Here is a 288,358-nt window from a genome sequence, read left to right on the forward strand (position 1 = left end):
TTTGACTCCTGGCAACTGGTTGGACAAGTCCCTGCAGTTTCTTGGCAAGATTTCAGGAGGAGTTTGCCATTGCCTCCTTCCTAGGACTGAGAGAAAGTGACTGGCCCAAGGTCACCAGCTGGCTAGCCCTTCCTTCCTTCCTTCCTTCAGTTTATATAGCCGCCCACCTCAAACCAGTGACTCTGGGTGGCTAAGATCATAAAAACAGTTAAACAATTAAAACAGTACAAAAGAAATTGAATACAAATAGCCAGGTAATGGGGCACAGAGCCAGGTCTTCGAGGCCTTCCGAAAAGCCAAAAGGGTCAGGGTCATCCTAATCTCAGGAGGAAGACTATTCCAGAGGGCAGGCACTACAGCAGAAAAGGCGTATCTCCTGGACCCTGCCAACCAACATTCCTTGGCTGATGAGACTCGGATCATGTTTTGTTCCTAAGGTGGGACTAGAACTCATGGCCTCCCAGTGTCTAGCCTGCTGCCTTGACCACTGCCCCAAACTGGTTCTCATAAACTAGGGTTAGGATCAGCAGTATTAAAAACACCTTGGGAGGAAGTCACTTGGCCACCTTTTGACATTTAGAGAGGCATCTGTTCCACAAATGCCAGCCAGTGTTGGTTGGGCCAGAGAAGCTGAAATGCAGAAGAGCTGGAGGGGGCTTTGGAAAAAAAGATGCTAAAAGGCTACAAAAAGCTATAAATCACACACCCACAAACTCCTCATGGCTTTGTGCAATGTTGAACCATACCTTGGGGAGATCCCTACCTGGAAAGAAAATGCTATCACCATTCAAAATGGTCCCAGCTCATATTTATAAAAGGTATTCATTAACCTCATTTACAACATGAAACTGGAACTGGAATGGAGTCAGTCATTCTATATTCAAAAGAGGAGATAAGAGGAATATTAATACTAATTCATATTGGTAAGACAGAAAACTTGATTTATGGTTCCATTTGGAAAGTTCCCTATTCAGTCCTTGGGTGGTGGGGGGAAGGGGGAGATTGCTTCTGCTTTTGTATCTCTCACTCTGGAGATGATGTGAAATATCTCTGTCTCAAGAGTCTGGAGAGTTTCTAGCAAGTGAGTTCATGCAACATAGCAAGCCATGTTACGCTTAACCACAGTGTAGTGGAACACCTCAGGTGGTAGGCTGGAAGACTAGAGGCCTCAAAGTGCCTATTGCAGGAGCCCCCTGACTTTTTTTCTTTGTTTAAAACGTGCTGGAAAATATGTCATTGTGGGTAGCAACTGTATATTTCTATTCCAGGATAGCATCCTTCTTATAAAGGATAGACACGTAGGTGGGGATATGTGTTGATAAAATCTGCAGGACACATTTCACACAACGTTCTTATACCTGCACGTTAGCAGAGAGCCATCTTTGTATTAATTCTCCAGAGTAACGAACAAGCAGGATTGTAGATTGTAGATTTTATCTGTTTTGTTTTAATTTGTCATCTGTGAAGTTGTTTCCTGCTATATTATTTCCTGTAAATGTTGTACACTGCCCAGAGTCTTTATGAAGTCAGGCGGCCTTACATATTTGACAAATAAATAAATGTATATTCCAAAAAAGAAAAAAAAACACTTATAAATCCAGAAAATGGACACGGATTTGCCTGATGTCAGATTTAAAGAGAGAACCTTTTCTGCCTCAACTGACAGTGTGGGGGAAAAATGAAGATTGGCTTGTTTTGGGGTGCATGCATGCATTCAAGCCAATGATAACATCCTGAGGATACCGACACCCATCCACTTTTGTGCAGATACTGCCAAGACCACAAACAGTTTCAGCATCCAGAGATACAAACTACTGCTGACAAACCTCATACCTTGTAAACCTCAAGAGCTGAAGGTTTTTTGTTATCCGTTTCAGCTTTTGTCCTTACAGCTGCCCTTCTCTCTGACTGAGCACAGGTTAAAAAGTGGCAGCTGATTCCTTATTTGAGGCCATTGTGTCTCAAACACAATTACTTTCTATTCCCCTTAAATATAATCACATCAACAGTTAGCATCTTCTGACAGCTGAAGCTACTGCAATGGATGTTTCACATACTCCGAAGCAGCTATAAATTGACTGGGGAGCATTCAGGATTATCCCACCGGCGTTCCCCGGTGGCCAGAAGAAGCAGAGCATCCAGAGTCTGCCTTGCAGTTCATGACTGATCCTAAGTCCTGTAGTTCCGGCTAATTATTAACAGGGCTTCTATGGTCACAACCCTTTTATTGAAGCTTTGATAAGACACTACAGGGACGAGGGGCAAACGAAGACAAGCTATGCAGCAGGAATCCAGGAATCCATTTTCAGCAGCCTCTAAAAAGAAATGTGACTTCTAGCATCTGCTCCGGAGGGATACGATGGCTTGCTGGCATCTGAAAGGACCCATAGCCTTATGGGCTTTAGTTTTCATACCATCCGTTCCTGGATTTCACAGGAATGGAAGTTCTGTGTGGGAAAAGGACCCCAATTTAAGTCCTGTGAATGAAACGCAGTTGTTTTTGCATGACACGTTTCCTCCAAATTTCCTCTGGGGAGTGGGGACCAGCGCGTTTCAGGTGGAGGGGAGTCAGCACGAGGATGGAAAGGGTCCCTCAATATGGGAACATTTCCTTCATTCACACCTCAAGGATGCTTCCAGAATGGAGGACTCGAGTGACAGCTACACTTTTCTGGAAAAAGACTTAACTGCTCTGAGTTTTTTGAGAGTTTCTTCTTATGAGTTTTCCATTTCGTGGCCAAGGCTATTTCCTACGGGGATGGTAACAGCTGTCAATGAAAAAGGACTCAGCTACTACAACCGTCTCCTAGATGCTCTTATCCACAGACACATTGAACCTGTAGTCACTCTCTACCACTGGGATTTGCCTTGGGCATTGCAAGAAAAATATGGGGGCTGGGAAAATGACTCCCTCATTGATATTTTCAATGATTATGCCACTTTTTGTTTCCAAGCCTTTGGAGATCGTGTGAAGTACTGGATTACAATCCACAACCCTTATCTAATTGCCTGGCATGGATATGGCACCGGGCTTCATGCACCTGGAGAGAGGCGTGAAGAAGCCGCCTACGTGGTAGGACATAATCTGATCAAGGTATGGTAGAGAGAGATTTTGCTTTAAGAGAGAAAGTGTTACTGCAGCAAATAATAGCAGCAAAGGAAGTTATAAGAATGAGAGAGGACAGTAGGAAGAGGACAAGTAATGCTTCTATACAGTTTTTGCACATGAAATGTATTTCTTGCTTTCTTACAGAAATTTATATTTCTTGGATAAACTAAATCAGCTTTGTTGGCCAATATAATTGCACCATCTGTTTTACTAGAAAGCTAAGGAGATACCAGACTCGCATCAATCTTAACAGTGCTATATTTTAGTTGGAATTCATCCCTGATTTTTGTCGTCTACCGAAAAGATTGCATTTTCCTTTGGTCCTTCCATAATCAGAGCTCTAGAAATGTTGAGATTATTTGATGAGCCCAAAAACCATAACTGATCGTTCTAGAATTCTGACTAAAGGAAGGAATCATAAATACATAATTCTGGGGTGGTAAAATCTCAGTGCAGATTGTGGCCCCCTTGCTAATCTCACACATTCTTTTTAATTGTTTGAAGATAAACTTGTCAATATTTAAGAACTTCAATATGACGTCAAGCTTGTCCTGCCTCCAGGTATTTTTTTTACTTAAGGTATTTCCCACTCACTTGAATTGTACTCCCTAAAGATGTTACTCTGTGTGTCTGAATTAATGTTTATAAAATCAGAGAGCTAATTCAGATATTGCATCAAACCCATATAGTCTGCATTTTTGAAGTTTCTCTGCTACTTAGTAGAATGGAAATATGGTGCAATCACACTGACATGGCATCATACATGAACAGAGGTGCTGTATCAGGATAACCTTCATTCTTTTCAAGATGCAAATAATACTGCTTCTAATCAGAACTAAACTCTTTCTGAAACTTATAATTACACTTCCCTAGATACCTTAATCCCTTAGAAGAGAAAGAATAACCACACTCTAAAGAGATGTTGCAAATCTTTGCATTGCAATTAGATCTCCTACATGAAGCCCATCCTGCCTGCCTCTTTCCAATTAAAACTAATAGATCTGAAGGTTAAAACTGCTCATCTTCTACCTTGCATTCTTCATCAAAATTGGACCTCTGGCACAAGAATACAAACATGTACCTTGCTGGAGGGCCATCAATATCACAACTGGAACTGTTGTATTCACTTTCTCCACACTCTTTTTCCCACCCCAGATTGATAGTTTGGACTGTAGAACTAAAGTGCTGATGATGCTGGAGACAGTCATACTCCTAAAAGGTTGACAGTCTTGGAAGAAGTCAATAAAACCCTGTTATTCCACTAACCTTTAAATCAGTCTTCAAAAACAAAGACATAACATGCCCTTGGGGGAAAAAAATCACAGCCTGTCTGTATAGACATCCATGTTTTCTCTCATGCTGATGTTTAGGGTTCAAAAACAAAATTTACCTGTCATCCAGGTGACGGAAGAATTTCAGGAACAGTCCCTAGAAAAGATTCTTCCACGTGGCTGAACAAAAAGTACATGTGAAAGAGGTAGGGGCTAGTTGGCTTCCATCTGCATGTTCATTACTCAATGGCTGCAACATCAAAGGATGATGTGCTCATGGAAATCCAAAGCCAGCTACATACCAAAATTGCATTCTGTCACATTGCCTTCTTTGCATGTGAAGGTGCAAGTCACAAAGTGCTGTTAATGGGAGGGCCACAGATTTTAGCCCCAAAGTGGTTTGTTTGGTTTGGGCTTACCAGAAAGCATGGATTCAGCCACCATGATTGGTCAACCGTGGTTATAGCCCACCACAGTGCACGAACCCAACCTTTTGTGGCTAGTTAAGCACAGCACGGGTTAGTCACTGTGTGGCTAGCATCACAAGATTTGGAATGGGGTGCTGCTGGCAGGCACTCCTGCACCCATTTTGCTCTTCAACCCCCCAAATCCTCCCTAAAAACTGGATCCCTCAAGCCAATAAGTTTAGAGAAGAAGGAGTGAACTTGGTTGCATTTGAAACAAGTGAGGAATTTCCAGGGCCAGTCTCATTCTGGACCAAGAAAATGAGATGCAAGCTCTTGTCTATTTCCCAGACTGATGCAGATGCTTTTCCATAACCCTTACAGTGTGTTTCATCTTTAAAAATTTTAAAAACTGAAAATCTTTTTTAAAAACATCTTTATCCATTCATTCCTCACATTTATATAGACTTTCTATATATGAAAGGTGAGAAATATATTCAAGATGAGAAAGAATGGAAGAGCTGCCACAGGAAGCACAGCTTTGTTGATTCCAAAACAAAATCAGCTCAGATGCCAAATGGAAATTAAAACAACACGCACCGCTCTTTTGTGGCAAACTCCCCCCCCCCCTCTGCATAGGGCAATGTCTACCTGTTTTAAATCTTGAAAAAGCTAAGCAGGGTCAAACATGATTAGTACTTGGATGGGAGACCACCAGGAATTCCCAGGTTTGTTGGCTACACTTGGAAGTTAAAAGGCATTCTTGAAGAAGGCAGCAGCAAACCACGTCTATATTTTTGGTAAGAAAACTCGTACCTGTTCATGACTTCCAGCAGAAGTCACACTGCAGTCAACAAAGACTTTACCCTTTGCCTTGTTTTGAACTCCGTTTGAAGTTGGTTGGTGAGATTCTCTGCACCTGACACCAGGTGATCAAATCAGATAAAAATTGTTTTGCCAACAATGGTGAAAGCAGTCACCTGGGCTTTTTCTGAACGTCCTACTTTGTAGCACCTCGCTTTCTCTGGGTTTGGAAATGAAGCAGATTCAAGCCTGCTTATCCTACTTAGCCCTTGAATGGGAGACCTCCAGATAACATCCTGTTTGTAAACTAGACTTGGGGGCCAGTGGCCGGCAGGGGGACACCCCAGAAGGCAGCAATAAGAAATTGCTTCCATATTGTTGGGTTGTTAAATATATGGACAAGTCTGTTAAGGTTGTTTTCCCATGCAGAGAGGGTATGTCTGTTTTGTTAGTTACCCCACACTGGTATTTTTAAAAAAGATATCTGCAAATTAGAATATTTGCAAGGACATTTAGAGACTGCATTTGTGGAGGCAAAGTCATTCCAATTGCTAGATTGTTGCTGGCTAAGTGGCTGTCTTACCTGGACACTTTCTTGCCAGCACACCACAGCATTCTAGGAAAAGGCATCTAAGTGAGGGAGCATGCAGAGAAGCTGCCAGATCATCCCCGCACTGCAACAGGCATCACCTATTGCCTTTGAGCATGCTGTCCTCTGTTCATTGGTGCACACTGGCACCACTGTTGTCTGGCAGGACTTGTTCAAATGCATGGATACCAGACACCTGACTGGTAAACAGTTGCTAAGGAAATGGTGGAGGGCAGAACTCAGCTAAGCCTGCCCTGGATTTCTAATTTAGTCTGCTTCCCTCAGGTGCAGCCAAACAAGCTGTCCCACACCAGCACTGAAGCCAGTCTACATGATGGAAGTCCTTTCTCTTAGACAAGATAGGTTGGCCTCTTCTCCAGGTAGATCATTGGCATGCAACACTTCCAAGTCCTGTTCCACCTCTGGCTTGATAAGTGAGGGGGATTGCTCTAGACCTAGCCCAAACTGAAATAACTGATCAAACAACATTTGTGTAAAAGTATTTCTCAGAGATGCCTTCTCCATCAGTGCCTTCCAGGTATGCTGGGACAATATTGGTCTGATAAGTGAGCATTCTAGGAGTTGTCACAGCTGGCAAAATGATGGTGTGACCATCTAATGCAAGATGTGGGAAAACCAACTAACCTAACTCTGAGAGGAAATTAAACCAATGTATGGAGGATAGCCCAGTCAATGGTTATTAGTTATAGCTATTCATATTGATTATTACATGGAAACTTTAGGGTTCAGAATCACTGAACACCAGTTGCTGGGGAACAGAAGCAAAAGGGGACTATTGCTTTCATGGACCACATGTGGTCCTGGCAGGATCATCCAGCTGAATATTGTGGGTAACAGGATGCTGAATTAGATGGACCTTCGGTACTGATCCATTAGGTCTGTTATGTCATCAGCCCATTAAGTATCAGTCTTTCCTCAGGACAAATTCCCACAACAGAAGTGACCTAAATGTGGTCAAAAGCACTTAGGGAGAGAGTGAAAACGTGTGAACAGAATGCTGTGGCTATAACAATGGTTTGTGGCTTAGCATGTTGTGTGAACCCAAGCCATAATAGGTTTATTCGATATATCATAAATAAGACAAACCATGGCTTGGTATGATGTGCAAACCAAGCTATTGTGAGAAGTTTCTTTCTCAGATAGAATGAGTCAATGGCCGGCATCCAATTTCTCAACAGATTTTGCTGATAAGCAAATTAGGAAAATAATCACCATGTTTACTGTGCATCTGCAATAACATTGAGGCAAGACATCTTTATTTAATCTGACTAGAGGCCTTCAGACCAATGAATGATTTACCTCTACCTTATCATAAGATATGGAAGAACTCTACAAAGAAATCTCAAGGATTATGAAGCCATTGTAGGGCAAATACCCACTTCTTAGATTCTTGCTCACTAAACATTTCGCACAAAGTAATAAAGTAGGAGTTGTCTGATGGATAAGCAAAACCCATCTGTTCTCTTATAGACTTATCTTTCTGGGTGGAAGCAGGTCCAGATAAACAATCTACAAGGGTCTTACAAGCAGACTTGTTTTGCTGCTTTGCACTTTCTTTGATTCCACAACTGACTCAAGCAGGTAGAGCTCATTGTCCTTCTGCTGTAGCGTCCTATTGCCAGAAGTGGTCAGGTTAAGCCAGGGCAAAGCAACTTAATCCTGAGTAGACTCAGGAGACCTTTGAAATGTATTAACAAAAGCAGACTTGTGAAAAGCTCCTGTTTCTGGATGCTTCTCAGCCATTTTCATGACACTCCATTCCATTCGTCTCCCCTCCACAATGGTATTCCAGGAAGGAAGGGAGGGAGGGGCCTGAAATGTATTAAAAAGTGCTTGTTTTTAACTGCTTACAATAACATGCAGGTAAAAACTTAATTAATCTAATAATCATTGAAGTTAGTAGATGCTCCATAGTTTCCAGCTGGGGTAAGACCTTTGCTTCTTGGAAAGGTAACATCTTGAGTAGATCCTTGGCTTAGTTAGTGTCAAAGATAGGACTTGGTGAACTAGCCCAGTTTCTCTTGCACAATGGGGAACACAGCGCAAGATAAACTTTTGCCTCTGCTCAGACTGTTAATCAACAGTCAACAGTAATTAACTGTTACATGGCAAATTCCACATACACAGTATTTGGAAAGGGTTTTAAGGCCGTAGTTGTACGCATGCGTATCTGAGAATAAGTGCTAGTTCATGCAGGAGTAGGACTTCTGCACAAATACATTAAATGCAGTGGATAAAACAGGTGCACTTGGGTCAGGCCTTCCTATGCAAGAACATGTCTTAAAGTTGCCAAGGTTGAGAAACACTGCTTTAGAGAATAATATTAGTTAAGGAATATATTCCTGATTATTCAGCTTTCCTAATTGTTAACTGGTGTGAATGGACTGACTAGGAGCAAGAAGACATGCAAAAATTAATGGCGTCAGTACTAGACTATGCTGTTATTTACTGATTATACTTCCATTGTTTACTTAAGATTTTGCCTTGCCATCAAGATGTCAAACAAATAAAGTATTAAGCAGCAGTTGGGGGGAAGGGAGGGGTTGGCAGATGAATCTAGACTTCTATAATTGATTTTGGTATCACATCTCCCAAAATTCTCCGTATTGACCACAAGATTGGGAATTCTGGGAGTTGTAGCAATGTATTTGAGACACACCAGCTTGGAGCGACTTCTGTAGAATCCAAATGGAAGTATAAGTCAAGACTTGGTGTCAAGTTGTTAGAGTGCCCACCATCTCCCTGTTTATTTCTCTCAATCCTGTGTATCTTTCGAAGCATTCAGAGACATACATATAAGAGTTACTCCATGTTATTTTCAGAAGGGACAGATGCAGAGCCACTCATTAAGTTTAATGAGCGGTGTGATTCATTTGTTGATGGTAGAAGCAGGGTTTTTCTCCATCTCAAAGGTTAATGTGAATGTCGAGACCTTGGATAAATGCTCTGAAAAAGGTTATCATGCTGGAAACTAAAACTACAAGGGTTGATACTTGTTGGTTCCACACCTATCATTCTGCAATGTTTCCTCAAGGCTGACAGCTGTCCTAGTTCCGGTTCCTGTTCTGCCACTCTAATGAGGTACATCCTGCTCTGGGAAGGATATACTGATAAAACTTTCAAAATAATTGTTTAAGTAGGCTTGCTTTGCTGAGCCACTGATGTTGGAGTTGGAGAAGGCTTTCCCAACACCTGTCATATTTCCTTTGTATGTACTGTAAAGGGCCACCCCTTTATCCCAAAGCAAAGGATTGCACTTAAACCACACAAATAATCACGTAGATGCCTTCATCTAGGGAGAAGAGGTCAAATTGCCTCCTCTAAATCAAATATATTTCCCAGAAACCTTATAATCAACCTTCAGCCTGTCCCAAGAGCTTTTTGTTTTTTTATGTGCCACTGTTCTTCCACGATGTTTTACTTTCATGACCATGGACTCCTGAGGTGCCCCAGGTGGAGTGGCCATGTTCCTTGTCACATTTGACTTTTATTTTTTTAAAAAGTCTTTTAATTAAAAATGAATCTGTGAAAAACCTAGTGCAAAACTGAGAAGAAGTTTCAAGTAAAAAAATGGTGGGTACACTGCAACCCAGGACATGGTTTGAAAATGTTTTCTTCTGCTTTAAAAAGACAAGGTGAAGAGGAAGGAAGAGTCCTGGGAAGCATAAGTCAGCTTTGGGGCTTCTACATTCACCCTCTAGGGCACTGTTTTTCAAACCTGGCAACTTTTAAGTTGTGTGGACTTCAACTCCCAGAATTCCTCAGCCAGCATGCATTCTGGGAGTTGAAGTCCATCATCTTAAAGTTGCCAGGTTTGAAAAACACTGCTCTAGTGCACTCCAACTGTTCCACTACCCACTTTGTGAGAACATTGAAGACAAGTTCTCAAAAGTCAAATATGTCCACCAGCCCCAAGAAGTCAGGGAGCCCTAATACTGAAGGGAGGGACTGACATTTTAAACTCTAGACAAATTCAGGGTTAAATCATACATTATTTACTAGAAGATGGAGGGCATAGCAACTGTTCCATTTGATTAGATAAGATGTCCACTTCATCTGCCAAGTTTTGCTGTGCCATTCAGAGTCAGCAAATGTGAAATAGTTTATTACAAGTTCATTGTTTAGAGGCATTCTTAGACTTCGTGTCATGAGCATCAAAGTACCCTTTGTCTCTGATGGGAAAGCTTACTAAAATCACTATATGCCAGTGATTTCCATAGGCCTGGCCCTGTTGGAGAGTTGATAGCGAGTGAAGATCATCATGAGACAAGGCAGTTTCTCCTGTTATGAATGTGCTCTAGTGGAGAAATTCTCACCTCTTTTAGTTCTAATTTTGCAGAGCCAGCCCTATCATTTGGCAGAACAAGGTGATCATCCCAGGTACCAAGTGCTGGGAGATGTGGTGACAGTGTTGGCAACCTCCAGAGACATTCCTCTGATACTTTCCTCCTGCAGTATGTAGCCTGTAATGTGTTAGTAACCCTTAGCCTATATTGTGGCTTTGAGAAGTGATGGATTATGATGCTGTCTGATTGTTGTTGGAAAAAAAGAAAACCATACATCCTTCTCTATGTGGAGTTTGAGGGGGATCCATATTTCTTCCCCTCAAGCAGCAAGTTTTAGGTCAGTACCACCACAGAATTCCAGAAAGGTTGAAATTCTGTTTGGAAGTTCATCACAACCACTTACATGCTTGCAGCATTTTTCACTTGCAGTGTGCACAAAATCCACAATCTGTTCTTTAAATGCTAATCCTTGCCATACTGTGAGTTTATCAGCAGCTTGTAATTTCTGACATTTGCACTAATCTACTCTTAGATTTTTGGGAGGTGGGGGGTAGGTCAGGGGAAATTATACATTGCATGCATGTACATAAATGAACTGTTCCCCACTCCTTTTTCTTGCAATTGGGGAGATGCAGTTTTGAACAAAAAATCCGAAAGGATACTTAGCCCTTTTCCTGTTCCAAACTCAGCCCAAATTAAATCACCAAGTAGTCAGTCTTTAATTAACATTATGATATCAATGTGGATGTTATAGTTCTGACATATTTGGAGAACATCAGGTTGGGGGAAGATAATTTAGACCCATACCACTCTTAAGAGGCAAGAACTTCATTTTTCCTACATATAAATACTTGGTTTGCAGTAACGGACAGTATGGGACTTCAGAGTTCCAAATAACAGAATATGCATAAGGAATGGAACAATAAGTAGAATATTTTTCATTACCTATAATAATGATAGAATGGCCATCAGATTGGAAAAAATCAACTTATATCCCCATACCAAAAAAGGGAAACACTAAAGAATGTTCAAACTATTGAACAGTGGCACTCATTTCACATGCCAGTAAGGTAATGCTCAAGATCCTGCAAGGTAGACTTCAGCAATTCATGGAGTGAGAATTGCCAGATGTACAAGCTGGGTTTAGAAAAGGCAGAGGAACTAGGGACCAAATTGCCAATATCCGATGGATAATGGAAAAGGCCAGGGAGTTTCAGAAAAACATCTATTTCTGTTTTATTGACTATTCTAAAGCCTTTGACTGTGTGGACCATAACAAATTGTGGCAAGTTCTTAGTGGTATGGGGATACCAAGTCATCTTGTATGCCTCCTGAAGAATCTGTATAACGACCAAGTAGCAACAGTAAGAACAGACCACGGAACAACGGACTGGTTTAAGATTGGGAAAGGAGTACGGCAGGGCTGTATACTCTCACCCTACCTATTCAACTTGTATGCAGAACACATCATGCGACATGCTGGGCTTGAGGAATCCAAGGCTGGGGTTAAAATCTCTGGAAGAAACATTAACAATTTCAGATATGCAGATGATACCACTTCGATGGCTGAAAGCGAAGAGGAACTGAGGAGCCTTATGATGAAGGTGAAAGAAGAAAGTGCAAAAGCTGGCTTGCAGCTAAACCTCAAAAAAACCAAGATTATGGCAACCAGCTTGATTGATAACTGGCAAATAGAGGGAGAAAATGTAGAAGCAGTGACTTTGTATTCCTAGGTGCAAAGATTACTGCAGTTGCTGACTGCAGTCAGGAAATCAGAAGACGCTTAATCCTTGGGAGAAGAGCAATGACAAATCTCGATCAAATAGTTAAGAGCAGAGACATCACACTGACAACAAAGGTCCGCATAGTTAAAGCAATGGTGTTCCCCGTAGTAACATATGGCTGTGAGAGCTGGACCATAAGGAAGGCTGAGAGAAGGAAGATCGATGCTTTTGAACTGTGGTGTTGGAGGAAAATTCTGAGAGTGCCTTGGACTGCAAGAAGATCAAACCAGTCCATCCTCCAGGAAATAAAGCCAGACTGCTCACTTGAGGGAATGATATTAAAGGCCAAACTGAAACACTTTGGCCATATAATGAGAAGACAGGACACCCTGGAGAAGATGCTGATGTTAGGGAGAGTGGAGGGCAAAAGGAAGAGGGGCCGACCAAGGGCAAGGTGGATGGATGATATTCTAGAGGTGACGGACTCGTCCCTGGGGGAGCTGGGGATGTTGACGACCGACAGGAAGCTCTGGCGTGGGCTGGTCCATGAAGTCACGAAGAGTTGGAAGCGACTGAATGAATAAACAACAATAATGATATAGATGGGTACACACGACCGCACAAAAGATTTGGTATTTGGGAACTCGCATAACATTTAGGAGAATTTAGTTAACTAGAATGCAGAAGAGGTCAGAGTAAGGTAATTTTGAAATTGTTACTGCTTTATAGCCCAATTTGGTGGTAGCATATAGTCAGTTTGGTTGATCTCAAAAAGTTAAGGTCAGACTCAGTTAATAGTTGGGTAAGAGAACTGGAGGCTAGAATGGGAAGTTGAATAAACATCCCAAAAGTATATAGTGGCAAACAAGTTCTGTACTGTTGCCAAGAAATCATGGATGTGTCCATGAAATCACTGAGGGTCAGTTGAAGGAGACTTTGACATTTAGAAGTCAGAAGTCTTTATCATTTTGCTACTAATCATTCAGAGAGCTATCAGTAGATTCCCATGTATAACACCTGCTTATTCTTGATCTACCAGAGCTGTTCCAAATTTCTGATTATATTCCTAAGAATACAGCTTAGTTCATGGAAATAATATATCCCAATCCCTATAAAGGTAAAGGTTCCCTTTTAGTCGTGTCTGACACTAGGTGGCGATGCTCATCTCCGTTTTATGGCCGAAGAGCCCATACTGTCCAAAGACACTTCTGCGATCATGTGGCCGGCATGACAGTCACGGAACGCTGTTACTTTCCTGCCGAAGTGGTACCTATTTATCGACTTGCATTTGAATGCTTTCAAATTGCTAGGTTGGCAAGAGCTGGGGCGAGTGCAGGAGCTCACTCCATCACGCGGCGCTCGGGTCTTGAACTGCCAAACTTGCAAACTTCCAGTCAACAAGCTTGGCGTCTTAACCACTGAGCCACCACACCCCCTCTGATCCCTATACCGATATATAAAATCTTTCTAGAGCAATAAATTCCAAACGAATGAACTAACAAATTTATTGTGCTTGGAGCTTTCAGGTAATTAATTAGATAGATTGAATACTAGCTCATAAAGTCCTGTATCATAATCGACCTGTTTGTCTTAAAGGTAGCTCAAGTGTCTTTGTCATTAAAAAATTGTGATTTAATAAGCAATAATAAATACATGGATTTTAATATTTACATCTACCAAGTATACTTGTAGCTCTGCAAAAACTGCAATTAACATCACTAATACTTTTAAACTCCAAATGTATTTTTCTTCTTTAGGCTCATGCAAAAGTCTGGCATAATTACGACCAACATTTTCGACCCCATCAGAGAGGTTTTTTATCAATCACATTGGGATCCCACTGGATTGAACCAAATAAAATCAATGATGAATCAGATATTAAAAAGTGTCAACTGTCCATGCAGAAAGTGCTAGGTTGGTTTGCCAAGCCAATACATGGAGATGGAGATTACCCTGAAGAGATGAAGATCGAACTTGCCTCTGTTCTACCAAATGCCACTCCAACTGAAAAAAAACATTTTAAAGGAACTGCTGATTTCTTTGCATTTTCTTTAGGCCCAAATAATTTTATACCTCCAGGCAAGCTGCCAAAAATGGGACAAATTTTCTCACTCGACTTGAGAGGAGTACTGAATTGGATTAAATTGGAATATAATAATCCTAGAATCTTGATCGCTGAAAATGGATGGTTCACCAATAAAGATGTAAAAACAGAAGATACTACGGTTATTTACTTAATGAAGAACTTTATTAATAAGGTTTTGCAAGGTTTGTAAAGAGATTGCGGGATTTGAAAGTGGTCAGTCATGTTGAAAGTGTCACTTAAATATGACAGTATGGAAAATAGAGGTGTCAACTACATGCGATGGCAAATTCAACACTGTATCTAACTTTGCAGAATGTAATACAGGTAGTATCAGCTAAGAGGCCAATAGGTAAAATAATCAATTGAAGCATGCAAATTTCCTTCTTTCCCACTGCAGTCCTAAAGAAAATCCCTCCAGTCTATAGAGAGGAAAAATCTGGGGACAAGTGGTTGATGATAGATTAGAAGAGAGCGTCCCACAGCCCTTGACCTAAATTAAAAGCTCTTGGAGGCAATTAGTCTAGATCAGTGTTTCTTAAACTGTGGTCCAAGGACTACTGGGGTCCCCCAAGACCCTCTCAGGGATCCACAAAATCAAAATTATTTGCCAGATATTGAAGATATTTGCAAAAATTTTAAACCATGTTCCTTTCACATTATTTTTTGTTAAAAATGTTTTTTTCTGAAAAATATGTTAATATCTAATGGGTTTAATTTTTTTACATGATTCAATAAATATTCTACAAATGTGTCAATTTTAATTTTTAATATGGTAAATATTGATAAATATAACTCTTTTGGGGTCCTCCATAATTTTTAAAAGTGGGAAGGAGTCTTGAGAGCCAAAATTTTAAGAAACACTGGCCTAGATCTTTGGTGACAAAAATAATCTATGCCTTCCGTAGCTGTTCGCCAGAGGTGGGGCGAAAAAAAGAACAAAAAAGGGGAAAAGGCTGCTGGCTCCACCCAGACTACTCTTGGAGGGAATACAGTTGTCAATCAAAAATAAAAATAATTCCTTAGATGGGAACTAGATGAACAAACCAGGAAGTTGCTAAGAGAAATCCTGCTTCAACCCCTCCTTACTGGTTTACATTTATGGTGTATGTACGTCTTGGTCTGGGTTTGTTAATTCGACGATTTTTACTTATTTGCTTTATGCAGCTATTAAATACGATCAGATTGATGTGTTTGGTTATACGGCTTGGTCCCTCTTGGATGGATTTGAATGGCAACACGCTTTCAACAACAGACGAGGTTTGTTTTATGTAGAGTTTGATAGTAAAGAGAAGGAGCGGATTCCGAAGTCATCTGCGTTTTATTATAAGCAAATCATTCAGGAGAATGGCTTTCCTGTGAAGGAATCAACCCCAACTTTCCATGGCCAGTTTCCTAGTGATTTCTCCTGGGGTGTGACAGAATCAGTTATCAAGGTAAGCAAACTAAAGCAAGCATCCCAACTATGGGTAGGGGGGTGGGTAAAAACTGGTTAAGCAACAGCTGGAGAAGGTTCCCCATCTCTATTTAAAGAACATGCAATCCCTTCCAGAACAGGTTGAAATCCATTTATCTATGTGGATTAACTGTCCACCAACAATACCTCGACCTTGCCTAGATATATTGATCTCTTATCCTTCATACAGTATGTTGTCTTGTCCAAACATTGATTCAGGACACCCCAAGCTTCACCTGCATCTGATGGGGGGGAAAAAAAAAGCTGGATGTAATTTGCAGATTGTTAACATCCCAGCTCATCTTTTTATATGACTTTGCCGAGATGTATTGACTTATCATCCTTCATCCATGACCTGCCACAATGGTTGAATCAAGATATGGACCAGCAACTGCATAGGTTGCCTCAGAATTGTTGCAATTTGAAGATGCTAAATCTCCTCCTGTTAGAGGCAATCCTGTATTAGGGGAAAAGACTGGGAGGCTGTTCAGATCATGCTACAGCTATTCTTGTCAATGTCATAAACCTAAAATAATGAGTTCTAGATCTACTGGGAAGGAGAGAAGCCAAGTATGTAAATCAATATTCTCTTTTAATATTAATTCTCATTTACAGGCAGAATCCATAGCTTCCTCCCCCCAGTTCTGCGATCCCAATCTGTATCTCTGGAACATCTCTGGAGATGGTGAATTCTACCAGGTGAAGGGAGTGAAACTGAAAACCCGGCCAGCTCAGTGTACAGACTTCATCAGCATTAAAACACAACGTGAACTGCTGTCAAGAATGAAGGTCACTCATTATAGATTCGCTTTCAATTGGTCACTGCTTCTCCCCAGTGGTGATGTGTTGTCCCTTAACCGGGAAGTCCTTCGATATTATCGATGTCTGATTAGCGAGATACTCAAACTCAACATGAAGCCTGTGGTCACCTTGTACTACCCAACCCTTCAGTCATTGAACCTACCAGGCCCTTTACTTCAACACGGTGGATGGTTGAATCAATCCACCGTCCAGGCATTTAGCACTTATGCGGAAAAGTGCTTCCAGGAATTTGGAGATCTGGTTAAATTCTGGATCACCATTAACGAGCCCAATCGTTTCAGTGATATTTACAACGGCAGCGGTAATGATACCTATCAAGCAGCTCACAATTTGTTGATAGCTCATGCCATGGCTTGGCACGTATATGATAAACAGTATCGTTCTTTCCAACAGGGACAAGTATCTCTGTCTCTGCATTATGATTGGGCGGAACCTGCCAATCCTTATATCGATACCCATTTGGAAGCCGCGGACAGGTTCCTCCAGTTTGAGATGGCGTGGTTTTTAGATCCTCTGTTGAAGACGGGGGACTATCCACCCGCCATGAGAAAGTATCTCACCTATAAAAATAGCAAAAGCCTTTCCAGTTCTTTTTTGCCTTTTTTCACGAACAAAGAGAAGCGGCTTGTGAAAGGGGCTGCCGATTTCATTGCCGTGAATCATTTCACTACTAGATTTGTGGCCCACGAATCAAAAAATGGGAGCCGGTATGAATTAGATCAGGATGTTCAACTCGTGCAAGATTTCACCTGCCTCAGTTCCCCCGTTCGCTCAGCAGTGGTGCCTTGGGGGTTACGCAAAGCCCTGAACTGGATTAAAAAGCATTACGGTGACATGGATATTTATCTCACAGCTAGCGGGGTAGAGGACCAATCTAAAGACAACGACGAGTTACGTAAATACTATATTGAAAAATATGTGCAGGAAGCCTTTAAAGGTGAGTGCATGGTAAAAGGAGTATACCAATAGTACAGAAGTGCCCTGTGCATTTGTTCAGTACACTTTGAAGAGGGTTGCTTAATTGAATCTCCATAAATCAATTTGCACAGAAGAGATGAGTGAAATTTTGGCTTGAGACACACATGTGGGAGAGGTACACTATTTTTATTGACTGGAATAATATTGTTAGGAGGTTTTCCTGCAGCACATGAGTCTGCTGGATATCCAGTTCTAGCCAAAAAGACCAAAATGAGAATAGAAATCAGAAGATGTCCAGTAGCAGCTTTTCAGACTGACCAATTTTTATTAAAAGGCATAACCTTTTGTGAGGAAAGCAGCTTGATTATGCAAATGAGTTACATGTGAGGCAGACTGCAGGTACCTTATCAATTAATGATCTCAGTTACAGGTTAAAACACCAGCCTGATTTTTGGCTACAATAGACTAACATGGCCTCCCTCCTACATTGTCTAAAATGGGAGCAAAGGATTCATTCGCACTTGCTGTGTTGTGCTTGACACAACAGCAGTGTGTTTGATCCTAAAGTAGCCTTCCCATCCCTACTGCTCTCTGGAGGATGTGTCAAACTATGTGTGTTGTGCTGGCTGAGCATGGGATTATAGTCTAGCACTTCTGGTGAGCCCTAAATTGAAAAAGATGGTTCCTATTATATTCAGCAATTCCAGGCCAAACACTGCCCCCCACCTTTTTTTTAAAATTAAAGTAGCTCACTTCTGCAGAAGTTACGCCCAAAGCAGTTTGGATTGTCAGCCATAAAGCTGACTTCAGCTACCATGTTTTCTGAGCAATACTGCCAATTATTTTTTATCACGCAGTTGATGATTTTCTCAAAAAATATCCAGATCGAAGAAAAATAAATTGAAATCTTTCCTTTTGCCCCTTTCTTAATCATGACTTGAAGAGGCTGGGGTTTTAACTTCTGCCAAGTAGCAGTGCCTACTGGGGTGGGGGAAAACAGGCAAAATGGCAGTTGAGGCATGTACAAAAGCAGTGAAGTTTGGACCGCAGTGCTGTAACAGCCCTCTTGCCTGTTTTGACCCTGTCTGGATGCTGCTGCCTACAAGGAAGTGCTGCTGTGAAACAATGGGCCTGTCACTAGGAGACTGTTTTCTGCCTCCTAGTGTTTACTTCTAAATATGGCCAAAAGTTGTCCTTTTTCTATAAAATATCTATACATCTATAAAACAATAACCAGAACAATAAAATACAACAACAACCAGTATCTTTTCAGTAATCGTATCCCTTTTTCACCTGTACTTTGAGATACGTTAGTCGGAAATCAAGACTAACAATGAAAGACATGGCATTATAGGGTTATGGTGCTGACTGCTTCTTACTTAACAAATGCAAATGTAAGAATCTGATGCAACTGAATAAAGGTATCGTTTTCTAATTTTGTTCCATTTAGTAGAACAGTAACTCCCTGGGATAAGGCTAACTGTGAATTAACAAGGTTTAATGTAACTTGGCTCTGTACCCTTATTCAGCTATGACTATGGCCATGGAATAAGTCAGTGCCAGTTTCAGTTTAATCTATCTCAAAAGACTATTGTGAACATCAAGGATTACCTTAAGCAACTTGAAGGAAGAGTTGATTTATGAAAAGTTCATGAAATTCTGCAAAAATTCTGTATTTTAATCATGACGGGTAACAAATGGTATTAAAAGGATGAGGCACAGTAGAACAGAGCAAGAGAGTAGGGCTGGGAAAGTATTAAGTATCACATAAATTACCAACAATCTTGTGTTGTCAAAGCTTAACAAACCTATTATATGTTTCTGAGGATTATAGTCCATCAAATGCCTAGAATACTATGGAATATACACAACTATTATTTGAGGAGAGGAAGGAAATGATAAAAGGAGAATTGAGAGACAGCAAGAATTATTTTTAGAGGCCATAAACAAAGCAGTAATTGTCTGAGACACAAACGCTTCTGATCGGACGAGCTTCTTAAATCTATGCAGTGACAAGAAATCTTAATGAACAGGAAGCCATACTCTATTTCATGAAAACTTCTAGAAAAAAAATGTTAATTTTATTGTTAGTAACAGCAACCAGATACTTTTTTAAACTGCAGAAATCCAGGGAGGCTGTTCCTCTGGAAGTTTTTACACTCATTTTTTCAAATAATATAGAATGGCTTTTCATTTCATATAGAACTGAACGGTTAACATGAGCTTTGTTGTCCTTTTCAGCTTATCGTATTGACAAAGTCAACATCAGAGGCTACTTTGGATTTAAGCTAACGGATGAAATATCCAAACCCAAACTTGGATTCTTCACTTCCGAATTCAAAGCGAAAGCTTCTGTCCAATTCTACAATCAACTGATCTGCAACAATGGCTTTCCCACACAGCCTACAAGTAAATGTAGTCAACAAAAGGAAAAGGCATCCTGCACACTCTGCCTACTTTTACTGCAGAAAATGCCTCTAATATTCTTTGGATGCTCCCTTTTTGCTACACTAGTAATGCTTCTAAGTATTATTGCTTTTCATAAACAAAAGAAAAGAAAACAGCATTGGTCAAAATACTGCCAGCATCTTCATGTTGCTGTTGAAACTAGACATAAGAAAGTTCTTAGCCAGATATAATTTTCTTTCTCCATTTGTCAACAAGGATTAGAGGAATTACTGGAAACACTCCAAAGTCACTCCAGTTATTGTTCAGCAAGATACTTATGATCAGAATGCCAAATTCAGGATTCTGACACAGAACCACACATCGGTGTTTACTGGGACTCACTCTTCATTCACTTCCTTGTCCCCCACTCTTAGGTATTTCTAGCTTTTACTACAGGAAAAATGTTGTCCAGTCGACCACCTTGGCTTACTTCCTTCAGCCTCTGATTACACTAACCAATCCGATGAATGCCATTTAAACTATTGTGATGCCTGCACATCTCCAGGAGAGCAAACTATTATTAAAAAGTTTGCATGCTGGTTTGTTATTTTAATTAGAATTCAACCAAATGTTTTCATTGCGTATATTGGGATAACTATGTAATTTAATTTGAAATGACAGGATTTAAAAATTGTGCACTTTTAGAGAACTGTCTTCACATTTCTCAAATATAATTCTCTTGGGGGGTGTTGCAGTTTGTAGATGGAACATTTACAATACTCTTTCATTTTTTGCAATCCAATTAATATTCTAAGTAAGTCAAATATCTACATTTAACAGCAACTATCCATCACTAATGCTCACTTCCCAATTTGTCTCCAAAAAACAAGAAAGTACATTTAGATAAATGCAGTTTTTAGTGGTGAGACTGTAGAGTTAAATTCAGTTTCCAAAATAAGAAACAAGTGAAGTTATGGAAAATGACCTGAAATATCTCATTTCAAGTTCAGATCAAGAAGGAACAGCAAATGAAATGATTTAAAAGGAGAAGCTACATTTTAGTAAGTAATTGACATCAAAGTCAAAATTAATACTGCAAGGCCCCCTTCTAGGATTCCAGTGAATAGGCTTTAAAATGACAAACATATTAGAAACTGCTGTTCCTAGAAAAAAAGACCCTACATATTAGTAGGGAAAACCAAACATTCCGAGAACTCTAGGTTTGGGAAGTATTACAATGTTTAAAAAATGGGAATGCTATCAACTGTGTATATTGGGCCCAAGTTTGTCATAAATGAATATCCCTTTGTTCGAAGGAAATGTTCTGTAGTGGTACCTACTTATGTAGTAAAAAGTAGAAGCTACTGTATATTTTCACAAGCTGAAAAATTCACCACCTCCACTAAAAAAGCTAAAGTGCATCTTTATGTTCAAGTTATTTCATCTTAGGTGCATGTTGCTGAACTAGAAAGCTCCTGAGACATGTGTAATACTTAACATGTTTTGTAAGTTAAATGATAAATAAGCAAATGGGATGTTTATTGTGCTCTCAATATCTACCTCTGAGAACTAATAGCTTTAAATGGGCTAGACTTCTATGTTTTTGAAAATAATCAGTAATATTTGGAAACCAGCCCCATTGCTCTAAAAATATTGCACTTATTTTTGACTACAAAGCATTTTCACACTTGCAAAAGTATAAATGTGTATGTCACAGCTGTGTCTTTCTCTGCTTACTGGGTAATAATGCAATCTCTGGGATCCTGTGACACAGCACACGCCCACGTTCACCTCATCTTAGGTCAGTGAACCAAGAACAGCCCTAAGTTCTCAAACTCCATCATATTCCCAAGCTGTTCTAATTGAAGAACAGAATCTTGTACTACATAAGCTATATCTTACTTGACTGATCCAAGTAACTTTTTTTAGAAACCAAGAATACGGATCTCTTGAGATGAGTGCATGTAATTATTAAAAGTGAATGGGTGAAACCCTTATTTTCACTTATCCCAGGTTGGAGTTGTGGCCATGAAGCAACAACCAAATTGCTTGCTACTGCTGCGATATACCCAAATGAAGCACCTACTTATCTTTGTGCTTCATTTATGATTGAAATGGGTACGTACACTACCTTCTTGAGGGGTATTCTTTTAGTCAAGGTAATGAATTTGAAGTGAGTATCTGGCTGGCTGTATGTACAACTTTTACATTTCTTTTATTAATTTGCTGTATGCTACCTTGGCAGCTTCAAATGAAATGAAAAGGGAGGCTATAATTTTGATAAAAAATAATTATAATAACCAAGTAATCTAAAATCTCAATAGTATATATTTATGTAGGCACACTGGCAAAGCCTCCTTTGAGATGAGTTAAACCAACCAATTCTATTTAATGGTGTTCTATACCTTCCAGATTTCAAACGGGCTAAAGATAAATAACATTATTCCATTGTCCTATCGTGTGAGACTCTCACATGTAATTCCTAATGTATATGAAAAACTTGAAAGGTTCACAGCGCAACCTAAAGATACTTATCTTACCGTGTTTATGTTGTAATGGGCAACTGAGCAGTCCATCCTCAACATTACTAGTGCCTCAAGAGTTAGAACTATTCCATGCTCAATCACAAAATACAGGATATTGAAAGATTAGGGTTTTATTTTTCCTCAAAAGATTCTTAGGCGGTTCAGTTCAAACAGGCAATTCCCAATCTGGATCGTAGGCAAGGTGCGTCACATCCCCAGTTTGCCATCTCAGGACCTAAAACTATAAAATAGATTATATTGTTGAAGTAGATAGAATACTAAGAACATAACATTACTTCTATTCTCTGACAAACATCTTCAAGGGAATGTGATAAGCATCAAGGTTCATTTAAGTTCGTTTCTCTTTTAACCAGAGCTTACAAGCTATTTTAAAACATGTTTAATGTAATGAATGAAGAATGGGTGTAAATCTATGCATGTGTAACACTGTTTTGCAGTCATCGGATTACAAATACCAGGATAGCAAATGACAATCTTTATTTTACAGAAAATGAGTTTCACCAATATTACTGATTTCTGCCATATAGGTGTTCTGTTTGGAACACACAGCAGCTCTAAATCTCACAAATAGACACACTAACTACACTCTAAGAAAGGACAGGAGGCCCTAGCCAGGTTCTAAAAGTTTGTAAAAGGATCCAGCACAGTGTGGAAAAAGCTGGAAATACTAAGGCAAAAGCTTTCCATTTCAACTTATCAGGTGTTCTAAATAGGTAAAATAGGCACCACACATACATGGCAGCCTTTGAACGTGTTATGTTAATGTTACAGCTGTGATGGGAGAGTGCACTGACTGCTATCAAACTAACACGAATTTTTTTTTAGTAAAGTTCTTAAAATTTGATCGAGATAGCAAGAGGGGGACAAGGGGAGAACACAAATATAAAACTAAGGCAAATTTTATGAATGAGTTGCTTACAGATGTAGATTATATATGGAAGATTACAATGAAACACAACCATCCTCTGTTGAAACTGTGGTGTAAAATTTTTATACATATATACATGTATGAGCTCTTACATGTATGTTTATGTTGTTCTATTGCATTTTTTTCCTTTTGCTATTTTTCTCCATTGTCCTGTTTTGTTAAATAAAGGCAAACCAATGAAAATCACCTGACAGTATCAGTTTGTGAAATGAATACATATCGATCAATAGATACACATCCCTCTTGAAAGATGAGACTATTGGATATTTTAGGTTTCCAAAAAGATTTCTATTTCTAAAAGATTTTAGAAAATATTTTAAAACAAGAAAGGGTAGGAGAATGTATCCATTACATCAGCACAAATGCTGAACAATAATCTGAGGTGCAAATCTCTGCTGCAAATCGTAATTTTACTGTTTTGTGCCATGAGGGGAGACTGTCTTTTTATTGACCTTACCTTAAACAGTATGATATACATTAATGGCATTATAACTTTGGCAAATCCTGAAAAGCTAATCAGCACTGTAGTCAGTACTTGGATAGGAAAGACCATCAAGAAGCTGAAGGTCAGACTGGAAAACTGAAAAAACGTTCTGGAAGGGCAACCGCAAAGAACCATTGGCAAGAAAACTATTTAGGTATGTTTGCATGGTCACCATCCTGGCAAGGCACCAGCTATTCTTAACATTAGGACTAAAATTCCTAAAATTATAACAAGCAGGTCAGGTTCAAATGGCTGTAATAATGCTTTCATCATTACCTATTTCAATCAATTGCAAGCTAAAATGAGAAATATCCTTTCTCAGTTATCAAGTTTTCAGATGGGATGGAGAATAAAATTTAAGTGCCTTCCCCTCTACCTGCACAATTTTATGAGCAACACTTCACTACTCCAAAGTATAAGATATATAGGACCATTTAGCAAACCGCCTCCTAGAGTCGGACACAACTGGACTTAATGTCAAGGGAAACCTTTACCTTTACCTACCAAATGGTAACTTACAAAGATGTGATGGTAAATCAGGGTGTATATTATACCTCCAAGCCTTAAGAAGTTTCTTATCACTCCCCTCCATCCTAGACTGTTAATCAATCACCCAGCTTACCTAATATTCATTATAATGGAAGCTACTACTTAGTAAACAGTTCTCTACTTGCTAAAAATATCCTTAGAAATGGTCCAGTAATATGTAGCGCTTCAGAGGTTCATGGCTGAGACAAGAACTGAAGTAAGGATTCATTGAATAATTGAATTATTCCACTATACTGGAACAATTGTCTCTGCTCTTTTGAATATCAAAACTCAGTCCTGGATACAGCATAGTGAACATGTCACCAACCTATTAATGAGTTTTATTCATCTGCTTGTTGTACTGTTCCCTTCTCAGAGACATAGATACCATCCAAAAATTTTCTGATATCTTTGTTCTTGACAGTTGTGGCCTGCTGGATCAAGGCAGCTGTAAAGAAAACCAGATGATTCTATTTAGCTTGGCCTAACAAAATAGTTACATCCTCTAAAATTTAAGCAACTGATTTAACAAGAGCTAGGGCTAAAATCAAATCAAATTAGGTAGTGAAGGTAAACTCAGTCCCATTTGTAGCAAGCTAACAAAACAAAACAAAAAAAAAGCATGCAAGAAAACATTTGCAAATCTTGTTGAGAATACTAATCACAATGCAACAAAGAATTTCCCTGATTACATCTATTTAAACAAACCGTTTTCAGATGTTTTTTGCTCTACAAGGGGCTACCCTTGAAGAGTATGCGGAAGCTACGGCTGGTTCAGAATGCGGCTGCGTGACCAGTCTTGGATGCCCCAAGGATGGCGCATGTAATACCACTGCTGCAGGAGCTGCACTGGGTGCCAGTTTGCTTCCGGGTCCAATTCAAGGTGTTGGTTATCACCTTTAAAGCCCTTCATGGCATGGGTCCAGGTTACCTGAGGGACTGTCTCATCCCCATTACATTGACCCATACCACCTGGTCAAGCAGAGAAGGCATGTTGCGGACTCCATCCAGGAGAGACTGTCAATTGGCAGGGCCCAGGAAGGGGGCCTTCTCTGCCATGGTCCCCACCCTGTGGAACACTCTTCCCCCAGAGGTGAGGCAGCCCCCCTCTCTCCTGGCCTTCCAGAAAGGGTTAGAGACCTGGCTCTGCCATCTCGCTTGGGGTGGGAAGGGGGGTAGTCAATCCTGGGGGTGGTTAGCACCCTAAAGTGGCTCCTGTGTACTTATGAATTTAAATTAGAACTTTTAATATTGCCATCCTGGGTTCTATCTTATAGTTGTATTTTTATTTAGGGTACCTTGTTTTTACTGTATTTTAATCTCTCTCTAGCTTTACTGTAAACCGCCCAGAGTCCCTCTTCTGAGGGAGATGGGCAGTGATGAAACTTGACAGATAGATAGATAGATAAATAAATAACATAAATACAAACTTGGCAATGGGACAAAGTGCATTACATAATATAAAGCTCAACTGACATACCAGAGTTAGATACCAATTCAATGTCATTTCCTTCAAGGATCAGTTCATCTTTCTGGGCTTGAGACACTGCACAATTAACACCTAAAGTTAAGGAAAAAAAATACTTCAGAAAAGATTATTACTGAAAATAAATGAAAATGTATTCAAAGGAAGCCATTTTTTTTTTACTCAAGAAAAAACAAATATATTATTAGTGCATTCACTATATTTTGCCTTTCAAAGGTAAGAACTGTTTTCCCTTAAGGAAGCTTACTAGCAAATCCAGAATAATCATTACAAAAATGTCATCCTCTACAACAAGCATACATTACAGCAATGACATACTGTGCAGCTGCTTCTTTTTGCATTTGGTGGTAATTCAAAATGCTCTAAGTGCTCCATAGTACGCACAAACCTCCAAGACTATGAATACCATCTTGACAATTCGGTAGTTGTATCAAGAAAAAAAATGTGGTGGCTGATATACCATATACTATAAACTTGCCTTTTTGTAAAAGCAATGAAATCAGTATATAACGACTTTCCCGTGTATTCCAAGATTCATCTAAGGCAGTGTTTTTCAAACTCGGCAACTTTAAGATGTGTGGACTTCAACTCCCAGAATTCCACAGCCAACCAGTTTGAAAAACATTGATCTAAAGCATATAGTACTAGAATTTCCCTTGCTTCCCATTTTAACTCACGTCCAGGTAATCCATCATCCCATGTTAACAAGCTCCTTACCTGGCCTCATACGCACTCGTCGGATATACTTCTCCCCAAGGAAATTACGGATCTCCACCAGCGAGCCATTTTCCTGTATAACCACGTTGATGGGGAAGTGAGCATACACAGACCTCATCTTGTAACGAAAGCCCTGAAATTACACATGTAGATCAAACCAAAGAAAGAAAAATGTCCTACCATTTAGGATTCTGAAGAGTTACACTAGCTCATCCAAAATGAGCAGCTGCAAAGCTGAACTTAGCTATATTAACATATTTTGCCTTTTAAACTCAGTGTTAAGAAACTTACCAACGTAACCCCCTTGATCATGTTTTGCACATGACTGCAAATTGTGCGAACAGTTGCCAGCTCCTTTCTGTTACCCCACCATTTGTCAACACGCAGCTAAAAAGTTTAAAGCACAGAAAAATTAATTTCTAGTTCATAACTAGAGTCCAAGTCTTTCTGAAAACATTTACAAGTCTGGAACATTTCATTAAATTGAGTTTTCTACATCTGCAGCTATTTATATATTTCTAGTGAACCAAATATATTATTACATTAAGCTGTTTTATTATTACTTTATAGGTGACAGCACACACTAGGAATCAAACTTGACTCAATGGTGCCTAACAAACTATTCTTAGATTATAATGTATCTTTATTTCCATTTCAACCAAATACTGTCTCCCAGGATTCTTTCCACTATTTACAGACAAATCGGGGGAGGATTATGCCCTCAACTTACAAAGGAAGATACAGTGCGGAGGTGAAGGGGAATGGACAAAGATCTCCTAAAATGTAAACCTTCATTGGTGGCTGAACTTTGACAGAGAAACTCAACTGACCAAGCTCTCTTTTTTCTTCTGACTGGTAGCCTAGGCCAGAGTGGTTCCCTACACATCCAAGTTCCCAGCAAGCCAGAGAGCAGTACATTCCTGCACTTAGAGTCACCTTGCTCCACACCACTGAATACACGTTAACTAAACAATTTTCACAGTTGTAGAGCAGCTTCCATGCCCCAATCACACAAAACACTATCATTTCAGTAAACCAAAGATTGCTTCACAAAATACAACACGTCTTTATCCAAACTGTGCATGGGAACAAGGGCAATCCTGTGTAGCTAGTAAATAGGTGTGCGACGTGTACACAAGTCCAACCAGCAGCAATTTCTGAAACGGCATTGACTTGTCAAGCTACTGCAACCGTAGCAATTGCTTCCAATGGTTTGCCAATTTCATCTTTACATACTCAGTTCACGTATTGTAGTATCACAGGGATACGCAAGAAGGAATGTTCAGGAATCATCCATCGTATGAGAAGTTAGGTAATTCATATGTTAATTTCATATGCACTGAAAGTCCACTGAGCATGTCAGGCTTCACTAGATTGTTTGGAGCTTTTTCCAGTTCAAGTTTTGGTGTTCAATCCTATAACCCTACGCTTGATTGAGCTATGATGGGTTAAATAATCAGCATGAAGGAAAGGATGAAGGCCAGTATCATAAAAATCTTATCAGAATAGGCGTATAATACAAATACATTCTGTAAAAAAAATTGTGCACGTAGTCTATGAAAAAAACTGAAGCATTAAGCAAACAAACAAACAAACAAATAGCAAGCATGAAAATACCTCGTATTTGAGACACAAGAAAAGCCATCTCAGTGCTCCAGAATTTTAACAACACTGCAATGATTCACATGGATCTTAAACATTGCAGCTAACCAGTAAGATTTTTTTTTCCCAACAGAACAACTCCTTTAAGTCCCACTGCTGCACTTTATTGCAATACTGAGCCATTTTACACCTTTTGGCACCTACTGTCAGAACCCACAATCAAAGAATCGTTAAATCGTTCGATTGTGTTCTCTGCCATCGAAGCAATGCGTGTCAGGCTCCGGATGGGAGGGGGAGGGATGCTGAGGGTGCGAAAGGATTATGTGCCATCTAATGGTGGGGTCCAAGGTCGTACTAGGCGGAGAGGAGTAGAGTTGGAATGCTGACCTGTTGAGGGAAAGGGGGGATGGAACGTGAAGGGGGTTCTGACATGTCTGTGTGCTTTTTATTTGATAGCCTGTGTGAGAGCTGTTTTTAGTTGTGGCTTTTTGCTTTAATCTGTACACATCATCAATAAATCTGAAATCTGCATTTCATCTGGGTGCACGAGTCAGAAACTTATTGAGTCAACTCTGTCAGAACTTTACACCTACATCTGAAAACTTCCTTCCACCATGTCTTACTTTTACTGACTTACATCAAAAACATTCCCTGAACTTTCCTGCCCAAGACAGATTGCAGCTCCCTTAAGCAGCTGAGCCTTATGAACAGCTAAGAAGAGCAAAGTTACTCAGAAGCATTTCTAGTGCCTCAGAAGAAAGTACCAGATGCAGTCCACAAATAGCAGGTATACATTTGCTCCAAACAGTTTCAAAGAAATGAAGTAATGGGATAATTTGTAGCAGGTTCTGTTGAATCTCTCTGACATTTTTGCCCACTGCCTTCCAGGCAGAGGATAAGAGCTTTAACTCATCACAGAGGTAAGTTCCATGCATAAAGCCCCAGGTTAAATCTGGGTGGATAGGAAATAAAATTAAAAGCTTCCTTCAAATCAAGATGATTTCAAATGACTTAGTTCCTGGTGCTCTCCCATCCAAGCCCTTAACTGGTCTGAATTTACTTAACTTTTTGAGATCAGCTGAAAGAGCCCTACTTGAAATGCTGGTAGTTAAGCACAGACCATACTGAAGCACTTAGGTAAAATTTAAAACAGTGTCTTATATAAACAGTGTCGTATTTAGCAATTTTGCAAAGAAAAATTGGAGATGAGAAAAATTAAGCATTCTTCTCATCCGCTAATTTTCCTCTAAAAATTGTCCTATTTTACAACTGTCTGATAGATTCTAGTTCAGAATCTGAGACAACATCCAAATGTCAAATTCTACCCATACAGCCTCAATAAATTTTGAATCACATTTCAGATGTGACAGGAAATCTGGAAACCTGACACAGGGGTGATATATTTCACACCAGCAAAAGCAGGGGACAAGCATTAACAATGAAGAATGAAGACATTCTTACCTTCTTGCGTTTTTTTCCCAAGAGGGAAAGCTCCACATTGATGTGGTTGAAGTCCCTTCTCAGAGTTCCTCTGGGACCTTTGACAGTAACTGTCCGCCCCTTCAGAATAACATCGACTGAAGGGGAAAAAAAATTAGCTTCAGTAAAGCATCAAGACAATAGGTTATATGCATATATTTTTTTTAAAAAAGTATTTGTTTTAGGATAGCACTAGCTATACCCTTACCTTTCTCAGGAATGTCAACTGTCTGGTTACTGAGAATGGTCTTCATTTTAAATCTAATAGAAAGAACAGAATGGGAAGTTAAGAGATATAATTTTTTTTAATAAAACTTCCACAGAATTTAAAGCATGGCACCTTGCAAAAAGCTTCTGGAAAACAAATTTTAAAGCTGAACTGCACTGTTGCATAGCATAAAAGATATTGCACTAATATCTTTTACTTCAGTACCATTTTTATACAATTGTCCTATCACCTAACCTTTTCTTGACCATTGATTCGAAAGAGCTTCTACAACTTTCAGCTCCTCAGACTGTTTAAACCACTTGTTTTCCTAGATTTCCCTCTTGTTAAAAGGGGAAAAGAGCTGTAATACTGAACTGTCTGGAAAAACACACCTTCTATTGTTTTAATAAAATTTTACGCACATCCCTGTAAAACATAGCATATTTCAATCACAGCTTGAAGCTGGCCTAATAATGAACTCACAGTATATATACATTAAAGTTCTTTAATTTGGTACAATACTAACTATAACTCCTTGACTGGATGTAACAGTGATCTGTGATTAAAGGCAATGGAGAGTGGTGAAAAGCTTTTGCACACTGGCTCAATAAGATGACACATAATCATTCCAATGTTGCCATTGTGCACCTATTATCAGCTCTGGGAATCCTTTAAAAAGTTCTAATGCGGACCCCACTGTAGCCTTTCCCAAGCAAGGAAAAGAGTATTGGGATCTGAAAATTCCCAGCCTTCGGAAATCAGGAGTTGCGCCCCCAATCCGTTTTTCCCTTCATATCTTGATACTCCTCTATGAACTCAAAGTGGTTTACGTCTTATTACTGGAGTTATATTGGTTTTTTTCCCTCCGGGAACTCAATGGGTTTTTACACGCGGCTCTCCTTTCATTTTGCAGGGTGGTATGAAAAGGAGAAGCCCGGCTCGTGGCTTCAGTCTTAGTCCACCGCCTTCTCTGTTGAGGTACGCTCTCATTCGAGCCAAGCTTCCCTCCTCCTTGGGGCGATGCTAAAGCAGCTCCAGGCCTTATTCACTTGCGGCCATAAACAGGCTAGTTCACAGAGCACTGCGGACTCCTCTTCCCCGAGCACAATAAAGCAGAGAATATCGGAACAGTAAGGAACGTGCCCATCAGATACCCAAGCTCGTTCAGCGGGTCGCGCAAGCGCAAGCTAAAATAGGGCGCGCGCGTCCCTCTCCAGCCAAGTTGTGCGAGAATGCGGGGGGGGGTACTATTTCTGGGGGCCTCTCTCCGAACCCGCGCCGACCCCAACCCGGAAAGCATTCTCACTCCTAACGCAGCGCCCCGGACGGGCTTGGCCCGGAGCGTTCTTGATATCCGGCGGGACCACCTTGGCAGATGGAACTGGATTCGTCTGCCTAACTCTGGATGCGAAAATAAAACCGGGCCTCACCTTCACGTTGACAGAAGAGCGGAAAGGAAATGCGTCTTGCGTCATCACGCTTTTGTAAAGCACGTCACGTCTCCGACAACGTCACCGCGTTCGGGGTCAAGTCCTGAGCGGAGGCGCGACCAATCGATCGCCCGTCAACGCTCCAGTCGAAAAGGGGAGATAGCTGAGCGCCGAGGTCCTCCATTGAGGGACTTAGGCGCAAGGAGACGTTTGGCTGCGGCGGTCTCCGGCGGGAAGACAGGACGGGGTCGGCCGGGCTGGGATGAGATCACCCATGTCGCTGCTCCGTCGCCGAGTCCCCGGCGGGATTGTCGCCACCACCGCTGCTCTCACCCCGAGGAGCCTGATGAGGCTGGTACCGGAGGGCAAACCGGTGAGAGGTCACTCCATTCTACGAGAAACTCGTGACTTGGCAGGGACCCCCCACTTGCGTCCTTTCTCTCCCCGGTACCCAAAGCTGCGTTCGCTGCCACTCCGCAATTAACGTTTATTTTGTTTATTTATTTAATTAATTTGTCCCCGCTTATCTCCTCCCATCGGGGGACTCGTTGGCCGCACAACATCCCTGTGAGGTAGGAGGGGCTCAGAGAGAGAGAGAGAGAACCCCGGTGAGACGCGTAAAGGAGCAGCGATTTTTTATTTAATCGCCATTTCTGCAAATCCGGCAGCGATTAGCAGACCTTGGCTGATCTGAAAAGCATAATAGGATCTAATCTGGTTAAAACGTGGATGGGACACCACCAGGAGATCCCAGGGCAGGAAAGTCCCAGAAGGCATTGGCAAACTTAAAATTGTTGGCAATGGGTCAGGTTCATGGAGATTGGGGCTATGGATGGCTGCTAGTATTGATGGCTGTTGTGTTACACCTGAATCACAGGGAGGAGAGCCATCTTGAATGATGGCTGCTAGGAAGGGACCATGGAAGAGGCTCCAGTCCTGGCTTGTGTGCTTTGTAGGTGCACCGGTTGGCTGCTACGTGACACAAAGGGGCTGTTGGCCTGATCCAGCAGAGCTCTTTTTAAATTGGGGCCGGGTTGATACTGCACGCTGAGCCAAAAGCGAGTTGCTTATTTATGGCTTAATATGTAGTATCAACACTGGAGGTGTGGTTCATTTAAACCATGGTTAGAAAACCTTGGCTTAGCATGCTCTGTAAACAAAGCCTATATTCGTAAAAGAAAAAAATACAGGCTAGGTACCATTGGTTTATTCCTTACTCCTTAACCCATGGCTTCCCAAAAAAAGGTAACAGGAGAGAAAGCAAGCAAAGCATTTGTTGATGTAAAGTAATAGGTTCTTCTTGCTTTTCCACACCCTGTGTAATCCAGTAACCATTGCGGAAGAACAAGAATAAAGGAGAGAACAACTTAGAACTCATGGAAATGCCCAGACTTCACTACTGTTTGCAACTCATTCAACAGAATGCTGCCAACCCCTTACAGTAAAATCTTCCCTTTTCCTCTTCTGATCTTTGGCACCGTTTCAACCATCCGCTGCTCACCTGAAAGGGAATGTCAAATTTCTAGCGATCATGTAGTCCCATCAAGGGGTATTGCAGAATGCAAGAGGAGAAAATCCAGCTGCACCTTACAAACTCTCTAATATTTGGCTGGAGGGAAGCTCATACAGGTGGAAGCAAACAAGGAAAATACGCTTCTGGTTCCATGCGTTTAGCCTTGATTTTTAAGGCTGAGCTCTTACAAAATGTAATAATTGTACATCGCTCAGACTTGGCTTTAATTAGAGTGATTTATAAGCCTTGTAAAATGAATATTAGTAGTAAATAATAGTACACTAGGAGATCCTATAAATGTGCAGTAAATATTGGCTGTGGGAGAAAACTACTTTAAAACAACTGTAACCATCCGTCCCCTTGAGAAAAGGCAGCATGGACAGTCCAAACAGACATCCAGTAGAAGTTTGTTCCACAGATCTAAAGCCTGCTGCAGCCCTTCTGTTGTTTGATTTATTTATCACCAAATTCATACCCACATGCTCCCGGCATGCCAACCCACAGCAGATTACCACTCATTGGACCTCAGAGTATAAATGACAGTTCTACAAAACAATATAACAAATAAATAATGCCAATATAAATAAAGAGAAATGTCTGATGCAGCCATTATCCTTAGTATTTGCTAGGAAAAAAAAATACTTTTGCATAACTAGAATTGTGATCAATCCTGATTCTTGGGAAGAAGCTGTTGAAGCTGCTTTTCTTCTTAAAGCTACAGTCTTTTAAAATGCTGTGTCACATTTGCAAAGCAATCACACTGTTTTCCCCTAGGTGTTTGGAAACTGTTGGCACAACCATTTGAGAACATTGAGTTCAAATTTACTGCCAGAGGAACAGATGAGGCTTTTTCAAGGTGGTCCTGATTTGAAAGAGTTTATATCCGGAGAGCTTTCTGACAAAACTAAGTGGGCAGAGTACAAAGGCAATTTAAAACGCCAAAAAGGGGAAAGGTATGAAGAAGTATTTCACGCTCATTTGTTGTACTCTAGTGACCAGTTCAGAAGCAGTTGTTATTTTAGGTTTGTAGCATAATGAAGTAAAATCTCCCGTATTTGAATGGCATATTGATTATTCAGTAGCGCTTCATTTACTTAAAATAAAATGGAACCTCTGTGAAAAGCATAGTATTTAGTTGGAAAAGTATGGAAAGATACTGTATATACTTCAAAAACTGCAGAATAAAAGGGCATGTTTCCATCAGATCGGTGTCATGAACCTAAAGAAACCTTAAGAACTCTATTGCATATTTTGCATTTTACTCTGTTCTTTTGTAACCTGGTATAAAAAAATACCAGTAGCAAAAAAAATTTAGAAATCCACATCAATTCTTTGTTTAGTCTGTTTGAAATGAGTTGCTGAGTAATAAAAGAAGCTGAGAGCATGAACAGTGGATTTACAAAATGGTATTGACGTGGAAAGGCAAATAATTTCTAAAATGAGATAATGGGTTAACTAAAACAAAACATTTTATTTTTAGGTTACGGCTTCCTCCATGGTTGAAAACTGAGATCCCAATTGGAAAAAATTACAGTAAACTGAAGAATACATTGCGCAGTTTAAATCTCCATACGGTATACTCCTACTACCAAACCCTTTCCTGGTTTGGAAATTTTTATTTTTTCCCTCTGTTTTTTCATATATAAAAGGAAATGTGATTGGGCTGAATGTGGAGAAGATACAGACCAGCAGTCACTCTTTTAGACATTCGAACAAAGAAATCTACTTCATTTTAAGTTATACATTAAAAGTTATCAACAGTTTCCCTTAAATTTCCACTTTAGATCACTTTCTTTAGCATATTTTCTTAGCTCGCTGTGGTCATTTCAAGTACTTTCTGTTTTGCAAAGTACCTGTAGGGTGCTAATCTTTGTCTTCCCTGGCATTAAAGGTATCACTCTGACAGTTGGAGGTTTCCCTAGAGCTAGGAATTGGAACTTTGCTCAGACCCATCTTTCCTCCTACATATCCCCAACTTCCTGCCTCCTCTGTTCCCCTCTTGTTCCAGATTGTAACCTGAGGGGAGGGACCTTACATCTTCATGTTTTAGCAGCCACAAATGCCAATATCTCTTCTGTTTACTAAACAAAGATAGTTATATGATATAGCCATACATGCCATATAATTAAATTATTAACTTAAGTTACTCACTTAATGGAAATTAAATATATGAGTTAGTATGTTTATAATTACTATTATAAACTAGTACAGTATGTACAGTCGGCTGCCAGCTATGTAGTTGTTTTAGTGTTGATACGTTTTTTGAATTATCGTTAGCCGCTTAGAGATAGGCTAGCCATATAAATTTATAATAATAACAATAATAGTTTATAATATCCATCCATCACACAAGATAGGGAGAGTTGAGATGGGGGAGAAGTAATTAGATAGGAGAAGGAAGATAAGAGAAAGAAGCTCTGTTTAGACATTACAAAAAGGGTGAATAACCCTGCAAAAACCAGTTTCTTGCAAGCAAGCAGGGATGTGTTAATCATTGGCACTTTGTTGGTTGGTTTGTTTTCAGCAGCTTTTCTCTTCCAATCAGCAAGCATGAGATGAGTCCCCTCAATTCATAGACAAAATTGGGGAGAGAAAGCTCCTATCTCCCTATGGGAAAAATGCAGGGGATTATGGTGCTAACTTTCCTGCTGTAAGAAGAAATATTGCAAATGTAGGGCATACCGTGGCGAAGTTAGTTCCTTTTCTGTTGCTAATCATGGTGTCCTTAATGTTAGGTGTGTGAGGAAGCCAGGTGTCCAAACATTGGAGAGTGCTGGGGAGGAGGTGAATATGCTACTGCTACAGCCACTATAATGGTAAGTTGATCACCGACCTCTGAAGGTCCATCAGGAACAGAAAGTCTGAGTGTTCAAAACCTTGTTTACTGTAGTAAGGCAAGGAATTGGCCTTTTGTCATCGTGATACCGTAATGGGGGATTGAAGTTTGGTTCCAGGAAAAGCTGGGCTGCATCGGATCAGTGGCTTAATAATGTTACAGCCTGTTTCCCACAGTGGTCACCTCCCATGATGAGAGTTAGTGTGGCATAATGGTTAAGGAATAGGACCAGGGAGACCCAGATTCTAGACCCAGATTCTAAGCCATAGAATCTCCCTGGGTGACTTGGGCTTCCATATTATTCCCCCCGATTGCATGAATGTGCCCACGATGCAGGGAGCATCGAAGTTGGCAAGATGGAGGAAGCTTTGCAAAGCGACCCCGCCCATTCTGTATATGTGTCGACATCACACACACGTTCCAAATGGGTGGGTCTCACCTCATGATGTTCCATCTGCCATCTTGCCACTTTTGACACTCCCTCCCCAAGTTTTTCTTTGCCTCTTTGCTGTTTTCTAATTCAGAGATCCAATACCTCTTGGTGCCCTCTGGTATTGAGGTATTGCCTTATTTACGTTTTGATCAGCGGGAGGTTCAAATAATTTGAAAAACTGTTTTTTTTAGAAAGAAGGCTTAGCTCTTTTCTGTTTTAGTTAATGGGGGATACATGTACAAGAGGTTGTCGCTTCTGCTCAGTAAAGACGTCAAGAAGTCCTCCTCCGTTAGATCCAGAGGAACCATATAACACAGCAAATGCAATCGCTGAATGGGGACTGGATTATGTTGTATTGACCTCTGTGGACAGGGATGGTAAGTTGTATTTCTTTGCCTGAGAGAAAACCCAGCTATGTTATATGCAGAAATCTTCTACTCAAAAGTTTCTCAGAGTTAGGAGTCCCTGGTGCTCTCTGAGCCTGGTTGTTTTCTTGCAGACGTTTCATTGCCAGACTAGGCAACATCTTCAGTGCGAAGGGGGAGTGGGCCTTGCTAACCATCAAACCTAACCATCAAACAGCACAATACACCTAATCAAGGAACTATTAACTCAGGCAGTCAACCAAGCAGCAAACAACAGCCCAATCAAGGAACTCCCAAGGAGAGAACAACACCCCTACCAACACAAGCAGGGCAAGCCACAGTATATAAACTGAGAGCAAGGCCCACTCCCCCTTCGCACTGAAGATGTTGCCTAGTCTGGCAATGAAATGTCTGCAAGAAAACAACCAGGCTCAGAGAGCACCAAGGACTCCACAGTTCAACCCTGAGCTACAGATACTTGCTTCGATTGGTTTCTCAGAGTTAATACAAAAGAAAAAATGCCTGTAGTGAAAGTTTTCATTAAAGTTGCAGATGCTTCTTTGCCTTTACAGTTCTAGGGGCAAAATTCCTGCATAGGTTTTGGATACTTCCAGTGGAATTCCCTGATTCTTAATTTTTCTTCTTTTAATTTCTCCGTTCTTAAAAATGTGTGCATAACACACACACAATAAATGTGAATCTCTTGCTAGAGAACATACACTGTAGTTATAAAAACACATTGGAGCTGTTTAAAATATATAGTTAAACCCTGCGTTACATTTGCAGAATCCTGGTGGCAGCACCTAACCAACCTTGGCTGATCTCAAAAGCTAAGCAAGGATGGGCTAGTTAGCACTTGGGTGGTAAACTGTAAGTTAGACTGTGAATTGGAAAAAGGCCACTTCCATATTGTTGCCAAGAATGCAACATAGTCAAATTCCTGAAGTCACCAGAAGTTGAGCTCTACTCTAAGGCATTTTTATTTTATTTATAACATGGCATGGTTGAGTAGCTTTTGCTTAATGCTCTCCTCTAATACACTATAGCTGGAATGCTTTTAGGGGTGATCAGTACCAAACCATAATTTTCCAACAGAAGTCGCACTTCCAGCAAATGGTAGTTTGCTTTGAGATATGGGTTGGCAACAACAGCCTGGCCAGCAAATCAGAAAGCTGAAAAGAGTCAGAAGAATTCAAATCCAACAACTTAATGAATGTGCCTTACATTCCTCCATTAGATGTATGTAAGGATGGCCTCTGAGGATTTTTTTCTGTTACTGTTTTTGAGACCCCAACAAATTTGAAATGTTCACGCAGGCATCTGGTAGAACTCATTATGATGTCACAGGCATCATAAGGTCATGCAGATTATGCCGATGATGTAATTTGCCTCAGTTGCACACACATGATGTTACTTAGACCCTGCTTCCATCTTGGATGCTTTTGAATGTACAGAATTATTTTTGTACGCCAAACTTCCTCAGATCTTCATAAAATACATATTTGTTCTGTATGTGAAATAACTGAAGAATAATCTTTGCAGATCTTTCTGATGGAGGAGCCGAGCACATTGCAAAGACTGTATCACGTTTAAAAGAAAGGTGTGTGAAAATATTAATACACTGAATGAAAAACTGTATGTCTGAAAAAAGGGTGGCTGCCACAGTTTTCTTGACTCTTGTGCATATTTACCACATGTTCCTTGCTTTGCAGGAATCCGAAAATTCTTGTAGAATGCTTAACTCCTGACTTCCGAGGGGATCTCAAAGCAGTGGAGAAAGTTGCTTTGTCTGGGTTAGATGTGTATGCCCACAATGTGGAGACAGTTCCAGAATTGCAGAGGTGATGAAAGGTGATCTATACAGACAAATAAGAGTTATATGATTGCTGTTTGCTATCAGCTAGAGTTGTCCTCATTCAAAAGGACATTGGTAGTTCAATCTCGCGATCATAAGAGCATAAGCTCTGCTCTGCTGGATCAGGCCCATGGTCCATCTAGTTGAGCAGTCTGTTCCCACAGTGGCCAGCCAACTGCACGAGGAAGTCCACTAGCCTCCCAGCTGATGGCCTTCAGGGGCAGTCCCACTGCCATCAAGCCATGGATCCCCATGACTTTCATGAACTGGTCCAGCCCTTTGTTGAAGCCCGCCAAGCTGGTAGCCAGCACCAGATATCATAGGAGCAAATTCTGAAGTTTGATTACATGTTATATAAAAAAAATACTTCCTCTTGTCTGTTCTGATTCTTCCTGGATTCAATCTTGTGGGGTGACCTCTGATTCTAGTATTTTGGGAAGGGGAAAAGAGCTGCTCCTTGTCTACTTTACCCACGCCATGCGTAATTTTGTACACCACAATCATGTCCTCTCTTGTTTGCCTCCTTTCTAGGCTAAATCAGTAGGTCATCAATACTAGGCTATTTGCTCAGAGAAGGTTCAGTTTTTGTCTTCCTTTTTTTTTCTTCAGACAAAAAAACAGTATGCAAAAAGCTAACTTTCTACACTTTGTGTTGCTGTTCTAGATTGCTAATTGTATTGGGGCAACTGTTTTGTTTGAATGTGCTTTAAAATTCCCTTCTATTTTTGCTCCATATAACCAGATTTTTCAGAATTTACCATAACCCATCTCTCTAAGTCAGCTTCCTGATTAAATTAATTCCTATTTAATCAGGAAGCTGACTTAGAGAGATGGGTTATGATAACCTGAAAAATCTGGTTATATGGAGGTTTTTATGAAAAATCTGGTTATATGGAGCAAAAATAGAAGGGAATTTTAAAGCACATTCAATAGCAATGCCTCCTTCAGAACTGGACCTCCTCTATCTGTATGCAGAGTCAAGGACTGAATTTTTGTGAATTGTTTTTAGACCTACCAGTGCTCTAAAATATGTTTATAGTTTTGAAAGGTCTTCCCCAATTTGGGTCTGTCCAGATGTTTTGGGCTGTAACTCCCATCAGCTGTGACCTATGCTGGCTGGAAGCCATGGGGGTCAAGGCAAAAATAACTAGAGTCCTCAGTTTTTTCATGAATCTAGTTGTTTATTCAAGGAATTCACACCAAGAAATGTGACTGTTCCTAGGGATTAACTTGCGGAGTTACCTATCAACACAGTGATGTTGGCGGAGACCTGAAACCCCTAATCCAGCACTTTCTTTTACAGTAGCCAACCGCATCTTTAATAGCAAGCCCTGCAAATAGTATTACTTAGCCATTTTCTCTTGAAATTGGTGTTCTGAGGAACACCATCTCTAGTGCTGCAAGATCTCTTTCCATTATTCTTCTAAACATTGTTCTCTCTTCGAGGGTGGATAAAACTTAGCCGGAGATGCAGCAAAACTAAGATCCATGCTGAAGTTTACCTGTGTTATACTCAAAACGTTTATTACTCTTTTCCTTGCAGCAGAGTTCGTGACCCTCGGGCAAACTTTGAGCAATCCATTTGCATTTTGAAGCACGCTAAGAAAGTTCAGCCAAATGTAATTTCTAAAACATCTGTCATGCTTGGCCTGGGGGAAACTGATCAACAGTTACATGCCACACTGAAAAGTAAGTTGAGAGCAGAGGTGACTGTGGGTAGAGGGTCCAAAAAGTGAAGATGGCAGCTGCAACTGTGTAATCAACGGCCTGCCCCTATTTACGTGTATTGCATGTGTGGATCACATTAAAAAAGGACAGGGCTTGGATTGCACAGCCACCACCTTGGCTTTTTTTACACCCCATCCCCTTATTAGTGCATTAGTGTACATCCAATTATGGCAGTTTTGCATATTTTCAGTCGTAAGTTTGCCTCGTCCAATTTTCACATCATTTGGCATATTTTAGAATGCTTTTTATATGCAGTTTCTTCCTGATGCACTTTTCATTATGCAGTGTTTTTGCTGAGAGCTACTCCACAAAAGTGATTTTTGTTTTGCCAACAAAAATAATGGTAATACGATCATTTTACCCAGGGAAATGAAAATTAGATCATTTAAAAAAGGCAGACAGAATTGATTTCTCACCATCCCTCAATGTTAGTAATGATTCCATGTACACCATTAGCAAGGATTCCTCATACACAAAGGCCATGATTCGGAGGGGAGCCTTGGCTTAATGGCTGAGTATTTGTTTCAAAAGAGCTTATGGTAAGTGAGATTTGACTGTTGTTATTTGCAAAGGTAATGTTTTGACACTGCACTGGGAATCTTATGCTGATGTTTGACTCTAACTGTATCAAGTTTCAATATATTTTATATTTAATAAAGCCAGCATTATTTTAATAGTTGCCATTAAGAGTTCAGCATGAAGTCATGCATGGTTGATCTCAGAAGCTAGGCAGGGTTGAACCTGGTTAATACTTCGAGGGGGGAACAATTTACTGGCTCTTTAATGGAAATCTGAATGCATTAATTGACAACAAAGGCTAGTGAAATCAGTGAAGCTTACTTCCAACTGAATGGGAAGTAGAAACTAATGCCAAATCATGGTTCTATCATTTACTAAAAATATCTTTTTTTAAAAAAAATAGGATTACGTGAAGCAGATGTGGATTGCTTGACCTTGGGACAGTACATGCAACCAACAAAACGGCATTTAAAGGTTATTTTTTAAAAACTAAATTGAAGACTTAATGCTGTTCATTGTTTAAGATACTCTAAAACCTGTTGGAAAAATCTGGACTAATATTAGTTGCATTTTACTGCTGTCAATAAACATTCTGAATTTAGCCCCACATTTTGGGTTCATAATATCCCACCCCAAGCATGAAACAGTTGATTGGAGCATTTTGGAAAGTGTTCAAAGATTAAAATACAATGCTTTGAGCCCCAAACAGCTTTTTGAAGCTTCCAAAATGCTCAAACATCCTGTTTTGTCTTCAAAGCAATTGTTTCACACTTGAAATGGGACATTTCAGACTTGAAACAAGATGTTTCAACTTCAGAAAAGTTCAAATTGAAACACTTTGCATATTAGTAACAAGCTCTGGATTTCTTTGGAGAAAAAAAATGGGGGCCGGTATTAATCTTGGATTTTGCATCTATTTATATTGTAATTTATATTTGTAAATTGTTTTATTTTTATAGGATTTTAATTGTCTATTATAGTTTTGATTTTATTGTAAACCACCCAAAGTCCCTCTTTTGGGGAAGATGGGCGGTAGCAAAATTTGAATGAATGAATGAATAAAGGGTTTAAATGTGGCCATTTTCCAGTTGCAAGGTGTAACAGAGGATCCAACAGCCTCATTTTTCCTTCCCTTTGCATAGGGCACCTGAGATCAAAGGTGGGATTCTGCCCTGAAATGTATCTGAATGGAAGTATGAAAGGGCTTTTGTGAAAACAATTAGAAAACAGTCCCAGTTCAGATTACCCATAACTCTTCTGCCTTTGTAACATTATTTTATCCAGGTTGAAGAATATGTTACTCCGGAGAAGTTTAAATACTGGGAGAAGGTTGGAAACGAACTTGGATTTCATTACACTGCTAGTGGGCCTCTCGTGCGTTCGTCTTACAAAGCAGGTAAAATGTGTACCATGTCAGATTAGCAGGATCATAAATGTGTCACTAACCCCAACCACAGTGTTTATGAGTGCAATAGATTGTTAAATGATGATTAACTAAATATTACTAGTAAACAGTATTTGGATCTCAAGTGGGCAAAGGTGCTTTGAATCCAGCAGGGCACCTTTGTCCCTGTTAGGTGTGAACATTGCTTGACTCTACTAATATTTTTTTTTTTGGATCTTTCGAGTCAGTGTTGACTCCTGGTGACTGCCTGGATGAGTCCCTGCAGTTTTCTTGGCAAGATTTTGGAAGTGGCTTGCCATTGCCTCCTTACTAGGGCTGAGAGCGAGTGACTGGCTCAAGGTCACCCAGCTGGTTTCATGCCCAAGGCAGGACTAGAACTCTCCGTCTCCTGGTTTCTAACCTGACGCTTTAACCACTATACCAGTCTGGCTCTTCTAGTGAATATACAGGATTTATTTTTTATTTCTACTTATTAGTTGAACAGGTCTGGTATTTGTTGCATTCCATATTAATTGGACCCTCATGGAAAGTCCACATATCCAGTGTGCAGCAGACTGTAGCCAGAATTCAGATGTAAATTGCTATGTAATTTGCAACATTTGTTGTAACATGCGAACTGTGTTACATTGTCTTTAAAATCAGAGTATGTTCTATTTCTTGGGTGATAGATATTATTTAAGCAGCTTAAAAAATAGATTTTCATAGCTGCTAAATATTTGAAGCATCGTGTACAGTATAACTATTAGCTAATTTCTCAGGTTACTGGCAGAATCTACAGTGGATAGTATTTAGCCTTAGAAACCAAGCAATGATAATTTTTTGAAAAACCCTTTGCTGTTTTGGCTGTACTGTAATTTGTAGAAGCATCCAATAGCATACAGGCTACAAATCCTGGATGCTCTTGAAATTTGTTTTTTCTTTTCCCCAGAAGTTCCGTTTCATGTTCAATAACGAAGGCACATAAAGACTCTTTCAGGCAAAGGTGTGACCACCTCAGCCTTCCTAAGGTCTTTGTTAACCCTTGTGCTGATTGCTGCTAGTTGAAATAGAAGTATCAGTGTGTAGCACAATGATGTATGAAAATACTGTGATTAACTTCACTACCAGTACTTGGCCCCTCTTTTCCCAACTGTTACCCCATCACTTTGCTTGTTTGGCATTAGTGTCCTTGGGAAACCCAGCCATCTATCAGGTGTCCTGGCATTGCCATCTTCTGGTCAGAGGTCTTCTGGGATGACATTACATAGGAGGAAAAGGATTTGGCAAAAATGGCTACCCAGAGTAGGGATGCCTCAACTGTTTTGAAGTCTCTTGTAATAAGCTAAGATATAGCAAGAGCCCTGCGCTGTTTTGCCTGGGAATAACTTTCACTAAAGTCAATGCATTTAGTCCTTTCTGCAAGCATGGATAGGATTGGCTTGTCAGTTTGCTTGAAGACTATGGTTGGGGATCTTTTTTTTTCCCCCAAGTTGCTGAACCCCTTGAGAGTCATTCCAAATTAAAATTCCTGAATTCCATCACTCATCCTACAGATATTTATATAGGTTTATGGCTAAAAAAGAAATTTCATTTCATTTCATCTTGCAGAATACGATGTAGAAATTGTGAGCGAGCTGCTCCGTTTAACTTAATCCCTACAGTGCTGAATATGGCTGTGTGGAACTTTGGATTTGATTCCCCCAAAGATGTTTTGAAATCCTTGGGGTGTAAATGTAGCCCCTGGTTGTGGTGCTTTCAAGAACTACCACCTTTTTTGGGATTCCAGCTGTACGGGAGAGCTGCCTTAAAGACCCTTAGCCAGGCGCTACATTTGGGGTCTCCCACACTTGAAAACCCTTTTGGGGAATGAACTCCAAAGAGCTGCACAGCCTTTGTGCTCCAGAACAGAGAGCAAGGAGATCTTTTTTCATATTCCTTCCTATAGTTGATGATTCTCCAGTATTTTCCTGTAATAATGGGAAGACACACAAATGAAGATTTTGCTGCTTGGTTAAAACTGCTTCTTTTGTTCTGGGCTGTGCAGGTGAATTTTTCTTGAAAAACCTAATACACATGAGGAAGAAGAAAGACATCTGAAGTGTCAAACATGAACAGGAAGAATTCTACTACTTTAATTGTAACGTTTTAAATGGCAACATCACAGATTAAACCCAATGACCAGTTTGGAGGGCTTTTGTTGCTTTATCAAAATTAAACCTTGCTACAAAATATTTGATTTGTTCCTGGACTCTTACATGTCCTAATGTTGTACAAAAAGTCATTCGTTATACATTAAATGGCTTTCGAACGTATCAAGAAAAACAGAAGTAGCATGAGACGTACATGTTAGGGAATCAAAAGATTTATATGCACCGTTTAACTATCTCGTCAGTAATCATTTTTTGAGGAAGGATGCTCTGCTGGACCCCAACACACATCTTTTCAATTGTTCTGAACAATCCTAGTAATAAGACAGCTCTCAGTCATACCATTTTTTCCACGAAAGTTCTAAGCAAAGAGCAAACGTATTTTCTCTTTGAACATAAATCGGATGAAATACACCTGCATTGTAAATGATATTCTTGATGGGCTAAGAAGCACAATGCTACATGTTTCAGGGAAAATTTTGATGCTATTTGGACTCTATATTGTGAACAGTTCACTCCCATCAGCAGTTTTGTGGCAAAGGGACTGATAGAACCAACTATAGTATTGTTACATTTTAAGACAGAAGATCAAGGGATTTTCACAACACAGTAACAGACAGTTGATAGAATAAAGTAATGATAGTATGCTGGCAATAGACTGAAATTCAGAGAGGCATGCTATGGATGAATTTAGAAAAATCTACGGCGTAGCAAGCTCATTTCCAGACTGACAGGAAGTATTTATAGAGACAATTACTGCATTCTGATGTCATCCCTCACCCTCAATAACCTAATTGCTGGAAGTGTGAGGGGAAAAACTCTCAGACATAGAAAGCAGAATTACCGAGAAAAACTTGATTGTAGGGTCCATAACTGTTCATCATGTTCAGTGCAATACGAGAAAACAAAAATGAATCCTGCCAAAAATAGAGACTTTACTAGACAGGACTGAACGCTGAAGCCCGTCAAAACATTGGGAGAAACTAGGTAACAGCAGATCCAGAATTTACTTTTCACAAATGGAAAGTCTCATTGGAACAGAATGGGAAAGACGACATGCTTCTAATTCTAGATAATTATCTACCCTGGAAGTCTGGGAAACCTTTTAGCCCCAAAACTTCTGCCCTTTCTCACTACCTGGAGCAGAGTGTTAGTTTTGGTAGAGTTCAGAATTAAGCTCCAGACTTCAAAAACCGTAGGACATGAGCTTATGGCTAGTTCTTTACTTTCAGTTCCACAAGGCATTTGCGTCACTTTTAATCCTATATTTCTACATACATTTTAAACCATTCTTTATAAGAGATTGTGAGGATTTCCACTGGATTAACTGCTTAGATTTCTATTTCTTAGGTATTTCTTTGGGCTAGTGGAAAGGATGGCCATACATAAGGGGAATCGCTGCACTGTAAGCAATGACAACATTGGAAAAAAAGTTGGAATCCTCTCAGAGTTTTAGTAACAAGATGCGATTCAAAACTTTAAAAAAATACATACGCTGTCAAACAAATATATTAGCCAATCCTTTTTGGGGTGAGAAGGAAATATGCTGTCTTTTGAGGTGGTGATCTCATGCTATGAAACGCAATATACTGAAAAATGTGATCTTATCTATTAAGAACCGCCTTTTTAACACTGTAACAAAGATGAACTATACATTGGCTTAATGTCACTGAGCATAATACAGTTACTTTCTCATTACAATGAGGTAGTGAGCTGATCAATACATAGCATTTGGTTTTGTTCTCTTGGAGGTGCAGAACTTCTGCTCCTACAGCATTCTTGAATGTTAACTCAGTTATCGAAAAGGAAAACCTGAATTTTGTGCCAGTCAGGTTAAACTGTTGGATTCGAGCTCACATACGATGTTAGCTTTTTCCCAACTAGCAAGACTTACTTTATGCAAGGTATCAATGAGGCTCTGAATCATTAAAAAAAAAAAAAAAAAAAAACTGACACGCTAATTTTGAGGCAGTTTTGACAAAACGGCGAGAGACGTTTGCAGCTGATCAAAGGAAAAGGTGGACTTGTATTTTGATTACATTCAGTACACGCGTGGGTGAGAATTATCGCCATCCCACTGCAGTGACAGGTATTCCAATTTCATACTTAACACAATCATAGGGAGAAATAAACACACCTCCTTTTTGCGATTATATATAGCTCTTATGTGCCACGCGTAGTTCACTGGCACAAAGTGGAATGAAACAAGCTGCAAAAAATCAGATCTCTGGAATACCTCTTGTAATAAAGATGGGAAAGGATATCAGTAGGACTAATGTCGCTTCAAAAGGAGGAAATGTTCACATTCCAAGATATTTATGGGTATTCTGTGTCCCAGTTCACACAACACGCTTAAACCATACTCTAGCTTGTTTGGTCTTGGCTTCGTGTGTAGTATGAACCCAACCAATTTTGATTTGTTCAGTAAACCAGAGCTTAATATACCATATTGAGATCAGATCAATTTCCTACGTGGACGGAACTACAATTAAAGTCCCGAGAGTGCTTTTAACCACAATAGGAACCTTGTGGTTCGATCAGCTTCTAGGTAGGCTTCCATAGAAAACTCGGAAACTGATGGTCAACATATCAGCAACTGAAGAGAAAGCAGAATCATTGATTTCCTATCTTGGGCCCTCTCTGGAATAAGCATATTTTTATGAAAATACCCTCAACTATCATTCCATTCGTGTCTTGACTTCACTCTTATGGGGAAAAGTATGTCTTAACTGAAATGGCTGATCGTACCTGACAACAGTCTAATTTAAACTTCCAATGTGAACAGTGTTACATGGTATAATTTAGACTACAGTATCAAATAGGATAGGGAAGTTCTTGCTTCTCATTTTAACCCAAAACATCAAAACTGAAAGTCTGTGAATCTTGCAAAAACCTAGTCTTGAAGTTTGAAGCAGATGGGCTGTTCTCTTAAAAATATTAAAACTTTATGGCTGTATAGTTTCACTTCATTGATTGAAGTTACAATATTAGAAAAATAGACATTATAAAACAGAATCTGGATTGAAAATGTCCCAGATACAATGCTACTGTATGGTTCTTATAAAATCCTTTTAACTATGCAAAAATACTAAACTTCATTTAGCCAGAGCTGAGCATGGTCTCACTGATTTTGATGGGAGGTATTTAAATCCCCTATTGACATAAAAACAATTTAAATGCATTATTGTGGCTCATAGGTGCCTATTATTTTCTTCTTTTTTCCCTCTTATTCCAACTTTTCTATACCAATGAAGCCTATACTCTTGGCTTCTTAAGAGGAGGGTCTTGCAAGCTGAACTTTGGTATGTCGCAGGAAGAAGCAAAGGGAATTCTTTTGGCTGATATTTTCTTTCCAATTGTCTCAATCTGAAGTGAAAATAAAATTAGACCAGGTCAGCTGAGAAAACATACCATGAGTTGATCATCCCAGAGTTCTTTCTGAAGGCAGAGAAAGAATGAAACTCCATACCTTTTTTCTAATGCCACACAGTGCAAAAAAGGACTTTTAATAGTTTTGTGCAAGTGAAATTGGCAGTGGTATTAAAGGTGCATTAAGATTGTCTTCAATGGCACACCCAGCCACCTACAGCCTTTTGCAGCCCCTCTGGGCACTGCCCTTTCAAGGACCCCCAATGGTTCCCATCTGCACCACTGGGAAACATGAAGGCTTAGAGCAGCACTTCCAATGGCTTCTATGTCACGGGGCCAGGATGGGAAAAACAAGCAAAATCAACGGAGCTGATGCATCAGGGCTGCAGGAGCACTGAGCACAGGCATCCGGGACAAACTAATGAGGCAAAGATGGTGGAACGTGCACCACAAAGCAAACCATGGCCTTCCCTGCTTGTGTCCTGAGGTCACATGCAATGACCTATGTCATGTGCTTTGCCTTGCGATGCAAGTTCCAACATTTGCCTCCCTGTGGACCCCGCCTACCTGTGCCCAAATGAAACAAGCTGGACCTGGCTCCCCTTTCCCATGATGCCTGACCACCTTGAAGCAGCAACTCCAAAAGGCAGATTTCCCTGCCCCTATCTTGAAAAGCGAGAGGTGAGTGAAGCTGTCAGTAGCTGTTCCTTTAAGGACGAAGAAACAGCAGGCAAGCAAAGCTGAATGAGCTGCCCTCCTGTAATAATGAGTCTGAGCCTTTCCTGGCAGACTGCTACTTGGTGGGACAGGTACACAGGTGAGTGAGGCCAGGTCTCTAGCTTCAAGATACAGCAAGTGCTCTGAAGTGGAAGCCTTGATGAAGCTCAGCCTTGAATTTAAGGCAGCGAAGGGAAAGCCCTCAGTAGCTGCTTCTTCAACCTTTCAGGATGAAAGGATGAAGAGAAAGCAAAGCTAACATCCCTTCTTTCCTAGCTAATATTTGGGAAGAGCCCTGGGCCAAATATGCAACACACTGGCTGTTTTCACATGGCATGCTGAGCTATAAACTAACCACACATTTTACTCTTAATTTGTTGTGCAGACCCAGCCCACGTGGCTACTGTGGGGCTCAGTGTTACACAGACTCAGAAGTCTGGGTGACTCAAGGAAATCATGGGTCAGTTGAAGCTCATTGCATTGTCAGCGAGCAAAAGAAGGGAAAAAAGTAATACCTGGAAACCAATCACTTGCAGTTGATTATGAAGGTCATCCAGCACTCTCCTGCCATCAAAGATAAAAGCTGGCTTCAACATTTTTTTGTGAATACGCTCGTAATCCAGCTCCTGCAAATGGCCCCAAAGAATGTTTCAGTGATGGGAATGACTTGCACTTGATACTCTGCATGGGGCTTCACTATATTTACCTTAAACATGTCCCACTCTGTGCAAATTACAAGAGCGTGGGCCTCATCGCACGCTTCGTAGGGATCCTTACTAATGGTGACCAGCCGTGATACTATAATGGAAAGAAAAAGAGAGAGAGAAGTTGGCATCAAACCATAAGCATCACTTGGCTAAAGAGAAGCCCATGTAAACCTGTTAGTTTCAGTGGGAGAGATTTAAGGACATGGACAACTATCCCTTCAAGGAAGGAGGACTTTATTTGTGTTCTAGTTCGTTTTCTGTGTTCTTCCTGTTATATTTCACTGAAGAATTACAATCAAGTCTGTCTGTGCCCTATACATACTGTACAGTACATCCTCCTCCTGCCATTCTCTTTTAAACAGTGTTATTCAGAGCATAACTAAAGAAACTGGAGACAGGAGATACAATAAGAGAAGAAAGGAAGCCTCACTAAATCTGCTCTATACTGATAAAAAATAAATATGCACCAAGACATCCGAAATTCTCTGCCTAATACTGCACGTACAACTTGCACAAGCTGATTCTATATGATGTATCTTTCTTTCATAATCAATTCATACAGGAGCACAGACGTCTCAACCCCAATCAGTGGACCTGTTCTTCAGTTGCTCCTTGGCCTTCAAATACTTCAGAAGAGTTGGCTGTGCACATCTGAGCATATCATTATAGAAATAATGGGTAGATATTTCCAAGAAATATCTCCATATACTGTATTCTTTTGACTGAATTACAGCATGCAGGTAGTGATCAGTCTAACCCCTGGTCTCACTCGGTGATCTCTCCAGTTCTTTGAACTCCTTCTTTTAAGTATTTATCAGAATCCTCTTCTCCCAATTTTGACATGCATTACTAACAAAGCTTTTCAGTATCCTGATTTTGCTTTGTTCTGAAGTTTTGTTTCTCTTGCTTATTCTGTCCAGACTTGCCTACTTTCTCAGACTTGGAAACGCTTTTAGAAAGCAAATCCCACTCACCTTGGTCATCCTCTGACACACCTGGGTGAGAAAGATCGAGAATGATTTGCTCTCTCAGCACTTTGGGATCATAGATATAAAGTCTGGCACCTTCGTCCATTAAATATTTGCTGATGTAGATGCTGGAGGATTCTCTAAAAATAAAACATACGACCACATGAAATCATTACCTCTGGTAACCATCATCTACAATTTGACCTAGGATACCTGGGCTGAAAAGGCAGGTTTACAATCTATAGGGTGGCAGTTGTTAACTTAGCAAAACAGGTGGGTATTACAGAGAAAGCACCACGGAAGATAATGGGATTTGCCGTAGTGTAAAGACACACAGTATTTGCCCAGAGTTTGCAACTAAAGCTCTATCCATTTTTTAAATCTAATCTTAGCATGCTGGAATTATAAATGTAGTTTTATAAGCAAGAGCTTCAGAAATTAAATCATGTATTTGTTTTTTTGTGATTTATTCTCCTTTGGGGGACAACAGAAAATTATGATCTACAGCTACCATAGTGCTTAACAACACGGGTGTCTGTGGGGGCAAGATACAAAAGTCAAGATGGCAGCTGCAACCACATGATCCTTTTAAACATGTGTTGCCGCTTAATGGCCTGTTTGCAGCTTCTCTTCTCTGCCTCCTCCCCATGCATTATCTCCTATCCCTGCTAAAAGGCATCTGCTGACAACATTATTCAAGCTCAGAAAAGGTGAGTGACCACTCTGGCCATTGCTAGAGCAGGGCTCTGTGGTTGATGTCCTCTCTAGCATGTAGTTCCTCTACTGCTATTAGCAGCAGGGAAGAAGACCCTCTGATAGTTGTAGGGTGGGGTTAAAGCTTTTTCTTCCCTCCTTTCTGATCCCATATAAATCTGGTGTGCATGCATCTGGAAGGTATGTGTACGTGTGCTTGTTTCAGCTCTCACAATTACACACAGCGCAATTACACAGAGGCTCCCAATTTTACACCATGTGAAAAAGCCAAGCGGCTGGAATTTATGTCACGGTCAGACCCACACACCCCAAAACTCCACAACCATCTTACTTTCCCATTGCAAGTGGAATTATTAGTGGTAAAACATAAAATAAAAATATAGCAACAGAATGAGTATATATTTTCCTGCTCACCCTGTAATCGCTTCTCAAGTTTAAAGGGGGAGAAAATGAACGCGCACCCTGCTTATTTCAATCTCAGGAGCTAAGAGAACACAGTTTAAACTATGAATTAGGGATTGCTGTTAAATCAGGACTGAATGCTCTGTTAACCCTGGGACCATAAAAGAAGAAGAAGTGAAAGGTAACTAGCATCAAGTTCATCATGTGATAAACTCTTTCTGGCTTGGTGTGTTATCATTAAAGGAGCGTATTTACCTACTGATTAAATCAAACTCCCAAAATAAGGCAGAAAGGGCAGCTTTCAGGAATTGTAAAAGGTACATAGCTAAGCTGCAGAAAGGCTGCAGACCTACAACCTTGCAGCTGCTTCAGTGCTGGGATGCAAAGAATGGCCTCTACCCCCCGGTCTCCTTTTTTACATCTGCCAGAGTGAACAGGCCCCAACCTTTCTGCCCTTTCCTGTTTTTTGAAGGGGGAGAGGGGCACTAATTTCACTGGGGAAAACTGGGGAATCTTCCCCCAAAAGTTTCTGGGCCCTCACCCGCTTTGGGAGGGTGGCACTCAGCCTGCCATGCAAAGTCTGGCATGGCTCGTGAGCCAACAGGATGCGCCTATCCTCGTCTGCCTTGGAGGAAAATGGCGCTCAAGATGGCAAGTTGTTCAGCTGATGTGCATGGGATTGCATTACAAATCTTGAAACCTGTTTCATGCCAACAGACACAAGCAAAACATGAATATGCGGCCAGTATCCAGGTGGTGCTGCGCTACAGCAGCCAGATGTCAGGTCTGCATTTTAGCAACATCAGGAAGGCCGAAACTCTAGCTCACTTTTGACCTACTTTGAATGGACAGATAGGGTAAACATGGGAAGAAGAAACAGAGTCAACCCTTGAAATTTATTTGGTTTGGGGTTTCCTTTGTGTAGGAATTGGCTTTGTTTGGGATCAAAGCAGGACGAAAGCTAGGTTTAGGCTGACTGCTGCTTGAGTTTCCCTTGTTTTACCTCGTATCTCCTGTGTCCTTTTTAAATGCAAACCCCAAAATAGCAATCTTCTTATCGGTGACAGTGTTGAACAAGCTATCAATGATCCGAGAAGCAAATCTTCTTCGTTGATAGTCATTCATGTCAATTACCTGCAATTATTTGTTGAAAAAGAGAAAGGAAGGGGGAGAGAGTAAGGGCTCCTTTGTAAACATCAAATGAAGTTTACTCTAATTTTTCTCATATCAGAGTTTATAAAAACCCAAAAGCAGGGGAAAATATATGTTGCCCCGAAATATAACTCTTTCTTTCTACAAATTCACACCAAGGATATCCAGCCTGTTTCAGTTCCAAGGGCTGTACTTGGTTGCCAAGTTAGGAGATGCAGATGTCCACGGACATACACAACTTAAAGGCTCTTTTAGCCAAGGATGACATAAGAGGAAGGGTAGGATCTCAATTGCCCAAATTAAAAAAAAAACCCTCTATTTTTCAAAGCTAGAGACATTGTAGACCTCACTCCCTAGAGAAGAATGGGGAGGGAGGAGACCATATAAATCTCTCCTCAACTTGTAATGCTAATTAGGTCCTCAGCATTTTGCCCAACACGCCTGAATTTGCTAGCCAAATTCTCCTATCTTCTAGCACAGTGTTCCTCAACCTTGGCAACTTCAAGCTGTGTGGACTTCAACTCCCAGAATTCCCCAGCCAGCCATGCTGTTAGTCTTTGGACTGGCTGGGGAATTCTGGGAGTTGAAGTCCACACAGCTTGAAGTTGCCACGGTTGAGGAACACTGTTCTAGGATATCATAAGATCACTGCTACACATAATGTAGCTAAATTTTGCCTCACTGCTACAAGAGTGAGGCAACGAATATTGTCTAATAAAACTGCATTTATTCGATATATTTAAAATCTTCTCTGACCTTCTTTTCCTTTCCTCCTAATTCTTAACTTCTTTTAACTGCTACTTTTTAATGATGGATGTAGAATTTTATGTATATAGCGTATGGGTATATGTACACACGCTGGTCAAAGGCCACAAGAAACTTTACCTACCTACTTACCTACCTAGCCAATTGCTGTGCTTTTTCTAACCAACTGGAAAACCTTCCTGTAAACCTTGGAATTTCTAGATTTCTCTTGCTTTTCATGCAGAGCAACTTAGTAAATAACTAATCAGGAGCACCTCAGTCCTAAGAGTTCAAGGCCATTCCAAGAGAACAAATTTCTTTCTGCAGAAGCAGAGATGAAAAATGGCAAATATTTGGTGCACATATATTCTGCTTTTCCTTCAGGAGAGCAAAGGGGCATATATAGTTCTCGCCCCAGTTTTAATTTAACACTTAATCACTACTAATTGGATTTTCAAAGAAAGTGTACCAGCAGAAAAGTAGAACTTCCTTCATCCTTTCTGGTGGAACAAAAGCATACACAATTCCCAATCATTTTCCTTCATGCTTCAAAGCAAAGACAGACCTGCGGCATTGGTCAGTTGTCTAGGGATGAAGCTATAAATAGCTTCAAAGACATAAATAGCCAATAAAATCATACCCAGGGACAGCATTTTTTAAGGGTGGGATGTTGAAGAGGCTTGAAATCTCTGCCCAAAATAGGTCCTGGTTCTGCCTGCTTTTGGAAGGCGCACGATGGCACAGCTCTTAAGATGATGGGAGCTTGCACTGCTGTTATCCATACCACAATACAACAGTCCACTGCACTTCCCTTCCTAGCAAGACTTTCAGTGATAAGATGGTAACAAAATTATATTAACCATATTCCATTAGGATTGAATCCCCCCCACCCTCCACTCTTACCTGTTGCCAGTAGCGAGCAACTTCTGGTAAATTCAGAGCCTCGCAAAGATAAACCAAATTCAGAACATCTTTTTGAAAACAGCTCCCACCGAATCCTGGAGGAAAAACAGGTGATGCTGATGCTGCACTGCATAGACTTCTTTCCAGGTATCTTGATTCCATGGATATTTAATCAGCAGGATCTCCCCCAAAGAACAACTGTTTCCCTCCAAGCATGAACAACCTTAGAAGTACTAATGATTAAAAATAATGTTCTTGGGGCTACAACCAGCTCTGCAGCTGTTTCCAGGGAGAAACTTGCTTGTGAAGCACTTGCAAGCATGACCTTAAATATGTGCGTATTTGTGTAGTGACCCGATTTGTATTTTTAATTTGCTTTCATTTTTGTAATCTGGTTTCTTATGGCATAGATGCTACACAGATAAAAAAGTAACTTGAATTATCAATGAGTATTTCGTATCCAAGCATTTTTAATCTAATCTCTTGTTTCGGACTCCATCTGCTTTAACGTGAACCAGTTTTAAGCGGCCTCAAAATGAAAGATTTCACTCCTAAGAATGTTCTGATTGGATTCATCAGATAGACAAACTCACCATCCTTTTCAAATTGCATTATAGATACGATTTGTTTTAACAAGGCTATATCAATTTGTTTCTGCTGAGCAACAGCTCCTTCCCCAAAGGATGTGAACAGGTATTAAAAAAAAAAAAAGATTAATCTAGAAATACTGAGAAAACTTGGTAAAGGTCTTCAGAAAATCTGAGCTGAAGACCAGCATTAAAATTCAGCTGAATTTGTTTATAGAGGTCTGTTAAAATAACAGAATTAGTTATCAGTACATTGCATAAAGCACAGCTGGTGAACCGATGTCCCTCCAGATGTTACTGGATATAAAGTTCCCACCATTCCTGGCTATTGACCTTTGCAGTCTCCAGTCCAAAGACTAACAGATTTTTCTTTGGATTAGCCTTTTGAGATTAGCCAAGGTATGTTAGATGCTACAGGAATCAGCAGGGGTTGAGTCCAATTCAAGGAAGATGCTATTTATTTCACCAGTACCTCCCTGTCCCTATCACAGCCTTTTGTCCTTGTCTTTCCTAGGACAACAAATTTGGTAAATACAGGGAATCTTTTTTGTAGTTGCCCAACAGCCATGGGTTAGCTTGTATCAGCATCTGTCAGTCCTGTCCTGATAGGTTTCTAGGAAAACACTGAAGATCCACCAGGTTTTTTAGCCTTTCCTCAAATGGAAACCCATCTAATATGATATCACATTTCTGCACTATCTTACTGCTTTTATTTCTGCTGATGCATGACACTGTATTATAGAAGCCAGGCTCAGGAAGGCTTTTGCCCTTCAAGGTGGCCTAGAAACATTGTAACTAAATCCAGTAAGATGTTGCCCGCCCTTGGATTGCTCACAACTAGGAAGTTACCACTCTTCAAAACTTACCGACACTGGCTTTCAGAAATTTGTTTCCAATTCTTTGGTCCATCCCAATCGCTCTGGCAACCTCTTCAACATCAGCGCCCGTGGCTTCACAAAGGGCACTGATGGAATTGATGCTGCTAATTCTCTGGGCAAGGAAAGCATTAGCAGCCTGGGATTGATATAAAGGGAAAGTAAACGGCAAAGTTATTTCTGTTGAAATGCATCAGAAGATGGTAACTAGCAGAATAAGGCAATGGAAGCTGCACTGCAGCAAGAAAATGAAAAAGATGCCATCACCCTTGTTTACTATTACTGATAATAGGATTGTGCCTGCCTTAAAAATTATTCAGAGACTTTGCAAGTACAGGAGTATCCACAGGGGGTAGTCAAAAAAGTTAAGATGGCAGCAATGGAAAAAGATGGGAGGCTTCAATCATATGGATGCAGCCACTGTCTGGAGTTTTCTGACCCCTGCCCCTGACACACAGGCACCATGCTTGTCTGCTACTCAATAAAGCAGCCTGTCATTTTCTGGCTTCCAGACCAGCCTGAGAAAAAGATGCAGCTGCTTTAAGAGTCACAACTAGAATGAACTGAATCCTTAAAGCAGCCACATCTTTTTCAGACTCACTTGGAAAAAGAGGGGCCGCATCAATGAGCAGCAGGGAGAGGCCGTGCAAACATTTGCATGAGGGCTCAAGCCCTTCTCATGAATCCCCTTTGAAGTGGGCACAATCCTGGTTTATAACACATGCTTGCACAGGCCAGGCAATGACAGATGCAAAAATATATTTTCAGACAATCTCAACTCTAGTTAATAAATTAAAAACTTTCTCAGCTTTAAGTTGATGGAGGTAGGCTCGAAACTATGGCTGGTTTCACACAGTTGTGCTATGCCATGATTTGAATCACTATGTATTGAACAAACCACGGTGACATGTCACACATGATGCTAAACCATAAACTATAGTTTGCAAGCGTAGACTACTAAATAAAAAAAACAGCAAAGAAAAAAAGGTGTATGTATTGTGTGAACCAATTTGTGTGAACAGAGTCTTAGTGGTTTAATTCAAATCAGAGAATGGGATTGGGAGGCCCAGCTTCCAGCATCAAATGGCTTAATAAAAGGGAAATCAGCATACACCAGCAGATCAATTAAGCCAAGGAAGTACTGCCTAAACACCTTCAAGTTTTGAATAATCCTGTGTGACTGCAAATCAGTGAAACTATGAACAGCACAGGCCATCCTCTCTCTAAGTTGCAGTGAATATTTTGCTATCCACTGCTATGCTGATATATCGTTCACCTTTTCCTATGATACCAACCAGTTTGGAAAGCTCCGAGGACCATGTGTTTGTTGTCAGGATTTTCTCTTTGGGCACCCACTGCTCATAGACGGCACTCAAAGCATAGACGGCTTTCTGGCCCTCGGGTGTCTCATCTCCACCAATCAATACTCGGTCTGGGTTCTTGAGGTCCTTGACGGCCGTGCCCTCCGCTAAGAATTCCGGATTGGACAAAACCTGGAGCCAAGAGCAAAGATTGATTTCCAGATGCATAGACAAGAACCGCACCTCTTCGGTCCAAAAGAGGGGGCATCTTACCTGCAAATTTAAATTAGGTTTTGTGTTGGCATCAAATATGCGTCGAATGCTCTCCGCAGCCCGGACAGGAACGGTGCTTTTCTCAGTCACAATTTTATAACCGTTGGAGTTTTGTACTATCCTTCTTGCACAAGCCTCAATATATTTCAGGTCTGCGGCACGGCCTTTTCCCATACCGTACGTCTTTGTTGGGGTATTAACCTAAGTCACAGATTTTTTAAAAACGAGACATTCTTAGAAAAACCTCTTATTTCCTTGGCTGCCATCCGACCATGTAACAATCTGGTTCAGCTTTCGATCATTTAGATTATTTCTGTTAAGATCTGGAGAAAGTGGGCTGTATCTGTGATGTGTGTCTGAAGTCCTTCACGGTCGTCAAGTATTGCCGGTTGTCAGAATTCACTCCCTACCTAATGGCTAGCCTGTATATGTTAATTTATTTAAATGAGAGTAAATCAAAAGTAGTTTTGCTGCTCAGCACTGAATTAAGGAAGCTCAACATTATCTTTCCTGCTTCTCAATTTGCACTGAACCTCCCCCTTCCTTGAACCCAACTTCCTAAATTAGACCCACAAGTGCATTTTAGCAGGTGAGCCTTGTGCTATTATATTTCCTAGCATTCTTATCCTAAAACACAGAAGCATCCTGAAACTTTTCATACATACAAGGTCTCCCTACAGATATTTGTGTGTGTGGGGAAGCATAGCTCAAAGGTAAACCTTTGATTTGCATCAGCAGTGGCTCTAGGGTGGGGTCCAAATTGGCAAGATGGTGGATGGAATGTTGCGACACCAACCCCACCCTTTCTGGCTGTGTGTGTAATGTTGATGGGTGCGTGGAAGGGGTAGGGCTTACATCATAACGTTCCATCTGCCATTATGCTGATTTTGATTCCTCTTGCCCACCCACCCCAGAAGTCCCTGGTTTGCATGCCAGAATTCCCAGTTTTAATACCTGATCACTTCAAACAGGGCTGGGGAAAATTCCTATCTGAAACTCTAGAGTTACTGCCTGTTAGGATGGATAATACCAAGCTAAATCAAGCAAAATGGAACTTGTATTTCAAAAAGGTGCATACCCAATTGCCACTTGTGAATAGCACATATAAAGACTAACTGTTGGGAATATAAGAATCCACTTCTTAAATCCATTCCCACTGAATTTGGAAGAACTTATTCCAGTCATTGTGGATAGACTCAAGCTATGAATTTCCTGCATCAAACATGGAACCAGGGACACAGTCCTTCCTTTGTCCCCCTTTTTATGTTGACTCTAGAAAACCTATGATTAAATGAGGATACCCTATAGCCCATTACTAGCACTCTGCAAATATTCTGTTTTTTAAACTGTCTGTGCTTCTGGAACCCACAAAAATGGAGGGTTTTTCTTGGAATCCCCTCCTGATCTCCTTCCTGCAATGAATTTAGGAGCTGAGTGAAAACATTGCTGGCATTTATGATTAACTGGACCTCTTCTCCTGGTTTTCTCCCATTTCCCATGGCTGCAGTTTTGAACTTTTAAAAAATAAAATTAATTACTTACAGAAATAAACACAAGATCAGCTTCTCTAATAGCATCATCAATATTGGTGGAGAAAAAGAGATTCTTTCCTCTGCAAGATTCTACTACCTCTTTAAGTCCTGGCTGGAAAAAGAAATCAGCAAACAAAGCATTTTACATGTGCTTTATTCATGAGCAACATGGCTTGTGGAGACAAAGCAGGATAAAGGATGCGGCATGTGCTATGACATCTTCATACAACATGACACAAGTATTTAACTTGTGTCATTTACACAATGATGTCATGATGCATGCAACATCATTTTGGTGTCATTCAAATGAATGCTTATGCTAAGCAAGCAGCATATAGACTTCATTATGCCCCACTAAATCACACTAAGGTTTGATCTGGCTCAAGATGATGTGAGACTCTTTCCATTATACTAATGTCATGTAGAAATCGAAGACACTGCCTGATAAAACTATGGTTAAAAAAAAAACACCTTAGTGTTACTTGTGAATAAAGCTTCCAAGTCTGGCATACTAAAGTACTCATGCTCTGTATGCATTCTTTTTAATAAGTATTTGTACTCACTAGGGATCTATAAGAATTTGGTCCAGGGTCCTGGTAGGACTGAATTTGTGCATTTCATTCTCAGCAGATCTATAGTTAATATCTGGAGATCATTTGAAAGCCCTCTTTAAAAAATCCATAGGGGGCTTGGACATACCTTCTGCATTGTATGGGATGACCAGGTCTTCCACTTACTGTTTCTTTTCTGGACTGACTCTGTTCATTCTTCTTAATGAATGATTGGGGTGATTTCTAAAATGAGCATGAGGTCCTATGAACACTAGGGCACTGAAGTGTTAAGTATTAACACTTAGCTCCTTCAGTCTGGTTCATCAGAGGTTTTTCTGGATTTTAAAGAGAAAATCAGGCCTCCAGACTGAATAGATTTTACTTAATCCACACCTCCCTAATGCCCATGCAAAAAGATAGTCATTCAAAGACTATCTGCCATCAACCCAGTTCTTGTTTTGAAAATAACATTTATTTAAAGGTACAGAGCAAGTCCTTGTCTTAATTCTATTTTGCCCAGTGGGCAGTTGGGAATGTGTAACAGGAGGTCCTTCTGTTTGCCACTTTGAACAGGACATAAAAATTATTAACAATAAGAACGTATGTAATAAAGCCAGTAGCAAGGTTGCAGAAATCCATATAAATGAGATGTAGCATAAAAGAGAGGCAAGAACAATAAAGCAAGGATGGAAAAATATATTAGTCAGCAACTATACCTCATAAATTGGAAGTGTGTCAGAATTCCAGGCATTGATTCTAGCTTCATTGACATCAACAACAGTGACCTTAATTTTGGGGCACATGTGAGCAATAACACTACATGTTGGCCCACCAACGTAACCAGCACCAATACAGCAGATTTTCTTAATTTCAAACATAATTGATCTGGTAAGAATTAGGAAATAAATTGGAACAGGATCAATTCAGAGTTTCAACACTGCACAAATTAAAAACCATTTTTGAAATCGGTGTTCACGTTGGTAAAATGTGCTTGATTTCTGTTTGGAAGTTCTTTGAAGTCCTACTTATGCCAAGCTGGGAAGGATGCAGAGGTATGTTCATTGCAGGAGGCATATTATGATAACCACAGACCTGTTTTCTAGCAAGTTTTCATGAAAAGGCCTCAAAAGGAACTCTTTGCAAGAGCCACTCATCTGGTCATTTCTTCTATTCACACATGATCATCCCCCTCCCCCCCCCCAAGAAAATTAAACCCTGGAATATGGTAGCGACTAAGTTCTTTGCACACTCTTTTCCTACTTTACTGCAATAAGGGTAAGAATCACAAATGTGTTAATCTTCCCTAGCTGGAGAAACACAATGTAGCCTTATGATGGCTGTCCAAAGTTTCTCAGTCAATATTTCAATAGGATGGCTCTGACTGGTCTGTGCAAATGATGGCTTTCTACAGGGATTATGTGGCATGTTGAGATTGGGTCTAATGTGAAAGTAGGCTTTGAGACTCAATATTCACACACTGAGCATCATGTTCACTTTGGGTTTTAGGTAAATAATCATCCAACCCATGTGAATTCAGCTCATGCAGTCAGGCTTTGTGGAGCACCTAAGATATAATTTGGGCTTGCACATACACATGCAGGCTGTGTGCAGATACGATGTCAAAGACAGTCATGGCAGAAATACTGAAGAAGGCTGGTTCAACCTGGCATAATCTCAATCCTCCTTGCATACCCAGAATACTAGTGTGAATATAAGACATGAACCTAAGCAAAGGGAATTTTACAATCAGAGGTATCTTCACTCTGTGACTGGACAAGAAAAAGAGGGTCCAAGTAAGGTTGCGCTCTTTGTTAATTGGAGAGGTTCAAAAGAGTGGTATGCAAACACCCATATCTTAAGTCCCACCAATTATACCGAGAACCCAAAGCTCACCACAACAGAAACAAACATACTTTCCAAGGACACTAACATTCTTCCATTATATTTCTTATCTACAGTGAGTGGTAAAGTTCAACTGACTTACCCTGAATTCTACCCATGAATCACACCTATAGAATGTGTATCAGTGGCTGAGAACTTCTAGCTTAAAAAGGATCTCTGCTGGTCAGAAACTGGCCTCTGCAGTGCAACATATGTCCTCAATTTTTGAGTCCTTTTGAAAGGGATAAACATACTAGGCATCTTGATTCACTACAGTAATCCTAGTGAATTACTTCATGACTACACCTCCCAAAAGGATTATTACAAATCCCCATTTTTCAGAGTACTGAATCACAAACCATGGGAACAGACATCTCAAAAAAATAAAATAAAATAAATTCAGGCTTCCCTGGAATCTGCAAGTTGAGCATTTGATGAAATAGCCATTGCAATGTGGCTATAGAGCAGAGCTTCTTCCTTCCACACACACACCTCTTTTCGAAGTGTTTTGAAGGGAGTGCCCTCCCTTCCCCCAGGCCAGTATTTTCCCCTTTTTTTGAAAACACAAGGAATAAACCATTTGAGAGGGAGGAGTGGGGAGAGATGTATTGCCCAATAGATGCACACCCTCTCAATGGATTATGCAAGGACTTCACTTCAGAACTGGTCGGCCTTGTGGATTAGACATTCTTCCTGGAGATGACTGACTGCTTCAAACTGCAAATGTTTCTTGGTTTTCTTTAAGGGGCTCATCTGAGGGCTGACTGGGTTGGATTTACACATACGCCCAGAAAAAACGATTAAGCTGGATTCATCTACTATTCAATCAGTATGGCTCTCACTACCGATTTCTATATGGATCACACTGGATTTAAAATACTTACAGCACAGTAATCACATCAGCTCAACTGACCTGAAGATCATGTAACTTTCTTTCAACCAAATTAGTCACATTGCCAGGAAAACGTATTATCTGCTGTTTAATCACTTCCTAGGATATAAGAATTGCCTAATCTAGCATTTTATATTCTATGCCAGGGTTTCTCAACCAGGGTACTGTGAGAGGTCACTAGGGGTTTTCTGGGAGATCACAATTTATTTAAAAATTATTTCAAATTCAGGCAACTTCACATTAAAGAGGTAATTTTCATTCTTTATTTTCAGTACTGTTAATGCATATATACAGGACTTCACATGAAACAAATATAATAATTTTGTAACCTCCGGCCTCTATTTGAGCCTGAATGTGCAGGGGTTCCCTGAGGCCTGAAAAATATTTCAAGGGTTCCTCCAGGATCAAAAGGTTGAGAAAGGCTGTTCTATACTATCCAACCAAATACCCCAGGATTCATGATGGAAAGAGCATTTCCAGCCCTTTATCCTCAGTATCAAATCCACAAGCTCTGAACTAGGTAATTTCATTCTTTGCTGCTAGGCAAACAACTCTTGATAGAACTAATAATAATGATAAGCATGTGTTCAAAATGTTCAAAGTATTTCACCGCTACCCCATAAGGCAGAGGTGAGAAATGTTCTCCAGATGTTATTGGACTGCAACCTCTGCCCATCCATATCACAGCTAAGGCTGATAGGAATTCTAACAACATCTGGGAAGCTACTCAGCACTTTCAGGAAAGACAGGATGACTCCCTATTTTGTTGATTGGGAGGGAAGAGTGTCTGAGAGACTTGCCTTAGGCCATCTAATCAGAGGTAAGATATGATCTAGAAACTTCTGCTTCTGCCTTGGAACTTATTGTTGGTTCCCCTTGGACCAAGAAAGGGGTACAATGCAGAAGTGGCTCTACCCCCATACAAATACGGTAAGAAATGAAGGAACTCTCCTATCAAAGCATAAATATAAATATATTCCTTTATAACTTTTTGAAATAAAGCATAATAGTCTAGTGGGCCAAAGTTTGAACTTGAAATCTTGAACTTGACTACGAGGTCTCAATAACTCTCAGTCAATGAACACGGACATTCACTGCAGTGGAGCTAGAGATCCTGGCTCAAAACTCATTTCCTCTTTGGCACTTTGCTATGTCATTCATTACGGCCCACCCACCGGTCTCAATTCATAAAAGAAAGCTTTATTTCAACATAGATGACGTGTAAAGGATAACCATCTTATTTTCATCTATCTCTACTGCATTAAAAAAACACCCATGGCTAATATTATAGGGATCAGAAACCCAAGAACAAGGTTAGAGTGACTTATTAAAATCCCTTCCTATGATAAATATAGAGTCACTTGTTGAGATGGGCAGCTATAGAAATCGAATAAATAAATAAATTTTTTATTATAACCCTTAAAGATTTTTTCTATGCAGCCTACGGAATGTTAGAAATAAACTACAAACCATAGAAACAACATGGGCAGCATAGGTTTCAACCCCAATTATACTGGTACAGAGATTTATACCGCTCCTTAATGGACTGTCTCTCAACCTGTGAATCATATCTTTCAGTGGATCCAGACCTACCCAGTTGCTTAAGCACCACTGAAATATCATCCTAAATGCACCGAATACAGATTTGGGAAAAACCCATCTTAATTTTTCCATATCTCTGAAGGTGAGCTCCTCCAATCTTATCTCACAGGATTGTTCTAAGAATAAAACTGAGTGGTAATTGAAGAAAAAGCGGGATACAAATGTAGCAACACTGTAATACTGATACAGTGATACAGTAGTGAATGTGGTAAAACTAATGTGGTGCTGAAAATTAATGAGGACAATGTAGAAATTACTTCAAAAGAGTTTCTCAGAAACGAAGGGATGAGTGCTAAATATTCTTTCTGAACTCTATAATTAGAGAGCTGGGGGATGATGATCCTTCCAGATTAAACAGATTGTGGTTTGATGGAGTGCATGAATGAATAAATCAGAATAAATCAGGTCTTCTTGAGGGTAACCCCATTTTTATAAATCCTTAAACAATTTAATCTTCCCTCAACCTTTCCATCGGTGACAAGGAGACCAAAGCAACTCCAGCATAAATTGTTTTGGAAATGGAATTCCAGACAACGTTTGAGTCTAATTTCCCACTTTTGTGGTGCACGTGAAATTACGATAATAAAGTTTGAGCTCTCCTCATCCAGAGGGCGGAATTTGCAAAGCACGGTGGAAAAAGCCCCGTCCCACGCAGGTCAGCCTTGGTACAACTTGGCGCGCCGTCTCCTCCGATCACTTACCCCAGGAAGGAATCGGAGGAGTCGGGCGGGCGGGCTCATCCCCCCTGATCCGCGAGGCGCAGCCACCCCAGGAACGAGAAATGGAGGAAACGGAACATTTTGAAGAGGAAGGGCTGGGGAAGAGGAAGCCCACCCCCACCACCCCCACTAGCCAGCCGGTCCACCCACAGCATTTAAGCAGAATACCTCCAAGGCTAACGACTCCCAGCTCTTGGCGAGGACAGGCGATGCTGCAGCCGGAAAGCGAAGCGGGAGCCGCGCAGAAGCCCGATGGGGATCCAGCGGGGGACCCGAGCCAAGCAGCCGACGCCGCCCCTCTTTAAAAAGGCGCTTCCTCTTGAGCGGAGGAGGGGAGGTGGGAGGGAGGGAGGGAGGGAGGGAGGGAGGGGAGCCCGCGCTGATCCTCCCCCTTGGATGGGAACGGTGGCTGGGTGGAGGGGAAGGAGGCAGGCCGGCCAGAAGGAGGCGCGGGGCGGATGAAGGAGGCCGTGGGCAACCGAGGGAGGGGAGAGGTCAGCGGGGGAGCTCCGTGGCCGGCCGCATTAATCTGGGGCAGCTGAAACGGCGAGCCTCCCCCTCACCCCGGCATCTTCCAGGCTGTTCCTGGAAGGCGGCTGAGGGCGTGATGCCGGGCGCGCAGGTGGAGGGCGGGAGTGTGAATTGCGCCAGGGAAAGCGCCGCCGGAGAAGCCCGGGCGGGAGAGAGGCAGCCGGAGTCTGGCGGTTTTCCGCCGGCAGCAGGAGCGAGGCTGGGCAGTGGGAAAGGGGGCAGGCTTGGGCGGAAGCGGCGGAGCCGGTGGCCGGGCGGGGAAGGAACGCGAGCGGAGGAGGAGGAGGAGAGCCGGCGGGCCTGGGGGCGAGGGAGGGTCAGGCCAGAGAAGGGCGCCGAGCCCGGCTCTCCCTGCCCGCCTCTCGCCTCCTCCCCTTCCGCCGGCGAAGGAGGCCGAAGCTGACACCGCCGCCCGCTGAAGCCCGGTGGCCCGGGCCTTCCCGCTTTGCCAAGGGAAGGAGGGTGAGTCGGGCCTGCTGAGCGAGGAGGGAAAGGGAAGATTTGCAGGCCGAGGCCGTTTTCCCGCCGCCTGCCGGTCTGTCTGCGCGCGGAGTCTGGGGTTCCGCGTTCCGGCGCTCTTGCCCCATCTCGCCCCAGTTGAGGCTTTCCAAACGACCAAGGGAACGCGCCACGAGCTTCCACCATCCGCTCTAGTTATTTTTTATTAAGTGCCTCGATTCTACAAGAAGGAGAAGCTGCCCTTCCCCGGCCTGACACCCGTAACGGTATCTGAGTAGAGTGGTGATTTCAGATTACGCAGTAATTTTGGTTTAGGAAATAGGATTGCCCAAGCCTTAACGGCTGAATGTGGCTTCTGACGATTCCTGTCGTGAGGAGCTACGAATTGCAGTGAAACCCTACGCGAGTGGCGCAAAAACCTAGGCCAACTGGGTTAAAAGAAATAAGGTCTTGAAATGTGACATATGCAGATAATCTGTGTAGCACAGCCCCACATTTTTTCCCTTTAATATTATGTATATTACTGGACTATTACAATGAGCTCTACACGGGGCTGCCCTTGAAGAGCATTCGGAAGCTTCAGCTGGTACAGAATGCAGCTGGCCGCGTTGTAAACGGGTCAGCTATTCAACACAGCCACTGCTTCAGGGGCTGCATTGGTTGCCACCGTGTTTCTGGGTGTGATTCAAGGTGCTGGTTGTCACCTTTAAAGCCCTTCGTGGCTCAGCTGTTTCTGGCTCTTTCATTGTACATATAATACCAAACCAGTATTGGTATACCCCAATTAATCAATCTGCTCCATAAACAAGAACCCTATGTAACTTTTGAGAGCAAGATATTAATCCAGGGTTTCTCAACCAGGGTTCCGCAAGAGGTCACTAGGGCGTCACAATTTATTTAAAAAATTATTTCAAATTTGGGCAAGTTCACATTAAAGAGGTAAGTTTCCTTCTTTATTTTTAGTTTAAGAACACTGTGAATGCATATGTACAGGCCTACCCATGAAACAAACATAGCAATTTTGTAACTTCTGGGCTGTATTTGAGCCTGAATGTGCAGGGGTTCCCCAAGGCCTGAAAAATATTTCAAGGGTTCCTCCAGGGTCCAAAGGTTGAGAAAGGCTGTATTAATCTATCAAAAACACAACTGTGTAGTTGCAAAATAAGATTGGAACAATGTTGTATCATATACACAAGCTCCATAGCATGGAGTTACTCTGTGGTTTGTCCCGCACTCCCTCACAGACTTGGAAAGGGCTGTTGAAGCAGTAAATCTGTCCCCTGCTCAGTGCAGAAATCCAAATTAAAGCATGGCTGTTCGATGACAGTTATTCACTACTGACTGAAAGATGCTTTTTCAGAACCTTCGTTGGGGCAGATTTTGGGAGGGAGAGACATATGCCTCCCCCCAAAAGGTGACATGCTTTCCAAACCTCCAAATGCCTTTTCAACATCTAACAGGTGCTTCTGTGGTCTATCCACCTGCTCCTGGACAGTTCAGCAATATGTAAATGTGCTGACATTTTTGCCCATAGGAAGGTGCAGGACACTTTTAATTTGGATTTCAGAATAAAGGGAAATATACCATTTTAAGATAACAAGTCTTGTATGTGAATCCACAGAACACAACGCACCTACACAACTATTGATTTTCAATAAAAACTGGATAAACACTTCAGTCCCACTGAAGTCACTGTAAAACCACAAGTGGCTCAGAAATTACTAAAAATAAGGACAGCACATGCTAATGCAAACGGGAGGAACAAAAGAGGGATTGTTGTGAAGTGTTAGCAAAGGACACCAGTATTCCCCCATCCTGCCCAGATTGGTCTCTGAGATGGGTGGGGAATAAATTTGATATATAAATAAAATCCCAAAACAAGTTATCAGGAAATATAAAAATCCAGACTTTCAGAAGTTGATTAGTGGTTCTATTTATTGAGATAGATAAAAAGTGCATAAAACAAGCCCTTTATTTCAAAGCAAATTTTGTAGTAAAGGATTATTACATGGCACAGATCTTTTTGTTTGGCATGATTCAGGCAATTTAAGCCACTAAAATCCATCACAGTATTACGAATCTTTTTGCCCAAGGGAATTATTCTAAACTAAGGCAGAATGAGCTGTTGACAGTCTACATATAAATGTGAAATACTGATTCTGACACTTAAACATTAAATGCTGTAGAAATTCACTAAGTAGAAAAACCATGATTAGGATCTCCCTTTAAAAAAAAATCAGTTGGAGTTGTTGGCTTGGGTCATATAAAAGCTGCAGTGTCAGTAAAAGGATTTCTAAACCTTATTTCTGCATGGTATTTTCACAATTAAAATCCCTTTTTTTGAAGCAGCTTAGTGGGAAGAGTGGTTTCTAAATGTTACCACTCTGCTAATTCTACCATTATAACTAAAAAAAAAAGTCTTGAAAATAATAATCATAGCTCTTACACTTTATGCCTAGCTTGTTGATTTAAAGCAGAAAAAAATAAAATATAAGGTGTTTATAAACTAATGTATATGCTGTAAATTTACCTTGTCCTGTACTGAACCTTTAATAAAAGCAGATTATATTGTAGCTCTGCGTGAGAGTCTAGTTTCATAAGATGGAACTGGTGTTTCCTACAGAGGGGAGCTTTGTTCCAATTGCTCCCAGCTTCAGAAGGAGATGGCAATGGGGGCATCTTGCTGGCCTAGGGCTGAACAGCCACGGTCTAGCCATGAAATTCCCAGCAACAGTACTGTAATCCTTAGAACAGTTCCCAAAATCCTTTAATGCTATTCCATTGCAGAAGAATGGGTCTCTGAAATCTGAAAAACAGATCTAATGGGTAAATGTTGGGACAGACCAGGCCGCTCCCAGGTTAATGTTAATACAAACAGTACATTTGTTCATTGAAATAAGTTGACCAAATGCAGGTATAAGGGATGGGCCTGTTACCAAGCTTGCTGAGATGTATAAAAACTGAAAAACTTGTAAAGTATGTATCTTTAATCCTTGTACAAATGTGTAACAGATTAATGAATTAGGTTTAGTTACAGGATTGATTGAAATATATTTTCCATCCTTCAAATCCACTAAAAGTTGGATTTTAGACTCACAGGAGTCACCGTTCAAAATAAACCACGTAGCAGTTTCTACAAATAGATCTCCTGCTTGTGAGTTACCATCTTCCAGTTTGGAGGGGGTGGGTCTCATCAGCTGCTCACTACCTTCAGCAGGTTTCCCTGTTTTTCTCAGGGGAATGGAGTGAAGTGGAACAGGGAAGTTATGTTCAACCACCTCATTATATTTGTTAGATTTATATCATGGCTTTTCTCTAAAAGGCAATGTACAGAGGTCTATCTCTTCCAGTTTTTTTCCCCCCACAACCACCACTTGGTGGAATAGGTTGAGCTGAGAGAATGGACCAAAGTCACCAGTGAACTTCTGTGGCTAAAGATGGACAAGAAGCTGTGACACTCAGGACTTAGTCCAGGCCTTTAAGCCTCTTGACCACCTGGATCCAACGAGAGATTGAAATGTCAGGGCTTCTCCAACGAACACATGGATGAATATTCTTGTTCTGAAATCTTAACGCCAAAATAAATAAATAAATAAATAAAAAGCACTGAATTTGGCAGGTTGGAGAAAACTTGGTGTATTTTTGAAAATAGTCAAGAAAAACAGGCAAAATTCCTTGCAGCATTAAGGATGCAACATTATGCACGCTTACTGAGCAGTTAGTCCCACTGAACAGGACAGACTCAGCGCAGAATTTGCCTGTGTGAACGTTCAGAAATTGCTTAAAACATAAAACTTTTTCAAAACTTACACTGGAAGTATATTCACACAAAAAGTCAAGCCATTTGAACGATCCTGTATTGTCCTTGCTAGCAATTCAAGGATAAAATACAGCAGGAAGGCTAATGCAATGCGCAAGAATGTAAACTGCAAGCTTCACATTCCACGGTTGGGAGGCACATTATCTCCCTGAAGGGTCAGTTCAAAGAAGCCAAACAACAATTTCAGCCTTCAAGCCGTTTCACATATTGTGTGTTCTAAAGTAACAGAATTATGGTTTGAACCAACTTAGATGACAAATGGGAGCATTTTGATTTTGAGCTATGGGAAGGGGGGGGGGGTTTCTAACTGGCTGGCATCCCAGGCTGAAAAACTAAGCATGAAACATTTTAAATGGCTCAGCACCCAGAAACGTGAATCTGTATGTGGTTCTGTACATCCAGACTGTTATTCATGTCAGTTGACTCCATGATGCAGAAGATACTCTAATTGTGGGAAATACCTTCTATTTGTGGGTTTGCGAAAAGCCTACTCATTCCCTTCACAAAATTACAAGTGTTCTCACAAATGGGGGTTAAATGTTTGCTCCATGTATTTTTGGGAGAACATATGTGCCTGAAGTGATTGATAATGGAAGTTTTTAATTAAAAATGGCAGTCACTAAAGCAAACCTTAATGTGTGCCTTTTCGTGTGAACATATGGCAATCGGCAGATAATGCTGTTGATTTCCATTCATAAAAATAGTGCCTTTAGGAAGCTATGTCTTTGCAAATCTAGATTTACACTAATGCAGAGACTTGGAAAATATTAGAAAAATACCAAAATATCACTTGCACAAGTGCAAGTATCACTAGGCACACATCCCAGGGATGCCGTAATTTATTTTCAAGTGAACATACTTAGAATGGAATCATTTAGTCCTTGATTTTAAAAAGTGGTATGGTTCTTCAGGTTCTTAAGCAGTGGTCACTTAACTCCATAATTTACTATGCTGCAAGAGTGGGTCACCTTTTTACAGCCAGAGGGCATAAGTTATCTCTGGTATCTGATAAGCTTTCCAACAGCCACAAATAATATGGCTAGCAATGCGGTGAGATCATCAGAATGGATATGACTGAAATGTTTAGCTCATTTTTAGGAAAGGGACAAAATCAATGCGTTGAGCTTCATAGAAACTTAACGTGCCATTTTTGCTTCTTATTTCTAAGAGGTCCATCACCAAGAATTTTGCAGTTTTGCCACCAAATTTCAAGTGCACAATCTGAGATTGTGCTGTGGCCACACAAAGAAGTGTTTGGTTGTGTCAATTTTGAAACAGAAGAAATCAGTCTGTCTGCTCAGTTATTTTTCTTAGTATTTGAATAAAGTGTAAGAAGTAGTAATCTAATGGGATCCAGAGTTTACTTTCTACCAAAACAGCTTTTACACAATTGCAGTGAAGGAGGCCATCCCACAAATGCATCATACTATGCTGCTGCCTTTCTGTTGAATTGAGGTTAATTTCAAATAGATATCACAGGCCCAAATCCACAGGAAAATCATTGGATAAGGGTAGTGCTAGTTTACAGTGTAACATTTAATTATTCAGGCTTTATTTGTTAACATCATTCTAATTATTTTGCTTCCTTTCAATAAATATATTTAATTTGGGGTTTGCAGCAGACAAGAACGTAGTGCGGACTAACAGAAGTCAAATTCTAAGATGGAAGAAAACAATTCTGGTAGACAGGAAAAAAAATCAGATGTCTCACTGATAAAGTATGAGTGGGGTTCTTGTACATCAGCTTTCCTAGTTTGATGTCATCCAGATTGCTGACTTTGCCCAGCTAGGAATTATGAGAGTTAACATGCAGCATATGTGAAAGGCACTAGGTTGGAGAAGGCTGTTCTATATGAACTTTTGAGAACGGACACGCTGGAAACTTTTGTGGAATTTCCCAACAAAATAGCTATACAAAGATCACAGAGAAATTTACTGCTGGCTTGTGCCACTGTTGCAACTTTCACTCTCTGGACAAGGAAAAAAAAACACTAGTGTGAAAAAAGATCAACTGATTTATCAATATAGAGATTTAACTTCTTCCTTTAAATATTGCCGTGGACATAGGTTCAACAGTCATCACTGAAATGCTGTTACTTTCCACCACAGTATGTTAATCCATATAAATGTAATTTAAGAAATAGAAAAAGCAAATGGGCGTTATATGTACAGAACAGAACCATATTGTACAGTGAATAGGAATCTTGTGGTCACTTTCTTTCTTTTGGTCACTGAAGATTGAACTTGTTGAGCTTTTCCAGTAAACTTCAGTCCACAGGTGGAGCGGGTGGTTCTTGACCCTGTATGTTGAGAATATCCTGAATTAGAAGTTTCTGAATTACGCAAAAGAGGAGGAGTTCTCCACTTAAAAGATCCTCATGTACCCTTACAAATTTTATTTCAGGGAATAAAATCATTGGGAAATTATAGACAAATTGCACCCTAGTCAGTGAATTATCACAAGGGGCAGTTAGGTCTCAAAGCGGTATGTAGGGCTGACGGAAACAGGATGCCTAAAATCAATGTCTTTGATGGACAGACAATATTCCAGACTGGCCAAAGCAAATTATTAAAATCAGGAAATACCCTGAGTATTAATACACTGTCAGAATCTCCTTGCAGTCTGATGTGGGAAATGTATGTTGGTTTGCAACACAATCTCTAGATTTGAGATTCAGGCTTGCATAGAATAAGGTGAGAATGCCTGGAGTAAAGATGGGTTTTGACTGGGCTTGTGGCAGACTGGCCAGGTGTGCAAAAACTGACCAGGACTGTCCTTACAATTATCAAATGCTGTACATTGTGGGGATGAAGAGTAGTGGTCTAGTGTAGTCTAGTCTAGACTTCTAGCAGACGAGTGAATAGTAAAAAGAATTTATCAAGCATAAAATGAAAGAAAGGCTAAGGTGTTTGTGAAACTAAAGGAAAGGGGAAGGATGTAATAGACCTGAATGGTGATCTGATTTTGTAGAGTGGACTTGATGAATACAGGTAGTCCTCACTTAACAACCATTTGTTTAGTGACAGTTCAGATTTATGACGCTGCTGAAAAAAATGACACAACTGGTTCTCACACTTACGACCACTGCAGCGTCCCCGCGGTCACATGTTCACGATTGGGGCACCTGGCAACCGGCTCATGTTAATGACCATCGCAGCATCCTGTGGTCACATGATCACCATTTTTGACTTTCCTGGCTGGCTTCTGGCAAGCAAAATCAATAGGGAACCACATGACTTGCTTAACAACTATGTGGTTCGCTTAATGCCCCCCAAAAGGTCATAAAATCAGGTCAGATTTGCTTAATGACCACTTTGCTTAGCAACTGAAATTCTGATCTCAATTGTGGTTGTTAAGCAAGGACTACCTGTTCATGTATGTAAATTAAGGTGTAAATTTAATTATGGAAATAAAGATTTAATTATGCACAAAAGGGTTAAAATGTTTGTTTGAAAGTATGAATTGGTGTCATCTAGATTGTTGTGGGTATGTATGATAGTAGGAATTAATCATTGCATGTTACCTTTGAGTGAAATCTGGGAAAATGTTATTTTGTTAGGTGATATGAATGGATAGGTAGGAATGAAAGGAGTACAGAAAAGGTGATTGGGTCATTCAGAGACCCAAGAATAAATGCAAATGGTGATGGTTTGGTATCTATTTAGAAAAAGATCTGTTGAATACATGGTTTAAGGATAGATCTATTCATACATATGTGTGGCAAAGGAAGGAATATAAATCTAAAAGCAGAGAACTATTGAAACCATACAGTGGTGATAAGAAATTCTGAATGTAAAACAGGCAATTTTTTGATAGTGTGAAGAGAGGATCTTTGGAAAATACAAGGAGGAATGGGATACAAATATACAAGTGAAAATAGAGTACTAGAAGAAAAAATATGAGTACTATATAAAAAAAATTAGAAGATATATTTCCCAGTTGAGTGATTAGAAAATCATCAAAATAAAACATGATATGGAGGTTACCTGGAGGAGAATGAAAAAAAATCTTATTAGTGCCAAAGAAGTGTGTGGACTTACACTACCGGGAAGTATGAAATAAGATGCTCGCTAGAACGATGAAGCAAAGGAGGTTGCCACTGAGAAAAGAAATGTATGCAGAATGACTGCTGCATATTGTGCTGCATATTTTCATATGGTGTGTGCAGAGAGAGAAAATCTGGCAAAGAATACCATAAAAGAGAGCAAGGAACCGTTAAAAGTGGAAGAGAAAATGAAGAGCTATTTTGATTGGGGAAAAAAACTGGGAAATGAAAATAACTGTCAGGGAGCCTCCAAGGGAATGAATAGACTGCTATTCAGAATCCTAGCCTCGACCTGACAGTAGCTTTAACCAGGGTATCACCAATAGGTTCAACGTATTACTCAAACACTCCTCTCTGTTTTTTTGAACATCCTGGGCAAAAATGCCCATTTTTCTTCACAAGCCCTGGAAGCATCATACTGTAACGTGTTCTAACTTGAATGGTTTCCGTAAACAGCAATGCAATATTACAATGTCTTCGAAAACATTGTTATTGAACCAATGTAGTACAAGCTAAATCAGGATGATATTATAGTTCTCTCCTGTCTGTTTTGCAAGGAACTTGGGATTTTGTATTATACATTTCCTTCCCATTCTGTACTACCCAACCAAAGAAAACAATGCATCAGGAAACAGACTCACGTTATGTGGGCTAGACGGCTTTTCAGCAGTAATAGATCTCCTTAAGCTGGTAGGTCTCATCAAGAATAAGACTAGAGCCAGAACCAGCCAGCCCACCATTATCATTGTAACACTGATGTCATTATCAGCAGATGGATTTGGTCCTGGCACTAGAAAAAGAAAGACATCACAACATGAAATGGAGTGCAGGATCAACTCTAGACATGTCAACAAATTATCAGCAAGGAAACTTGGCTGGGGCAGGGCAGTGTTGTGAATCAGGCAGGAGAGGAGAGAATGTGTGTAGCCTCTTCTTCCTTTGTGATTGGCTAGATTATACCCTGAAATCAAAGCACGATTTATTAAGTTGAAGCCAGACTTGCATGACAGAGAATGCAGACAGACTGAAATCAACAGGGTTAGTAATTTCTGACTCATTGAGCCACTGACTTCACTCAGACTAAGTATGACCATTTCTACAGCCAATCTAATGACACTGCCAGGTCTTTAAAAAAGTACCTGAAATAGAAAATGCGTTAACGAGGAAGTACAGCTCACTTTTCTATCCCGCCCCTGCCCACAAAAGCCTACCCAAACCAAAAAGAGGTATTTGGAGACAATCTGAGAAAGTGCATAATTTCACATTTAAATGTATATTTAATATGAGATGAGTTGTTAGGCAAGAGCTTCTAATAAAGCCGTTCTCATTGCATTTCTAATTCAGCTTTTATGCATAGCCAAGACAATCAAAATCTTAGCTGAGATTAATAATCAGAAGACACACATGATGTTTCTGCTGCTGGATTTTATCACCTCAGACTCTCAGAGGGGGATTTGATGTCTGCATACTCCCCCAAAGTAAAAATTGTGTCCTGATTGAAAATTCACCTACCACATAAAAAATGGCATAGCTTTATGACCATAACTTTGGATGTGCAAAGACAGATACACCCACACAGGGCATAATGAATTGGTGCAGTTCATCAATACGGACCTCAACGGGACTCCATATTACTGCTTGTCCCAGAGGGTCTGCCACCGCCCTCTAGAGAATATGATAAGGCCTGGGCTTATGTCAAATTCTAGAGCTTGGGAGTGACCTCCACTTCAAGGTTAAAAGGGAAGATGGGATTATTTGGGTGCTCTGTTGCAAAGATATCTGAAAGTCTCAACACAGGGCCAAACTGACACCCCGCCCTCCATTGCTCATCCCTGCTCCAGCCTTGGAGCAGCAGTTGCCTCAGACATCTCACAGAGAGGCACAAGGATCTAATCCCAAAAGTCAATTCAAGAAACAAGGTTGTTGATGCCCCAGCAGGGTCCCCTGTGAAACAGGAACTGGATGGATTTACTGCAAGGATTACTGTTTCTAGGACTTATTTGGTATTTCCCTCCTCTTATAAGGATCCTCTGTTGATGCAGACTTATTTATGATGCATGCTCTCAACTCAAGTGTCTACTACCAAGTGATCTTCTAGGTAGAGAAGCAGCACTAGGAAGATTTTTTTTTAACCAATCACATTGTTGATATCAAAAGGCCCATAATGTAAGAGGATGTAACGGTATGTGGGAATGACCTTGGGAGAGCTGCAGACTGGACACCTAGTATGTAAAAGGTATCTCAGCCACAGGAGGGAGGGTGCGGGAAACGTTTCAGAAGGGATCCTCCCTAGTTTTCTGGAGAATAAAAGGAAAGGAGGGGAGAAATACTTTCAGTCTTGTAAGATTCTGTTAATGTAACCTTACAATAAAGATTTAGCTAGTACTCTTGGTTGTGCTTCTTGCCTAGACTCCCTCACAGAGCTAATAGGTAGACAGGAGTTGAAAATCAGCAACTGGATAACTGAACTCCGTGCCCTAGGGGAATTCACACTAACACTGCCTACCCAGGATTCCATGTCTGCCAGTGATGACCATGGAATAGTCCCAGTTGTTATCTGGCCACAAGTATACAGAAGGGCACATGCTGGATTTCATATTCTGTTGACCTGACTTGAAGGTGAAGGAGTTTAGTGTGATTCCACTGTCAGTGGACAGATTGCTCCTCCATTAATGGTAATTTGGCAGCTGGAACGAACTTCTGTTGTGGTTCCCCATCTTAATTTCTGAATATCCAAGGCCCGGATATTCCCAAAATTGCCTTTTCTGGGTTAATTCTGTTCCTGAGGAAAATTGGGGAGGACTTCCTCTGAGAATGCCCTCTGCAGGGACCCCATTATCAAAACTTCTCAGTTATACTTCCCCTTTTGTGGAGCAACCTATCCCAGACATTCAAATCACCCCCTCCTTAGTGTGCTTCCAAAGAACAGTGAACACGTGACTTGTCAAGAGAGCATTTGGGGACAAGTAATATTCTAATCTTGAATGACAGCACTTCAGGTTGGCTGCAGTTATGATTACTGTGGTTCAGCTTTTAATCCTTTGTTGATTTGTTATCATCCACATAGAGACTGTGTGAACAACATGGCATAGAAGCCAACATAAATAAGTAATAAGCCCTAACTGAGCTGTGGAATATGGAGTCATCCAAAGCAGGTAACATTATTGCTCCTAAGTGCTTCTTCCCTGTCTCAGAGTTATATTAACTCCTTAGTTAATAGGGAGCTAAGAGCAAAGAGGTGGAGAGTTTATCAGCTGGAGTGCCACTGGACAAAGTCTAGGACTAGATTAGCACAGAGTGAGGCCCATCTGAAGCCCACAGCAGTGAAGGCAGTGAAGACTACCTACCTCCACCTCCAATGCATATGCACTCAGCATGTTGGTGTTGCTTTTCCCTGTGAGATAGTTCCTTCACCAAGAGGTTGGAACAAATCCAAAACAGGGAGTACATGCATTATTCTTTGCATGACTGGAGTTGGACTCCAGTGTTGGGTGAGACTACAGAGTTACAATCTCAGCAACTGTTTATTCTTTTATTTTGGAATCTTTCTGGCTTATAGGTCTTGTGGACAAGACATGAACAGAGATAAAGGCAATCTCTTTTGTTTATACTTATTTATATGACAAATTTATTCACTGCCCATCTCACTCAGATAGCGACTAAACCCTTTCCTCAACCCTTGTTCCCCCTGACTGATTTAACCCCCTTGGACAGAAGGCAGAGGGTCTAACCATTAAGATCTGTAAAAACAGCTCTTTTAAGATACTTTGCTATTAGAGACCTGTCTGTCTGGTCATGGGGAAGAGACTACTTCTGTCCTGTTCCAGGCAATGGAACCCCTCCCAGTGGGAGATAAAGTTGACTCATGCAACTCTCAGCATTAACCACATTGATAAAGACACATCTTCAAGTTTTCGTTATTTGATTTTAACTATATAGTATATATATATATGAGAGATACACATTTATATGGCCACCCAACTCAAACTCTGTGACTTGGAGTGGTGTGCAAAAGACAAAAAGCCAGAAATGATTAATACAAAATAACACAACACATTAAAACATACAAAGCAATAAAAGGGTGAACAGAACTGAAAATGTATACGACTCACCCATTGGGGACTCAACCTGATCAACCCGACTGCAAATCTCCAAATTTAATGCTTTTAAATTTTGTTAAGTGCTTGTCTGAGCAAAAAGATGAGACTTTTTGCTCAGTCTCCAGTCCCAGAAGGTCAACTCATTTTAAATAAAAGGCCTGTGATTTGCAGATAATCCATTGGAGCATTCTTAGCACGTCTAGTCTTTTGACAGAGCCTTTAGTACCACTCTAAAAAAAGTTTTTGTGAACGAATTGATGTCTTCAAGCTTGCTTTGTGAAAACTTGGTAATATTGGCTGAATTCCATCATGTAGCACTCTAAGCCAAATTAGGCACAAGGAACACCTGTCAGATGGATGAAACTTCCTCCTGTATTGATTGCACTTACAGAAGGACATCTTGAAGGTCATATGGCCTCACTGGTAGTGAAATATCTCCCAAGAAATGTATTTGTGGGGAAAAACGTATTAGGACAAATGTGAAAAGAGGTAGAGACTAAGCTCTGGAAGAAAAATCTGAAAATGCCACCACTATGATGCTAGAAGAAAACCAGAGAAGAATAGAACAGCTTGCATGATATTAAGCAGGTGGAAGTCCAGATCAAAACTTCTGAAATATTTATCAAATTTTTATCACCACCCATCTCCTCCACAATATTACATGTAGAACTCTACACTGATACAAAATTCAACGCCAGCTAAAATGTTGGGCCCTATGTGTCAGGCCAATATGTTGAACTTATAAGAGACTGGAGTAGAAAATCAGAGAAAAAGAGTTCTCTCAGTTTTCTTCACACGTTGGTCTTCACTGTTATAACAGCAACACTGATCTTCAATTCAGAGACAGTTTTTTTAAACCTATTTTCAATTAAAATATGTATCTGGGAAATTAACTCTGGATCTTGATGTAATATTCTAATCAGTATCTGTCATGAGTTATATCAGCCTTCTCAGCTTCCAGATAACTTAGCCTCAAATATTTTTATTATTTTGGGACATTCTAAATAAGGATGCCTATCTATTTTCTACTGATTAATTTGCCAAATCCTGGTAACAGCAAATGAAGCTTCCCATATGGTCGAAATATAGGGCTTGGCTCAAAAGAGCACATGGCTGATGCCTTTCTATCCATAATAAGAACAGAGTTCATCATTCTGGGTTTCTAAATCAGTTGAATCTTTTAAAGTAAGTTGTTTAAGTATAGCATAATTGAGAGCAAGTAGATCCTGATAGAAGGGCAACATTTCCTGGCTGCTGTTTCTTATACAGGATTAATCAGAAGCAAATGCTCCAAAACTCAAAGGAATTTACTCCAAAATAAGCGTGATAAGATTTCACTATTGGTAAAATTTCTGCTACGATGGATAATTCATTTTTTAATGTTAAGAAACAATTAAGCTGCAGAGTGAGTGTATGGCTTCTCCAACAGCCAACAACAATGAATGACACACACAAACACTTGGAGTGTAACTTTAGCAATGCATTTTAAGGTCAGGACAGACATTGGTCAGGTTCAACATTCTAGCTGGCCTTGATTAAAGTTTGACTCTAGAGGACTGAACGTGATCATAACCACGGATGCTCATTCTGAGACTTCCACCTAGCACTCATTCTTGACTTTCCCCAAACCCTGCTTTCTCTTGATTTCTCTGCTGCTGTACATTCTCCTATTAATAAAGGACCAAAAGAAGTTAATCGTAACACCACTTTTTTCTCTTTAATCATGCATAATCCTGAGAGCAGTACCAAATTAAAATCTTGCCATCTACATAGAATCTTTTTCATTCAAATGTCAAACATGTTTATATGTCCTCTGCATATCATGAAGTCTTCCTAGTATTATTTTTAAACTCCTTACTGTGGATATTTTGGAGGGACATCACCAAAGTATAACTTTCAGTACCATACCAAATACAACATCTGACATGATATCCTATGTTTTTTTTTTAATTCTGATTCTTTGCTGGATCTTTTCCCTGAAGGAGCTCTGACTTAATTCTTCATGAAGAAAGGGGCAGATAGGATCCCAACCCATCCCGTGGCAATTCTTGTATATTTACTGTCATGGTAATAGCACATACAAGACTGGATGGGAGGAACACAGCAACAGACCTTGGTCTTAGCCACAATCCAAACTCAGACGAATCACTATTTGGGTGTTAACCACAAGCAACAGGCAACAGTTTTGTAAATGCTGTCTGCTGCATTTTGACTTCAGCTTCAGTTGGTTTTCAACTGAACATCTATGTAAATCCTGAAGAACCTGCAATCTTATTTTCTCTTTCTTCTGTATCTTCCTTCTTCTGGTTTGCTAGCTTAGCCTTCCCTAACCATGGCTGTAAATTACAGGAGTTGCAATCTAGAAGCGATCAGGTTGGAGAAAGCTGAGCTACCTGGTCAACAGGCCTTCTTATATTAATGTATAAGCAACACAACTTTTTCTTAATTCCAACATCATGCCAAACTATTCATGGCATTTCAAATTAGCAGGCAAATTAGAGCCAGAAACTGTATTTTTGTCCTGTAGACATGAGGCTTAACATGATTTGATGCATGTCTAGATAAAAGAAAGGCACAATTTTTAATTTTTTAATCCTATCATAATCACCAGAGTTTAAAAATGAGGCAGTTTATCCTTAAATCTTCATAATAACTTTCCCCCTCATTGATCAAACAAACTGATCTATTAACTTAAATCTTGCAACTATGCTGCCCCCACCCAAAAGACTAATTTATTTAGATTGACAGTATTAGAAAATTGCTGCTGGCAGAGATTGCCATATGTAGCTAGACAGCACTAAAACAAGTACTAATCTATAATTGGTGAGCATTTATCAATGTTCTTCGAAAGGAGACTGGACAAGGCAGTGTTCTCTTCCACAGTCCACAAATGTAAGCCCCATCTCAACACACTGATGCTGCTACATTTCTAACTAAAATATTGGTAGTAATACAAAAGCACATGATAAGACTGTTCTGTGAGATACTAGCCAAAGTGATAAGCTGCTGAAAAATAGCTTCCTAGAAACCAACAAGACATCCAGGTAAGCAATGCAGCAAAAAAGAGGGAATGAAAATGAATACCATCAAGTACATAGACACAATTTTGGGTGCCGATTTCTAAGCATCCAGGGCTTCTTTTTGAATGGAAAAAGTCATTACCAGACCTTGTAGTTATTTGCATATTCCAAACCAGGCATATCCTGTATGACAGCTCTCTTAATGAAAAGAATATTTGTCAAAGGATAAATGGGGCTTTCAGCTTTACTGAGCAAAGGTATTAGTGGTGTGCTTCATGGGGAAAAAAAAGGCATAGCAGGGAATAACAGCATTTGGATAGCAGTTTTTTCCCCCCAGCTCTTAAATTAATGCATGCTGAACAGCTCAAATTTCATGCAGAAATATGAATATATGTACACTTCAACAAAATAAGGAATAATTATTACCCTTCACCTCTCTATAGCACATGGTACAGATTTCTGAAATGCCTGACATTATAGGAGGAGAGCTGTGTTAGTCTATGGTGGCAAAAAAAAAAAAAAAAGATCAGGTGTCTGGAAGCACTTTTCCTATCAAATTTTATTAAAAGGTCTAAGCTTTTGGGTGCAGCAACTCATGTCATCAGATGCATCTAATACATCTAGTTTTCTGTACCAGCCCTACTCTGGAATGCCTTCTTTATGTCTCTTGGAATGATAAGAGTTTCCAATTTCATTTGAAAAAAGAGAATGGGGTATGAAAAATTTAGGAATCGCTGCTCCACAGTCACTTCTAACAAATGGCATGTTTTTTTCCTGATTGCTATTTGGGGCTGTCTGGAAGCAAACATTTCACACACACACACCGCCCCCCTCAAGATCTGAATGTGTTAAATTCTGTGGCAGGCTAGGACTTTCAAGCCTGACTCATTCATTTGTAACAGCAGAACAGACGTCATTCTGACTTCAGCTAAGCCACAGTTCATTTGCTTCCTAAATCAAGCCTCACCAAATTTTCCAGCCCTTCTTGCTGTAATCCTTGACCAAAAGGGTGTGTTTGCTTAGGAAGAACATCTGGACCTCCGTCAAGGAGCAAAAATTACAGGAATGAAGAGTCAGAGGAACTCAACAAGCAGCTTAGGAACAGAAAACTGGCGGTGAAGGCAATTCTCAATCAACAGCTCCTAAATCCTCAGTCTCGCACTTCACATTTTTAAGGTTGACTGTTGAAGGGATTTGCTATGGTTTACCAGCTGTCCCCCATTTACTTTTCATCCTTTAGTATTTTAAAAGACAAACACAGGGCCAATGAATTATTCAGGAGGGCTCTAAAATTCTACCTAGAGATAAAACGAATGATCAAAATTATTCCAGTTCATCTCAATGTTACATTTTATATGATATATAATATTTTAAGTTAATGTTTTGGAATGGCCAAGTCAAAGTCCTGACCTTAATCCTATAGAAATGTTGTGGAAGGACCTGAAGTGGGCAGTTCATGTCAGGAAGCCCATCAACATTCATGAGTTGAAGCTGTTCTGTAAGGAGGAAAGGGCTAAAATTCCTCCAAGCCAATGTGCAGGACTGATCAATGGTTATCAGGAATGTTTAGTTGCAGTTATTGCTGACCAAGGCTGGCAGGAGGCACACCAGTTACAGAAAGCCAAGGTACACAAAAATCTGTAGCTTTGGATCATTTTCCTCAATAAATCAATGACCAAGGACCATGTTTTTGACTCATTTGTTTAACTGGATTCTCTTTATCTACTTTTAGGACTTGTGTGGAAAACAGATCACATTGTAGATCACATCTATGCAGAAATGTTGAAAATTCAAAAGGGTTCACAAACTTTTAAGCGCCACTATATCTATTGTCTATAGTATTTTGAGATATTGCTGGGGGTTATGCAGCTGTATTTTCTGATTTATTAATTGTAAAGGATTGATTAGGCTCTGCAAAACTCCAGAAAACTCCTAGATGGCAGCAAAGTGTATTTTCTGTAGCTCTGCTGCCATCTAGTGGCCTGGAGTTTTGCAGACCAAATATGATAGCCTGAGGTTAGATGTATTCTATAATACATTATATATTAACCTGATAACCTGAGGTTAGATGTAACCTGTAACATATTATATATTATAGTAATTATGTTTTTGTGAGCAAATTACAACGGAATTTCATTTTAGTGTCCACCTTTGGTGTATAGTGGAATGACAATAAAAGTCCTACTGTACTCTACTCTACTCCTGAAAAATTACTCGTTTCATTTAGTGATGGTTCGGCCTTACAATGGTGCTGGAAAAAAGGACTTACAACCGGTCCTCGCGCTTACAACCGTTGCAGTGTTCCCAGAGTCAGTTTGGGCGCTTGGCAATTAGTTCACATTTATGATCGTCAGAGTGTCCTTTGGTCACATGATTGCCATTTTCGACCTTCCTGGCTGGCTTCTGGCAAGCAAAATCAATGAGGAACCATGTAATTTCCTTAACAACCACATGGTTCGCTTAACTCCCACAGTGATTCACTTAACAACTGCTGCAAAAAAGGCTGTAAAATCAGGTCAGATTTGCTTAATGACTGCTTTGCTTAGAAACCAAAATTCTGGTTCCAATTGTGGTTGTTAAGTGAGGACTACCTGTATGGAAAAATTGGCAGTATGGGACAACTAAACCTACAAAGAATAGGAAGCAGCTCATGTCTGTTAAAACCAGCAGGCTTGTTTGCCTGGCATTCTTTGTTTTAATGTGTTTCATTGCTACAGTTCAGAAATCAATCTGTAAATCGAATTGGATATTTTATATAGGATAGATTAAGAAAATGAAATATACTTCCTAAGTAATTAATTGATAAGACACAGGAGAAATACAGGGGCAGCCTGTATACAAAAACTGAAAGAGGCAATCATTCCTGCATCATTTACAAGATTTTATGAGAAGCTCAAAAGGTCACTGTCTTCCATGTGTCCATTTTCCCCTACTGCTTTTGCTGTCTTTTCTTATCCCGGAAAATTAATCCAGGGAGAAAATAATGAAGAGCTACATAACTTATTTTGACTGCTAGCACTTAGAGCTGGGTATCTAGAAACATTCAGAAACTCTGATTTTTAAAAACTTGGCTACTAAGAGTCACTGTGAAGCATTTAACCTCAAGATCTCAAGGTCTTCTTCCTGCTTAGAAATGAGTACACAATCTCCTCCTATGTCTGTCTGACACACAATATAATCCTTCCAGATTGCCAGTATTTATATGAGGCTGAACCAATCTGATTTTATACCTTTCCAGCTGCATAAAATTATGCGATCTTCTTGTGGCATTGCAAGTTGATCATACTGATCAAAATGGAGAATTTCAAATCTTCAAGCTTGGATTCCAATTTAAATTTCCAGAACCTTTAACTATAAAACTGGTGTACATTCCCACTGGTAATTGCTTCTCACTTTTATATTTGAAGAGGGATGGATAGCCATCTTAACCTGCTACAGCAAGAACTAGCATTTGTGAATCCTAAACAGATGCATTTATTCTGGTAAAACGACTGCTTAAATAAAGTTCAGTCCATAGGAGTTTATCCCCTAAAATGTTTTTAAGTATCTGAGGTATAATTGCTGTCCCATCACTACCATCCCATTTTGGGGGCAAGGTTATTCAGAGGATGGTGGATGAACATCCAACTGCAGCATCCAACTGCAGCATCCAACTGCTGGTGAAACAGATTTTCTGGATCTCTCAGAATCCATTTTTAGGGCTGGTTTCAGAACAGAAACTACCTTGGTCATCCTGATAGAATACTTTTTATCAGAGAGAAAGGTTGAGAGAGGGATGGAGTGCCACTCTGTTGATCCTTCTTGATCTCTTAGCAGCTTTTCTTATCATGGACACAGGGTTTTAATTCTGTCCCTTATTCTTTATGAAGCCACTGGACGAGATCATCCAGAAGTATGGAGTAAGATATCATCAATATGCACCTGATACTCAACTCTATCTTGCATTTTCATCTGAACCAGGAGAAGCAATGGAACTTCTTGATCAGTGCTTGCAGACTATGATGTGCTTGCAGACTATGATGTACTGGTTGATGGCCAAGAGACTAAGGCTCAAACCCAAGAAGTCAGAAACTTTCTGGCTGGACAATTGTGATATCCAGGAACTGGCCTTAATTCTGGTGATGGATGGAGTGATGTTCCTACAGGACTAAATATGGATTTAGAGGTGCAATTGGATGCCAAATTATTACTGGAAGCCTAGATAGCCTCAGTAGGGACGCGGTGGCGCTGCGGGTTAAACCGCTGAGCTGTCGATCGGAAGGTCGGCGGTTCGAAACCGCGCGGCGGGGTGAGCTCCCGTTGTTAATCCCAGCTCCTGCTCACCTAGCAGTTCGAAAACATGCCAATGTGAGTAGATCAATAGGTACCGCTTTGGCGGGAAGGTAACGGCGTTCCGAGTCGTCATGCCGGCCACATGACCCGGAAGTGTCTATGACAACGCCGGCTCCAAGGCTTAGAAACGGAGATGAGCACCGCCCCCTAGAGTCGGACACGACTGGACTTAACGTCAAGGGAAACCTTTACCTTTACCTTAGATAGCCTCAGTGGCAAGAGCACCTATGCTCTACTTCAGCTGATGAGCCAACCATCCATTTCTGAATAGAGATAGGCTGACCTTAATGGTATCTGTGCAGGTAACTGCTTGACTGGATTACTGTAAATGAACTCCACGTGGGGCTGCCCTTGAAGACAATGTGGTGAATACAGCTAATGTCCAATGCTGCAGCCAGAATAGTACAGGAACTTCAAAGTCTGGTGCATATTACCCCGCTCTGCGAGCACAGAACTATCAACGGTCCTGAGCCATTTCCCCTCATGCTGGATTTAGAGAAATGCTAAAGACATGCCCGGTGTTTCCTGAAACTGGAGTTGCTCAATTAAATTAGGCTTTAAATACTGTTAGAATTTTAGTAATTATAAGAAGCATTTTATTTTGGTCAATGACCTTCCATAAAACACAGTATGTAAATAAAGCAGGTATTGATTAACCAATTAGGTAAACAGATCAATATTTATAATATTTAAAGGTTTTTTTACTTTGACTTTATTTGCAATTTTATTTTGGAAGCCACCCTGAGCTCTGTGAGGTGGCAGAATGGGATATAAAAAAAAAAAAAAAATCCAACAGCTTCTCTTCTAGAATGAGGAAGTGATGTAAAATATAATATAGTGTGGTATCTGAAGTGAGGACTCATTAATACTCCTGTAAGTGTGTCCCTGACCGGAATGAAACTGAAGTAACAGGCTATAATTAAGAAATACTCTGGTATTCCTTATTTTCTTGAGCTCAACATTTTCAGTCATGTAAGCCCCATAATGATAGTTAATTGATATAAAAATTCTAAAGTGCTGACTCAAATACGTTTTTGTCATGATATACACTACACCTGAATACAGGATGAAAAGCAGAGGAAGCAACTGAAACATTACTATACAGCTGTTTCCCCTCCAGCATTTTAAAGCAGACAATTAACCCAACCCTTCTCTAGTTGCATACAGAAATAAGCAGGGAGACATTTTAGATGGGAAAACGAAGTGAATAGTGAGCCCATCCTATACCAAGAATTTTTATAACCATATTTTGTAAAACAAATATTTGGTTGAGGGTCAGATGGCACACAATTCAGTGGACCAACTGGACAATCATACCATCTCCCCAAATCAAGAGAAATATCCCACACATTCCTGCTCCCATCTGGTGAGGGACTTTGTGTCAATGAAAACTAAACTTAAAACTTAGGAACCAAATAAAAAGTGTTCATGTTCATCTGAATTGGAAAGTTATATTTATTTATTTATTTATCCATCTATGTATTTTATTAAATTTTGCCACCGCCCATCTCCCCCGAAAGGGGGACTCTGGGTGGTTTACAACGAAGACACAAGCATTAAAATACCATAAATAGATATAAATACAAATATAATATTGAGCATAAATAGAGTATAAAATCCAGATGATGATGGTAGCTGGAATATCACTCACGTACTGTATGGCTAAAGGGCCATTTTAGGGCGCTAACCATCTCCAGGGGTGATTACTTCCCTTCCCGCCCCAAGCGAGGTGGCAAAGCCAGGTCTTCAGTTGCTTTCGGAAGGCCACAAGAGATGGAACCTGTCTTATCTCTGGAGGAAGAGTGTTCCAGAGGGCGGGAGCCACTGCAGAGAAGGCCCGTTTCCTGGACCGCAACAGATGGAATTCTTTGCAGACAGGGTCTGTAACATGCCCTCTCTGCATGATTGGGTGGCATGGGTTGATGCAATGGGGATGAGATGGTCCCTCAGGTACCCTGGTCCCATGCCATGAAGGGATTTAAAGGTAATAACCAACACCTTGAATTGCACCTGGAAGCAGACTGGCACCCAATGTAGCTTGTGAAGTGATGATGTAACATGTGCTGATCTAGGGGCACCAAGAATTGCCCACGCGGCTGCATTTTTGACCAGCCATAGCTTCCAGATACTCTTCAAGGGTAGCCCCATGTAGAGCGCATTATTATATTATATATTAGCATATATTATATTTTATTAGCATAGTATTATTATATAGCATATTATATATATATAATATATTAGCAACTGGTAAATGTTGTGTTATCTTGGAACCAACCAAAATACAAATCCAATTTCAAACCTTTGTTTAATATACTGTTAAATTATAAAGCTGGCAATATATTTTTCTGGTTCAGATTAACCATAATTAACAGGAGGATTCTTGGCTTAAACATAACAGAAGCAGGACAAAAGGTGGCATGTACAGATAAAAGGTAAAAGATTAACGTATTTTGGCTTATCTAAACTGGTTAGTGTAATATATTTGTTCCTCAACCACCATGTTTCACTTTGTAACCATCTTTTAATAGTAATTATTCTACCCTTCCTATTACTCACATTCCTGAAGGCATTCTGTATCTGTGCAGTAGGACTGGGATTGTCGTAACTGAAATGAAGAAAATGACAAGTTTAATTAGATTTGACCAGCTTCGAAGTTTGTTGGAGAATTTCCAAAGATTAAAATATAGAGAATGAAATATAACTTATAAGAAATCCATTTTTGCCACCAATCATAGTAGTCTGCCCTGTACTAAAACTCTGCTTGTACATCTTATTCCATGAGCTCATGTGAGCTGTAATCAGTCCCAGAAATGTGGATATTCATCAGTATTTCTCACCATTCATAGGAGAGCCAGTGAAAAATTTCTGAAAAATCTGACGTCTACCAATAAATCTCAAAGCCAACATGAATTGCCCTCAGTAAGTCTGCAAGTTAATTATTACATATAGTTGGAAACTTTAGGAACACTGATCATGGTATCTTTATAATATTTCCTAAAACTCTAATTAACATTGATTTGGTTTAGGACAAAATAGGGCCTATGTGTAGCATAACCAATTTTTGTGACACCCCCCTGCCCACAACCCAGCACTGCTTTATCCAATTTTCAGCCATATAACTTTTGTTGACAATATGAAAGGGAACCTTTATCCACCTGGTTTGCCTTTAAAAAAAAACCCAACTTCCAGAGAAAGGGCTGGAAATGTTGTGTCCCTGCTACTGTATGCTCTGTAGCCTTCAGAGGCTGAACACTTAAAAAACCACAACAGTGATGTCTCTGGCCCAAACCATTGCCCCCATCTAAAGAAACTGAATATGAAACAAAGCTGCAATGGGTTTCCATGTGATCTGGATCTTGATGAGATCTGCAAAACCTGAGCATTAAATTGAATCAGAAACTGCAAAAACACTGCAGTGTTTTGCAAAACATTCAAAGCACCAGTCCTCCTATCTTCAGTCTTACAAATAGACTTAACAGCATATCACATTTTTCAAAAAAAGGGGGAAAAAACCCTACCCAGCCATTCTTCTTTTTGGGGAGAGGGAATTATGCAACAACAGCAGGATACATAAATCACACACACACACACACCAGTCTGCACTTGGTTTAATTTTTAATGCTCAGTCCACTCCTGAAGCATCCCAAACTGCTTTATGTACAGCAAAGTGTGAGAGACAGATAGGAGAGTGAGGATACCACCCTGCTTTAAAAAGAAAAAAATGTGTTTCTAAGCAAACAGAGCCCCTCAAAAAGTACAGAGCACACAAACCAATTCTCTACTGTTGCAAGAAAAATTGCACGGATGTCTCCATTATGTCCCTAGGAATGGAGCCTCACCTTTTTATTGCTTCTAATGAGTCTGTAAATATTCTTGTACCTTGCAGTGCTGGGTTTTTTTTACATAAGAGGGCAATATTAACATAAGTTAAAGCTGATGGAAAGCCATATGGTTGCATTAGCAAACTCTCTAGAGCAGTGTTTCTCAACCTCGGCGACTTTAAGATGTGTGGATTCCAACTCCCAGAATTCCCCAGCCAGCTTGGGGAATTCTGGGAGTTGAAGTCCACACATCTTGAAGTCGCTGAGGTTGAGAAACACTGCTCTAGAGATCTCCTTTTACTTATTACACTCTGACTTATAATCCCATCACCATGACCACCACTAAGAATCCCAGTTGTGATCATGGGAATTAACAAGCTGAAATTAAATCAAAAGAAGCCACCATGTTATCAGCTGGAAATAAGACCTGAAATGGTGGGCCTCTCTTTCGAAAGAGCAGAGCCACTGCCTGGAAAACTCCTCCAACCTCTTGCTGTTTGGATAGTCGTAATGGCAAGAAATCTCTTTGCACAATTAAGTCAAGTGCACTGCCTGCAACTAGTTCTGAGCTAGTCACTCCTGGTAAGAGTTATTTATTTCTTGATTATATCATTATTAAACTACTGCAAGACATAGCTGTCAAGCCCTCATGAAGCCAGGCAAGACTAGGGAAGCAAACTATACGGATTTAAGCAAGATATCCTTAATGCTAACTGAGGTAAATACACAGCCTTGGAAACTGTATGAGGAGTTCCCCAGCCTCATTTATTGTTAATTAATTAATGGGGGTCTCCTTGAATTATCTGAATCGCTTCTTCCCAGATTCCTTTCCACCTGGGCTAGGTTGCAGTTTATGAGACAAGCTATCAATTGACTTGCCTGCTATCTGTTATGTTCTTTCTTCTGTTCCTTTCCCAGCCTCCCTGCAATCTCTCACAATAGGTCTATTTTAGAAGCGGCAAAAGATACAAAACAAGATAAGGCATCTGCTAACTGGTGCGTGATACTGGGATCACATCATGGCTCCATTGAAAGGCCTCCACTGGTTGCTAATCATTTCTGGAGACAAATTAAGGTTTTGGTTTTAATCTTTAAAATTCTAAACAGTTTACAGTATCTAAGAGACTGCCTTTCTTCTTATAAATATGCCTATATATTAAGATCTGCAGGAAATGCACACAGAAGAGGAACTTTCTTCTGCTTCACTTCCAATCTATAGAATGCAATCACTCACGATTAGTGTCTGGTCTCCATTCTCAGGCTTTAGAGAGTGGAATTATTATTATTACACATTAATTCTGCTGGCTTTGCTGTTGTTTTTTTAGGTATTTGAGGATATGTATATGTTGGAAGCCACTTTGATCATTCTTCTTGGACAGAGAAGTTGGCAATAAACCAACCAACCAAACAAACAAATTGCTTGATATGAGAATATATGAAACGTACTAGTCCAAGAAAAGGGCCAAGCTTGTCTTTGCTTTAAAAAGGAGTCAAACGTCCAATTTCATGTTGATGCATCATCATTAATTTTCAAAGTTGAGTGCCCCAAACCCATTTTTTGTTTGAAAACCCCCAGCCATCTCAACCTCTTTGCTAAAACAGAACTGTGTTTTGGCCTGTCTATATTATTCTATGTGTAGGCCAGGCTAGTTCATTATAAAGGAAGTTACATCAAAATTGGTTAACAGTGTCTATCCTATGAATAACAATACTGTAACCCTGACAATATGACTGATGGTTGGAATGCAGGCACAGTTCACTGTCCTATAAAATGACTACTATTATAAGACTCTGTCTCTACATCACATCAAAACTAAGGTTCATGAAGAGACTTTCTTATACTGTACTGTTTTAGTGTAGACAGATTTCTGCTTTGCATGGAGAAATCTGCCACATAAGGGGGGAACTGTTGTAGCTTAGAATCTTTTATATAGCTGCATTCATGCATTATCATCTTTGGAGCATATTCAATAATTTTCTAAGAATTCTGAAGTTTAGGATAGGATAGATTTAAAACAGATCATCATTAGGGTAGGAATATCATCCTTAAAAATGGGTTGCGAGGTTGAAATAAAAAACAGATGCACAGGCATTGTGCTCACTGGCTCCCCCTTACGGACTAGGTGTTCTTGTCATCCTCAAGACAAGAATGTAGTAATGTAGTAACAGGTTGTTTTTTTTTAATCGTATGGCATAGCAGTTTGGTGTTCATGCGGTTTTTTTTTTTGCTGGGAAATCCTTGTGAGGTCCAGCAGCCAGATGTGTAGACTATTTAGCCATGACAAGTCACGTTGCCCAGGGTACACCATGAGGAGGCTAGTCTACATTGCACTGAGTGGGGCTGAGAGAAAGTGACTGGTCCATGGTCACCTAGCCGGCTTTCCTGCCTCAGGCGGGACTAGAACTCACAGACTCCTGGTTTCTAGCCCAGCACCTTCACCACTAGACCAAACTGGCTCTCTGAAGTAAACGGTTACCCAAGAGCATGAAGCTACTCTTGTGTGGGTGTGTTAAAAGACATCTTAAAGCTGGATCTGAAAATAGCATGAGCTACAATAGCTTTAGGAAAGAACAAGACGCATTTATTGTTTTTTTGTCAGAAAAACATGTTAACGTGGGCTTCCCCGCAGCTGTCATAGAGAAATACAGAGATTTTCATTACACCGACCTTACTTGAGCAACTGTGGATTAGCATAATGAAAAAAAGCCTACATGTTGATGGCAAGACAGAAGAATTGCTATGGGGAAAAAAATCACAAGGGACTCTTGGTGACTGTAGCAGTTATCAGAACCTGTAATTCCTACAGTCACACCAAATTCTTTCATGTGAACTGTTGCTGTCACCAAAATGCCAACATTATCAAAGACCACAATTTTCATCTTTATTTTGCGTGACTCATGGAAGCATATTTCTGTCTTCTGGTAGTCTTTTGTGCATGTGGAAAGAGGGAAAAGAAAAACTGATGGCCAGTAGAAAGACCCTCCACAAATATGCAAGTTACCCTGAAGAGAGAAAACATTCTTCACTTCTGCATACACCAGATATGGAGATGCCAGCCTCTGGATTTTCTTTAAAAAAAACAACAGCAAAAACCTGATTTGATACTAGGCCTGCCAGAAATGTATTGTTTACTCTGGTTGAAGAAGTTTACGAACGATTTGTTCCAGGTGTCAGAATGAGACAGTCATAACAAGAAAAGGAGAAGTCCCCTTAATTTCCGATGCATAACTATGACAGCTCACATGAAAAATCTCACTGCTCCATTTCTCTTTTTAGAAGTCTCGTACATAACCTCAGGAACTAGTAAGACCATTGCAGCAGAACAGATAAGCCTGTAGGATAGAAGGTTGGAGGTCTCAAACTTCCCCTCCTAGAGTCTTCATACCCCAGCCCTGTCTCCTACTTTGGGGTAATTGCTTGGTAGTTCCCACCGCAACCATCTAGCTTCCATCTACCTTCAGCTGACATCCACCCTACTATTCCCAGCGTGTAAGACCGATAGGGTCTTTATACCCTGTGTTGCCTTTCTGGAGATTAAAAAGGAATTGTTTGTGTATTTATTTATTTAATTTGATCCCGCCCATTTCCTCCCATTCTATAATGCAACCTCCTGGCTAAGTAGCTTACAGGCCTGTGACTAGACGAATCAAACATCTTCTTGGGAAATAACCAATATTACAAGAGATAAAGAGAGCCAGTTTGGTGTAGTGGTGAAGGCATCAGGCTAGAATCCGGGAGACAGTGAGTTCTAGCCCCACCATAGGCACAAAGCCAGCTGGGTGACCTTGGGCCAGTCACTCTCTCTTGGCCCTAGGATGGCAAACCACTTCTGAAAAACCTTGCCAAGAAATCTGCAAGGACCTATCCAGGCAGTCTCTGAGAATTGGACACGATTAAGCGAATTTTTAAAAAGAGAGATAAACAAAATAAAACTTTATTTTAAAAAAGGAGAGATAAAATGTAAAACCTCTTTTTAACCTTCAAAAACTCAGTATTAATAAAGATAAACAACAGAGCTGTTCCAATCAGACAGCAACTTGTCTCTGATTGAGAATTACAAAAGAGAGTAACTAAAGCAAAAACAACGGTTCAGGCAGACCACAAAACGGTGCTGGTTTGCCAGAAATGTTTCATTTCCAGCCAGAACATCAGAATCACAAGAAGGTTCTATAGAAACATAACTTCATGCATCCAATCTGAAAGAATGAATGCAGGCTGAGATTTAAACACCCAATTCTATAATTTATACAGAGAAATAAATATAGAAAACAACACCATATAGAAAAATAAACTAACCTTAATGTAAATTCCTGGCTAAACTTAGTAATTATTACTTCAGAATCCAGTTTCCCTTGAAACAGATTCTGCCTGAGATGAAGATGGCTTTTCTGTTTCTGACATGAGGATTGGCAGGCAGGTTACTTTACAACCAGTATCCACTTGTAGACTGCAACTTTCAGTTGTTTTTGAACACAAAATATACAGAGGTATTATTGTTGTAAGGGAGTCAAAAACTGACTAGTGGAAAAATAAAGACACTACCTTATTATTATTATACCCCCCACTCCACTGTAGCCATTAAATCATTGCTTTAAGATTTGCTTCTTAATATCAGGCACGTACCAAGCTTTAAAAAATATATATACTGGGAAAACACTAGATAATTAACTTTAGACTTCCCTGCCCAACTACAATAATTGCATCTCCCCTAATCTTCACTCGGTTTTGCCGATAACACAACTACAAGTCCTGTAGTGCACTTTTCCTTATAATGATACAGTGAGAAAGGGTACGTAAGGTGGCCTTTATCACAGATGCATTTTCACTTTCAATAAACAAATGTAAAAATCTCAGTAAAAAACTATCCTATCCCACATAAACATCTGTGCACTCGAAACAGATGTATGAGCTGAAAACCTCCTTCCTCTGACAGGTGGGGGAAATAGGAGTTGTAGTTCACTATACCTGTATAGAACTACAGTAAATGAATGTCTCTTCGTCTGTCTATCCCTCTCTCCCTCCCATGTAGATGGATGGGACCATCAGGGAGGTGGGAGGACTCTTCCAAATCTATTATGTTGTTTACATTTTACAGTATTATATGGAAAAACCAACCGTGGTCCACACTTCTCCATGCAGATCTGATCTAAAGACACTTCAAAGCAGCACATGCCACAGAACAGGAACATCCCCCCTGCCCCCCCCAATTATCCTTACCAGATTGATCAGCCTTCTCATGGCATGCTCATGTGAGCAAATACATTCACAGGGGTCAAAGCCGCCTTCTGCCATGTTATCCAGACGGACCGGGAACGTTAAGCCTTGCAAAGAAACAAAAGTTGCTGCGTTAGCATATTTTGTCATTAAAATAAAACAAAACAACCCTATTGGTTGTCATTTGATCTAATACCGATGCCCAAAGAATTATAACGCTGCTCTATAAATGAAGGACTGAGTTACATCAAACTGAACACAAGGGAATGGGGCTTTACTGCATGTAATAAAAGTTTCATCAGGACTTTGGCCGCAAAAGACTTTGGTTTCCTCAGAAGCCCAACAGAGCTTACTTGCTAATCAGCTGGATGACTGGTTGAATAAATAAATGCATAAATAAATATTTAGCTTGAGGACTGCATTCTCTTTAAGCCTGTTTGGGAAAGATACACCTAAGGTGGAGGGCAAGGTTTACAAGGAAGAGAGTTATAATAATCCTAGGAAGACAGATAGACAGATCAGAATATAATTACTACTAAACAAAATGTGATTTTTAAAAAAAAATAAATTCAGTTTCAGAGCAATAGGTTAAACTGCATCATCTTTATTTGATACTTGTATCTCTTTGGGATAATAAACAATAACAATTGTTTTAATTGTTTTATAGTTTTTATTGTTGTAAGCCGCTCTGAGTCACTTGCTGAGAAGGGTGGCTATAAAAATCAAATCAAATCAATCAATCAGTAAAGAAAATTAGGCTTTTTGCAACAATACTGTCCAATGCGATAACAACTTCAGCATAATGAAAGGCTCCATTTCTTTGACCAAGACTGTGATGTGGGACCTCTCCTGCTGCAAATGTCCTTTCCTTTTACAGATCTTAATGGCTGAAACTGGGAGGGAAAAGGTGGCGCAGCAGTTTTACCTCAACCCAATGCACCACTTAGATACACTGGATTACAACTCCACTCATCCCTAGTTAAAACAATTCCCACCCAGGCCTACAGGATATCACCTGATAATAGAACACAACTCACAGCTATTCGTAGTCGCTGTTCCCATGGGCTCTGATAGCATAATAATTTGTTTTGTTTCCCCAAGACTGAAAAAGGGGGTAACAGACATCTACTAGACCAATGAAATGCTTTTGTAAATTTAACTCAGTAGACTCCACTGATCCTGTTTTTAATTTCAGAGCTCCATCTCTTCATTTAGCCTCCGTATTGTTTCTTAAGAAAGCCCATCTGCCTCCATTTTCTCAAGGAAATCCAATAGCACTGTCCCATTTTAAAGATAAATTACAGGGGGTGGGGGAGATGAACCCTTTCAGATAAATGCAAGGAAATGCATTTCTAAGACAGAGCTTCAGTTAATTTAGACAAATGAAATTTGTTAACCTTTTTCCAACAAAAAATGATCAAATATAAACACAGGATGTTCCAGTACTCTGTTATTTTTCTGTGGGAGTTTGCTTAGGAACAGGCAATGCCTGATTTTACTCACGTAATGCAGGCCCCAAAGAGATATTAGAAAAAGTACATGCAAATGACATGCCTTCTACAAAATTATAATAAAAATAATAAAAGAACAAGAAAGCTACTTTCAAGCTGTACCTATGCTTGAAATAAGAAATTCTATTTTAGATTCTAACAAGCAATAAAATTCTAACTCTTTACCGGATGTGTCCTGCCACACCTGTTTAACTAGTATAGTAATTTCAAAGAACTAAGGTAAATACAAAATTGGAACACAACATGGCAATTTTTATTGTGGAATAATTAATTGTATAGATTATACCATCTAGATGTCAAAGTTTTCTCAATTCATGATTAATTCCAAAAGTCGTTTTGTGCTGAACACTATTATTTGTAATGGATGAAATATTGTAGGCTTTCTACTGCTTTAAAACAGTAGTAGTCTAGCAAGGTGGTCAACTTCCTAGTGCTTGAAAGGTGAAAGGTCCCCTGTGCAAGCACCGGGTCATGTCTGACCCTTTGGAGGGACGCGCTTTCGCAATGTTTAAGGGCTGCTTTTTAATTATTATTTCAGTGGCTGAGGACAGCAGGGAACTGGGTTATAATCTAATGACACTAACATTAATCCTCAACAGCAGAGAATTATGTTCTAAGGTCTATAGTCAGATTATTTGAGACTCAAAAATCACAATAGATCAGACTTGATAATACAAATGGAGGAATTATGCCAGAAATATCCCATGTACACTGTAGGGTATGATTGGTAGTGGAACACAAATTACATTTTGAGCAACATGTAAGCCATTCTTGACTGCAGCAACATACTTGAAAATCCCCATGCTGAGAGTTAACTGCCATAAAATAATGAAGCATTATCAGCAGCATTGTTTCAAAATAGATGTTTGCTTTGCAAATACTATATACCACTACTGCTAAATATATAGATGAAACTAGGAAATGAAAAATTTCCCATAAGACAATCTTTCATTAAAAACAGTATGTTATGGTAAGACAATGCAAATGACTTGGTCATGGGCAAATGTATCTCACAATGTTGCTTATGTTTTAATAACCTGCACAGTGAAGCGTGCCAAAATATATTTATATCATGGTTGCAATTATGAACTGAGCCAGTTTTAATTCCGCTGATATTAATGCAGGAGTGAAATCATTAAGTTTTTGTCCTGATCTGCTTGTAAATAAGAGAATCCAGATTATCCTCAGCTGTTGCCTTTCTATCCTTGATATCAAGCCAATCAGCTATGCAAATGAGTCATTTAGAAAGGTAACATGCAGAAATGAGTATGGGGCCATTCCAACTTTCTTGAACTTCTACTAACAGAAGTTAAACCAAAACATTTTATTAAAAACAAGTCTGAAACAGAATCCTGGCAAGACATATGTTAGAGTCTGTCACTAAGCCTACATTGTGACAATGTTGGCACAGAGGGAATCGTATTTCAAAAATGGCCCTTAAATATTCAATAAAATAATCACAATGAAAAAGTATTAAATACAGGGCTTCTACTGATACAACTCTAAAAATACATTATCCTTATCTGTTGAACAATTTGTTTTAATTTTTGCAAATTGGGATCGCATATTGATATATTTAAATTGATTGAATACTTAAGGGTTTTTTTTAATTGGCACAAAAGAACTGAGTACAAGTTTAAGACCGAAAGCCAGTTTATTCCCAGAAGTCTGGAACCATGTACAGAGATTTTTGACAAACTACCCTTGAGGGATGTAAGGAGTATACAGAAAAAAGATATGTATGTATGAATTAGACAAAAAACTTTAAAAATTATAGTGCAACTAAGTTATTAAAAGAATAGTTAAGAGTTATATAGGGAATTTGAATACAAAAGATTATATAAAATAAGTTATGACATGAACAAGTGATCTCCTATAAGAAATTAACATTCCCCTTTGAAAAGCTGAAAATATATTACGAAAACAGGCAAATGTTCCCAAATATGAAACCCTAAACACCATAGGAACAAAGTATATAAAATACCATCTGTTCTTAGATGAATTTATCCAGCCCAACAATAACTACAGAGGCTTCTCTCCAACCGCCAATGCCCCAGACAATCAGCCACCTTAAGGATAGGAAATCTGGTCCCTCCCCACAATGTTTCAGGCTCCCTCGGACCCCATTCTGCATTGCTAGTAGTCAAACTGTGGCATATGGATGTGAAGTTTGCAAAGTTTGGAGGGGAAAAAAAACAGAAATATCTCCCTCCCCTAAAATATTCTATTTTTCTCCTGTTTCCCCAGGACTTCACATCTTTTTACAGGAGCAGGATTTCAAAATATCTTGAAAATACCAAATTCCCATCAGCTGCACCATCAGGAGTCCATTGTCTGCATTATTGCCCTCCCCTATCAGCCCTTCCCCTTCTGTCCTTGGTATCCTTAAACTGATCAGGCTGTGCAAATGGCACATTTAGAAAGATAACATGCAGAAATCAGTATGGGGCCATTCAGATTTTCCTGAAACTCTAGCAACAGATGTAAAAGCAGATACATTTTACTAAAAGCAAAAAAATTCAAAGGCATTTCCAGCTAGCAAGTGTTACAGTGAATAGATCCTGAAGGCCTTTTCTACCTCATGCCCTCCAGATACAGGTCCCACCTTTCCCTGGAGGGATCACCAAGATGCATGAAGTGCCCCCTTTTAAATGCTAATTTGTGTTTTTGCCAATTTATCACCAGTCAAGTGAATTACTAACTGGATCTCTTCCTTTTTAAACAAAAACTAGACTCAATTTGCATTTAAGCACATGTAATAATTGGATGCATTTCAGCACTGAGCATTCTGCTGTTTATAATAAAATCTTCCTCTTCTTCCTACCAAAAAAATCAGTGTTTTCAAGATCCAGACAAAAACGTTGATCTTTAAGGGATCACTTCGTCCATTTCTCTGCCACGTATGCACATATACACATATGCATCCAGATGTGTCCACACAGGACAATTCCTGCATGTCCTAATCAATATAAAAGGAAATTATTCTGGGTTCAAAAAGTTCAAAAAATCTGGAGAGAACCAACTTTTTTGGAGCCATGAGTGTTTACAGAAGGACAATTCATAACAATATGCACCAAACCTCTTTTTTTTATTGTTCCCAATCAAGTGCATACTATTTTGTAATCATGCTTCCCCCTCCCCCTCAGCTGGTTTTACTGGATTTTTTAAATCTATAACTGCTAGCATTTCCCATAACCAGTTTCAAAGGGACCTTTTAACATATGTTAATTGCGGTCTTCAAAAGAGGAGTGCCATTACTGAGATAGTCAAAATGGCACAAAGCACACACAAAAGAAAGGTAAAAATGGGAATAGGGGAGTTAAGTACACAAATCCTTCCAGCAATAAAATGCAATGGGAATTAGGAGGGAAAAACAGCCAAATGAAAATGAGAAAGACAGGGAAAGGGTAGGATATTATTGAAGGGAAAGGGATCATAAACAAGTAAAACATGTCTATTACTGACCACAGTGATTTTAAATTTCTATATCAGCCTCTGTCCATTCTTGACAGCCTTTCAAAATTTCAAAGCATGTGATAAATTAAAATAAAGCAGGCTGGAAAAGCCCTTGCTGGTAATCCTGGATAGTCAAACAGTTACCATTGGCTACAGGCCAGAAACCTCACAATTGGCTCTGTTCATCCACTGCAACTTTAGACTTGGGTTTTGGTGTGTTTTTTTAAGCAACAATAAACAGGAGGATATTTCAGAAGCAATAAAGCATTGGGAGGGGAAGAGCAAACATTTCAAACAGAGAAAAGAAGCAACGAAAACACACTTGGGGTAAAAAGGTTATCTTCCTAAAGTGAAGCTCAACTCCTGGTGGTTTCATGGACACACCCAAGCAGTTTTCTTGGCAAAAATAGAAAAGTGATTTGCCCCTGCCTGCTTTAATTTTTTTTTGGTTGCTTCCCAATCTAGTATGGCCATCCCCCATTTACATAGGAAGTTGGACCCTGCTTAGCTTCTTGAGATTAACCAAGGCCAGCTAGGTGCTGGGAATATATGCTTTCTTTTTTTTCTTCTTTTAACTGAGCAGTGCACATACAAAAACATTTTTGATGAGATTTCAATCCTGACCTTGCCCAGGAATGCCTTTTGAGACAAAAGAACAGTTCCAAAGTTGTTCAGACACATGCATTTTACAGTTATTTTATTTTTAAGAGGCTCTGTCTGATTGTTTGGAATATCTAAAAAAAATTATACGGTCAGTTAAAGAGTTTGACCTCAGAATAGGTATGAAGTTATGATCAAGTATAAGTTCACCACATTCTGAAAACCATGAAGATGTTATCAGTATAATAAACTTGCAACTCAACATGGATACCTTGGAGTGCCAACTTAGATTGCTCTGATTATTAAATGGTACAATGCTAAAGGTATTAAATAATAGTAATATTATGTTATACTCTTTTTCTTACAATCAGGTCTGTTTCATCACGTTATTTCTAAGTTTAGTCTCATTGAGCCTTTAACCATTACACCACAGAGAACACTAATGTAGATATTACTTAAAGCACTGGAGTAGGATTTGGGAGACATTCAAGTCCACCCTCATTAAGTGACTTTAGCCCACCACCCTCATTTGGGAGGAACTGGAGGATGGAGTGTTATCAATATAATTTGTAAAAAATAACTTTAGAACAGTTATAAACTCCCTTATTTTTTTGGAAACAAAAGCATCACCTATAGCAGAACCGACATAACAGCACCATATGGTGCCTCTTCTGGATCCTCTCCTTCATAGGCAAAACAGCTTCTATGAAACTCTTCCATAAAGAACGTGAAATGTTTCTTTATAAAGATTAAAGAGGAAACAGATGCTTGAAGCTGAAAATGAAGCTTCATTTTACCTCCACTCCAGGGCTCTCTATTCACACATCCCATAAACCCTTAATGGAATGTAGTTTAATGAAGTAACTCAATAACCTGGGTTAAGCACTGAGCTGCTTACTACATTGGCTAGATTCCTACAATACACTGAAGCACAAACAACCCCATTTTATTAACTGCTGAGGAGGAAGAGCAAGAGGACACACGATTTATCTGATTACTCTCCTACACAGCCCTACACGTGTTTACTCCGGAAGTGAGTCCTACTGAGCCCATTCCCACTCAAGAGTCCAGGGACCTAAGCTTAGTCCTGTTAATGCAGCGGGATTTCTTATACACAGAATCACCCACGGATCTACTCTTACTGAACATTACTCTAGGTTACATTTCAAGCATTCTAGGGGGCAAGTAATCCCTGATGATTTAAGTAAGCTCACATAAGTACTGTAAATCACCTTCAAAGAATTCCAGAAAGGCTTAAAAAAAAACACACACCTATTAACTATGTAATTCTGCTAAGTTGCAAAATAAATTGTAATGCACAGAACAAACAAATCTTAGCCACCAAGCAAAAGGCCGGCTTCCCCTTATGCCAAGCCACTCACAAAAATGAAGCCCCTGGGGCTAATCTGACCCTGGAGAAGTCTGAAACAGGGTTGCAAAGCTATTTAAACGCGAAGTTCTCTCCTGAGAAATCTGTGCAGGACATTGCATACATGGATCATCCCTCGCAAGGATCTCTTTTTGGAGCAACTGGCACCAATGGTCCAAAAGCAAATAACAGGTGATCGCACAGCAACGTGAAGCTGGAGGGGTTTTTGTTTTAGATGCGAAACTCTGTCGGTCCCAACACCCCGCAAAAGCATCAGCTGGCTGCCGGAGCGCCCGCCTGCCTTTCTCGCAGCCTCCCTCCCTCCCTCTTCCGGATTCCTCCACCACAGAAACTAAACGCATCCTTTCGGCCTGAAACTACAGCACAACAACCCTTAGTGCTAAGAAGCAGGAGACAGACAAAACTCACAAAGGTTGGCCCGCTGCTTGGAAAGGACTGCTGCGATGTGGTGAGGCCGCAGAGAGGAGAGAGGTGCAGCGCAGTCCGGGACGCCGCCGGCCCCGCTGGCTCTCCCCCCGTGTTTTGATTCGACTGACCACGTCAGACTCTGGCCTTTGCGAGAGACCCGGATCTGCCGGCTCCCAGAAAGGGTAAGAACTTACTTGGCACCCTCCCTCCGCCACCCACAAGCGCAGCCGGGGCGGCGCACCGCCACAAGCACCACCCCCCGCCGCTGCGAGCGGATCTCCCCGGCCCTTCACGGGGCAAACGGAGCCGCCCCTGGCGGCGTAAAAGGGCTGCGGCCGTTGCGCTGAGTTGGCATTCACAGGCAAATTAAACGCGGCGGAAAGGTACTCATTGGTCTCCTTGACGGCGCTGTTTTTTTTACTCCCACGCGGAGAGGATGTTTTGTACATTTCAAGAGGATCTAGCTTGACTTTCTGCTCCGCGTAGCAAGAGGGCACTTGTATTTATGTATCGTTGGAATCCACGCAACTTCTGAATAAACATGCATCAACTCTGAGTTCTTTTCCTATGTTTAAGTAGCATTATCAACAATTTCAATTATCAATTTCATTTGTTTGAGCGATATTTTTGTTGTGGTTCAGTATCACATATGCTTGGTGATTTATATTCAATATATTTTGAATATAAATCATTTAATATTTGCATACTACTACTATATAGCTTAATTATGGAGATACCCAACCTTGATTAGCCCCCTCCCTGTAATTCAATTTTAAAGCCGGACTTTGAATTAATGCTGTTTGTAATTATTACACTATTTTAAATACTGGACTGAATAAATTTTATATGCATTCTTAGCTCTCCTTACAGTCATAATGACATTAAAACGTGTCGTTCTGGGTCAGGCCCAAAGGCCCATCTAGCAACAAACTAGATGGGATGCCTAGATGCAGTTTCTCACAAAGAGGAACAAATGTAGTCATCATGAGAGAGAGTGACAAGAGAGAAAGGGAGAAAATAAATATGTAAAGAAAGCAGAGAAATGCGGTTTCTATAGTTTCCCCTTGTCCTGTCATACAGGCTGCAAGTCTACAAAGGCGCCATTAAATATACATATATAAGACCTCACTGCTAAATTCACTGGAGTAGTCTCTTGGTTCTCTGATTGCTAATACTTCCTCATATTTTGACTTACTGCTATAAAGATTAAGAGCACAATCTTGTGACACTTTCTTGTTGTAAGTTCCAATGAATGCAGCAGTACTTCTAAAAACACAAATAGAGAATTGAATTGTTGTAAGGGTGCTGTCTTGGGAATCAGCTCTTTTGAGCCTTGCTTCTGAACCAACATTCATAGGGTTAATTTGTACACAACAATTACAAACTTGGTATTATATGATAGATGTTACAGCCTTTACTGTACAGTGTTATTTATGTTAGTCATTAAACATGACATTTACAAACAAAGGACAGAACAGTCTAAATTATCTAGTAGGGTAAGCCAATTCAAACAGGACATTAGGTAACCCGGTAAAGACAAAAAACAGAACGAGCCTGGCTTAAAGGTTTTTATTACTGAAAGACTGGTTTAGTATATAGGATGTACCATGCCAATTATTAAAATAATACAGGCACTTTTGCGTAATAATCAGAGTTTAAAAGTGTTCCAGCCTTAAAGATATCCCACATTACTCCAGTATTTTTTTAAGTCTCTCCAGAGTCTTCTGGATCTTTTCTCATAAAAAGCCTAATTACTAATCTGCTTGTGATGATGCAACACAGCACCTGTTGCTGTCTAGAGAAATTATTTTATATCGCTTCACTTTTTAGATCAGAAGTAACCTCTTATATGAGGGCTGCTGCTCATGTAATATATAACCATCTTCTCCAATGTTACATGCTGTGTGCGTGGGCAGAGATTTAATTCCCATCATCCCTAGTAAGCACTGCCAAGGATCATGCATAAGAATGCATCCTAACTCCTAAAACCCTTTATCATGTGGTGATGCTTCCAATTTTCTAAGTTCCAATATTCAGAATAAGCACGTTCACTCCAGAATTCTAAGTTGAAAACTGCTTTCTTATAGTTTGGCTATATTCTCACATGTTAACGCAAACTGAATTAGTTATTCTGCCAAAGTAACCTAATCTTCTATGCACATCAGTGAATTATAAACTAAACCAAATGGGTTTGCATAATGCATGAGCCAATCATGTTTTAGTCTAGCATGTTACTGGTTTTGATTAAATGGCAAGTGTCATCTTTCCATAAAAGGCTGTGCTTCTTTCTATTCTTTAGCTTTACTTATCTTGATGGGTTCACACTGAGGATGGGGAGGGGAACATGGCAATAGCACTGATCAAATTCCTTCTACTCTGTGCTGATGGCCACTTGGGGATAGAGAATTGTTGTAGTCATCAGCCTCATGTTCAAGGGCAACTGATTTACTTGCTGCTAACAGGAATTCAGTAAAAAGTCAGATGACCAGTCACTACAACTGAGTGACAGCTGGTTCACACAATGCACCAAGACAGAGGTTTTCAGTTTTTTTCAGGCTACAGAACCTGTTACCTAAAATAAACCAACCCCCAGATTGACAGGCAATGCTCTAGCAAGAGGAAACTGGCTGTATTCGAGTGAATATTGGGTCTTTTTGCCCTTCATCTCTCAGGTAATCCCACCAAGTTCCCACATAACCCAAGGCTTGCACAGAACACCATTTGAAAAGCCCTGCAGTAAGACATGATTTGTTTTTGACTGGGACTGTTACTGTGAATTTATTTGGTATATAAACCTGAATTGTTACTGTATTGTGCAAACCATGGCTTAGCATGATATATAAATTAGCCTAAAACAATCTAGACAGGCAAGATGACCTCAATCTTACATGGAGAGATTCACAAACAAGTGAGCACCTGGGATGTTATTTGACTGAATATTGGGCACCTGACTGAACATTGGGAACTTTACTGACCTTGTTTAGGCTTGGAAACTAAGCAGGGTCAGGCTTGGTTATGGATGGGAAACACCTATAGACTATTAGGGCTGCAGGCTAGACCAACCTCATAGCTTAATTGGACTGGTGGGAGAGACACTTAAAGCTGAATTGCTATGCAAATATAGCCTGTTTTTCAGCTCTGAGATGAGCTTTGGAACTGTAGACTCAAAACCTGGAACCTGGTGATGGCTAGAAATTTACATTATGCCTAGACGGTTTCCTGGATTGTACTTTTGTGTAATTAAAGTTTTAATTTAAAAATCTGACTTAAGACTTCATTGGTTTTGCCTAAGAAACATCACAAATGTAGCTTTATTAAATTATTATTAAATCTAATGTTATTTACAGAAGTTGTGTCCTCAATGATCAATTGAATATATAGGACCCTGCAGAGGGCACTAGAGCAACTACTTTTTAGCCCATATAACATTTTACTTTTTAACATGTAAAAGGTACAATATCTCCTATCAAGGGCCAAGTATTCCTCCTTGATTCCCTCATCACAAAGAGCCAATCTGCTCCTTCCCTTTTTGGGTTTCAGGAGACCAGTTAAGAGCTGGTTATTCCAACAAGCACAGGAGGATGGCATGCTGCGACTGAAGATTTGCATTTGCTGGACACACATTTTTGTACATTTTCTTTTTTTGTATAATTTTGATATTTTTTTGGTTTATTTTAAGGAGTTCATTATTTTTGAGGGGGTGTGACTTGGTGATGTTTCTGTGTTAGCCATCCAGATTCCAGGGCATTTGGGTATGTGTGCTGATACCACAAAATTAAATAGCAGTGAGAAAGTTTAAATCTATAATCCTGCAGTTGTGACCTATTACACAACCTGAGTTTTACCTAAGTCCAACTAACACAAAAATTCTGGTTAAAGAAACACTCAAAGTAGTGAACTGTGTCTTCACTGAGCCAACATTCACTGTCTCTGTTGGAAAAAAAGTACGTGAAGCTTTAGATTTAGTAACTAGTGGCACTTCTGTTACTAACAATAATTTAAACAAAACATTTGATGTAGCTGTTGATTAATCTTGCATATCAGCCAGGAGTTATTTTGGTCCATTTCTCTTAAAGAACTGCTTCAATGCTTGCATGAAGTGCCCATTTAAGAGGATGCCACAATGTTTCAGTTAGGTTATAGTTAGGGCTTTGTCTTAGCCATTCCAAATTGTGAAATTTCTTCTGCTTCAGCTATTCTGTTGGATTTGTGTCTTTAGGTCATTGTTCTAGTACATGATCCACATTTAAGCTTTCAGTTCATGGATAAATATCAACATTCTTCTGTAGAATTTCCTGGTACAATCCAGAATCCATTGTTCCTTCAATGATTGTGAGCCATTAGTGTCCTAAGGTTCCAGGGCAGCCCCAAACCATACATTTCTATTCCCATGGTTTGCAGTTGATGAGGTTCTTTTATTGAAATTTAATGTTTTGTTTTCTCAAGCAGTTATCTCACCAATGCCAGGAAGTTCCACTTTTGTATCACCTGTTTTAATACTCTGCTGGATCATTCAGATGGTCTTTAACCACTTGAGATTAAGTGGCACTCTATACTTTTTGAAGAGCATGGTTTCTGCTTTGGTATCCTCCCAATCCCATCAGTATTTTCCTTGTGGTGAACTCATGGAACACTGACATCAGATAACACAGCAGTGCTCTGCAGATTCTTTACTATCATACTTTATTTGAGGGGGGGGGATAATTTTCACTGGATGACCAAGCCTACAAACAACAACAATTATTCTCATCTGCAAGCCTTTTTTCCCTGAGATTCCCAAAAATCTTTTTTTGATCTGAGCATGATTCGCTTCCACAAACCTATGGCATGAAGAGCAGACAATGACTGTGGCAATCAACATGTATCGTGTTCTTTTTTCATATCAGAGGCCCTTCAAATTAACATTTTATTGTCATCTAATTGATTGGAACTTCTGATTCAATTTACCTCCTAAGAGAGTTGATTACTACTACTATGACACAGTACACTGTGTGGTTTGTTGAATCAGGAATCAGGCCTAAAAACTTGGCTCTCTCCCAAGTCTTTGGGTTAAGGTACTTGATGTCCCCATCTAGATTGAGGGTGATGTGGCAGAATGCTTTTTTAATCTGTTCCCTTGGGGCAGTTGTGTTCTTTAATGTTGTTTTTCTCTCTTTAATTTTGTGAAACCGCCAAAGTCATTTTAAAGAGTTGAGTTAGGTGGCCCAGAAATGTGACAAATAAATAAATTACACTGTAGGTCCTGGTCCTGTCTACTTTTTACAGCGTGGCTCTGAGCTGATGCACATTGGATAATAGAGAAAGCCAAAGAATACCAAAAAGAAGCCAGTATATGCTTCATTGATTATAGAAAGGCCTTAAATTGTATCAATCATGTCAAGCTGTGAAATGTGTTAAGAAAAATGAGAATCCCAAAATGTCTCATTGCCCTCATGTAAAACCTATATACAGGTCAGGAAGCCACAGAATGGATAGAACATAGAGAAACAGACAGGCTCCATGTTGACAAAGGAGTCAGACAAGGCTGTATACTCTCCTCTTATGTATTCAGTCTACATTTATGTATATCAATCAGGAAGCCTGATTGGAAGATGAGCATGATTGGAGGAAGAAATATCAATGACTGCACTATGCTGATGACACTACTATGATGGCCAAAAATGCAAAGGATGTGCAAGCTCTAATAATAAAAGTCAAGGAGCACAGTGAAAAAATGGGACTGAGGTTAAATATAAGGAATACTAACTAATGACAACAGGTACAACAACCAGCCTTAGAACTAACAATGAAGATATCAAAGTGGTAGCATATGCCTTTTAGGATCAACCATCACCAGTAAAGGAACAGGCCATCAAAAAGGTCTTGGAGAAGATATTCAAATGCCATCATGTACCTACAAAGATCAGAATAGTGCAAATAATGCTATTCCCTGTGACACCATATGGAGGCGAAAGTTGGACTTTGGAGAAACAGGATAGAAAGGGTATTGATGCTTTTGAACGTTGGTGTTGGAGAAGACTTCTAAGAATCCATGAACAGCTAAGAAAACAAATGGATCATTGAATAAATCAATCCAGAGTTCTCATTCAAGATACAATAACCAGGCTCAAATTATTCTACTTTGGAGACATGTGAAGACCTAGCTTTCTGGAGAAAGCTCTAATGCTGGGAAAGGTTGAAGGAAAGAGAAGATGACGACTCAGTTACAGTGGTTATGGGTGCACCATTAGAAAACCTGAAGGACCAGGTTAGGGACAGATGGTCACAGAGAAATCTATGTGGTGCTAAGAGTCAACACTGACTTGATGGCACATAATAAATAAAAATCTGAACATACCATTCAATAATCAAGTGCAGCCCTCAGTTTGTACTGAAGGATTAAAGATAGTTCTAAAGGGTTCACAGATTTTATCTCACCACTATAAGGGATGAAGCAGCAAAGCTGAGAAGTCCTGTAATTGTATATAATCAGATGGCCGAAACATATTAAGTGTTTCATTTGTTGTGTTTCAGTTCACTGAAGTAATGCTTTCCAAAATTAACAAATTCTAACAAACAGCACTTTCATAAACTGTTTAGGCACTTCAGTTTATACCATTTTGCTGGATGAGGAAAGAGTTGAAAATTCTTGGTAAAGGATTCTTCTGGAATTCACTCTGCAGGACAAGGGATCAAAGAGCATTTTCCTGATTCAGTTCTAGAGAAAGGGGCAGAATAACAGTGTGTGAAGGCAGTGTCTCAGGAGAACAGCTTATGTTAGGACCAGTGGGAAATTCTTTGGGGAATGGATATGGCACTCAGATTTTTAGTTGTCAGTTTCTAATTTTTCTTATCATTTCATCATTTTTGGTGATTATTTGATGATAATTAAAAAACATGGAAGTCACATACTTTTTCTTGACTCTTCTTTTTACCACAGATCTTTCAATTCTAAAGAAATTTTCTAAGGAATGAGCACCACTGTCAGCCTTACTTCCATATGCAAATATAATTTCAGCTCTTCTTGCTCTTTCTCTCCCATTATTGGGTGGTGCTTTTTGTCTCCTACTATTACATTATTTAAAGTGTATTACTGCTAACTTGACAAAGATTGGTAACCACAGATCAAGAAACTTCATTTTCTAAGTTTTACAATCTATAATTTAAAAATACTAGTATCATTAAACAACATTATTAAAACAAATGACAAGGTAATAAATTTAATAAGATAGTGCTTGGGAAAAAAGAGCCAGCGAACTTAATTTATGCATACAATTGTTTGCAGCTAATTTTTCATGAAATGCAAGACTGACTTTAAGATTAGACTGTCTCAGGATCACGTACAGCACAAGTGTGCTGATGACCATAGTCTTGTGCAATCGCATGAGCTTGGTTCCATTAAAGTAAATATAATTCAACAAGTATAATTTATGTTCATACAATTGCACCACATTTAAAATATATAATTCTGGCACTTCTCACAACCCAAGCCTTTTATGTGCTAAGAGAAGAACTAGGACAGAAAACTAATTAGATTGAAAGATATAATAGCTGAAAGAGACATCTTCATTTTATTTATATTCTTGAAAGAGCTGCCTCAGGATAGGCCTGCATTATTTATTATTATTATTACCATGGCAACCTAAAACTTTTTAAACATACCCTGACATTCTGTATGATTTAACATGCTCTGATCGCAAGGTCAAAAAGCCCCAGAAAATGTAACTGTTATTTGAATCAGAACACTAGGTTGGGATATTATTTGAATTATTGCATCCCTAAGGGCGCTGCGGGTTAAACCGCTGAGCTGCTGAGCTTGCCGATCGGAAGGTCGGCGGTTTGAATCCGCGTGACGGGGTGAGCTCCCGTTGCTAGTCCCAGCTCCTGCCAACCTAGCAGTTAGAATACAAGCAAATGTGAGTAGATTAATAGGTACTGCTTTGGCGGGCAGGTAACGGCGTTCCGTGTAGTCATGCCGGCCACATGACCACGGAAGTGTCTACGACAAACGCCAGCTCTTCGGCTTTGAGACGGAGATGAGCACCGCCCCCTAGAGTTGGACACGACTGGACTTAATGTCAAGGGAAACCTTTACCTTTACCTAAGACCATAATATATGTAGATTTACCCCATTAAACAGATAACCAGCACTTTGCCCAATTCACATACTTACATAAAAAGGAGCATGTGAGGTGGACAGTTTCCTTACTGCCTCCCTTTACTTCTAAGAAGTTGTTTTCCCAGCTGTGTTTCAACATATGTGAGCTGTCTAGATACAAATTTTTTTAAATGCTCCTCTCCCTGTACACATTTTATGTAAGTGGATTTGTATATGAACAAGATAAATAGTACATGTTTTTGAAATATGTAGCCAGCTTCAGAAGGATAGAAGGAACGTTTGTAGGACTGTAACATTAACAATTAAAGGGATTACCCTGTAATTAATGAGGTCCTTCATGAACCCAGAGAACACAAATGCTTCCCATGAGATGAGACATTAAACATGCATGTAAAATGCTGATACCCATTTGCAATAATGTTGCCATTACATTATGCTACTTTTCCAAACTTTAATGATTAGACTAAATTAACTGCAATCTTGCATGTCCTTGCCCAGGAATCAGTTCTACTTCTTCCAAGCAAAAATACTATACTTACAATGTGATGCCCTTCTGTCTCACTGCTTCCAGATTTATTTTTTTGTCTTGTCTCTCTCTAACTGTAAATTCTTCGGGGCCCAGACCGTTTTCATTCAAGGCACAGGGCGCAGCGTCGTGTATATGGCACAACTTTCATCCGCTCAAGAGCCGCCTCTGGCTCCTTCCGCAGCAGGGCGAGGGACGCACTTTAAAAAAAAACGGAGTAAGGCAACAGTCTATTTCGGAAGAAATTCTGAAGATGGAAGAGGTGCCATTCTGCAAAGACGATCATTTTGCCCCTTAAATAACCGCAAACCTGAAAAAGGCAAAAAAAACCCCGACCGCATGCCCACGAGGACAGGCCACTCTTTCTGCATGCCGTGGTAACAAAATAGCATACTGTACAACAACACGAACTTTGATGTTGTGCAGCAGGCAGTAAGTGCATTATGCAGAAGGGCCTCATGACTGCTCTTCAACACACCCCACCCGGCCCTTTAGGGAACACACACGGACACACACACAACACACCCCACACCCGGCCCTTTAGGGAACACACACGGACACAGATACACAAACAGCGCTGCAGAAGGCAGTTTGCAACCCACCTCCCTGGGCCTCAGACGCTCCCCGGCGTTCATCCGCCTCGGGAGAGGCGCTCCGAGACCAAGCCGGGGGCCGAAACACGGGCGAGGGCGCCGGGACCTGCCCCCTCCCGGCCTCGGTCGGATTTCCTCACGACAGCCTCAGCGCTGGCTCGCCCCGCCGCCTCCCGCCCGCCATGACGGGCCCCCGCCGCTCACGCCCGACGACTTCCAGCCTCGGATTTCCGAAAGGCGACCCACCCCATCCGTCGGCCACGGAGGACGGGCGAGGCGGGCCCCCAGTTCCGTCAGGGAAGCGGGCGCTACTTCCCGGCGGCCCTCGCGGCAGGGCCGAGGCGGCGGCAGCGGCAACGAGGCGCCTCCCCGCCTCCCCGCCTCCCGCCTCCTTCCCGGGGCCCCTCCCGCCCCTGGCGCTGCGCGGAGCAGGGCGACCCCGCCCCCCGTTTTCCCTCCCTCTGACGGAGAGGAAGAGGCAGGCTCTGGGCGCCACAGCGCGCATGCTCGGCGCGGGCGCCATTTTGGACGGGCCGGAGCTTAACCAGCGGGCGCAGCGGTGGCGGTGGTGACGGGTGGCGGAGCTCGGTCCGGCTCAGCGGCGGCGGGAGCGGCCTGGGGTTCGGCGGATCGGCGGGTCCCGCTGCCGAGATGGCCAATATCGCGGTGCAGCGGATCAAGCGGGAGTTCAAGGAGGTGCTGAAGAGCGAGGAGGTCAGGCTTCCCTCCTTCTGCCCTCCGCGGTCGCCGGGCGGGGGTGATGGGCGGGCGGCGGGCGCACCCCGGCGGTTGTTCCCCGTTTTTCTTTCGCTTCTGCCAGGCGCGGGCTGGGGGAGCCTGGCGGGAGGCGGCCGTTGCCGCTGCTTTTCCAGGGGACGGGGCGAGGTAGTGGGGGCAGACGATGGGGGGCTGCCCCGAGGGGCGCCCGCCGAGAAGGAAGAAATGCCGGGGAGAAGCAACGGCTGAGGAGAGAAAGCCAGGCCTCGCGGGCAGCCCCACTCCGTCGGCTTTGGCTCGCCAGGGAGGCTCTCCCTGGAGAAAATGGCCTATAGCTCCTGGAGGCGCGATTTAAATCCTTTTCATTTTGAGGGTGTGATTCCCTCGCCCTCCGTCCAGTTGAAAGACTGCTGAGCCCTTCTGCCGTTTCAACCTGAAGTGTCAGGCCTCATTTTCAGTGGTGGTATAATTTTCTGAATTATTCGAAGAAGAAGCCACCCCTCCTGTGCCCGTTTGTAGGCCCAGCAGCCCTTCAGCCAGGTTTGGATACACTCCTTACTGGTCTGCTCCTCAGTCCAGTTGACCAGGGAATCTGACAAGGAAAAGCTTTGCCAGTGGGTTTGTTTTAAGATGAAAGTCGTGCTATGTGCCCTTGATGCTGAGGGTTTATCCTGGCAGCAGTATCTGGGCTCTCTGGTGCAACTTCCCCGGTGTTGGTGAAATTGGCAAAGTTTTCTGCATGCGTGTGTGAAAGCAGAGTGAAAAATACGGGTTTGTGAAACAGGCGAGGTTTCATAATAGACTTCATACTATGGCAGCTTAGGAAAAGCTGTAGTTTGTGGAATAAGCCAGAATTCAGGTAAGCAAATAATTGTGGCTTATTTGGTCAATTTCTAGTTCTTTTTAACTAATCTTGCCTTGGACTTTTACAGATTGGTTAGGGGCTTGAGCAAACCATAAATATAAGCTAGGACTAAGGAAGGAAATGACAGAGGGCCCATGTGTTGATGTAGTCTGCTATTTCATAGTTGTAGTGAGTAAGCCTTAAACTATTGTCTGTTTGCTAACCTTATGTGTACAAAATGCTAAGCCAAAAACAAGTCAACAACATAGCTTAATGCACTGCATGGGATGAGGTGTTAAAATGGATGAGCTGGTGAGAAGCTATTCTTGAATATAAAAACCACTGAAAAAAAAGATTGAAGGCAAATATATTTAAGATGGAGCACAACTATTTCCCTATGATACAGAGATGAAAAGTATCAGATGTAATCGTAACCTACATTGATTAAAAAATCTTAAAATACATTTAGTACTGCATTTCATCCTTTCACACTTTAAATGCTCATGAGAAACATTCTGCTATTTTGATGAGGATGCATTGAGAAAGAGGATGTTTTTACTAAAAAAAAAAGTGAGTCCTACCCCAATACTTACATAGTGACTTATAAAAATTGATGTAGCCCACATTAAAAAGTAGTTTTTTCAATTAAGAATATAAATGCCTATTTTTTTTGATGTGGTGTATTGTCAATTAGCATAATATTCTGTCCAAAGGCCCTTTAACCCTTCACTCAGATATGCATCTCAGTGGACTAAAGCCATATAATGTTGCCACAACTGATAATAGTGAAAAAGTGGACAATTATGATACATTAGATTCGTATTCTGGTCTTCCTCCAATTTACTCAGAGTGGTATGTATGGTCTTAGTCTACTGTTTTCTATTATTTTACTACTATTTTCACTTATTTTACTATTTTCACAAAGTGTGAAGTATTTTGAACCAAACAATCAGTATTCCAATACTAGTTTATTTTACGACTAAGAAATTCAGTGCAGGATCTCCTGGTCCAGCCATGTCTAAAGTTACTTTGTCTTGGGGAGCATGTGATAGATTTAGGGTAGTAATAATTCTGCTTTTCCTCAACCTAGATATTTTAAATGTCAACCAGATAGAATTAGATGGCCATGTTCCCCTGCCTTTCCTTGTGATGGGGTATATTTTAAAGAAATATGAGCACCAAGCTCTGAAACACTGCTTAATATTTTACATTAAAAAAATAAAGATGATAACTGAAGACTTATAGACAGGTACTTCTTATGAAAATAGGTGATTTTTCTAATAGTCTGCTTTAATAAAGTAAAAATAATTTCAGGAGCTTGCATAGGACAACTTTAAATATTGCTTTTCAGCTTTATTGTACAAAAAATCCAATTGACTTAATACTAAATTTATGTGACAGTTATAAAATAAATTCTGACAAAGATGTGTCACATCGTGTTTAGGTATCTTTAGCTTCCTTCCATATTCAGGTGTAAAGAGCATACATTTTACCTACAAAACCTATTTTATATAGCTTGGTGGATATTCAGAGTTCTAGAAAATCAGGAGTCCTTGTAAATGGGCTGATATCTAAAGTATATTTGAATTCATAATGGTTTATATAAGAACGTGATCTCTATCTGTCTTGCTTTAATAAAAAAGAAAAGATATCAGTAATAATAAATGTGGCTGGATGTTATCTATTTTTACAATGGGTTTAAACTCTTAAGATAGTGTTTATTTTATTGAAATAGTTCCATTTTTCTCTTCAGTATTGCCTTCCTAATGTCAGCTGAACAAATAAAAGTATAACAGTTGATAATGCTGTTCCTGCATTGCTATCTGTAAAACTCAACAGCTGATAGGCTGGAATATCCAAAGCAGTCCAGAATGATACTACAGTCAGTGCTATCAAGTACCTGGGAGAACTGAGAGCAGATCTTGGACATGGTAAGGAAAGGGCAACAATTCAGAGAAGTTGGAGAAGACTCCAATTTGTATCATTCCCAGCAAGTACTGAAGGCCCCACATTTCCTATGGCTGGGAGAGACAATACTGAGCTAGGGAGAGCAAAACTTTGGTAGTTTTAGAGCTTCTGCCATTGTAATCAAGCAGTTTTAAGTCTTAAAATCAAGGCCAAGGTGTACAGTGCTATCTAGGAATGGATGGAGTTGGTTATCCAGCATCCAGTTGAACATCCTACTTCTAAAAATTTGAGTGAGCTGCTGATCATTTGAAAAAATAAAAGCTGGATCCATTTTTTTAAAGAGCAGACTTACAATCTCTCACCCAACTGTACTAAAAAATCTAAAATCCTTTTGGACGTTTGAGCATCAACTGTGGAAGCACTGTATGTTGCTGAAGACTGTGGAACATAGTTCAGAGTGTACACTTAAGACTTATTGTTATATCGTATTAACTGAAACTGTAGTCTAAAATATGATTTTCTGTCCTCTTAATACAGTACCAATTAAATCAGGAAAGCTTCATATCATCTAAGGTGGTTTTTTTTGTTGAGCTTACTAGGTTCTTTGAGATGCAGTTTGAGAACTACATATTTTGCATTTCCCTCTTTAAAACACAAAATAGTTATAATGTAGCTTTTTACTGCATTGTGTCAATGTGTATGTCTCTGGAGTGGTCTAAGGAGCCAGACCACTCCAGCAACAGATGCTGATAGACAGTTACTTGACAGAGGAGCCTAAAGAATTTTCTTAATATTTAATACTTAGGGATCAATACTGTTCCAGTGAGATGATTCTGAACAACTTACAAGACCTCAGTACTGTATTAAAAAGTACAGCACCGTAGTACCCTCCTCAACGTCCCTTGTAAATATTTGACCAATTCTTAGGGAAGAGTAATCATCCTTCCATTCCATCTCCATATAGGCACTCCTGCAGAGCCAAGTCTTCATGGCCCTCTCTCAGGATAAGTGATTCCAGAATAGAGGGCCATCACCAAGGATGCTGACCCTCAGGGTCCGTGATGTTCAATCTCACAGATTCCGCACGGAGCGGGTGAATTTGCAGATACCCAAGTGCTAAGCAGGAAAGAACTTGAAAAGTGTAAACATGGATCAACTTACAGTACTATACAGAACAGAAGCTCCTAAAATCAGGATTTGGCTCCCAGCATCTGTAATAATATTCCATTTAGTCTCAGTCATACTTTTCTGTAGTATTTTTTCTTGTACTATATTTACCATTTGGTATCATAAGAGAGCCAGTTTGATGTAGTTTTTAATAAACTAGATTAGAAACTGGGAGACTAGTCGATCTTAGGCATAGTAGCTGCCTGGTCAACTTTGGGCCAAATCTCTCTCTCTGTCCAAACTAAGCAAGAACCACGCCGAGACGAGGAAGAAGTCTCTAGTGTTTTATTACTGCTGTTGTAGCAGAAAATCCTACCAAACTGAAGAAGCGTGGGAAAACCCAGACAGATAAACCCCAAAAGTCAAGGCGGGTCTGTTCTGTATCTCTTTGAATGACAGCTCAAACTCTAAACTACGCATGCGTTTTTCCCCCTGGATAGGGGCCCCCTTCTGCTCACCATCAGTACTCATGACACTCCCTCTACTCAACCCACCTCACAGAGTTATTGTGAGAAAAATAGAAAGAGGGAGGATTATGTACACCACCTTGAGTTTTAAAAAATAAAGGGGAGATATGTCTTATATTAAAGACATTTATACAGCTTGATACACATACATTCATGTGAAAAAGTAAGTACTGTACATCCTGTGTAAAGTTTTTTTTTTAAACATATGTGGACATACCAATATTTTATCCTCATTCACACAGTATATAAAGATAAAGGTGAGATATTTGAACAACAAATCTATGAAAATTGACTTTGCAATCATTCATTCAACAAGAAGTTAACAGATACGCCATTTCCTTCTGTGGAAAAAGTAAGTACATCCTTTGTGCTAATACACGGTATTGCCCCCTTTGGAAGAAACAACCTCAAGTAGGTGTTTCTTATAACTCTTTACCAGTCTCTGACATAGATTGGAAGGATTTTTTTCAGCTGTGTGATGTTTGAGTGTTTTTTTGCATGCACAGCCCATTTAAACCATCCCCACAGCATCTCAATGAGTTTTAGATCCAGGCTTTGACGTGGCCATTCCAGAACCCTCAAATTCTTCTTCTTTTTTTTAGCCATTCTTTGGTGGATTTACTAGAATGTTTGGGGTCATCGTCATGTTGCAAGGTCCACTTTTGGTTGAGCTTCAGTCTTCTGACAGATGGTCTCACATTATCCTCAAGCACCCTCTGGTACAATGAAGAATTCATAGTGGATTCTGTGATGGAGAGCCACCAAAGCCCTGATGCAGCAAAGCAGCCCAAACCATAACATTTCCACCACCATGCTTTACAGTTGGTATCAGCTTCTTCTGGTGAAATGCTGTCTTTGATTTTCACCAAACATGTCTTTTGGTATTGTGGCCAAATAACTCTCTCTTTCCCTCAAATGTCCAGAGCACATTGTTCCAGAGGTCCTGGTCTTTATCATAAGCAAACTTTAGTCTTGTCCTGATGTTCCAGAGGACAGCAAAGGTTTCCTCCCGGCACACCCACCATGTAGATCTAATTTGCACAGCAGCTTTCTAATAGTAGACTCATGCACTTTGACATCAGTAGTAACAAGAGCTACCTGTAGGTCATGTGATGAAATTCTGAGGTTCTTAGAGACTTCTTTCAGCATCTAGCATTCTGCTCATGCTGTACTAGCTGGAACAGTTTGGGTTGGGCAAGTTGACAGTTGTTTGAAATAATCTCCATGTGTAGATGATCTGGACAGCGGAATGATTGATGTCTGATCGTTTGACAATCTTTTTAAATTCCTTCCCAGACTCATAGGCATCTAGAATTTTCTTTCTGAAAGTCTCAGCTCTTTTGAACTAGGCATGGAGATACCACACACTTTGACAACAAAGAGCGAACCAACTAAATGTCTGAGATTTCAATAAAACAAGCTCCTCCCCAATCCTCTCTGAGATGTTTCATTTGCACCTGATCTTGCATGTTTGATTCTAATCTTTGGTACTTGAGGAAGTGATAAATGTAGGGAAGTACTTACTTTTCCACATGGAAAATTTGCATTTATGCTTATTGAAATTACACAATAGACTACAAAATGTAAATGGTGCATGATATTTGTTACAGTATATCCCCTTTGAGATCCAGTTTGGTGTAGTGGTCAAGGCATCAGGCTAGAAACCAGGAGACCATGAGTTCTAATCCGCTTTAGGCATAAAGCCAGGTAGGTGACCTTGGGCCAGCCACTTTTTCTCATCCCTAGAGAGGAGGCAATGGCAAACCACTCTGAAAAACCTTACCAAGAAAACTGCAGGGATTTGTCCCAGCAGTCTCCAATAATCAGACATGATTGAATGTGTGTGTGTGTATCTCCCCTTTATCAATGTTGTTGAAATTAAGATCAAATATATGTTGAAATATGTTGAAAAAGTTAAAATTCAATGGGTTGTGCTTTTTCACATGACTATAAATTTTACTTAACATAGCAATCACTGTGTTTTTAGACTGATTCAGTTTAAGATATATAGCTACAGTCTTACCTGGAATAAAGTTTCACTGAAACAATATTTCATGCAAAGTTTTTTAAACAGATGGTGTAAATTAAAAGATAACCTAGAAAATACTATTTCATAAAACTGGATTAATTTTTAAGCCATTTTTTGATTCTGCAATGTGGGTTTTCCCAAAAATTTTGAATTGGAAAATTTATCCTGTTTTCAATCAATAAGACTTCATAAATTGTGTTTAGAATTAAACAGAAGATAACTGAGCATGTTTAATATATTGAGTTCAGCACATCTAACATGATTTAAAGACATGCTTCCTAAGAATGATTATCTGAAAAGGGCCATTTACAGCTTTAAATTTGATTGCATTTTATCCATTCTAGTTGCACAGTTTCATTTATATTCAGTTATTATATTCTGTATTAATTTTATAAAACTATTTCTAAAGATCTTAGGGTTTCATTAAAAAAATATTTTAATGCAAGAAATTTCCATCTTCTGTCGCTTTATTTTATCCATCCCATAACATATGGCATTTTGAAGCATGGTTAAATGGCAACAAACTATATAGCCCTCTATAATTTGTAGCCTCTATACAAAAGGAGAATATACCACTACTGCCCCCTCCCTCCCCTTTTCTGCGTTTACTGTGTACAATAACCTGCTCTGTCCATGGAAGCTTCCCATGTAATTTAGAATTATAAAAATTAAAAAATAAACTGTGGTTTCCTGTTAAGGCTTTGTACGCAGGGTGACATATACAGATGATTACATGACTGACATTACAATATAGCTACATGATGGTAGAATTAAAAAATCTGGGGAGCATACTAAAATAAAGGAGGGAAAAGTGTGTTCTGTCAAATTTCTTTAGAGAGGCTATTCTGTGGTCCTGGTAATCCAGTTGCAAAAAATCTGGGGAGTGCAGTATCGTCATGCTGTGGTAGAAATCTGCAGCCTATGTGGACTACAGTTGTAATAGAAATTATTCAACCCCCATTACAAATCAGATTGATTGTCAAAATGTACAGACTTTCAGCTGTTTGCAATGAACAAATCAAACAAAAGCAATTGAAATAGCTCAACACAATGAATGCTTCAAGTGGTGTCCCCAAAATCAACTGCAAATGCAACTTATGACTTCTCCAGTCTCAAAATTATTCAACTCCTTTATGACAAGCATCTTTAGTACTTAGTTGAGCACCTTTTTGCTGTTACGGCCTGCTGCAAACGAGAAGCATAGCCAGACACCAGCTTCTGGGAGTGTTCCTGAGGAATCTCAGCCCATTCCTCATGAGCAATGGCCTCCAGTTCAGTAATAATCTTGGGTTTGCATGCTGCAACCACCTTCAAATCCCACCAGAGATTTCCTATGGGGTTCAAGTCAGGTGACTGTGATGGCCACTGTAGAATCTTCCGGGACTACTACTGCATCCAAGCCTTAGTAGAATTTGAGGTATGCTTGGGATCATTGTTCTGTTGGAAGGTCCAATGACGCCCAAGCTTCAGCTTCCTTACAGATGGGATGACGTTTTCTCCTAGGATTTCCTGATACTTCAATGAATCCATCTTACCGTCCGCACACTGCAGGCTTCCAATGCCAGAGGATGCAAAGCAGCCCCAGAGCATCACTGAGCCACCACCATGCTTAACTGTAGGCAGAGTGTTCTTTTCGGCGTATGCTTTGTTGTTCTTCCTCCAGACGTGCTGCTGACCCATTAGGCCGAAAAGTTCCAGTTTTGTTTCATCGCTCCACAGAACAGAATCCCAAAACTTCTGTGGCTTATTGATATGATTTTGAGCATATTGGAGCCGACTTTTCTTGTGCTTTTGGGTCAGTAGTGGTGTACGTCTTGGGAGTTCTGGCATGGAAACCTTCTGTGTTTAGTACGCGCCTTACTGTGCTCACTGAAACCTCAGTGCCTGTTGCCACCAAGTCTTGCTGCAGGTCTTTTGCAGTCACTCGAGGGTTTCTCTCCACCTGACTTCTCAGAAATCTGCTTGCAGCCACTGACAACTTCCTTTTTCTGCCCTGTCCAGGTAGTGTCACCACTGTTCCTTAAACTTTGAACTTGCAAACTATGCTTCCAGCAGTGTCTCTATGAGCATTCGATGCCTTTGCTATCTTATTGTATCCTGTTCCTTGTTTGTGAAGGGCGATGATCTCTTCTCTTACCTTTTTGGACCATTCTTTTGACTTAGCCATATTGTATTTCTAACATGCAGTCAAACGTGACACTGAATGAACCCCTAGCCAGTTCAGGTATTTCACGTGTTCCAGCTCAGGCACGCCTGGTGCAACTTGATTAGTTGCATCAGGTGTGCTTGAGACAACACCTGTTTTGCATACCGTATGTGTGCTGTGTTGTGCCAGATTCTATTCAGGGGGTTGAATAATTTTGAGACTGGAGAAGTCATTATAAGTTGCATTTTCAGTTGAATTTGGGGCACCACTTGAAGTATTCATTGTGCTGAGCTATTTCAATTGCTTTTGTTTGATTTGTTCATTGCAAACAGCTGGAAGTCTGTACATTTTGACAATCAACCTGATTTGCAAAGGGGGTTGAATAATTTTGATTACAACTGTATCTTAGAAGATTACAGCTATATAGTATAAAACTTCTAAGGAACATCAAGGATTCAAGTTCAGATCAAGTTCAGATCAAAAATTATGCACAATGTTATAAAGATATATCCAACAAGAATGGATTAATCCTAGCAAATCTTGTCTTTGAAGAAGATACAGTCAAGGTCATAAAATTATTTTCAGTAAGCAGTTATATTAAAGGTAAAATAGGCAGTCTGCAAATTCAAATGTTACAGGTTGTAGAGAACTGTCAAAGGCGAAAATATTAGGTACTTATTGGTTATAGTTGAGAAAGTAAGCAGTATCGGAGATGTTTTCCTCATACTCTTTTTATTAGCAGGATGCTAATATAAAATTGCATTCTTCATGTTACTGATATCAAATGCAAAATTTTGTAAAAGCAAGCTTTTTATTTTGAAAGAAGGCAAAAGTTGTCCTTGCAATACAGAAGCTGGTTTAAAGAATTTCTCACTGTTAGCATAAAAATAAATGGAATTGAGACCTTTTGCCTCTCCTTGGATTATATTTTTGGCTTCTGTCCCGTACCACTTGTCCTAAGAATAAGCATCCTGTATTCACAGGTAGTTATTTTGGAATTGACATGTATGTGTTCTCAGTGGTCATCAATCTGCTGTAAAATTATGTGGCATTAATTTGCCATGCACAAAAAAATTATTTTGCAGAGTCTTCCTTGACTCTGTGCTTCTCTGTTCACAAAGAAGTAGTACACAGGAAGTGACTGGGAAGCTGTGTTTTGCAAACAAAATGCAAATGTGATCATGTTTTCATTACAAAGAATAAATTTTCTGTAGGTGGATCCATGAGAAATAGATGCTTTATGTTGTACTTCCTAATAAACATACTTCACAATAGAATAGGTAAGAAATACATGGTCTACAGAGCATTTCCCAAATAGATCCAGGCTAGAAACTCAAATTGACTTCATTCATATTCTAATTAAATACAATCAAGATAATTCCTTCCCATGTATTGAATAATTTTCCCATCTGTCATATTAGAAATTAGAATTCGGTAGCAACTTTTGAGGGAACTTTGCCTCTCTAAACCATTTGGAGCCATATGGCCCTTAGATCACAAGTGAGATGGGCAGATGACTAGAAAAACAGTTCAGGTAATAAGATAGATGGGTCTGCAAAAAAAAATGGTAATGCACAAATGTCCATAATTTTAGCTGTGTACTAACTGAGAAAGGTAATGAAGTATGTTCCTTTTCTTCAGAATTCATCTTGAGGAAAGCCAGTACTTTAATCTGCAGCAAAAGCTACCTGTTAGCAGCTTGACTGTCGTGTACACACGCTCTTAATGCAAGAGAGCCAGTTTGGTCTAGTGGTTAAGGTTCTGGGCTGGAAACCAGGAGTCTGTGAGTTCTAGTCCTGCCTTAGGCATGAAAGCCAGCTGGGTGCCCTTGGGCCAGTCCCTCTCTCTCTCAGCCCAAGAGCCAATCAGGCATGGTAGGAGAGTTCTAGTCCCGCCATAGGCATGAAAGCTGGCTGGGTGACCTTGGGCCAATCACTCCCTCTCAGCCCAACTCCAAGCAATGTAGACTAGCCTCGTGGTGCACCCTGGGCAACGTGACTTGTCATGACTAAATAGTCTACACATCTGGCTGCTGGACCTCACAAGGATTTCCCAGCAAGAAAAGCAGCATGAACACCAAACTGCTACGCCATACGATTAAAAAAAAAAATCTCTTAATGCACTCTTACATTTTCTCGCACACAACTATTAATTTCACCAAAGTTCTCAAGCTGTTTTTTGTTCTTGTCATTTTTAAATGTTTACAGGTTGCTTTTAAAAGAACGTATTCTCAAGACAGATTACATTAATGTCAAAATTAAATTAACAGCTAGAAACTTTAACTCTAGGTGGGGCAACTTGTAGCCTCCAGATTCTGATGGGGTGGATATTCCATCAGCCTTTGACAGTATGAGTAAGTGAGCAATAAGCAGACATTTTATTGCTTGTCTATTTTATTTTAAAGCAGCATACAACAATTCTCACTAGACTAGCAAATTTGTTTATTTATTTATTAAACAATTTTATAAGGCCTCCCAACTTACACACGGTGACTCCAGGCAGCTTACAAAGAGTTAAACATCTAATACAATGTGAATTAAAATAAATGAAAAAAACATGTTCACTGTATCTAGTAATGTAAGTGATATTAGAGGGAGGGCCTCAAAGAATAAAGAAGGGTCTCTGCAGCCAATGTTATGGGGTTGTGTAGTTCATTTTGGCAAAGACAGACCAGTGTAAAAAAGGATAACTTTGTCTCAATGTAGATGATTGTGATGATGCAAATTAGGTGTTGATGTAAGTGTATTATCATACAATATAAATCACATAAATGATGTAAATGGGTGCAAATGACAAACTTTGCTTAATTATACAAATGATGCACATTGCAGTGGAATTTTGTTCAAAGTCTACTCAGTCAAGGTTTGGAAATTGGAAGTTTCACCATACAGATTTTCAGATAAATTCATGGAGATTCGTTTTAACAACTGAAAGTAAAAATTCTGCTCTGGGAATTTGAGGGTTGCATGAAGATAACAAGATAAAATATTAAATTAGCATATATGCTGGTTGGTGTGTCTGTTAGTGAATTTCTAAGGCAGAACAAGCTGTCTTTATGCTATGGAAGAAGAAAAATAATTGAATCTGGACTTTGAGGTATAGTTCAATGGAGGCTATAAATAACTGCAAAAGGTAATGTTTCATTACGTTTTATTTTATTTTTCACAATCTGCAATTTTAAAAGATGTTTACCTACTATGCAGGGGACGCGGTGGCGCTGCGGGTTAAACCGCTGAGCTGTTGATCGGAAGGTCGGCGGTTCGAAACCGCGCAGCGGGGTGAGCTCCCGTTGTTAATCCCAGCTCCTGCCCACCTAGCAGTTCGAAAACATGCAAATGTGAGTAGATTAATAGGTACCGCTTCGGCGGGAAGGTAACGGCGTTCCGAGTCGTCATGCTGGCCACATGACCCGGAAGTGTCCTATGGACAACGCCGGCTCCAAGGCTTAGAAACGGAGATGAGCACCGCCCCCTAGAGTCGGACTCGACTGGACTTTACGTCAAGGGAAACCTTTACCTTTACCTTTACCTTACCTACTATGCAGTTATAACATGTGGGATACTGTTGCTTGTTAGCTGATTTTTGGAGGGGAGGAACTTCCATTAAAACTGGAACAGTTAAAATTCTATTTTTAAGGGGATGCTGACAGAAACATGTTGGGATGTAGGAGTCCCTTTATACAATTTCTGATTTTTCATGTTATCCTGTCAGGTTATTACACATCAGTGATTGTGTGGTAGGATTGTAGTCTTGATCTGATAGTAATCACAATGACATAGTATAGGCTGTTAGTGCAACTATAGAAGTGATGTAATTACAGTGGTGTTGGGAGACATTTATTATTGGAGAGTGATCAGGGATCAAGGGAGGGCCCAGTAACCATTGCCCAATTACTGTGAGATTTAGAAGAATGTTGATACGTCTTGTATCAAAAGCTTAGGCTGGAATTTGCTAGCAGCAGCAGCAACCATGTGGTTTACATGGCTTTGTGTCTCCAGTGTTGTTTTACAGCTGTTACTGGTAAGGAGTACTATGCCTTGAAACATGTTCTAGATGTATCAAGTAGAATTGGGTATTTGACCAAAGTAGAGACTGAAACGGGGGCGGGGGAGGGAAGGGGGTATCTCTTGGTTGAATCTAGAGCTTTTTTTTCACTGACAGAAAAAAAATCTTCCAACTATAGTGATGCAAATCTACAATATGATGGGGAGGCTATTTACACAATTCCCTCTACAGTTCCCTGTGCCGTGCGTTATTTCCTGGGACCCAGGGCAACATTTCAGGGAGCTTCAGAGAAGGAAAAAGTATTGCCAGTGGCCTTCCTATTCTTCCTGCAAGTGTCTTATGAGTTGAATTTCTCACGTAGAGACCTTAGATCCAGTCTTTAGTTAACTGGCTAAAAATATATGACAACATTTGTTCAAAGCACTAATGTTAAAAATACAAGGATAATTTTCAGCAGGTTTAATACTAATATAATTACAGTTTAAAAATTAACTGTTGTAAAACAATAACATTAGTAGTGTATTAAGGGCACTTGATTTGTTGTATCCCCCTCATTCTGTATTTTATTCCACTCATCATTTAGTGTATTTAGGATAGTTTGCATACTCCATCACCTCCAGTTTTATTCGCAAGCTATGTTAAGCTGAGTCTGTGACCGATCCAGGATCACTTAATGAACTTTATGGCTGAATTTAGATTTGAATTATGATCTTAAGTCTTGATGTACAAACAATGGTTTTTTGGCAGTGACCTTTAAAATCAATAATTGCTGGTATTTCTATTTGGAGGTAGCTGGTAGTATAACAGATTGACATTGTTCTTCTTCTAGCTTTGCTAGTAAATTACAGAAGACTCAGTGGGCATTGCGCTTTTGCTTTTTCCTAACAAAAAATTCTGAAATGAAGTAATTTGAGACATCATCTGTGTGGACAGTGGATAACACTCTATTCTCTGTAAAGCTCAGGGTATATTGTTTTTATTGTATCGATGTTTTTCCTAAGGAAAAATATGTTCCTCAAGCTGTTTGTTTTTTTAAGTCATTCTGTGTAGTAGCTTGTCTGGTAGGACTAGTTGCAGATACTTACATTACTGCATGATGGGTGCTTTGACAGTGAAGCCTTTGGTATAATCCCTATGTATCTATGACTTTTTACAACTGTACTGGTTTGAGATTTTTTTTAAAAAAAATGGAATACTGTATACATATTTTAAATAATTAGAATAAAATAAATAAAAATGGACCTTAAGTAAATGCTACATAAGCTTTACTTACATAACCTTGTCCCTTTCCTCTCTATCCCTTCTAATGGAATATATATGCCAATTAAAAATTATAAGCAGTGAATAAGAACTGTGATCATGTGTATGCTCCTGTATAAACAATGGTATTCTTTCAATAGTTGTCCATGGCTTACTGGAAGAAATATTAAACTTCTCAAAGTCCTTTAACCAACAACAGAGTGCACTCTTTTTCCAAACTCTTATGACAGTACAATATATAGTTGGTATTAAGCCTTGAATGTGACAGTGTCATGTTCACTGATGCAATGTAGTTTATACATCGTAATGTTTCACATACCATGGCGTTGACGCATGTTTCTGTTTGGGAGGGAGCTGCTGTGAGACCTTGTACCAAGCTCTGTATGTGAAATCAGGACAATGGAATGTGTTTGGGTTATGTTCTCTGTTCAAGGCCTTTTCCTGCAGAGCATCAGAAACCGTTAGGAGCACCTGAACTTGAGAAGATTCTACGGGGGGGGGGGGGGATTTCATTTGCACCGAGGATTTTTAGTTTGAATTTGGTGCGCTTTCATCATTCTCAGCTTTCTCTGTGATCCTGCATACTATTCTTTAATAAATCAGATATCTTTGAATTCCTACTCATGAGTCTGATGGTGTTTTAGAATAGGCAACCATTACATAACCATTTAGGTCCACAATGAAATCCATAGAAATCTCATCCCAGGGGCGGGATGGGCTGGCCACTGGCTGTAGAAGCCCCTGTGGTTTCCCCCCTTTTCGTTTTGACACGGCACAAACAGGACAGGAAGCAACATAGTCTTTTACATCACGTCTTAAGGTTGGCCACCAAAATTGACGGCGAACCAAATGATCAAGGTTTTGACAAAACCAAAGTGTCCAGCAAGTTTGTCATCATGGGAACGCTGCAAAACATCAGCTCTTAAAGTTTCAGGCACATAAAGGCGGTGTTCCACCCACGTCAGACCGTTTTCAAAAGAAACATTGTCTCTATTAGCTAGCAACCAAGTGTTAGATTTCAGTGCCTGGAGAAAGTTCTTTAACTGACAAGGAACTTGCACTTTCCGCTTCCCAGACTGGGCTGGGGGCGGGGTTGCTTGCGCACGGGTCTGGCTCCGAGTGACAGCAGCCAAGCCCAGTTGTGATTCAGTGAGAACAGTCCCAACCACATCTGCCACCTGGTCAAGGTCCTGAGGTAAACGTGACAAAGCATCGGCCAGAAAGTTTTTCTTTCCCGGAATAAATTTTAACTGGAAGTTAAAGTGACTGAAAAACTGAGCCCAGCAAATCTGTTTAGGGCTGAGATGTCATGGGGTGTGGAGGGCTTCCAAATTCCTGTGATCGGTCCAAACCTCAAAAGGGCATTTAGCGCTTTCAAGGAGATGGTGCCAGGTTTCTAAAGCTGCTTTTACAGCAAACACCTCCTTTTCCCAAACATGCGAACGGCGTTCTGTTTCAGAAAATTTCCTGGATAGATAAGCGCAGGGTTTTAAGCGATTTTCTGAATCCCTTTGTAACAAAATAACCCCAATAGAGGAGTCAGAAGCATCAACTTGGACCACAAAGGGGCGTTCAGGATCAGGGTGCTGTAGAATAGGCTCAGCAGTGAAAAGGGTTTTTAATTTCTCAAATGCTGCCTGGCATTCAGGTGTCCAATTCAGCACTGCCACAGGGTTTTTTATTTTGCGTGTCTCCCCCAAGCCCTTGGTACAGAGTAAATCATTGAGGGGCAGAGCAATCTCAGCGAACCCCTGGATAAATTGCTGATAGAAATCACTGAACCCTAGGAAACTTTGTAATTGCCTCCGGGCGCGAGGACGTTCCCAACTTAGAATCGCCTGAATTTTTGCAGGGTCCATTTCTATACCCCGGTCAGACACTTAATAGCCCAGATAGTCAAGTTGGGTTTTGTGAAACTCACATTTGGAAAGTTTGGCATAGAGTTTGGCATCTCTAAGTTTGCGTAACACCTCTCTGAGGAGGCGTTCGTGTTCCTCCTCGGTTTCAGTGTAAATGAGAACATCTAAATAAACGAGGACCCCTTTAAACAAATGATCATGTAATACTTCATTAATCAATTGCATGAAGACTCCGGGCACCCCTGCCAACCAAAAAGGGAGGACTTTGTACTGAAACGATCCTAGTGGGCAATTAAAAGCAGTTTTCCACTCATCCCCAGCTTTTATGCGAATGCGGAAGTAGGCTTCGTGAAGATCGAGCTTGGAGAAAATCGTGCCCTTTGACAAATGAGCTAACATGTCCTTCATGAGGGGCAGAGGGTACTTGTCGACAATAGAGATGGAATTTAACCCTCGATAGTCTGTACAGAGTCGAAGCGTGCCATCTTTCTTTTCCTGGAATAATACAGGAGCCCCAACTGGGGAATTAGCAGGTTCAATAAACCCCCTTGACAGATTTTTGTCAATTAAGTCCCGTAATACCTTGAGCTCCTTCTGAGTCATCGGATAAATTTTTGGCTTGGGCAATTGAGCATTGGGGACCAACTCTATTGCACAGTCAGTTTTCCGGTGGGCGGGTAACTGATCTGCTTCCATCTCCCCAAATACGTCTGCAAATTCTTGGTATTGAGCAGGCAAGCCTTCTAAATGTGGCAAGTCAGGGCGCGGTGTGGCGATCACTGCCCTTCCAACCCCCGCACGTGCAACTATCTCCACTGTAGGAGCTTGGTAAAATCCATCTTTAAAAGTCACAGTTCTGTGCTCCCAGTTTATATAGGGGCTTCGATAGGTCAACCAGGGGATCCCCAGGATTACCAAGGGATTGCCAACAGGTGCTACAACGAATTTCAAAGTCTCACGGTGGCTGCCCATTTGCATTGTCACAGTTCCAGTGAAATGGGTTGCCGGGCCCCTCCCTGCTGTTGAACCATCCAACTGTGTGAAGATCAAAGGATGCTGGAGGGGGAAACTAGGCAGTTCCAAAGCAGCAACCAGATCAGGGTGAATTAAACACCTGGAACACCCAGAGTCAACTAAAGCCCATACCTCTGTAGTTTTTGTGCGGGAACCCAATTTCACTTTTACTGCTAAAGTGGGACAGTCAGCACTCACCATAGCATCTTTGCGCCCATCCTCTTCCACCTGCCCACTGGCGCCCTTCATGGCAGGTGGCTGGCGTTTCCCGCCGGCTCCTTAGAGTCATCTTCAGCCTCTCCTGAGAAGTAGATTACTTCTTCAGCGTCGGCTGTCCCTTTGGCTGCTGTCATTTGCCGCGAGGGGGGTGTGCGATTTGGCCGGCGGCTTCCCCGCTCGATCTCCAGCCTTGGCTTTTGGGCAATCGGCTGCTCGATGGCCCTCCTTTCCGCATCGGAGACACTGACCCCTCGCGTACCGCCAATCTCTCTCCTCATCCCAGGCTCTATAGCTTGGCCGGGCAGCAGTTGCAGCATTTCGGGGTCCTCTCATGGTGGCGGGTGGTTTTTCAGGTTTTCTAGTTTGCATGGAGGTATGCTAAGCGTGCTCAGCCTTGCCTGCCAGACAGATCCAGTCGTACAATGACTCGGGGTCATCTTTACACAATGCTGGACGTCCCGGTTGAGTCCCTCTTTAAAACGCTCTATTAGAGTGGACTCAGACCAGTCAGTGATTTTCCCAGCCAGAGCTTTAAACTCTAGGGTGTAATCAGCTACTGACATTTGGCCCTGGGTGAGATCCTTCAGCACCTTCTTAGCTCTTGCCTTGGCCAGAGGATCTTCAAAATGCAGCTTTAACACCCACATGAAATCATCAAAATAATCAAGTGCAGGGGAGTCAGCATCACTTAATTGAACATACCAGTCAGCCGCTTGACCCTTCAACTTGGTGGCAATGGCAGTTATTTTAGCCTCTTCGGAAGGGAAGCATGCCCCAAACTGCCTCATATAACTTTTAGCATTAGTTAAAAAGAAAGATAACTTTGTTGGATCCCCATCAAATTTGACAGAAAAGTCTCTCACTTCGACTCTGGTTGGAGTGGAACCAGCAGGTGCTTGAGTGGTTTGGCCCCAGGTTACAGTAGCTTTCCCTTTTCAGGGTTGGGATACTGATGGCCGGGCTCTGTGGGGTGGAGATTCATCCCGGAGCCATCTCCGGCCCCGCTCCGCCGGCGGTCTGGGTGGGAGGATGGGGGATGGTTGCAGGAAGCTGGGATCTCCTCTGCGTCTCCCCTGTCCCTCCAGTGACAAAGACAGGTTTTTCAACATGTACTCCATCGATTCTATTTTGGCTTCCACCACTCTTAGTCTCTCAGGGGTTCGAGAGTCTCTTCTCCTTCGTGTGCCCGGTTTCCTCTCAGTTGGCACCATAGTAGATTCTTTGTCTGGGGTTAGCGGGAACCGATACTTCCAGGACGTCCCCGATGTCCCTGGTTGGGGTTCTCCCACTTCATCCAAGGTGATCAACTCTGCGAGCAATTTGCTGGGTGCCGGTTGCTTTTGCTCTTCCCCGTTGTCAGATTCCTCTGCATCAAAATTGGAATTCGATTCATCCCTTGACAGGTCTCGGGATTCTGAAGGTTCTGGGGTGAGATTCAGTTCTCCGCTCTTGACCGTCGACTCGGGCACCGAGCTAGCCGTCTCTTCGAGTCCCCCGGTCATGGATTTTGACTCAGCCATCATTAACTATTTTCCCTCACAAGAGACTGACCTTGGTAGGAGCTAACAGTACAACTTTGGGGATTCTCAGCTTTATGTAATGGTTGCCTATTCTAAAACACCATCAGACTCATGAGTAGGAATTCAAAGATACCTGATTTATTAAAGAATAGTATGCAGGATCACAGAGAAAGCTGAGAATGATGAAAGCGTGCCAAATTCAAACTAAAAACCCTCGGTGCAAATGAAATCCCTCCCCCCATAGAACCTTCTCAAGTCCACAATCCTAGGTGCTCCTAGCGGTTTCTGATGGTCTGTGGGAAAAGGCCTTGAACAGAGAACATAACCCAAACACATTCCATTGTCCTGATTTCACATACAGAGCTTGGTACAAGGTCTCACAGCAGCTCCCTCCCAAACAGAAACACGCGTCAACGCCATGGCATGTGAAACATTACGATGTATACACTACATTGAATCAGTGAACATGACAGACAGTTTATAAGTAACTTCCAAAAGTTCATGGTTGCCTTTTAAAGGGACAATAAAGCAAATGTAGGTTTGATTGCCTCAGATTGTGATGTTCCTTGCCATTAATGCATTTTCAACTTCCCATCTGTACCCTGTTCTCCTCCATCACAGATGCTGGTGTGTGTGTGTGTGTGTATAAAATAGTTAAGAGATAGATGATTCTTAGTATGTCTGCATATACACTGCATTAAGCTAAAATTTTATTTATTTATTTATTTCAAAAATATGCATGCATACCCATATTTATATCTGATGGAAACATAACTGCCACATCTATACTTTCTAAAAGAATAATCAGTCTTGCTCTGTTGTAGAATAAAAATGGAGATCCTGTGTGTTGTAGTACTTAAAGTGTTGGACTAGAACTGGCGAGATCCAAGTTATAGCCCATCCTCAGGCTTTAGAAGGTCTCTGGGTGACTTGACCAGTCAATCTCTCTCAGTACAACTTATCTCACAGGATTGTTGCAGGGAAAAATATAGAGTGTTATGTATGGTTCTTTGTGAAAAGTGGGATATAAATAAAACAAATTTTAAGCTATTTTGGAATGTCATTACATTGTAGTAAACATGAAGAATGAAAAAAAAAAATGTAAACTGCCATTAACTGGGATATATTTAAAGTCACTTTTTTATCACAATACCTCTAAAGTACATATTAATCAAAATTGTCCGTTGCAATTTAAAGAGCATGATGGTAGTCTTACATACAATTAGGTTACTTAAATGCCATTGTTGTGTGAATTTTAAACAGCTTGACACATAATAGGTTTTGGTTAATTTAATAATGGGAATGTAATATTTTAGTTTGATTCCAAACTAATTTTAATAATGCAGAAATATGATTTCAGAATTGTAAAGGATTGGACTTTTATTGGCTCAAGTTTGAATTTAAATATCAAATATTAAAAATAACATGTGTGGCAAAGTCACCTTTCTATATTTAAGTGAAAACACAGAATCCAGTTAATAGTAAACCTCTAACTGTGTTTTTTTCTGTTTTATTTTTAAGACAAGCAAAAATCAAATTAAAGTAGATCTTGTAGATGAAAATTTTACAGAACTAAGAGGAGAAATAGCAGGACCTCCAGACACACCATATGAAGGCAAGTAATTTTTTTCTGTAAATCTAAAATTTTCAAATCATCTTGTTAACTCTTAAAGCTCGTAAGAAAAGTACACTATGTCTCATTTTGAAAGCTTTTTGCAAACTTAAATATCTTAATTGAACCTTGGAGCTAGTCACTCATATAGGAAAACTAAAAGTTATCCTATACGAAAACGATGTTGTTGTTGTTTATTCGTTTAGTTGCTTCCGACTCTTCGTGACTTCATGGACCAGCCCACGCCAGAGCTTCCTGTCGGTCGTCAACACCCCCAGCTCCCCCAGGGACGGGTCCGTCACCTCTAAAATATCATCCATCCACCTTGCCCTTGGTCGGCCCCTCTTCCTTTTGCCCTCCACTCTCCCTAGCATCAGCATCTTCTCCAGGGTGTCCTGTCTTCTCATTATGTGGCCAAAGTATTTCAGTTTTGCCTTTAATATCATTCCCTCAAGTGAGCAGTCTGGCTTGATTTCCTGGAGGATGGACTGGTTTGATCTTCTTGCAGTCCAAGGCACTCTCAGAATTTTCCTCCAACACCACAGTTCAAAAGCATCGATCTTCCTTCTCTCAGCTTTCCTTATGGTCCAGCTCTCGCAGCCATATGTTACTACGGGGAACACCATCGCTTTAACTATGCAGGCCTTTGTTGTCAGTGTGATGTCTCTGCTCTTAACTATTTTATCGAGATTTGTCATTGCTCTTCTCCCAAGGATTAAGCGTCTTCTGATTTCCTGACTGCAGTCAGCATCTGCAGTAATCTTCGCACCTAGAAATACAAAGTTTTTCACTGCTTCTACATTTTCTCCCTCTATTTGCCAGTTATCAATCAAGCTGGTTGCCATAACCTTGTTGTTTTTTTTTGAGGTTTAGCTGCAAGCCAGCTTTTGCACTTTCTTCTTTCACCTTCATCATAAGGCTCCTCAGTTCCTCTTCACTTTCAGCCATCAAAGTGGTATCATCTGCATATCTGAGATTGTTAAGGTTTCTTCCAGCGATTTTAACTCCAGCCTTGGATTCCTCAAGCCCAGCAGGTCGCATGATGTGTTCTGCGTACAAGTTGAATAGGTAGGGTGAGAGTATACAGCCCTGCTGTACTCCTTTCCCAATCTTAAACCAGTCCGTTGTTCCGTGGTCTGTTCTTACTCTTGCTACTTGGTCGTTATACAGATTCTTCAGGAGGCATACAAGATGACTTGGTATCCCCATCCCGCTAAGAATTTGCCACAATTTGTTATGGTCCACACAGTCAAAGGCTTCAGAATAGTCAATAAAACAGAAATAGATGTTTTTCTGAAACTCCCTGGCTTTTTCCATTATCCAGCAGATATTGGCAATTTGGTCCCTAGTTCCTCTGCCTTTTCTAAACCCAGCTTGTACATCTGGCAATTCTCGCTCCATATAATTGCTGAAGTCTACCTTGCAGGATCTTGAGCATTACCTTACTGGCATGTGAAATGAGTGCCACTGTTCGATAGTTTGAACATTCTTTAGTCTTTCCCTTTTTTGGTACGGGGATATAAGTTGATTTTTTCCAGTCTGATGGCCATTCTTGTGTTTTCCAAATTTGCTGGCATATAGCATGCATTACCTTGACAGCATCATTTGCAAGATTTTGAACAGTTCAGCTGGGATGCTGTCGTCTCCTGCTGCCTTGTTATTAGCAATGCTTCTTAAGGCCCATTCAACCTCACTCTTCAGGATGTCTGGCTCTAGCTCACTGACCACGCCGTCAAAGCTATCCCCGATATTGTTATCCTTCCTATACAGGTCTTCCGTATATTCTTGCCACCTTTTCTTGATCTCTTCTTCTTCTGTTAGGTGCCTGCCATCTTTGTTTTTGATCATACCCATTTTGGCCTGGAATTTACCTCCGATGTTTCTAATTTTCTGGAAGAGGTCTCTTGTCCTTCCTATTCTATTGTCTTCTTCCACTTCCGCGCATTGCTTGTTTAAAAATAATTCCTTATCTCTTCTGGCTAACCTCTGGAATTTTGCATTTAATTGGGCATATCTCCCCCTATCACTGTTGCCTTTTGCTTTCCTTCTTTCTTGGGCTACTTCTAGTGTCTCAGCAGACAGCCATTTTGCCTTCTTGGTTTTCTCTTTCTTTGGGATGTATTTTGTTGCCGCCTCCTGAACAATGCTGCGAACCTCTGTCCATAGTTCTTCTGGGACCCTATCTACTAAGTCCAGTCCCTTAAATCTATTCTTCACCTCCACTGCATATTCCTTAGGAATATTAGTGAGCTCATATCTAGCTGATCTGTGGGTCTTCCCTAATCTCTTTAGTCTGATCCTAAATTGTGCAAGAAGAAGTTCGTGATCTGAACTACAGTCAGCTCCAGGCCTTGTTTTTACTGCCTGTACAGATGTCCGCCACCTTTGGCTGCAAAGGATGTAATCAATCTGATTTCGGTGTTGTCCATCTGGTGAAGTCCATGTATAAAGCCGTCTCTTAGGTTGTTGGAAGAGAGTGTTTGTTATGCAGAGTGAGTTGTCTTGGCAAAATTATATCAGCCTATGTCCTGCTTCGTTTTGTTCTCCCAGGCCATGCTTACCTGTAAGTCCAGGTGTCATTTGACTGCCCACCTTAGCATTCCAGTCTCCTGTGATGAAAATAACATCTCTTTTAGGTGTGTTGTCCAGTAGGTGCTGCAGATCCTCATAGAACTGCTCTACTTCAGCTTCTTCAGCATCTGTGGTTGGGGCGTGTATTTGGATCACTGTGATGTTAGATGGCTTGCCCTGAATTCGAATTGAGATCATTCTATCGTTTTTTGGATTGTATCCAAGCACTGCTTTAGCCACTTTACTATTAATTATGAAGGCTACTCCATTTCTTCTGTGGTCCTCTTGTCCACAGTAGTAGATCTGGTGGTCATTTGATGTGAAGTGGCCCATTCCAGTCCATTTCAGTTCACTCACGCCCAGAATGTCTATCTTTAATCTTGACATCTCACCAATAACCACATCCAATTTGCCCTGGCTCATAGATCTTACATGCCAGGTTCCAATGGTGTGTTGATCCTTAGAACATTGGATTTGCCGTTCACCACTAGCACTGTCGGCTGCTAACCGTCCTTTCGGCTTTGAGCTAGCTGCGTCATCACGTCTGGGGCTAGTTGAATTCATCCTCTGTTCCTCCCCGGTAGCATTTTGACCATCTTCCGACCTGGGGGTCTCATCTTCCGATGGTATACCGACATATCTCTGGTTGTACTGATCCATTTAGTTTTCACGGCAAGAATACTGGGGTGGGTTGCCATTACCTTCCCCAGGGATCGCATTTAGTCTGACCTCTCTGTCATGACCTTCCTGTCTTGGGTGGCCCTTCACGGTTTAGCTCATGGCATCATTGAGGTGCTCAAGCTCCAGCACCATGGCAAGGTAACAATCCTTTACTGAAGACGAAAACTATATAAAAGTTATAACTAAAAGAGAGCCAGTTTGGTCTAATGGTTAAGGCAACGGGCTAGAAACCAGGAGTCTGTGCATTCTAGTCCCAGCTTAAGCATGAAAGCCAGCTGCGTGACTTTGGGCCAGTCACTCTCTCTCAGCCCAACCCACCTCACAGGGTTGTTGTTGTGGGGAAAATAGGAGGAGGAAGGAGTATTAGGTATGTTCCCCTCCTTGAGTTATTTGTAAAAATAATAAAGGCGGGGTAATAAAATAAAATAAATTAATTAAAAAGTTGCTTTCTGGTTTATAGTACGTACCTGCTCAAGCTGGTCTGTAGTTCTTACAGTTCTTATGGTCTGGTTTTTGTGGAAGTTTTGCTTGATTTACTAGCTGAAATACCGAAATATTTAAAACAGCATTCGGTTGTTATTCCTTGGTGATATTTGCACAATGAAACAATTGCATGAGGATTAAGAGTCCCCCTTTTTGTGGGGAGATGGGCGGTGATAGAAATTGGAATAATATAAATAAATAAATAAAATCAAGTTTTATGTTAATAAAATAGCTAGTGCAGGCAAAACTAAAGTGTTCTGTTTACCTAAACCAGCTGTGCATCCTCAGGATATGTGTATTTCAGTTCTGAGAATTCTCAGCAATAGCTGTCTAGGAATTCTGAGAATTAGTCCATGCTTCTGTAGAACTCCCAAGTTGCAGAAAGCTACCAAAAACATTTGATGCCAGATAACACCCAGAATGGTTTGTGTAAGGTGCTGCCATTTTGGGGACCAACTGTGTAGGACTTTAGTTTTTGCATTGAAAATGTAACTGTTTCACAGGTCTTTCAGCTCACTTTTTTCTCTTCTCACCTTCCCTTCCTTGACACAGCATAACAACAAAATTCCAAGCAGCTGGTGGGTATCTGTTGACATGTGAATACTTAGAAAGTTTAAGTGTATTCAGATCTGTCTCTCCTGCTTATATGAAATAAGTAGTTTTTTTTAAATAGCTGTCCTGTAATTTCTGAAAAATATAAAGGACAAATGCTTGGTACTGTAGTTAATACGAAATGTACCTCAAGGGAAATACTTCTTTAAAATCAGAATACAAATGTACAACTCTTCTTCCTTCATCTGAGTTGGGTGTTCATTTAAAATGAATAGTGAATCTCTGTGGAAAACTCTGTAACTCCTTTTAATACCGTTGTTTCATATTGTTCTTTTTTGGTGACTCAAGTTGATTTCTCCTCCTTAAAAATAATGTAATCTGCATTCAAGTTTTTTGCTCTTTGTAGTGGTTTCTGTACAGGCCCTCATATAGGCTGTTCATGACTCCAGCTAGAAAATATCTGTAGTTAGGCCAGAAGGTGGAAGCTTGAATGTGTATTCAAGGAATATGGCTGTGGTGTTCCCATTGGATTTTCCTCTCTCTGGTGGAGCTTTGCTTTCAGGGAAGCCACTCATGAACCATTTTTTCTTTCATGTTCTTTCTGTCTTGGCCTTTGTAGACTGTCAATTTGCATAGCTTTTAGTTTGTTCTGCGGATAGCCTAAGGAAGTATGACTCAGAAAGTGGCTTTTTCTCAGAAGTGCTATTTTTGCCAGAGCAAGTTAATCATGTTTGGGTGGCCATGATCATAGTCTTTTTTTAAGCAGGCAATTACCTAATAAAATTTTGTAAGCATTGCTTCATCTTTGTTAGACACATCAAATTAAGCACCCTGTTCTGTAGAACAAAGTAGAAAAGTACTTCAGAATAGTTCCTCCAGGTCTTTTGCTTCACTTTGATCTGCTTGCATAAGAGGGCAAGATCACTGGACTTTCATTCAGCAAGCTTCCATCCTCTTCACATGGATCAATCTCCCTCTGTTTCTTTGCCATTTTCCAAGTATTACCCAGTCCTTTCTGGTCCATGGTTATCCCCTTGAGAACACTTGTCAAAAAGGTGACCTAAGACTTCTGGAACACAATCAATCTTTCAGGGATGCTAGGAGTTTTCCTTTGGAATTGCAGGGCAGAACCACAGCCATCCACTGAGATCATGCTAATTACTATTACTCTTTTTACATAATTAGTGTCAATGATGTTGTTTGCTGTACCTTTGTTATTAGTATGTGGTCTCTTGTCATTTGGGGATCTTAAATGCATTGTATACTAATGGAAATTTATCATGATTTATGCAAAATATAGGCAGATGAAGATAACTTTCTCAGTTTAAATATCATCTTTCCTGTCTGGGAGAGGCCTATTTTTTTTTCAAAGGGAATACTCTCAGTGATCCTGCCATACTTTCAGTAAACTTGCAGAACTTTTCTAAGACTCTCTGGAGCAAGACTTCTTCCCCTACTTAGCCCAATATTATATTCTTTACTAGTTGAGATTGCTTTTATACAAATAACAGATAATTAAAATTCCAAGATATTTCTCCTTGAGGAAAAAACCTTCCAGTCAGCATCAGATAGAATAGAAATATATCCATCATATGGTTTGTAACCAGATTCTTCACGTTTAGATTTGTTCCATAAAGGGTCTAGAAATACTCAAAATACATAATTTCAAGAACCCCAGCCCCGCACAAGTCCTGTCATTTTTTCCTGATCTATACAATCATTTATCCTCATTTCTTCAATATTTCCAACCATTACAGAATTCTATATTTTCAATTCGAATTTCATCCTTACATATAAAAAGACCAAACTGTACATAGGGGTCTTGCAATGCAGGGGAATAAGAATGCTTCATTATTTCTTCTAGAATTGCCGTGCTTGATACACTTTTCTTCAGAAGATGTATTTGCTGCCTTTCCAGTTAACTGCTTTTGACTTAGAGGCATCTTGTGCTTGGTACAGATTGCTAGATGTCTTTTTTTTTTTTATTTGTAGATGAGCACTCACCCAGCAGCAAAAAGGTCTGTTAATAGGACCTAAATGTGTTAACCTACACTTCCTTACTGCTAAATTTAATTTCTTCATTTTGCTTAAGTTGGACAGTATCATCATGCAATGCTTTCTCAAATTGGTCTTTCTTTCCTAGGGCTCCTAATGAAATTGGAATGAGGGGAAGGAGTTCCTTTAACTGAAATTTGGTATTGCCATTCATTGTCTTTACACTGAGTTTTTTAAAAAGTTCCTCAACTATGCAAAATATCTAATATTCATAATAGCTTGAATATCCTTAGGCAGAGTCTACTAAAAACTTTGGGGACTCATAAAGGCCAACCCAGACAGGAAGTAAATTGTAAACTCCTACTTCTCTGGTTCAGATCAAAATCTAACCTTGAGGATTACCTAGTGTCTCCTGTATCCAGAGCCCATCCCTGCCAATATCTCCCTATCCCAAACATCCTTGGCTGGCAGCTTCAGAGGTGAGGGGCAGAAAAGAGGATTATCTTTTTCTCCGTCTACTTTCTGTCTTTTTTGAAGGCAGCTGTAGCTTGGCAATTCCTAATTCTTGAAGGACTCTTGTGATACTGCCATTGCAGCTTTACAGGGGAGGGGAGAAATGCTTGGGGTGAGAGGGATAAACGCTTGACAACAAGGATTATGGAGGTCAGGGAGCAATGAATGGGAGAAAAAAGAGGTTTATCTCAGAAAAAATTATCCAGTGTCTTCAGATCATTAAATCTTTTCCAGAGAAACTCTGATAATTCTTGTGTTAATACTGTATGGGGGGATCCTGGGAGATTTGCCACTTCTAATAATTGTTTATGCTCCTTGCCAGTTATTGGGGGTGGGGTGATTAGATTTTTGGAATCATCAATTTACATTTAAATTTGTGTTTGTTCCTTGCTAAATTGTCACTGGAATATTGGAATAGTCTCACCAGGCCTTCTCTTTTTTTAATCAAATGAAGGATTTTATTAGCAGCTTTTGGTAAATTGTGCCATGTGCCAAGAGCTTCTCCAGTGAGTAAAAGACAACAGGAATAAATATGAACAATTACTGTGCTATTGCAGGTAGTGCTCTAAAGGATCTCTACCCCAGGGGGATTGCAAACTGAGTAAACTCTATGTAAAAGTAATAATGGTAGGGGTAAATATGCTGGAAGGCTACCAGTATAATTTCCAGCTATATTATAAAGAATCCATCCTGCCTTAGAACCACAAATTTAGAAGCTAATAAAAGGTTTCCTTCTGTTCGAAGTTAAATGTTGCTTATTTCTCCAAAACAAACTTTTAAAATCCTATTTTATTCACTTAAATGAAAATTCAGTGCTGTGATAAATTAATGCCTGCAAAGTATTTAGTGGTTATATGTTCTGGTTTTTATAGGAGGAAGATATCAATTAGAAATAAAAATTCCAGAAACGTATCCATTTAATCCCCCTAAGGTATGGTGAATATAATCGTTGTGAATAATTATTTGTATTATTTCTCTAGAGTTGACACCTTTTTATGCAGTGCTGTTTATTTGTCCTGGCTCCCCCTCCAAGGCCTTTCTAGCTGAATGTAGACCAAACAACAATTTACCTTTTAGAATACAGTCAAAAGTCTCTGCTTATGAAATGCTTTACATATACAAAAAAACCCCAACAACTTTGGTGTTGTGGAGAAAAAATTCATTGTCTCCTTTGCTTTATGTGTGATAACCTGTACTACCATCATTTCATTTCAATTAAATAGAAATTTTAATTGAAATGATTGCTTGTTATAATGTTCAAGGGTAATAGTGGAAAATTGTATATATACTTGTTTAAGAATGTCTTTTAATTGGAACTGATAGATGACAACGTTTGTTTCCTTGGATACTTAAAGAAAAAAGGTAGATTACTGATAAAACTATAGTAATTGCCAGAGTAACTGTGTGAGGGATTTTTCCTGTAATAATGATACCAGTTTGCAGATAATAAAGAAAAGCACTATCATACAGAATTACCACATTCTTCTGTGGGCCGTGTGAGCACTGTGAAAGTGAATACAGCATAAGAGCTTTAATTTAATGTGAGCATCTCTAGGTGATATGGTGCACCTGTACTTCTTTCACTTAATTCTTACAAATAGCAACACAGTTAGCAAAGGAGCTCTATGATGAAGAATGCCCTATATCGTCTGATGGTGCAGCACACAATTTCATGCACAGTCCCACCGAATTCAGGCCTTAGCACTCCAAATACAGATGACTGAAACTTAGGAAGGTCATTTAGTGAAGACCACGTCTGGGTACCCTGTGGCCACAAAGATTGTCTCTGTTCCATAGAATTTCTAGCTACCCCCACAGTCCCACCATTGCTACTGTGCTTCAGTCATCTGATTAAGTGGACTTCATTCACAAAAGCTGATGTGAAACTAGAAGTAACTCTCCAAAATGCCACTTGCTGTACCCTTCACCGTACCCGGTGGTTCTTCTCAACAATATTAATCGCAAAGGAATGGAATGCAGTAAATTAGAGTGGCAAAAAGATTGTTCTTTAATTCTCAAGTTCTCCCAGGAATCTTTTCTTTGAAAGGTAAAAAAAACAGATTGAGGTGGCTTAGAACTCTATGAGCAGGAAGAAGAAAGTATTCCTTATGCTGAGAGGGTGAATTATGTGATGAGTAGAGGTTTCATCTCCTCACCAAAATCCTGGTTAAGATTCCACTCCTCCCCAAGCTGTTGGAGGTGAGGGTAGTCTGGTTTTGTGAGAGAGAGAGAGAGTCTGAATGAGAGAGAGTCTGAATGAGAGGACTGTGGGCATGCTTGTGTGCAGCTAGTGGTGGGCTCTGCTGTCTACCAGCCTGTGCTCAGCCATATCTCTTTTGTCACAAGGAGTCTTCAGGGGCAAAGATACTAGTCTTGACAGTATTGAGCAGATGAACCCATATCCTGGGCAGCTTTTCTCAGAAATCTAGATGAAGATTTCTGATAGGTAGGAGCACATCACGGAGCATGTATTCAAAATAAATATGATTTTGACTCTGAATCTGCAGAACCCAGATGATAGGTTATCACTGTTTTGTGGGAATAGCCAACATTGTCCATTAAAATAATGTAAGATTATCCTGTATGGTGTTTATCCGTTGCATAAGAGCTGTTTTCATAACAACTTCTCTTATGTTCTAGGTGCGGTTTATCACCAAAATATGGCATCCTAATATTAGCTCAGTCACTGGAGCTATTTGTTTGGATATCCTAAAAGATCAGTGGTAAGATTCCACACAAGGTTCTGGGAAATCCTGAAAATAATTAGAGAACCCTGTATGGGAAACAGTGATCCTTTCTTAGGTTTTTGTTGTCAGTAGGGTTGAGGATTTGTCCTACACGTTTCTTAGTTTATTTTTAATTCCTTATTTAATTTCATTGAAAAGTAGAAAATCTAATGGCTATTAACTGTAGGATTTATTGAATTATTTGAGTATCTGAGCTAAATTACTGAAGTCAACCAAGGCTTCGCAATTTAAAACATCCTCTGCAAGTTCCTTCCTTCGCTTCCTAGTTTTATTTACCATAGTTTACCATTACATCTAAATTCACAAACTGGCTATTGCTAGTCTCCAAATGGTTTTTCAAAGTGCTTAAATTGTGATTTTTAGACAGCTTTGATCATAGTTGCCTGAGCTTGATGGCAAACAACACTTAGCAAAAGTGATGAAGCACAGGAATGAAGCATTGAGAGGATGGGGAAAAAGGTGGTGGGAGTATTTTCATTCATGAAACTTAATTCTGGCAGTACATCTAAACTGAACTACTCAGTTCAAAGATTTAGTTGAGTTTCATTTCTGAACTATAGAAAATGAGTTTAAAGGAATGCTGCTCTGTATTGCATGTTATAATCTATTTATTTGATTTGATTTGTATAGCTGCCCTGGGTAGTCTAATCTTGAATGTATATTTTACTATTCATATTTGCCCTCCTTTAATAAGAACAATTATTTGAATGTAGAGTATAACTGCAGATTCATTTTGAATAGGAAAAGAAAAAAAAGTGTAGAAATAGGCAGATTTAAATATCCAGGAACCATGGAATCTTTTCTTACAGCATCAAGGAGATAGTGGGCATATAGAAAGTGTTTAGCCAAATTAATATCTAGCAGATTGTCCTATTGGTAATAGTTGCTCGGACCACAAAGGCTTGTTCGCATAATTTGATGGGCATCATTAGACAATAGCCTGGGGCCTGACTTCATCCCGAATGCTAAGCAGCCATGTGCTCTGTATGGTTGTGGCTTAGCATGCTACATGAACTAAGCCATTATGATTTGTAAATTTTGGTTTATGGTTTAGTGAGACTAGCCAGTTGTGGTTTATTCAGCAAAAGATGGCTAAGCAAACAGTAGCTTACTACGATATATAATAAGTAGTTATACCAACCGAAGCGAATATCTGTAGCTCAGGGTTGAACTGTGGAGTCCTTGGTGCTCTCTGAGCCTGGTTGTTTTCTTGCAGACGTTTCATTGCCAGACGAGGCAACATCCTCAGTGCGAAGAGGGAGTGGGCCTTGCTCTCAGTTTATATACCGTGGCTTGCCCTGCTTGTGCTGGTGGGGGTGTTGTTCTCTCCTTGGGAGTTCTCTTAGCACGCACGCTCTACTTGTTTTTGCTAACGATGTGGTATTAAGGAAAAACAATGGTTTCTTATGAACTTGTTCCAAACTTGTATTTTCAGGGCCGCAGCAATGACTTTAAGAACAGTGTTGTTATCATTGCAAGCCCTCTTGGCAGCTGCAGAACCTGATGATCCACAAGATGCAGTAGTGGCAAATCAGGTACAACTTTTTTCCTTCCCTTCTAGAAAATGCGATTACAGTTTCTGAGGGTGTTTCTGCAGGGAGGGGGACAGTAAAAATCCACAGAAACCAAGCTAGTGAAAGAAATGCTTTTTGTTGCTGGAGTGCTAAGAAGTTGCATAGAGCTCCTGAGAAGGGAGATGGACTTAATCTGAATATCATACATTTCTCTACACTAACTGCAGGGTTGTCCTTTCCACGGGACTTCAGTTTGTCTTTCTTTCTTTGGTACAGTACAAACAGAATCCAGAAATGTTTAAACAGACAGCTCGGCTTTGGGCACACGTGTATGCTGGAGCACCAGTTTCTAGTCCAGAATATACCAAGAAGATAGAAAACCTTTGCGCTATGGGATTTGATAGGGTAAGCCTTGCTTCTCCTAAGAACGGCTGTTTTTCCTGCTATCAGGCACAGTAAATTTTTTGATAAAATGCGCTTCCTTAAGACCCAGAATTGCTTTCTTTTGTGTGGGGGCTCCTATTAGAAGAGTGTTACATTGTGCCTTGACTTACAATGTACTGCTGTTTGTGAAATCTCAGGGAACTGCAGTCCATACGTGGTTCTTTGTCAAGCGTTTTGCTTCAGTTTAGCAGCTGTCCCTTAGTGCCATGCTGAAATTGAGTTCGTACAGGTGCACGTTCTGACATAACTCACTTCTTGTCTTTTTGCAGAATGCAGTAATAGTGGCCTTGTCATCAAAATCATGGGATGTAGAGACAGCAACAGAACTACTTCTGAGTAACTGAGCCATGTGCAGAAAACTGCTTTGGTAGCCCAGCTTGCCCCTTCTTGAGGAGCGTCACCATCTCTTCTTTTTAGGTTTCGATATAGATTCTCTTTTAAAACTGGCATTCTTGCCTGATGCTATCTAGGCACCATTGGAGACTGAAAAACTGCTCTGTAAATAAAGCTAATTAAACATCTGTGTAAATTTAAAAAAGGGGGAAATACTTTAATTTTTTTTTCTTACTAAATATTGTAAATTCCTTGAGCTTGGCTAAAACAATGGGGACAACATGCCTACTGTAGTGTTAGCAGTGTGACCAAGACTAGCAGGAATTTGCATCAGGATTTTGACTTTATTCAGAACACATCAGAATGTGTCTGTTGTCATCAGTCGTTGATGTCACTCATCCCAGCTCCCTTACCGTTTTTAATATGGATCCTACATGCCTGTGGACTGACCTGATATTTGCATGCTTGTACTTTACATAGACACTATAAGCAAGTAGGGTGAACTGAACAGAGCACCATTTGAAGTACTTGAGTATTCATTCTTGTAACTTTTTGCCTGAAGTTTTCCAGATGGGCTCAACACTCTAAATGATGGCCTACTCTGATACTTTCACCACCTTAAGAGTAACAATCCTGAATGCCCTCCTTGCTCCCAGCCCCCTTCAGCTGCACGCACAGTTGCAATAATCACACTAGGACCTCTCAGAGTTTGTGGGCATCTGTGCCATCTAGCCTAGTTTTCCACTTCACGTGGTATATTTTGAATAATCAGTAAAAGTGTTTCCACCATTGTAATTTCTACACAATTGTATAAAGGTTTGGTATATTTGGACATAGCACAAACCAGTGAAGCTGCTCTTTTATTTCTTATGCAGAAATCAAACCTCTTTCAATAAATTCTGGCTAGAATGAATTCACTGAAAAGAACTGGGTCTCTGTTAACACTGAGAATGCCACCCCTTTTCTCTGGCGTATGCTGTGATGCAGTCAGCTTTTTGGACTTAATTTCAGATAACAGTTGCTTATAAAGGGTTATACAAGACCCACTTGTGTGCATTTTTCCCTAGCTGACATTTGGAAATCTTGTGGGGTTTTTTACTGTACATATATGTTAAATGCCGGTAGTAGTTTCTCCAGGATGAATGTTCCTGCTAAAAACAACTGTACTTACAGTGTATCTTTGTATCCATTCTGAGAGATCTGAACTCTTCAGATGGTTAGTTTTTTATAAGTCCAAAACACATACTTTTTGTTGAAAGTTGGAATATTTCAGAGCTGCCCTGAGAATTCTTCTGAGCAAAAGGCAATGGCACGTTTGGAGCGTATCAAATTATTTTCCTCAATCCAATTCTTATGTACTGTAGATAGAAATGTTTACATTAATCCATGTTTTAATTGAAGAACAGGCAATGGGCTACTCACAGTTTTTGCTAATCTGTCATGTTACATTACTGTAAAAAAAAAATGATGAGAATTTGAGATGGGCATGCAGGATTCTTTCCTGCAAGATATCCAAGTTATCTATAGTTTCAGATATTAGGACACAGAAAATAGTTATCTGTGCAATATGAAGCACTGCTGTTTTTTTTCCACATCCCATTTCTGCATTCAGTGATTGTGTGGTTTATCTTACAGTCATGTAAATCACTGGCAGATGCCAAAGGAAATGTGACTCTCTCTCTCTCTTTTTGGTATTTCCTTGATATTTATTTTTTTTATTTTTTAAATGAACTATTGCTGCTCAACATTTTTGTTAAATACTGGCTGGGGCAGATATAACCCTGGCAATCTGCCATTTGTGTTCGTACTTTTTTAATGGTCTATATTTTGATGAGCTCATCCACAATATTATTTACCCTGGTGGTAATTGTGTAAATGCCTAATAGATTTACATTTCTCCTTGTTCTTTGCACATTATTAAAAGAAAGAACTTGGAAGTAGTTAGTTGGGATAAAATGTCTTCTGCTTTTACATTTAGATAATCTTTCCGGGCAAGGTTCTGTGATTGTGTCAAATGAAACGAGAAAGGCTTTGAATGCAGGAAGGACGTTCATGGTATTCATCACTATTAAGCGGTTCCCTTGCCTACAGCGATAATTTTGGCCTAACTTTAATTTAGGCATAGGAGTGTGAGCATTGGACGATGGAGAGCAAATTTATATGGGGAGTGTAAAAGTGCTAGGTATCCCTAGTGGTTCAATCATAACTAAGTGGGTGGAAGTTTCCAAGGGGAAAGGAAGGGCTACATTGACCTATCAAAGTTCAACCAAGGCTGATAATGGCTGGCGCTGTGAGTCACTAAAGATACTTGTGTTGGGCTTGGAAGGTTATTGAGCTGATAGGTTAAAATGCTGTCAGGATAATCTAATTGCAGATAGTATGACTTGGAAATGATAGACTAGATTGTTAGACTAGATTTTCATTTTTTAAAAAATACTCTAAAATACAAACTGAGCATCCATGGAGCACGGCCCTGGGCTAGACTGCCCTGTCCAGCTTTGGCTCTACAGTGATGCAGGGTTCTCTTTTGGAAAATGTTCCAGAAGACAGTTGGTAATTCAGAAAAGATGCTTCTCCCAGAGCGCTCCACAGATCTTCGTATGTGTAAAAATACATCCGTCAGTTTCCAGAAATTTCTAGTGGAAGGCAAGCTCTTCTTCCCCTATTACAAGATCTTGTTCAAGGTGTGGAGTAATGTACTACTGACAATTACAAATAGTTTCCCCATTCCAGCTGATGTGTAATCAGAGAGACATGTTTTTCAGCAGTGTTTAATATTAATTTTGTTGAAAGCTATGAGATTTACATAGTGTATTTTTTTCCTTGTGCTTCATTTGGGGAATAACTGAGGTACAAAATTGCAGCCGGAGTAAAGGAATAGTGTCTTCAAATGAACTGATTTGCTGCCATGTGAGTAAACTATGCAAACCCTGTACTTCTTAGGCAACAGAGACATAGTATTAGCATCCTGTTTTGGAAAAGGCAATAGCAATCCGTTGCTCATATTTTATCATTTAATTGCAGATAGATACACTTCTTTTGCCAACAGCAGTTCTTACAACCAAGGTGACTTAGCAGCCACTGGAGCTTATTTGAAAAGGGACTTCTTGTTGGCCTCGGCAGATTAATTTGAAGGCTTATTTGCTTTCATTGGGGAACCAAATAATGACTCAAGATTGTGAAGCCCATTGCTTGTTGGACTTGTTCTGTACAAAAGGCCCCTGGCACAGTAACTGCACAAATCATATAGGAAATGGAAGCAGGACATCTTTCCCTAACAAGCCTCAGATACAGATTTCGCATGGAGAGTTTGCAAAGTGCTAATTGCAAGACCTGTATGGAGGCATTAGTTCAATTGTCCTGCTTGGATATGAGTATAGCGAATCCAGCAGACTCCCAATGTGATTGTAGGGGTGTGGCATGGTACCTGTTTTCACGAAGAACTGATTTATAGAGCTGCTCTCCCTCCATTTTCAGCCATTAGAGCTTTTATGTTCAAGTGACCTTACCTTATTTTATTTTTCTCCGTTCTGAATCCATTCCTAAAGGACAAAAGAAAGTAGGCTACATTTTGGTTAAATCACCTGCTCTGTAGTCTTGGGAGTAGAGAGAGGAGGGAATCTACCCAGTGGTTCCACAAGTAGCCATTAACTTGCTAACAAGATCCAAAGTACTGTAAAAGAGCCTCTCTTAAAATTTGCAGTATGGTGCTCTAGATCACTAGCAAGGGCATCTCTCTGAAACAAAGTGGTACGGTGGAAGATCTTAACTCGTTATTTATTTTCCATCCCAGTTTGGGGTTTTTCCCTGGCCAAGACAAAGTATACTTGTAGGAAGTGCTTAATTAGCATTTCACTTCATTGTGAGCCATTGGTGGGCTGGAATATAGCATTGGTGTTTTTGTTGAGAATAAAAGCTACACAACACTTTTGTACACACTTTTTAAAAATAAATACGCATTTTAAAAATGTTGATTTCCATTGCAAATGCTTAATAATAAATGCATGTTTCCTGAAAGCTTTTTCATCTTATTTTGTGCCAATAAATCACTGGGTGGAGGTAACACATCATTATCAATTGTGTTGTAATATGAAAAGTTGCCAAAAAAGTATAACTTTAATATGCAGATGTAGATGTAGAACTAATTAGGCATTTCTTGAAAGACATTTTCAAGGGACGAATGCCCAAATGAATTTGGGGCACAGTTGTTGTTCGTGCTTCCTTATTCGGTGGCTTCAAACACGTATTTTAAGACAGCAAATTCTCTATGGCTCCTTTATATGCCGTTTGGGAAAATTCTGCTTGGGGGAAAATTCTCTAAGGGGGAAAAGCTCAAAGTCCACTAGTGACTTTATTGACATGTCTGTGTTTCGGGCAACAATAGAGTGGTTTACTGGGTGCTGCCTCTGAACAAGCTACTGCAGTAGTGAAAGCTTGTCATAAACTTGAAGATCGTTCCAAGCTCTGGTCCAGATAAGAACCAGTTGCCATCGAAAGCTTCTGGGTATTTAACAAGTACTTTATAGTCAAACACTGAACTGACATAAAATCCATGTTTTAAATACTCCTGTACACTGCATGTACTGGTCAGTAGCATATGGGCAGTAGTAGGGTGCCTTGAAAGGCAATCTCTTGCTTGGAGATCTTAGCTGAATAGAAGAGAGAGCCTCCTTAGAAGAAATGGGGGTTTGGTTGTGCTTGTGACATAAGTGTGCCAAAATTAACTAGTACTGTCCTTACTGATAGCTGGGAATGCTCAGTTTGGGAGCAAGGTGACTAAGGCTGGTCTCTTACTAAAAAAACATTATGCAAAAGCCTTTACCAAAGTCATGAAGGGTGATGGAACTTAGTATCGGGGCTCTCTAATGATGACCATAGGGTATGGAAGCTTGTGACTTTGAACAAAAGAATAAATGGCAAAAACAACATGAAATTTAACTGCATGTCTATGAAAGAGAAAGGGAAGGCTGTAAGAGGTCTGACAAAGTGGACAATCTTGTGGAGTTGATGAATATGTGTAGACGCTTGATGGTATAAGCTTAATTATGAAAGGGATGAAATGTTAAGTATGAATTGGTGTCATTTAAGTTAGGTGCATATAAAAGTAGGAATCTAAATCAGTGACATAGCTTATATTTAACTGAATTCTGATAGTGGAAGCAGGAATGAGTTCTGGGAAACACTGGACAGCATTCTGAATGAGTGTGATCCAAAGGGGAAAAAAGGGTATTGTTTTAGCTGACATCAAGAGATGGATGGAATGAGAGAATACAGAAAAAGTGATTGGGCCATTTGGAGACCAAAGAATGAATGGGAATGGTGACAGTTTTGACTATTGGTTGAGGTCTGTTCATTTCAAGTAAGACTTTTAATAAAATTGAAAGTTGGAAAAGGAGCTACCAGATTCATTTTTTCCTACCATAAACTAACATGGCTCTCATCCTACAAAGTCTACAATTTGAAATACGTAGGTTCAGTAAGATTTACCATGCATTTTATACAAAGCATTCCATCTGGTGCTACATCCTAAGCTTTGTCATGGTGTTCTTGAAATTGAAATTGCTTTAGAAGTACTGAAGTGGGGTCTTCTGGGGGAAACAGGAAAGATCCATCACTTTGCTGTATTCACATGCTTGTGGGAGATCTGAAGAAAATCTTGACCTGGGGTGTTGAGCGACAGAATGTGCTGCAGTTTACCACATTTACTTGTCCCAAAACAGGTGTATCTGAGATCTGAGCAGTTAAGTTCTAAAAAATGTACAGCAGTCCAGAAAATAGAACCCAGAAGGAATTTGGAATGCTCTGGGTTTCTCCTGAATGAACCAGTTAAAATCTCCTAATTCATGCTGCTATCCTTAACACTATTTTAACAAACTGTAACCAGTTTTCAGGATCGTACAAAACCAAACAGGAAGCTTTTAGGGTTAAGTTACTAAAGCCAAAGGAACCAAAACTTGTCTGGTCAGAACAAATGGAGGCTTAAGTTTGAGTTATTACTTCAAAGGGCCTAAAGTTCAATGAAGGGTGGATATCCATAGCTTGATAGATAACTTACAGATATTATTAGTCTAATTTTTTTAGACACTTCTTCACTAATTATATTTAAATTGTTAAAAACCAGTAAGGTATTAAGCAGAGGGCTAGATCAATCATGAATGACAGGATCAATAAATGTCAAGCTTGTATATTCTAAATGTTTCCAAAAAGGGAGCAAACTTAACTTTCTAGAGCAGTTTCTCAACCTTGGCAATTTCAAACTCTGTGGACTTCAACTCCCAGAATTCTCTAGGCAGCACAGGGAATTCTGGGAGTTGAACTCCACATAGCTTGAAGTTGCCACGGTTGAGAAACATTGTTCTAGAGTAAGACCCTCACCTAAACAAGCAAAATAAAATCAGCAAGGTGTTCTTAGAATTACAGGCATAACCAGCGCATCAGTTCTGCTACCTCAGCTACTTCTCCATTCCTACAGTGTGTGTGTGGCGGTAAACACTCAGGAGTTGACTTTTACATGTTTATCTCCCTATTATCACCAGTTTGTTGTTCTAGATGCTAGAGATGTACATTACCTACTCTGTATTTTCCTAATATGCTTTCTCAGGGATGTACGAACTGTTCTGCACTCAGACCATTCTGTGTTGGGAACAGCTGTCTTCAGGTGGTCAACGTGCAAACTGTAGTGACTCCCCTTATAATGCTACTCAGTATCTGAGAAAAAGATATGGGCATAACAAAGCTAATGTAATGGGCGATTTCAGTGTTTCTAGAAGAGAAGTCCTCAAAAGTCTCATGGAGATTTATCAACTGAACCTTACCTGGAATGAAACCGCTGAATGTTTTGTGAAGTTCGTAACAGGTAGCTGAGAAATCAAGGTAGCCAGCAAGACAAGCCAACTATGGCATTGCTTTAGAGTTTGTTTTGCTTTCCCTTTTTAGTGAATGGCTAAAAATAAATAAGGAAGCTTTGGAATACATAGATCTTAGTTGTGATGAGTATCTTAAGACCCTAATACAAACAGGAAGTTGCATTTGGCCCAGCATTGGACAAAAAGGCACACTGCACCTTCTAACATCTCTACCATATCACTGTTGCTGTGGTAGTGCCAGGCCGGCACTTAATGAGTGGTGAATGCACAAAATTGAATTCACTGCCCATGTTATGCTAGAAGAGTGTTGCAAGCTCAGAATATGTCGTCTTTTCAAAGCAATAGTGACGCTATTTATGTACAAGGAGTTATAATCCACTGTCACTAAAAGAAAGCCCCAAGTTAGCTAATCTCTTTGCAAATCAGATGGAGAGAGATTCAAGGAAAGGGCTGTTCAAGTTTCAGATTTGCATCCTATGCTGTTCTTTTTTTTTTTAAATTGACAATGATCAGTTTTAAGTCACCAATCCCCTAATGGAAGATCCCCAGAGAAAGGAAGCCCCCGTCAAGTTCACACAGCCAGCATCCTGATCAGGATCACTCAGAATGGAGACCAACTGTGGTAGTTGGCCTCTGCAAACATGATTTATTTTTCTGTTACTATCGGGTGACCAACTGTATAGGCTTGAAGCCATACTGTGGTATCAAAAGACCAATGAGTTCACAGATGTCAAGGGGGGAAAAAAAAAGATCTTGTAGATGGCGGGCTTGAAAGCTGAGAAGAGTTTGGGTGACAGGGCGGGGTGGTGAGCAATCTGAAGTGGCATGGACAAATTTTATAGGGTGCTGGGAGGGAACTAGAATAAAAATAGAGTCTTTGATATGTTTTTCTTCTGAAGTAATGTGTACCTTCATTTACTGAAAATCATTATCATGATAAACTTTTGAAATAGAGAAGGCAGAACAGAATGAAAGTTTTCAAATTCTCTTAGGAAACCTCTCTCAACAAGAGAATGCTCCAAGACATCTTTCAGGCAAGTGCCAATGTTATCGTCATTCACCATACCCCAAGTGGCTCATGGTATAAAATTCTTACATATCCATTCCTTTTGAGCACATTCCGTAGTTGGCGTCTCCATCGCTTTTCACCAAAGCATCTTACCAAATATTTTAACGTGTTGTTCAAGATTCACACATTATAACACACATAACTCCAACAAGTTGTATTCCCAGAAAACAGGCAAAAAATAAGGTGTATCCATAAAATGCAAAATGTGTTTTGTTTAAAGCTTGGAACAAAACCACCTCGTTTAAAAAACCCCACTGGAACATTCTGAGTTGGTTCTGCTCCATTGGAATAAATCTCAAAACCACTTGAGTCTTTTGAGGGTAGAACAAATAACTTTCTCTTTCTAACCTTTAAACATAGTAAACAAAAATAGCTGTAATAATTTATCACCATTTTAATTCTGCGTTCTCTACGTGTTTATGTTGATAATGCCTGAAATATCACAATAAAATCAAAGACATTTAGTGTCACTGAATGGAATCTTATGGAAAATGTCTGGTGGTAACATGATTGAATTTTAAAGCGTTTACAGAAGACGTGACTCAGACACAGCTTTCTAAATCTTCAACTGATAAAACAGTCTTTACTTGTTGCATCATTCATGTGTGCACATATAAAACCGCATATTTTTTTTTACTGTTTAAATTGTATTAGTATTTCATGGAAAGAAGTAGACTATCGCTTCTGTAGCAAAGTAATGAATTTCTATCACTTTGCCCCTGCTTGTCAAGAGAAGTTTTCAACCTGATTCTAAAACACCCAATGTAAAAAGAACTGATGCTGTGAAGGATCAACGATAATATGAGGTGTCACTTTTGAAGTTGTAAAGACCTCATCATTATGACGACAAAACAATAGTACTGTCTCTTTTGAGATATAATGGTTTTGGCAGTGTTTTTGGATTTCATCACCACAAAGAAGCTCCTTGTACACCACTTTATGCATAACAGTGCAGTTTTATCAACATTTGGCTCCACATTTTCTACAGATAAAGTAGTTCAAAATAAAGGTGCCCAATCTTAATTTTTCAACCACCTTCCTTTCAACATTTAATGGAAATTGGTTAAAAATAATCTGAGTACAAACTATGCCGGTAAGGAATTGACAACATCTTACCTTGGCTGCTATGCTTTTAAAATTCAAAGGTATTATCTTGGTACAGTAAAAAAACCCAAATTCTGCTTAAATAGGTTCAAAGCTCAGAAAGTCTCCCTGACTATATCCTCCATTCCTTCCCCCACCATTTCTGCCATTTTGGCACCTTGGGTTACCTGATTATTTGACCTTTCTGACCACTCCAGAGGCCTGAAATGGTTTTGTAGTGACAAACGCCAACTGAGATTCTGTTCACGCTGCAGTTTTCTATGTTGTATTATCCATCAAGGGAATCCGGACAGCTAGAGAATGATGCTGAGTAAGTTTCATTTTCTTTTCTTTCTTTTTTCTACCTAACTCTAGACCTTAATCTGGCAAACCAAGGAGTTATTAACTATGCTGCCATTCCATCTGCCGACAGATTATGCTCCATGAAAGCTGTCAGTGTTTTTTGTACTAAATCAATGTTTAGGCAGCAGTGGATACAGGTCAGAAAAATTGTTGTGTGCAATTGGGGGAAAGCAGAAAGATACCAAATGACACCTAGAAGCATTTATTTTATGCAACAAACTTAAATATGATCGCGTGTACTTAAAAGTGTACACTGTATGCTGAACAATGCCAGGAAAAAAATCAATATTGATGCAAGTTTTCTAAATTAAATGTTAAAAAATGAGATGGGTTGGGAAGGAAAACGTAAAGCAGACTTAGTTTCAATCAGCACAATGCTTAAAATTGAGAGCAATCCTAAACATTTTCAATGTTCCTTACAAAGCTGCCAAAAATCCAACTATTTTTAAAAATTGATTTTTACATCAATAATAAAAATCTGGTGACAAACATTATAAAATCAAATGCTGGGATGACCTTACTCCATTTAGATTTAGAATATTCCAACAAAACCACAGGAGTAAACCCACTTAGAAGTGATATATGTTTTTATAAAACGAACAATATGTACATTTATTGCAACTTATATTAAACTAAAATGGAGGGGAAAATTAAAAAAGATGAAATGTCTACTTGAAAATCAATCATCAAATGATTAGTCTCCCACTCTTGATAAAAGTCAGAAAGCAACATGTATAAAAATTGCCACTATGTGACTTCTCAAAGCAGGAACCAAAATCTGTACATCTTATTTTGCTGGAAAAAAATTATACATAAGTCTTTAAAATGAAAGCAGATGAGAATTCAGTTTCCTTTTTTATGTCTCAGATTAAAACTCATTCAGTAGGCTTCTATTTTTTTTCTTGAAAAAAGAAGATGGGTAATACCCAATTACAGGTATGCGAATTTTTAACAATGCTGTAAGGACCTCTCTCTGACTTTCTTAAAAAAAATGCAGCATGAAAATTAATGGAGTAAAACACTTTTAAACTCCAGATGTGCAGAAACTGGAATTAAGTGTTAAGCAATTTGCTTAATTATTGACTTTTCATAAAAAAGTCTCTGGGGAAATAAGTACAGATGCTTTTAGCCTCTCTCAAGAGTTTCTGCAGATTATTTTTATCTGAAAGGGAAGCAGAGTTTTCCTTCTGTTTTCAGAGCTGAAAGCTGTATGATCTGAAGTATTCTCAGTTCCTATACCGGAAGTTTCTTGGTTTTTGCAGAAGCTTGGAGCATGCCTTCATTTGGCCCTCCTTTCTTCCTTTTGCGAGAAAGTGTTCTTTTTACCTTGTGGAGGAAACACATAGGTTAAACTCAGAAGAACATTCAGTTCAAAAACTAACTTTAATCACCTTGAAGGGCCTACAGTAAAACATCAATTGTATGGACCACTTGAGGGGGAAGGAAGCAAGAGGAGGGGTATCCATTACAGCCGAATGCCCATTTAATTTGAATGTATGTAAGTGATATTACTTACAACATTTGCATTTGCATGAATGACAAGTTATGTCAATTTTTTGACTGCTTCAGAAACAACAAACTCTATTACTTGGGGTGAAGTCTAACCCAACGTTTTGTTCACTGCATTAAAAATCCACGGAACTGGAGTCCATAAAGCTCAAGAGTTATTGTACTGTGATTGGTTACAGTAAGGGCTGCGGTCTCTACGTGAGCCCCCCTCAGCCTGGTGCTACTTCAGCTGTGTTGACACTGCAGTGGAAAACTCCCATTCAGACTGGGGAAAACGGGTACAAATATTTGACTGCTAAACTTTACCTAACACAGTGGGGCTTCCAAATATACGTGCAGAGCTTAGCTTTTTATACCAGCCCTGTGTTACATGTAGAAGACAAAAAACCGATCCAAGTATCTCTGACAACAGCTTGTTTTTAAAGTTCGCTCTGCAGTATTTTATGACAGCCTAACCGGTGGCGCTGCGGGTTAAACCGCTGAGCTGTCGATCGGAAGGTCGGCGGTTCGAAACCGCGCGGCGGGGTGAGCTCCCGTTGCTCGTCCCAGCTTCTGCACACCAAGCAGTTCGAAAACATGCAAATGTGAGTAGATTAATTGGTACCGCTTCGGCGGGAAGGTAACGGCGTTCCGTGAGTCATGCTGGCCACATGACCCGGAAGTGTCCTATGGACAACGCCGGCTCCAAGGCTTTGAAACGGAGATGAGCACCGCCCCCTAGAGTCGGACACGACTGGACTTTACGTCAAGGGAAACCTTTACCTTTACTTTAACCATCATGAATCTAAAGTCATCCAGAAGCCAAGCTGAAGTCAAACAAAGGGGAGGATGGTATCCTATATTTCTGGTTTATCAACTTCCATTATCTAAGTTAATTAAATTTATAATACCTAGTAACAGGTGAATCATAATAGCCATCATTTCTAACAATTATCATCATCATCATCTCCCAGCATCTGGAATTTAATGAACCACCAACATAGCCCTGAATAAGCTGCCTGGTGCACCTTCAGAAAGCCTCCCTCTGTTAGCTCTGTATCCTCAGGGTCGTCCTGGCTGCTCTCACAAAGTTTAAAAAGATCCACTTCACTTGGAGAATATCCTGGACTTGACTCTATCTCCAACACTGAATCTCCATCACTGCCCAGCACCTGGCTTCTGAAAAATGTTAGAACGGCAACATCACACGGGAGCAAAGTTCGAACTAAAATCATACTAAGAGCTGTGTCTGTCCTTTCGCAGCTGAACTCAGTTAATTTCTGTTTTTCAAAACCGATATCTACACAGGCGGACGTGAGATATTTCCGTATTTTTAAAAACTACAAATGTGTTTTATGGTCATGTATAAATGTTGAAGCAAGCTGTGCTGTTAAGCATTACTTCAAACTGCCTTTGAGGGAATCGAAGGGACCACTTACTTGGGGGGTTGAGATGTCGCAACACTGATACCTAGCCCAATTTCAGATATGAAGAGATGTTGGCAAGTAATTAGTGAACTCCCAATTACGTAGGCTATCCAAAAATGTGCTCATATTGCATTAGATTTTACACTTTTCACTTTGAGATAGGATCGCCTCATAATCAACTTTTAAGTACTTTTCAGAACTAGCTTGTGCTATAAAGAACGAACCCAATTTTATCTTGCTCTTATAATTGTCATTGACTCCAAAGTTCTCTGGACATATAAAAGCAGATGAACCGTTGCGCTGATTTTACCTTCGAAGCGCAGGGGCAACGTCAGATTAATTCCATCCACTTGAGTTCTCTGTATGTCGTGGCAAACAGATGAAGAGTCTTTTTTGAATCCAGAACAAAGCAAAACCCTTCTCTTTCCTCTAAGTCAGTGTTTCTCAACCTTTGCAACTTGAAGATGAGTGAACTTCAACTCCCAGAATTCCACCCATCTTCAAGCTGCCAAGGCTGAGAAACACTGCTCTAAGTTCTATGCAATGCCTAAATAAGAATATGAAGCAGCTTTTATTTGTGATTTCTCTCCATCTCCAAAGACTCAAGCCCTTCATGAATACAGAAAACTTAAAAGTGCAAGAGATCTTAGCATCATTAGTAGAACAGGACATATCTTGCTTTATCACACATTCTGACCCCAGGTAAAATCAGATACAACAAGTCATCCCAGCCTAAGTCAGCCCCACTCTTGAACTGAAATAATTTCAGTTACACTCTCCCATATAGCTGCTACTCTCAATTAGCACTTACATATGCTAACGCATACAAGAGTGCAAGGAGAAGAGTTGTGGGGATGAGAGGGGAGCGCAACCAAAAGATGGTCAGACTGTGGAGATGAACCAGAAGGAAAACCATCAGAAAGTTGTGTCCTCAATCCTCTTTCTACAGCTCCTCTTTGCCCATTTTGAGTAACTGCATACAGATGAGAGGTGAAAGGGAATCTTATTGCTCAGGGGCTCCAAGAAAGGCAGAATTTCTTTTACACTCATCTGGGAGAGGCAATAATCTCTGGTGAGGATATGAGTGAAACAATAAACACTGATTTTGTGCCTCTGATTCACAAAGGAATTGGACACAGGCAAATGTCCTGCTAATGGCAATAGAGATTTGAGATTCCTCTCTTGCTTTGACTCATGTGTGTCTTGACTTTTGCATGGAAGACAACAGCTCAGGTGTGAACAAACGATTACCAGATCCTTAGTATTTTGAATGGGAGTGCTTATGGGGGGGGGTGAGGGTGGGGATGGGAAGGTCAAACAGCACAAGGCCAAGCTTGTAGGATGCTCTCTCTTGATGCTGGTAATTCCAATTCTTAAAAGCCCCATATCACTTTGTAATCAACTGTATTTCACAGCAGCTGCCATTCCTGGCCAGAATGTATGCAAACTTTTAAATGAGAAGAGAGGAAATTCAGCTTCCATACTTCATGCACTGTATGTCCTGGTATGAACCCTGCTCCACCCATTGGGACAGCAATTAAGCAAAAATACACTTTCCTTTGAGGATGGACTGCAATAGGAGTTGCAGTATCAGATGCCCAATATGGGCTGCATGATTAGACCTAGTAGTGGAATATTACAAGTTCACCTGTTTCTTCTGCTGATGTTAAATTAGATACAGCCCCCCGACTCTGATGTCTGTCTTGAAAAAACTATGAAGGTTGCTAATATCCAAAGGATCTAAATATTAGTGATACCCTATTTTTTTTATTGCATACTAACAACTGCTTCATTACAAAACCTTGGATGATTGTAAGTAACTGAACATGGGAGAGTATATACTAATATAATAAACAATAAAAATTGTACAATTGTGTGTGGGTGGAATTCAGCAGGAAGAGAGGGGTAGGGAGGCAAACAGCACATAAGAAAGGTAAAAATGTTGTCCCAGAGCTAAAACCACAGCGTAATCATCAACTTCTGTAAATAAGATCAGATTTTTCCCCCCTAACAAAACCAAAGAGGGCCAATGCCAGCAGATTATGTCCATGGTTGGTTAACCTACAGGACAATAGACCAGTCTGTGTTTACCTTTGCAGATCAATCTGTCTCTGTGCCGGTGCTGGTTTTTTTGTTGCCTCTTGCTGCTTTGGTGCTTTGGCATTGCTTGCCTCTAAGCCCCCTGGACCTTCTTGAGTTGGTGCTGCCCTTTTCCGTCCTCGCCCAGATGGTTTACTCATTTCCGCACTTTTTGTTGTGGCGCCCTGAGATTCAGACTTGGGTGGACGTCCTCTCCGGGGTTTGGGAGGAGCGGGCTGACCCGTTTCATCTGTTTTCTTTTCTTCTGCTTTTTGATGAAAATTCTCTGTTCCGGCTGCTGTCGTGATTCTTTTTTTCCCCCGATCAGCACTGACGTTTCCTTGTGGTGCCTGATCAGAATTAATCTCCTGGAGAAGAAAATGACTTACTTTTTTGTCAACTGAGTGGCTAAAATTCAGGTGGAGACTGTATCTGTTTTAATCAGCTTGCACTTTTGAAATACATTTTCAAGGGCACTGGCAACAACAACAACTACCTTGAAAGCATCTCAGCGTAATTAATCCAAAGGGATTTATTGTTGCAAAGGGATTTCTCATCTCTACATCATGCCCTTCCTAACAGTTTGTTTATAAAATACATAAGTCATTATGCGGCCACGTCAGAATGAAGAGTCAATAGCTTTAAAGAGGTTTCCAAAACCTCCCAGCTCTGATTAATCTGAACAATGGCTTAAGATCAGAATCACAACAAGCTAACAGGGCTGGATCTCACATACTGCTCCTTTAACAGCAACTTGAAGAGGCAATTCTGCCTATGCAATCTACTGACTGTGGTCAACTCCTTGCAGTCCTCTATTACATTTGGTCAAATGAGAAACCCAAGTTACTTTTAATTAGTCTCTCTAATCTTACATTTATACTGAATCCAGTTTAAAGAGTTCTATCCAAGTACTACATTTAAACTGTATTTTTATCTTGTCTTTCCTAGAGGGTGTTCAAGAGGGCAGCACATGTAATGCTCCCTCAACCCATGTTGTCATCACAGTAAGTGGGAAGTTAGGCTGAAAGAGCGAGAGAGAGAGGAGAAAGGGAGACCCCCACAGTGAATGAGCTTTATGGCTGATCAAGGAACTGACCAGAATCTCTCTGATCTATATCCAGTTTCTATGTCCTGTGCTTTGCTGGTTCACATTTTATTCTTAAAACAAATGAATTCACCAAGCTCCAAACATGCTGGCATAACAAGCATATTCATAATCCTACTTCATGTGCACAAACATGTCTACCAATTTCATATTTAACATCATTTTTCCCATTTGTCAGAACAATCAGCATCATAAAACAGCAATTCTAAGTTTCTTTACTCAGTTTAGCTAAACAATAAATAATGAGTTTTTAAATATCTTGACCATACCTTGTTCTTTACAGGTTCTATTTTAGTTGGAGTGACTGAAATAATTCTCACTGGATTTTCATCATTTTCGCTGACACCAGTCTCTGATAGGTCTGAGCTCTGCTCTCTGTTGGACAATTTTTTAAAAGATTAATGCACGTGTTTTTCTTTGTAACTATGAAACCAAGTGATCAACAAGGAAATGCTGGTCAACTTCATTGGGAGTTAGTTATTAAATTTGCTGTGTTTAGAAAGCATTCCAAATAAACTTTCTGTGCTCTTAGTCCTGTCCATCTTTGAGATTTTTCAACAAATGAAAATGGACATTTTCTCTTAGGTAACCATCATGCTTTATGTAGACAATGTTAGTTATATTAGAGTTGTACAGTAGATTAAAAGGGGAAAAGGTGGATTGGAGCACACAGGAGCATCCATGTTGCACTTATCAGCCCTTCTTTAAGGCAGCCATGTCTTTTCTGGGACTGCATCTCTTGCATAAGTCCAGGAAAAGATGTATTTGGTTTAAGGAAGTGCATGCAGGTACCATATGCCCTTCTTTGTGCTCTCCAAAGTACCATTTTGCCTCCAAATCTGAAAGGCTGCACAGCCCTATAAAATACTGCTACTTTATAAAACAAAATTTAAAGCAAGCTTTCCCAAGCCAGATGCCCTCAAAAAGGTAAAGGTAAAGGTTCCGTTTAGTGCCCTCAAGGTATGTCGAAATACAACAGGAATGGCAAATCAATTAACTGAGAATTTAAGTTCAACACTTCTGGAGGGCAGATACTGTATGTAACAGAAAATACTTAAATGGCAGGACTCATTGCTCCCAAAATGATAACGAGATTTGGAGAATAGAGATTATGGAGAATGGAGACGAACAAGGTTTCAATTACTGAGTTTCATTTATTAAAGGAATATTATTTATTCATGAGATACATAAGTATCAGTATTTATGCGCTCTGTTGTATAGTGCATTCAACCAAAAAGTTGTATTCAGTGCAATGATTAGAGGGTGAACCAGGAAGCTCAAGTATAGTTCTGCAATCAGGTTAAAAAAAAAAGGGCATCAATAGAAAAGACATTTCTCTTCAAAATTAAGGTGACTTCAGTCCAGTTAGATGCTGAGAAGGAAAACTGTTTTAACACAAGAGCCTATTTTAACATCTCAACCATATTACTGAAATGCCATGTACCTTGTTCTGTTTCCTGTAGGAGAGTTCAACTCTGAATTTACACTATTATTGCTTCCAGTTTCTGATCCTGTGTTTCGAATATATGGTCTCCTTCCAGTTGCAGACAAAGGTTTATTAACTGCCCCTAATACCCCAGTTGGTTTCGGCTGCAAAATATAAATGTGGATATTTTTTTTAAAACACAGAGACAAATAACTTTATTGGTATAATTTAAACTTTTGAGCATTAGGGAAGTACAAACATTCCATGCATGAGCTATGCATAGAGTAGCTGATTTTGGGTGGTCTGTGAGTGAACCAAAGCAGGCAATTCAGATGTCTTCTTGTGGGTGTCGCTGAGATCAGGGCTGTTTGCTTGGACATGATCCCAAACTCAGCTGGACTGGATAGTGTTTCCAATGCTCGATTCTGTTCTAGCTGCTGCAATTGGAAGTTACCTTGTTCTCTGCAAATGGGATGTTACTGAGATTGGCTGTAACAGAATCCTGCAAGTCTGATCGAGCTGTACCTCCTCCTCCTCCTTATAGATCAGTGAATTAGAGAGGCATCTATCTGAGTCACCTCTAAATGTTATCTTGTTCTGGATTTTAAAAATGTATCAGCCCCTTCTGCTTAGGTAACAGTTCCTGTTTACCTCCATCAAGGTCATCTTCTATCCTCTCAACACCTGGTCAATGATGATGTGATAATCTGAAACAGGCTGGCATGAGTATCTGCCCATCCAATTTGATCTTGCAGGGTTGGCGTGCTCCAGGTCCCTTTGATTAAACAATCCCCTATCAGGACCCTGGAAGTGCACCTTCTCTGTAGCAACCCCTGCCCTCTGGAATGAAGCTCCCCCTGAGATCCAGATGGCCCCCTCTCTGTAGTTTAGAAGGGTCTTGAGGACTTGGCTCTTCACCCCAGCCTTTGGTGAGGGAGAGTGAATACCCTTTGCTTTGTCCCTGTCCAGCCTATCATTCTCACCATCTTTTATTTTACTTTTTTTACTGGTTGTTATTGTATTTGTTTTAGTTGTTGTGATCTAGGTGCCATACAGATTTGATAAATAAACTAAGAGTATGCACTAGCTTTTAGGGCACGTAAGACACACAGCGTGCATACATGAAACGCGGAAATGCAGAGTTTGTGTACTCTATGCATGCAACTCTTATGTTGGTTGACCTGCTAAATATTGGTGTGCAGTCCATGGAGCATTCTGCATTTGAACTTGTTTGTTTGTCCTGTTGGCTGCAGTTGTTCTATCTCTTTAGCACTTCATATGTAAAAACAGTTGTTTTGCTGAGCAAGGCTATGGGCATAACTCAGGATTACTCCTTGTTCTGGGAGCTACTGAGTACTGAGGATATCAGTGACACCATCAGACAGGAAAGGGGTTTTTTTCTGGGGTGGGGGGAACAGGCCTTTCCCCTGTTTTTATTTTCTTTCTTTCTACCAGGTAAAAATTGCAAGTCCTTTCTTGTTTGTTTTTGGGAACTAGCCAGAAAAAAAAAAGAACACCCAAGGGTGCAGATCAGCTTTAAAATACTGGGGCAGAGGGATATGCTCCATGTTCCTACCTGCAATGTTGGGTTTAGGCAAAAACAATGTAGTTTTAGAAGAGAAGGCACATTTTGAAACATTTTTGAAGTAATCCCTTAATGGACTGACTGGGGTGGGTTGCTGTTGTTTTTTGGCCTGCCTTGGAGGATTCAATGAGAGGGAAGCCTGTTGCAGGAGAGATCAAAACCCCGGGGTCAGCCTCTTCTTTTCACATTCCTTTCAGTCAGAATAGCGATACAACTAGAGCAAAGATGGCCTGTTTTGAATCCCACCATTTCCCAGGAAGAAAACATCCAGAACTGTTTTGGGTTTTGTTTCAGATGAAAATTGGAACAACCAAAATCGTCCAGGTTTTCTTTTGGCTAAACCACAGCCAGCCCAGAATTGGCTGACAGAATTTCCAAAATGCTTATTATTTGGGGGGGAGGGGGCTGGGGGGTGTATGTGTCAAAATAACACACTTTCCATTTCATAAAGCAACAACTGAGCATGCACACACTGCTGTATGTACAGCAAATCAACACATGCATATGGTTGTCACCAAAGTTTCAACTTACCCTTAAAAATCAGAGTAAACTTGAACCTGCCCAAATTACCTAAGTTAAAAGTGACTCATTCTTAATTGCTACCACCCAGCATTCTAAGGTCACACTGAAACCTGATGGCAAAATGATGATTTTCAGTAGTACTTTTGGGGGGGGGGGAAGGGGGTAAGATATTTCCCCACCCCACCTTAAAACAAAATACATGTGGGAATAGGACTCAGATTTTTGGGATGCAAACTGCTACTATTCTACCCTTAACCTCCAAACTGGTCAAAATTGTATCCCTGACATCAAACCATTCTGTTGCCAAATGTTGATGTTATGATTTTGAGCCTCTGGTGGGGCTTGGGGTTATTTTCAGAGTGGAGGGTCAGCAGGAGAAGGGTGCCTGCCAAAGGCTTCCTGTTCCCATTCCCAATCTTAAAATGTGGCCCTACCCTTTCATGCACCACTGGAAGGCATCCTATAACCCTCCAGCTGGCCATGGCAGCAAGAAGCAGTTTTTGGGCAGATGGGCTACTACCACTGGATAGAAGTATGGGGGAGAAAACAAGGAAAACCTGAAGCCATCCATAGCCAATGAATTATTTTGCAATATGATGTCACCTTCTGAAGTATAAATAGGTATACATGCTCCATATAAAATTGAAAATTATTGTCCTGTCAGCACAAAGTTGTGATGCAGTTCACAGCTTAGCTGGTTTAGTCCTTCCAAACTGAGAAGGCTAAGCTTATTTATACTGGAATCATAAGAGCTTTGAATAATACAGTCCTAAAAATGGTTCCTTAAAATACTTGGGATTTCCTTTCAGTTAACTATCCATAACCGCCCAGAGTCCCCCGACGGGAGGAGATGGGCAGGGATAAATTAGACAGACAGACAGACAGACAGACAAGACTGCACTCCATTGTTACTTTCTCAAAAACTGAAAGACAGGTAACAAAATGTGATACATGTTAAATAATGAATTAGATCCATAAGACAATACCTTTCCTGTTAAAAGAAGAACTCTCAGCTCTTCAGAGATATAATTCCTGTCATTGCAAAAATCCTTCAAGGAAAAAAAAAAAAAAAAAAAGCATTTAATGTTAAGCTGAAAAACAAGTATTTAGTATTTCCAGGAACTAGTTATTCAGTCGGACAGTAATAACGCACTGGTGCTTCTATACAGTCTCCCCAAGTAAACAAGGATTCATCTAAGAAATAAAACTGCAATCACACAACAGTGAAGTCAGTGCCATAAATCCAATGAGGGACCTACCTCGTGTTTCTGTGGCATATCTGGAAGCTATTTATCATGCTGTAATACAAACTACTTTTAGAAATGGGAACAATTTCAGAAACAATTCGTTTTAGAATATTTCAAATTCTCACTGGACTGATTAAAAACTGGACTCTGGATTCTTTCTGCTAACCACAGGATCCAGCACTTCAGAATATCCTAAAAGATATCGAGAACCATGTGCACTTCATGTGGTGCTTAAGCTAAAAGGGATATTATTTCCCCCATTTCTGCCTTTTATGACTGGCCTGTATATGACTGGCCTGTATAATACATGGGATGCAGAGACAGCTCTATATCCCACATATTATACACACAGGATATAATGCTTTTTGCTTAGCATTAGAAATTAAGTATGTCTGAACAAACATAAAATGTTAAAAACTTTTAGCATTATGTTTCCACTGGAGAGAAGAAAATTTTGGAACACAGTGTTTTATTCAGGTTTTTAATCTTAAAAGGATAATTCAGAAAACATAATCCAAACATACACAATATTTTCTTGTCTCATCTGAAGGTACACTTAAATAAAAAATCAAGTCAAATATTTGACTTGATTACTTTCCAACTTACCTTTTCAGGTTGTGTAAAAAATTTGGTTGGCAATACAGGATCCTTTGGAGATTCTGCATTACATAAAGCACTTTTGCTGTTGATTACACAGAGGGCCACATCACATACAGTGTAGAGTTTCTGAAGCAAAAAAAACAATAGTAATTTGGAAATTATTTTGCAATTTTAACTGAAAACAAAACTGCTATGCTAATCCCTATCGATAAGTCACCTGTAAGCCACCTACATTAAGAACTTTATGCTTTTTTTAAAAACCTGGATTGTATTTGGGAATAAATCAAAGACGTCCTTTTGCTCCAAAACAGCACAAATACTTTAAATGACTAGCAATCAAGAGGATTCTAGCCTACAAAAGCACAGTTCATAGTACGTGTGATATATCTTCAAGTTCCCACCAGACTACTTGCTATTTTTGCTCACGCAAGTTGCCCTCCAGAAGATTCCACTAATAGTACTTTTGGCATGTAAGCCTGTCAATCTCAGCAGTATTATTTCCCATCTATAGAAAGATGTTTTCAGTTTAGCTTTGCTAACAGTTAAGCTAACTTTTTTTTTCCTCTGTAAATTGAGATGGCTAACACAAAATGCTTACAACTAATTTTTTCTCTGGAGAGAAATGAGAGACTGGCTTAGTGCTTGCCGTGAAGCATTCTGTCCATTCGTTCAATAACGGACTTCAAACCCCTTTTCTCTCCACATTTCTTACTTCATTGGCCTTTGGCTCATCTGGAGACTGCGCATCCCGTGTAAGCTTGATACTTTCTGTCATTTTTTTCATGAAGGCGTGACTGTTGTTCTCATTCTTGGTCATTAAAACTTCCAGCATGAACCACAGGCACCTAGTAGAAACACCCAAATGCTATAAGATATAAAAAATACTTTCCCCTAATTAGAAGGCACACTTCAACCTGACCGAAACTCCAGCAGACCTGGCCTGGACATTGATAAATTAGAATTCCTTGCCCCGCTCCCTTAATGCAAAAGATGGTAAGAAATCATTTGAGGTAGATCGTAGGAGTTACAGAGAAGTAAGATGAATGAAGATCAGAGGAGTGCTGATATCAGAAAAATAGACTTTGTATATGTAGTTAAAAATACCACATGGCCTGGAACCTTCTCAAGTCAGTAGAGATCAGTAACACAGAACCGGAAGACTTTAAAAATGTCCTTACAATCTAGTTACTCAGAAACCATACAGCAACACAGCATTGAACCCATCTGTTTTACCATTTTTGAAGAAAAAATTCTGCCTAGAGAATGGCCTGAAGACACTGAGGAAGTTCTGCTGAAAAAGCTAAGTTAACAAGCCATTCACAGAGCATGGGTAAAGATACCTACTCTTTGTTCATGCAAAAATAACTGCTCTTTAATCCCTGAAGAATTCTTAGTATCATATGCGGCGCTGTGAAAAAGTATTTGTATTCTTTAGGATTTTCTGAATTCTTTGCCACTGCTTGTAAACGGAACTTCATGTAGATCCCAGTGATACGTAAAGGAAGTCTGAACAAGTAACACCAACGTGAGTTGCTGTTTCAGATATCCAATGTGTGACATGCAGCATGAAACAATAATCACCCTTAGCAACTGACTGTACCACCCTTATATCAGCAACCAACACTTCCTGTAATTGGTGATGGTCTCTCATATCATTGTGCTGGAATGCTGACACATTCCTGCACAGCAAACTGTTTCAACCCAGTAATATCTGAGGATCTTCTAGCATGAACTGCTTGTTTCAAGTACAACTAAAACATGTCCATGGGGTTTAGGTCTGAAATTGGCTATTCCAGTATGCTGACTTTTTGCCCTTCTTTATTCATTCTCTTGTAAACTTCCTTGTATGTTTGGATCACAGTCGAGCTACATGACCCACCTGCATTTCAGACTTACTCCTCAGGCATGTTGCCTAATATTCTCTAGTAGAATTACAGTACCTTATACAAAGCAGAATTCATGCTTCCTTCAATGATGGCAAGTCTATCAGGTATTGAGGTAGCAAAGTAGTCCCAAACTGTGAGCATCTTAGACCAAACTAAATCCAAAACGCTAAGGAATTCCTGGAAGCTTGGCATTCAGACGACTTAGCCATTAACAGACACATACAGATAAACCACATTTACAAACCATTCAAGAGAGACTATAAGAAAGCTAAGAGGAAGCAAAAAGACCAGAACACAGCCTCTCCAGCAGCCAACACCCATATAAGCAGGGATTAACACCAGACAAACAATCAAGCAAGAAGAAAATAATACCCTAATCAAGCAACTACCAAGGAGAAAACCACACCCCCACCAAAAACTGGCAGGGCAAGCTGCTGTATATAAACAGGGAGCAAACCCCACCCTCACTCACATGGATGATGTTACCTAATTGGGTAATGAAATGTCTGCAAGCAAACAACCAAGCTCAGAGAGCATCAAGGACTCCACAGTTCAACCCTGAGCTACAAATACTCTCTTCTATTGAAAAATTTATCTTAAGAGAAACCAAGATTTTGGGTGTGGTAATAGCCTGTATATAGACAGAGACTACAAAAATTAAAAATAGCAGGTTGGAACTTTTACAATTTGCTTCATCCTATTATAAATCATTTTCCAAAATTGTTGAGCTTTCCAACATTGCCACTAAATATAGGAAAATGATCCAACTTCGTCATAATACTTCTTACCATGTCTAAAGAATGAATTGTCCATTTTAGCAATCAATACTGGAGAACTATACCAGAACTAAAAAAAAATCTTATATCAGTTTTCTCAAAGTATAATACATGGTGTGAGTTTAATGCTTTTCTTCCGCTGAGATTCCCATAGTTGCATATCAATAATCGTTTTTAAAATCTGTACTCCAAGTTAGCTAACTTACTTTATAATACAGTTCGAAGCCTGGGTTGCCAGACCACCTCATTCTTTTGAATCCTGTACTATAGTTAAAATTAATCCTTGATCTTTTATTAGACAATATAAACACTGTAATTTGTCTCTGCCAGATATTTTATACCTTGGGGTTTTTTTGGAACAGAAAATTAAGCCTTGGCAGAATGTTCATTTTAACAGCTGCAATTCTTCCTAAGATAGTTTTAAATTTCACCATCTTAAATAATATTCCATTGTGTTTTTGTGATCTGTGAATGTTTTTTTAAAATATGTCTTTATTGGGCTTTTTTTTTTGTCAAAATCGATTCCCAGGTATTTTACCTTTTTAGGAGTGATATTAAACCCCATTATGGCTCTTTGTCTGCAAACTTTCAATTTCTTTATTGTTATTCTAATCCAGCTGTTAATTTATCATATTTTATCATAAAAGTAAGCTTTAAAAGAATCCAATACTTTACTTTTGTTAATTAGTTTGGTGGTATTATCTTCTATTATATGCAATTCACCTGTCCTAATTCCTTCCTCCCTCCCTATTGATTGAAGCTACTTTTTTACACTGACACATTGCATGTTGAATTACTTTGCTTATGAAATAAATGAAACAAGCATAGTATCATTTGTTCTCTCAGACTCACTCCCTTTACGTATCACTAGAACCCACATGAAGTTCAGACAATATGCTCAACAGCAAAGATGTCTAAAAACGGAGAAATGCAAAAGGAGCTGAATACTTCGGAGAACTGTAGGCGCACTGGTGGTGACAAGTATTGTTCTCAAAAATCAAGATTATTAAATTTGTATTTAAAAGGTCCAGAACTGTAGCAATTTGAATCCAATATTTTAATATGTTTAAATATACAATGACACGTACTCTTTGATATCACGAAGCTGATCAATATCTTGTTGTTTTGTAAAATCTGGATCATGAGCCAGCAAATGAATCATGTATGGCACCACATACTCAGGCAGCAGAGATAAGAGTTTTTCTGAAAAATACATCAACTAAAGGTTATATGAGTAACTGGCATATAAACTGTCATTTGCTTAGTATCAGAGACTTCACTATTTTCTGTTACGCAAACAGGGAATATACATGTGATACATTTTACAAAACTATAAACGATTAGAAATAGGAATATTATGAGAGAAAAATAATCTCTTAAGCAAATTTACTAACCGTTTGCCATAGGGTTCTGCTTAATGTACTCTCGCCGGATACTTATATTTTTAAGCAAGCATTGACGTGCATGTGCTCTCCTTTCTTTTACAGGGTCTTTGGCACACAGTGCAAATATTGCCATGTACTCCAATGGGAGCAGTAATTTTACTAGTGCCTTATGTAGCTTCTGGGCAAATATCTGCCTCACCTGGTAACATTCATCCTATATTAGGAGAAGAAAATGACAAGGACAACAATTAAGAGAAATGGGGCAAACAACCTCTCAGAACAGTTATATGAGATGTTAAAGCACATTTATCTACAGTAAGCATTGGTGCAATGTATTAAGTTTTATTTTGGTTGCATCTCATGATTCCTCACAAGGGAGCTTCAAGCAATGCACAGAAAAAGAGAAAGACAAAGTCAGCCTAAATACCAGTTTTATAATGTTTTAACTCAAATTGCTACCCCTTTCATACACTACTTTAAACAGAGCTTCTTACATTAATGACCAGCGCACAGAGTTGGAATTGCTCTGGCGTTATAATTTCATGGTAACAGGGCTCCTGTGCAAGCTTCATTATGGCACTGCCAGCAGCCAACCGTAGACGGGACATGTCTGATTTGCTGTAAATGGGGGGAAAAAAAAGCAGAATTTCTAAGACAGACAAAATGTTTAAATCTGAAGATGTACAATCTGGCTGATAATTCTAACAAAATGTATCACATTAATGCAATGAATTCTGGCTGAGGGATTGATTACTGTGTCACCCTCCCTTAACAATTACTTTATAAAAAGGTCTCACATTAATTAACAAACAGATTTTCATTTCTAACTTCAGCTATATTTTTTAAAGCGGTTCATCTTTATACACTGCATGCATGTGCTTACTCCTAAGATTCTGTGTTGACTTATGATCCACAAGGGACAATTTATACCTGTGATAAGGTCTTAATTTCTGCCAGACTTGAATCAGGACACTTAGGGTACCACTTCAATTGCAAATGGAACAGTATTTCCAAATCGAGCCAGACTCAAAATAGAAAGTAAAACCTCAGCATAGCTTTCTGTGTTTTTTTCAATATGGACTGTACAGAGTATCTTATTTTTTCCCCTTAAAGCAGCCATAAAATCTGCTTAAAATGTATTCTACAGAGACCAAAAAGTACATAGGAATATTCCAAAAAATTACATTCCTTATTAATACTGAAAGAGAAAATTGAAAAGCTCAACCCATGCTGAACATCCGATATCCATTTTGCATTCAATATTCCAAATTCAACAAGGGAATGCAAGTTTGGAACCTCTGTTTGATTGTGCGAATAGATGTCCCATGCTGGATTGTGGCATATTGATATACATGAAGAGATCAAAGCAGTGAAATACGTCAAAAGACTTGCCTAATTCTCTTCTGTTCTGTCAAGTCTCCTTCACTGACCAACATAGCTGATAATAACCGAAGTGTTGAATTCGCGGATTTTGACTGGTTGTTTTTCATACCCAAGAGCCAACGGACAAGTAGTTTAATTGCTTGAACCTATATAAAAATATTAGAAGAAGTCTATTTTACTTCAATTACTTGTTTACATAAGAGTCAGTTCTATATAAAAGAAAAGGTTTGAAAAGGCTGAAAAGGTCTTAACAAAAATTGATTGTATCCTCAACGCAAGGACATGGCCCAAAAATAACACTGGAGAAAAGATGAAACTTTTTTGTTCTCTGCTTATTCTATCTTCACTTCATTGGCTATATTGTCCATCTACTGTAAATTCATCTACTGATTTACAAGAAATCTAGCAGAGGATTGGTGGTTTTGATAGTTCTGACAGAACTCCAACTCTGAAAATTTCCCAGAAATTGAAATACAGAGGACAAATTTAAAATACGTAGCTGCTATATAATAGAGCCATTGGTAGTGTATTTTAGTCATTTTAGTCTAGTGTTAAGGTGCTGAACTAGGAGTATGGAGACCTGAGTTCTAGTCCTGCCTCAGGCATGGAAGCCAGTTGGGTGACCTTGGGCCAGCCACTCTCTCTCAGCCCTAGGAAGCAGGCAAGGGAAAACTACTTTTGAAAATCTTGCCTAGAAAATGGCAAGGATTTGTCCTTTAATCACCAGGTGACTGACTCAAATTCTTGCCGTTCCAAATTTATTGTTCTATTTGACTTTTTATGCAAGTACTATAAGAGTCTAATATTAATGAAAATCAAATTGTTACCTCTATTGCTTTATTTGAAAGCAATAGGCAAAATCACACCTGTTTTAGCAATTTGATAATAGATATCACTCAAACCTTCAAAAAGCATTTAACACAAACTTGCCAGGAGATAGAAAGCAAACTACCTTTTTATCAGACATACCAAAATTGAATTTTTTCAAAAGCCAAGATGTCTATTTTACATAACTAACAGAATGTATATGAATGCATGTGTGTTTTAGTGTTTCAAAGTTAAAGGAACTACATACCTTTGCTAGGACTTCTGGGGAAACCTCTTCATCTGGGGACCATAATTTCCCATTTTTTTCACCTGTAGACTGCAAGATTTTAAATAATTAAAAATCTACAAAATGCAGTAATTTAAGTATCAATGTTAATAATCTGGTTTTTTCCCCTTTCCCAATATACGGATTCACCTTTTGCAAAATTATACTCAACATACCCTATCATTCATAAGAAGATCTTTTACAATAAAATTTGCAACTACGGATTTCATTGGTGATGCAAACTGGTCTGGTGCCAACATGGAAATGTGACCCAAGGAAACAAGAGGAGTTATGAGTTGCTCTGGAACATCAGCGTTCAAACTCCGACTTAGAGGCTGAAGGAAGAGAAAACCAATGATTAGCTATTGCAAATTAAGGCAGTCTTTAAAAATAAATTACTGTACTGTCTGATAAGTTTATGAAACATATAAATCTCAAGAAATGCAATGCAATACAGGCTCAGTTTCTTAATTAATTTGATATACTGTTACAGGAATACATTAGAACAGCTTCTAAAAAACTAACAATCTGTCTTTAATTTTCAAGCCACCAGACAAATAGGATTTTATTTATCTACTTAAAACCTTGCTGTCTTGACTTTTATGGAAGTAAAATGTTCATTAGTTTCCCCATTTTTTCAATTCAAATCAATCTGATTTCTTATGAAATTCCGTACTGTTACAATCATGATAACCAGGCTCCAATTTCTAAAAGTATTTTTAGAAGTAGTAACAGAAAATTACCTCAAAGATTTGGGCAAGCTGAACTTCTTTATTTGAAAATATGGCATGTATGCAATGGACAGCTTGCTTGGCTTGGTGAGGTGTTCCCCTCTTTGCTTTCTGATGCAAGATTGGAATTAGGGTTCTGTGAAGATTCGGTACACACAAAAAAGAGAACTTTTATATATACCCTGTCATATTTAAATGAAATCAAACTAATATTTTTGGAAATACATTAACCTTTCTGTAAACTGCACAGTTAAAACTATAATACACTGGAAAATTTTTATTTTTAGCATAATTTTTCAATTGTTATCTCTTACTGGAGGCAAAATGTGAGTAAATTAAACACTAAAATGAAGTAAAGTGCTTGAATTTTATGAATTCCATTAATAAATTTGTGGGAATATTCAGGAATCTTTTTGGAAAGAATACATTTTTTCTATTAACTATGCAATATATATCAGTTTTAATTAATATCTTAACTATTCAATTGTTTTATATTTTCCCAATACACTAACATTTCCTCAACTCTTTTATTAAGAAATACATTTTTTTAATTTCCAAGACAAAATATGCTATGTGTAGCACCAGCCTGAATTCCTTCAAATACTTTCATGCAGTATAGTGGATGCAAAACGTTTATAGTCTGAACCGTTTTGCAGTTGAAATGGCCACATCAGACATAATAAAAACAATATATTTCACTTTCAAAATAGTCGTTTCCAGCTCACAACATAGCACTTTATTTAAAGCAGTCTGAACCTTAAATGTTTTGCATGCATTTAATATGCTGTATTGTTTATTACCAAAATTTTGTTAACACTCTCCTATGAAATTGGTCATTTTGATGGTATCATTCAAACTGTGGACAGCCAGTTTGGTCTAGTGGTTAAGGTGCTGGGCTAGAAACCAGGAGTCTGTGAGTTCTAGTCCCACCCTCGGCATGAAAGCCGGCTGGGTAATCTTGGGCCAGTCCCTCTCTCTCAGCCCAAGAGCCAATCAGGCGTGGTATGAGAGTTCTAGTCCCGCCTTAGGCATGAAAGCCGGCTGGGTGACCTTGGGCCAGTCCCTCTCTCTCAGCCCAAGAGCCAATCAGGCGTGGTATGAGAGTTCTAGTCCCGCCTTAGGCATGAAAGCCGGCTGGGTGACCTTGGGCCAGTCAGTCTCTCTCAGCCCCACTCGGTGCAATGTAGACTAGCTTCCTCGTGGTGCATCCCGGGTAACGTGACTTGTCACGGCCAAAGACTCTATACATCTGGCTGCTGGACCTCACAAGGATTTCCCAGCAAGAAAAAAGCAGTATGAACACCAAACAGCTATGCCATATGATTTAAAAAAAAAAATTCAAACTGTGTACTTATGACAAGTTTTGTTCTTCAAAGAAAATATCAGTATCAATCAATATGTTTATTACATTCAAAAGTCCCAAATGTTTCAAAGGAGATAACACAAATCTTTTAAAATCCACTGATGTTTTATTATTAAAAGGTCTATTAAATATTGTATAACAGATGGTAAGATTCCATTTTGTTTATACCCATATCTTTAAAAATCACTCTTCACATCTTCTTAGGCCCTTAACGAAAAGCAACTGCTGGTACGCTGCTTTTATTAGACCAAATGCCGTAACATTTATTTTATCTAAATTAAGCTTGTAATTCAGGTGTCTTACTGTTATAAACATTTCCCACTTTCATTCTATCTAGGGCACAGGCTGCGATTCCTCCTTTTTAACAGGTAGAATGCACATACAGTATGTAAGCCAATATTGTAATTTATTCCAATAATAATTGCACACAGAGTGATGCAATAATCATGTGGATCAATAAGAGATTATACCTATTTGGCCTAGTAAGAAATGGGAATATTTTATTAGTAACACATTTGCTAAGGAAAACAGAAAGTCACGAACACTTTTGTATGTAGAAATGCACTCACGATCTTATCTGAGGCAGATCGGTCTCTATTTTGTGGCCAGTGTTCCTGAATATCTGAATGGCTGCCTCTGCTACCTTATCATCTTCCATCCTGAGGCACTGCAGGAGAGATTCGTATGTCTCTGCAGAGTGGAACGAGGTAGGATGTGTGAAAGACAAAACCTATGGATACATATCAAACCAAAAAACATTTTAATAAATGCACCCTGATTATCTGAAATAGTGGCAGGCTATATGCATCTAGACAAGCTATAACTCCTTCTCAGAGGAGCTCGTTTTAAAGGTAGGAGAAAAACAATATAAGGCAATGGAATTGTCTTCTAAAAATTCTTAATATTTCGTTCTAGAAGAGATTTTATCTTAACCTATGCAGACAATAGTTTGAATAAGCTGTTGCAACATTTGCTGAAATGCTTTTGATTTTCGGTGCAAATCAAGTCGAGCTGGAGAAATAGTTCTAAATATTGGAAAGGAACCACTCATTCTTTGGCAGAAAATTCCTGGAATGGGTTGGGCCACAGCCAATTCACATGTAATACTGAGTGATTTAATATGGAATACCTTGAGAAGTTCAAGCCCTGAACGAATTGCTGTATCAGGACTTACACCCTCCTCTTCATCATCGGCTGTCCCTTCTATTGATTTATTCATCAGCTTTACTAATGCACTGAAAGAAGACATTTAAAAAAATGTATATGCTCAGTTATATGAAGAAGCACTGCTTATACATTTCATATAGTCAATCCATTCCTATTTTACAACTAATCCATTTATCTATTGAACCCAACATTCTAATTCTCATCCAAAGAGCAAGGAAATTCTTATTTTCACAGTTCTCTAGATCTTGTGTTCAACTATTTCTATTTCACATCTAAAAGGAAATTTCCACCAGGAGTATGCAAAACTTTCCAAACCTGGAACAAGCTCTTCCAACCTCAGAATGCCCTTTCCTGAATGGGACCCCTTCTGGAGTGCCCTGCTCCAGGACTGGAATATGATGAAATGTTTGCATGCTCCTAATTCCTATAATCCTTCCGATGGATTACTAACCTTGTAATGAGAGAGCATGTTGTTGTTCTGCTAGAAGGTAAGTGAAGCATTACCTGGCCATTTTCTAATAAGACAGATGGTTGAAAAGCTCAGAGAACGTAGGGGGTAATAAAGGAGAGTGGCAGTTTTTTACTATTATTATTGATTAAATTTACAGACTGCTGAATCCCCGAGGGGAAGCTGACAGACAGACTGAAGGGGAAAAAAAAAAAAGGAAAGGAATAGGAAAGGAGATAAATAGTATATCTGAAACAGACACAAAAAAGAACCACTTGTGACAAGTTAAACATTCATTTTGTAATTAAGCGTATGTTGATATGTCTTTTTAAAAAGAAATAACTTATCAAACCCTGTTCGTACAATGCTATCGGTAAATAATGTTTTAATTATTCATATAAACTTGTCCTCTGAGTAAATGGAAAGAGACTATAATAGTGTCCGCATCCACATCTAAGATAAATGCTGCTAGATAAAGAACAGGCAAGAAAGATGACGATGTCAATATATATTCCGACCTCAGTACAAAAACTCTTGACAGCTAGACCTAATTAATTAAAAAAAAAATCAAAGTATGGATCAAAATAAAAAGATACTCATACCAGCCAACAACTTGCTATTTTTAAAAGAAGTTGTGTTGTGAAAATTGCTACCTACTGTGCTTACCTGATAGCTTCTGAGTCAATATGTACAGGAGCAATTCTTTCTAAAAGAAATTTTACCATCTCTAGGAAAGGATTGGTCGGTTGCTTAGGATTTGCAAGTTTTCGGGCTATTTCCCTCTGCAAACAATAAAAACTTATTGTTATTTGACAATAAGATGAAAGTGCTCACACAATATGGTGAATAGAAATAGTTTTAAAAAATCATATTACTCTCGTGGCATACACGGAAGATAATTAAGTATTGTTAACAGAGCCAGATTTCTTGCAGCCTTTGTTAAATATCTGAAGAAGGCACAACATTTAACATCAGTGGCTACTGGTTTCTCACTAGTGGCTACTGCAGTCACAAATGTAAAGTCTCCTTGGTCTGTAAAGGACAAAAGGCCATTGTGAAGTGGTGGTAGAAGTAAGGATGGGTTGTAACAATGGTGGGGGTGTTGAGAGGACAGTGAATATTATTATTGTAAGCCAGATTCAGCTAGATTTGCTTTTCTTTTTATCTCATTAAGAAAAGAAAAATTAATTTCTTTGTCTTACTATATCTTGCTTGGGCCTTACTGAAACAAACCCATATCCTTTTCTTTTGTTGGATCAGAATGACTTCGTTTTTTAAATGTTCCTAAATTCTGTTATACTGCCAAAATAATTCATATGGAGATGATTGTCTAGTACCTATATGTCATTTGCTGACTCTGCCCCTTTTCAGTAATTTTAATTTTTTTTAGTAATTTTATTTATTATGTGATTTGTATTCTTATGATCTTTGACTGTAATAAAGAGCTGAAATATATCTTATTTTTAAACACTTTGCATAATACTGCTGAACCTAAAAGGGGATTATGCAGGCATATAGTCTAGCCCATATTTCTAGTATTTCCCGGCGGTATCTCATTCAAATACTAACCAAGCCCAGCCCAGCCCAGCCCAGCCAGCTTCCAAAGCCCATCAAGGTCAGCCAGATACAGTATTGCCCTTCCTAGGACTGCAGGAGAACAAACCATTCCAATGAACTGTTAGACGCATGGCTAAACATTTTACAATTAAAACCTAAGTCTAACGAGCTCTCTTTAGAGGAAAAAAAAGTAGTAACAACACTGAAAATTGTACTGCATAGAGACGCATGTCCAATGAAACTTAAAAATGGCTAAAACAATTTCTTCCAAATATCTGCAGACACTCATCCATTCCCACAAAAGCACCTCACTGTTTTCAATCTATGGGGTAGATTAATGCAAGGCTTAGCAAACTTTTGGTGCCATTATTCCCTAAAATAGTAAAAGAACCTGCATGCTCCCTTAAAAATGTTATTGAGAATAACAACAACAACATCAACAGCAATAATAGCTGCTGGAAGGCTTAGGGTTGATGTGTGCAGAGGGCACAGGGAATGGCTATGACAGTTAAGGTACTGATCTAGGACTGGGCAGATCCAGATTCAAGTCCACCCTCACTCATGAAAACTCACTGGACCACTATCTCTTTGCCCAATCCTCCTTCTAGGTTTGCTTTTGCGGAAATAAAAATGAAAAGAGATTCCTATCTAAGCCATCTGGAGCTCCTTGAAGAAAAATAGAATACATTTTAATAAATAAAATAGTCTCCTTTGATTCAAAGTGAACTCCTGATGACTTCATGGACATGTCCAGCTTAGGTTTTTTGAGTTCAGCAAAGGTCAACTAGCTGCTACACCTACCGTGGCAAAAACCTTAGTAGTTCCAAACTTTTCAGAAATGTTCTAAATTGCATATGGTATCAGCATTTAAAATAAAGAAAAAAACCTTACCACACAGATATCTGCCTGTTTACAGGAACATGTAGGACTGATTAGCACCTCAAGTTGAGAACGAAGTTTCTCATCATCACCAAGAACTTGATTGAACTTTTTCACAAAATCCTGGGCTTTTCCAGGATCAGGAAGATTTTCTACAGAATCAGAATTTAAAAGTGTCAATTCAAGTTGCAGCTTTAAAGCTATACTGAAATTTTAATTCTGATCAACAGATCTTACTTGCTATGGTCATCAGCTTTCCAAACATAGCAGCACTGTTTGCCTCTGACTGAAAGGAGAAGTTTAGATGAGCATTCACACAAAAAAAATGTCATGTAACCTGTTTGACCTGTTTATACTATTAATAAATCCACCCTCCACAAAATTCCCCTTTAAGATTAGGAAACAAAATGAATATAGCTGTTAACAGGTATCCTATAAAAGCTAGATTGCAATGATTTAAGAGATTGTTCTTTCTTCCCATATTCCATCCATATTTTGCTCATATAGTGTTGGTAATAGTTTGCCCTTGTAGGAAAGGACGTTATCAAGATGACAGCATATCATCCTTGGTGCCACAGATTTTACCACATTTATGTCTCATTATTAAACTCATGACTAAGCTCTTAGCAGGGGGTTATTTTGAGAAATAATAGTAGTAGAATTCAAAGAATAAGTTCAGTCATTTAACAGATTAATTTAAGAGAGAGAGGCAATATTAAAAAGCAAAACATGCAAAGTAGAACAATTATGTTATTTTGAAACCTACAGTGGGTGTTTTATGCAAATCTAGCAATTCCCGCACATGACTCCTAAGCAGGTTCTGGCACTTCCACATTTCATTCAGTGCCCTGGGCATAAAGACATGAAAAATATGTTAAAACATGAAAAAAATTAGTGATTGTATAAATAGCATATGGAGCTCCATGGCATTCTCCAGCCAGCAGCTTCTTTTTTATGAGGCAACTCTTCTACTCTCAGTAATCCCACATGCTTTTTCCCACAGTATACGTATAACCCAGATTCCTCCCATCTCTTAATTTTTAATTCCGACACTTCCGCATGCACGTACACCAAAAATACCTAAGTATTCATCCCAGAATACAAATGCTTTTTTTAAGTAGCCCTGAAACAGTACACTGCCTTGACTTGAACTCTATTGGATATCCAATTTAACCAATTACGTCAACTATCCAGCCATCACGCCAGAGAAGAATCCCTGCTGAGCCTCAAAACATTTGACTTTAAATGTTTATGCAGAGTATTTAAAAGTACTGGAGAAACTGATTTTAAAATGTAGCTGTTCTCCCAGTAAAAGGCATACTCACTTAACAGCATTTGGGTCTAAGCTAGCATATAAATAATATAAGCACTTCATCCTCTCTTCTGTTTCCAAATTATGCGGAACAAGATACTGAGCAAAGATTTTCTCCACCAGCAATCTGCAAAGGAAAATAAATCCAGGTATAGTTTAAACTGTTTAGTTTAAAATGTTTTTTTTAAAAGGCACATTGTTGTAAACATGTACATACAGCAGAGCAAGACTTGCAAGGCACAGTGGCCAAGGGGATGCATTCCATTCCCACGATACATATGAGAAGGGGGAATATGTGAACATGCATTTGTCAGATGTAACTGGCCAGTCGAGTACCTGGTCTCTAATAAAGGATGGATAAAAGGTCAGAGTGCTTTGTGATTCTGGGAAAAGGGCTGAAAATCCATCAACTTACTTGTCATCAATGCTATTCTGATAATATATGTGCAAAAGTTTATCCTTTATCCAGCTCACTTTCTCGGCTGCATCCTTTCCAGCTTCAGCATGAAGACAGTATTTCTTGTACAGCTGAGCAAGTCCCATCATTGCTTCTTTTCTGACTCGCCACTTAAGAAAAGAAACACATGCCCAGAAATGTGATGTTATAAATAACTCCAGCTTAAAAATTAATGACCAAAACATGCCTGAAACTTTGTAGCCTAAATTACCACAGAAAAGCCATTTTTTATGTTAATGGCATTATAAAAACTATATTGACAATTGACATAATTTTTAAAATAATAAAATCAATACAATATTGAGCAGTATAACTGCCAAAACTGTTGTGAAATTACTTTTATTTTGAAAAACACACTGCAGTGATGGTAGGAAATGATCTCACATACAGAACAGACTCGTGAGCAAGGAAATGTTGGTTCTGTATTTTTCAATATAAAATATCTCATCCATTTTTACAGACACATTGCCAGATAAAAGGGGACATTGGCAATTGAATGATCATTGCAATAACTGACTTTCATTTTTAAAACAACAACATGGTATTTATTTCCATCCATACCCCTGAAACATCCAGGTAGCCTCAAATGCTGAAATTATAAGATGCAATTCACTTTACCCTCTTGTCCAGTGTCCTTTCCCTGACAAAGCCAAGAAGCTGGTCATTGACTAAAGAAAGGTCCCTTTTGCCAGCAGTTATTATTGTAACAATGACATCATGACGAATGGCTTCTTCTGGATCATGTGATCTGACTTTTAAGTACTCTATTTCAAAAAGAAAAGTATATAACTTCTACTGAAAAATACTCTATATTCATCTGCCTGCAACTAAAGAGCAAAACCTTTAGGAATATTAAAATTACAAGGGTATGGTGCACAACACATCAAAAGTTCACATTAAAGTTACTGAAGTCAACAAAACTTCTACGTAAGAGTTCAAGTAGTAGATACAAAAAAGTTAAGTGGTAAGCAGCTGAACAAAGGAAAATAACAACAGGAAAACATCAGGAGGCCCAATTTGTAGAAAACCTGCTGCACTGAGCTGATAATATCATATTTTACAAATGGACTGATAAACATTCTTATTCTATATGTTGGACAGTGCAAGATATAAACCACATCATTTCCCCCTTTCTATGAAGATGCTTAAAAGGCCTTTTAAGCCTCACAATGAACAAAATAATCAAGCCACTGTTATATCACCATGTTATTTATTTGAACCCATTCTCCTCATGCTTTTTTCTCCAGTTCTTCTGAATTAAGATATCTTACCAGTGAGGTCTTTTGCTAAATCTGGATGGTTCATTAAACAATGACTTGCAAATTTCACACTTTCTAATCTCACAGGAACATGAATATCATTGAATCTAGAGGAGAGGAATATATTAATCCAAAATTATATTTGGCTTCAATGTTGAATACAATAAACTAAATATGCTTTTATTAAAATATAATTTCAGAATGTAACATACTGTAAACATATAATCCAACATACTGAATATCCCACACAATAAAGCAAATTCAATAAACAGAAAAAAAAAATATTTTCAGTTTAACAATATGGCATAAACAGGAAAACTTGCATGGAAATAGCTAAATGGATAATTTCTGAAATCAAACTTGATTTTTTAAAAATAAAGCAGAAAAGTGAATGCATATGTACATATACAGTATATTCACCATACATGCATATTATTTCAAGGAATGAATAACAGCATATTGTATAAAACCAAGAAAGAAATCTATTTGGCTAAAACATGGAAATTCTACATGACATTCTGACTCGCAAAACAGTTTAGTTTCAAAATACATTATATGAATGTCAGAAATAACTTATCTGAAGAACTGACACATAATATTTGCCCTATTACAAACAATTTTGTATAGGATTTTTAAGAAGAAGGAAAGTAAAGTGAAAAAAAAAAAGTATTACAGAAAAAGAATGGCTAAAATCAACCCAACTAAAAATATATGGGTATATTTCTCACCGGCCAAGAAAACACTGCCAAAGTGGACGATTTTGTGTTGCAAGGTCAGAATCTTTAGAGCCAAATAACTTCGCTAAAAGCCTTACGACAGCTAAGCGTTCTTCTCCATCGTTGCTCTGCCAATTAAAAAGGAAACGGGTTTTTCCTCCCCAGGTACAACACTTAGGCAATTTAGGCCATTTGCTCTTGTTCCACAAAATAAGCTAAATCAAAGTAATGCTAAGTTTTTAAGTTATGCATTCCACATGAAATTCTCTCCCACATTCAGTATGTTACTCTACATACTGACTACAAAAAGTGTCACAGAAAAAAAGCATCCCTCTGAAGAGATGCCGCAGTTCAGGCTGGACAACAAAGGGCATGCAACGTAACATAATGGTGGTGATCTGTGCTGGGATTAGGCAATCTCTGAGGGCAACGGGACACATTTAGAATTTGAAGAGAATGCCGCAAATGTTCCCACAGAGTAATTGCCATGGCGGTCTTGCTGTTTACCAAACGGCTATCACGGTGGCATGGCCAGTCGTGAAAGAACTTTGTTACCAGAAGACCAATGGATGATATTGCTCCCCATTCTCCTGCAGCTCCAGTTTGCTTTCTTCCACCTCAAAGTAACTTTATTTTTTTACTGGCAAGTGGGCATTTAGAGCAAAAAGTACAATACTACAGCCACCTCTTAATGTGTATTTTCAAAAAATGCCCAGAGTCGATACTGAGTCTAGACACTCGCTTGTGATTAAATGTGATACCGAAGGCCACTGTTTTGCAGTGTGCCGGTTTCCTATTTTTTTAAAACTAAAAATCTTCAAAAAATTTATCCAGGTCACCCGAGGAACTGATGGAGGCCAAAAGAAGCATTCACAGTTGAACTGATACTTTAATGAACTTGGCCTCACGCTTTAATTGGAACAAATACTTTTTATGACTGAAATAGCTGTTTCAGGCATGCCTGGTCTCGTGACTGCTAGAAAATTTTAAGAGACAATACCATGTCGCATTATTAATTAATTCTATCCATCTACAGGTGTCCTCATATTTCAAAAGCAGTCTGCCATATGAACTTACTCTATGTTTCATAAGCATACCAGTGAGCCAATGATTCTTTGGAACTAGTCCAAGATATAGTCACTTCCATTGGCAAGTACAAAAATGAAGTTGCTCTTAAAACCCCACAGCTTCATGCATGCCTGTCCTTAACCATAATGATGTCAAAACAGCAAAGCACACACTGCAATGCAACCTCTACACCTCTACCCTTTTGTACTTGTACTTGCATCTCGACAACATGCAAAAGCACATAAAGAACAGACCTACCCACCTTGCGCGAATGCTACAGACTTTCATATATACAGAACTTGATGTAAGATTAATTCTTCTTACCTTCAGCTTGAACTCAAGCTGTGGCATGACAGACAACAGTAGATTAGGATCGATAGCGAAAAGTTCTTGTATTAGATCAAATATATGCTCAGACAAGTCACTCACAGAAGACTTTCCTAGTACCAAAACCTGATTAAAAAACTAATAAAAGAGAAAAAGGTTATTTTAAAGAGCAAATGTTTTCAAAGAAATGCCTACAAATTTTAACTGCTTTGATCATCACCATAACTCTATCACATCCTTGCAAAACTGTATTAAGTATTTAGGCATTGTGGTTTCACTACAGAAATAGACAATTTCTATTCAACACACAATATCAAAGATGAAACTCAATCATTCTCATACATGTGCTGAAGCAGATTACAGGATGCCAATATTCTCCTCAAGACAGTGAAAGCCATTAACGAATTCTTTACTCAAGTTGTACAGCCAATTAAGAAAGGTTAGTCCAATGACCAATAGTCATTATAAAATGGAGAGATAATCTCCGAAGTGCCAAAGCAAGACTGTCCTATGAAGTTTAACACATTTTAGGCAGCAGGGCTATTTCCCAAGGGCACTACAAATTAAAAGATTAACATTCTATTTCAGTGCAAAATAGCATTGTGTGGTAGTCAGTCTATTAGTATCTGATATCCTGGAAATGAGACTAAAGCAAGCAGCCTTGAGAAGGGAATTAGCCATGATACTACCCAGATTTAAGAGGTAGCTGCAACTATGATCATACTGATGGGTTTGTATAAGAAGATAGTTTAGTAACTTGATACAACATAATAATTTTACCTAACTGTATTTTACACACACAAAACCTTTCAGTTCTATCTCTGCATCACAAATACTTTACAGTTAACAGATAATCCATTTAAATGAATTATCTTGTTTTACTTATGTAGATACAAAGCCTTAAAACTAGTTTTTATTTGAAAACTCATATTTTTCTACAATTTGTTTGCAGTTTTTTACTCAGGCACCTTGTAAGCATTTGTAGCAAGTAATACTTCCAGACAGACAGTTAAACCCATATCACTGTTAAGTAATTCTATCTCTTGAAGTAGGAGTCTACAATTAAATGTGCTACAGCTACCAGTTTACCAGCAGACAACGTCAGCTCGCTAAGCTGGCCAACAGTATGACCTCTTTGTCATGAATCTACATGAGTTTGGCTTATCTCTGACTGAAATAGTGGGAAGGAAGAAAAGGGGGATTATGACTGCTGAGTAACTGTCTCATAGAGCATGTAAAGTATCAATACTCATTTTCAACTTTTACTAATTTGCTGTAATGAATCGAAAAAAATATTCAAAACAATAAGATTTAAAATGTAGCAATCACTAGTATGTTAAAATGTATATTACATACATTGGCAATGCATGGCTCAATGGTTTGGACTGTTCTTTTCAACAAGACTTTTGCAAGATCAAATGCCTGTTTATTAAGGTTCTAGAATAAAGAGAAAAATGTTTAAGAAAAATACAGTTGTTATCAAGCAATTTATACTAGATAGATGTTTCTGAACACAAGGTATGAGACAAACTCTAAAATATGCTACCTATACAAGAAAGCCATAGACAGATAGATAGAATTTTAATCTTGCCTTTTTACCAGTGAAAAACAGGTAGAAAAAGTGAAAAAAAAAATTACAAACTTCTGCCCTCCCTCCCCCAGAGTGGGGGAAAGATTTGAACCTTACATTCATGAACAACCTTACTATAAACATGTCCTCTTTATAGATAGTAAAATATGATTCTGGTTTGGCATGTACATAAAATCTTCCTAAATCCATTGTTTAATTTTCTTTTTTTGGCCAGGAAGAGTTCTGAGTTGGCAAGTTCTGAGTTGGCAATATAGTACTCCGAGATCTCCAAAATTTAATAAAAAATTAACTTTGATGTAAGATTAATTCTTCTTACCTTCAGCTTGAACACAAGCTCTATGATCTTGTGAGATTGTCTACATCACTGCATGATTTACCCAATGACTTAACAGACCAATCACTAACCTCCAGTTTAAAATAACTTCTTAAAAACTGCCCTAGCAGGCCCATTAATTATAACTAATTATATGTTGACAACAAAATATAAGATAAACACATGCCAAGTGCCTAACTGTTGCCTTTACCAACATCTCCCTTATAATTCTTCTGAACATTTCTACATTTAAAAACGGGATGGCAACCATTAAGTACCATAGGAACAAGAGAAAGCAAAGATCAGCAAGAGGCCAGCAAGCTTTCTATTATTTTGGCTAAACATCCTGTAAGAGAAGACTAAATTTATATCACAAGAATGGGAGGAAGAACTTTTTTGTCTTTGCAAACCTTATGTGCAGGAATGAGGTTGATAAGAATTGAGTCCAATAGTTCTTGAGTCACTCCATCGCCTTCCATGATGATAGAACTCATCAAATCTAGCATATGCATTTGGACTTTCTGGTTGTGGCTATTGCTAAATATAACATTAAAATTAGAATAGATTATTATTTGACAGTAGTGGTACTACTCAATTAAAAAATCTTGTTACTAAATTAATAGTCAAGTTAATAGTCTTTTCCACTTGATTTAATAAAATGACCAGGCCATATGAATGACTTTTTAAGTTTAGACATAACTGTACATTTAGATTATTCAGGGGGCTTTCTCTCCTTGATTGGACTGGGAAACACCATGACTGAAAATTACTCTGGTTCTTTGGTTTTTCCCATACCTCTCCCAATAATTCAGATGGTGCTTGTTGTTGCCTCCCCCACTGCAGCATTAACACTGATGACCCAAATTCTTTCCACAGGATGAAGAGACAGGGGTACACTGAATATCACAGAGTTTCCTAACATCTCTGCTCTGAAATGAAGTCATTCTCAATGCAAAATGAATTTACCAATTCAGGGTGAATGGTTAGTTTCTTCCCAATTAACAGTACCCTGAAGGCAGAAAGATGTATTTTTATATGGGAAGGTAATGTGTTGTAATTGCAGACAATGCTGGATAGATAAATTAAAACTGTCCTTCATTCTTTCAGATTATATCTTTGTCCTCTACCAATTGTCTTGCCACTTAATTATTTTGACTCACAGAATTGAATGGAAGCTATAGAGAAGCGAAATTTTCACAAACCTCTTTCATACTAATTACTTGGATATATTAGATTCATAAGATATAAAGACCTTGACTTTGATGTTTAAGCATCCCTGTGGTTGCCATGATGCAGTTCTCAGCTAGGAAATTCTGCCATTATAGAATTTATTTTTGCAACTCCCAAGGTTCATGTTTAATGTTGCTAGTATTGTTTTATAAAGTTGTAATAAAACATAATTATGCTGTGTAACAATATATATCTTTATTAACATAACACAATTAACATATCTGCACATTTCTGAAACTGCGTAAGAGGTGCGAGTACTCCGACTTACTTGATAACTGAAAAGAGAGTCTTAAAAAGTTGAATAAAAATTTCATTGCAATCTTCCAACTCAAAGCAGATGTTGTAAGATTTAACCCAAGCTAAGTTCTACAACAAAAACAAAGCATTAACATCATCATTTTGATTGAACTACACATATATGGCAAAAGGTCAGCATAATCCTCAAAGTAACTTGCCAATGTGATGAATAAAACACTGGTTTGTTGAAAAATACATCTTAAGATCATATTTTCCATATGCTTTGATATATTAAAATAAAAGAGCAAATCCAAAAGTATTGTCCTATTGGTTTTCAACAGAAATTGAACAAGCATATATTAAGCTAGAACATTCATAAACATAAATGAAGTTCTGTTGAGCACTGATATATATTTGATTTAATTTGATATAAATTCTTACCTCTAATAAGTAAAAGTATCTGTTAAATTGAGGGCTTTTAGTGTCCTCTAATCCTTTTAACTGTCTTGTAATAAACAAAAATATATCCTGCAAAACAAGAATGAAGGTTTTTAAAAAGTGAATTAAGACATGGGAACATTGCTATCACCAGAGTTTCTCTCAGTATTAAGAAAACTCACAAAGGCTTTGTTCAGATATAATGATTACTACAGTGGTACTTAAAAGTTTGTGAACCCCTTTGAATTTTCAGTTATTTCTGCATAAATATGACCCAACCCTGATAAATATGACCTAAAACGTAATCTGTTCTCCACAAAGTCCTAAAACTAGATAAAGAGAACCCAATTAAACAAATGAGTTTGTAATCTCCAAGCATCTGTTAATGCCAGTTCCTCCATATATTGAAATAACTTTTGCGGAAGGTATTTAAGCACCATGGTCTGGCTTAACTTTACATGAACAAAGCTATGTATGTCTGGAATTCATATACTTCTCCCCCTTAGCTGGCAATCTCTTAAATTTTACGACCATTTCTATTCATATAGTTCGTATGATTATCCAACAAACCAAGGCTAAAATTAAACACTTTTAAAACCATAGAATTCATTCTCCCTGGGGACAGATATACAAGCTGCATTTTTTTTCAACAAAAAACAAAGCTAATGCTTCTACTTACTCCCCCTTTTGGAGAGGAGGTTGCAAGGGTAAAGTTGCCTCAGTTTCTCCCCGTAACAATTAATCTTGGTTCATTATTACATTTGCACTATGCTATTATCTGTTTCTGAGGTAGTGAGACAACAATTTACCCATTTCTTTGAAAATTCTGAGAGCCAAAGAAGATGGAAATAATTTGTAAGTTTTACCTTGAGTTTGTCGTGTGAAGTATATGGTGCTTCTGGGGCATAAATTCGAAAAATATCAGCCAAGCAACAAGCTACAAGGAGACGGACATCTTTATTGGGATTCCTGAGGAAGAATTCTGATGCAAGGTGCAAGGCTAAGGGGAGATATTGTTGTTTCTCATCTTCTGAATCCTGATCCATATCCATAAATGTTTTCACTACCATCTAGGAATCAACAAACAATATAAACATCTCCTATTTTCATCCAACTCATAATATGATATATGATTAATTGAAAGCAATGATTTTGCAAATGTATGCCTTACAAAATTCTTGTTTAATGCTCGTATAATTAATCTACATAACTTTTAATATAGGTATTGCATCTTCAATACATTTTCCATACAAGCTTAAATTCCAAGTAAAATAGAAAAAACAAACAATACAATGGAGTATATAAAATAAAATTAAAAGCAACAAACAAAAATTAAAAGTAAAATCACAAAGGAGGCACACCAAGGTAACGTATCTGTACTATTTAAGAGCAAAAGAAAAAACTTCCTACCGCCTGGAGAATAAAAGAATTCTTTTCCTTGTATAAAAATGGAATGCATATAAGCTGAGGAAATACACTAACAGAATAAGACCATCACTAAAAGGCTGCTATAGAAGATAAGGACACCAAGAAGAAAGCCTCAGGTAACAGTTGAATTCTTATGTGAAAAGGCCCAACAGATTGCTTTAATAAACTTAAAATGGTTAAGCATTTTCTCTAAGGCAAAGTACTCTAAAGCAATGAAAAATTAAAAAAAAAAACCCAGAAAATGTATTATAAGGTTTATTAAAGACAAGAGTTTCAGTTAAAGTCCCAGAAATGTCAATAGTTTTCTATGCAAACAAAATTTTGCTTGTGAAACCAAATTTTCTCTTCCCCCTTTCAAGCCTGAACATTCCCAAGTATGGCCAGAAGGATTTTCCCCAACTTTTAGATCAAATTTAGATTATTTGGAGATCAAGAAAGGAGAGAGAGAATTTGTTCCACTTTTGGTTCAGTTTTTTAAATCAAAAGACACTAGTGGATACTTAGAGCTGTGCAGCATTTCAGATTAGTTCTCAAAAGGTGCTTTGGAATCCTCAGCAATATAAACATGGTATCAGAATGCAATTCCTTAAAGAAGTTGTGTTTTCTATAGTAGCCTTTTCCAGCTCCCAGGCAACTTTTTGGAATCAAGTTCAAAGACACTGGTCTGTGTCTTTCTGCACATTCTGGGCCCTCGACCATAGATCCATGGCAGAAAAACTAGCTTGCTTCAGCAACCTTCATGAACAAGGCATACTTAGTCCACCACAAATGTAAGATGAGACTGATAGAGACTTCTGCCACCTTACAATGGCTTCTGGAAGTGTCTGAAAACAGTGCCCCTGAAGCATCTCTTGTCAATCAAAGACAGGATGTGTTGGTGACGGGCAGACATTGGCCAGGGGAAAAAAAAAAGCAATGTTTAAAAATTAGAAAATTCTGTTCATAGGCCTAAATAGCTTGATAGATTGATTGTGCTGTTTTCTTCCAGGAGTTCAAGGCACCCTGCACAGCATTCCCTCTTCCAATTTTTCTCCAAAACAACCTTGTGAGTTAGGTAGGCCTGAAAGAGAGTGACTGACCCAAACTCACCCAGTGGACTTCTGTGGCTGAGGGTGGACTTGAACATGGATGTCCAGGGTCCTAGTCCAACACCTTCACCACTATACCACATATTGTACTAGACAATAAAAATCAGACAGGAAATTACACAATAGGATGCTGTGATATATATTGTGCCCAAAATCCAGTCATATACATTACATTCAACTGATTTAAAAATCATTACACTCATAACATCTAAAAGATGATAGTTATCTTATTCTACACACTCGTGACTTTGCAGCATCCTATATTAGCTGAGTAATGAAACAAAACTGAATTTCAAATTTAAATTTAAAACCTAAGATTTAAATTCAGGTTTGAGAAATTTAGTTTAAAAGTTCTCTCTCAAAGTATGGGGAATATACTATATATTTCTACTTCTGACTTGTCGCCTCAAGGAGTTGTCTCCAATAAATATCTAATTCAAGAGAAAAAAAAATCTGTGTACCTGCCCTAAATCCATGTGATTCAAAAGTTAAAAAACAAAGACTCCCTTGAATGAAGTTAAACTACTAGTGACTACATAGACAAATACAAGTAGTATTCTTTGACAATAGTATGGAAGCTGTTTACCATTACTTTCTTCTAGGTAATTTTTTTTCTACTTCTAGTCTAGCCAACAGTCTTGGGTTTTCTACTGTTCTCCAAACCATACTTTTCAAGTTCATCCAATGTCAACTCATAGGTAGTTCAAAGCATCAGGTCCCATCAGGTCTTCCTTGGTACTTAGAAGCCTCAGTTCTATCTCAGCAAACTTTGTATACTCGCTCCTAACAGATCAGGAAATGTACTCTCAGAAAAAAAAGCTGATGTATATGGACATAACAACATTAACAATATTTGTCCTATATTATACATAACCTAATCAATTATAGTTCCTCATGGAATAATTTACATTAACAGGCTTTAAGTGCTGTTAAGTGCTGATGAACTCAACAATAAACAAGGCTCAAAGCTACTGAATTATCTTTTGTAAGATTTCTTTTATAATTTTATTTGTCGCTAGGGAATTTCAACTTCTTTGTTGCTTTCCCTATACGTAGTCTTCAAACTCTGTAAAAATACCCCCTCACACAGAGCCATATAAAAATCTCTACTTAATCTCCATGACTGCAACAGTATTAGAAATGTGTGCACGCAGAACAGCCTAAGTAAAAAACATAGATAAGACTACAATTCATAGTTTCACCAAGACATGTAACAGAACTGGACTTCCGGTAGGGACATGGCTGACTGAACAGCTGTGTCCACAAGCTCCGTGGACAGAACTGACAACAGCATCGTTTTTTTCTGGGGCGCGGGTAGGTTTTTTCCCGAAGCCCGGAGCGTTTTCACAGACAAAGAAAACGCTCGGAATCATCCCATCTGTCCTCTGGAATGGCAACTTGCAGCCTGAGAATTGCAAACAGCATTTTGCCAATCAAGTAAGAGTTGCCAGGAGGCTGGGACGTCATCATTTCCAACCTACGCTGTAGCCTTAAGGGACACTAGGTCGAGCCACCCCATTTCTAAATCACCCAAGTTATATATTTTTAAAAGTTATGTACCCTAAGACAGACTTTCTACAGCAAGGAGAAATGATCTCTCTTGGTACTTGTCATTATTTCTGGGATTAATTTTCAAAAATCTTTTTAAGCTTTGGCTTGTTTTTCCATTTGGATATTGAGGAGGATTGAAAATAAATAATTGTCTCCCTATTATTTTTCTATTGAATTTGAAGGATTTAACATTTTCCTACACGTTGAATCTGTTTTGAATCTTCAGTTTTCTGTTCACTTTCTCTGAGAGCTGCTTGTTAGCATACTTTCTCCTGTGTCAACAACTTTCAGAGGTCTTCTATTAACACATCAACTCCTACATCTGCCAGTCAAGTGTCTAGGGGGCGCCACAGTCTACTGCCTGAAACATGGAGGATTTCAAGGAGACTTTCTCAGAGTTCCATTGTGAGCTTCGCTGTGAGTTTGAACAGATATTTAAACAGATCTTTTGTGATACCTGTCAAGCTGTTCTGCAAAATATTTGGGACATTGCAGAAAATATCAGCTTTAAAATGTTTCATCTGGCTGAGGAGGTTGTGGAAGAAGTTGATTCTAATGAAGATGATGTTTCTATCGACAGCAAAATTGAAGCTCTTGTTGTGCCAGATGACCAGATTTTGGTGTTGAAGGAGTTAAAAGAACAGACTGAATTGCAAATCAAAATGCAGGTGGTTTTTGTTTTTTTTTGGATAGAATGTTATGGGAAAGAGGAGGCTCTGTTCTGTGGGAGAAGTCTGAGTTTCCAAGGAGGGCAGTTGGCCTGTTTGATTTCTGTACAAAAAAATGCTTGGTCTGTAATATGGAGATGTGTAAATGTTTTGGTATATTTTGAGGTGGGATAAAAAATTAAGGATGTTTTTTTAATTGATATTAAGGCTTGTATGATTTTATCTTTCTTTAATTATTTGGATTAAGATTTACTGGATTGCTTGATTTTTAAGATTTTTAAGATATAATAATATTTGCTTGGTTTTAGGTTTAATAGGGTTAAGATTGTTATAGTATTATTAATTATAAAAGTAAACAATTTAACTTCAGCAAAGGATTGTTACCTTGTCGTGGTGCTGGAGCTTGAGCACCTCAATGATGCCATGAGCTAAACTGTGAACGGCCACCCAAGACGGGAAGGTCATGACAGAGAGGTCAGACTAAATGCGATCCCTGGGGAAGGTAATGGCAACCCACCCCAGTATTCTTGCCGTGAAAACTAAATGGATCAGTACAACCAGAGATATGTCGGTATACCATTGGAAGATGAGACCGCCAGGTCGGAAGATGGTCAAAATGCTACTGGGGAGGAACAGAGGATGAGTTCAACTAGCCCCAGACGTGATGACACAGCTAGCTCAAAGCCGAAAGGACGGCTAGCGGCCGACGGTGCTGGTGGTGAACGGCGAATCCGATGTTCTAAGGATCAACACACCATTGGAACCTGGAATGTAAGATCTATGAGCCAGGGCAAACTGGATGTGGTTATTGGTGAGATGTCAAGATTGAAGATAGACATTTTGGGCATCAGTGAACTGAAATGGACTGGAATGGGCCACTTCACATCAAATGACCAACAGATCTACTACTGTAGACAAGAGGACCACAGAAGAAATGGAGTAGCCTTCATAATTAATAGTAAAGTGGCTAAAGGAGGGCTTGGATACAATCCAAAAAACAACAGAATGATCTCAGTTCGAATTCAGGGCAAGCCATCTAACATCACAGTGATCCAAATACACGCCCCAACCACAGATGCTGAAGAAGCTGAAGTAGAGCAGTTGTATGAGGATCTGCAGCACCTACTGGACAATATGCCTAAAAGAGACATTGTTTTCATCACAGGAGACTGGAATGCTAAGGTGGGCAGTCAAATGACACCTGGAATTACAGGTAAGCATGGCCTGGGAGAGCAAAATGAAGCAGGACGTAGGCTGATAGCATTTTGCCAAGACAACTCACTCTGCATAACAAACACTCTCTTCCAACAACCTAAGAGACGGCTTTATACATGGACTTCACCAGATGGACAACACTGAAATCAGACTGACTACATCCTTTGCAACCAAAAGTGGCGGACAAGTATACAGTCAGTAAAAACAAGACCTGGAGCTGGCTGTAGTTCAGATCACAAACTTATTGCACAATTTAGGATCAGACTAAAGAGATTAGGGAAGACCCACAGATCAGCTACATGGGAGCTAACTAATATTCCTAAGGAATATGCAGTGGAGGTGAAGAATACATTTAATACCCTGGAGAAGATGCTGATGCTAGGGAGAGTGGAGGGCAAAAGGAAGAGGGGCCGACCAAGGGCAAGGTGGATGGATGATATTCTAGAGGTGATGGGCTCGTCCCTGGGGGAGCTGGGGGTGTTGACGACCGACAGGAAGCTCTGGCGTGGGCTAGTCCATGAAGTCACGAAGAGTCGGAAGCAACTGAACAAATAAACAAAAAACAATTTAAATGTTTTTATAATTTGATTTGTATTATAGTGGACAGAAATATATAGAATACTGGTAGGAAGGAAAAAATTAAATAAATGTTTTTGGGGGGGAGTTGATTTGGAGGTTTATATATTTCTTTTTCTTTTAATGTAAGGGGAAGGAACAATTGTGTTTAGCGATTTTTATAATGTGCTAATAGAATGATTTATAGAAATAAGGTGATCTTGGTTTGATATAGAGTAAGGGATTGATTATGGAAATTGCTGTATATTCTTGTTGTTGAAAGTCAGAAGTCACCTCTTTATGTAATCTTCAAAATTCTTTTTTCTTGTCTTTTGCACTCTTTTAGTTTTTTTCTTTTCTTCTTGTAGTTTTTTTTGCTTTTTTGTAGTTTTTATCTTTGTTTCAAACTTAATAAAATTCATATAAAAAAGACATGTAACAGAATTAATACTTTAATTTGTTTACTATCAATGTTAGTTTATACTTTTGCACTGAGTATGGACTGTCCTTCCTCCAGAGAATGGATGTTGGTCATTCAAGACCAAAAGCCTCAGGAATTCCAGCACTAACTCCAAGACAATATATCCAGGAGTTCAGGTAGGACCGCTGCTGACCAGCAGCCCTACCTTGTCTTTGTAGTCGAGTTCCACACACAGGCACTCATATCCAGCCTCTTCTGGGACAATATACCTCACCACTTTGAAAGTCTCATCTATGATTATGGTTACCCTTCTTCCCTGGCCTTGGCACTGCAGCTACTGCAAGTGTTACATCTTTGACATGGCAACATTCCCACCGCTGCCCAGCCAGATCTTAGAGATACATACCAGATCTTCCATTCCTCCAACATTTTATCATGGACATGTTTTTTTCCACACAACCCTGGCATTTATAAGCAGGAGCTAGAGTAAGGCACACAACAATTCAGCCATCTGGGCACAGGACTGAGGCAACTAGTTTAGAATAGCAGATCCCCCTTCTCCTATCTTGGCTTACACGGTGGTCCCATCATAACTGCACCTGCCCATCAATCTGAACCTACAACATTTCACTCCTCTGAAACAGCCAACGAAGGACTTGCTCCCATTTCCAACTTTACATGCCCCAACAAATAGCTCACAAGCATCTGCCACCTTGTTCAGGGAACTTATACAGGTCTGATTTGGTCATCACTCATCCCTCTACTACATACACACTAATACTCCTAACTAACCCATCAACTCATCCTACCAACCCTATTCATATCATCTAACATCTACCAACACTACCCAACTTTTAATGATCCCTGAAAGAGTCTATACACACTTTACACCTACCCTTCTGCCTAGCCCTCCCCTCTTCTCTCCCTAAATAGAGGAAAACCACCTTTTGCTTCACTGGCTGTCACCCAGGGAACATAATGTTATGGTCTAAATCACATTGGTAAGATCTACCTTTCTGTTTACTAGTTTTTCTGGCTTAGTTTCATGTTGGTTTCTGGGGCCAGCACAAGACCCAAGTGAAAGTTATCTCTTCTGGCCTCATTTCCCTCTCAATTCCACCAGTAGCCATCACAGGATCTCTCCAATGGAGTAGGCAATTTCATTCCTCCTTCTATATTGAGGTTACTGTCGCTGACCTCTGCAGTGGCAGGGCTCTAGTGGTCCTCAGCTCCAGTGTCCTCAGCTCCAGTGTCTGGTGCATGCCTCAGACATTGTTCCTCTCACTGATAAGGGTGGTTACACACTTCCTTAGTCCTCCCAAAATGAAACTTGCTGGAAGTGCTGCCAATACATCTCATCTCCAGCTAATAGTATCATCACCCTTAGGGGTTTTTCTCAGGTGGCTCTGACATGGGTCCAAACACAAAATCAACAATTTCCACTATCCAAATCTTATTTCACTGTCTCCTCCATCTTCTCCTTCAACTTTCTCTAAAATAGTCATCTCTACCACAAATGACTCAATATTTCACTTTCACATCTTCTTCTCCTTGTAACTTTGACTAGTACTTTTTCTTTCCTCCCTACTACTAACAATCTTATGTCCCAAAGCAAAAACCTGCAGTAACATTCCTATGACATGGGAGCTAACTAACTAGACAACTAAACTTGGTAAATCTTAAAAAGTTGCACAAAATAGCTAGGCTGACCTGTAGCACTGAGCATTAGAAGAACATCAACAGAAGAGAAGGAGCCTTTCTTTTCTCTTACTAGCATGCGGAAGGCTAGTTAGGCTAGGCATTTTTGTGTTTTCTTTGTTGATCATTATTTCTTTTCACAGCTGTAGCTGAGTCAAGTTTGCTGCTACTTTTACTAATTGGTAAGGCAGATTGCTTCATTACTCTTTTTTTTTTTGAAGGAAAACAGAAAAGTCATTATGTTGAAAAGGATGACTCTAATAGTGTCTTAAATACATATAATGAGAGCATGTAGTAAGACAAACCTATGAATTCTGCTGCCTGCCGTCTTTCAACTAAGGCTACGTTTTTAAAGGGCATGATTATCCTTTTCCTAATACATTAATAAATGCAGCCTCTGGGGCTGAAGAACACAGCTATACAGAGGACATGCATGGTACAAGTAAGGCTATTATGTGCAAAAATGTTTTGAATGTTAGTTTCTCTCAAGGATGAGCACTCAGCTGCCAATGGCTGATCTCAAAAAAGCTAACTAAAACCTGAATAGTACTTGGATGAGAGTTCAGGAGGAAAGTTTAGAGCTGTAGATCACTTGGTAAGTAAAAAAAAAAATCCAAAAGGATGAAGATACCACCTATATCTGCCTTCCCTTTCCTAATTCATGCAAAAATTTAACAAACTTTTCTTACTGTTACCAACTGAAAATATTTTTTGCCAATCCACATTACATTTTTGTGTAGATATTCTTTGTCCCATATCCTTTTCCTACACCTTTAACACATATGTTAATGAAAGATTATACCATGCTAAAATCAAACCAAGTAAAGAAACCAAATACCTATTCTTTAATAACTGGAGTCTGATTAAATGGATGTAAGCGAAATTGTGTTATTAGCATACTATTCAGCTGCTCCTTAATTTTCAACTCAGGAAGTAATTTGCCCTTATCACACACATCAGGGTAGAAACCCTATTTCATATGGGGACTGAACAAACCACAATCAAACATATTGGGGGTCACACGTCATTATTCTGGAGAGCTCAATTCATCACAGAAATATATTCCTCTATGTGCTTTCATGCTTATTCATTGCAATTAGGCTTTAAAGTAACTTCTGCTAACAACAATGGAGGTTATTTTAACACCTGATTACAGCATATGGGGCTGCCCTTTCAACTAAGTGATCTCATATATGCCACCCAGATAACCTTGTTGTTGTTTATTCGTTTAGTCGCTTCTGACACTTTGTGACTTCATGGACCAGCCCACGTCAGAGCTTCCTGTTGGTCGTCAACACCCCCAGCTCCCCCAGGGACGGGTCCGTCACCTCTAGAATATCATCCATCCACCTTGCCCTTGGTCGGCCCCTCTTCCTTTTGCCCTCCACTCTCCATAGCATCAGCATCTTCTCCAGGATGTCCTGTCTTCTCATTATGTGGCCAAAGTATTTCAGTTTTGCCTTTAATATCATTCCCTCCAGTGAGCAGTCTGGCTTGATTTCCTGGAGGATGGACTGGTTTGATCTTCTTGCAGTCCAAGGCACTCTCAGAATTCTCCTCCAACACCACAGTTCAAAAGCATCGATCTTCCTTCTCTCAGCCTTCCTTATGGTCCAGCTCTCGCAGCCATATGTTACTATGGGGAACACCATTGCTTTAACTATGCAGACTTTTGTTGTCAGTGTGATGTCTCTGCTCTTAACTATTTTATCGAGATTTGTCATTCCTCTTCTCCCAAGGATTAAGCGTCTTCTGATTTCCTGACTGCAGTCAGCATCTGCAGTAATCTTCACACCTAGGAATACAAAGTCTTTCACTGCTTCTACATTTTCTCCCTCTATTTGCCAGTTATCAATCAAGCTGGTTGCCATAATCTTGTTTTTTTTTTTTGAGGTTTAGCTGCAAGCCAGCTTTTGCACTTTCTTCTTTCACCTTCATCATAAGGCTCCTCAGTTCCTCTTCGCTTTCAGCCATCAAAGTGGTATCATCTGCATATCTGAGTTGGTAATGTTGATTTAATAGTGATTTTAACTCCAGCCTTGGATTCCTCAAGCCCAGCTTGTCGCATGATGTGTTCTGCGTACAAGTTGAATAGGTAGGGTGAGAGTATACAGCCCAGACGTACTCCTTTCCCAATCTTAAACCAGTCCGTTGTTCCGTGGTCTGTTCTTACTGTTGCTACTTGGTCGTTATACAGATTCCTCAGAAGGCATACAAGATGACTTGGTATCCCCACACCACTAAGAACTTGCCACAATTTGTTATGGTCCACACAGTCAAAGGCTTTAGAATAGTCAATAAAACAGAAATAGATGTTTTTCTGAAACTCCCTGGCTTTTTCCATTATCCATCAGATATTGGCAATTTGGTCCCTAGTTCCTCTGCCTTTTCTAAACCCAGCTTGTACATCTGGCAATTCTTGCTCCATGAATTGCTGAAGTCTACCTTGCAGGATCTTGAGCATTACCTTACTGGCATGTGAAATGAGTGCCACTGTTCGATAGTTTGAACATTCTTTAGTGTTTCCCTTTTTTGGTATGGGGTTATAAGTTGATTTTTTCCAGTCTGATGGCCATTCTTGTGTTTTCCAAATTTGCTGGCATATAGCATGCATTACCTTGACAGCATCAGCTTGCAAGATTTTGAACAGTTCAGCTGGGATGCCGTCGTCTCCTGCTGCCTTGTTGTTAGCAATGCTTCTTAAGGCCCATTCAACCTCACTCTTCAGGATGTCTGGCTCTAACTCACTGACCACACCGTCAAAGCTATCCCCGATATTGTTATCCTTCCTATACAGGTCTTCCGTATATTCTTGCCACCTTTTCTTGATCTCTTCTTCTTCTGTTAGGTCCTTGCCATCTTTGTTTTTGATCATACCCATTTTTGCCTGGAATTTACCTCCGATGTTTCTAATTTTCTGGAAGAGGTCTCTTGTCCTTCCTATTCTATTGTCTTCTTCCACTTCCGCGCATTGTTTGTTTAAAAATAATTCCTTACAGATAAACTTAGGGCTCTAAAATAACCTCCCTGAAAACAGTGGAGGCTACTTAAAAGAATATGAAAGACAGAGAACTTATCAGTTAAGTGGTAACAGCTTCTCTCTTTTCCCTGAGGATGTGGGAACACAGCAGAGTCTTGAAAAAATGAGATTTCCTTTAAGGAGCTTGTAGGAAAGCTGGGAAAATTCTGGAGTTCACCATTCCATCCATCCATCTTTTAGGTGAAAAAGATGATGCCTGCATTAATTACTAAAATATGAATGCTTAACTTGTGCAAACTTTTCCAATGCATCACTGTTTATTTGTGGATGAGGATGGGATTCCAACATCAGGTTTGCTCCATCTCTTTCATACCTAGATTACTGAATAGTAAAGTGCTGTTCTGCCCTGGAGTCATACTGATACAGTCTTTTTTGGTTCCTTAATTATCCATTTTTTCTTTCATAACAGAGTCAAATATCTGGGCAAGGAACAAAGGATAATCTATTTTGTCTTGTTTTCTAGAGTTAAGATCACGCGTTGAATCTATAAAGCTTTTTTAAATAGAATGTGGGTTTTGAACTACAATGTATGGGATATATCCATGGATTTTCCTATGAGATCTATTATTGTTAAAGTAACCTTGCTGGGTTAAAAAAAAACAGGGCATCTAATTTTTAAATAATATATGCATTTATGAAGTGAATGCAATTCAGATACTGTTTTAGTAAGACTGTTCAAAATAATCTACTACCAAAACATCAGCAAATGTACCAGCAACCTCATTTATGATTAGATTTGTCAGCAAGTATAGTTATTATCAATAGGCAAGATAAACAACAACCTTGTTTGTCCTTTCTAAGCATGTGGAAAGTAAAAAAACCCAATGTACTTTCATACATTTGTCAAGTTGTAAGGCAATAAAAACACTACAGACAAGAAAAAAATCTTTGTGAAAACTTACAAGAACAAGCTTATAAAACTGGATGCCCCCATGATCTAGAAAACTTGCCAGCTGAAGACTGGCAGGACAGAAGTTAGTGCAGTTTCACGTTCTCTTTTTAAAATGGCTATTCCTCTTTTTCTTTTGCAAGCGGAGTATGCTCTGTGTCTCCTCATTTATATTAAAAATGAATTCAGATCACAAGCAATTAAATACTTATTTGTAAAGAAATGCCAGGAAAACTGAATTTTAAGTAACATTTCTAAGGCAAATTAATGGATACACCTTGTTGTGATTTCCTCTTTATTTTTTCTATTTTCCTAACATGCAAACTGTTTTCATACAAGATACTCAGAACCGGATCTGCCAAATCTTGTTTACTCAGAGCCTCCATTCCATTTATTTCAGTAAATGTGTATAAAGTTGAGGTTAACATACTAATAATGCTAGGGCAAAATAAAAAAGAGTAACGTTGACAACCTTTCCCTGATTCTAGTACAATCTTCCACTACCTGGGTGCCTCCAGATTGTGATCTTCAATTCCCAGAATTCCCAACCAGCATGGCCAGAGTTTAGAACTCTGGAAGTTGGTCCATACATCAGAACTATCAGGTAGGAGAAGGCTTGACTAATACAGGAAATCCTCACTTAACAACTGCTCTATTTAGTGACTGTTCAAAGTTATGATGGCGCTGAAAAAAAGTAACTATGACCAGTCCTCACAGAACCATTGCAGCTTCCCCACAGTCATGTGATCGTCATTTGCGTGCTTCACAGCTGGCTTCTAACAAGCAGAGTCAAAGAAGAAGCTGACAGTAAAACTGCAAGTTGCGATCACGTGATGTCTTCCTAGCGATGGAAGTGCCTGTCCCAGCTGTGGTTGTTAAGTGAGGACTACCTGTAGTTTAACTCATACTGTAAATATAACCTTTCATTTATCTGTTACTAATTTCAAATCAATGTCAAAGTTGCTCCATGGATTAAAGCAATGAAAAAGTTCTTTAAAAAATCAAGTATATTAGGTGTCCCCAACTCTTTTGGGAAACTGTCATATTTGAAGTTTTGAAAAACTTTTCAATACTGCACAGAGAAAATACTCATTTCCAACACACAAGCATCTTTAGCTCTTCAAAATGCTTCTTGCATGTCTCCAGCCCTCAGGATGCTACCAAACACATACACACACCAGCTTACTTACACCGTATTTTCTGGTTTGACTGACACACAAAGCCAAAGACTGCAGTCACGCACACCATTTTTATTTTATAAAAATGTATATAGGTTTCCTATGAGGCCCATCCAGCAGCATCTGGGAGGGAGTCAAAAGAGGCAAGATGGCAGTCACAACATAGAGATCTAAGCCCCATCCCTTCTGTATATGCATCAAGGTCACACATACATACAAAAGGATAAAACTTCAATCATGATGTCAAAGCCACTATTTTGTATCTTTTGGCTTCTTCCCAACACTACAGACAATGGTCACAGTGGAAATAAAAATGGTGATAGGGTCTGATGCTTTGCAACCTGCTGAATTCAGATTTATTAAGTTTATTAAAATAACTCCAAAAGCAAATTAAAAACTTACGGTTAAGGAACCTGGTGGGAACTAAGAGGGAGAGTACCACAGAGACCCCAGCTAGATGGACATTCTATTTCTTTATTCTATCCAGTATATGTAATCAAAGTATATGTACTTTGTTTTATCTGCTAATTTTAGCCTATGTTTATGCTAAAATTATGTTTAACTTGCAAGGGACACTGAACCACCAGAAGAGGATCAAAGACTTGGAATCGTGTGTCTTCACATTTCAGAACTGCAACATCAAGCATCCCAAACTATTGGCCATTCTGTCTGGAGCTGCTGCGGACTACAGGTCAACATCTGGAAAGCCACAAATTCCCTGTCATATTTAAAGTAGGGCAACTGAAACCAACAGATTATTTAGCTATGTCTAATTCAACTTTTTTCATTTCACATGCCAGTAAGGTAATGCTCAAGATCCTGCAAGGTAGACTTCAGCAGTTCATGGAGCGAGAATTGCCAGATGTACACGCTGGGTTTAGAAAAGGCAGAGGAACTAGAGACCAAATTGCCAATATCCGATGGATAATGGAAAAAGCCAGGGAGTTTCAGAAAAACATCTATTTCTGTTTTATTGACTATTCTAAAGCCTTTGACTGTGTGGACCATAACAAATTGTGGCAAGTTCTTAGTGGTATGGGGATACCAAGCCATCTTGTATGCCTTCTGAGGAATCTGTATAACGACCAAGTAGCAACAGTGAGAACAGACCACGGAACAATGGACTGGTTTAAGATTGGGAAAGGAGTACGTCAGGGCTGTATACTCTCACCCTACCTATTCAACTTGTACGCAGAACACATCATGCGACAAGCTGGGCTTGAGGAATCCAAGGCTGGAGTTAAAATCACTATTAAATCAACATTAACAATCTCAGATATGCAGATGATACCACTTTGATGGCTGAAAGCGAAGAGGAACTGAGGAGCCTTATGATGAAGGTGAAAGAAGAAAGTGCAAAAGCTGGCTTGCAGCTAAACCTCAAAAAAAAAAAAAAAAAAACAAGATTATGGCAACCAGCTTGATTGATAACTGGCAAATAGAGGGAGAAAATGTAGAGGCAGTGACAGACTTTGTATTTCTAGGTGCAAAGATTACTGCAGACGCTGACTGCAACCCGGAAATCAGAAGACATTTAATTCTTGGGAGGAAAGTAATGACAAATCTCGATAAAATAGTTAAGAGCAGAGACATCACACTGACAACAAAGGTCTGCATAGTTAAAGCAATGGTGTTCCCCGTAGTAACATATGGCTGCGAAAGCTGAACCATAAGGAAGGCTGAGAGAAGGAAGATCAATACTTTTGGAGGAAAATTCTGAGAGTGCCTTGGACTGCAAGAAGATCAAACCAGTCCATCCTCCAGGAAATCAAGCCAGACTGCTCACTTGAGGGAATTATATTAAAGGCAAAACTGAAATACTTTGGCCACATAACGAGAAGTCAGGACACCCTGGAGAAGATCCTGATGCTAGGGAGAGTGGAAGGCAAAAGGAAGAGGGGCTGACCAAGGGCAAGATGGATGGATATTCTAGAGGTGATGGACTTGACTTTGGCGGAGCTGGGGGTGGTGATCTGACAGGAAGCTCTGGCGTGGACTGGTCTGTGAAGTCACGAAGAGTCAGAAACGACTGAACAAATAAACAACAAAAGAGATGTACAATAGGTAATAACACACTGATTCATGGTATAGCAGTCAAGGTAATCAATTATGCAAAGAAAGTAGGCAAAGACTGGATAAGTGCTGAAACAATCGACTTATCAAATGAAAGGAAGACAACTCTAGGCAATCAAGACCTATCTAAGGCCAGGAATCTGGCTGGCTTAGTTAAAAAACAAGCTATATGAGATAAGGCATAACCAAAGCAGCAGAGTTAGAACAAGCAAGAGAAAAAGACAACTCAAAAAACCTATTTCAACTCATGAAAGAACTAGTGAGAAAATATAAAGCACCTGTTAGTGATGTTATCACAGATGAAAATGGTGAACTTCTGTGCAACAAGAAAGACAAGTTAGAATGGTAGAAGAAACCTTTCAAGGAACTAAAATATCCAGTTCCAGCAACTCTGGATCCTAGTACCATTAACTACAATTCAGATAAAGAAAAATCAGTGTATTCTATCGGCAAAGGTGCCAAGGCTGGATGAAATCCAAAAACCCTTAGATACTTGAAAAATGGAAAGGCACCAGGATCAGATGAGCTAGGGCCAAAAATATATAAAACTGCCATGGTATCTTTCGTGCCTAGACTTGAAGTTTTATTCAGGAAAATATGGGAACGGCAATTATTCCATTTACACAAAAAGGGAAACAAAATTTCTTGTAGATGAATATTGGAATTTTGGAAAGAATACTTCTCAGTTGAATGCTATCTGAAAAGGATAACAAAATTTGAGAAAATCAAACTGGATTTAGACCAGGGTGTAGTTGCAATGATCAGATATTTGCAATCTGGCAACTACTGGAATTGCCATTTGAGTTTCATCAAGAAGCACATACAGTATAGCATTTATTGATTTCAAAGCAGAATTTGATGGTGTGCACCTTGATAGCATTTGGGCAATGCTTCTGGGAAATGAAGTACCACCTGAAATACACTGAATTATCCAAGCCCTTTACCAGACTATAAATATTGGATTACAGCATATGAAGACCATAATCAAGATTTCTCCATTTCAACTGGAGCTTGTCAGTGTGGTATCTTCTCGCCACTTTTATTCAATATATGCATGGATCACATTTTGATAAAATCACTGGATAGAAAGACCAGTGGCATTGTTACATATTCAACCAGTTCAATAATTACAGTACAGATTTAATCTTTGCTGCTGATGTGGCCATCATAACCAGCACTCAAGAAACCTGCAAGAAATGGTTAGCAGTATAGCAGGTGAAGCTTGCAAAATTGGCCTCCAGATAAATATCACTAAAAACAAATTTCTCTGTGCTCCACCTGACTCCCCCAGTGGTGTAATAAAGATAGCAAACAAAACAGTTGAATAAGTAGATTATTTTACATGCATTAGAATTAGCGGAACTGGTGGAGCACCAGAAGAAGTAAAATCCCAGTTTTTTTAATATTGTTTCCAGCTTCTGGAAGCAAAAAGACATGCAAAATAGAACAGAAGTCCAAATATACTGTGCAACAGTACAACCAACTTTCCTTCATGGCTGTAAGACCTGGCATACTAGAGTTGAAGACTGTAAAAAAACTAGATTTTTTTTTACCATCACTGTCTGTGTTGTATATTCATGGTATCAAATTTCCAGTAATAATTCAAAATGAAGAAGTCTGCAGAAAGTGTAAAGTAGTGGCTATCACAGACTATAGAAAATTCAGGCAATGGAAATGAATCGGCCATGTCTTAAAAAGCCTGGCAATTGACTACTAAAGCTGTTTTTACCAGTCTCAGTGAACATACACTAAAATGTCACTGTGGTAGGATTAGTATTACAATGAAAAAACTCATTCAAAAGGAATCATAAGACATTTTATTGAAGTCCTTAAGCTTTAGTAGGAAAGAAAATAGCAGAACTGGCAAGTTCACCTAGCTGCAATTGCCTAGGAACACATGCAATTCAAATAAATTATAAAAGAAATGAGCGTGCCTCCCACACTCCAAGGTGCCCATACCCAAGTGGACAGGGGTAGTGGCGGAGCAGACAAATACATGATATTGAAGCAAATTTTGGTGGTTAAAATCCAGCAGTGTATTTTATTTTTCAAAATTCACAAATGCAAATCTGAATTTTGCTGTTGCTTATTTATTTGGATTGGTGTAAATTTACAAATTAGAAAGCATTTATATTTCCTCACTATTCTGGAAAAAATGTTGTAAAAGAACTTATTCAATAAATCTAAATTCGACATGTACATTGAATATTGTGGAGAAGTCATTCCAGTGTGTCTGAATATGTATTTATTTAAGAAGTTAAGGTCATTCAACAGATTTTGCAGCGGAGGTCAAAGATTAAAGATTTAATTTTTAATTTAATTTTTAAAACTGGGACATGTGTATTATATGTATGTATTGAAAATGCAATAAATTCTGTAGTTTCTGATTTCCATGTGACAGTGTTATTCTTGCAGTAATATATTCTTTCTCTGCAGGATATATAGAAAAGCTTTATTTTAAAACTTAAGGTGGAACCCGTGCAACAAGACTCAGAAAAGAGAGGCTGACTTTATTCCCCAGAGTTTAAAATTAAAGTTTGGAATTTCTGGGGGTGGGGCGGGGAGGAAATCCAACTAAAAAGTAGCAGAGGGTCTTTGGTTTTAAAAAAAAAAGTTTTCCCCTGTAGAAATAGATAATTATTTTCTAGCTAGGATTTATATTAGATTTGTTTCTGTATTTGTATTAAAATCTGAAATTATTTGTTTGTACAAATTAGGATACTATGTAGCTTCAGCCTCACTTTTTATTATTCAGGCTGGCCAGAAAAATATTCATTTATTTAAAATCTTCATCTGTGACATCAAAATGCAGTACCTCCTGTCTCAGAGAGGAAAAGCATTCATTTCTGTCAAGCTGGCACTATCTTGTAATTTGCCTAAGCATTATATTCTCTTTTATAATTTTCAGGGTTTTTATATTTTATATTTTAAAAATAAAGTTCGCTCTTACTCATCTCTGACAAGATTGGTCCCAAGGTGGGGGATGTAGGGCTGAAAATTTTAGTCACATGCCTATGAGATAAGTAGCATTATTTCTATTATTTACTTTTTGACCTCTTAATCATCAGAGAGGCAGCACAGATAGTGAGAGCTCTTTCTCATATACACCAGGGTTAAGACATCAGATGATGCGTACCCTGAGAAGACAGGTGGTAGCAGCAAGAACTATCAAGCCGCTACTACAAAGAGGGAGGTAGGATGCAGGTTTCAGGTTTTTTTAAAAAGACGTTTTATGTGTGGCAAGTGCCTGAGTTGGGTCAGATAGGCAAAATTTTTCCCACCCATTAATTAATTAATTTTTAGCAGAGAAATAAGGGAGCTTGTGCACTCAGAATTTATTTTTATTTTTTACTTCTGGGGTTGATAGGATAACTTAGTGTTGGCAGCAGAGTTCTCCACTATGCCACTGAGAAGCAAGATGCCATCTGGTAGAAAACGTGTCAAGGAAAAAATGTTGGATTCCTAGACTGGTGTGCCAACTAAACTGACCTCAAGAAATTAGAAATCCAGATAGAATGAGAAAGAATGGAACTGGAGAAAGAAGAAAACCTTTAAACAAATGGAGTTGGTGAAGGAGGAGAAAGCTCTGTTAAAGGTACAAATTTCCAGAATACCGAGAGTAAGGATCCAGATTCCTCCAAAGGCAACTTTGAAAATACTTACCAAAGTTACAAGATGGTAGAATGCGATGTGCAGATTCTGAGATCATGTTTAACTGGTTCCCTGTTGTCCATGGCTATGAAATGTCTTGGGGCAATATTGACAAAGATGTGCTATTTAAGACTACAGTATCATGAAATCCTGGCTAAGACTAACACCAGAAAGTGCTAGAGGGAACTTCAGGTCTTTACAGTGTAAGGCACCTGGTTTCTGTTGAGTCCTCACTCACAAAACAAAGTAAGTGTATGCTACCTGATGTGGATATGTGGGGGAGTGGAAGTTTGCAGCAGTGGGGGATTATCTCTGTGGCATACAACTCAGACAAGATTTAGCAGAACACATGTGGGACACCCTCCCATCAAGAGAGAAAGTTCAAGAGATGACAAAGATGGACCTCCTGATTTTGACTGCAGGGGATTGCCCAGAACTTCTCTGGAAAACCAAGACACACCTACAGAAGACACACTATTATGGTATTTGTTCAGTAATAGTGAGAGTCTAGTACCTGGCATGAAAAAGAAACTTTGATCAGCTGGGTTCTATGTTGTTTTTTTTTGGTCCTGTTGCATTACTTGAACAGTAGGACATGGAGTTTTATAAGTTATACAAAATGGATTGTGAATCAGTACACTGTGTATAATTAAGGCATGGGGTTCCAATATTTTAAGGCCTTTGTCCACTCATGGAAATCTGAGAAACTCTTTGGATACCCAAAAATGACTGGAGTAAGACCATGGTTAGTTTTAAAGAGTCTGTTAACAGGATCTGCCTTGTCACAGAAGTCAAATAATTTGCATTAAAAGTGAGTACACTTATCAAACTAATTTTATGAATCTGTGTAGCATAACAAAATACCCGGTTCACAGAAACAAGGGGAATGCAAATAAAAGCAACCTACCTGTAGAACTCAGTTTCAGCTTTTAAATTATAAATAGGAAAGTCTTTTGAGGAAGGCTTAGTTGAGAGATTCCACACTTGTTTTCTGAGCAAACTACTTCCCCTGTCAGGAATTATGAAAATAATGTCCTATTAACATTTTAAAGTCTGAGGAATAAGTCAGAATAATATTTGAAGATACTGACTACCCACAAGAGAATATTCTAATAGAATATACACTTTGAGGTACATTAAGATGTCCATTTATACGTTCCTGATCTTTCTTGTTGGTGATTTACAGGAACAAAATATACAAATTGTACAAACTAAAAATTTGCACAGGAACATAGATGTCAGTAGTGTTATAAAAAAAATAAACCTATTGAAAAATTATGACAAAGCATATATTTAAATTGGTGAGTTTAAAAAGAAGCCTTTTGCAAACTCAATTTTAGCCTTTTCTAAATTCTTATACGTGTTTCAGTTGAAATGCTATCCAAAATCGGTCTCTAATTTTATTCTCTGTTTTTCTGTCTGTCAACTGTGTGTAATAATTTTAAGCCAGAATTTGGGTGATGTATGAACCATGAATGCAACCAGCAGATGCTAACTAGTGTTTTCATAATTAAATTGAGATACAAAGTTGTGTATGCTATGCATTGTGCTAAATGACTGGAGTAGGTTTTTGAAATTTGTCAGATGTCTGAAGAACAGTACAAAAAGATCAAAACAATGTGTGTGACTTTATTACTATACATCATTATAATGGCACTTTTCTGTCATATCTAGATATAGTTTCAGCTCAGAGCCTTCTCCATTCAACTACTAGTTGTAGTTACTCAGGCCATCACAAGCTGCTTCTTTGTGCTTAGATTCAGCCTCATGATGTACTGAATTATTGCTTGCTATACAGATGTGAAAAACATGGAGAACAGAAAATCAAGGTGGTTTAAAACAAAATGTTACTAGAAGGAATAAGAGCTGGAAACAATTTGGGTGGTCCAGTAAACCATGGTGGATTTGGAATAAATGAGTTTTTACAAATTTTGGGCAACTGAGCTTGGGAGCAGAGAAAATGGATTGTATTGTAAATTATTAATGCTTCTGATACATTAAGCCATGTTTTACAAACTATCATATATGGGCTATATTCTGGATGATTGCAAATAACTATTTCAATGTTTTGTTTGGAGCAGTCTTATTTAGAAGTTAACATAAGTAATTGTTCTTCAAATTGCAGTCTGTGGGGTTTGTGTGTTTTGTTTGTAATCTTTTGCTTCTGACTTTTTAACCAGTTATAACACTAGATGTGAAGTAAAAACATTTTGCTGCCCTGGACCCCAGTGGATTTTGTGAGTCAATACCGTGACCTTCTGTGGACTAATTCATTAGAGTTGTTGAGGTGGATTGTAAATGCAAGTATTTCATCAGCAAATTTCTTGTCGTATGCATAGCACTAATTAATAGCAACCATGCACATGCAGTATCATTGTGAAGGTCTCCTGGCAATCAGGGAAAGTGCCAGGAGGCCCTTACAGATTAAAAGTATCAGTCTTACATGCAGATTGAGAATTGTCCCTTAGCTGAATTTGTCTTCTGGTTTGGTCAGACACTGTCTTGACTATCTTTTTCTTTTTGAAAATACGTTATATCCAATAGATGATGTTTAAATAACTCCCTGATGATAATAGCGGATTATAATCCTAATAATAGGATGACCTATTAGGTATTACCCATCAGCTGCTCTTCTTTGTTTAATCCACCCTATGTGGCCATAGGGTAGGGGATGAAATAGTGACTAATTCCAAAAGCAGCCCCGTTTTTTGGAGCTTACTTAATAGCCTCACCTCTGTGCTTGCATTAGGATGACTATATAAAACAATTGAAAAACTGTGAGTTCTAGTCCCGCCTTGGGAACAAAGCCAGCTAAATGACCTTGGGCCAGTCACTTTCTCTTAGTCCTAGGAAGGAGGCAAGGGCAAATCACTTCTGAAATTGTGCCAAGAAAACTGCGGGGATTTGCTAGGCAGTCTCCGAGAATTGGACATGATTGAATGGATAAAATAAAATAAAGAATAAAAAAGCTGACTTGCAGAAATTAGTTGAGCCCTTCTTCATCATTGACTGGGTTATACTGTTCGTATTTCTCTGTTAAATATGTCATGCAAACTTAGCCTTAAAGTAGACACACTGAAATAATTAAAGTTGAATTTGTTGTTTATTCGTTTAGTCACTTCTGACTCTTCGTGACCTCATGGACCAGCCCACGCCAGAGCTTCCTGTTGGTCGTCAACACCCCCAGCTCCCCCAGGGACGAGTCCGTCACCTCTAGAATGTCATCCATCTTGCCCTTGGTCGGCCCCTCTTCCTTTTGCCCTCCACTCTCCCTAGCATCAGCATCTTCTCCAGGGGGTCCTGTCTTCTCATTATGTGGCCAGAGTATTTCAGTTTTGCCTTTAATATCATTCCCTCCAGTGAGCAGTCTGGCTTGATTTCCTGGAGGATGGACTGGTTTGCTCTTCTTGCAGTCCAAGGCACTCTCAGAATTTTCCTCCAACACCACAGTTCAAAAGCATCGATCTTCCTTCTCTCGGCCTTCCTTATGGTCCAGCTCTCGCAGCCATATGTTACTACGGGGAACACCATTGCTTTAACTATGCAGACCTTTGTTGTCAGTGTGATGTCTCTGCTCTTAACTATTTTATCGAGATTGGTCATTGCTCTTCTCCCAAGGATTAAGCATCTTCTGATTTCCTGACTGCAGTCAGCATCTGCAGTAATCTTTGCACCTAGGAATACAAAGTCTTTCACTGCTTCTACATTTTCTCCCTCTATTTGCCAGTTATCAATCAAGCTGGTTGCCATAATCTTGTGGTTTTTTTTTGAGGTTTAGCTGCAAGCCAGCTTTTGCACTTTCTTCTTTCACCTTCATCATAAGGCTCCTCAGTTCCTCTTCACTTTCAGCCATCAAAGTGGTATCATCTACATATCTGAGATTGTTAATGTTTCTTCCAGCGATTTTAACTCCAGCCTTGGATTCCTCAAGCCCAGCATGTCACATGATGTGTTCTGCATACAAGTTGAATAGGTAGGATGAGAGTATACAGCCCTGCCGTACTCCTTTCCCAATCTTATACCAGTCTGTTGTTCCATGGTCTGTTCTTACTGTTGCTACTTGGTCATTATACAGATTCTTCAGGAGGCATACAAGATGACTTGGTATCCCCATACCACTAAGAACTTGCCACAATTTGTTATGGTCCACACAGTCAAAGGCTTTAGAATAGTCAATAAAACAGAAATAGATGTTTTTCTGAAACTCCCTGGCTTTTTCCATTATCCAGCGGATATTGGCAATTTGGTCCCTAGTTCCTCTGCCTTTTCTAAACCCAGCGTGTACATCTGGCAATTCTCGCTCCATGAGTTGCTGAAGTCTACCTTGCAGGATCTTGAGCATTACCTTACTGGCATGTGAAATGAGTGCCACTGTTCGATAGTGTGAACATTCTTTAGTGTTTCCCTTTTTGGGTACGGGAATATAAGTTGATTTTTTCCAGTCTGATGGCCATTCTTGTGTTTTCCAAATTTGCTGGCATATAGCATGCGTTACCTTGACAGCATCAGCTTACAAGATTTTGAACAGTTCAGCTGGGATGCCGTCGTCTCCTGCTGCCTTGTTGTTAGCAATGCTTCTTAAGGCCCATTCAACCTCACTCTTCAGGATGTCTGGCTCTAGCTCACTGACCACACCGTCAAAGCTATCCCCAATATCGTTATCCTTCCTATACAGGTCTTCTGTATATTCTTGCCACCTTTTGTTGATCTCTTCTTCTTCTGTTAGGTCCTTGCCATCTTTGTTTTTGATCATACCCATTTTGGCCTGGAATTTACCTCTGATGCTGTTGATGTCTTGTCCTGGTGCCTGGATTTGGTGGGGGTCTGGATGGGGAACAACAGGTTTCAACTGAACTCTGGCAAGACTGTGGCTTTGGGGTTTGGGGCCTGCTGGTTCTGGGACTATGCCCTCTTTGGTACCAGATGGAGTTGCACTGCCCCAAAAAGACCTGGTCTGCAACTAGGGGGTCCTCCTAGATTCACAATTCCTGCTGAAAGAGCAGGTGGCAGTTGTAGCTAGGAGTGTCTTTGCACAACTTCGTGTTGTGCGGCAGTTGCATCCGTTCCTGGATCAGGAGGCTCTGCTCATGGTCACTCATTCCCTGGACTACTGTAATGCACTCTACTGCAGTTGCCCTTGAAGAGGGTATCCGGAAGCTGCAGCTGGTGCAGAATGCAGCAGTGCAGGGAGTTATGTGAGCCCCTAAAGTGGCACACATTATACCTCCGCTGTGCGAGTTGCATTGGTTGCCAGTTTGCTTCCAAGTCCAATTCAAGATGGTGTTTTTGACCTTTTCACCAGCACTTCGTGGCATGGGGCTGAGTTATTTGAGGACTGCCTCTTCCAATTACATTTGCCTATACCATCAGGTCTGGTGGAAGAGGTATGTTGTAGGTCCCATCTGCTAAGGAGTAGCATCTGGTGAGAGCCAGGAGATGGGCCATTTCTGCAGTGGCACCCGCCCTGTAGAACATCATCCCCCCGAGGTGAGATTGGCCCCATCTCTGCCAACCTTTGGGAAGTCCCTTAAAACCTGGTTGGTTAACAGGCCTAGGGATTGCAAGGGAACAGTGATCTGATGAGGTGGCTCGACTGTCCATAATCTGATGCTCTCCCTTATCCTTTTTATAATATTATTAATTTTTGTACTTCCTGAATGTTTTTAAAATTGTTTTTATGGTATACTGCCCAGGGTCACATGACATGAGATGGGCAGTCATATAAATATGATAAAATAACATTTCTCACTTTATACCAGTATGGATGATTAACATCACCCTCTCCTGTTTTGTGTGTTTTTATAGTTTTAATTATTGTTTTATATGAATTTATTGGTTCTTTTAATTGAGTGTTGTATGCCACCCAGAGTCACTTTTTTGTGAGATGGGCAGCTATACAAATATAATCAATCACTCAGTAAATAAAATGGATAACTACAGCCACTTCAGGTTGTTTTTGCATTCCTTTTGAAATGTGTCAGCAATATCTGGGCAATTTAATTTGTCTATATTTATCTAATTGTTTAATTCAGCTTGTTCTTTTTATTTATTGGTTTATTTTTCAAAATTAGTCACTGCCCATCTCACTCAAAGGCGACTCTGGGCAATTTACAATAAAACTAGAATAAAGATTAAAATACAATAAAAACAATAAAAACAACATTCTTAAGTAAAAATATAAAATCCAAGATAGGGATGTTAAAAACTTCTTAATTTAAATTCAATTCTTGTATATTTAACCAGATGAATTTTTATTCTAGCGTACAGTATACTGAAGCACGGTCATTGATAACATTAACTCTCTCAAAACATCAACTCTGAGTAACAGTCTATCTCATCAGAATACAATTTCTTGTTTTACCATCTGGCCTCATCTAGGTTTGGAAATGCTGAGTTTTGTAATTTAAAAGGTTGTTTACTAATACTAGACTGCGAGCAGTTGCCAGATCTCATAGAAATAATAATGTCTCCACATTTGGCATAAGGTACAAATATATATCTTTACTGGGATTGTGACCAATTGGGGAACTGAAGTCATAGGCACCTATGAGGTAGTCACTCTGTGGAATTGCTGTGATCTCTGCATCAGTACTAAATAACAGGTCTCTGCTTCTTCATCAAAAGCACTATTTGATGGTGTATAGGCAGAGATAATTAAATATACATATATCCATATCCATATCTATATATATGGATAAAATATAGTCTGGCCCTACAGACATTGTACAGTTAAGCCATTCATTCACTCGTTTCAATTCACGACTGCATCAGCAAGCTGAGCTGATAAAGGTACTCTAACCCCAAGATTGATTATTCTGCTTGTGGTCTATTATAATACAGCTTAAAGCTCAAATTTAAAGTTGGTATATCATCATCATCATCATCTGTCTAGGCCACCCTACTCCAAACAACTCTGGGCAGCTGTACAGAATAACAATGAAAGCAACTGAACAAAACCAAAAACTTATGGGCCTTGTCAATCCATCTCAACTCAAGGCCTGAGGTTTGTAAGGAATGCTCAGATATGGATAGGCTGAGAGCCTTGTGGATTCCAAAGGGCAAGTGAAGTGACAGTGAAGGCCTACTTCCTGTATCCTACTAGATGATCCTACTTAACTGATGGGACCCAAAGCAAGCCAACTGTTGGAACACCCAGGTCAGGCATAGATAAAGGGAGAAAGACAGTCCTTCAGATATCTAGGCCCTATGCCATGTAACATTTTAATAGTAATAATCAGCACCTTGACATGCAAAATGAGGTAATACCATATTTGGTAATCTTATATCAAATTCATAACAAATATTAATATTTTGTCATTAAGTGGTTTTACCAATAAGGCCTGCAGGACAGTTTAGAAATTTAGGGCATCAATACTGCTTGGTCCTAGAAAGGACCACTGGCTTTTCTTGGACTTTGTAAAAGTGCCATGTTATTGACAATTCCACTGGCTCTTTTATTCAGTGACCTTTGGATGTCACTCACTGGGGGACCCCACAGCATGGCTGCACTAACAGCACAGACCGTCCATGAGGTATTTTGGCTGGAAACTACAAGGATTCACCATTGGCCTGTACAATATACTACTAGTTTGACCCTGCCTTTGTTACTGAAAACTGAGAGTTTTAATAAATTACTTAAATAAATATCATCTGCAGTGTCTTTACCATCATCCATATTATGAAAGATTTTATCTATAAACTCATTTTCTTTACTTCATAAGCAGTGAGTAACTGTTCAGGTCTTGAAAGTAACATTTTAATTTGCCACTCCCAGTGCTATCTTTCACACGAAGTTTGGGGCTGATGATGTATAGATAGATATAGATAGATAAGGATATCACAATCACTTTACAAAAAGCCCAAATGCTAAAGAACAAATAACAAATAGGAAACAGATTTCAATTATTCTATATCCACAATGATGTACTTGGAAGTTGGCTGTTTTAAACAGCTCCATCATTTGCAACATCTCTCCAAATGGAACCATGAGAGTTAGAGATGAAGCTGAATTATTCTGTTAAATTACCAAATTGCTAAAGTCTACCAATTCTCATTATTTCATAATTGTTCTTTTAACCGGTTAGCCAAATTACCAGAGAGATAAATAGTCTGAACCTTCTGATATCACAGGCCCAATATTAATATTTGACGCTGCTGACATTGATTTGTCTTGCTGCTAAAGGAGAACTGTTCACAAAATCTTATGCATTACCATTTCAGGGGCTGCTGAGAGTTGATTATTAGCAAAATTGGAAGGTCACTGTTTCCCCAATCATGGATTAACTAATCCCATTAGGAGAAGCGTTTTAGTCACTTTGAATACTTAAAAAGAAAAACTAAAAATTTCTATAAATTGCATTTTAGATGATTATTTATAATAGAAGTTGGACAATGATCAACCAAGAAACCTTTAATTTGGATTTCTTCATTAAGCAAGAGATTGGATTTAATGGCCTAAATGACTCCTCCAACTTTATAATAGTTAACACATATTTCAACATAAGAAACAGTATTTTATTCTGGAAATAAATAGAAACAAGATATGCAAGTTTAAAATGAGTAAACGCTATTTTAGAAAGTAATTAGACAATTCGTGGCCCGTTGGGTCATAGTTTCAGAGATATTTCCTTACCAGATTCCTCAATGCCTTCAGCAACGGCAGATCTTCTAACATACTGGAAAAGTTCTTAAAAATTCAGAGAGACATTCAGAGATGCATCTGCCTTGAAGGTAGCCAACAATGAACTGTATAACACAGTCAAATATCAGGAGTTGACCACAGGAAATGTTTTATGACACTTTGTATTATGTCATAAACTGTTTTATGAGAACTTTTGTGTCATAAAGTGTTTTATAAAATTTAAAAAGGCTATCAGATCTGGGCTACAGAAGTCTAGGTGAACACAACAAGGCAGCAAAGAGGAAGAGAAAGTTCTGCATCTTTGCTGCCATCTTGTAGGCCCAGGACTTAAAGTTTGTGCTCAGATTATAGCAGATTCCTCCCAGACTTTAATGTCTACAAAGATCACAACTCCAGCTCATTTCTGGAAGCTAGGCAACCAACCTTTTGGTTGTCTCTTACGGCACATCAAAAACAAAACTGCAAAAAAAATTATCCCAAGCAGATTCTAAATGAAAAATTCAGAAGGAAGTGTATGGAACAAAATCCTGTCAGTGTTGCTCAGGTATTGGGCAGGAACTGCACCTTTGCTAATTGTTAATGATGAAATAACTTCAATATTAATATAACTGTCAGAATTAGGTTTTGTGTATCATTCTAGTTCTCAGCATTAGCGTGCTTTAGAAGGCTCCTAATATACAGTGGAATAAAGGAAACTTTTAAGCATCTCTCATCATTTTCCAAAAATGTGCCACTTTTCTCGGAAACAAACTGCTCAGGATAGACATGGAAAGTCTGAAGGTTTTTCTCAAATATATGTTTCATGATTAAACGGGCAACAGTGATTGATTTGTTACATAATTTTGCTTGAAAGCAAAGTTTTGGTAGACTGTATATAGAAAAAAATAAACTAAATAAGGAGTTTTAAGGTAAAGACATGCTTATTTAGCCACTGACATAATATTTTAATCTGGCTTTAGCATATGGCTAGGGAATTAATTAAATTGAGGCTTCAGTCAGAGTTCTGAAATATGTCACTATAATATACACACTTGTTGAAAGTAGTAATAAGTAAAGATTTTTAGATTACCCCAATGCTATTCACTATAGTTCTCCATACCTTTCTATCTACTCAAGCCATCCTTCCTTCCATACAGCACTTCACACAAGGCATATCTCTTTAAACTTCTCTCTCCTTTCTCTTTCTGAAGATCTGACCAACACCCTCCAACCATCATTTCCTTGGTCTTTCACTTCCTCTCAACACATAACTCTCTCTTCACACAACGGTTTTGTTATTTAAACCTCATTAATTATCGGAAACCACAACACAGAGTACTAACTACTATTTTTTGTTTTTTTTAATATTTTATCTTTTGTTGAAATTTAATAAAGTTTTATTTTAAAAAATCTGAAACCAAACCATCTTAACATATTTCTTTCAAACTGTCACTCACTTTATTAAATCCACATTCATTCAGCACCCATTCATTCGTGACCCTCTCGTTTTGTAACACACATTTCTTAAATAACCCTCCCCAATGCATTTAGCTATGTTTCTTCCAACATATCCAATGCTCACTTCCATATAATGAAGTAGGCAGAAGCATGTTCTTATATACAGCCATTTTTTCTTTTTTTCACAACAAACCACATATATCCACTATCTTTCTACCAAGATTTACATGTTTTGAATTTTCTCCAATTTGCCCATCTCTAGCAAACATTCTCCCAAGGAATAAAAAGTTATCCTCCTGCACTAATTCTTCACTAGTTATAATGTGTCATTGAATGGATTAATGTCATGTAGGCTCTAGTAAGATATGTTCATGGCTACTGAAAATCCTGAGCATTCATAAACACTTAGCATTTACCATCCAATACACTATCAGCACAATTTGACAAGCAATAAAACTAGATGTACAATGAGTGAGACCCTAACACAAAATGAGGTTAATTAAAAAAAATTAAGATTTCAATTTCTTAAAATATTTAAACATCTCAAAATTATCAATAGGTAGTTAATCACATACAGTATCACCATTCCCAGATAAGTCCTTGCCAACAGTTTTAGAGAAATGTGCTTCTTCCTAAAATGCACAAAGTTTCTTCCTAAATGCAGCATGATCCTCTCTCTCTCTCTCTCAATTACAAAGGTGAATAAATTATACTTCCAGTTTTCATACATCTCTGAGTCACATTATCTTTTTCACAATTAAGCTTTTTTTCTCTGCTACGGCATCATTCTTTTTGATAAAATACTTGCCAGGTCATACAGACCACTTTTTAAAACCAGACTTTCCCAATCTGGGCAAGGTCTAGACATGTAGACTTCAAATCCCAGAATTCTCAGCAATGGACATGTTAGCTGGGGAATTCTGGGAGCTGAAGTCTAAAATTTAGGAGGGCATCCAGGCTGGAAACCCTGCTCGAAATCTTTTTCTGTACAACACAATTTCCCCATTATTATATTTTCTAATTTGTCATTCATTTAATTCTAGACAGTTAATTTCCCTTGCTGCAACTGTTCCTGACGAACAAAGACAGTAACTTAAATTATGATAGATTTAGGCATTACTTCTGTTTGTTTCCCCTTGCCTTTCCAAAACATTCAGTCCTTGCACCAGATATCCTTACACTCTCAGAAACATTTATTATTTCTTTACTACTGTTTATTTCATTGGCTTTCAGGGCTACAGTGGACTTTGTGACCACCACACTCCAAACAGGGATAGGCTAAAACCTGTGGGTTTTTTGGGGTGTGTATGGAATTTGTGAAGGGATGAATACATCTTAAGCATCTGCCAAACTTGGAGCACTCATTTTTTTCTTTTCTTTAAATCCTGACAAATAAAAATGTAAATAAAAACAGCTAAAAATTTCAGTCTCAATACACTAGTTTGATAAGATAGTGGAATTTGTATTCTGCACTTTATGCACCCTGCTTTAACATCACCCCTCACAGAAAATAACTTGAATCAGAACTAGCCTGGAAGAAGTATTCCAGGCTGGTAGACTTTTCATTAATTTGATATTTGATGGATGTCCAGTAACATCACCAGTTGTGTAATTCCAAAAAAATTTGGCATTGGATAAATGTTTTAACATTTATCACACACATAGAAAACACGTTCCTAACAACTCAGCAATCATAATCATAACTGAATCCTGCAGAAAAGCTTATACTATATAGGGGGCCAGGAAGAAGATGTGATTACTTATGTAAGATTTGCCCTTCAGTCCACAACAAAACAGGTAATTCCAGGGCATTAAAACACAAATTCTACCAAGCATTTGTTTTCATGTGCCAGAATTTCAGTGATCTTGAAAATGTGGAGAAGACACAGGAGTTTGATGAAGAAGGAAAAGACAGAAGCAACAAAAAAGAAAGAATACAAATCGTAATAAATGACTACATTCACACAAGGCAGTTTCTCTACTTCCATAAAAAGACTTACCCTCCTGATATCATTTGTTTATTCTATTTCTTAGATTTCAAGGCTGCCTGATTCCAGAAACTCTGGGTGGCTTATAAATTTAATACAACACAGAAAATTAAAAAAGAAAAGAAATGTAGGACTTGCAAACCATTTGTCAGATGCCCTGAGCTATCTAGCCAAGCCCTGGCCTACTGGCCAGGATGTATAAAAGGTAAAGGTAAAGGTTTCCCTTGACGTAAAGTCCAGTCGTGTCCGACTCTAGGGGGCGGTGCTCATCTCCGTTTCAAAGCCTTGGAGCCGGCGTTGTCCATAGGACACTTCCGGGTCATGTGGCCAGTATGACTCACGGAACGCCGTTACCTTCCCGCCGAAGCGGTACCAATTAATCTACTCACATTTGCATGTTTTCGAACTGCTTGGTGTGCAGAAGCTGGGACGAGCAACGGGAGCTCACCCCGCCGCGCGGTTTCGAACCGCCGACCTTCCGATCGACAGCTCAGCGGTTTAACCTGCAGCGCCACCGCGTCCCATTAGGCCAGGATGTATAAAGCCAGCAAAATAAATGCAGTCTTCCTAGTTCACCTAGCAAGCTCACCTGTCCTTCAACAAAGTTTTCCTCACAAAGTCAATCTTAAGGCAAAATGGATGAACAATTTTGTGGTAAAATAGCAAAGAAATGATAGGAAGGATCTGTAACTTCATAGGCTCTCTTTAGGACTGGAAAAAGTAGTAGGAGGAGATAAGAAACATAATGGACCCGCTTATTCCCTACCTTCTACAAAGGGCTAGTTATTCTACGAATATTACTGCTATTCATGATTACATTGACTAGGTTCAGACAACACACTAAGCTATGGCAGAATTTGCAAGCTTTATAGAAAATAGTAAGCAAAACCAAACAAACCACAAAATGGCTTAGCAAAAGAAATGAACCTCTCACTTTCCCTACAGCAGGAGGCAAAAGCAAAAGCACAAACAGCTAAGAGTATAAGTTTGGAGAAGAAGCAGCCACCCCCTGCAAAAAAAAAAAAAAAAGCAAGAGGCCATGTTATGTAGAATAAGCTGTATGCAAAACAGACAGCTAAATTCCTCCTCAACAAATGATCTCCCCCCTTTCACTAAAACAGAATCCTAAGAACATAATTCCTAATTAAATATCAAAGTAGTAGTTTCTGCAAACTAACAATGCAATTCTGGATTGCCATACCACGTGTTAATAAAGTGAAATAGTTTTTCAGGCTAGCATGTTGGCCACTGAAAAGCATCTTCATGCAAGAATACTTCATAATATGCAGATAAGGTACCACTCACATAGTTGATCTTTGATTGTAATAAAGGCTTGTTATTGTACCACTCAGAGCCTCAGAAATAATTCTGACATTATAACCATGAGTTGGCTGAGTTCAATCATAGTCTGCATAGCCATCATTCAAAACCAACAGATACCTGCATTCATACAACTTGCTAGGCAAAGCCTAAAGAAACCACATTATGATTTAGCACACTATGCTTACTCTATTATGGTAAAAATGTCTGGCTATCTGGATACCATCCTGAGGCCCATTGCACCACTACTCTAGTATCTAAAGGTTCCACTGACTTTCTAAACAAACTACACTCTGCTGATGGAGGCAAGGTTTACACATTGGGCTAAGCTACAACTGGTTATCACATAATATAATAATCCATAAAGCATATTTTATAAAATGGATGGGTTTACACAACATGCTAATCCAAAACCAAACAATTCCTGGTGTGATGTGTGAATCTAAACAAGTTCTACCTATCAGCAGCCATAGATCTTGAAAAAGCATATCTCAGCATTTCTTACATTGAAAAAAGCCAAAAACTTAATAATCTAGGAACATTATTCCTGTTAATGCTGTAGCACATTGCACCACCAAAGTTTGCTAAACTTTCCTTCTGGTAAGTAATAAATGTCCACAAAACTGTTAATTCGTCCAACTGTCCCTTCTGAAAGAAAGGGCATGATTTGAAAAATAAATGGAAATGCAAGCTTCCAATCCAATTTTTATTTAATATTTAAGAAAAGATGCCTAGTGTGGTAACAGCTTCTTCTCTGAAATAAAACACGTTTCCAATTGTTTCAATCAAAATCATCACCTCCGTAAGGATAGAGCAGATTGGGATAGCCATTTCATCTCAGTCCTAACCTACATATTTTCTCAACCTGTCCCTATAAAGGATCAAATGACAAATTAACTTTGATTGTATGCCACACTGAACCACAAACTAATCGCACAAATTGAGTTTGCGTAACACACTGACCTAAAACAGGATTGTCTAATTTGTGGCTCAGCATGCTGTGTGAACACAGCCACTCACTGCTTGCAGTGCAACTTGCTGTTCAAAGCATCAAGAAGCTGCCGTGTTATACTACTCTGTGGTAAATTATCCAAGTTCTTCCCTGCAGCCTTGGACTAAATGACTTCATCTCCACTTCCTGTCTTCTACCTCTGGCTCTCACATTCACTTCCTGCCTCCTACTGCACTCAGATCAAGCTAATTTCTGTAGAAGAGAGAAGCACGTTTCTCCATTCTGCAAAAAACCAAGCAACAATAAGCACATACTTAACCATTCTATCATTCCCAGAAATTCATGAAAATTTGGGGACAGATATTTGTCAGCCCTGAATATGGCTGTAGAATGTTTCTATTTTCAGCTATTGTTTTCTAATATGTATTATCACACTTAAACATGTTATTTATATTTAGTATTGCACAATTTAGTATTGCAATTTCATGAAAAGAATGTTTGATTTAAGGTGTTTCCAACGGGTGCCATTTGTGCTCCAAATCACATTTTGCCCTTCAGATCAAGACTGCTAAGTAGCTCTATAAAACACACGCACACAAAGAGAGAGAAAGCAACTTTTATATGATCTATCCGAAAATTGTAGAAATTTGATTTTGAGAATCAAAGTGACACTAGAGAATAAACAACTGGCTTGTACAAATTAAGAGAACAACCCTGAAGCAAAACAGGTTGAGGAATCCCTGCTACACAGTGAAATACTTTTACTGGAAGCCAATAGGAGTAACAGGCCAGACAAATGCCATCGGGAGTTAAGGCCAATACAAGGCTCTTACCTTCAAGCGTTTGACCACTTCATCGTTCGTTATTTTATCCGTGATCTCCTTAACTCCAGGAGGGTAGAAGATGATTTTGCCATCGGGGGGAGGCTTTGGTTGGGCAGATGGGAAGTCCATCCTGGCGCTGCTGGTTATAAAGTTTCCTTCTCCACAGTCTTCTACCGGCCTCTATCGGTCAGAAAACAAAAGTTCAGCACAGAGGCGACTTTTTAAACCCATTTTCCTCCCCCATTTCTAAACCTCGATTGAAAAGAAGGCCCCGCTGCTCCTTCCCGACGCCCTCTGCCTTTCCCCCCACCGGCTACCCACAGATTCCCACGTCCAGGCCCCCCGCGGGCCGGGCAGCTCCTTCCCCATCGCGTCGCCCTTGGCTGGGCGTCTGCGCTGAGCCCCGCCGGGTTAGTTTTCCAGCTCCGCGTTTCACAATGAAGGTTTAACTCGGGCCAAGCGAAGGAAAAAAAAGCTCTCCCGTCCCTGCGAAGGAGGGTCCGGCGGAGAGACGAAGCGGGGATTGAACCCCGCCGCCGGGAGGCACTTCCTCCGAGCGGGGAGGCAAGGCCTAAAGATTAGGCCGCAAAACTATCGACAGACACCGAAGCCAACCGGGGGGTGGGGATTCCCCACACAGCCCGAGACGGCGCCCCCCCCCACGGCGCCCCCCGCCCGCGCCGCCGGGAGGGCGCCGAGGCTCCCCGCTTTCCCCGGGCGGCGCAGACCACTCTCCAGCCACTTCCCCCGCTTTCTTCGCAACTTCTACCTCAGGACCTTTCCCCCAGCCCTCGCCCCAAATGAACGCCCGATTCGGGCCAAGATGTCGCCCCCGCCGCCTCCCCGCACCTCGCCACGCCGGCGACCAAGGCAGGGCGAGGAAAGCCGGCGGCGGCCGCCAGACACCCGCGCCCCGGCCCGCCTTTTTACCTCATGCAGCTCTGGAAGGTGCAGCATTGAGCAGCCGCCGGGGGTGGCTGTTGTGACGGCGGAAGGCGGCGGTCGGGGTCGCCGCTGCTGCCACGATGCCCGCTCCCGCGCCGACGACGAGCGGCGCCCGGCCTCCGCGGCTCCCTTCCCCCGTGCTGCCTCAGGCCCGGCGGCTCCGGCTCTCGGGGAAGGCTCGGCCGAGCGTGCGCCTCGCGCGGGGGTTCTCGCCGCGGGGAAACAGTGCCGCTCCTCGGCCGGCCGGGGAAGAACAGCCCAGGAGGAAAGGCCGCCGCTCGTCGCTCCTCTCCGGCGGCCACCCTTCCACGCAGGCGGGGAGGGAGCGAGCGCCCGCCCTCCTGGCGGCGGGCCCAGCCGGATGGGGCCTTCCCCCTCCTTCGGGCCCGTGGGCCGCTGCTTGCTCGGCGGCCGGGATAGCAGCGGCGGCGGCCGGGGGTGGAGCGGCCCCGCATCTTCCTCGGGGTTGCTGAGGCCGAGCGCTGTACGCTTCTCAAGATCCTCGCTCTCGACCGCAGCCCGAGGCCTCGCTCGCTTTGTGCCGAAGGCCACCCCAGGCGGGGTCCCCGAAGGACGGAGAGGTTGGCTGGCCGAGAGTTGGCGTGGGAACTTCTGAAGGAGGCTCCAGGTTGTTGTTGTTTTTTAAACGACCCTTTCAGTGCAGTGCAGTTTACTTCTGAGTAAACGTCTTTAGGAGGGCCCTGGTAGAGGTCCAAACGTTTCCCCAGGTAATGGCGTCTAAAAGGAATAAAAGACTGTTTACACTACAGGAAAGCTGTGATAAAAACTGTGCAATATGCTATTTTGGGACTTTTTTAAAAAAAAAGTAGCTATTTATAATATTTCAGATATGGAATTGGATACCAATGTGGGAAATTAAATATACCAAAAGGAGCGACTGTGAATGCAGACTTGAATTTACACAGTTCACAGCCATCTGTGTTGGCAAAATTCAACCTCACCAGTTAGTTTTAGCTTAGTGTGTGGTGTAAACGCAACCGATCCCTGGTAAGCTCATGCTATTTTAGCATTGCAGTAAAGATCTTTCTTTCTTAACTTTTTGAAAAGTAAAATATAAAAGTAAAGTCACATTTGACTTCACTTTGATTCCTGGTGATTTCACTGCTATGTCCATGTAGTTTTCTTTGCAACATTACAACATTGGTTTGTGATTAGTTTTTTCAACTTCCCAGTCTAAGCCTGCAGCCTTTTTCCAATTCTCTGATGGTCTCCCATCAAAATACTTAACCAGGTCTCATCCTATTTAATTATTTGAGACCAACCAAGATTAAGAAACTGACAAATTTCCTTAGCAAGTTATTCCGTATCTTCCTCATGTGATCACTTTATATGAAATACATTCAATGAAAATTTGAAGAAAGTTCATATAAAAAAGAAAAATGGAGTTCACATGCACTTGAAGATATAGGTGACTGAGTTCTAATTTGAGATCTGAGACACAAGAATACCTGGGATTTTATTTCAACCCAATGCTATGTTCTTAGGTTTGATTAGGAAGCTGTGGCTAGACATACATCAATCCCAAATATAGTCTGTTTGAATTTGGCTTAGTGTGACTACAACCACTGTTATTTGTAAGCCACTTATCAGTATTATGTAAATCTGACCAATTTCAATAAACATGGTTAAGCAAACCAGGGCTGTGTGTGATAAGCTGGGGTGATAATTTATATCTAATGAAACTAGCTGTTGCTTTAAGAAGTTAAACGCCCAATAAACTGGTTTGGGTGGTGGCAGAGTGGTGCTTGGACACAACTGGGATTGCACAGCTGGAAAAATACAGCTTATTAATCATAAATAAGATTGTTCATAACTGGTCAGTGACCAATTTTATACTCATCGCCAGAAAGACTGGGCAAGACAACAGAATTTTTTTTACCTATATTGGACCAGCTATTGTCCTACCATACTATTGGTATCACTACGTCATGCTATTTCAGCAACATTTCTTACCTCTGCCAACGCTATGTATGTCACGCTCTGGTATCAAGTAATTTTACATAACTTACTGACCACATGCAAAGAAGAAAAAATGCAAATACAAATATTTGCAAATTTATATGCAAATAGAATAGTCATAACATTTTTTTAAGCAAAACTGTAGTCAGTGCCTGGGGCTTTGAGGCCCAGATCAGATCTAGTCATTTCATATTAATACATTTCACTGAATGTGTCCAATATTAATGTCTACTACTGGTGTCTGTAATGTATTCATCATCAGAGCAAGGTGAATATAAAAAGCAAACAATAGCCTTTACTAATATTTCTCAGGGATAGTCTCTATACTTTCAAATAAGATTTCTCCCTGTTTCTTTCACTGGTCACTTTTTTTGTGGTTTCCTCACTGCTTCCCGTGACTAGAGCAAGAACAGTATGTACAAGACAGTTAGCCAACTTAAAATTCCTGAACAATTAGGAATCAATGGAGATGCAGGATGATGTATCGAGCTTTTAAGTGGCTGTTTTACATTTTCAGAGCATCTGATGTTTATGAAATCTAAAAGCAGAACCCAGAAAGGATATGTAAAAAGGGCTAGTTTAGATTTCAGTGGCTTCAGTTTAATTTTGTGGGGTACAAATAAACGTAGTTTGGAACATACTTCAAAGAGGGAAAGCCTGTTTGGCATTTTAGGACTGAAAAACAGGTTTAGCTGGAGTTATAAGTAGGTTGTTCTTCTCATACCAGTCTTTTATGATTCCTAAGACTGTGCAGTGCTTTGGATTTCATTCTAGTGTGCTTCAGAATGCATAGGAGCACAAATGCAATTCCAAAATTCTGCATTTTCTGGCTTAGTTTAAAGTGCAACTATACAAACGTTTAAGGTCATAAGGAATTTGGGGCTAGATTTGAACTTCTGTTTACCTAATATTCTGTTCAGGTTCTGCAATCTGCTTCAGAAGGCCTGCTGTCTAGCCCAACCTGGTGGGCTCAACTCAGTAAATGAATTCTGAAGAACAGAAAGTTCAAGAAAGTCATGCTTGAATAAAGTTTATTAGACCTAAAAAAAGAGTGGAAAAGTTTAAAAAATAAAAGGCATTGTATGAATTAGTGATGGAAACAGGGATGGTTTATAAGGACAGGAAGGTATGGAGACTAATAATAATATTGGTGGAAAATAGGTTTAGCTGTATTTCCTTTCTTTTGCCCCTTGTGTTTAATCTCTTTGCTTGCTGTCACTCTGTGTAATGTTGCTTTCCCCAAAATGGAAGAGGATGATGAAAAGGTATACACGTATGTATGTAGTCCTGATTTGTTCCCTCAGAATCAGTTAGGACTATTATGTCTATAACCTTTTGAACTGTGGTGTTGGAGGAAAATTCTGAGAGTGCCTTGGACTGCAAGAAGATCAAACCAGTCCATCCTCCAGGAAATAAAGCCAGACTGCTCACTTGAGGGAATGATATTAAAGGCCAAACTGAAATACTTTGGCCACATAATGAGAAGACAGGACACCCTGGAGAAGATGCTGATGCTAGGGAGAGTGGAAGGCAAAAGGAAGAGGGGCCGACCAAGGGCAAGGTGGATGGATGATATTCTAGAGGTGACGGAATCGTCCCTGAGGGAGCTGGGGGTGTTGACGACCGACAGGAAGCTCTGGCGTGGGCTGGTCCATGAAGTCACGAAGAGTCGGAAGCGACTAAACGAATAAACAACAACATAACCAATTAGTGCACTTTTTAAAAAATCATTCCCTTTACCTCTGGGCTCTTTTAAGAGTCTGGAATTGGATGGATAACCTTACTTGACCTGGAGGGAACACTTTCATTTTTTTTTTTACACCTCTGGGAGCAGCCTGGGGCATACCTGATGAAAGAGAATCATCACCCAGAGGCAAGTCTGAAAATGTCTGGCTTTTAATTCTGCCACTTTGTGCTCAAATTCTGGCAGCACAATCTGGGTTGCCCTTTGTTGCAGAATAGGAGCTGGAGAATGCACGTGGTCCGTTCGTGGGTGTGGTGTAGCAGCTATGGTGCTGCACTGGCACCAAGGAGAGATCCGGGTTCAAGTCCACCCTTAGTCATGCAAGTTCACTGGGTGACTTTGAACCACTCCCTCTCTCAATCCAACCACCCCATGGAGTTGCTGTTCTGGAAAAAACGTGGAACAAGACGGTGCGGTGTACACCACCTCCAGGCTTTGAAGGAAAGATGGGATATAAATCTAAGAAAATAATTACTGTTCAAACCCTAAACGGCTGCTCTTTGGGATCAGCTCCAGCTGGACGTGTAACCAAGGGCTATCACAAATTCAGAACTCCCTCCCAGATCTAGGCTGCAAAAATCCAGAAGGCCACTACACAGCAGCCACGATACACCGAAAGCTAACTCTTAGCCGCCCTCCGATGATCGTCCTGCCCTTTGCGGGCCAGGCAGGGCCGCCCGCCACAACTACGGAGCCTCGTTTGTGCCAGCCCCAAATGGTGGGCACTTGAGCCTCACACGCCTCCGCCCTTGGTCACACGCGTGCAGCTGCTCACCGACTTGCGTGTGAACCCAGCCAGGGTTTTCCTGTCTCCCTGCAACCGAGCGAAGGGCCTGGCCGGAGCGTCGAAGACAGCCGGGTGAGGGCGCCCAAGGGAGCGGAGCGCGAGGGAGGCGGCGGCGGCGGCTCCTCCTGAGCTGCCCTTCGCCGGCCGAGGAGCGGCGCACTCGGGCCTCCCTGCCCCGCGGCCGCTCCTCCTCTCCCAACTCGCCCGGGAAGCGCCGCCGCGGAGACGAGGCCCGCCCGGCGGAAGGAGGCGGATCGGCCGGCGAGGTAAGGGGAGGCCCGCAGCCCTGGAGGGAGCGGCCGCGAGGGGCCGAGGGAGGGAGCCGCGGCAGGGGCCGTTTCCTTCTCGCCCCCCCGCCGGGGGGGAAAGAGACCCGTCCGTCAATGGCGGCTCCTTTCCCGCTTAAAAGGGCCCGGCTGCTGCGGGTCTTCTCCTTCGGCGAGCGGCTCCGGCTTCCCTTGGTTGCTCTTGCCCGGGACGGGTCTGGGTCCCCGCTTCGGCCCCAGTGCTCAGACCCCTCTTCGATGAGGCGGGGGGGGGGGAATGGGCGCTGCGAAAAGGAGGGGCCGGAGACCCCCGGAGCGGTTGTTGACCCGGCCGGGCGCTTCTGAAATCCCCGCAAGATCAAGAGGAGCCGCCGCCGACCTTGCTCTCCGCGCGGGCTGATGGTTATTAACCCCGCGGGCTCAGCGGCGGCGCGACCCTGGAAGGGGCGTTTTTCCAAGCCTGCCCTGCTATTGTGTAGCAGGACCGCCCCCCCCCCCCGGCAAAATTCATCTGACGACTAAAGGCCGAGGGCCAAACGTGCCCCCCAAAGCAGGAACTCTAATGGGTACTCTTCTCTTCACCCTTTTTGAAATGTGCCACTTTGATGGCCTCCCAAATGAAGCAGGATTGGCATCCCAAGATTATGCTGACTTTTTTTAAGGAAAGAGTTTTAGCGGGTCGGAGAGCAAGCGGGGTGCAGCTTCCTGCAGCTGCAAGGAAACATCCCACTTTCCCACCTGAAAGAGCGTGGCAGTATCAGAGTGAAAAGATGCCAAGAAAGAGCTCTTTCCTTAGCTGCAAATTCATTTGAAAGATTATGCACATTTTTTTTAATATACAGCCACATTTATTATATGGTGTAAAATAGAAAATAACCTTTCCGTTCCCAGTCCTGTCAGATCCTGTCCTTTCTTCGCTAACATTATATCACAGAGTGATGCCTCAGTATTAACATTCTCCTTAGATAATAAAATAGGAGCATCACAAATCTTCATCTGTTTCTGTTTATTCCGAGGATTTCCGTAGATACTATTCCTGTTTGGTTTTGGAGTGAAGTGCGTGGAAAGTTATTTCTCCTCATAACAAAATCAGACCAGTTATTTGCTGTATTTTAGAAATGTCTTCAATATCCTTTTTGTTCTCAAAATGTCTGAACATAGCATTTCATCATCGAGGGTCCCCAAAATAAGTTTGATGCCAGAGTTCTTGGCTCTGGAATTTTTTTCTTCCGGCTGTGGAAGTTTTGCCTTTTTAATTTCTCTGGAACCTAGATAGTGAATAAGGTTGTTTATTTTCTCTACGTATGCAGTAGTCAATTGTATAATAATAAAAATAATAATAGCATAATAGTAATGCAGATTAAAATGAAAGTCCAATAAAAACCCTCAAGTCCATCTTGACTCTTGGTGACTATACAAACATATCCATTCAGTTTTCTAAGTGTTATTTATTATTTATTTATTTATTATTTTATTTATTTTCTATCCCGCCTTTATTATTTTTAATAATTTTACTCAGGGCGGTGAACATACCTACTACTCCTTCCTCTTCCTATTTTCCCCACAACAACAACCCTGTGAGGTGAGTTGGGCAGAGAGAGAGCGACTGGCCCAAGGTCACCCAGCCGGCTTTCAGTCTCCTGGTCTATTATAGAAATAATTTGCCACTGTCTTGTTCTGGGATGTTTTTTGACTTTTCAGAGTAGCAATGCCTGCAAACCTACAGACAAGAAAATGTATTCAACTTGCTTGAAAAACCTTTCCCTTGTTGAAAATACAGCTTTAGTTAATTAATATTATTCGAGTTACTGACCAGCATTTTGTACAATTATTATAACAGTGTACAAATTAAAAAGTATAAATATTTTCTAAAACCAATGGAAATTAGTAAAAGAATTCACTATAATGCTAATCAATGCAGATAATAATATGATACTGAGGAAACTAAATATTAAAATCAACAGATCTATAGAGGTACTTCATGAATAAAAGACTAAAATGCATACAAGCTAAATATTAAGCTGCTGAACAAGTGCTTTTTTTTCCGTCCTAGTGTTTTTCCCACAGGTGAGTCTGGTAAAAAATATGAACAGGCCTAAAACAAAACAACGTAAATATGCTTTAAAAAGAAATGAAAATTGAATTGTGTATGCATAGCATCCTAAAAGATAAGAGTAGTTTCCTGTGTAAAGCAGCAGCAGCTGAAAGACATTTTGCAACTCTTCTAGAGATGTTAGGGTTCCTATCTGGCAGTAAGAAGCAAATGAAGGCATCTTCAGAACTAGTGAGACTACTGTTAGTAAGTGGAGGGTGCAAGCTGCAACAGAAGGACATCTAAGAAATAAATGGGCTAGAACAGTGTTTCTCAATTTTGGCAACTTTAAGATGTTGGACTTAACTCCCAGAATTCCCTAGTCAGCATGGCTGGCTGGGGAATTCTGGAAGTTGAAGACCCTACATCTTAAAGTTGCCACGGTTGAGAAACACTAGGCTAGAGATTCAGATTCCTCCAGGTCATAGGGGCAGGTTCACTCTGCCAAAGAGGTATTATTATGCCTTCTTTCCAAAATTGCAGAAGGCAAAACATTAAAGCAGTCTCAGAAGAAAAGTTCTGCAGTGCATGGGGCAGGTAATATTGAATAGATAATTTGTCAGTGTGAAAGGTTTCCTGCTTATACTAGACAACCCGTGACCTGTTGGGTCATTGTTTCAGAGATATTTCCTTAACAGATTCCTTAATGCCTTTAACAATGGCAGAGCTAATGTACTGCCTTTACTGGAAAAGTTCTTTAAAATTCAGGGAGATATTCAGAGATGTATCTGCCTTGAAAATAGTCCATGTCATTCATATTGAACTGTACAGCACAGTCAAACATCAGGAGTTGACCACAGGAAATGTTTTATGATATTTTGTATTATGTCGTAAAATGTTTTATGGTAATTTTTATGCCATGAAATGTTTTAGAAAATTTTAATCCCACAGGAGTCATAGGTCCCGGATTTTGGATGCATTCTGTTAGGTAGCCCATTTGAGATACCTTGGTTCAAAAATTGTTGGTCTATGAGGCAGCGTTTCACCCAGTTAAAGGTTACAAAATATCAAACAGACAAACAAAAATATCAAACAGTTTTAGTAGTATATAGATCGATGTTGCCAGTGGCGGTGACCTCATTTGCCCTGCTGTGTCAAACACCCACTGCTGAATATCTGCTCTAGTTCATGGTAACTCCATGGTTAGCAGGGCTGTACTTTGAGAATGTACAGTGGAGTAAATTGCTCTGGATTCTTGCTTTCCTGGAAGAGGAAAATGTATTGAGAAAGATCATGGTAGCCACGGAGTCTCTAGAAAAGTGGAGCCTGAGTCAGAAATAAAACTGGCATTTATGAGCCCTGGCCCAAAAAGTCTGAACAATAATAATTGAATAAACTGTCACACAGTATTTTAACTTAAACTCAGTTGTAAGTTCCGCAAAGGTTTAACGTAGTTTCAGAAGGGATAAGTCGGTTTTACATATGAATATTATGAAATGTTTGATTTACTCCCTCCAAAATTACCTGTTTTTCTTAATACCTGCTGGCTGGGGAATTCTGGGAGTTGAAGTCCATGCATCTTAAAGTTGCTGAAGTTGAGAAACACTGCTCTATGGAGTAACCAGATAAGATGCCAAACATTAAGGAAGATTGGGGAAAGGTTTTTCTGGCTTATTTATAAAACGTAAAGCATCATCTATGTACTGAATTGCTGATGGCACTAGCAAGAAGTCCTAAGATAAAATCTTAATGTCCATATTAATAAAGGAAATGGATCTACAATTGCAATTCATAGCCTGCAATATATGCCCCATTAAAAATAGGGTGTAGGATTATTAGAAAAAGCCTCTTATACCTCTAATAAAATACTGTAGGACAGGGGTTTCAGACTTTCTCAGGCTGTGGAACCTGTCAGTATTTTAAAAAATCACCAAACCCCTGATCAAAAGGCAAAACTCCAGTGAGAGAAAATGGAGTGTGTTCAAGTGAGCATTTTTTGAATTTTATTTTCCCTTTCACAGAACCCTATCAAGTCTTTGTGGAATTCTAGGCTTCCAGGGAACACAGTTTGAAAAGTCCTTGAAATAAGAGATTAAAAACAACGTATCTCTATTTGCCACAAAATGTATCTCTATTTGTATCTCTATTTATCTATTTATATTTATCTATTTATCAATGTATCTCTATTTGTCTGCCAAGAAAACATCGCGAAAGCGGCGTCCCTCCAAAGGGTCCGACGTGACTTGGTGCTTGCACAGGGGACCTTTCACCTTTCACATCTCTATTTGCAATAATGAGCTTTGCAGAATTTGGGGGTCTCTTATTTAAATTCTATATACATAATGTACTATTTTTAAATTGATATTTGCTGGTAAATTGCTCCTGTTGCTATGGTGCACACCAGGTTAGAGCTGTGAAGACTAAAGCAGTATATAAGTCTTATTAAATAAAGGATTAACAATGTGTTATCTTTAGCTCTGTTGTTCTTTTGAAAAGCATATGCAATAATACCTTGAGTTAATACTTTTGTGGTATCCCAGATCATAGACTGTGATGTAACTGAATCCCTGTTGAAAAGAGGTAATTGTCCATGTCTGGTCCCATCTGTTTAAAACATTTTCTATAATCCGGGAGAGATGGAGAAGCCACTCAAAATATGTCTTTAAGTTAATATCAAATAAAACAGCTTCACTGGGATGTGGTCCAAAATAATTATAGCATATGTTGCATGCTGAAACTTTTAATATCAGAAACTTTGTCCTGTTTCTTACTGTCAACTTAGAAAATGATGAGAAAGAACTGAGCTTTGTGTAAAAATGCAAGAGCCTTTTTCATTGTTTTTAAAATTAGATGACTAATTTCTTCTTAGTAATTTTGTTCTTCCTGGTCCCCAAATGCCTCAAAGACTATTGAGCAAATTAACAGTATACAGGAGTTAATTAAAGGTTACATTGGTAAAACAAGCAATATGGGTTTTCTCATTAACTCATATCTGTCCCTGTCTGTCCAATGTGTTAGTCCAGTTTAAGTATATTTAGAGCTGAATACTTAATATGTTTTCTTTTTAAGAAAACATTTACACCCAACAAATTTTCCTGCAGGTACACTGGAGTTTTCTTTAGCAAATACACAAAATGAGAATAATATACACATCTTTTAATTATCCATGAATGTTTATCTGGGAATTGCGGCCCACTTAGATGTCTGAGCATGTTCATCATTGGTCTTTTGTTCTTGACCAATTTAATTTCAGGGAAATGTTAGTGACGTGGAAACATTATTTGTAATGAACACGATTACTATAGGGCTATATAATTGCTAGTTTTTGTGTTTACCTTAATTTCTTGCATGTATTAAATTGTAATTGTTTTGGTTTTCTCGGTTATTCCCATTATTCTTTTAATAAAGGAGCAGTGGGTGGGAATTTTTCTCAGAAGAGTTGATGAATTTTAATAATAGGTGCTTCTAGAGTGAACATTGTCAGTAGCAGTACAAATAGCCAGGCATGCTGGTTCATTGAAGATGTGAATTCTTGGAGAGACTGGCCTGGCCCCATTGATCCATGCACTGACAACCTCAGGATTGCAACAATACAACCTGCCTTACACGGGGCTGCCTGTGTTTAGTTCAGATAACAGTGGCAGGTGCAGAAGAGTTGAAGAATGCCACCATCTGTGGAGAAGTAAAACAGGATAGGAGAGAAACAAGCAGAAAAGGTAACAGGGAAGTGGAAGAAAGGCAGCAAAAGCCTTATTTAGGCAAGTTGTCCCTTCCAAGCAGCAGGGAAATTATTTGGAGAAAAATCTTGTCTCCCTATCAGGTCTATTGCATATATGTACTTCTGGGGATGGCTAGTCTCTTAGAAGGACCCTGCTCTGCTTGCGAATCACAGAGAACTTTCAGCCATCGGGGTTTTTATCACATTTATTTTATTATGTATTATAGTATTTTATAGTTTTATATTTCTTTTATTTATGTTTTCCTGTAAACCGCCCAGAGGCCCTTGTGAGAGATGGGCGGTGATAAATTTGGTTAATGAGTAAGTAAGTAAGTAAGTAAGTTCCAAGCAGTAATACCAACTTTGCTTGAAAGTCTTTGAACGATTGCACCAAGTTCAAGGGATTACACCTGGTTGCCTTTGTGGAGAAAGACAGTCCTCTTTGATTTATATTTGAAGAAGAAAAGAAAGCAGAGAGCAATTTTCCTGAAGCATGTTGGACTTTCTACAAAAGATCTTTGTAATAGCACTTGAAAGACCCTTTTTCACTTTTTAAAGTTACCAAAAATTGGCGTGTGCCTGCCATCAGACTGTAATGGATTTGTTGTGATTTTTATCTTTCCAGGAAGGCCCTGATTTTACCTGCACTGATTTTTCTTGCTGTAAACTAATCTCATCATAAAAATGAACAAATAGAGGGGGAACCTCCAAACTAATTAGGTATATTTCTACCGCGGCACTAATAGAAGTTAAGGGCCTGTGTTGGTGTCTGTTTAGCAGTTAATCAGACACCAGATAAAGTGTGGAAAGTCGGGTGGGGAGGCTTTTAAATCTTGTTTTTATTAAAATTAATTGCATTTCTAGAACTTAGAAAATATGTTCTATATTTTTTTAAGTTCCTGATGGTTCTTTTTTCCCCTAGCAAAATTTGTGCCTTAATACTTAAGGAGTCCAATGTTTTTATCCAGAACTGTTACCTTGTGCACATTTAGATGTGCTTTAATGTGGATATGCTTGCTGCATTTTGTGAATGCTTAAAAAGACTTCTGAATTCTAAAATACCTCCTAAAGCACAGGATTTGGGGATTACTGTGAAGTTTGAATTGTTCCTGAATTTCCTGAAGTTACTATGATAGAAGTTACTTTGGGGGAGGCGAGAAGGGGCACTTAAGTCCCTGATTTATAGTTGTTTCTGGGTGAACTGGGTGACTGAGATTTAAAACAGATCAAGTTGCTTTTTATTACTCCCTTTATGTTAAATTATTTTATATTTATCTTTATTTCATAGTTATGTAAAGGGTTTCTTAGAGGCCTTCATGTATTTCCAGCTTCAGTAACTTAAATTAAGTGCACTTAAATTAGAGGCACAGTTAGCAAGGTGTGGTTTGGTAAACAAAAGACAAAACTTTTAAACAGTATGGCAGCTTTTGGTTGTATACTGCCCAAGTCACAGTTGTTTGAGTTGGGTGGCCGTATAAATTCCATGAATGAATGAATGAATGAATGAATGAATGAATGAATGAATGAATGAATGAAGTTGTGATGGCCCATAATATATTTTGCCCTATGTTTGTGTGTGTGTAATATTACAAAATTCTAAATGGGACTGATTGTAGTGGTGGATTGTTTTATTTGTGCATGTTACGTTCCAGGCTCTAACAACAGTTAATAAGACTATGGATAATGATACCTTGAGCATATGGGAATGGGGGGGGGGCTTTCTGAGCCCTGGGAAATGATTGAAAAATTACCCCATATATAAGGAAAGAAATAAGGTTACTGTACCTTAGTGATCTCAGCTTTTCTACCCTGTTTTACTCAGAATAAAAAAAAATGGTTGCAGGTTGCTGGGAAATAGGGGCTTGGAGGCTGGATGTGTACTTCTGCACAGACACAAATTGGCAAATGGATCAGAACTATGCTGAGAATCACAGATACACAAAATCATTTATTGTGAGAAGCAATTCCAATCTATGTGTATCAACAATGAATACATGAGACAATCACCAAAGTATCCGTGGATAGAGTTCAGCCTGGTGATGGGAACATGTGGAACCAAAGCTGGTGAATGTGGAGCATAAAATGAGTAAAAAACTGTATTGCAGGTTTGAATATACCTTTTCCTGTTGAGGAAGGAAATTAAACAGGAATTCATTATGAACAAATGCTGGTGTGATTTCAATAAAAATGGTGGGGGGTGGGGGCAGAAATAAATGAGCAGGAGGTTATTTTGTGGATGCTTACTGTGTTTTGACAGTTTTAAATGAGAGCCTTTATCAAAAAGCCTGAAATTGTGCCCATTGCCTCATCTTCCAGATCTAGCTCTAGAGCTGATGAGGATTTTAAAAATCAAGCCTTTCCCATCCTATCCCCAAGACATTTCACAGAGAAGTCTGAAATTCTTATGTAAAACCTCCTGCAGATTTTCCTGTCATAAAACATTCAGTGAAATAACGATATGTTTGCCAAGCACTAAACGAGTCTTACACAATTAACTGATGCCGCTTGATATCTCTCTGTATTTTAATTAAAAAGATATTACCATCTTTTTTTCCATTTTAATATAGAAGAAACAATGTGTAGCAGTCAGTACCTGTGGAATAAGTCTATAGGGCACAACATAAGAGCTGATGTTTTGTTCTGCTATATTGTATTAGCTGTTGCAGTGGGGTCTTTCTAATTTTTCACAAGGGTTAATTTTTTTTTGTCTTTTCATCAAGTGTGCTTTAAGGACTTTATTACATGTGATATCTGTGAACTAATGAACTGTAAACCCATCCTATCAGCTATGCTGGCTTGAGTCCTCTTACAGTTTGGGCTGTGACTCTGACATTTCTTCCTTTTTTGAATTATTTTTGGTGGGGGGTGCATGTGCCCTGACGGACATCCAAGTTTTCCTTCCCTCTCTTTTCCCAGAATGTAGTAAAGTGAAATATTTCAGCTGTTCATAAATCTACCCTTGTTAAGAGACCATCTTGGCAATTAAGCTGTCTACAATATTTCTTTTGTAACATGTAATAGATTTTTAAAACATTTTTTGTTCTGCAGGTGCTAACACATCCCTATTAGTGTTCTTTTGCTTTATTTGCTTTATTTAGTTATTTAGGGCTAGGGGTTCATGGGGTACATAAAATCAAGATTCAGTGTTGATAATATCAAGACTTAATTATACCATTGAAGAATACTGGTCATAGTCAAATCATGTTTGTCTGTCTGGTTGCTTATAGGCAGCATTTTACCCTGCTTTTCAGCCTTAAAAGTTTCCAGAGTATGTTATAGAATAATTAAAAACTAATAATTCTTTCCCTAATTATTTCCATAGAAGAGGTCACTGGACTATTTTGTGTGTAAATATGTTACATATTGTTATATGAATTTTCAAGAAGTTTGAGCACTTTATAGTTGCTTCTTGAATATTCAACTATTACCTTTTTTGCTTTAATATTTATATTTCCTTTACATGTATAATTAAACTTTTTCAGTTTAAAACATAAAGAATTCTACTTTTTTGTGCATGCTAGAAATCATGGGGAAAAAATGCTTGATTCAATTTCATGATTCAACTGCAGGTTCTAAAATACTTGTTCCATCTCTCCATTCCAGGTTGCTGTTTTCAACCTAGAAAATGTGGTCTGAAAAAATCATTTTGTCTTATTCGTGACGTAGGCATTGTCATGTGGATACGATAAATCAAAGGAAATTTTCTTTTGAAAAAGAAAATGCCAAAGAAAAAGAAAAATCTTGGAGTGAGCCCATCAAGGAAGAATATAAATTCAGAGACAGTTGCTGATTCAGCCTCCTCACCAGATGATCCAGCTATGTTACAACTATCCCAAGCGATCAATAAAGAAAAACTCATCAGTGGACTTTCAGAAATATTCTCTGACTTGGATCCTACTGTCATTTATATGGTGCTTTCTGAATGCGATTTCAAAGGTAAACCAAATCAATATATGCTGTCAGTTTTGTCATTTTCCTACAGCAGAGGCAAGCCGATCTAAACTGGCTATTTCCCTCCCTCCCACTCGCCTTGTAGGCAGGGCTAAAAAGGATGCTGACACTGATTCCGGTTGTAGGGAACAATTCCAGCTCCAGGGAATATTCCATCTAGTGGCTGGGATCTCTTCAACGATAGATCTTGTTGGTTTTTCTTTTATTTTTCTGTTATTTGCCTTTTGCCTTCTGTTTTTGAACTTTCAGTATAGCCAGTGCATTGTCCAAGGATACCTCAGGAACTTTCTGATGGGGAGAGGGAGAGTGAACAAGGGGCTCAGCCTCCAACCATGAAGGAATGTGGTGTCTCCACTCCCCAGTGATCCCCCCAGGATAGCATGTTCAATGCCATGGTTCCTGATCTGGGCACCTGATTCCCCCGCCCTTCCCAATTTGTTGGTGGAATGGCAGCATCTTAGTTACCAAATTGGCTCTACCAGGTAATGCACCCGGATGAAGCTCCAAAGACTTTTTGTTTCTCAGAAACCCCCAGGGGAGGCAATAGGGCAGTTTGTTGGGCAAGAACTTTTTTTTTCAAGATGGCAATCAGGGAAAAGTTGGATGCTGTTGCTTGATACATGAACAGCTGATATTTGTAGGATTTTCCCCCTGATTTTGGGAGACTTTGGATGAATTTCATAAGGGTTGTGACAGGTGCAGTGCTGGATTGTGTTCCAGTTAGGACTGGAGGTTTGGAACAAAGTGAGAACAAGTCATTGCTCTGCAGGGAAGTGGAAGGAGTTTGCTGATAGCTTTCCAGTGTTGGAGACATGGGTCTTTATGATGGTGATTTAGCCAGTTCAGTGTGCTTCCATCCATGTTCAGAAGGTGGAGACTGGATTTGTTGAGGTGGTGTGCGGCTGACCTTTCAGGAGGTCAATCCAATCCACCCATTCTGCAGAAAGTTCCTTAGATCTGAATACTGAAGCATCCATTACCATCTCAAGACCTTTTTACCATAGATTGTCTCAGATCTCAGAGTCTTGGACAGCTTTTTAATTCCCTTTTGACAGCTCCATTGGGGTCACAAACCCTCCCTGAATATGATTTGTAGGTGGATCAAGGACTGCAGCAACTAGCTTATGGGACACAGACTAAGTCTGCTGCACAGGGGATTGTGGCTCCCTCCACTAGCAGTCTAGCCATTTCAGTCACCCTACATACAGTATTGCTGTCTGCCTGGGAGACACCTTTAGGCATCTTTGTCACATGATCTTCTGTGTCCTCCTTAATAAAATAATGTAAGATCACCTCTTACACCTTGACTGAAGCATAAAAGTTTGGCAGGGGAGTACTACAGAAGATAGTTTGCAGCAAGAATGACCCCAAACAGATTCCTCCCCTAGTGACAGCTCCAGTATGTCCAATTTCAGAATATCCTGCTGAAGAAAACAGTACAATAGCTTTTCTGTGAAGGTTTTTCTGCAGCAGAGAGAAGACTCAGCATTGTCAGAAAAAAGGAGACACTTATCATGGAATCCATCAATATTTGCTATTTAGGTGGACTGTAATATACATACCTTGTATTTCTATCTTCTCTTTCTGAGTTGCCATTTCCAAAACTGGGGAAGAAAACTATCTCTTTCCACATGAACCAATGTTAGAATCCTTTCCAGCTCACTCTGAAGAGGGAAGGAGATATTCACTTCAAAATGCCTTGTCTCTGCTGTAGAAAAAGCATCTTCACAGTAAATCCAGTGTATCATTGAGCTACCCTAGAATGGTTGTGATTATATTTAGTATACTTAACTTTTTAAAAGGTTACTAGATAACCCATGACCTGTTGGGTCATCATTTCAGAGATATTTCCTTACCAGATTCCTCAATGCCTTCAACAATGGCAGAGCTTCTAACGTACTGGAAAATTTCTTTAAAATTCAGGGAGACATTCAGAGATATATCTGCCTTGAAAGTAGCCAACGTTGAACTGTACAGCACAGTCAAACATCAGGAGTTGACCACAGGAAATGTTTTATGACATGTTGTATTATGTCATAAAATGATTTATGATAATTTTTCTGTCATAAAATGTTTTATAAAATTGCCAGATTTCAATTCCACGGGAGTCATGGGTCCAGGGTTTTGGACACATTCTGTAAGTTAGCCCATTTGAGGTACCTTGGTTCAAAAATTGTTGGCCTATGATGCACTATTTTGCCCACTTAATCCTATTTAAAGGTGCCCATTGACTTTAATCAGAATGGTAGTAGTAGTCATTGTTTTAAATAGAATTGAGAATCTGATTTTTGCCTTATATGCAAAAGAATTCCAATATAGGAATTATTTTTATTCAAGTATTGGAACCTGGAATGTAAGATCTATGAGCCAGGGCAAATTGGATGTGGTTATTGGTGATATGTCAAGATTAAAAATAGACATTTTGGGCGTCAGTGAACTGAAATGGACTGGAATGGGCCACTTCACATCAGATGAACACCAGATCTACTACTGTGGACAAGAGGACCACAGAAGAAATGGAGTAGCCTTCATAATTAATAGTGAAGTGGCTAAAGCAGTACTTGGATACAATCCAAAAAACGACAGAATGATCTCAATTTGAATTCAGGGCAAGCCATCTAACATCACAGTGATCCAAATATACGCCCCAACCACAGATGCTGAAGAAGCTGAAGTAGATCAGTTCTATGAGGTTCTGCAGCACCTACTGGACAATATGCCTCAAAGAGACATTGTTTTCATCACAGAAGACTGGAATGCTAAGGTGGGCAGTCAGATGATGCCTGGAATTACAGGTAAGCATGGCCTGGGAGAACAAAACGAAGCAGGACATAGGCTGATAGAATTTTGCCAAGAGAACTCACTCTACATAACAAACACTCTCTTCCAGCAACCTAAGAGACAGCTTTATACATGGACTTCACCAGATGGACAACACCGAAATCAGATTGACTACATCCTTTGCAGCCAAAGGTGGCGACTTCTATACAGTCGGTAAAAACAAGAACCGGAGCTGACTGTAGTTCCGATCATGAATTTCTTCTTGCACAATTTAGGATCAGACTAAAGAGATTAGGGAAGACCCACAGATCAGCTAGATATGAGCTCACTAATATTCCTAAGGAATATGCAGTGGAGGTGAAGAATCGATTTAAGGGACTGGACTTAGTAGATAGGGTCCCGGAAGAACTATGGACAGAAGTTCGCAACATTGTTCAGGGGGCGGCAACAAAATACATCCCAAAGAAAGAGAAAACCAAGAAGGCAAAATGGCTGTCTGCTGAGACACTAGAAGTAGCCCAAGAAAGAAGGAAAGCAAAAGGCAACAGCGATGGGGGAGATATGCCCAATTAAATGCAAAATTCCAGAGGTTAGCCAGAAGAGACAAGGAATCATTTTTAAACAAGCAATGCACAGAAGTGGAAGAAGACAATAGAATAGGAAGGACAAGAGACCTCTTCCAGAAAATTAGAACATTGGAGGTAAATTCCAGGCCAAAATGGGTATGATCAAAAACAAAGATGGCAAGGACCTAACAGAAGAAGAAGAGATCAAGAAAAGGTGGCAAGAATATACGGAAGACCTGTATAGGAAGGATAACAATATTGAGGATAGCTTTGATGGTGTGGTCAGTGAGCTAGAGCCAGACATCCTGAAGAGTGAGGTTGAATGGGCCTTAAGAAGCATTGCTAACAACAAGGCAGCAGGAGATGACGGCATCCCAGCTGAACTGTTCAAAATCTTGCAAGATGATGCTGTCAAGGTAACACATGCTATATGCCAGCAAATTTGGAAAACACAAGAATGGCCATCAGACTGGAAAAAATCAACTTATATCCCCATACCAAAAAAGGGAAACACTAAAGAATGTTCAAACTATCGAACAGTGGCACTCATTTCACATGCCAGTAAGGTAATGCTCAAGATCCTGCAAGGTAGACTTCAGCAACTCATGGAGCGAGAATTGCCAGATGTACAAGCTGGGTTTAGAAAAGGCAGAGGAACTAGAGACCAAATTGCCAATATCCGCTGGATAATGGAAAAAGCCAGGGAGTTTCAGAAAAACATCTATTTCTGTTTTATTGACTATTCTGAAGCCTTTGACTGTGTGGACCATAACAAATTGTGGCAAGTTCTTAGTGGTATGGGGATACCAAGTCATCTTGTATGCCTCCTGAGGAATCTGTATAACGACCAAGTAGCAACGGTAAGAACAGACCACGGAACAACGGACTGGTTTAAGATTGGGAAAGGAGTACGGCAGGGCTGTATACTCTCACCCTACCTATTCAACTTGTACGCAGAACACATCATGCGACCTGCTGGGCTTGAAGAATCCAAGGCTGGAGTTAAAATCACTGGAAGAAACATTAACAATCTCAGATATGCAGATGATACCACTTTGATGGCTGAAAGTGAAGAGGAACTGAGGAGCCTTATGATGAAGGTGAAAGAAGAAAGTGCAAAAGCTGGCTTGCAGCTAAACCTCAAAAAAACCAAGATTATGGCAACCAGCTTGATTGATAACTGTAAATAGAGGGAGAAAACCTAGAGGCAGTGAAAGACTTTGTACTTCTAGGTGCGAAGGTTACTGCAGATGCTGACTGTAGTCAGGAAATCAGAAGACGTTTAATCCTCAGGAGAAGAGCAGTGACAAATCTCAGTAAAATAGTTAAGAGCAGAGACATCACACTGACAACAAAGGTCCGCATAGTTAAAGCAATGGTATTCCCAGTAGTAACATATGGCTGCGAGAGCTGGACCATAAGGAAGGCTGAGCGAAGGAAGATCGATGCTTTTGAACTGTGGTGTTGGAGGAAAATTCTGAGAGTGCCTTGGACTGCAAGAAGATCAAACCAGTCCATACTCCAGGAAATCAAGCCAGACTGCTCACTTGAGGGAATGGTATTAAAGGCAAAACTGAAATACTTTGACCACATGATGAGAAGACAGGACATCCTGGAGAAGATGATGATGATGCTAGGGAAAGTGGAAGGCAAAAGGAAGAGGGGCCGACCAAGGGCAAGATGGATAGATGATATTCTAGAGGTGACGGACTCATCCCTGCGGGAGCTGGGGGTGGCAACAACCGACAGGAAGCTCTGGCATGGGCTGGTCCATGAAATCACAGAGTCGGAAGCGACTGAACGAATAAACAAATTTAAGGTGTTTCTTCTCTATTAAACTTGAAAGAAATGAACAACATCCTAAGAGCCTGTGGTCCCCATAACAATATTTAGATGTTAAGAAAAAAATGGAGGTACTGTAAAGTATAATTTTCCCAGTAACAGTTATTTGAAAAGGTTGTAACTTTGATTTTTTAAAATTTGACTGGTCTTATTAAGTAATTTATAGGGACGTGGCGGCACTGCGGGTTAAACCGCTGAGCTGCTGAGCTTGCCGATCGGAAGGTCGGCGGTTCGAATCCACGTGACGGGGTGAGCTCCCGTTGCTAGTCCCAGCTCCTGCCAACCTAGCAGTTCGAAAACATGCAAATGTGAGTAGATTAATAGGTACCGCTTCGGCGGGCAGGTAACGGCGTTCCGTGTAGTCATGCCGGCCACATGACCACGGAAGTGTCTACGGACAAACGCCGGCTCTTTGGCTTAGAAACGGAGATGAGCACCGCCCCCTAGAGTTGGACACGACTGGACTTAATGTCAAGGGAAACCTTTACCTTTTATTAAGTAATTTACTAATGATTTTTATGAAATTATATATTTCTGAAATAGGAAAGGAAGAATAGAAAATTCCTGCTCTATTACACAAGACTAATTTTCATATGCCATTTTTTAAAAGGGTTGTGTATCAGATTAACTGATTATATATGTCCAATTTTCCCAAAAAAGAGAAGACTGAACTAAAAATAACCCCCAATACAGAAAGGAAGGCTAGGCAGGAGAAATTAGAAACACTGTGAAAAATTCTATGCAATGCCTCTCTTTACTACATTCTTAACATAAGTTGGCCCAACTCCAGCAGGAATTGATTCCAGAGATTTCCCCTTCCCTAATAAAGGTATATCCATGACACAATAGAATATAGCTGTATTATACACACCTGCCACTTGCTAAAAAGTGGTAGAGCAAATGGAGGAATCAGTTTTGTATTTAGTTGCTATATATTACAGGGAATTAATTTTGATCCATAGTTATGAATTCAACCAATTAGCAATGATTGCTTAAAATTAATTCCCTGTAATATATTGTAACCAATTATAAAACTGATTCCCGCATTTGTTTACACCAACCATTCTTCTTCCAGTGAAAATAACAACAAAAGAATAAAAAGAACTAGGATGGAGATGGAAAAGAGACCGTTGCATTGGGAAGGAAATGGAGAACAAAACTGGGTGGGAAAGAGGTAACCAGACAACGAAGGAAAGAGAAAAGCCAGACACTTTAGATTTTATCAATTTTATTTTGCAAGCAAGCAGCCTCCCCTAAGATATGTCTGTTTTCTTAGCAGTAGCAATTTTCTAGAGCAGTGTTTCTCAACCTTGGCAGCTTTAAGATGTGTGGACTTCAACTCCCAGAATTCCCTAGCCAACCATGCTGGCTGGGGAATTCTGGGAGTTGAGGTCCACACATCTTCAGGTTACCAAGGTTGAGAAACACTGCTCTAGAAGCATTTCTATCTCCCATCTATTTGCTTTCAAGAGAATTCAAAGACAATTCTTTCCGCTATCTGTAGGGATTTGGGGAAAACTTCCCACCTGTCTGTTTACAAATTGCATCCTCTCAGTTCTGTTTTGTCCCGTTTAGAGTCAGATTTCTGTTAAAGAGCTTAGTTTTGATTGCTGGAGTAAAGCAGCATCTCAACTCCCCAATATGAGGCACTCTACAATTGAGGCATTGAGGCAGGCACGGTGCTTGGATGGAAACATCTTCTGTGTTCATAGAAGACTATCAGCAGCTGCTAGAATGAACTGATTAGACGTGGGGCACCACTTTGCTTTGTGGATCAGTATGAAAAGACTTTTTTGTCAAGATTAGTATGCACCACTTCAGGGTTTTTTACAAGCCTAATACTTACGAGAAGTCTACAGGCAGGACATGGAGTGCTGCAGAGCCCCTAGGAATTTGAGAAAATGGTATTTAAAGATCCCAGTGCCTTTGATACTGGCAGTGATATATCTGTCATGACAAGTAGCCTTTGTTAACTTTATCTTCATGAATTCATCTGTCTCACTTTTACCAAGTTCTATCTTCAGTGACCATCGAAGGAATCAGATGTATTTTTTTTAAACAGAGTATTCTCTTCTCAATATCATCTTAGAATCCACCTGCCTTAATAAATCTATTATTCACATTGCTTTGTTTGTTAAAAAGACTTTTGATCTGTCTCAATTTTTCTTTATTCATTAGGTATGCATGAATATTTGATAAATCATTAACTTAATGTAATACTTGCAATTTTCTTTTGAAGCTGCATCTAACTAATGGTTTTGCACACATAATATCTAATTCAAATTCATGTTTAATTGTAGGCACAATATTTAGATCAAGTATTTTTTTAAAAATTGCTTGCTTGTAGTTCACCCAGTTAGTTCAAGGCACTGCTGTTTGGCCCCTAGGTAGCTGAAACTATGAAGAGTATCCTTTAATCCATCTTTTTTTGAAGAGAGGGCAAAGGTCAGTAAACCAGAAGCTGCAAGACATATGGAGAATCAGATAACCTTTAAATGAAAATTGATTGCCTCATTTATTTCTGCAACGCTACTGAAGTTTGTGTGTAGAATAAGGAATAAGTTTAATAAAGTAATTGTGTTCTTTCTTTGTTTTTATTAGTGGAAGACACTATGGATTATCTACTAGAATTGTCCACAGCTGCTAAGGATACAATATCTTCATCAAAAGTCTCAGGTTTTGATTCCCTATCTGCATTGCTAGTTGGTGAAAATAACTCCAGCTATAGAACTCATGAATTTGAGGGCAACAATACTACTGAAGTCGTGGCGTCTGGTGAAGAATCACAGCAGCCGTTGTCATCTGAAGAACTGGCTTTCTTGATAGATAATTCTTTTGAGACATACACTGTAAAGAGTGAAGCAAGGGAATCAGAAAATGATCATCTCTTAGGTCGTCTGGCTTGGGACCACAGTAATGCTGATTGCACCGAATTATGTGTAAAATCCAGTTTGCTTTCTTCACAGCAAATGGAAACTGATGGAAAAGAAATAGGAAACTGCTTCACTCCATTGAGACCAAGTTACTATGAAACATCTGATTTGGCTTCCACAGCGTCGGAGATTCAGACAAAGGATATTTTTGCACAGATCCCAGAGAATTGTAATTTGCCAGAAGTTGTACTTGACAGTGGTGCAGTTTCAGAAATCATTGCGTTAGCCAACGAGGCAGTGTCTTATACTGACCCAAGTCAAATACGAAATGTTTTACTTGACCTTACAACAATAAATACCATGACTGCTCAACACTGTCAGGGTTTTGCAGAAATAGAGACAAATGTGTTTCATAATTCTTCTTCACAAGACACCAAAGAACAAGAAAATGTAGTGGCTGTATGTAATCTTAAAAAATCTCCTGTTCCTGACCTGTGCACAGGATCTGGTTTTAAATTAGCACCTTTTACAAATGTTGATCCTTCTCAGCAGATATGGAATTCACAATTTTCTCAGTTTCAGAAACATTCTCAGGAGCTTACTTTTTATCCAGCTTTCGATTCACAATGTACAAATCATAGCTTTGTGACTCCTATTGCAATCAGCCCTGGGAAGTGGAGACCACCTGCTTCAGACTGTAGGAGCCTTGGAAAGACATTTTCCTCTCCAGCAGTTTCAAAGACCTGGGAGAGCATCTCTTCTCTGCCAAAGAGATGGGGAAATAAAGATGGGCAACAAAGAAATAATTTTTCTCAAGAACATCAGTTGCCTACTGGTCATATAATGAACAGAAAGACTTTCACAGGTCATGTGCTTATTCTTCTTCGAGGACTTCCAGGATCAGGCAAATCATATTTGGCAAGGTAGGTTATACAGTAGGGACGTGGTGGCACTGCGGGTTAAACCACTGAGCTTGCCGATTGCAAGATCGGCGGTTCGAATCCGCATGATGGGATGAGCTCCCGTTGCTAGTCCCAGCTCCTGCCAACCTAGCAGTTTGAAAACATGCAAATGTGAGTAGATTAATAGGTACCGCTTTGGCGGGCAGGTAACGGCGTTCCGTGTAGTCATGCTGGCCACATGACCACGGAAGTATCTATGGACAAACGCCGGCTCTTCGGCTTTGAAACGGAGATGAGCACCGCCCCCTAAAGTCGGACACAACTGGACTTAATGTCAAGGGAAACCTTTACCTTTACTTAGGTTATACAGTATATATGAAAGATTCAGAAATAGGATGTTACTCCCTTTTTCTTGCTCACACATAGACGCATCATTAAATTATGTTTATGCACATATGCAAGCCAGATTGCCTTCAAACCATATATTGCAGACCAAATCATAGTTTTATCTTCTCATTTACTGTACGCAGAAGCCATTGCTTACCTTCAATTCACAATTAACTCTTGAATAGAAGAGTTTTCTGCCTGCAATTTTAAAGTTATTGCTTGACTTGCTAACCATCTTTTGCAAGGATTGAGGGCTTTTAGTATGTTTGTATAACATTATAAATTGCAACCATTATGGTACTGGATATGACAGCCTATGAATGCATTGCTTCTCTTACTACCCTAGAAAACCCCACATTGTTTTAGTTATTTTCTGAAAGATCTAAATAGTCACCAGGATGAAAGATATCCAATTTTACTTTATGAGTGATTTTGTAGAAGATCAGAACAATGTGTTGAAAAGTAGATTAGAGCTTTGTTTATCATTTTTTTACAGGGCTTTGCTTGAGGATAACCCTTGTGGGATCACTCTTAGCACAGATGACTATTTTTATCAAAAGAATGGGCAGTACCAATTTGATGCTGATTCTTTAGCAGAAGCACATGAGTGGAATTGGAAACGTGGTAAGAATTAGATACAGCAGAAGAGCAGCTGCTTAGAAGTACAAATTTTACTAATCTTAAAGGCTTCCCTGGAATATTTCTGCCAAGACTGGTGCCAATTGTATTTGCAGGAGGTACACATTGAACATCTGCAAAATTATTTTATTCCAAATAAAATACACATGCATTTGCTGTCCCCATGTCCCTAGCCAGTTGAAAAGCTCATCCCTGGTGAATCATATATGGAATTAAAGTAACAAATATATTAAAGTCAGAAAAGACTGCTCACAGTCACTCACGCCTTAGTCACCTCCCAAATGGATAACTGCAATGCGCTTTACATGGGGCTGCCCTGAAGAGTATTCAGAGGCTTCAGTTGGTGTGAAATGTGGCGACACAGACAGTTATGGGTGCCGGTCATTCAGCACATTTGACACCTCTGCTCCGCGAGCTGCGTTGGTTACCAGGATGCTTCCAGGTGCAATTCAAGGTGCTGCTAGTCACCTTTAAAGCCCTTCATGGCTTGGGGATGGGTTACTTAAGAGACCATCTCTTGCCAGTGGTGTCTCCCCATTCTGTTAGATCTAGCAGGAGAGGCATGCTCTGGGTCCTGTCTGTGAGAGTGTCATCTGTCAGGACCCAGGAGGAGAGCCTTTTCTGTCATGGCACCAGCCTTCTGGAACATCACCCCCACCCCACCCAGAAATTAGACTTGCCCCAACCCTGCTGGCCTTTCGCAAGGCACCAAAAACCTGGCTTTGCTATAGAGTCCATGTCATGACTTGTTTGAGTAGTGGTGAGTCTTCTTGGCTGCTATTTTTGTGTCATGTTTGTCATGTATATGAGATGGGAGGCCTATAAATTTACTAAATAAATAAAAGATACGTTGTTTTAGAGAAATGGAGTTTCTTTTAAAATGTACTGGAGTTTCAGTTCAATGTGTACAGTATTACAGCTATGAGCATGATTGTACACATTATGAATTATGTGTTAATGTTCAATGTGTACAGTATTACAGCTATGAGCATGATTGTACACATTATGAATTATGTGTTAATGTTTTTTACTCATTTTGCCTATATTTTAAGTATACTGCAAATTATTTCAAAAATAGAGAACCTGAAGAATTAAAACAGATTGTCAGAGAAGAGCTTCATGCATCTTTAATTTTCTTTTAAATAACAGTAATGCAAATTGTTGATTTGTTTACAATTAATTTTTTTTTCTCTCAATTTATTTGTCAGCCAAAGAAGCATTTAAGAAAAGGATCACTCCTATAATCATAGACAATACAAACACGCAGGCTTGGGAAATGAAGCCTTATATTGCTTTGGTCGGTATTCATTATTTTTTAGTGTTATTGAACTGAACATTGTTTATGTTTTTTGTGGGTGAGTGGACGGGTGGTACTATAGCAGCGTTGTTCACAGGGTATGGTCAAAAAAATCAAGATGGTGTCCACAATAGTGCAATTAAAGCTCTGCCCATTATTTATGTGTGTTGCACGAACACATAAAAAACAAGCAGAGCTTTGATTGTACTGTCATGGCCAACATCTTGAGTTTTTCATCTTTACCTTGTGGGTATACCAGTATTATAGTATTCCAGTCTGGGATTAGAGACCATGATAGCCACAAGGATCATTGTACCTGCTGATACTGTAGTGTGTTTAAACAAAACAAAACAAAACAGGACAATTTTTTCAGGAGGTCAGGAGTGCTTTGAAGTTAGGTGTTCATTTTCAGCAACCTGCCATCTTTATTCCCTTGACTGGAGTGTAATATTCTGGCCTATGTTCTTGTGAACGAATTAGGTTTTGACTGACTCGGCTTTCTCTTGTAGAGAATCCAGTTTTTGAACTGGAAAACTTTCCTTTGCAAATAAGTATGATTCAAATTAATTCCAGGGCAACTCTTCTACTTTATTTTAGCCCTGTCAGGTTAGAAACCCCAACTTTGGGGTTAAGCTATAAGAAGATCCTGATGGAAGAGAAGGACTGGCGTAAAGCTTGCACATTCTAAGCCACAGGGGTAACCCTCTGAATGGAGCCCAGGTTGGAGAAGTTGTTAGTGCATTGCTTCTCAGCCTTTCAGCTAAGCCTTTCAGCCTTCGGCTAAGATCAGGTGTGTCTGTGTAGTGTGGTGCGATCTTATCCACATTTACTTTAAAATAAATTCCATTGAATCCAGTGGGGATTACTCATATGTAAATATGATTAGGATTGCTGTCTGGGCTTAAGCTCTGAGAGTGCTATAGAAATGCTACTGTGAATTTTACATAAGGTTTATGTAATTTGTTTTTTGTACCTGTTAATTGCCTCTGATTCTTGAAGACTCCCTGGACAAGTCCCTGCAGTTTTCTTGGCAGGCTCTTCAGAAGTGGTTTGCCATTGCCTTCTTCCTAGGGCTGAGAGAGAGTGACTGGCCTAAGGTCACCCAGCTGGCTTTGTGCCTAAGGTGGGACTAGAACTCACAGTTTCCCAGTTTCTAGCCTGATGCCTTAACCACTACACCAAACTGGCTCTCTATGTAATATTACATACACTTCATTTCACTTCACTTTACTTCACTATTTATTTATTTGTGCCTTCAAGTTAGTGTTGACTCCTGCCTGGACAATTCCCAGGAGTTTTCTTGGCAAGACTTTGCAGAAGTGGTTAGGGCTAAGAGGGGCTGGCCCAAGGTCACCCAGCTGGCTTTGTGCCTAAGGAGGGACTAGAACACACAGATTTATAGCCTAGTGCCTTAACCAAACCAGTGTATCACAACAATATACAGGCATAATTGTTTTTAGGATAATGGTTAAAAAGGTAAGTCAGGCAGAGCTGGTAACACCATGGATAACTCCACAGAGTTTTCTGGGCAATAGTACCAACAGGATTTGCCATTGCCTTCTTCAAGGATGATTTTCAAATTCTAGTCTAGCGTACATTCCTGGGATTTCTTGAGGTTTCTTCTAGGGTTTCAGTGGACCCGTTCCTGGTTTGTTTTCTCACCCAAACAAGGTTGCCCAGTGTGCCCACAAAGAACTTGTGATCAGCAGTGATATGAGTAGAATCATTTCTAATTAGGAGCTGATCTGATATTTAATTCTTTAGCTGCTCGTTTGTAAGTATAAGGATGGTGATATGTCTTCTTTTTTTTTACATTTTTCTTCAGTCACAGCAACACAAATACAAAGTTATATTTCGTGAACCAGATACATGGTGGAAGTTTAAACCAAAAGAACTGGAAAGGTAACAATAGTAATAGTAATAGTAATAATAATTATTTAACAACATTACTGTATAACATAAATGATAAATAATTATCTCAGCTAGGAATGAGCTCAGTTTTGTGTGAGGGAAGCTTTTACTGAGCCTATATATGCCAGTTCAAATTATCTATATTGCTGCAGGATTATTCATTGTTTTTGCTTAGTTTTTATTGGGATTTGTAAGATTTCATAGAATAATTATGAACAGCAACTTTATTTTCTGAAAAGTGGTTTTTACCTCAGAAGTATTACCTTCCTTTGAGCGTAGGCATTCATTTAAACAGCATCAAGAGTACATATTATTGTTTAAGTTGGCATTGACAAAAATATTTGAGAATATCTTCCTGTGGACTAATTGATTCCCTAGCTGATATAAAATGTGAAGATTTAGAGCTCATCTTTTTTTTTTACATTTGAAAAAGTCAGTAAATAGACTGTTATGTCATGTAAAAAAAATTACAATTCAGTCAATTTTGGAAGGGCTCTAGAAGTCATACCTAAAACTTTGAGGAAAAATCCCTTGTTTAGATGTGATCAGAGTGTGAGAAGTATTAAATAATGCTCTTGAATGCAAATTGACTTGAAGCAAATGTAGTTAATTTTAAAAAACATACCTCAAATATATTAGAATTGCATGCAATATGCCTGTATTGTGGTGGTAGCATTTCAAGTATTTTGTTCTTTTTGATATTTAGGCGAAATATTCATGGTGTATCTAAAGAAAAGATCAAAAGAATGTTGGAACGATATGAACATTGCCTGACTGTTAATTCAATTTTGAATTCTTCAATCTCAGATGAAATGAAGAAGAGTGCAACCTGTGGTGAAGTTCTTCTTCAGGAGAAAAGACAGGGGTAAATTGAATGTGTCTACAGTGTTTTAAATTTGATATTTAAACTATAAAGGTTATTGTCAATGAAGCTAAGTCCTTTTGTTGTAACCTTGTGTCAGCCCCACTAGGTGGACTAGACCAGGAAATCACTCCACAGGAAGTAGAAATCACTCCACTACTTTTATTGAGACTGGATATAGTTACAGAATCTTGCAAGTCTGATCCAGCTGTACTCCTCCCCCTTCTTACAGTTCAGTGAATGAGGGAGGCATCTATCTGAGCGTCTGAATGTTATCTCACTGTTTTGGACTTAAAAAAAAACTCAGCCCCTTTTGCCTAGGCAGTGGCTCCTGCATACCTCTGTCAAGGTCATCTCCCTTCCTCTCTGCACTTATCATTGCAAAATATAATTATGGGAAATGTTGAGTGTCTTCCATATCATACTCTTAGTTTAAAATCTGATTGTTGTATTGGGTATAGCCAATTTGATCGGGGCACTATTGGGGAGGGAAGGAGTAACTTTTCACGTACCCAGTGCCACTGCTCCCTCCCTCCATTTACTGTAAATCATACCTCCGTACTGTTTTTAAAAAGGCACCATTGGGTTCACTGGAAGCATTTATCATATTTTATAGTGGAATAGGTGATTTTCAAATGAATTGGGTGACAGTAAGATGATTATAACTGAGGAGAGAGTAAGGGTGTATGACTTTAGGAAGGTGCAACAAGCACTGCTGCCCTGCAGCAGATAGCATTACCTGCTTTTGGTTGCAGCGCATAGACCAGGGGGTTTCAAACCCTTTTAGGCCTGGAACCTGTTTAAAAAAAAAAATTCTTGGAACCCCTGATCTGCAAAATGGATGCTGTGGTGTATTTTTTAATGAGATAACAATGAAGACCCTTTTCATTGTACCTTAGAAAAAATGATACAGATGCCCCTGGCTTTGCTCAAGTTAACTTTTTTTTTTTTGCTCTTAGTCCTTCATGGAACCCAGGTCCTCACAGAACTCTAAGGTTCCATGGAAAACAGTTGGAAATACCCTGCCATTGACAAGATGTAGGCCCAAATGACTTGGGTGTAAATCAGTTTAAGAACTTGCCCCAGAATACCATGCTCTATGATGACATTTGTGAGAGTTCCTAGGCAGGTGATTCATGGAACAGTTTCTATTAAACCTCTGAAGTAGAAATGATATGATGTGCTTCGACATTTCCATGCCGCTTTTCCGACAGCAAAACCGAGCTCAAACTGGTTCTCCACGCCAGCAAAATAAGTAACATGTACTGTTCTGTGAAGATAGCTGCTACAGTTATTGTAAAAAAGCATTTTTACATGTCACGCTGTAGACAATCTTCATATCTGGCAAGAGATTTTAATAAGAAAAAATTAGAATAATGTGCATAATGCTAATGTTAATTTCTTCATTTGTGTAGACTTCCCTGTTCATATTTCAGTAGAAGGAGCAGACATATTTTTATATTCACATACTGGCTTTTTCTGTCTGTCAGCTCAAAACAGATGAGTATCCTCCACCTGGTTTTAGTTTAGAACCTTAATGAAATTTTAAGGGAAAGCAGCTTATCTGTGTATTATTTAGTAGGTGATTCCTTAAGCATCCAGTCTTCGTTTCAACAAAATTCTTCTTTTGTCAAAGGGAAATAGTTTTGAGTCTTCAGCCAGTCCTTTAACATGCTTTATCTTCTTCCTTTTGTCTACCTATACCATTTTAGGTTACGTCCTAAAATGCTTTAGCAGAAGTAAGCTTCGCTGATGTATGCATTAAAATATACGTATTTGTCCTCTAGGAAAGAAGAACAGGAAGAACGTTTTGCTTCCTCTTTGAAATGTGTAGAATTAAATACAGATGAAAAAGCTGCTTTAGAAAAAGCTACAGTGGAAAATCAGAACCTTCAAAATGAAATGAGAAGAGTTGGACATGATTTACGAGGAAATTCTGAATGTAGTGTCCCTTTAGGTTGCTTGGACACTTATACTTTACTAAGAGGAGTCAAAATGGACTCCATTCTTGAAACAGACTTAAGACCAATCTCAGATTCCAGTCCCAGTGAAAATATTCTGTTGTGCACTAACAGTGATTTGAAAACTCAGATTGAAGCAACCGTATGTCATGAAATAACTGAGGCAGAATTAACAGAAACAAAAAATAAAGATGGAGATTTAAATTCTGAGAACTCAGTAAAACCTGAGATGTTAAATTTTGTGGGAGACTGGCCAATAGAACAAACAATGGGGCAAAGGGTGAAAAGGATTAAAAGATTAGAAAAACGTTTAAGAAGGGACAAAGGGGATTTAAGTATGCAAACATCTACTCCTGATTCATTAAAGATTACAAGTGAAGATAAAAAATTAGATCTAATTGATAGTCATCAGGAGCTGCCACCTTCTGAAGATAAGTGCAAAGAAAGCCACTGTAACCTTGCTTCTACCTCAGTGCCTGATGTTAATACAGAAGTCAATACATCAGGATTGCTGATGGTAGGAGACTGGCCTATCCAAACCTTAGAGCAAAGACAACACAAAATGAAAAGAATAACCAAACGAGGCTTTAGTGAGTCAGGTGGATTAGGAAATAGTCAGCATGATGTCAACAAGGATGGTGTGAATACAACGTCTCTGCTGCACGGAACATCTGCAGATGTTGAAGAGCAGGGGGCCTCTTCAAAGGAGGAACGTTTTCAAGGATCTGAAATCTCTGCTTCTGAACCTGTTAGTGAGAAAAAGCCTGTATTGAATAAAAGAATGCGTAAGCATCATAAATTAGCCTTAACATTTACCAACAATTCAGCCCTTAACAGACCAGGGGAACCATTGTCTCTGTGCAATTCGATGGAAGAAAAACCTAATGAATGTGCTGCATCCGAGGCTACCAAATATTCACAGACAGAACCACGAGATTTTGCACTTCTGTGGAGGCTTGAAAGAGAAATTATTTTTTCAGAGGATACAAAAGTACTACATGGCAGACTAGATGGATTTGTACCAAAAAGGGTTGAGGCTATTTCAGATTGTCCAGAAAAAATACCCTATAAAGTAACCTATGAGAGAAGCACATATGTAGAAGAAAGTGAACTTGTTAGTATTGATGAATCTGAGAACCTAAATATTTTGTGTAAACTCTTTGGGTCTCTTTCATTTGATGCAATAAAAGATTTGTATGAAAGATGTAACCGAGACATTGATTGGGCTACAGGGATCCTGTTAGATTCTGCTGAGAAGTTGTGCAAAGATGATGACATTGAATGCTTGCAGGAAGTAGGAGCTCAGCTTCCTGACTTGTCTCTTCATTCTAAGAGAAACGCTACATATGAAGATAGACTTGTAGACTCTGTGGCAGTCGCTCAGGGAACCGTAACTTCTAGAATTATTCACACATCAGAAATAATGGAAGTCCCAGTTGATGATGACAGTGAAAACATTTCTAACTATTCTGCAGGAATTTGTGTAACTTCTTCTTCAGAAGAAAACAACATTAATCCATTGCCTGCTGCAAGAGAATATACAGACAAATCAGATAATGAGATAGATACTCTGAACATGCAAACAAAAAAGAGAAACTCTGTTGCACTGTCAGGGAATGAGCAGCAGAGCACATCTTCGGTTAATGAAATGGATTTAGCTGTTCTTGTGACTGTACCTGATGAAACTGGAGGCCCTGCCATTTTGAAACCTACCTGTGATGGAGAAGAAGACAAGCCTCCAGCAAACCTTCAGGAAGGTTCATTTGCTGAAGAGGCATCTGATTTGAAACTAATGGAAGACTCTAAAAGCAACAAAGGGAAATTTGAGCAGTACAAAAAAATAGATTGTAAGCCAGTCTTTTCAGACCCAACACAAAGTGAAAAGAAAATGTCTAATCAAGATAATGGTATAATCAAGATGCAGAACTCCATATCCCAATCAAAATCTGTGAGCATAGATTGTCTTGAACTGGTCTTACCTCCAGAATTAGCCATGCAGTTAAGTGAAATATTTGGACCTGTTGGAGTTGATACAGGTAATAACATCAGTAAGTGTTTGACTTAAAAAAAATAAATTCATTATGAACTGGGGACTGATGATTGTAGAGACATATCTTAATATTTAAAAGAACTTAAGAGGTTAAATAATAACGGTTGATATAGATTAGGAAATAATATGCAAGTATTCTAGGCCTTTATTTTGAGTTAAGCCACTTTAGGTCATTGTTCATAGTTCATAGTTTATTCTTGTCCTGCTATACTGGTTTGAAATTCATTGTTCTGTGAATAGTAGCTGTTAACTTATGGGGAGATTGGGTTGTAATAAAAGCTTTAACGTTATTTTATCTTGTAACAGCAAAATCTGTTCTTATATTAAGGCCCAGCATCTAGAGTAACTAGATGACCTAATACTATCCAAATATTTTGGACTTCATCTATCATCACCTTTATCAACATTTCTGTATAAGCTGCCAAGAGATTGCAGCAGGATAGAAATGTGAAAAACAAACATGTTTTCAGTGTAGGATTTGCTCTTAGATTTATTTCCTATTTTATGCTAACATTCTGGTTCACAATGCTGTTATTTCCATTGGTCCCATGAATAGTATCAGGACTGCATTAAGGTTTATAGCATTTATGTGCTCCCACATTATTTAGATGGTGTGATTTAAAAAAAGCAATCAAAGCACAATCATGTCTTGTACAAACACAGCATCAACTAAACACTAGTATAATAGAAAAGACCAAGTTAAAAATAGTGGGACTCTGTTTAAATTTGCATGAGACTTTACCTCTGTTATTTTTTTTTCTCCTTCCATAAGGATCACTAACTCCTGATGACTATGTGGTTCATATTGATCTGAATTTGGCCAGAGAAATTCATGAAAAATGGAAAGCATCTATTATGGTTAGTCAGCTTGTCCCTAAAGACAGGTTTATTGTTGTTCGTTAGTTATTACATGGCATGCATTAAACAGCATATTTATATTTTTTTTGACTCCAGATACAACATTTATATAATATTCAGAACACTTACATTGCACTTGGTCCTAATACATTTCTTTAAAATATATATGCAAATAAAACTATGAAGCAGCTGTGGTTTTTTTTTCTCTCCACTGGAGAAACATTTCTATTTGAAAGCTGGAAGTGTGATGTTACATTCCCCTTTTCACCTATTTAGAAAAATTCAGCATTTCATCAGTGAAAACAGGTTTTTTCCTCCCTGCTCTTATTCCTTGAAAATTGAAGTTCAGTTGCTAGTTCCTTCAGATAATTCTTAGAAATCTTATTTTAATTAAAGCTAAATTGCAGTCATTTACACAGCATTTGCTGTGTTGAGTGAAAGATCTGAACCATTCCTACTAAAGTAGCTGCTTAGGGACCGTTGATGATTTGGGAGCAAGCTCTCACTTGCTGACCCCTTTACCACCACCCAGGTCAGCCAAGGCATTGCTTGTAAATGCTGACCTCTCTGAACAGGCTGTCTGCCCTGGCCAACCATCCTATACCTGTGGCTCTGAATGTGAATATAGGGCAGATAGTTTTCTCCAGAGAAGGATTACATAGAGGAAACATGTAATCCTTCTCTGGAGAAGGAAAGCTGTAGATTCCCAGCTTCAGTCAGTTGGTCATTCTTCAACCTTAGGTTGCCCCATTGAGGATTCCAACAAATCTGGAGGCACCAAGCTGGGGAAGGAAATATGAAGGCGTGCTTAAATCTATTGACGTATTAATATCATTATCAATGTTTTGATTTAGAAGCGTCAGAGGAGAGGAGAGGAATTGCACAGACTCCTTGAAGAAAGTGAGTATTGCCCTCAATTATAATGGCTCTTCTGTTAGTAAAATCAGAGAGAAATCTACCAGTGCAAAAATTTTGCTTCTTCCTATGCCCACTCCCTGCACTGTCTTATCAGTTCTGCGGGACTGGAGAGCTTCCAGAAGAGATTTTCAGAAATGCAGGGAGAGGAAAGCAGAAGTTTGCTTGTGAAATGTTGGCTGTAGCTCGGGATTCATATCTTTGCACATAAAACCATGTAAATAACAGAAGTGATAAAGGTACTCGTTGACTTTTTTAAAGAAGATCAAATCAACAAAAATGAAAATAATGTAATGACAAACCCTGTAGGCAGTAAGTAGGCTAAACTGACAAACAGCAAGGTGTTTCAAAACTGAGAAGGTATTGCTTCTTTGGCAGAAATCTATCTCCCTTCATGACTTTGTTCTTTTTGCGTATAATACAGTCAATGTTGTTTACAGCTGCCTGTCTTCATGTTTGGCAATTTTTTAGAAGTGCAGCAGCTAATGACCAGAGACTAAAAGGGAGTAAGCAATCCCATGAAGTTTTGCAACTGAGATGCACTCATGAGAAACATGGTATTGTTGTTGTTTTTTTTCAGCACCAGAATATGTTTGTGCTTTTAATCCCTGTTCTGGACAAACAGAAGTGTAGAAATGTTGTTTTTCACCCATAGCAATGGATATTCCCCAGTAATGCTAAAATATAATTGATAAACTGTACATGATGTATTACAGGATTTAATACAATACATTTATTTTATTTTCCTGTAGTTTTGCAAAGGGACAACAGTCTGATTCCAATCCTGCATTTCATAATGTCAGTTGATCTTTAAATGTAGAAGAAAATGATTGCATTAATGTTCCTTTCCTTATTTCCTTGAACTACCTCTTAAAAACAAATACAACGCCACTTCATCGTCAACCGTTATTTCTTCTAAAGATCCCATACTATTTGAGCAGCTGCATCAGGGCAAACTGGGTGACATCCTTTCTCAATATACTGATTATCACGTGCAAGAGAATGAAAGACTACGTATCGCTGGACCGGCTGAAAACTCCGCAGCTTCCGAAGTTTTTCCTTTCATGGATCATTGGCAAGTTCAGACTCAGAAAGTATCACTTCGGGAGATAATGTCTGAAGAAATCGCTTTGCAAGAAAAACTAACTGTGGTATGAGTATTGCTACTACTTCTGTGTATTTCCTGTATGTCTCACCCTGAGGTGTGTTGTGCAAAACCGGTTGTCCGTCTTCCAGTGCGTTGGAGCCTTCTTTTCTCCTGCTCTGGTCCCTAGTATGGCCCACAAATCCCACCTTCCCTTTCCATAAGAGCAGCCACTAGAACAGTGTTTCTCAACCTTGGCTGGCTGGGGAATTCTGGGAGTTGAAGTCCACACAGCTTGAAGTCACCAAGGTTGAGAAACACTGCACTAGAAGCGCAAGCATCTACAGAGAATGTGGATGATGAAACACATCACAATACAAACTTGCCCCTTCTGGATGTGCATCATGAAATCACACACACACATGTTAGGGGCAGAGCTTGGATCATGACAGCACAGTGCACGTTTCATCATTCTAACAAAGCTCTGGATTCAACAGAAATCTGACTAAAATGAGACTTGGGAAGTTCCAGGGTTATTGTCTGATTTGGCAGAAGCTGGATAGGAAGAAGGAGAAGGCAATCAAGCTTGCTTCCATTGCACAAGAATGGCCCTATCGTCATTACAACAGTGGCTAAGGCTGCAATCCTATACAGTTTTCTGTGGATTACTCCAAGGGAAAAATACATAAAACAGAATAAACTGCTATGCAATAATAGAATGTGAGACTTAGACACATATTTCTGGTATGCTTGTGAGGCGAAACAGGGCTAGGTTGAAATAATTATTTTTACTAGTCTCTAGTTTTACAAATTACTGTTATTATATAATTTTGTAGGGATCAGGTTATCTGAAGATGCAGAATTTCTTGTAGCTCAGAAATATTCTTGGGTCTCCTTGCGCACATTTCATTTGAGATCTCCTTGCTGATTTTCAGTAATATTCAAGCATGGGGACTGAAGGCTATTTCAAAATCCTGCCTATTTTTATAATCCAAAATGAATCTAGACAGGCAACAATAAGCCGTTTTTTCCCTGCAAGTACTTTGCAGTTTATTTGGAGATACATTTCGGATCATCTCGCTGAAATACCCAACCTCTTTTCAGTTTTGGTTTCTTCACGGACTTCACCAAAACAGTGTCTTCAAGACATCTTCACAAACAAGCTTTTTGTTCTTGAATCAAATTGGCTAAAGTTCGAGATTGCTTTATTATTAAACAATATTGCCAAATATATCCCACGTTTCCCCCAAGAATTCATCATTGAATTCTACTTTTTCTTAGAACAGCCCTATGGGATAGGGTGGTTGACAGAATAACTGCATGGCTCAAAGCACCTTGTCAGTTTCTGTGGCTCAGAGTGTTTTGAATCTAAGCCTCTAAGGTGTTAGTGCAGCACCTTAAATATTATGCCACTCTAGAAAGTGGTAGAACTACTGTATACCAGTGTTTCTCAACCATGGCAATTTGAAGATGTGTTGACTTCAATTCCCAGAATTCCCCAACCAGCATGCTGGCTGAGAAATTCTGGGAGTTGAAGTCCACATATCATCAAGCGGCCAAGGTTAAGAGACACTGGTATATACTCATGGATAAGCTGAGAATTTTAGGTGCTGAAATGCACTCAAAAGATCGGGTTCAGCTTATCCATGGCTGGGCTTATGCCTGAGTATATATGGTAATACTTTTTAAAAGTACCCATATTTCCCATATGTACTCGTAGATAAGCCAACCTTCAAATTTTAAACCAAAATACCATGAAAAATACATGTTGGCTTATCCGCAGTGGCACCTTTTTTCATGATATTTTGTTTAAAGATTCGGGGGTTGGCTTATCTGTGGATGGGCTTATACACAAGTATATATGGCAATAACTGTAGTGCAAAAATATGAAAACTTGTGTTGCGGCTTATTATTTGTATTGTATCTTTATAGAAATACTTTTGTAGAGATATAATTCTTTTTTTCTTTTTGGGGGGGATTAGAAACCTTTTCCTTTCATTGCTAGAAAAGACTGTGCTGCGAAACTGAAGGAAAAACAACTTTTGGACTTATTCCCAACCATTAACCCAAACTTTTTGATGGATATCTTCAAGGATTACAAGTGAGCTTTTCTTTCTTAATCTGATGAACATCAGTAACATAAAAGTTATTCTGCCTGAAAAACTGGTTAATACTGTAAATTGATACCGTAAAACATTGAAACTTCAAGCACTAGTGCTAGTATCTAAAACCCTCAGTGGCTTGGGACCTTGGTTTTTTGGGCAGATATGTACAGTTTGAGGCCACAGGGCCTTAGGCTCCCCCTCAAAAATCTTGGGGGTGGTTCCTTGATTCCCTAAAAAAGTTTACACTGAATTGTCATTTGTGATGTGGTTTTAGGGGAAAATACAAAATACATTAATCGTATTTGCTTTATTTAATTTTTTAATAATTAAATTAAATCTAAGTGCCTTACCTAGAACTTTACAGAATGTGTCCGACGTGTCCCACACAGGCCAAAAGAGTCCACAGCCTAAGGGAAATTGTGTGTTTTTGCCTCTAGAACTGCTTTGTCCCCTGTGTGCCAAAGATTCCGGTCCAACCACAGCCCGAGACAAATAGCAGTCATGGCTGGGCCTTGGGCTGTGGTGTTCCAGCTGAAACTCATGCCCCGTAGAGGCTTGTTGGGCACCAGATCTGAAGGTGCCTTCTTTTCTTCCTTTTTAATCATCTATAAAATACTAAGTTACCGCTAGCTTTGCTGATTGATGTTTTGCATTGATTTATTTGGACTTTCGTGGTTGCATATATATTCTGAGCTACCCTGGGTTCCTTTTGGATTGAAGTGTAGGATACTGTACATCTCGGACAAATAATACAAAAATAAGTATTTTCTCCCAGAGCAAAAATAATATTGGGTAGAATAAACTAACCAAGCATATCTGCTTTGTATACTTTCTTCAAATGTTTCCAGTGACAATTGTATCCATACTTATTATTTGGCTATCTTGCTGGGTGTTTTTTGCCAGCAATTTAGAATAAAACTAATAAACTAAGAATGAATAAAGAAATTGAAAGTCAAGTATTAAGTTAGGTTACCTGAGGGACCGTCTCATCCCCTAACATTGTCCCGCCCCACCTGGTCAGGCAAGGAGGGCATGCTGCAGACCCCATCTGCAAAGGAATTTCATCTAGCGGGGTCCAGGAGGCGGGCCTTCTCTGCAGTGGCACCCACCCTTTGGAATATCCTGCCCCTGGAGTTGAGATGGGTCTCCTTGCTCCCGGTCTTCGGGAAGAAATTGAAGACCTGGTTCTGCCGCCTCGCTTGGGAGGGGGAGGGTAACAGCTCCACCTGGGGGTGGTTGGGCCATAGCACCCCTATTGATCACGATTCCATCTTTGCTTGGATTTTACATTTATTGTCGTATTTATATTTTTAGATTGTAACTTAGGTTTAGCTGTTTTTATTATCATTTTTATTGTAAACCGCCCAGAGTCTCCCGTTGGGGGAGATGTGCGGTGATATAAATTTAAATAATAAATAAATAAATAAAATTAAGGCTCATGCTTCTCTATTTCTTCCTTTTTGGTATTTGTTACAATTGGATTTTATGCTTTTATTTTCTGGTAATATGTCTGAAATGTTTCCTTGTACTTTTTTTAATTTGTCAGTTATTCTTTGGAACAAACTGTCCAGTTTCTCAATAGCGTTCTAGAGGCAGATCCCATAAAAACAGTTATAGCCAGAGAACCTGCTCAGGGTGCCACACTTTCTCCTAGCAGCGCTTCAAAGACCCGAGAGAAAAAGGTAAAGGCTGTTTTTTGCATAATCATTGCAAATATATTTTCTGAAAGGGGCTTGACAAATACTAAGTGAGGCTCACTTTCTGTGGGACTATACAGGATGGCTTCTTCTTGGCTGTTCTTGAGCTAAGCAAATTCAGATTGCTTTGAATCATGTCAAAAATATGCTATTTCTCAATCATAGACTAGGAAGCCCAAAGAACTGGAAGATATTTTCAGTGAGAAGGGATTCCAGGACTTTGAATATCCAGGATATGACGACTTCAGGGCTGAGGCCCTTCTTCACCAACAGCGCAGGCAAGAGTGCCTGAGAAAAGCTGGAGAAGCATATCGCATGGGGATGAAACCGGTAGCAGCATTTTATGTTCAACAGGTAACTTTATGCCTCTGTTTTCACAGGGGAAAGAGAATCTTCCCCCGGCTGCCATCCCTTTAGGATACAGAATATAGACGGGCATCAGGGTGCGTCTTTCCGTATGAGAGAGTCTTCCATACCATTAACACCAATCAGTATTGAATCTCCCTTTAGTTTTTCAAAGACATGCTTTTCTTTCGGGTTTTTTTTTTTTTTTGAACACATCCTTACCTTGCACGTTCTAAATCAGCTTTCTCAACTTTTTGACCCCGGATGAGCCCTTGAAATATTTTTCAGGCCTCAGGGAACTCCTGCACATTCAGGCTCAAATATAGACCATAAGTTACAAAATTATCACACTCTTTTCATGTGCAGGCCTGTATATATGCATTCACAGTGTTCTTAAACTAAAAATAAAGAATGAAACTTACCTCTTTAATGTGAAGTTGCCTGAATTTGAAATAATTTTTTAAATCTCCCAGAGAACCCCTAGTGACCTCTCATGGAACCCTAGGGTTCCACAGAACCCTGGTTGAGAAACCCTGTTCTAGATAGTGCTTTTAAACCATAATCCTGCACTGAAAGCCACCATATAGAATAAAGGCAGACTGTGGTTATTCTCTACTAGTTGCTTTTTGTGTGCAGTCATGGATAACGTAATGTTTCATTTCCTCCATCTTTTATTCCTACCTTCTTTATTCCTATTCCTGCTTCATACAATTATGTTGATTTGCATCTTCTTGAAACCCATCTGATCAGGCCTTCCTTGATGTAACTGACCAGTACAGTCAAAAGACACCACTCGTTGTTCTGAGGCACTGAGACGTCTCAGCTTTTTGCTTGTGGCAGAATGATGCTCCTCCTAGCCAGTGTTGCACTTAAGTTGATGATGTGTGTTTGAATAAAGGGTCAGCTTCATGAGCAGAAGATGAAAGAAGCAAATCATGATGCAGCTCAGCAAATCTTTGAGAAAGTAAATGCCTCAAAGCTGCCTGAAAACCTTTTGGACCTGCATGGTCTTCACGTGGATGAAGCTTTGAATCATCTGTGCAGAGTCCTGCAGGAGAAAACCAAAGGTAAAATAATGTTTCTACATACACAAATCAATTCTCTCTGGAGCATAACAATGGAAATAAAGATATTAAATGCGACTGAAATAATTGCTGCGGCACAGTTGCGTTCTGAAGTGGGATAGTAGTAGATACTTGCCTTGCATTTAAAAATCTTGCTTTTAGTTCTTGCTGTCTTGTTCAGAGGATATTGAATAGCTCAGTGCTTTTCAAATCTGGGTAAATTACCCCAAATTGGGTATAAGTGGTTTTTCTTTGGGTAACGATACACAAACCCATTATCCAGTCACAACAGGGACATTTAAATTGACATAAAATGTTTTACCTACATTGGGTAAAGAGGACTTTCTGATAAGCAGCTTTGGGTAATGATGGAAAACATTTGGGAAGCACCGGAAAAGCTGAACTGAAGCAGATTCTGATCAGAATAGGCAAAACTGGGTTAGAAAGATACTTGCTGCATACGGCATTTTCATTTGTATGAATTAGTCACGACTATTTTCAAAATGACCATGTTCAAAGCTCTTCGGCTTGTTCATTTTCAAAAATGCTGAATCTCTGAAGAGAGAACATTATCATTCTTGTGCAACAGAGTACAGCCTTGCAGGTGGTAAGCCATATCTGTACGTGATCACAGGAAGGGGAAACCATAGCCAGGGAGGAGTTGCTCGTATCAAGCCAGCAGTTATGAAATACCTCACCAGCCACAAGTTCAGGTGAGTTCAACATCTTGTAACTGAAAATTTGCCGTCGACCCTTAACCACTTCAAAACTGGTGCTTGTTTTCTAGAAAGACTAAATGGATAGTTGAGGTGATTCTGTACTGCTTCTTCCTTGTACGTGCTGCTGTGTCTTTGGTGTGCCAACTCTTTTTACCACGTTTTTATGAAACTGCTGTGCCCTTGCTCACATGGTGACTGGTCAGTTAGTCTGATATCAGTCAGGGTGGTAATATTCTTTTCCCTTGACTGTGAAAGATAAATACGAGGAACCCGAGGAAATAAATATAAGACTATGCTATTGTAAAACTGGTGGAAGAGTGAGAGGTGAAACCTTAAGCAGAGATTTAACAGAATAGGTCTATGAATGAATTTGGAAGACAGCGGATAAGGATGGGGGGGAAGGGAAAATCCTACTTTGTGGTTTTTTTTTTCTGTTTTCATGTTGAAAATTCTCTCTCTGTTACATCTGAAGGAAGAGTTGCTTTATTTTATGGTAATTGAGGAATTTGAGGGGCAGAAAAGCTTGGGCATAACCAGGGAGGTTTTTTTCTTTATAGTACAATATAAATATTACAATATTCCATCGCACCGTATCAGACTGCTTTGGAAAGCTATCCCTGTTTTTCAAAGTGATGTGCTGCCTAGTGAGTGTTCAGAAAGCACAAAGCCACAGAGCATCCACAAAAGCTCAGAACAAGCTGAACGATTCATGGGATTCCAACCTATGTTTGAAACGAAACCTAGCTTTTTGTAAGTGCAGGTTGTTATTCCAACCAGCATCAAAACTGGCTGGACTCCAAAACTTTTGTCGGTGTATGGAATAAACTTTCCATTCTGAAAAGGGCCAGCTTGATTACTAAAAATTGTTGAAGATGCAGAGATCATGGAGATAGTGAAAGCTGGGCCACCTACTGTATGTTGTGTTTTAATAGGTCAGTGATTGTTGAAGTCACTGTGCCCATGAAACCATGCTTATCAGGCTGAAAGGATTTCTCACTTCAGTTGGATTCAGGAAGCTAGCTTGAACCCTCACCCCCAAATAATATAAAAAATGGCTGGAGGGAGAGAACCTCCCAAGCATTTGAGTCTGGAAGCAACAGAATTTTGATGGGGAATGAGCTTCCCTCCTTCATTTCAGAAAAACAGTCCACCACCCGTCTGTCAGTTTGTCGTACTGTGGCGGCTTGTGTGTGGCTATGATGCTGGAAGCTCTGCCATCAGTGGTTCTATTACCAAAAGGGTCACCCGTGGTGGACAGGTTTCAGCAGAGCTTCCAGACAAAGAACAGACTAGGGAGCAAGGCCTGGCAATCTACTCCTGTAAATGTGCCAGTGAAAACCCTATGGATTACAACAGAACATTTTGCGAGATAGTGCTGGAAGATGAGCCCCTCAGGTCGGAAGGCACTCAGTATGCTACTGGGGATGAGCTGCCTTCTCAAATTAGAGCCGAGTTTTGTGACGCGGATGGAGTAAAGCCACCGGGACCTTCATTTGCTGATGTGGCACGACTCAAAATGAGAAGTAACAGCTACAAACATCCATTAATAATTGGGACATGGAATGTACGAAGAAAACATATAGATGAGAATAATACTACCAGTATTTATGACAGCCTTTTCATGGTCTGTTCTTTCCCTGCACAACAGCTGTTGCACCTCTGATTCTTTTTAAAATGCCAACTGTATCCCTGGTCACCAAAGGAAAATAAACCAGGTTGGGAATCTCGTAGTGCTCATAAGGAAAATGAAACTTACCCAAAGATTAGGTTCTTCCTGCACAGCCTCTCATATTCATGGAAGCGTGAGAAGTGTTAAAGAGCTTCTTTATCATAATTGAAAAAGAAAGAATAATAGCTTTATTCCTTCTATTCACAGTTGCTTGAATTCAACCTTAAGTCGTTATTCATAACGTTATCTTTAAGTCACATCTCTTCCTGATCTGCAGGTTCACAGAAATAAAGCCAGGCTGTTTGAAAGTCTTGCTGGAATAAAAGAATGTCACCAAGCGGATTGCAAAAGCTGATGTTACTGAAGTAGAAATGACTTCCACATTTTAACGGGATAAATGTGCTACTGTCAAGAATGTTGCGTCATTGGAAAGGGTGTAACAGTTAGCAGGTGTTTTTGCCAATGCATTTTTCCCCACCAAATCTAAATGGTGCGTGTATGCATGTTTTAATGGGAAGTACTTTTATAAGCCTTCTGCTTATCAAGAAGTATACCTGATAACTATTTTCTGAACAAGAAATAAATTTTCAAAGGGAAGCAAAGGTTCCAATCTGAAACATTCTGTCCTCTTCAGATTTAACAAATATCCATAAATGTCTTGAGTATTGTGCTTTTTGAAATGGTCTCTATTACATTTTAAAATAATTCTTGAAATGACAGCTGAGGTTATATCAGATGCTTTGAAGGATTCTGCCAGGTTTCAAGTCATAAGCGCTAAAAATTATTTGTATCCTTTGTATTTTTCATAAGAATCCTTTGCTCTCTTCCAAAAGGAAGAATAAAATTAGGCTGCATTGATTTTCAGTGCAGAAAAATATAATAGCTGTATCTCAGCTTTTCAGATCTTTTTTCCTCCTATTTATTTCTCTGATACATTGAAGGTTGACAGTACTGCCTAATGGGACAGTAAAAATATGTAGAGCTTTTATACAAGTCTGCATGAGCTTCAAATAGAACTACATTTCAGTAAAATGTGGAACTAAGAACGAGAAAGATTTGGCCTTCACGGCTTATTTTTATAACTCTCATTTGCTAGAATCGGTGGCCTTTTAAAAGGACCCTGTTATTGCAACTGTAATTTGCTACTCTGTGAGCCATTGATACTCGCACAAAACTCAATATGAGCAGGGGTTTGACCGAGGCCATCCATATTCAGATCTCCCATATTTAGTGCAATAGGGACTGAACGGAGAATACAGACGTGTATATTGAGGTACACCTTTGCACTGTGGCTTCTAGATGTGTGAGCAGGCCTCTGGACTGGACTGGTTATTTCCAGTGCTTCTGGAAAAGAAATACAAGGACACCCCATATTCTCCATTCTGACTCCATAAAAATGATTCGTGTCCTATTAAAGAAAACACCAGCATACTGTACATTATATGGCAGGATATGGAAGATTACCAGCTCTGGGCACATGCACATGTCATAAAGTGTAACACAGGTAGAAGCACTCCTCTGTGGCAGCTATTCCCATTAATCTGCATCAGCTGAACTTTTCCTTGTCATTCTGCCAAGAATTTACACCAGTCTTGTTCAGATTAGGCTCTGGGAAGCCAAAGCACTATTGTGCATCCAGGCAGGTCTTGGTGGTAACACTGTGGCCTGGTTTTAAAATCTTTTCTTAGATTGTAATTAATGATGTAATTAGATGTAATTATACTTGGTGTGTTTTTTAAAAAAATGGGTGAAATCATTGTAGGGAATATGTTGACTATTAATGGTATTTTTAAAAACACATTTTTGAATGGGAAAACATAAGATGATACCAGTGCTCAGTTTCTGCCATGGTATTCAGTTCCTCTGTACCAAACAAAATAATCCATATAGAAATATTTTTAAATCATTTATTATTTTCTTGAGGAAAACTGAATGTACAATTATATGTTCCTTCTTTCAAAATAGAGGAGCAATTTTCTTTAAAATAGTTTTCTCTTTTCACTAAGCTTTTTTTAAATAATACAGATTTTATGCAAGTCTTCAAATATTTTTCAGATCCTTAAAACTACATTTTAATAAAATGTGGAACTAAGAACGAGAAAGGAATAAACTGCATGCATGCACAGTAAGAACTATTGAAAAGAGTATTCTCCCATCAAACTCATATTTGAAAGAGATTTGTTTAAAATAGTCCTAATCTTTCAAAAAGCATGATTATGTATACGGATCTGTCTTGTCACCATTCATGCAAGGACTGTAGGGGCAAAGTGACTTTAATATAATGTAGTAAAGGGCATCCTGTCATTAGGTTTTGTTTTTTCCCACTTGCTCTGACAGAGCCGCAAAAAACTTAGACATAACCCTGTGAGGACAGAACCTTGCCCCTGTTCCCATCCTGCCTTGCCTTAATCAACAGTGTGAAGCTAGGAGGTTCTACTCTTTGGGGAGATGGTTTTGCTTCTTAACATAGGCTTTACAAGGAGACATGGCAGGCAAGGCACATGCATACTCTTTACTGCTGTTGCTGGCAGCGTTGGCCCCCTAGGAAGAAAGGAAAGAAATGTGTGAGTAGCCGTTCCTCCTGGGATCTTATTTTTCCAGGTGGATAAGTTCTGAGTATAATGATCCCAGATATTCTCCCAAGCAACCAGCGCCCTTATTGGGACATAGTTAGCATTGAAGGCCCAGATAGGCCTTCTTTTTGAGTGACTTCAAATTATTTCACTCAAGTTGCTTGTATGGAAGGGGGGCTCCTTAGGACCACATCACGACCCAGATGGGATTAAGAACTGGGGGCTCTTTCAGTCAGGAGGAATGACATGCTTTTCAACCAGATTCAGCGGTCATCAATATGGCCCCACATTTCTCCCCATGATTAATACTTTATGCCACAGGAATCAGGAGGTGATTCCTTTTCTCCACAACCCAAGGCCGTTTGACAAAATTCAGCCTTTCAGTATTACATTTTTATTGTACATTTTTTTTTTACTTGGAGTTTCCTTGCTTCTGTTACTGTAGTTGGGACAGGGTTCTGTCCCTCCAGGGATATATCTTAAAAGATGTTTGTAACCATTCTTATCACAGTGAGTAGCCGAGGACAATGGCAGAACACTCTCCATCCACTATCCACTACTGAAGAGAACTCCAAATTGCCTCTTGGTTTATAAATATATGGAGTTATTGGGGGAGGGGGGCAAGAATCAAATAGTTTTAAGATCAGCTATTTTCTAGGTCTGAAAACCATAACTGGCTGCAGGTCAGAGCACGTTAAGTGGGAAAAAAAGTTTGATTAAGATAATTCTCTTGCCCACCCCTACCCCAATTCACTAAGAAATGTGACATGTTTGCAAACTTTGCATGTGTGTGTTCAATAAAACAATTATTTGGGTATCTGCTTGCTTAATTAATGAAATTGGTGAAATGATGCCTCTATAGTCAAGGCTTACGTGTTTCTGATGAAACACTACATCTTGTAGCCTGAATAACATTGATTGCACACATCACACAAACAGAAGAATATAACATTTGTATAGGAAAACTAAATATGGGAAAGATTCTATGTGAGTTGCTTTTAATATACCAAGATGTATGGCAGATTTTTTGGGGGGGACATTGGGGAATTTAAATCATTTATGTTAAGATTCTGTGTGGAACATTGATGTGCCTTTGTGTAAATCCTTCTTCAACAGGAGCTACCAGAGATGTTTTTATAACGTTCAAATTGTCTGCAAAATGCTTAGACGATTATTACGCAAATAAAACTCTGTGATTAAAAAACTTAAGAAAAATGTATATTATAGTAATCGAAATCTGAAAAGATATTAAGGGAACCCTACTCTTAAATACATTGCCAACACTTCCATAATTATATTAATATTTTGCTGAGCTTCAGCAAAAGCAGCATTAATATTGTAAGACCTTAATTTAACCTTAAATTGAAGGGAAAAAATAAAATTTTCTGTACCCATTTTTATTATCAAACTTAGATTAACCTCAAAACACATTAATGAAGTAGGGTTTTTGCTTCTGATGCAAGATTTGCAATATAGGTTATATTATTGCGGGGGAAATGTTTCTCAGGGTAGAAGTTTCTATGAGAAGTGCCTATGGAAAATAAAGCCTTCCCAGACATTCTTTCAGCAGATATAATTGTGCATAGATATTATTAGCATGAAATGTGTGCTGTTAAATTTCATAGATGTTTGTTAATTGCCTTTGCTGAGAAGAATGTACACTGAAATACAGAATACTGTAAAGACTATGACGTAAAGTAAAACATTAAATATTAATTTACCTAATACTATCTTACAGCTTTTCCCATGGATGGATATGAATAGGTGATCGCATAGATAGCTTCAACAATTTGTGCAATCATAACAACTTTTGGTATGACTCCAGTTTTGGAAACGCTGTGAGTCATATGTGATTGCTTATATCATATGCTAATATTTATTCATGTGGACCTATACCACAAGTGAATATTCAGAGTGATGAAAATATTACTGATGCTTTTCATTTCAAAGGAAGAAAAACGTTGGAGTCTCAAGTACTGAACAGGAAATAATTTAACTGTCAAAATACCCTAATGAAACATCCAGTATTGCATCACTCACTGTCATATTATGGGACATACCTAAGTGAATTCCTTTTCTTTTGTTAACTGTACAGATCGCATCTAATTCCCTATCATTTTTATACTGTTTGATTGTTAGCACATGGAATTTTTTAATGAAGAATTTCAAATAAAATACCTTAATGAAGAAATTGCATGTCATTTATTTAAACGTTTTTTCATTTCCCAATCTTCAGTTTTAAATGAAACAAAACTGACATGTGTATCAGAGGTTTATGCTTCCTATACATGAAGAAAGATAAACTGATTGTTCAGAAATTAAAGCATACGTTCAACTAAATATAGAACCAGATCTTGAGCAAGCAGTTCTAGTTTATAGCTTCTGTGATTTATGTTGTTCTGCCTCTGGATGGATTACTATTGCATTCGTGGGGAGCATTCAAGATATGAAGCTGCCGTTTTCAAGTTCAAGTTGTACAGAGCACGAGAGCACAAGCGGGTTTATTCCTTAGTAATAACTAGCACTCATTCTCTCAGAAATTCAAATAATCGCAGAGATATTTGGTACCTTTCAGTTTCTGGAGGCTTGTCCAAAAACTCAAGAGACTGCATTTTTTTTCCTGCTGTGAGCTGGATTTCCTTCATGATAAATTTACAGTTTAGGACTGGGAGTAGGGGAACATGAAAAACCCTCTATTGTATGGATAGGTTAGGGTTTAATTCTCTGATCTCAGAATTCCTAGAGCAGATAGTACCAGAATAAGTATAGACTAGGTGGAAAAATCACGGAAGGAATTGTATGCTGCTCAAAGGGCTGATTCTTGAAAGCCAGGAACATTAGAGACTTTCCCCACCAGTGAGTGAAACTGCTGTCCAGCCATCCTTGGATTTGCAGGAAACTATGTTAGCATGACATTTGCTGCCCTGGTTGCCAATCCCATTCTTGGGTCTAGTGCAGTGTTTCTCAACCTTGGCCAGTCTAAGATGCGTGGCCCTCAACTCCCAGAATTCCCCAGCCAAGGTTGAGAAGCAGTGGTCTAATGCATCTGAGGTGAGACACTGCCAAAATGGGATCATCCTGATTATACACATGCAGCGCATGACAGGCAAAGCAATGGGCTAAGTCCTCCACCTTTGCTGCCCTCCTTCATCAAGTCACCAGCCAAAAGGGGGATCTGACACCAGGACTTTGTCAAGCATTTCTAGCCCTGTGGGTGCCTGCTGCCACACCCCAACTTCATCTTTAATGAAATGGGTTTTTCCTTTAAAAAAAAAAAAAGTAATGACAAAGGGAACTGACTGACTTGCAGGGTTTCCTGAGAAACCTCCATAATTTTGCTTGCAGCCTTGCACAAAACTACAAAGGCAACAGAAAAACCACAAGATAAGCTGCATGTATGGCACAAGAAGCAGAAATTGCAGCCTTTGTGTCTGTTCCAAGAATTTGTTCAAAAGCAACATGAATTCACCCCTACCTGAAAACAGCCATCCATTACATCGTTGAAGAAACTGGGAAATATGTGTGAAAATGGGCACCTGTTCTGGGAGAGAGGCTGCCTCTAGGATCACCAGGCTAGGCAGACCTCTGCCTTCCGGTGGGATGAGCTTCCCACACTTTTATTCAAAAGTAAATGGTTCTGAATTCTTCCTGAGAAAACAGCACCCTCTACCATTCCTGTGCAAATCCACAGGATCACAAAAAAGGGGGGCGGGGGTGCTCTTGTGCCAATTTAAAAAGTATCATAAAGGACTTCTCCAGACAAGCATGGATCTTGATGACAAGTCCATGTAGTTTTCTTGGCAAACAAAATTCAAGTTTTTTCAATGACATTTCCACACAGCTGAATCGGGGGCTCTTCCAGATGATAGCAGAATGATGGCAGGAAATGCTGACCAGCGACTGCTACGGAGAGAGCTCGCTCACATTCGTCTGAAAAAGCCACTGAGCTCTTCTGTGTTCACATGTTCCTGGTCACCTGACATTGCATCTGATATAATAGAGTTGTAATAGACTTTGCACACTTTGAGGCTGCCACCGGAAGGTGTTGGAATAAGAGGGAAAATATTGTAATGTCGGTATAGCTAAGGACAACACTCGTAGGCTGGGGATCAGGTGAATGCAGTGCTGTAGGGAAAGGTAGGAAATTGCTTTTGTCAAAAAAGGTGTAGGCTGCAGCTAAGCACAGTTGGGAACACGGCCTGGGCTTACTGATGACAGAAATACGTGTATTCGGCTACTATGACTAAAACTGTCGCCTTTCTGACTTCTCATCTGCCCTTCCAGGCTACCGGAAAGGTATCTGAATACCAATCTCACCATGTCATCTCTGAATGGTGTCTCTTTTAACCGGTGTATTTAAAATATGCTAAGGCAGAGTATGTGTAATCCTTAGTACGATGGAGACCACTGACATTTTGGGAGCACGTTCTGCTTATTTGCATCATGGTTGCTACAATGAAAGTGAACAGCCACAACATTTTTATTGACTAGAAAACAGACCTGTCTCCCTCCTTAGCCCTTCAGGCAGGGGTACCTGCAGGGTATGGGCAAAAACGTCAAGATGGTAGCCATAATAGTACAATTAAAACCCCAGTTTTATGTATCTTGTGTGTGATACACACTTGCAGTGTCTCAGAAACAACCAACAGACTATTACAACCACACGGCATCACCGAAGCACACAAGCCAACTAAAGTCCTCCAGAACATCTTAAGTAAACCAAAAGACCCAGTAGCCCAAGAAGAAAAAAAACAGGAGTCATCTACAACATACAGTGCAAGGACAGTGACAGCCACTATGTAGGGCAGACAGGCAGAAGAGTAGCAGAGCACATCCATGAACACCAACCAGCAGTCAGAAGACACAATGAAAACTCCTTCATCCCACAACACCTGGACAGACTCAGCCACGGTTTCAACTGGGAAACTGTGAGCATCCTAGACAAAGCCAAATCCAAAAAAGCCAGAGAATTCCTGTAAGCCTGGCACTCAGACAAAGCAGCCATCAACAGGCACATAAACCATATTTACATGCCATTCAAAAGAGATAATAAAACTAAGAAGGAAACAGATCAGAACACATCTTCTCCAGCAACCAATACCCAAATAAGCAGGGATTAACGTCAGGCAAACTATCAAACAGAAAACAATACCCTAATCAAGGAACTGCCAAGGAGAAAACCACACCCCCACCGACACTGGCAGGGCAAGCTACAGCGAGCCCCTTTTAGGGTTGAAAAGCAGCCCAATCTCTTGATTCAGAGGCAGTTATACTCCTGAGCACTGTTCCTGGCATCCAACAATGCAGCAGAGCTGTTACTGGCTTACTTCACTCCTGGGCATCACAGAAACCTCTGCCCCCATGAAAAACAATGGATATATCTCTCTGCTCTGATCCAATTTCTACATATCTGCTTTTATTAATAGGAGCCATGGCCTGGGAAAATAGGTATTTGGCCAACAAATGTGTAATTGAACTGTAATATTACCAGATACAATCCTGCTGAAATAGAAATAAGCATGTCATTTTCCAGCCTCTCCCATGGGCAATTTTCCAAGGGTCAAGGGACCCGACCTGCATCCTTGATCAGCTGGAGTGCCCCTGTGATGTTGCTGGAAGGGTGAGGACCTCCCTTGGAAGAGCCTGGGCATTTTGGAGGTGTTAAAAAGGAGGAGTAGAAAGCCTGTGGGAGGCTTCTGTATCTGCCTTTGGAAACATCCTTGAACTCTCCAAGCTCACCTCAAAATTGTGCATCGAAATTCGCCAGCAAAACGACATTTTTGTTAGCTTTGGGGAGAGGAGCTTGGGAGTTATGAATGGAAGATCAGAGATTCCCCTCCCAGAAGCCTCCTGCTTCCATGTCTCCCAAAATTCATTTTCTCACTGCAGCATAATCCTGGGTTACTGGTGGTTATATATGGCAGAAAAGGTGTGAGGCCATGAGATGAGAAATGTATCTAGTGCCATTCATGAGAGCCAGCTGTGGGCCGACTTAGTTTCTTGGAGGCTGATTGTGCAATAGCTGTCTCATTCAGAAGTCATGTTTCACAGAAAGAGGACAGGAAGATTATTGTCCAAACTGTGCAATTTCCTTACAAGGTTCAGAGTGGGGCCACTAGTAAAATCTTTCCCACACAGCTTCCATGTGTAACTGACACTGTACAAATCATGACAGCTATCTTCTACATCAGGCATTGTTGTTGTTTATTCGTTTAGTCGCTTCCGACTCTTCATGACTTCATGGACCAGCCCATGCCAGAGCTTCCTGTCGGTCGTCAATACCCCCAGCTCCCCCAGGGACAAATCCGTCACCTCTAGAATATCATCCATCCACCTTGCCCTTGGTCGGCCCCTCTTCATTTTGCCTTCCACTCTCCCCAGCATCAGCATCTTCTCCAGGGTGTCCTGTCTTCTCATTATGTGGCCAAAGTATTTCAGTTTTGCCTTTAATATCATTCCCTCAAGTGAGCAGTCTGGCTTGATTTCCTGGAGGATGGACTGGTTTGATCTTCTTGCAGTCCAAGGCACTCTCAGAATTTTCCTCCAACACCACAGTTCAAAAGCATCGATCTTCCTTCTCTCAGCCTTCCTTATGGTCCAGCTTTCACAGCCGTATGTTACTACGGGGAACATCAGGCATAGTTCATGGAAAACTACTCACACAGTATTTCAAATTCAGTTTTGTTCTAGTACGAATAGCTCTAATTGTCGTAGACTTTATAGTTAAGCTTAGCCAGGATTTTTAACCAAGCCATAATAACTTTATAGTGTATGGGGAAGATTACCACATCAGCCTGAATAAAAAATAAACCATGTTAAGGCTCAGCCCACTATATAAATTCTCCTTAGAATAACATCTATACTAAACCACAGTGACACCAAAATGACATGTACACAATGAAATCATCCTATCATGGCCATGCTTACAAAGTTGCATCTCAATGTCTGATGCAAGTATCTAAGTTGTGGCATTTGTGTGACACTACTGTCATGGGCATCCTCCCCACAGCCACCCATGCTTCTTTACCTTTTGTCTCCTGGGGGAAGTTGCTGCCAAACTTCAGATGAAGTTTAGGTGAGGCTGATTTTCTGAATCCATTCAATCATCCTATAGCCTGTTTGGGGATGGCAATAGTGTGAGTCACTGTGTGGAAGGATCTTCGCAGAGATAAAGAGATAGAAAGAAAAGGGGAATACCATGCAGTGCTCTTAGACCTCTCACCAGCTTTTGATACTACAGTATTGACTATGGTGTCCTTCTAGGAGGCAATGTTTCATAATGATTCCATACTTGTTTAGGGCGCCATTACCAGAAGGTGGTGCTAGGAGATTATTGCTCTGTTCTGTGATAATTATATTACATTGTTTCTTAGGGTTTAAATTAAAGCCTCATGTTATAGAAAATGCTGGAGAGGATTATCTGAGTCCGTGGCTTGGCATCATGAATATATGAATAACTCACAACTTCACAGTTGTTCTTCCTAGATGAGTGGCACTCTACATGTTCTACCCTCTTTGAAACATCAGTTACACAGTTTGGGGACTTCGTCATTAGAGGCACAAACAGCCTGAGTGTTTTTGAGTATCTTGTAATAGCTTGAAAAGACGGTATATTAGGGATTGTGTAAAGTTTGTTATTCATGCTCTGAAATATTCCACTTGGATTATGGTAATGAGCATTCAGCCTAGTAAGGTTTAATTCTTCACCATCTTTCAATTCTTTGCAAGCTAGTTTTGAAAACATTTCAGGAACTTGAACCAGGCCCAAACAACCTCACATATTTCTAAACTTAGTTCAAAAAAACTTCCAAGCATTAAGTGATCTTGGGGCAAAGTATCTAATGGAATATCACCTCCCATATGTATTTGTCTAGATCCATCTTTAGAGGCCCTTCTCTACATGTCCTCACCAGACAAAGTTAAGCTGGTGGCCCCAAAAGAGGAGTCCTTCTTGGTTCTGCTGGTTTGTCAATAGAATGCCATCTACAACAGACTTGCTGGTGACCATTTTTTTAATGATTTTTTTCACTCAGGCATTCTAGATTTAAAAATTTTTAAATGCCTGAAGAATGTAGGAATTATGTTTCTGTGTGTCTATACACATTTTTATACACTATGCTATTGCTAAGCTATTGTTCTGTATTGTATCTTCTTTTCTTTTCCTTGCTTACCGTCTGGAGACACTTATGCTTTTGATTAGAAATATAAAATAGCAACTAGGCTGCTCTTCTTGCTGACTGCAACCCAGAACCTCAAGAGAATATACTGTAATATTGTATTCTGGGTCTCATTTGTTCACTATCTATTTCTTTTAAAGTATATATCACATTTGATACCATGTTATAAAATTCACAATGGGGATAACAATATATTAAAAAAAACCTTAATACTAAAGAACCCACTAACAAAAAGAACTAAAAATATATAGTTTCAGTAGGAATAAAAACCAATTAAAATACAAGTATAAATGTTAAATGCCAATAATAAAATACTAATTAAAATCTCTGATGAACATGAAAGCATCTGAGATTAAGAAAAGAATCAGTGAGTGGAAGCTTTACAGAGGGAGATCTAAACTTGAAATAAGGAGGAATTTCCTGACTTTTGAGAGCTATTAAGCAGTGAACCAGCCTGCCTCCTGAAGTTGTGGGTGCTCCATCACTGGAGATTTTCAAGAATTCTTTTTATAATCTGTTCATTTGTGTCCAATTCTCAGAAACTGCCTGGACAAGTCCCTGCAGTTTTCTTGGCAAGGTTCTTCAGAAGCGGTTTGCCACTGTCTCCTTCCTAGGGCTGAGAGAAAGTGACTTTGTGCCAAAGGTGGGACTATGTCATGCGCTGCCTACCTCTGAATAACGTTCAGACACTGGGTTGCAAAGCAGGCTCTGGTTTATTTCAGGATAGGTACAACGTTGTTAGAAAAAGCTGAGAGTGACAGGAGCTCGCCGGTGCGGGGTTTAAATACCCCGCGCCGGTCAGCGCCCCCTCGCTCTCGGTCACGTCACCCCCCTTTGTCCCATGCGTTGCCCTGCCATTGGTTGGGGGTTTCTAGGATCGCCCATCCTCAGGTTTTCATTCTTCTGCTGATTGCTTTCAGCTGGGCGATCCCCGTGGTATTGCTGCTGATGGCTTGGGTGGCTCCGTGATCCGTTTATCTATTGTTTGTTAGCCGTTAGTCGTTGTGGGTTGATGGCTACTTAACTTGTACCCCTTCACCTATTTCCTTGTCATTGTCATGAGTGCCATTGCGCTGATTACTTTAGCTCAACGGCACTCATGACATACTGCCCCCTTTCCGAATAGTGTTCTCCCCCGGGTTTCTGGGTTTCCCCCATGGAGCTGTCAAAACGCCATTTTTTTTTTTTTTTTTTTTTTTTTTTTTTTTTTCAAAGTTCCCGCCGGAGTAGTTGTCGCCCCTCCCTTTGCTCCTCCCTCTACCACGTGCCTTCCCAGGGTGTGTCCATGGTGCGCATGCTCGGGTTCTGACCTGGCGTGCGCATGCTCCAACCACACCCTGTTTGTTTGGCTCAGTTCGGCGAGGCGAGAGGCGTGGCTGGTCGGGTGCTGCTCAGCTCCAGGTAGGGCCCTTTTTTGCTTATTTGGAGTGCGTCGCCTTTGTTGTGTCTCCTGGGCGTTGCCCCCAGGTTGCCCTGTTGACTTGCTTGCCACTCCCCCGCGGCCAGGGGGCGGGGGGAGGGTGCTGGCGATCGTTTGTCACCACCCCGTGGGCCCGGGGCGGGGGGAGTGAGTCCCGGGGGGGGGAAGGTCCACCCAAGTCGCGGGCTTGGGGGGGGCCCCTTCCCTTGGGGCACGGGAGGCGGGGGGAGGCCTGCGGGGGGGGGGGTTGGTTTTGCTGACCTTGATTGCGGTTTGTCGGGGTATGCCCGGTGGAATGCTCTGGTCAGGTCAGGCGCTTTAACGTTGTGCGCCGCCACCCATTCCGGGTGGGGGAAGTGTTTCCACCTGACCAGATAGTGTAGGGTTCCTCGTTGCTTGCGTGAGTCGAGGATGTCCCTTATCTCGAAGTGGTGTTGCCCGTCGATCATAAGCGGTGCGGGCTGAGGCGTGCTTGGGTGCCATCGGGAGGTGGTTGCCGGTTTTAGGAGGCTGGTGTGGAACACCGGGTGGAGCCTCCGGAGGTTGTGTGGCAGGTCCAGGCGTATTGCTACCGGGTTCACTATTTGCGTGACTCGGAACGGCCCGATGTACTTAGGCCCCAGTTTTTTCGAGGGTTGGGTTGACTTTAGGAACTTGGTGGAGAGATAGGCCATGTCCCCCGCCTGGAACGTCGGTTGTTGGCGCCGGTGCTTGTCGGCCTGCTCTTTGTAAGCAGCCTGTGCCTCCTTCAGCGCCGCCGTGATTACTGGCCATGCTTCCGCGATCTTCCGTCCCCAGTCGCTGGCGTCCACCTGGGGTTCCGGGGGTTGAGGTAGCTCCGGTATGGGGACGAAGTCGCGCCCCGAGACTACTTCGAACGGGGTTTTTCCCGTGCTCGTGTGGACGGCGTTGTTGTATGCGACTTCGGCGAACGGGAGCAGTTCAGCCCAGTCGTCCTGGTGGTAGTTCGTATAGGATCGTATAAATTGCTCTAAGGTGGCATTAAGAACCTCAGTGGCTCCGTCCGTCTGCGGATGCCAAGCCGTAGACAGGGCCTGTTGGGTCCCCGTCAGCTTCAAGAAGGCCCGCCAGAATTTGGAGGTGAACTGTGTGCCCCTGTCGGTCACCACACGTGCGGGACATCCGTGTAGCCTGTACACGTGGATGAGGAAGAGTTTGGCTAGTTGTTGTGAGGATGGGACTGACGTGCAGGGGATGAAGTGGGCCTGCTTTGAGAAGTAGTCCTTCACCACCCAAATGGCCGTTTTCTTCTGGCTGGGTGGGAGGTCCACTATAAAATCCATAGAGATTTCCTCCCATGGGCGGGAGGGTTCTGCCACCCGTTGCAATAGCCCCGCGGGTTTGCCTGGTGCCCGTTTGGCCCGAGCGCACGTTGGGCAGGACGCCACGTAGGTTTTTACGTCTCGCCTGAGCGCGGGCCACCAGAATTGCCGCCGTGTTAGGTGTAGGGTCTTGAGGAACCCAAAGTGTCCCGCTTGCTTGGCGTCGTGTGACCTATGCAAGATCGCCTGGCGTTGCGAGTCCGGGACGTAGATTCTGCCTTCCCCCCATGCTAGGTCTTGCGCCATCGTTACCTTGTCGGGGTTTGCCAGGAACCAGGGGTCGGTTTTGAGGGCGGCGGCGAGGTCCGTGCGCATTCCCCCTGGTAGTTGCGGTTGCCTTCTTTCCGTCGCCGGTTGTCCCGCCGTCGGCTGCGCCGTAGCGTCGAGCTGCCTCCGTGCGCCGCTTCGGGTGGTCACGGCCATCCCCAGTTGCGAGGCGGATAGGACCGTCCCAATGGTGTCTGGGGCGGGCTCTTCGTCTTGGGGCAGCCGGGAGAGGGCGTCGGCCAGGAAGTTCTTCTTGCCCGGCATGAACTTCAACTGGAAATCAAAGCGGCTGAAGAATTGTGCCCATCGGACCTGTTTTGGGCTAAGGCGTCTAGGCGTTCGTAGGGCCTCGAGGTTCCGGTGGTCCGTCCAGACCTCGAATGGTTGGGTGGCTCCCTCGAGTAGGTGACGCCATGTTTCTAGTGCCGATTTCACCGCAAAGGCTTCTTTCTCCCAGACGTGCCATCGCCTCTCTGTCTCGGAGAACTTCCTTGACAGGTAGGCGCATGGTTTCAGGAGCCCCGTGGAGTCTTTTTGTAGGAGGATGGCTCCCAGGGAGAAGTCTGAGGCGTCGGCTTGGACCACGAACGGCCGTTCTGGGTCCGGGTGCGCGAGGATTGGCTCCGTCGTGAACAGCGCTTTCAGCTTGTCGAATGCGGTCTGGCACGCGGGAGTCCAATTCAGCACTGTGCCTGGGTTCTTGGCGCGTCTGGTGTCCCCCACCCCTTTGGTTTTGAGGAGGTCCGTTAAGGGTAGGGCTATCTCAGCGAACCCCCGGGCGAAGGACCTGTAGAAATTCGCGAATCCCAGGAAGCTCTGTAGTTGCCGTCTGTTGCGGGGCCGCTCCCAGTTTAGTACCGCTTCGACTTTTGCGGGGTCCATCTCGATGCCGTCCCCGGAGATTCGATACCCCAAATAGTCTAGGCGGTCTTTGTGAAACTCGCACTTTGTGGGCTTTGCATAGAGCTGCGCCCTTCTGAGCTTGTCGAGGACTTGCCTGACTAAGGTTACGTGTTCCTCGTATGTTTTTGTGTAAATAAGGACGTCGTCGATGTAGACCAGGACCCCTTTAAACAGATGTTCATGCAGTACCTCATTGATGAGCTGCATGAACACCCCAGGGGCCCCCGCGAGTCCGAAGGGCAGTACCTTGTACTGGAAAGCGCCTAGGGGGCAGTTGAACGCCGTCTTCCATTCGTCCCCCTCCCTGATTCGGATGCGATAGTACGCCTCGCGCAGGTCCAATTTGGAAAAGACTTTGCCCGTGGACAGGTGGGCGAGCATGTCCTTCACCAGGGGTAAGGGGTATTTGTTGGACAGGGAAGCCGCGTTTAGGCCCCGGTAGTCGGTACAGAGCCGTAGGGTCCCGTCTTTCTTCTCCCGGAATAGGACGGGGGCTCCGACCGGTGAGCATGCTGGCTCTATAAATCCCCTGTCTAGGTTTTTATCGATGAACTCCCGGAGGGTTGCCATCTCCTTCGGGGTCATCGAATAGATCTTTGGTCTAGGTAGGGGGACGTCGGGCAGTAGGTCGATTCGGCAATCCGTCTTGCGGTGGGGGGGTAGTTGGTCTGCCTCTGCTTCTCCGAAGACCTCGGAGAAGTCGGCGTATTGTTCCGGTAGGTCTGCAGTGGTAGCGGCGTTGTCTTGTGTGGTCGCCTCCGCTCGTCCTACCGTGGGGTTGCTTTTGCCAGCTGGTACTGGTGCTCGATACTCGCCGTCGCCGAATGTGAAGGTGCGGGTCGCCCAGTTGATCCGCGGGTTGTTTTTCGCGAGCCATGGCATCCCCAGGACTGCAATGGGCCGTCCGATGGGCGTGACTACGAACGATGTGCGCTCGGTGTGAGTGCCCATTTGCAGGGTGACCGGCTCGGTTTGTAGCGTGGCTGGTTTCCCCCCCGCTGTGGAGCCGTCCAGCTGGTGGAATGCCAGCGGCGTGGGGAGGGGGAAGCAGCGGAGTTCGAGTTTGGCGACTAGGTCGGGGTGGATAAGGTTTTTTGAGCACCCCGAGTCCACTAGTGCCGCGGCCGTGGTGGCTCCGTTGCCGGCAGAGAGTTGAATTGCTGCCAATATTACGGAGCTTTTGTCGTTTCGTTGAGGTGGTTCGCGTTGCTGTCCCGCCGCCTGCCTCGCCACGCGTTTCAGGGCAAGCGGGAAGCATTTCCCGCCGGCTGGTCGGGGTCGGTATTGTCCTCTTCTCCCCAGTAAGCGTCCCAGCCCTCTTCCGGTGTCGCTGTGGCCACGGTCATTCGGCGGTGAGGGGGCGGCCCCGGGTTGGGTGGTTTGGGGCTAATTTTCGGGGCGGGCTTGGGCGCGCTGGTCGGCGGTCGGTTGGCGAAGCAGTCCGCCGTCTTGTGCCCTAATTTGCCACACCTCCCGCAGGGCTCCCGGTTGAACTTCTTTTTAGGGTATATGGGGCCGGCCATCCCCCCGTGTGGTGCGGGTACCTTTTTCCCGACGTAGTTTGTGTCTTCCGTGGTTGTCATAAGGAAGGTGCGGTGCGCGTGTTCGGCTTTCCCCGCGAGGTGGATCCACCCGTGTAACGTTTCTGGGTCGTCGCGGTAGAGGGCCCATTGGAGAACGTCGCGGTTGAGCCCCTTTTTGAAGATTTCCAGCAGGGTGGTCTCAGACCAGTCGCAGACCTTTCCCGCGAGGGCTTTGAACTCCAGGGCGTAGTCAGGGACCGTGCGTGCGCCCTGTTTAAGTCTCTGGAGTGCGCTTTTCGCCCGTACTTTGGCTAGGGGGTCTTCGAAATAGTTTTTCATCTCGTTGATGAAAGCAGGGAAGGTGGCGAGGGCGGGGGAGCTGGACTCGTACAGTTGGACGTACCAGTCCGCCGCCCTGTCTTGGAGTTTGATTGCCACGGCGCCGATCTTGTCGGCCTCGGAGTCATAGGAGTGTCCGTGCCTCCCCATGAACTCCCTAGCGTTGGTGACGAAAAACGAGAGTTTTGAGGGGGTCCCATCGAAGAAGATGGGGAAGTCCTTTGGGGCCCGGGCGTTTTGCGCGGCCCCGCCTCTCGCTTCCCGGGATGTGGTGTCGGCCGCCTGTGCCGTCTGCTGGCTTTCCGCTGGCTCGTGTGGGTTCGGTGCTTCGCTCGGGGTGTGGGCTTGTGCGGGGACGTCATTGGGTGGCGCGGGGGGCATAAGCGCCTGGAGCATGGTCCGGAGTTCCGTCAGCTGAGCCCGCATGGCCGCGAGTTCAGCTCGTGCCTCCTCGTCCACAGCCCGCGCCGCCGCTGGGGCCGGTTCCGTTGGCGCGTCTTCGGGGGGGGGGGATTCATCGTCCCTCCGCCGCGGGTCCGCTTCCTCCTCCGTCTGATGGGTGTCTCCGTCGTCCTCCTCCGTGTCGAGCACCGTGGGGCTGTCGCTCCACGCCCGTTGCTGGGGTGCGATGTGGGGCGCGGGGTCCTCCGCTGGTTTCGGAAGTCGTGCTGCTCCCTCCCGCGGTCGGGTTGCCTCCGTCGCCATCTCCCCTTGGGGTTGGAGCTGAGGCTCGGGTCGGGTGGGGCGGGCGTCCATGGCTCCGGGAGTCCGCGGTGCCTCTGGCTTCGGTCGGTCCTCCTCTGTCTCTTGCCGCGCGGCTCGCCCTCCTTGCCCGCGCCGTTCCGGCCTCATCTTGCTGGTCTTCTCGCCGTCTACTCCTCCCGCGGCTCGTTGTCGTCCGGTGGGGCTCGGCGAGGCTGAGTTTATGACTCTCAGCTTTATGTCATGCGCTGCCTACCTCTGAATAACGTTCAGACACTGGGTTGCAAAGCAGGCTCTGGTTTATTTCAGGATAGGTACAACGTTGTTAGAAAAAGCTGAGAGTGACAGGAGCTCGCCGGTGCGGGGTTTAAATACCCCGCGCCGGTCAGCGCCCCCTCGCTCTCGGTCACGTCACCCCCCTTTGTCCCATGCGTTGCCCTGCCATTGGTTGGGGGTTTCTAGGATCGCCCATCCTCAGGTTTTCATTCTTCTGCTGATTGCTTTCAGCTGGGCGATCCCCGTGGTATTGCTGCTGATGGCTTGGGTGGCTCCGTGATCCGTTTATCTATTGTTTGTTAGCCGTTAGTCGTTGTGGGTTGATGGCTACTTAACTTGTACCCCTTCACCTATTTCCTTGTCATTGTCATGAGTGCCATTGCGCTGATTACTTTAGCTCAACGGCACTCATGACAGACTAGAACTCATGGTCTCCCGGTTTCTAGCCTGATGCCTTCACCACTGCACCAAGCTGGCTCTCAAGAAATATTGGACAGCTATTTGCCTGGGATGGTATGAGGATTTCTGCACTGGGTAGGGGGTTGGACTACCAGAATTTCCCAGGTCCTTTCCAACCCTATGATTCTATTAACAAATGCAGCTGAATCTTAACAGGCAAAAACTGCCACTCAGAACTTCTCAAGAAGCATTCCATAATCATGATATTCTTAAGACAAGTAGTGCTATAACCATTGAAACCCACCATCCTGGGCCCAACATTTGGGAAGCCAGGGTCTGCCTGTCACAAGCCAGGACAAAGGGTGAGTGATAGAGGAGCAACAGCTCCTTAAAAAACCTTGGTCCAGCTGGCCCAGCTCGTAGTAAGAAACCATCTCCTTGATCACTATCTACCTTGCTTCTGAAGGCAACAGTATTCAGAGAAAATCTTATACAACAATTATTTTAAAACACACATTGTACTAATTTATTGTAATTTTCCACAACTTGGTTTGGTCATATTGGGTGAGATCATGGAAGCTACAGTCTAATGCCAGGCGCTAGAGATGGAAAGGCTGATTTCTTACACTGATATTCCACCTTTCCTCCAAACAATTCTGAAAAGTGTGCATTTTCCCTTCCCCCTTTCTTCACAAACATTCTGTGAGATAAATTAGGCTGACAAGATTGTATCCTTACCAAATTGGGATTTGAACTCAAATGTCTTAGTCCTAACCCAACACTTGTATTACTAGAATTCTTGATTACATTTTAGTTTTGATATTCATTGTCACATCCAAGTTTAATCACCATATCTTAACTATACAAAATATACAGTTATGATTCCATATTCATTCTTAACTTACACACATAATATTTAAAGTTGGCAGTTAGTCCTGCAGACATTTCCCTCCACTCCCTAGCAGAAAAACAATTAACAATTACTGCTCTTTCATAACACTGACAAATTCTGCTCAAGCACATGGCCAGCCCAATTTACTTGCTGCACACTTTTAGTCCTCCTCAATGAAGAAAAAATAAAACAAGAAGTTATGCAAAACTCACCTCTGCTTGTATTTACATGGAAAGTCTTAAACAGATTACACTGCAAGATCACTTCTTCTTTTCTTGTTTTTCTGGTGCCTTTGATTCAGTTTTAACTCCCTGCAACTGCCTGGACTAGTCCCTGCAATTCCTTGGCAAGTTTTCAGAAGTGGTTTGCTATTGCCTCCTTCCTAGGGCTGAGGGAGAGTGACTGGCCCAAGGTCACCCAGCTGGCTTCGTGCCTAAGATGGGACTAGAACTCCCAGTCTCTCGGTTTCTAGCCTAGTGCCTTAACCACCACATCAAACTAGCTAAGATCACTTTACTAACCAGTTAAATAGCTACTTTAGACAGATTATGGCCTTGGAAGTCAATTCATATTTTTTTAATCATCTTGATCATTGCCTCACCAATGCTAAATTTGATTATGTTTAGACTTAGTTATTTTAGCTATAATTTACACAGGAGTAAAGAATTTGTGGTCCTCCCAGATTGTTGTTGAATGAAGGTTTCCAGTAGTCCTTGCCAATAGGTAAATAGTGAAAGAAGCGTGAAGTTCATCAACATCTGGGGGGACCTTGTCACATCTTATGTGTTGCATACAGGGAAGCTTGTACCTTTCCACCAAGCACAGAATATTGTATATCACTTACAGTTTGTTACTCATACATACAACTGTGTCTCACCCATATAATTGATGAGAATTAGGTGCATTCATCCCTCCGTGTAAATATCTAACATTCTGTCTCCTGCAGTGATGACAGCATGAGCTACAGGCTTCTATCTGTGTCCTACAGTTTGTAGAAGACACACTTTGTTTTCATTTAGTGGTTGCTAACTGATGTTCAGCGGAGGATTGACAGCAGTCTTGCCTCTCCAGGTGCTTCACAGGTGGCAAATCATTAGTTTTGATAACTATCATTATGGCTCAGTTTTGATTAAAAAAACAAATATTTTTATCTGAACTGTTAATGTTATTTATGCTCACTCAAACCAGATGTTTTTCTTTGCTGCCTGCAATGCAAAATTAATTTTCAAAATTCCAGGAATAATTATGTTACTCAGATGCACCAAAACACGACCAAAGGCTTCCCACAGCCTTCTGTCAATGACATGAGCTTTTTTAAATGGTTAATAGAGGTACTGCCCAAAGTCCATTGACTTTTTCATACTTGATCTTCAATCTTTGTATATGTTCTTCTCCTTCTAAGCTGAAATATATAACAATCTCTGCTAAATCCTAACAGCCATGGGGAGGAGAGCAACAGCAGTGCAAATACAATATTGTGGTACTGTTGGCTGGATTCATGCTTGCAGGAATGCAGCAAAATGATAAAATGTGGCTGCAGAATACTCTGCCTAATCATGTGGAAAGTTACTGTCAGCCAGTGCGCATAAGGAATGACCAAATCAAGAGCCAAATTAACAACAAGAATTATTGATCATTTTAATAATCATGAATGGTTTATTTTAATAACTCTGATAAAAAAAAGATTTCCTGAACACATGTGCTCAGTGATAGAATGCATCCCTTTGCCAATTCAGTGGAAAAGCTGGTTATCTTTAAGCAGTTGGGGATGTGTGGTTACACAGTGACTAAGCTGTAACCATCCTGATGTTGCTGACAACTTCCAGCCGACTGAGTGAATATGGCCAGCGGTGAGAGATCCTGAGATTCGTAGTTCAGCAACATTTAGAGGTCCACAGGTTTGTTCTAAACACTACAAAGACAGAAGTCAGGCATTCACATTCTCAAATAAGACTTTCAGGAACTAGAGGGCCCAAAATCTCATTTCCCCTTTTTCCCAACCCGCAGATTAACATCAGCACAAAGATATTCATGAACACAGTGGCAGTTAGAAACTAAATAAATAAAGGAAAGGGATCGCCAGTGGGTTGTTCCTCAGCAATGCTTAAATCCAGCTGTTTCATTCTGCCTTGCAACTGGCCAGAGGGTGGCCCTGCACAAAGCAGGTGGTGATGTCATGTCAGCACGAACAACAAGGTCTGAGGGAAAGAGGTGATAGTACGGAAATAAATGGCTACAGGCATGACATTGTCACCTCCTTTCCTTCCCCATCAAGTCTGGGCAGACTTGCTCTGATTGTCTCGATCACACTGAGACATGCATAACCAGCCACCGGGAAATCCACACAAGCAGAGCTGTGAAGCTCCAGGAAACTGACTCAGGCTGACGCCTTTACTTACCTCTTTTTCCTCTTGCACCAGCTGCTGCTGCTCTGACTAGTAGAGCAGTTGAGGCTCCTGAACTCCAGTGGTGCTTTTTGAAAACTAGCTTGCTTCGTTGGAGTTTCTTTGCTCTTGGAGGTTAAAGATAGCCATCCACTGTCATTAAGAAGAAAATAGACCATGTGTTTTCTTTATTGCTTTCTCACGAAAATACACTGCTATCAACGTTTGCAAGTGATCTTGTTTAGCAGCCTCTAACTGGTAAGTTTTCTTTCTTTCTTTCTTTCTTTCTTTCTTTCTTTCTTTCTTTCTTTCTTTCTTTCTTTCTTTCTTTCTTCTTTCAAAATTAGTCTGGCTATTGGGATAGTTAATGACAAACTTCAGTGCACCCGTAGAAATCAATGGGGCAGGAAAGAGATTAGGCGTGTCTGTGTTCCAGAGTTGTTTTTCTTACAATTAATTGTAATTACTCTTGAGTAGAGATGCCACCCAACAGTTAGTTCAGGGCACCGAAGCTCATAAGAGAGAAATACAGTTTGGCAAAGGATGTTCTTATTAGTTCAGCACCCCATAAATTTTCAGGGTCAGTGGTGGCTAGCCTCACCAAACAGTACCTATTTCCACGTGCAGGAGACCTTGAGGATAGAAATCATAGAACCACAGAATGTGTGGCGCAAGAGAGTTCTCTTATACCATCTAGCCCAACCCTTTGCTTGACACAGGAAATTTGTTCTCCTTATCCACTGGAATAACATGTTAGTTTGTGTACAAAGGCAGACGCACACAACAACCAGCCCCCCCCCCCAAAAGATCAGAGGATTGGTTGGTTTATAAATAGGAAAAGATTTTGAGCAAAAACTTTGAAGGAAAGAAGAGAGGTGATATCATGCAGATTGTCTGGGGAGGTCCTCTAGTAGCATTACCATATCTGGGTTACAAATCTGGACAAACACTAGATGACAGCTAAGAGACTGTTATTTTGGACCATCAAAGGTTTATAAAAGCTAGAATCAACATGGGTTATCTTATATATGGATCCTGGTTAATAACTCTGGGAGAAGGCATTCCATCAGAAGGCATTCCCATCAGAGGAAAAAAGTCACAGACAGGAATAACATATGATGTAACAAACCTTACATTCATGTTTTTAATGTAAAGTGCACTTATTATTACTGTTAGATAAGCTATAAGCCTTTGTAAAAACTTTTAAAACACCGAGAAACATTAGAACTTAAGCAAACATTGGCCAACAATTATTTGAACCCATGTATGAAGTTGTACTGACCACCAGATATGACGTAATTCTGCCAAAATGTTACTATCTCTATTATCATCTTACTTTTCCATTTGAAATTCTCAGTGGCTTTCCTTCATTTGGATAATGGACAGACATATGCCTATAGTCTTGCATCTAGTCTTACAGCAGACTCATTGAAAGAGATTACTTCCTAATAGATTGTTAACTGGGAAGAAATGAACACATTATGTAATTTACAGTAGCTATAAGTCTTTTTCTGGTTCTAGTTCAAACCGCTGATTTAAACCTCAGCTTGGAATCAGTACATCTGATGGAATGCCTTCTCCCAGAGTTATTAACCTGGACCCATATATAAGATAACCCATGTTGATTTGCATGCCCTTCCAAACAAGACCAAAAATGAAAGCCTTGTCAATGATATCATCCACTGGCGACATTCCCCTTTAACGAAGCTTGCACTGTAGCTCTTTTAACATATTTTCTCAGGTATTTCTGTGCATTAAAAATTCAGAATTGGCAGTTGTCCAGGCTATCAGGGGATTCACACAAAGAATGCAACAATTATTTTTATCAAGTATGGATATATATGTTTAGAAGCTTAACTAAAAATAATGTAATCAAGATCTTCAAATTATTCCCATATTTCTGAAGGGTGACCATTCTAAAACTTAGAGGCAGTGACTAAAAAAGTTGATCCTAAGTCATTGTCAGATGAATCTATGGCTACCAAAGAAAGGCCATGCCTCACTTCCTGATCTTAATGAGCAGTGGAGATCAGGGAGAAGAGGTTGTCCTCACAGGTAATGCGGACCTGTTATTTAGATCTGTGTAAGTAAAGAACTTTATGTTTGCTTATAAAGAAATAAGCAGTCTATGTAGTAATTTTAAGACTGAGATGATATGGACATTTTAGGTTACCCAAGAGATCGATTTGGTTCCCAAATTTTGCATAATCTAAATTTCAAACTATGTATACAAGGGCACTTTCATGTGGAATAGACAGAACCATAGGTTATTACCCTGAATAGACTGATTTTAGATTTTTTTACCCAGAAACAGGCACAAGTGGGTTCATCTGCCAGACCTAACAAAAGCAATCCTGACTGCTGTTTCAACCTAAGGTATCAGAAAAAAATACAAATCCAGAAACACTCCCGAACTACATACTATTCCTTCTTGGGGTGTGTAAACCCATAACCAAGACAGATTTTTCACATCCCCAGAATTAGCAACTCTGCCTTGCTTGGATTCGATTTATTATTCCTCACCCAAACCATTATTTACATCACACAAGCATTAATGAGAAAGCATGCCATTTCCCAATGGAGTAATTGAGAAACAGATTTGACATCACTCACATTCTGGTAGCATCTACCTCCAGATCTCCGGAGCTCCTGATAATCTTTCCCAATTGTTTAATGTAAATGTTAAAGAGCCTCGGAGGCAGAATGGAGCCATGATGGACACCATCTAATAGCTCCCGTTTTGAGGAGCAACACCATCTGGATTCTACCAAAGAGAAAGCATTGGAATCGCTCCAAGTATTGCCTCTTAGATCATGTCTAAGATGATTTTTTTCTCTTTTTCTAAAATAAAACTTATTCAAAACTTATTTAAAATACAGACAGAATTATAAACTATGAAGGAAAAAAGTAGCCAAGTAAATATTTGTAGTTAACTTAAATATTAGAGGAAGAAAATCTAATTTGTGTGTTTCCCCATCAGCTGCAAGAATGAATCAGGGAAAAAGGAGATGCCTAGTGTAATACTATAACTTAGATTAAATGGGCAAAGAAAACAGAAAAAATGGGTCTCTCCCTATGTATAAAAAAACCTGAAATCGAGGAAACTTCAAGGCCATTATTGAAGATACAGAGTTAAATCAATAGAAGTGAATCTGACTTAAATTCATGCAAAATAGTAACATTAACATCTTCGTGGGTTACTTTTAAAAAATATTTATAAGTGACTGAAATAATTCTACTTAACATGGTGCCATGTGTTGTATTATTAAAGCCTAAGCTTAGAATTTTAGATATTAAATATTTTACTAATTCTCAGAAGCAAAGCCTAGACCTTGAATGTCTGTCTCATCTTTAATTGAGTTGTCCAGATTTTTAGAATCAAATTCCATTGATTTAAATGATGAATCAGGTACTGAATCTTCTATTGAAATTAGTGGGATTCAAAATTAGACATCATATCCTGATCTCTAATTTGCTAATATCAAAAATAAAGTCAGAAATGCCATCAGTCATTCTTTGAGGTGTCACATCATTGTTTTTCTTGTTCATTTAAGCAATTCTACATTCCATATACTTTCAAGTTCAATGCTCTTTTCTCCCAAGTTTTTTAGGCTGGCAATTTCCATTTTGATCGTTTCT

At 40.0% G+C, this 288,358-nt stretch overlaps 9 protein-coding genes across 18 annotated transcripts in view; 5 read left to right on the top strand and 4 right to left on the bottom strand.

Moving 5' to 3' along the window:
• The first annotated feature begins 2,187 nt into the window (after positions 1-2,187).
• On the top strand, positions 2,188-21,664 carry KLB (klotho beta). Its single transcript, XM_063310700.1, has 5 exons — positions 2,188-3,094; positions 13,966-14,476; positions 15,459-15,727; positions 16,363-17,506; positions 19,729-21,664. Exons 1-5 carry the CDS (start codon positions 2,360-2,362, stop codon positions 20,124-20,126), a joined length of 3,057 nt encoding a protein of 1,018 aa, XP_063166770.1. The 5' UTR covers positions 2,188-2,359; the 3' UTR covers positions 20,127-21,664.
• An 851-nt stretch (positions 21,665-22,515) lies between these two features.
• RPL9 (ribosomal protein L9) lies at positions 22,516-31,301 on the bottom strand. Its single transcript, XM_063310705.1, has 8 exons — positions 31,160-31,301; positions 29,854-29,906; positions 29,628-29,743; positions 26,856-26,951; positions 26,565-26,697; positions 25,842-25,922; positions 24,690-24,809; positions 22,516-22,641 (listed from the first exon to the last, which is right to left on the bottom strand). The coding sequence occupies exons 2-7, from the start codon at positions 29,897-29,899 to the stop codon at positions 24,703-24,705; spliced, it is 579 nt and encodes a 192-aa protein (XP_063166775.1). The 5' UTR covers positions 29,900-29,906; positions 31,160-31,301; the 3' UTR covers positions 22,516-22,641; positions 24,690-24,702.
• Positions 31,302-31,462: 161 nt separating this feature from the next.
• Positions 31,463-44,147, top strand: LIAS (lipoic acid synthetase). 2 transcript variants are annotated; one of them, XM_063310702.1, is made up of 11 exons: positions 31,472-31,656; positions 33,571-33,749; positions 34,277-34,370; positions 35,532-35,612; positions 36,286-36,442; positions 37,973-38,030; positions 38,143-38,271; positions 39,829-39,974; positions 40,936-41,006; positions 41,817-41,928; positions 43,961-44,147. In XM_063310702.1, the coding sequence occupies exons 1-11, from the start codon at positions 31,546-31,548 to the stop codon at positions 44,011-44,013; spliced, it is 1,191 nt and encodes a 396-aa protein (XP_063166772.1). In that variant the 5' UTR covers positions 31,472-31,545; the 3' UTR covers positions 44,014-44,147. The 2 variants fall into 2 exon arrangements, with proteins under 2 accessions (XP_063166773.1, XP_063166772.1); XM_063310703.1 differs by lacking the exons at positions 40,936-41,006; positions 41,817-41,928; positions 43,961-44,147 and having other exon boundaries at positions 31,463-31,656; positions 38,143-38,281; positions 39,829-39,928.
• UGDH (UDP-glucose 6-dehydrogenase) lies at positions 44,033-64,258 on the bottom strand. Its single transcript, XM_063310701.1, has 12 exons — positions 64,121-64,258; positions 59,575-59,743; positions 58,318-58,419; positions 56,776-56,976; positions 56,497-56,694; positions 55,193-55,340; positions 53,740-53,834; positions 51,944-52,074; positions 49,831-49,964; positions 48,856-48,947; positions 48,665-48,775; positions 44,033-47,429 (listed from the first exon to the last, which is right to left on the bottom strand). The coding sequence occupies exons 2-12, from the start codon at positions 59,734-59,736 to the stop codon at positions 47,319-47,321; spliced, it is 1,485 nt and encodes a 494-aa protein (XP_063166771.1). The 5' UTR covers positions 59,737-59,743; positions 64,121-64,258; the 3' UTR covers positions 44,033-47,318.
• Positions 64,259-69,585: 5,327 nt separating this feature from the next.
• Positions 69,586-110,177, bottom strand: SMIM14 (small integral membrane protein 14). 2 transcript variants are annotated; one of them, XM_063310706.1, is made up of 6 exons: positions 109,888-110,177; positions 109,299-109,485; positions 93,300-93,403; positions 86,817-86,865; positions 73,450-73,598; positions 69,586-71,062 (listed from the first exon to the last, which is right to left on the bottom strand). In XM_063310706.1, exons 3-6 carry the CDS (start codon positions 93,372-93,374, stop codon positions 71,030-71,032), a joined length of 306 nt encoding a protein of 101 aa, XP_063166776.1. In that variant the 5' UTR covers positions 93,375-93,403; positions 109,299-109,485; positions 109,888-110,177; the 3' UTR covers positions 69,586-71,029. The 2 variants fall into 2 exon arrangements, with proteins under 2 accessions (XP_063166776.1, XP_063166777.1); XM_063310707.1 differs by lacking the exons at positions 109,299-109,485; positions 109,888-110,177 and adding an exon at positions 97,632-97,651.
• Positions 110,178-110,390: 213 nt separating this feature from the next.
• Positions 110,391-146,495, top strand: UBE2K (ubiquitin conjugating enzyme E2 K). Of its 2 annotated transcripts, XM_063310678.1 has the most exons (7): positions 110,391-110,592; positions 130,555-130,648; positions 138,313-138,371; positions 140,081-140,163; positions 141,623-141,722; positions 141,978-142,106; positions 142,415-146,495. In XM_063310678.1, the coding sequence occupies exons 1-7, from the start codon at positions 110,530-110,532 to the stop codon at positions 142,487-142,489; spliced, it is 603 nt and encodes a 200-aa protein (XP_063166748.1). In that variant the 5' UTR covers positions 110,391-110,529; the 3' UTR covers positions 142,490-146,495. The 2 variants fall into 2 exon arrangements, with proteins under 2 accessions (XP_063166748.1, XP_063166747.1); XM_063310677.1 differs by lacking the exons at positions 110,391-110,592; positions 138,313-138,371 and adding an exon at positions 112,150-112,291.
• Positions 146,496-152,045: 5,550 nt separating this feature from the next.
• PDS5A (PDS5 cohesin associated factor A) lies at positions 152,046-220,665 on the bottom strand. 3 transcript variants are annotated; one of them, XM_063310462.1, is made up of 34 exons: positions 220,502-220,665; positions 219,581-219,751; positions 185,821-186,024; positions 184,958-185,044; positions 184,548-184,645; positions 183,460-183,586; positions 182,502-182,582; positions 181,143-181,283; positions 179,763-179,878; positions 179,047-179,141; positions 178,394-178,539; positions 177,734-177,885; positions 177,332-177,445; positions 176,773-176,854; positions 176,244-176,292; positions 176,019-176,158; positions 174,237-174,352; positions 173,085-173,190; positions 172,525-172,685; positions 170,605-170,728; positions 170,038-170,196; positions 169,844-169,912; positions 168,778-168,914; positions 167,880-168,003; positions 167,395-167,599; positions 167,089-167,203; positions 164,051-164,183; positions 163,345-163,464; positions 162,478-162,540; positions 159,403-159,548; positions 158,228-158,333; positions 156,866-157,221; positions 154,376-154,526; positions 152,046-153,185 (listed from the first exon to the last, which is right to left on the bottom strand). In XM_063310462.1, the coding sequence occupies exons 1-34, from the start codon at positions 220,526-220,528 to the stop codon at positions 153,093-153,095; spliced, it is 4,314 nt and encodes a 1,437-aa protein (XP_063166532.1). In that variant the 5' UTR covers positions 220,529-220,665; the 3' UTR covers positions 152,046-153,092. The 3 variants fall into 3 exon arrangements, with proteins under 3 accessions (XP_063166532.1, XP_063166535.1, XP_063166533.1); XM_063310465.1 differs by lacking the exon at positions 154,376-154,526 and having other exon boundaries at positions 152,997-153,185; XM_063310463.1 differs by lacking the exons at positions 152,046-153,185; positions 154,376-154,526 and having other exon boundaries at positions 156,861-157,221.
• Positions 220,666-225,210: 4,545 nt separating this feature from the next.
• N4BP2 (NEDD4 binding protein 2) lies at positions 225,211-268,285 on the top strand. 5 transcript variants are annotated; one of them, XM_063310274.1, is made up of 17 exons: positions 225,213-225,293; positions 234,647-234,979; positions 242,785-243,979; positions 244,842-244,969; positions 246,193-246,281; positions 248,107-248,183; positions 248,899-249,057; positions 250,842-253,063; positions 253,838-253,923; positions 254,778-254,823; positions 255,760-255,989; positions 257,905-258,023; positions 259,574-259,709; positions 259,890-260,078; positions 260,968-261,136; positions 261,723-261,846; positions 263,799-268,285. In XM_063310274.1, the coding sequence occupies exons 2-17, from the start codon at positions 234,763-234,765 to the stop codon at positions 263,842-263,844; spliced, it is 5,232 nt and encodes a 1,743-aa protein (XP_063166344.1). In that variant the 5' UTR covers positions 225,213-225,293; positions 234,647-234,762; the 3' UTR covers positions 263,845-268,285. The 5 variants fall into 5 exon arrangements, with proteins under 5 accessions (XP_063166348.1, XP_063166344.1, XP_063166347.1 ...); XM_063310275.1 differs by having other exon boundaries at positions 225,214-225,293; positions 250,842-253,051; XM_063310277.1 differs by lacking the exon at positions 261,723-261,846.
• A 16,277-nt stretch (positions 268,286-284,562) lies between these two features.
• The window catches only part of RHOH (ras homolog family member H), a 25,464-nt gene continuing 21,668 nt past the window's right edge, over positions 284,563-288,358 (top strand). Inside the window, exon 1 of the mRNA XM_063310279.1 lies at positions 284,563-284,977. The gene's annotated coding sequence lies outside the window, so the exon portion shown is untranslated. The remainder of the gene's footprint in view (positions 284,978-288,358) is intronic.

The sequence above is a fragment of the Candoia aspera genome, chromosome 8 (genome assembly GCF_035149785.1).
Source record: "Candoia aspera isolate rCanAsp1 chromosome 8, rCanAsp1.hap2, whole genome shotgun sequence".
NCBI classification, from domain to species: domain Eukaryota; kingdom Metazoa; phylum Chordata; class Lepidosauria; order Squamata; family Boidae; genus Candoia; species Candoia aspera.

What these genes read in the sequence shown, in the direction of transcription:
- LIAS (XM_063310702.1), top strand. Translation starts at nt 31,546, where the DNA reads ATGAGATCACCCATGTCGCTGCTCCGTCGCCGAGTCCCCGGCGGGATT. An exon ending in GCAGTTTAAATCTCCATACG is followed by an intron (nt 34,371 to 35,531) that starts GTATACTCCTAC and finishes CCTTAATGTTAG; the next exon opens with GTGTGTGAGGAAGCCAGGTG. An exon ending in CAACAAAACGGCATTTAAAG is followed by an intron (nt 41,007 to 41,816) that starts GTTATTTTTTAA and finishes TATTTTATCCAG; the next exon opens with GTTGAAGAATATGTTACTCC.
- RPL9 (XM_063310705.1), bottom strand. Translation starts at nt 29,899, where the DNA reads ATGAAGACCATTCTCAGTAACCAGACAGTTGACATTCCTGAGAAAG. An exon ending in TGATCAAGGGGGTTACGTTG is followed by an intron (nt 26,698 to 26,855) that starts GTAAGTTTCTTA and finishes GTGTAATTTCAG; the next exon opens with GGCTTTCGTTACAAGATGAG. An exon ending in TGAATTGGTATCTAACTCTG is followed by an intron (nt 24,810 to 25,841) that starts GTATGTCAGTTG and finishes TTTTCTTTACAG; the next exon opens with CTGCCTTGATCCAGCAGGCC.
- KLB (XM_063310700.1), top strand. Translation starts at nt 2,360, where the DNA reads ATGGCTTGCTGGCATCTGAAAGGACCCATAGCCTTATGGGCTTTAGTT. An exon ending in TAGGACATAATCTGATCAAG is followed by an intron (nt 3,095 to 13,965) that starts GTATGGTAGAGA and finishes TTTCTTCTTTAG; the next exon opens with GCTCATGCAAAAGTCTGGCA. An exon ending in TATTAATAAGGTTTTGCAAG is followed by an intron (nt 14,477 to 15,458) that starts GTTTGTAAAGAG and finishes TGCTTTATGCAG; the next exon opens with CTATTAAATACGATCAGATT.
- UGDH (XM_063310701.1), bottom strand. Translation starts at nt 59,736, where the DNA reads ATGTTTGAAATTAAGAAAATCTGCTGTATTGGTGCTGGTTACGTTGGT. An exon ending in AACCTAATTTAAATTTGCAG is followed by an intron (nt 56,695 to 56,775) that starts GTAAGATGCCCC and finishes TCTTGGCTCCAG; the next exon opens with GTTTTGTCCAATCCGGAATT. An exon ending in TTGCTCGCTACTGGCAACAG is followed by an intron (nt 52,075 to 53,739) that starts GTAAGAGTGGAG and finishes AAATAATTGCAG; the next exon opens with GTAATTGACATGAATGACTA.
- PDS5A (XM_063310462.1), bottom strand. Translation starts at nt 220,528, where the DNA reads ATGCTGCACCTTCCAGAGCTGCATGAG. An exon ending in ATCTTCTTATGAATGATAGG is followed by an intron (nt 169,913 to 170,037) that starts GTATGTTGAGTA and finishes AAAATCTTGCAG; the next exon opens with TCTACAGGTGAAAAAAATGG. An exon ending in CAGCTTCGTGATATCAAAGA is followed by an intron (nt 164,184 to 167,088) that starts GTACGTGTCATT and finishes TGTTTCTACTAG; the next exon opens with GTGCCTGTGGTTCATGCTGG.
- SMIM14 (XM_063310706.1), bottom strand. Translation starts at nt 93,374, where the DNA reads ATGGCAGAAGGCGGCTTTGACCCCTGTGAATGTATTTGCTCACATGAG. An exon ending in TGAGAAGGCTGATCAATCTG is followed by an intron (nt 86,866 to 93,299) that starts GTAAGGATAATT and finishes TCTTCATTTCAG; the next exon opens with TTACGACAATCCCAGTCCTA. An exon ending in AGCCGTCTAGCCCACATAAC is followed by an intron (nt 71,063 to 73,449) that starts GTGAGTCTGTTT and finishes CTCAACATACAG; the next exon opens with GGTCAAGAACCACCCGCTCC.
- UBE2K (XM_063310678.1), top strand. Translation starts at nt 110,530, where the DNA reads ATGGCCAATATCGCGGTGCAGCGGATCAAGCGGGAGTTCAAGGAGGTG. An exon ending in AGGTGCTGAAGAGCGAGGAG is followed by an intron (nt 110,593 to 130,554) that starts GTCAGGCTTCCC and finishes TTTATTTTTAAG; the next exon opens with ACAAGCAAAAATCAAATTAA. An exon ending in ATGCAGTAGTGGCAAATCAG is followed by an intron (nt 141,723 to 141,977) that starts GTACAACTTTTT and finishes TCTTTGGTACAG; the next exon opens with TACAAACAGAATCCAGAAAT.
- N4BP2 (XM_063310274.1), top strand. Translation starts at nt 234,763, where the DNA reads ATGCCAAAGAAAAAGAAAAATCTTGGAGTGAGCCCATCAAGGAAGAAT. An exon ending in GCACAGACTCCTTGAAGAAA is followed by an intron (nt 254,824 to 255,759) that starts GTGAGTATTGCC and finishes TTTCTTCTAAAG; the next exon opens with ATCCCATACTATTTGAGCAG. An exon ending in TGCAAGAAAAACTAACTGTG is followed by an intron (nt 255,990 to 257,904) that starts GTATGAGTATTG and finishes GGGGGGGATTAG; the next exon opens with AAACCTTTTCCTTTCATTGC.